The 242466-nt window shown below is 44.4% G+C and overlaps 3 protein-coding genes and 1 non-coding gene across 4 annotated transcripts; 3 read left to right on the forward strand and 1 right to left on the reverse strand.

Annotated features, from left to right (window-relative positions):
* The first annotated feature begins 52310 nt into the window (after window positions 1-52310).
* LOC137545216 (uncharacterized) lies at window positions 52311-67309 on the forward strand. Its single transcript, XM_068266340.1, has 6 exons — window positions 52311-52356; window positions 52842-52904; window positions 59621-59760; window positions 62350-62439; window positions 64963-66895; window positions 67250-67309. Exons 1-5 carry the CDS (start codon window positions 52311-52313, stop codon window positions 66394-66396), a joined length of 1773 nt encoding a protein of 590 aa, XP_068122441.1. The 3' UTR covers window positions 66397-66895; window positions 67250-67309.
* A 15174-nt stretch (window positions 67310-82483) lies between these two features.
* LOC137545217 (serine/threonine-protein phosphatase with EF-hands 1-like) lies at window positions 82484-217126 on the forward strand. The gene is made up of 22 exons (XM_068266341.1): window positions 82484-82718; window positions 85714-85884; window positions 103946-104043; window positions 105977-106147; window positions 146255-146416; window positions 157479-157606; window positions 159579-159633; window positions 160342-160354; window positions 162110-162143; window positions 165243-165359; window positions 173123-173237; window positions 177471-177517; window positions 178019-178185; window positions 181519-181555; window positions 183588-183737; window positions 202502-202807; window positions 204399-204584; window positions 206890-207032; window positions 208585-208691; window positions 209805-209968; window positions 213056-213140; window positions 216715-217126. The coding sequence occupies exons 5-22, from the start codon at window positions 146362-146364 to the stop codon at window positions 216912-216914; spliced, it is 2109 nt and encodes a 702-aa protein (XP_068122442.1). The 5' UTR covers window positions 82484-82718; window positions 85714-85884; window positions 103946-104043; window positions 105977-106147; window positions 146255-146361; the 3' UTR covers window positions 216915-217126.
* TRNAV-UAC (transfer RNA valine (anticodon UAC)) lies at window positions 132108-132180 on the reverse strand. The gene has a single exon. It is a non-coding gene; the product is annotated as a tRNA-Val (tRNA).
* A 7982-nt stretch (window positions 217127-225108) lies between the features above and the next one.
* On the forward strand, window positions 225109-237164 carry LOC137544552 (uncharacterized). Its single transcript, XM_068265650.1, has 4 exons — window positions 225109-225192; window positions 227483-227656; window positions 229073-229237; window positions 235833-237164. Exons 1-4 carry the CDS (start codon window positions 225120-225122, stop codon window positions 237149-237151), a joined length of 1731 nt encoding a protein of 576 aa, XP_068121751.1. The 5' UTR covers window positions 225109-225119; the 3' UTR covers window positions 237152-237164.
* The last annotated feature ends 5302 nt before the right edge of the window (window positions 237165-242466 follow it).

A 242466-nucleotide genomic window follows, 5' to 3' on the forward strand; every position in this document is an offset into this window, starting at 1 on the left:
ACATTTGGAAGAAGCTGAACATTGCCTACTTTATCTTGTGTATTTAGAAACACTCAGGCTAGGAACACACTTAGCAGAAATGCTAGCGTTGCGGAAAACGCAGCGCTTTTGCCGCTAATAGAAGTGTTGTTTTGTGATGTATTTCTGCTTCCTGTTGTCTTCCTAGTGATTTGCATAAAACGCAAGTGGAAAACGGATACAAAACGCATATGCATTTTGTATATGCGAACCACAAACGCATAAAAACACACACAAAACGCGTATGCAGAAAAAACGCTAACAAACGCACTAAAAACGCACACACACAAAAAAAACGAAAATGACCTAAAACTCAACCTTTCATGCATAGCCATGTGTGCACCCCGCCTCACTGTTGTGTTTCCCAAAAAAATAATTAAATCACATTTTATGCAATTCTAAAAGGGGCCCATACACCTAACGATTTTCCCACCGATGTACAGCAGATTTGATCACTGCGATCGAATCCGCTGTGAAATCGTTGCGCAAACGCTGACAGAACGATCGATTTCCATCCGAAATCAATCGTTCCCATCGATCCGTCTGTGCGGAAGATTTTGCTCGATCGCCGGCGGGTCGGGAGTGCGTCGATAGCGGCGTTCGAATGGCCGATGACCAACGTTAGCTGCATTACATTACCGCTGCTCCGGCCGGCGCGACTCCCCCGGTCTCCGATGTCTTCTTCTCTGCGCTGGTCTCCGGTCCGGATGGCTTCACTGAACTTACTGTTTCAGTGGCAGCTTCACAGATTGTGATCGGTTTCATGCTGAGATTGATTCACAATCTGTTTGCAGTAAAGGCAGCCATACGATCCCTCTCTGATCATATTCGATCAGAGAGGGATCTATATGTTGGTCGATCTGATGGCAAATCGACCAGTGTATGGCTACCTTTACAGCCAATCCAAAGTTATGAATGGGTTTCTGTATTATGTTATCTTATAAATTTGTATGGAACACAGTATATAGGTTTGATTCAAGTCGCCTATCTCACCTCAGGTCTTGATTTTGTTTTGGGTTTTATTTATTTATTTTGCTTTAGTATCTACTATTTTTGAATATTGATGACTACTTTCACTTTTGTTGTTTAAATTTGAATCCACTTTGCAGGTGGCAGAACCTTTTGAGAAACTTTTCCGCTTTTAATTGTCTGTGTTTTGTTGGTGGGTGGGGGTCTTCCAGCAATTCTTATCTTATGAAGCTGTACTAATAAAAGTTGTGATTAGTTATTGACTTCCGTTTTTCGCTGTTGGGCCTTCTTTTCTTTCTGAGTTTTTCCTCGTACTATAATGAGGTATTTAGGGATTGTGTTATTCAAGCTCCCTGGGGTGATGGACTCCTCCTCCAATGCAGCATGAGGACAATTACACCTCTTACCTTGGACACAGTATCAGAATTGCACTGAAAGTATTAGTAGAAGATGGCATATAAAGGGTAAACATCAGTGGCGTTACTACAATTCATGGGGCCACCCAGCAAAATGTTGATGGGGCCCCCCAAATGTTCACACCCCGTCCCTCCTCTAGGTGCCCTTCATGGCCTTAGGGCCCATCTCATAAAAGAGTGGCCATTGTGATCTTCACACCCATAACAAGTGTAGCCACAAAAACAGCTCATCTGAAGTATAGTCCCCTGTATTGGAGAAAGGGAAAGTTAGTGTTTGGAGCTCCCAACAGTTCCGGGCCCCCCTGCGGTCGCAGGTTCTGCTTCCCTCTAGTTAGGCCCCCAGTAAACATACAAGCAACAAGGTATCCAGAATTATGGAGGGCTAAACTAATATCCCACCTTCATTCTGGCAGAGGTCACACTTGAGGGAGTTGCATGCAATTTCCACACGTAGAATTCCACCAGATGTGTCAGCTCATGTTAATCAATGGGCTGGTTCACATTTAGAGTGGGATACTGTAGGGGGGCGGGGGAAAATGAGTTGAACTTACCAGAAGCTTCTAATGGTCCCCCGCAGACATCCTGTGCCGCGCAGCCACTCACCAATGCTCCAGCCCCGCCTCCGGTTCACTTCTGGAATTTCAGACTTTAAAGTCTGAAAACCACTGCGCCTGCTTTGCCGTGTCCTCGATCCCACTGATGTCACCAGGAGCATACTGTGCATGCCCAGCATGGTCTGTGTCTGTGCAGTACGCTCCTGGTTACATCAGCTGGATCGAGGACATGGCAACGCAGGCGCAGTGGTTTTCAGACTTTAAAGTCTGAAATTCCTGAGGTAAACCAGAGGCGGGGCCGGAGCATCTGTGACTGGCTCCGCGGGCATAGGATGTCTGTGGGGGACCATTAGAAGCCCCGGGTAAGTTCAACTCATTTTCCCCCGACCCCCTACAGTATCCCTTTAAGGGAAAAAAACCTCGCTACATCCTCGGCAAACCACATATGTTTCCCCTTCACATGCGTGGTGTGCAGGTAAATGACGCGCTGGATTCCCACACATGTCTCAAAAAAAAAAATTTCTTCCACATATACTATATCAGTGCAGCTTGTAGTGTAACTCTGAAGTTATTGAGGCCTCTTTCACAGTAGGACGTTGCGTTTTGATGTGACGCTAAAGTCGCAACGCAAATTACATTGCAATGCCCCAAAAAGTCGCAACACAATTTAATGCCCCGTTATCGTCGCATGCAGTAGAGCATACAGGCATTGAAAAGTATGCTTCCAAGTCATTACTGAGCATGTGCAAACAGTCTAACGCAGCTAATAACGTGTATAACGCACAGCATGCAGCACTTTCTAATAACGCTACACGTTACACACAAACGCAACGTGTGCACTGTGAATGTTGCACAGACTTAGTATTCCTGTGCGTTAGTCTGCGTTTAAACATTTTCTAACGAGCGACTTTAACGTCGCACTGTGAAAGAGGCCTTAATGTATAATTCTGAACTGAGGGGATTTTTTTTAGAACTAAAAACGTGGAATATCACTTTTACAGTGCTTGACAGGATCAGGGCAGGGGGAGGTAGTACATTTACACTGCAATCTCAACCCTGCACTCTCTTTCAAACAGTTTCATAAGTGTATTTAAAGAGACACTGAAGCGAGACTAAATCTCGCTTCAGCTCTCATATATAGCAGGGGCACGTGTGCCCCTGCTAAAACGCCGCTATCCCGCGGCTAAACGGGGGTCCCTTCACCCCCAACCCACCCCCCGCAAAAGCTGGTCGGAAAATGGTCGCTGGCTGTCTCTTCCTGGAGGCAAGGGCTAACAGCTGCAGCCCTGCCTCCCAGCGCGTCTATCAGCGGCGCATCGCCGCCTCTCCCCCGCCCCTCTCAGTGAAGGAAGACTGAGAGGGGCGGGGGAGAGACGGAGATACGCGCTGACAGACGCGCGTGGGGCAGGGCTGCGGCGGTTAGCCCTGCCCCAATCAGGAAGCGCTCCCCCGCATTACGGAGGGGGTTTGGGGGGACAGGGACCCCCGTTAAGCCGCGGGATAGCGGCATTTATATATGAGGTCTGAAGCGAGATCTATTCTCGCTTCAGACTCTCTTTAAGTACAAATATCTGGTGGCTTTAGGGCTAGAGGAGCTAAGAGTACACTATAAAAATAGTGTTGCATGTTAGGTGCTGCCCAATTAATGATCCATGGCCCTGGTATTCAAATGCCTAGTTGTAAATGAATGAAAGCATAACCATTGCACACGAAGCTTGACACAGTGACATCATTGCATTTTCACATCGCCTTTATATAGATACTACTGTAAACAAAGACTCCTGTTGTGGCAAACCTATGTGTATCCCTTAATGGGCTTGCGAAGACATGCTTTCCTTTCCTGGCAGGGCTGCAGTCTGCAATAACAGAATGTAGCTAGGAAAAAGCCGTCTTGGCAAATGATCAAATGTAATTTATGGGACCCTAAAGCATAATTATGATGATGGCCTGGGCCTAGGCATATGAACGTGCTTTCCCTGTTTCCTTGCCTAGTGAATAAAAATGTTAGGAATAAAGACAGAAAAAGACATTTTGTAAAGTTTTCCAACTTTTCCCCATTAAAAACTGAAACCAAAACGTTTGATCGGTCCTTTAAAGGACAACTGTTGAAAAAAAATGCAAATTTTAAATCCATTTGTACACATACATATAACAATGAACAAAATGAGCTATGAATTATGTTTCAGCTAAGTCACATACAGGAGGTTGTAAAAGTCTGACAGAACTGACAGGCTTTGGACTAGTCCATTTCCTTATGGGGATTCTCAGTCTTTCCTTCATACAAAGATGTCAGCCAGCCTGCTTACCCACTTGCGCACTATTCTGGCATTTTGCCAGAGCAACTGTCACTCAGTAAGTGCTATTGAAAATAAAGAAACACGTGATAATGCTGATAATGTCCCACGAGGAGATGGACTGGTCCAAAACCTGTCAGTTCTATCATACTTTTACTATCTACTGTAAGTGACAGCAACATAGGAGAAAAGTAAAAAACACAGTATTACTCCTGCGCACTCAAAAACAATTTAATACCATCAATTAAATAACAATAAAAATCATACCACACACAAGTAGCTCCACTAAAATCGCAACCACACGGTTGCGATTTTAGTGGAGCTACTCGTGTGTGGTATGATTTTTATTGTTATTTAATTGATGGTATTAAATTGTTTTTGAGTGCGCAGGAGTAATACTGTGTGTTTTTTGTTTAATTCGAGTGGATTGGGGTACAGATCCATTTTTCTCCTTGCAGCCAACATTTTTGTTAAAGCTCCTTATTGTGGTGCTGCTAGGTGCGCGGCAATCATACATATTCTGATAGGAGAAAAGTAATTTATAGCACATTTTACTCTGGGAGAAATGGACATTCCTATGCATACATAAAAAATGTAACATTTTAACATTTTTCGCAATAATGGTCCTTTACATAGAATCGTGCAGAAGATACAGTTACAGTAGATGCTAGGGCATCAATCATGTACATGATAGTTTTCAATAAACATGATCAGATTCTATAACTGTCTTTCTGTGTGCATTTTACAGCTTTGCTTGTAAAGGGTTTCCAGAGATCTCATCTGCACGATACCCTCATTTATCCTAGATAGATTTTGTGTTGCCCTTAAATGTCGAAAACTCTTGGGATCAATTAAATGCGCAAAACTCATGGGATATAGTGGCATTCTTTTTCTTGTCTGGTTAACGATTGCTTTCCTACATAGCAATGACCCTCAGCTCAAACAAGTGCAAAGGTAACATTTGTAGAGATGTGTGGAATGTTTCTTCAAAACGCAAACAAGAAGATTAAAGGGAACCATATCTAAAGACTGTCCTCTGTGAAAGAAGATTCTCTTTCTAAGTCAGCAGATATTTTTAAAAATAAATCTTTAAATATATATTCTTCAGCAGGATGCTGCGGATCAGTGAATAATGGAGCACAGCGCCTATGAATAAAAATGGCGCCGCATTAAAAATATTCGATTATCGCTATTTATCGTTAGTACTGCATAATAATGGTGCACAGGGAAAAAAAGAAGAAAAACGGCACACAGTAACGTTATTTATCAATAGTGCCGTCTATATGCCAAACAGCAGACGTTATTGCACACAGTAACGTTATTTATCAATAGCTAGCCTACATAAGCCAAACTGTAGAAGTTATTTAACTGCAAAACGGTGAATGGATTTAATGCAACACTGTCAAGGTTAGGGTTAGGCACCACAAGGGGAGATTTAGGGTTAGGCACCACGAGAGGGGTGGTTAGGGTTAGGCACCACCAGGTGGGATGGTTAGGGTTAGGCACCACCAGGGGGGTGGTTAGGGTTAGGCACCACTAGGGGGGTGGTTAGGGTTAGGCACCACCAGGGGGGTGGTTAGGGTTAGGCACCACCAGGGGGGGTTTAGGGGTTAGGGATAGGTACAGAGAGGGTTCTGTGTGTTAAGGCTAAATAACGATAAGGCTTTAACGTTAAATAACGATAAGGCTTTAACGTTAAATAGCGATAAGTGACAAACTGATTAGCCGCAACACCGTGCGCCATTATTTGCAGGCGCCATTTTCAGTTGGAGCCGGATGCTGTGTCCTCTTTGTGATGTTCTCATGCATTTGCCTCCAATCTATTTATGGTTATGATACTCCAGAGCACCAGTTCTTCTTGTTCACCCGATCCGTGGAACTCAGATACACCCTCTGCAAATTACAACCTCCTGTGGCCAAATGAGCTCTTGCTTCCTAAATCCATCGTGCTCTTGCAGTAACCTTCCTTAGGGCTGCAAATCATAAACAATCTATATCAGCATATTCATTGCTGGAAAGATTCTGTGGTGCCTTAGTCCGGTATTTCTTTTTTGAAGGCCACTTTATATGAATGACGGTAAGACGAGCAATATCTTCCATGTAGAATTCTGACCTAGGCAGACACTTTGAACTATGGCCTGCCCTGCAACACAACTACATGGTAAATAAATATAGTGATCACATGACACATTTCCTGTGCAATGCTTTTGTTTTTAACCATTAATCCATTCTTATCTCTCTGGAATAACCCAAATATTCCAAGAATGCAGAGAAAAGGGATTAGGGCAATGCAATGATGTTGTATAATTGTGAATCAATATATGTTTCTCATGGATAACTACTGTTAAAACACAAAGGTAAAAAAATAAATACAATGTATATACATACACATACATACATATACACATACATACATACATACATACATTTACATACATACACATACACATGTTACGGCCAAAACCAAAAAAACTGCCCGATTTGACATCGGTCAAAGTCCAAAATGCTGGGAATTTCTGACATTGGCCGGCCAGTTCTAGAAACGGCCAAAGTCAGTCAGTCAAAGTCCAAAACGCACAAATCCCAGAACATCCTGGGTCCTGTCCAGCACCACGAATGGCTCTCGGAACTTCCTCTCTGCTCTGAAAGCATAATAATCTTTTTAAAGAAAAGCATTTCTTAGTAACAGCTGATACAAATCCTGAAATAAATCTGCAGTGTGTCTACTTCCTGCTTTCTTGGGAGCAGACATATTGTTAACATCCTCTGCTTTTAAATCAGCTGCTCTGCTGTGGTAGTCAGGTGACACAGGGGAGAGATCAAATTACAGTGGTGATTAGTCACAGATGAGGGGGGATGCTTGGCTGGGGGGTGCTTTGCTGGGGGCTGTTATGATCACGTCTGCAGCATGTACTGCTGGCTGCAGTTTTACTGAAGACAAGCAGTTTTTGATGTCATTACATGCATTTGCTTGCATAGTTTGGGTTGCACTCAAACTAGTTGCTGATTCCATCTGCAGTGGCTCTGCAGTTCTGGCCAGCTCAGGATTGAATAATTACCATTTACCTGTGTGGGAATCTGCATGTCTGCTCCCATTGGATGACCTCAGTATAAAGATCTGCTTCCTGCAGGGCTCCTCGGGCTATCATAGTTTCAGATCAGTCTGTTACTCTGTCTTGGCGGATCCATCCGAAAATGGTGCCTGCGAATAATGGCGCACAGTGTTGCCGCTAATCCGTTTGCCGCTTATCGTTATTTAACGTTAAAGCCTTATTGTTATTTAACGTTAAAGCCTTATTGTTATTTAGCGTTAACACACAGAACCCTCTCTGTACCTATCCCTAACCCTTAAACCCCCCCTAGTGGTGCCTAACCCTAACCACCCCCCTGGTGGTGCCTAACTCTAACCACCCCCCTGGTGGAGCCTAACCCTAAGACCTCCCTGGTGGTGCCTAACCCTAAGACCCCCCTGGTGGTGCCTAACCCTAAGACCCCCCTCATGGGGCCTAACCCTAAGACCCCCCTGGTGGTGCCTAACCCTAACCACCCCCCTGGTGGTGCCTAACCCTAAGACCCCCCCTGGTAGTGCCTAACCCTAAGACCCCCCTGGTGGTGCCTAACCCTAACCACCCCCCTGGTGGTGCCTAACCCTAACCACCCCCCTGGTGGTGCCTAACCCTAACCACCCCGCTGGTGGAGCCTAACCCTAAGACCCCATGGTGGTACCTAATCCTAAGACCCCCCCCCCCCCAGTGGTGCCTAACCCTAACCTTGACAGTGTTACATTAAATCCATTCACCGTGTTGCAGTTAAATAACGTCTGCAGTTTGGCTTATGTAGGGCGCTATTGATAAATAACGTTACTGTGGGCAATAACGTCTGCTGTTTGGCAAATGAACAGCACTATTGATAAATAATAAACAAAAAACCTATTTGTGCGCTCCTCACGATTAGTGTGACTGCAAAGATAAAAGCTTTTCCTGGATCGCACCTGAGAAAAGTGTGTGTGCCACTCTACAAAAATTATAAAAGTTGGACAGGGCGCTCTACAGTAGATAATTAGGGCTATACTCGACCTTCAGATGAACAATATAAAACATGATAAACATACATTAGACATGACAGTAACCATATCTAAATGGCCATATGATAATGTCCCTGATGTTAGAGTCAGATCACAGTCCACAGGTTTCTTCCTCCAGACCTCTTTAGTATATAGATAATTTTCAACAGTTCCTGAGTGTTATAGTAACAGTATACGCTCACCAGATTCCACAGCTGCCCTTCTCAGGATCAGCAAACACGCTTCTGGACCAAGCCAGTATTATCTCGATGTCCCGGCCTTTTCCTCCTCAGTAAGCCATGCAGACATAGGAGATAAAAAACTCCAATAGTGTGATACTGTATACTTTAAATCTACTCCAATGCACCAGTGCACCCAAAGGTATAATATCAACACCCTGTGCTTCACTGTGCTCCACCACCGGTTAATCAATAAAGCCTCTCACCACATGAACTGGCTGACCCAGCACAGACCAGCATCAATCACTTTTGCCGCTTGCATCAAACTTATATTTCCGTTGACAGCTTTCCTGGAACTCAAACAGGGCCAAACATAGTGTAAAATCTTCTTTTATTAAAATGATTAAAACGTAGTGCACTTACAATGTAGTAGAATCAAAATGCGCATATAAAATCCTTATGAGCTCTTCCAGCGTCCCTCGCTCCTTAGGCCACGCCCAACTAGTTTCGTCCTATGACTCATCAGGGGCTAGGGCCAATAGGAGCGAGAGGACGCTAAATACTTATTCCCAGGTCACATGTTCAGCAACGGCGCTCAGCGTAATTCACTCATCTCTGCCTCAGCCTCCGCAATAGGCTGAGAATCCTAACGCTCCACCCCCTCACAGAGAGCAGGCTCATCATAGGCTAGGGCCTCTATTCAACTAAACTACATCTCCCATGATACTTCTCTACTTCCCCTGCCTTAACCTGATTGGGCAATCCATCTGAAACACCGTGTGAACAAGGCAATGCATCTTAGGCAGCTTCCGCCCATGTTAAACTACATTACCCATCTTTCCTCATGTTATATGGTGGCCCAAAGTTGCGGTCTCCTCAAACCCATGCTTCTAAACTTCTCAGAATGCGTTTCCGCTTTACATAAAGTTAATACCTAAAAACAATCAATTAATATAATAGTAAAATGAAAAATAACTAGATTTAGCACCCACATATTTAAAACGGTAGTCGTAACACCCCCAGCAGTCCGACTGCATGATTCATGAACCCTGCTGAACCCCATTTTACAGCAACTTGAATCAGTGTTCACACATATACATTTCTTCCATCCAATGTCAACAGTGTTTACCTTCTGCATACATTTCGCACATATTTCGGGCATGTTTGCCACACATGCGCAGATGTCTGCCATAGTTTTTTCCACATCCTTATATGTTATACTAGCAGATCCTCATCCCTAAACAGAACCATTTTACATCTCTTTCCCACATCCTCATTATACATTAATTGCCGGCCTACTTGTTAAATCTGCATTCTGTAGAATCCCTCCTTCATCTGCATACAGACATCTGCAGCATGTGTGGTCATTCCACAACTGTACTCCAAAATCCCGCCATCCCAACACACATTGCAGATAGCGCTTGGGCACAGCTGTGGATGATACATCACCGCAGTTTCTAGTCATCAGCAATGAAGCAATTTATGTCTAGCTCGACATTTAATCCCCCTGGCACCATTGTTTGCAACTCATAGATCCACCTCGTTTCCATTCGTGAGATTTCTCTGATTTTGTGACATCCTCGCCACTTTGTTGTCAGCTTTTGTATCCCACAGAATTTTAATAGTGTAGGGTCACGTCCATGTTTTTCTCGGAAGTGTTTTGACACACTATGTGCCTCAAATCCTCTTTTTATATTGGCGATATGTTCACCTATACGCTTTTTAAGGGCTCTCTTTGTCCTCCCCACATACTGCAGCCCGCATGGGCACCAAAGCAGGTAAACCACATGCGTGCTGCAGCAGTGGATAAATTCATCTATTTTGTAGCTTCTCCCTGTTTGGTTTGAAACTATTTCTTTCATTTTTACTCCTTGTGCTACTTCACACGTGGTGCATTGTCGACAGGGGTAGAACCCTACATTACCCCATGCATCTGTTTTGTTGTTTATCTTGGGACCCTCCACAAAAGTTTTAACCAATCTTTGCTGCAGATTCTGCGCTCGCCGGTAAATAAATTTTGGTCGTTCTGGGATTATTTTCCCCAAGACGGGGTCGTTCCTTAGTAGACCCCAATGCTTTTTATATATTCTTTCAACCTGTTTATATTGAGAATTGTATTGTAAAAACACTGCATGTTCAAAGGCACTGGACTTATTACTGTTATAACTATTGGTATTCCTAGACTTCTGTAAAAACTTCTCCCTTCCCTCCTGCATCACACCCTCTGATATGGACTCTAACCATTGTCTATTATATCCCTTTTCCACAAACCTCTCTATTAGCATTTCAGCCTGCATAATATAATCGCTGGTATTGGAACAGTTCCTACGTATCCTACTTAGCTGGCCCTTGGGGATATTGGCCATCCAGTTGGGGTGATGACAGCTCTGTAAAGGTATATATGAATTCCTGTCAGTTTTCTTAAAGTGAGTTTTACTCCCCAAAGTCCCATCTCTTTTCATTACTACAATATCTAAAAAATCAATTTCCTCAGTGCTGTGCTTCATGGTGAGTTCAATACCCAACTCGTTGGAATTCAACCATTTAACATATTGATTTAGTTGTTCCACATTCCCTTCCCATATCCAAAATAAATCATCTATAAAACGCTGCCAATTCCTCACCTTGCTACTTTGTGACATCCCCAATACTTTTCTTTCCCATTGATCCATAAAAATGTTTGCTACGCTAGGGGCATATTTTGCCCCCATGGCGCAGCCCACCAGTTGTAGATAAAATTTCCCATCAAACCAAAAATAATTATGTGATAAAGAAAACTGTAATATCTCCAAAATAAATTCAATTTGCTCCCTATTCAGCAATCTTTGTTCCTCCAGTGCCCTTCCAACTGCTTCCAGCGCCTTTTCATGCGGTATTATTGTGTACAATGCCGTTACATCGGCAGTGACCAATATATTATCATCATTAACTCGTATGCCATCAATCGTCTGCAGAAAGTGTTTGGTATCTTTCAACAGATGTGGTAGGGTGCCCACAACCGGTTGCAGAAAACGGTCCACATATTCTCCTAATCTCTGATTTAGCCCTCCAATCCCACTAATAATTGGCCTGCCAGGGGGTTGGGTTTGGCTCTTATGTATCTTGGGGTTAATGTACATGACCGGTATCCGAGGCGCATCAATCACCAAGTATTTAAACTCAGCATCATTCAGTATACCTTTTTCAAGTCCCTTTCTCAGGATCTTTCTCATTTCATCTTTATACTCACCTGTCGGGTCACCTTTTAACCGTTTATAGGTAACATTGTCCCCAAGGATGTTATATACTTCCTGCATGTATTGTGATTGGTGCATAATTACCACCCCCCCTCCTTTATCGGCTGGTCTAATCAATATTTCCTTCTTCTTACTCAGTTCATTGATCTGTTTATATTCTGCTCTGTTATTATTAGTTTTCAGGTTTTCTAAATCTTTTAATACCATATTTTTAAAACTCTTTACAGTACTGTCTTTCATTAGGTCTGGGGGATTAAATGTCGAGCGATTTTTCAGATTGGTATGGGCAAACTGCTGTGCTGTACCACCTATGTTAGCCCTGTTTGTGGGGCCCTCCTTTGAAAGGAAATATTTCTTAATATTCATTTTCCGGATAAATTTATGGGTGTCAATGTATACATCAAATTTGTTCACACCTTGCTTCGGGGCATATTTTAAACCCTTATTTAGTATCTTCACCTCAGCCGGGGTTATATCCACCCCGCTGATGTTGAATATACCTGAGTTTGTTATTTCTTTCTTTTCATGTCTGCCCCCTCTACATCCTCTTCTATTTCTCTTTTCCTTGTATTCCGTATTTGATATTCTATTTCCGGCCAATGATCCTGCCCCCCCCTTCTGTCCCCCAAAAAATGGTGGTGAACAACCTCATCTGTTTCCCTTTCAAGGGGTTCATATCTGTTGTATGTGGGTAGCATTTCATTTCTCCTTTCTCTTTCTTCCCAACTTCCCTTTGCAGGGTTCCTCCTATATGGACTATGGGTTGGCATGGGTGGTTGGTTCCGGGGACCTCCCCCATAGGGTCCCCTGTTTCCTCTCTGGCCCCTACCTCTGTTATACCTTGGGATTTCCCACTGTTCCTCCCTTTCAAATCTCAAATTTCTTCTCATGGGTGATTCAAATCCACCTCTACCATATCTCATCCCTGGGTGTCCTCTTCTCCAATTACCCTCTCCGATGTCCTGCACCCTTTCCCGTTCAAAAATGGGCATCCCTCCCCCAGTTTGTTGTCCTTCATCACTGGACTCCTGGTTATCCATACTCACCTTGTTTGCTTCCTCCTCTTTCTTTTTCCTTTTGTTGTTTTCTACCTGCCATTTGTAAGCTATCTTTTTCTTATAGTCCTGCCAGTCATTTTGAAACCTGCTGATTCTGATCTCACACACTTCCTTTTCACATTTCTGAATTATTTTGTTCAATGTATTGGCATTATTATTGAACTCCTCATCCTCTTTAAATGGTTCCATTTTACTTTTAATACTATCAATTTCTTTCCCTAACCTAACCTAACAAGGTTAGGGAAAGAAATTGATAGTATTAAAAGTAAAATGGAACCATTTAAAGAGGATGAGGAGTTCAATAATAATGCCAATACATTGAACAAAATAATTCAGAAATGTGAAAAGGAAGTGTGTGAGATCAGAATCAGCAGGTTTCAAAATGACTGGCAGGACTATAAGAAAAAGATAGCTTACAAATGGCAGGTAGAAAACAACAAAAGGAAAAAGAAAGAGGAGGAAGCAAACAAGGTGAGTATGGATAACCAGGAGTCCAGTGATGAAGGACAACAAACTGGGGGAGGGATGCCCATTTTTGAACGGGAAAGGGTGCAGGACATCGGAGAGGGTAATTGGAGAAGAGGACACCCAGGGATGAGATATGGTAGAGGTGGATTTGAATCACCCATGAGAAGAAATTTGAGATTTGAAAGGGAGGAACAGTGGGAAATCCCAAGGTATAACAGAGGTAGGGGCCAGAGAGGAAACAGGGGACCCTATGGGGGAGGTCCCCGGAACCAACCACCCATGCCAACCCATAGTCCATATAGGAGGAACCCTGCAAAGGGAAGTTGGGAAGAAAGAGAAAGGAGAAATGAAATGCTACCCACATACAACAGATATGAACCCCTTGAAAGGGAAACAGATGAGGTTGTTCACCACCATTTTTTGGGGGACAGAAGGGGGGGGCAGGATCATTGGCCGGAAATAGAATATCAAATACGGAATACAAGGAAAAGAGAAATAGAAGAGGATGTAGAGGGGGCAGACATGAAAAGAAAGAAATAACAAACTCAGGTATATTCAACATCAGCGGGGTGGATATAACCCCGGCTGAGGTGAAGATACTAAATAAGGGTTTAAAATATGCCCCGAAGCAAGGTGTGAACAAATTTGATGTATACATTGACACCCATAAATTTATCCGGAAAATGAATATTAAGAAATATTTCCTTTCAAAGGAGGGCCCCACAAACAGGGCTAACATAGGGGGTACAGCACAGCAGTTTGCCCATACCAATCTGAAAAATCGCTCGACATTTAATCCCCCAGACCTAATGAAAGACAGTACTGTAAAGAGTTTTAAAAATATGGTATTAAAAGATTTAGAAAACCTGAAAACTAATAATAACAGAGCAGAATATAAACAGATCAATGAACTGAGTAAGAAGAAGGAAATATTGATTAGACCAGCCGATAAAGGAGGGGGGGTGGTAATTATGCACCAATCACAATACATGCAGGAAGTATATAACATCCTTGGGGACAATGTTACCTATAAACGGTTAAAAGGTGACCCGACAGGTGAGTATAAAGATGAAATGAGAAAGATCCTGAGAAAGGGACTTGAAAAAGGTATACTGAATGATGCTGAGTTTAAATACTTGGTGATTGATGCGCCTCGGATACCGGTCATGTACATTAACCCCAAGATACATAAGAGCCAAACCCAACCCCCTGGCAGGCCAATTATTAGTGGGATTGGAGGGCTAAATCAGAGATTAGGAGAATATGTGGACCGTTTTCTGCAACCGGTTGTGGGCACCCTACCACATCTGTTGAAAGATACCAAACACTTTCTGCAGACGATTGATGGCATACGAGTTAATGATGATAATATATTGGTCACTGCCGATGTAACGGCATTGTACACAATAATACCGCATGAAAAGGCGCTGGAAGCAGTTGGAAGGGCACTGGAGGAACAAAGATTGCTGAATAGGGAGCAAATTGAATTTATTTTGGAGATATTACAGTTTTCTTTATCACATAATTATTTTTGGTTTGATGGGAAATTTTATCTACAACTGGTGGGCTGCGCCATGGGGGCAAAATATGCCCCTAGCGTAGCAAACATTTTTATGGATCAATGGGAAAGAAAAGTATTGGGGATGTCACAAAGTAGCAAGGTGAGGAATTGGCAGCGTTTTATAGATGATTTATTTTGGATATGGGAAGGGAATGTGGAACAACTAAATCAATATGTTAAATGGTTGAATTCCAACGAGTTGGGTATTGAACTCACCATGAAGCACAGCACTGAGGAAATTGATTTTTTAGATATTGTAGTAATGAAAAGAGATGGGACTTTGGGGAGTAAAACTCACTTTAAGAAAACTGACAGGAATTCATATATACCTTTACAGAGCTGTCATCACCCCAACTGGATGGCCAATATCCCCAAGGGCCAGCTAAGTAGGATACGTAGGAACTGTTCCAATACCAGCGATTATATTATGCAGGCTGAAATGCTAATAGAGAGGTTTGTGGAAAAGGGATATAATAGACAATGGTTAGAGTCCATATCAGAGGGTGTGATGCAGGAGGGAAGGGAGAAGTTTTTACAGAAGTCTAGGAATACCAATAGTTATAACAGTAATAAGTCCAGTGCCTTTGAACATGCGGTGTTTTTACAATACAATTCTCAATATAAACAGGTTGAAAGAATATATAAAAAGCATTGGGGTCTACTAAGGAACGACCCCGTCTTGGGGAAAATAATCCCAGAACGACCAAAATTTATTTACCGGCGAGCGCAGAATCTGCAGCAAAGATTGGTTAAAACTTTTGTGGAGGGTCCCAAGATAAACAACAAAACAGATGCATGGGGTAATGTAGGGTTCTACCCCTGTCGACAATGCACCACGTGTGAAGTAGCACAAGGAGTAAAAATGAAAGAAATAGTTTCAAACCAAACAGGGAGAAGCTACAAAATAGATGAATTTATCCACTGCTGCAGCACGCATGTGGTTTACCTGCTTTGGTGCCCATGCGGGCTGCAGTATGTGGGGAGGACAAAGAGAGCCCTTAAAAAGCGTATAGGTGAACATATCGCCAATATAAAAAGAGGATTTGAGGCACATAGTGTGTCAAAACACTTCCGAGAAAAACATGGACGTGACCCTACACTATTAAAATTCTGTGGGATACAAAAGCTGACAACAAAGTGGCGAGGATGTCACAAAATCAGAGAAATCTCACGAATGGAAACGAGGTGGATCTATGAGTTGCAAACAATGGTGCCAGGGGGATTAAATGTCGAGCTAGACATAAATTGCTTCATTGCTGATGACTAGAAACTGCGGTGATGTATCATCCACAGCTGTGCCCAAGCGCTATCTGCAATGTGTGTTGGGATGGCGGGATTTTGGAGTACAGTTGTGGAATGACCACACATGCTGCAGATGTCTGTATGCAGATGAAGGAGGGATTCTACAGAATGCAGATTTAACAAGTAGGCCGGCAATTAATGTATAATGAGGATGTGGGAAAGAGATGTAAAATGGTTCTGTTTAGGGATGAGGATCTGCTAGTATAACATATAAGGATGTGGAAAAAACTATGGCAGACATCTGCGCATGTGTGGCAAACATGCCCGAAATATGTGCGAAATGTATGCAGAAGGTAAACACTGTTGACATTGGATGGAAGAAATGTATATGTGTGAACACTGATTCAAGTTGCTGTAAAATGGGGTTCAGCAGGGTTCATGAATCATGCAGTCGGACTGCTGGGGGTGTTATGTCTACCGTTTTAAATATGTGGGTGCTAAATCTAGTTATTTTTCATTTTACTATTATATTAATTGATTGTTTTTAGGTATTAACTTTATGTAAAGCGGAAACGCATTCTGAGAAGTTTAGAAGCATGGGTTTGAGGAGACCGCAACTTTGGGCCACCATATAACATGAGGAAAGATGGGTAATGTAGTTTAACATGGGCGGAAGCTGCCTAAGATGCATTGCCTTGTTCACACGGTGTTTCAGATGGATTGCCCAATCAGGTTAAGGCAGGGGAAGTAGAGAAGTATCATGGGAGATGTAGTTTAGTTGAATAGAGGCCCTAGCCTATGATGAGCCTGCTCTCTGTGAGGGGGTGGAGCGTTAGGATTCTCAGCCTATTGCGGAGGCTGAGGCAGAGATGAGTGAATTACGCTGAGCGCCGTTGCTGAACATGTGACCTGGGAATAAGTATTTAGCGTCCTCTCGCTCCTATTGGCCCTAGCCCCTGATGAGTCATAGGACGAAACTAGTTGGGCGTGGCCTAAGGAGCGAGGGACGCTGGAAGAGCTCATAAGGATTTTATATGCGCATTTTGATTCTACTACATTGTAAGTGCACTACGTTTTAATCATTTTAATAAAAGAAGATTTTACACTATGTTTGGCCCTGTTTGAGTTCCAGGAAAGCTGTCAACGGAAATATAAGTTTGATGCAAGCGGCAAAAGTGATTGATGCTGGTCTGTGCTGGGTCAGCCAGTTCATGTGGTGAGAGGCTTTATTGATTAACCGGTGGTGGAGCACAGTGAAGCACAGGGTGTTGATATTATACCTTTGGGTGCACTGGTGCATTGGAGTAGATTTAAAGTATACAGTATCACACTATTGGAGTTTTTTATCTCCTATGTCTGCATGGCTTACTGAGGAGGAAAAGGCCGGGACATCGAGATAATACTGGCTTGGTCCAGAAGCGTGTTTGCTGATCCTGAGAAGGGCAGCTGTGGAATCTGGTGAGCGTATACTGTTACTATAACATTCAGGAACTGTTGAAAATTATCTATATACTAAAGAGGTCTGGAGGAAGAAACCTGTGGACTGTGATCTGACTCTAACATCAGGGACATTATCATATGGCCATTTAGATATGGTTACTGTCATGTCTAATGTATGTTTATCATGTTTTATATTGTTCATCTGAAGGTCGAGTATAGCCCTAATTGTCTACTGTAGAGCGCCCTGTCCAACTTTTATAACTATTGATAAATAGCGTTAGTGTGTGCCACTATTGATAAATAACGTTAGTGTGTGCCGTTTTTCTTCTTTTTTCCCTGTGCGCCATTATTATGCAGTACTAACGATAAATAGCGATAAGCGTATCTTTTTTTTTTTTTTTTTTTAATAAATTTTTATTGAAGATTGTCATATAACATTTGACAACATTTCTAAAATTCACAGCCGAAAACATATATATATATACATATATTTTTTTTCAACAGTAATCATTTACAACCTTCAACTTTTCTCTTTTATAGTAGACATCATACCATGAAAAAGAAAAGGAAACCATTTCTCCATTAGACGAGTACATAATAGGGTTCTTAAGAGGTGCATAGAAATAAGCAAAGTTTTAACATCTCTACCTACTTTTAGCCTCTCAGGCAAAGGGGATTAATTGCAAAATCATCCAGAGTTTATCAATTATGGATCCATCATAATGTTCTCCACCTTTTCCAGATGCAGCACATGTTTCTCTTTCGGCAGATTAAGATCAGTATACATTATATAGACTCAACCTATAACATCTATTCTACCCCCCCCTAACTATATACAATATTAGTGTCTCCGTCACATATTATCTCCCTCCAGAATTCCCCCACATCTCATTATTCTTTCAAAGATTTATTTCTCCTATTATCAGACTTCAAGTACCCCCAGATATCCACCTATTTTTTGCTTTAGGTACCAGGCAGTGTTTTGTAAAGGAGTCATCACGCTCTTAATCAGTTCTCTAGAGCATTCTTTTTCTAAATAAGCCCTCCAAGTTTTAAAGAACTTCTTTAGAGAATGCTTCTTTTCTCGCTCAATATTTAGGCTTTCTAAATGCATGAGGTGATCTATTATTTCTTTCAGCATATTTTCGGTAAACACAGTAGATTGTAACCAATGACGCAATATGAGCTTCTTGGTAGCAAGCAACACCATATGTTCTATTCTAGATAAAGACTTAGTTTGTTCTCCTTCCAAAAAATCAGGGCTATGTAGCAGACAGAAGAGGGGATGTAGTGCTCTATTTTTTCCGTGAATTCTCCGTAGGAGATCCAATGCCATAGCCCAAAGTGATTGTATAGATTCACAAGACCATAGCATGTGATCCAAATCTGGGGAGAGGGAGGAACACTTAGGGCAGCCATGTAGTCCAGCCGTATTTCCAGAGTGACGGTAAGGTCCTTTTATTGGTATATATGCTCTATGAATAATCTTATATTGCATTTCCCGCCAATCAGCACTAATAATAGTTTTCCTGGTAAGATTCCAAGCTAAAATGACAGATTCTTGAGCTTCCTCCAAAGAAATCCCACTCAAGTTGGACCATTTGGAGAGATGATTAGTAAGTCCATGCCTCCTACTTAATTGTCTATCCCTAATAAAGGAGTATATCCATGAAAGGGATTGTTTACCATCTAATCCTGACAGCATGTCTTCAAATCTCTGACTTATGGGTAAAACCCCGTTTCTTCCCATCACTGATTCAAAATAACTTTTAAGTTGGGAGTAATAAAAGTGGTGAGTTGACATAAAAGGATATCGTTTTTTTATGTCTTCAAAATTTTGGAAAGACCCTGCGGGTGTCAGAAATGAGGACAAGAGAACTACTCCTTTTTTTTTCCATATTTGAAAGACAGCATGCATATCACCCGGAAGGAACCCAGGGTTGCCCACCAACGGAGCTCGTTGAGATAGTTGACCTGTTAATTTAAACAGTTTCCTGGATTCCCTCCAGGCAAGCACAGTGTCTCGCAGCACTAAATTTTTCTTTATATAAGAAGGCAAAAGTGAAAGTTTAGTATGGAGTACACCCTGTAGAGACCAAGGCAGTACCATTTCCGACTCCAGGGGAGTATTAGAATAGTGAGTGGAATTTCCCATCCAATCCCTTATATGTCGAAATAGTGAGGCCAAGTTATAACCTCTGATATCAGGAAAATTGAATCCCAATTGGTCAGCTGATTTTTTTAGCTTGGATAAGGCGATTCTAGGCTTTTTACTAGACCATAAAAATTTTACAAAAGCTGATTCCAAAGTCACAATATCTTTATGACGCATCAGAATAGGTATAGTCTGGAGGGGATACAGTAAACGTGCAAAACTGATCATCTTGATCAAATATATTCTTCCGCTTAAAGATATCGGGAAATGTTCCCATCTATGTAGTTCAGCTTTGATTTTATCTATAAGGGGAGCATAGTTAAGTTGATATAGACGACCAGAATCCCTCGGTATTTTTATCCCCAAGTATGTAATAAATTCAGCAGCTCCCTTAATTCCTCTCAAACTAAGCCATTCTTTATGTTTCTCATAAGAATGTTTAGATAGGAAGAGCAGTTCACTTTTGTGATAGTTTATAACCAATCCCGAAAAAACTCCAAACATTTTAATATGTGTCATTATTTTAGTCAAGTCTCTTTTTGGGTTAGATAAGAATAGCAGAATATCATCCGCAAATAGAGCAGACTTTACATGACAGGTCCCAATTTGTATACCTTCAAATATGTCCAATGAGCTTAGGGCGCGAGACAAGGGTTCCAGGGCCAAATTAAATAATAATGGAGATAAGGGGCATCCTTGCCTCGTTCCCCGTCTCAACGATACACTCGCTCCCATCCCCTCCAGTACGGACACCTTAGCTTCAGGTTTGTCATACATAGCCAAAATATAGGACATAAATTTTCCCTCAAACCCAAATGCCGACATTACTCTACGAAGCCATGGCCACTCGACGCTATCGAAGGCCTTCTCAGCATCTAATGCCAAGAAGGCCTCCGACCCAGTCTCACTTCCCCCCAGCCGGCAATGTTCCAAGATAGACAAAGCTTTTCTTATATTGGACACCGCACTACGTCCCTGAACGAATCCTACTTGATTGTCCATAATTAGATTGGGAAGTAGAGCTGCCAGTCTATCTGCCATAATCTTGGATGCATATTTAATATCCTGATTAAGGAGTGAGATCGGCCTATAGGAGGCTGGATCTTCTGGTTCCTTGCCAGGCTTCGGAATCAATTTAATATACGCCAGATTGGCTGTAGGGGGGAATGTCTGTGTCGAAATAATTTTGTTATATAGAGAGGTTAAACATGTTGTAACTTGTGGTCTCAATAGTCGATAAAATTCAGACGTGAGTCCATCCGGACCTGGAGCTTTCCCTAGCGTCGAATGTTTGATTACCTGATCTACTTCTTTTTCCATAATATCGGCATTTAAGTATTCCAAATCTCCCTCCGAAAGTTTCGGCAATGTAATCTTCCCCAAATACTCCTCCATACTCACAGAGTCTACTCCCTTTGATTCATATAGTCTTTCATAGAAAGAAGTAAGTATACCAATCACCTCTTTATGTCCTGATCGCAGTTTACCTTGTGAATCTTTTAGTGAGTGGATATGACTGGGGGCCCACCCAGATTTAGTTAAATTGGCAAGAAATTTTCCTGACTTATTAGCTAATTTGAAGAACTTTGCTGCTCTATATGATCGAAAGGTTTTATCATATCTTTCCAACCAGAGATCGCACTCTTTTTTAGCATTTAGCCATGATTGACGGTTAATGTCTGAAGATTGTTCTAGATATGTTAGATAGGCTATTCTGACTTTGCCACATGCCTGAGTGTAATTCTCCAGCGCCTTTTTCTTATATGATGCGACATATCCTATAATACGCCCCCTTAGGACTGCCTTAGCCGCTTCCCAGTAAAGGATTGGCTCCCTGCGATGTTGTCTATTGTCTTCAGAATATTCCCACCACCAACTAGTGATGAGAGACGCAAATTGTTCGTCATTATAAAGATAGCTAGGGAACCTCCACCCTTCCCATGTGCGTTTAGTTAGGCCCAAATGTACCAAAGCTTGAACTGGAGCATGGTCAGAAATGACCATTGCTTTGATATCACATGAAATGAATTTAGTGACCAAATTGGGAGACACTAAGATTAAATCTATCCTGGAGTGTGAAGCATGCATTCCTGAGTAATGTGTAAAATCACGATCTAAGGGGTGTAGATGTCTCCATATATCGGTTAGTCCTGTCTCTATTAGAAAAAGTTCTAATTGTTTGTCCTGGTGTCTCACAGGCATATCCACTCTTGGGGATGGGCCCTTTCTGTCCTCTTTTACTGACGGGACAGCATTATAGTCTCCAGCTACTATGACTTTCGCATATGATGGAGCTGATTGTATGTTAGTAGCTAGTTTGTCATAAAAAGCTTGATTATCAGCATTCGGTGCGTATACTCCCCATATAGTGAGGTATTGATTTTCAATTAAAATGTCTACTTTTAGCCATCTTCCCTCAACCATGTCAACCTCAAATGTCTTTATTTTGCCTGCAAGTTGTTTATTAAACAATATAATAACTCCAGCTCTCCTTCCACAAGAGGGGGAGCCGATTGCTTTGCCTACCCAGAATTTAGACATAAGTTGAATTTCGTTTTCACGCAAATGTGTCTCTTGTAGAATAGCACAGTCTACTTTCATTTTATGTAAATGGCGCAATACTTGGGTGCGTTTCTGTGGTGTACGTAAGCCACGTACATTCCACGTAGTCAATTTAAGGTCGTTAAGGAGGATGATGGAGAGGAGACATTAACCATAGCAAGTTATAATAAACATCCTTAATTGTCAGGGAGTGTCCCAGCTGCACTTCCCCAACAGTCTTTTTATCATTATGAGAATATCCTGAAGGATAGCTATAACACTTATCTAAAAATGTAATAAATGTGACGGAGACACCATCAACCCACCCAGTTTCAGCCCACCCCCTCCCTCTCCCACAATTTGGCGATGAGAGTACAGAAACCTCGATGCAGCAAAGTCTACATCGGCTCTGCACCCACACCCCCGGACCACACCCATCATGGATCACAGTATTCTCACTTATAAGCAATATATTTTCTGACTTCCTTTTTTCCCGATGAGAAAAATAAACCAGAACATTAAACATCAAGAGCCAAGATACCATCATGGCTCCTTTATCGAACATTTAAGGCAAAAGACTAGACAAAGAGGGATTTCCCTCGATATCGAGCAATGAGTAGGTCCTCCGCCACTAAGTACAGATTTTGAGAAAAAAAAAAAAAAAAAAAAAAAAAAAAAGAAAAAGGAAAAATTAGCGATGTCAATCCCCTAGTTCAAATTTGAAAAAATATCAAAAAGAAAAAGAAAAAACAGATATGAAAAACAAAAAACAGAAAACATCTCCCCAGTGTAATAGTTCCCTAAAACAGATTATAGGGAGGCAGCTCCAAATAGTATCGTGAATATTAAATAGGTGCCTGTCAGTCTCCCCATTCTGAAGATGTTTGACTTAATTGCTTGGTAGGATCTTCTTGAGGCTGGTCAGTTTCCTGCGATTGATCAGGTTCAGAGGTCTGACTTTGCAAAAGTGGAGATTCAGCAGATAGCTTGCGAATGTGTTTATCCGCCTCCTGAGGACACACAAAGGAATTAGCTTTGCCCTCTGAGTCATATATGAGCAGAGTCGCCGGATAATTCAATGCAAAGCGGATTTTCTTTTTCACAAGGGTTTGGCACGCTGGGTTAAACGCCTTGCGAGCCTTGTTTACTTCCGCAGAATAGTCTGCGAATATAAGAATCTTGCGACCTTGATAATCTAGTTGCCTTGAGTTTCTGTAGGCCCTCATTAAGTCAGTTTTTTCAGAGTAGTCTAGATATCGTGCTATTACTGGTCTAGGACCTTTGCGATCATTGCGGACAGGGCCAACTCGGTGAGCTCGCTCCACCTTAAGTAGAGTGTTGAAGCCTAAGGCTTGCGGAAATGTAGTAGAGCACAAAGACGCCAAATCTGCAGGCTTTACTGATTCTGGGACCCCGATGAATCTTAAGTTATTCCGTCTGGAGCGGTTTTCAAGGTCGTCCAGTTTATCAAATATGATTACTTGTTTATTGCAAGTTGTTTGTGCCAGATTTTGGGCCTCTTCCACCTTGTCCTCCAGGTTACTAAGCTTTTTCTCAACTTCTGATACCTTTTTTACCACCTCCGTTACCTCACCTTTAAAATCCTTCAAGTGACAACCTATAGCTTCCGCTATCATTAAAGAGAGATCTGGGCGAAGAAGCGCCACCATTTCTTTAGCTAGAGCTTTGTAATCCACTGCTGTGGTAAAGTTTCCCCCACGCTCCATTACTGAAGCCTCTTCTGCCGCACTAGCTGCTTTCACCCCGGAGGGTGCCTGATCCTCACTGTCTCCCACAGAAGCCTCCACCGTTCCGGGAGATACCTGGTTCAGAGTGCTCTTCTCGGGTATGTCTTCTCCCGCGTTAGCGTCCGCCATCTTGGGAGGTGCCTGGCTCAGATTGCCCTTCGTGGTGCGGGGTTGTCTGTGGTCCCGGGGGGTACGCAGGAGGTACCGCTCAATGGTGGCCGTCTCGGAGAACTCCGCCATGCGGATAGCAGTTGGTGGGGAGATGTTTTGGTGTCGTAGGGGATCGGGAGTTCGCAGCGGAGGACGGAGCTCACCGCTCATGCAGCCATCTCACCAGGCGCCGGAACCGGAAGTCCCATAAGCGTATCTTTTTAATGCAGCGCCATTTTTATGCATAGGCGCTGGGCGCCATTATTCACTGATCCCGTCTCGGCCCCCCCGTTCCTAGTCCGTGTGGACTGCACTGACTACTGCGCAGGGGTCAGTGAGTCCTTCTAGTTCTGTTCTGTTTATTAGTAATTGTTACTTTGCTAGTCTTGCATCATATATCGGTTCATCGCCAATATATACGCATACTAGCGTGTTTGTTATTTTCCTTGTATTCGTGTTACGTTAATACATCAGTGTCGCTGATATATACGTACTCGAACTGTTTCTATCCTGTGTTCAGTCAGTCAGTTTCCAGCACGTTTTGGTAGGTTGCGCGTATCGTGATCACCCGTGCTTAGCTAGTTCAGTCCTGTTCCTGTTACCTTGCGTGGATTGCGCTCACTTCTGCATAGAAGTAGTGAATCCTTCCTAGTCCTGTTCCTTGTCCTGCTCCAGTTCTTAGTTAGTGTTCCTTGCTTATGTCATTTATCGGTTTATCGCCGATATATACATATGTCAGTTAGTCTTTGTAGTTCGTTGATAGCTGTAATCATAATACGCTAGGAAATCATACCTATTGTATATTTGTGTGTATTACGTCTGCCTTCTTTGACTCTATTTTCCGACTATTCTGTCCTGTCCTTGTGAGGCACGCCACCGCTGCAATCGCATTGGCTGCCTCTTTCCAGTCTGTCTTGTTTTGGATAACTAGTTCAGCAAGCGTTCATTCTGTTACCTGTCCTGATCTTCTGAGTTCTGGTTTATGCGCTCAGCGCTACCTTGCGCTGAGCCACTATAGTGAAAGGATTGTTTGTTGCTGTTCGGATCTACGCCTGCTCTGTGCGCCACATCTCCTGTTGGAGTCAGTCCTCTCCTCCACTAAACTGGGGATATCCTGGTTCCTTGTGCTAGTGTGTGTACCTCCTTCACGTCAGGTTATGCATGTCGTGCTGACTGTGGAGAATATACCACCATGCGTAACAGGGGCTTTGCATGGCGGGGGGTGCTTTGCTGGGCACTTTGCATGGTTGGGGGTCTTTGCTGGGTGCTTTTCATGGCTGGGGGTGCTTTGGTGTGCACTTTGCATGGTCTGGGGGTGCTTTCCATGGCTGGGGGGGTCTTTGCTGGGTGCTTTGCATGGCTGGGGGCGCTTTGCTGTGCAGTTTGCATGGTCTGGGGGGGGCTTTGCATGGCTGGGGGGTCTTTGCTGGGTGCTTTGCTGTGCACTTTGCATGGTGGGAGGGGGGGCGCTTTGCATTGCTGGGGGGTCTTTGCTGGGTGCATTGCATGGTGTGGGGGGGGGGGGCGCTTTGCATGGCTGGGGGGGGTCTTTGCTGGATGCTTTGCATGGTGGGTGGGGGTGGCTTTGCATGGCTGGGGCAGCTTTGCTGTGCACTTTGCATGGCTGGGGGTGTTTTGCTAGGTGCCTTTTAGGCTGGGGTGCTTTGCTGGGCTGGGGGGGGGGGGCTTTGCTGGAGGCTGCCAGCGCTACTCAGACCTTCGATCAGGGCGACCAGAGAGGCAGAGCAGCGCGCACGCTACCCGCCCGGACCCATACACTTCATATGCGGAAGTGATCAATGATGTCACTTCTGCATTGAACTGTTTGCGTCCTGCAGGCCGCGTGTGAGCTGCTCTGCCTCTCTCTGCTTCCCCGGTCCGGTCTCCCTGATCTGAGGTCTAAGTAACGGCAGCAGGGGAGGAGCAGTGAGCGGGGCTTCCTGTCGGTGGGGAGAGGAGAGCAACTGGCGGCGGGGAGCGGTGCAGGAAACTTCGGGACTTGGCCGGCCACGTTAAGTCACAATGCGTTCTGGCCGTCCAAAGTCCGAAATTCATGGCCATTTTGTATATTGGCCGGATCAGCCGGCCACTTCGCATTGTGACCAGCCAGAACCCGAAGTGGCCAGACTTCGGGTTCTGGCCGTAACATATAAATATTTTTAATGTCTTATTAGACCTTAATTGTAACGATTGTGGAATCGTCTCCGTGGTCAGCGCACCAGACGTGCGCTGACGTGGCGGATTTCCTCCACAAGCGTATTATTGCGGACACCCAGGCTAGGTGCTATGCACCCGCAGAGGGCAATCCCCACCGGCAGATGGCGCTGTGGAGTGCAGGCGAACACAGCCGCTGCACAGCCACAGATGCCAAATGGGAATTGTACAGATCCGGGACAAGGTACAATCAGGCAGGGCTGGATAGCCCACAGGGAACAGAGCAAAAGGACAGAACCAATGTGTGCCCACCAAATTAGTCGCCACCCAGCGACGGCGAACACACAACGGCGGAAACGAAGTAGGAAACGCAATCGCAAGAATGGCGATTGCCAATAGCGACACAAGACTGAGCAGGACAGAGCACAAGGGTAGCAAAGGCACAGCAAATCATACAAAGAGAAAGATAAAGAAAATAACAAATGCTAGCTGAACGCGAACACCGCACTCATTCGCAACAGTGCACGCGTTCGTGCGCGGTCTCCGCGTGTTACGCACAACAGAGACAAGCACGCCTAACTAACCAAAGACAGACAAACACGAAACAGAGAACGCGAGCGCTTGCTTAACGGTTACCTCACCGAGCCTACAGCAAGCGTTTCGAATCAGACAAGACAGACACACGAAAACAGGGACAAGCGAGAGATAGGATCCACAGCACTAGCGAAAAGTGGCTAGCGCGATCCAGGTACAGAGTAGCAGAACAGAAGGATCCCCAGCGCTAGCGAAAAGTGGCTAGCGCGATCCCAGAAGACAGAACAGAAGGATCCCCAGCGCTAGCGAAAAGTAGCTAGCGCGATCCCAGAAGACAGAACAGAAGGATCACCAGCGCTAGCGAAAAGTAGCTAGCGCGATCCCAGGAGACAGAACAGAAGGATCACCAGCGCTAGCGAAAAGTAGCTAGCGCGATCCCAGGAGACAGAACAGAAGGATCCAAACACACGGCAGACAGAACAGATGAGGTAGGCAGAAACAACCGCTGTTCCAACCTACACTCCAGACTCAATCAGAAGGATCCACAGCCGCTAACGCTAGGGCTTGTGCGATCCAAACACAAGACAGACGGAACAGGCAAAACAGATAATGCAATCCTAACTGCACTAGGGAACTGCCTAGTGCATCCCCACGAATTACACTAAGATAACTTCAACAAACGAGAATGGCTGACACTCCAGCAGTGTCCATCAGGAACAGACCATGGAAGGGAAATGTCCAGCAAAGCATTCTGGGAGCATAGTGCCAGTGCCAGTCATCACAGGAGGCAGGTAAGGGATTTGCATGACTAATGTATGCAAATCCCTCAGCAACACAAGCTGCAAAACTGACAGAAGGTCTCCTTTCCAGAGTCCTGCAGCAAGCAAACCTAAACAATAGTCAAAAGGCTGCCTGCCTGCGCAGGCAGCTGAGCGGATTCTCACAGTACCTCCCCTCCTAGGGTCGAATTCCAGACGACCCTCAAAACTGATATCTCCAAACCACTTTAACAGAAGACTCATGAAGATCGGGCCAGCCCGACAAGGTCCAATTCCAGAGTCAGTCCACCCGAAACCGACCTCATCGGAAACAGAAGCCACCGAAACATGCCCGTCAGCACTTCCAGTCTCAGCGTAACACCCATCAGGACTGTGGATACCAGAGAAGAAGCCATCGACACCCTCCAGACAATACCCACCACCTTCCAAGGAGCGTCCGAAAATACCAAACCTGCCACAATACCTGTTCGAAGTGTCCCTTACAACACAAAAGCCACCGTTGATCTTATCCAGGGTACCAAGCAAAATCTCTCCCGGAATCTCCCAGAACCTTTTGAAGCTCCACAGAGATCCCAAGAGGGTAGAACAATCACCAGGCTCACATGGAGAATTACCAAGAACCCCCATGGAACCAATGACAATCCCGGATTCAGAATTACGAGGACACCCATCAAGATCAAGACTTTCAGGGACCACTTCTGGGCATGCAAGCAGGCAGGCCATATCAGAGCATGTCTCCACCGAGGAAGCATCTGAGTACGCTGGTAACCGAGGCACACTTGGGCTTTCTGGGTCACAGAGCACACTGGGGTACACCAGCACAGGAGAAACCTCAGGACATGTCGGGGAACTGCCAACCTCAGAGTCCGGCACGTCAAGACCAAAACCAGTACCGGGCAAAGAATCATCATGAGTGGAGGTCACAGGCACTGGACTTTCAGAAGAAGACTCGGATACAAATTCAGAAATTTCTGTGACAATAATATCATCATTGACTACACAGGCGTGAAGCTCCATCAGAGCTGAAAAGGTAGCCAGCAAGGCAGCAATGCCTACTGAAGTGGGCAACACCTCAGAAGGACTTGGGGGGCAGGAGACGTCTCCTACAAGTTCTGCACCCTTTGGGAGGAACTCGGAGATCTCCAGGAGGTCAGACAGGACCTCAGGAACATCCTTTTTCAAGTTTCCTAAGAAGGATTCTGAACTATCCATGTTACAGGGCAAGGCTTGAACTTTATTTTGTGAACCGGGCAGATGTCCCAGGGAAGGTTCCACCATAAACTGAGACTGAATTTCATCATCAGGACAGGAATACACAGAAATATCTAGTGAAACTAACTCTGGCCTTCTGAGTTTCGTTTCACTGCAGGGAAATTCCTCCATAGCAGTCAAACCAGACTGCAATTTCAAAATAGCAGAGAAACAGGTAACAATGGTTGCAATACCTAGACGAGCCTCTAGGGACACTGCAGGAGATTTTAAACAAGGTAATATTGACTCATCCAGATTACTGGGTGGAGAGTCAGTACTTACTTCAGAATCAGACTCGCAAATGTCAATGCGAGTGGACATAATGTCTTTATTCATGATACAGGGCAGGCTCAGAGACATCTTCTCTGGACAGAGCAAAGGTGCTTCAGTATCAGGTTCACAAAACCAAAGTGCTGTCTCATTCTTAGACTCGGCTAACGATGTCGAATCCGAGGAGACAGAACGCAAAATTTGCGAATCCACAATCGCTTTAGGTTGCGAAACCGAACACTCCAAAGACAGGGATTCTGAGGTCTCCAGGCTGGATTGCTGGATCTCAGAAACGCCAGCTGACAATGTACCTTTACAAACGTCACCTGAATGACGTACACGTAATTCATTCAGAATCATTTTCCACATACAAATCAGCGGACTCACAAAGTCAAATTCACACCCCTCTTTTTCTCTTAAGGCGGAAGCATAACTTATACATGCTCTCAAGACAGATTCACTTCTGGCAATGTAGTACTCACAAAACGACTCTGAATCGTTCTCCAATTCATACGACAACGCTTCGAGCTGTTTTTTCTGGAACGGGGGCTCCCATTCACACCTGACTAGGTCTGAGCATTCATACTGAACAATGTTAGGGGAAGTTGTGGCAACAACATGAGGAATCATATTAATTTTACTCTTGAAACTGCATAGTTTGGGAATTTTCCCCATAGCAAGATCATAGATGGAGGATCTTAAAGTAGTACTGAGAGAAGAAGATCTGTTTTCACATGACAAGGGATCCCACAAATCATTGACAAAACTGACACACTCACGCCGATCACAATCGGCAGGAACATCTGAGAAACAGGCATCAGATCGCACAGATTTAACCTCTAAACAAACGGGAGAAACTCCATCAGAATTCACGCAGGTGTCCACAGTCGAGGCACACCCATTCGTTTCAGGTCGCACAGTGTCCAAACTCACTTGCTTTACCCCAGAAAGACAGGAATAATCATGTGACAATGGTGTCTCTTTATTGGAAATAATTGGTTGGTGTGTGTGCAATTCGTCCAAAATAGTCTGCCACACATAAATCACCAGATCCACATCACACTCATCACATTCATCAGAATCGATCAAAAGGTACATAGAGTCGAGACAATCATTCAGGTCAGCCGCGCTCTTTGCGATATAAAAATCGCAAAAGGCTTTCCAATCGAAATCAAACTCTTCCAACAAGGCCCCAATCTCCCATGAGGCAAATGGCGGTTCAAACAACCCAGTATCTAGGTAATCTCCATATGGGTTGGGGTCAGGAACGAGGACAGACTTTTTAACTGCTTTAATGTAGTGTGCGATCCTACCTATAATAGGATCCACATATGCCTTTGCCTCAGGCAATGACATCTGAACAAAATCGAAGGTTCCCTCTGCCCTGGGAATTTTGGTTTGGCTGGACATTCTGTAACGATTGTGGAATCGTCTCCGTGGTCAGCGCACCAGACGTGCGCTGACGTGGCGGATTTCCTCCACAAGCGTATTATTGCGGACACCCAGGCTAGGTGCTATGCACCCGCAGAGGGCAATCCCCACCGGCAGATGGCGCTGTGGAGTGCAGGCGAACACAGCCGCTGCACAGCCACAGATGCCAAATGGGAATTGTACAGATCCGGGACAAGGTACAATCAGGCAGGGCTGGATAGCCCACAGGGAACAGAGCAAAAGGACAGAACCAATGTGTGCCCACCAAATTAGTCGCCACCCAGCGACGGCGAACACACAACGGCGGAAACGAAGTAGGAAACGCAATCGCAAGAATGGCGATTGCCAATAGCGACACAAGACTGAGCAGGACAGAGCACAAGGGTAGCAAAGGCACAGCAAATCATACAAAGAGAAAGATAAAGAAAATAACAAATGCTAGCTGAACGCGAACACCGCACTCATTCGCAACAGTGCACGCGTTCGTGCGCGGTCTCCGCGTGTTACGCACAACAGAGACAAGCACGCCTAACTAACCAAAGACAGACAAACACGAAACAGAGAACGCGAGCGCTTGCTTAACGGTTACCTCACCGAGCCTACAGCAAGCGTTTCGAATCAGACAAGACAGACACACGAAAACAGGGACAAGCGAGAGATAGGATCCACAGCACTAGCGAAAAGTGGCTAGCGCGATCCAGGTACAGAGTAGCAGAACAGAAGGATCCCCAGCGCTAGCGAAAAGTGGCTAGCGCGATCCCAGAAGACAGAACAGAAGGATCCCCAGCGCTAGCGAAAAGTGGCTAGCGCGATCCCAGAAGACAGAACAGAAGGATCACCAGCGCTAGCGAAAAGTAGCTAGCGCGATCCCAGGAGACAGAACAGAAGGATCACCAGCGCTAGCGCAAAGTAGCTAGCGCGATCCCAGGAGACAGAACAGAAGGATCACCAGCGCTAGCGAAAAGTAGCTAGCGCGATCCCAGGAGACAGAACAGAAGGATCCAAACACACGGCAGACAGAACAGATGAGGTAGGCAGAAACAACCGCTGTTCCAACCTACACTCCAGACTCAATCAGAAGGATCCACAGCCGCTAACGCTAGGGCTTGTGCGATCCAAACACAAGACAGACGGAACAGGCAAAACAGATAATGCAATCCTAACTGCACTAGGGAACTGCCTAGTGCATCCCCACGAATTACACTAAGATAACTTCAACAAACGAGAATGGCTGACACTCCAGCAGTGTCCATCAGGAACAGACCATGGAAGGGAAATGTCCAGCAAAGCATTCTGGGAGCAGAATGCTTTTATAGTGCCAGTCATCACAGGAGGCAGGTAAGGGATTTGCATGACTAATGTATGCAAATCCCTCAGCAACACAAGCTGCAAAACTGACAGAAGGTCTCCTTTCCAGAGTCCTGCAGCAAGCAAACCTAAACAATAGTCAAAAGGCTGCCTGCCTGCGCAGGCAGCTGAGCGGATTCTCACATTAATATTACATAATTCTAATTATAATGGTTTACAGATTATGGTCTGTGGTTCTGTTTTATTTTGATATTATTTCTTCCATTCGCTAAGCATTACCGCCTGCAGTAAAGCAGAAAATAGCTGATTTTGTGAAATTTCAATTCACATGGAAAACTTCAATTACTGACTAGTGAGGTAAATTACCGACTTGTGAGGTAAATACCTTATTAATTTCAATTCACAAAGAATTTCACATGCGGTAAAACAAGTGAGATGTTCAGTGTTTATCTCCAGCCTTGAGCTGTCTGTAACAAAAAAAGACAGCCATTGGCAAAGTTACAGAAGGGATGAAACAGAGCTAAGAATAATGTGAAAACTAATTAAGCTATTCAGGAAAATAAGAAAGTTAACAACATCACATGTCCCTAATTTCACAATACTGTACAGTATTATTATAAAGTGATTAAAAATGGTTTTAAGCCGATACAAATTATATGTTAATTGTATGCACCTTGGACTTATACTTTACTTTTCAGTAAATATTAATTATCACATATATCATTCATTTTCCTTGCAGTACAATAATCCATCTAATACTGAATGAAATAACGCATGATTACTTAAAATACCGATGGAAATGCTGCATGAGGTAAAAATCTCAGTGAATTGTCATGCAGTTTTTGGGTAAATTAACAAACTAATCATGCATGTGTGAAAATCTTAGTAAATTCGAAAAAAAGAAAATCTATAACAATGAATGCAGTATTTTATTTTATTTATTTTTTTTATGCCCAATGTGTTTTAGTGAAGTGAAGCTCATATGTGACAACAATAACATGATTGGATTATTACAAAGTCTTTTTTAACCACTTCACCTCCAAGGTTTTTTCCCCCTAAAGTGAATGGGAACTGCATTTAAAAAAATGAGACAGATACTTACCCAAGGAGAGGGAAGGCTCTGGCTCTTATAGAGCCTTCCCGCTCCTCTCCTGGTCCCCTCGTTCCAGTGCTGGCTCGCCCGGTAGCAGTATTTGACTAATTTAGTCAAATACTGCTTTACCTGGCCGAAGGAGGCTTCAGAAGTCTTCAGGGAGCCCGAGTGCTCCTGAAGAAGGGCAGTCCTGTACTGCGCCTGCACCTGCGCAAGCACGCTCTCTTGCATGGTCACGCCTGTGCAGTATGGAGCTGCACATCTTCGGGAGGACACGGCTCCCGAAGACTTCCAAATACCCTTTCGGCGGGGGATTGAAACAGGGGGGGTAGCCAGCACAGGATAGAGAGCACCGAGAGAGGAGACGGAAGGCTCTATACGACCCAGAGCCTTCCCTCTCCTTAGGTAAGGATTTGCTTCACCTTTTTAAAAATGCGGTTCCCATTCACTTTAAAGAGATATGATATGATAAATATGATATAGTGAATTGGTTGTGTACTATGAATAATTACTAGAGGATTTCAAAATCTTCAGATTCGCACCATCTAAAATTCTTTTATTCCGTATTTGCTGAGACAGCCCGAAACGCCTGTGAGTCATCATCCTACAGATACCCACATATAGTTTTATGATGATGTAAACTTTTTAAGAGCAAATACGGAATAAAAGAATTTTAGATGGTGCGAATCTGAAGATTTTGAAGTGCAATATCTTTTGACTCCAAAGACGATTTCAGCACATCAGATGAAATTGGTGCAGTAGCGATTGTGGATAATAGATAATTACTAGAAGATTAGCAGCAAATAAAATATTCTCATATTTTTATTTTCAGGTATATAATGTTTTTTCTAACATAATATAATAATATGTGCAGATTACACAATTCTTTCAAAGCAGTCTGTGAACTAATGACCTCTCCTCAGAAAACAGCCCTCTCCACGACTTTGAAAGTCGCAGAGCTTAAAGGAGTTGTTAGGCAAAAATTTATAAAATAAGCGCTACTTACCAGGGGCTTCCTCCAGCCCCAAGCTCCCAGCATGTCCCTCGCCGCAGCTCTCCCCGCAGCCGTTCGCCGGAGCTCCGACCCAGTCCCCGGCAATTACGTCAGAGCGACCTGGAGGTAGTAGTTCTGCCCCTGCACAGTCCGCTCCGGCCCACGTGGCGGTGATTGACAGCGCCGATCGCGCAGGCGCAGTACAGAGCGACCTCCAGGTCGCTGTGACGTCATCGCTGGGGACCGGGTCGGAGCTCCGGCGAACGGCTGCGGGGAGAGCTGCGGCGAGGGTCGTGCTGGGAGCTTGGGGCTGGAGGAAGCCCCCGGTAAGTAGTGCTTATTTTATTATTTTTTGCCTGACAACTCCTTTAAGGCCCGGTTCACACTTGCGGTTGTTTGCCAAACGGACCGGATGACCTGACCGGATCCGGACCGGATCCGGATCGGAACCGTACGGTTCTGATCCAGATCCGATCCGGATCCGGTCAGGTTGCATCAGGTGTTCATCAGGATGCGATCCGGATCCGTTTGGCAAAAGTAACGTAAAAAACAAAAAAATGTTGGGGTCTGGGAGGTCAGCAGAAGGGGGACCTGTGGAATCAGGCCCTCTGCTGTTTAGCACTCACCTCCACCTGCGACATGCTGCCAACATCTCCGGATCCGGATCCAGCTGTGCTGCTCCACTCCAAAATGCTTGCCCACGTGTCCCCATCCAATATCGCCGCAACAATCCGCATAGGAAGTGGGGTAGAACATCCGGATTTCTCAGCCAGTGTGTTGTGCGCTCTCCGGTTCCCATTGGTTTGTATTGGCCGGATGGTGCAGTCCGGCTCCGCCCCGGATACGGCTGCCGGAGGAGCCGGATCAAAAAATAGCGCATGTTGGAACGGAGGCCGGAGTCCGGATCCGGCCCGGATCCGGTCCGGCTCCGGTCCGGCAGAACGGACGCATGTGAACGGACGCATAGGCTTTCATTGCTATGCCGTGCGTCCGTTCCGTCCGTTCTGCAAGCGGTGCGGCTCCGGCACGGCGATTCCGGACGGCCACCGCTAATGTGAACCGGGCCTAATGGCTTTTTTGCATAGAGATAACAACTGGAGTTTCTTAACTCTTCCTGTACTGGAAACAATTAGACTGATGTAACTGATCTTAATGTTTTATTTCTTAGCTGTACTACATATACAAATCATAATATCATAATTTTTTTTTCGCTTCAGTGTCTCTTTAAACACCAGAGCAATAGCGCTCCTTCCATTCATTCGCCTGTAGCGTTATTACTATTTATCACAACGAAACAATCTATATCTTGTTTGGTTTTTTTTTGCCACTAATTAGGTTTTCTTTGGGGGTTTCTTTTTGCTAATAATTATTTTACTCTAACTGCGTTTTAACAGGAAAAATAAGAAAAAAGTTGAAAAAATTAATTATTTCTCAGTTTTCGGCCATTATAGTTTTAAATAATAGATGCTACTGTAATCAAAACCCACACATTGTATTTACCCATTTGTCCAGGTTTTTGCAATATTTAACATTTTTCCCTAGTACAATGTATAGCACCAATATTGTATTTGGAAATAAAAGTGCATTTTTTCAGTTTTGCATCTGTCACTATTTACAAGCCAATAGTTAAAAAAATTAACAGTACTATACTGTACCTCCTTGGCATACATATTAAAAAAAAGTTCAGTCCCTAAAGTAACTATGCACTTTTTTTTAATTGTATATTTTTATAAAACACTTTTTTGGGGGGAACTGTTGTGGACTGTGGGAGGTAAGGGGTTAATTTCAAATGTAAAAAAAATGTCTTTTAATTAAAAAAATATGTTTCTAGATGTAATTTTACTATTTGGCCACAAGATGTCCTTGCGCATAACTTCCCTATGCGTAGTATTACTATGCAAACAGGAAGTTATGCCTGGACGTGTAAGTATTGTTTTTTGTGAATGACAGCGCCATCTCATAGACGGCCGCGGTCCTTCACACGGGTCTTAGATCAATGAATGGAACACAGTTTCCAACCATTGATCTCCCGTCTAGCGATCAGTGGCGGTAATGTGCGCTGGAGCTCATTGGGGGCGCATGGTGGGCGAGCGGGAGCGTGCGGCAGCAAGGGAGAAGAATCTACATTCCTGCAGGTAAAGCAGGAACATAGACATTTATGCCAGGGGAGGTTAAGTGATTAAAGTACCCCTGAACTGAGGGGGTGTTTACTTTTTATTTATAACGTTATAGATGTGGTGCTGTGACATATGTGAAAGCACCTTCCTATTTTTCTAGTGTGTACCACGTTCTATTCAGTCGAAATCTTTGACTGGTAAAGAACCTCGAATATGGGCGGGGAGGAAGCGGCAGTTCTCCTCATAAGAATGCACCTTCCTCCCCTGACCACGCCCCTCCTGCTTTAATATTTAAAAACTGCTTTAATATTTAAAAACTTGTTAAAAAATAAGCCACCGCATAACTTATCTACTCTGGGTTCCCATCGCCGCAGTCCTGTCAGCTCTCCCGTTCCACCACTGTGTCCTTTCATATACGCCGACATCTTCACAGCAATGACGCTAGCCAGAAGTACTTCAGCGTACTTCCGGGTTAGCGCCATTCCTGTTAAGATTCTGGCATTTACAAAAGGATACAGCGACGGAACGGAAGAGATGACAGGATGGAAGAGGCGACAATGGGAACTTGGAGTAGGTAAATTATGAGGTGGCTTTTAAAATACAAATCAGGAGTACTTTAAGATTCCTAGGGAAAACTGATGTGGATCAAAGCATAACCAGTGTTCAGTATTTTTATTGAATACAGTTCAATTTCATTTTTATACTTCTTTGTCTCTGTTTGACACTTCCTGGCTTGTACTGTAGGTGAGTAAGAGTACTGGAATAAAGGACATTTTATTTGCAAGAGGTAATTCAATGGAAATAGTTCACAGTAGGGCAGGGGTCAGGAACCTTTTTTGGCTGAGAGCCATAAACGCCACATATTTTAAAATGTAATTCCATGAGAGCCATACAATATGTTTCAAACTGGGACAGTAGGGCTCACGTCCCTGTTGCCATGGTGATGTGTATGCAGTTGATCCACCAGGCAGCGAAAGTGTTAGACACGACTTCAGCTTCTCTTGGATTTCAGCAACATCAGCAATTTCCCCGAGAGCCAGACAGGAGAATTACCGACTAAGGCCCAGTGCACACCGAGCGGAACCGCCGGCCGAAGTCGCCTGAAAATCCGCTTGGCTATTGTATTTGAATGGGCTGGTGCACACCGGCGATTTGAGGTTTTTAGCAAACTGCAAACGTGCCTCCTGCTGCACGTTTGCAGTTTGCTAAAAACCTCAAACCGCCGGTGTGCACCAGCCCATTCAAATACAATAGCCAAGCGGATTAACAGGCGGATGTGGCCGGCGGATCGCATCCAAATCCGCTCGATGTGCACTGCGCCAAATATCTGCAATCCGCTCCAAAATCTGCTATCGTTTTGTGGATCTGCTAGCGGTTTTGGTGTGCACTGGGTCTAACAGCTTGTACAATTAGCTAGCTGACTTGGGGGTTGATACACGTTGTAGGGCAAGATCCCCCCACTTTGATTGGCCCAGTAGGCTGCCTGTCGTTTGACAAGCAGCCTATTGGGCCAAAGTGAGGGGATCTTGTCTTACAAAGTTACTGGGCCTGACAGGGTCCAGAATGGAACTGGAGCAGCCGTTTCTTTTGGGGTAGCGTGAGTAAGTTATTAGTGCATGCTACAGCAGTAGTGTGCCTACTTTGAACATTTTACTTGCACTGCCACACTAAGCTACGCTTCTTGAGTAGTGTACCTTAGTGAATCAAACCCTACTGAGTTGTATGTGAGCCAGATGTAGCCATCAAAAGAGCCATATCTGGCTCCCGAGCCATAGGTTCCCTACCCCTGCAGTAGGGTAAATGAACTGCTCTTGGACCAGATGCTACATGTGAACTTACGGCATATATTCACTGTTTATACCACCCTACATAAAAATGCCAAAATAAAATTTGTAATAATTAAAATAAAACCATGCAGTAATTAAAATAAAACCATGCAGTATAAAAGAATATGAGCATAAAACTCTGTTACTGCTTTTAGCTGTTTATTCTTCCACTAGTGTAATGAGGGGGAAAAAAGAGAAAAATCCTGTTTAAAAGTCGGAGCTGAAGATGGATACACTATACTGGAGTTTTGGAAGCCCTGGAATGCCTCTCTAAATGATTGAATTCAGGTGTTCCAATCATTTCCATGGACACAGGTGTATAACATTAAGCACCCAGGCATACAGACTAAATCTACAAACATTTGTGAAAGAATAGGCGCTAAATGCATTCCAGCCTGGTACTATGATAACATGCCACTGGTGCAATAAGGCTGTTTGTGAAATTTCTATGCTAATAAATATTCCACAGTCAAATATTGGGCTCCCTGCACACTGCAAATCCAATTTGTGATTCTGATTCCGATTTGCAATTCCGATTTTCCCTGAATGCTATCAACAGAAAAATGCAGAAAAAATGCAGCATGCTGTAACGATTAAAAATAGGAATTGCAAGTAAAAAACGATTAAAAATCGGAATCGCATGCATTGTGCAGGGAGCCTGAAGGATATTATAACGAGATGGAAGCAATTGACAGAAACAACAACTCAACCATGAAGTGGTGGGCCACATTAAATCACATAGCATGATCAACAAATACTGAAGCATTCATTGCACAGAACGCAATAATTTTCTGCACAGTCAGTAGCTACAGACCTCCAAACTTAATATGGCCATCACATTACCCCAAGGATGGTGCATAGAGAAAGCGTTATAGAATAGGTTTCTATGGCCAAGCAGCTGAATCTAAGCCTTATATCACCAAGTACAATGCAAAGTGTCGGAAGCAGTGGTGTAAAGCTGGACGCCACTACTGGACTCTAGAGCAGTGGAGACATGTTCACACTTCTCTATCTGGCAATGTAATAGATTAGTCTGCAATGCCAGGAGAACTTTACTTGTCTGAGGGCACTGTGTCAAGAGTAAAGTTTGGTGGAGGGGGTGCAGGGAGTTACCGTATAGAGTGGGGTTGTTTTTCAGGAATTGTGGCTTGGCCAATTAGTTTAAGTGAAAACAACTCTGAATGCCTTAGGTTACCAAGACATTTTGGACAATTTCATGGTCCCAACACAGTCCCATGGACTGTGCACTAATGCACAAAGTACGTTGATGATGAACAAGTGCGGTATGGAGAAACTTGACTGGTCTGCATAGAGCTTTGACCGCAACACTGTAAAACACCTTAAAGTGGAGCGGTTAGCCAGATTATGCCAGGAAAAAAACCCCACATATGTAAGTAGATAATTACTTGCTCTACTTACATAACAGATATATTGTACTGTCCGCACTTTAATTTCAGTGAATTTTATACAGTAAAATAATGAGGATACTGTTCCTGGCAGGGGCCATTTTGGGTCCCATAGTCTGAAGCCAATCCTGATGCAATTTTTTCCCTTACTTCCTCTCCCTTCCCCGCATCCCCCCTTGGCATCCCCTCTCCTCCCCGCAGAATTACAGAGTGTAGCGGAGAGAAATAAAGGCAGCGCACACAAACTCACCTGTTCATGGTTCCAGGCGCTGCTATATTCTATGCACTACCGCCGGCGGTAGTGCAGAGTATAAACGGAAACTCCAGCGCCTAAAACCATGATGAGGTGATTTGGTGTGCGCTGCCTTTATTCCTCCCCGCTGCAATCTGTAATGCTGCGGGAAGGAGGGAAAATGCCATTGGGGTGATGCGTCAGGAGTGGTGGCACACTACAGGAGGCAGGCCGACAGGTGCCGGCCCCCTTCCCTGCGCCCTAGCAGCCTGCAGGAAAGGATATGACCGATGTTGTGTCAGCACAATCTGACATAACACCGGCAAAGTGAGGCGGCCAATCAGAGAGGGACAGTGGCGTGGAAGGGGAAAATGTGAAGGGCAGAGGCGTCAGCCAATCAGGCTGTATTAGCTGTATCCAGGGAAGGGGTATAATTAAAGAAGGGGCGGAGAGTGAAGAAAAAAAAAACTGGCATGCATTGCTACTTCTTTTGTGCGTCAGATGCACGAATTAAGTGACAGGGGGCATAGTGAATGATATTCTCATAAAACAGAAAAGTAAGATTGATTTTGAACTTTTGAAAGCCTTTTTAACATCCTTTTTACTTATTTAACAGATAGAAAAAGATAATTGATTTTGGATTTTATGCTTAAAGAGGAGCTGTCAGCCATACTATCTCAGAAAAAAACACATATATAAGTAGATAAATATTTGCTCTACTTACATAACAGATGTATTGCACGGTCCATGTTATGATTCCTGTGAATTTTATAAAGGAAAAGCAGAGAATCATATTCTAGACAGTTTCCATATTAACTGTGGCTATTTTGAAGCCAATCCTGATGTAAGTTCCTCCCTTACGCTCCATTTGCCTGCCATTCACTATAGAAAGTGCATTGTCTCAGCATGGGAAACATTGGCCAATCAGAGAGGAACAGAGGTGTGGGAAGGGAAAACAGGAGGTAAAGAGGTTTCCGCCAATCAGGCTGCATTAGTTAAGTCTGGGGGGGGGAGTAGAGAAGCAAAAATGAACAACCCAGCATGCCCTGAAACTTCCTTTTTGTGTACCACATTTTGTGTGTACCAAATAAGAGATAGGTAAACTGGGGAATGATCACTTACCAACAAGAAAAGAAATAGTGATTTTAACTTTTGGATTGCCTGGTTAGCATCTCTATTATTTGTTTATCTGATAAAAAATAAAGAATTGATTTTTGATTTTATGCCCGACAGTTACACTTTAACAGTAACAGTTACTCTTTAAAGGTGATGACTGTGAAACAGGTCCTCTCATCCAACATTAGTGATTGACCTCACAAATGCTCTTCTGGAAAAATGGTAAAAAAATAAATAAAAAAATCATATAAACACTCCAAAACCTTGTGGAAAGCCTTCCCAGAAGAATTATTTATTATTATTAATATTATTATTAATAATAATAAACTTCATTTGTAAATTGCTAACATACTATGCAGCACTGTACAATAGATAGGGGAGACATTACAGCAAATGTTACAACAATGACATTACTGCAATAAACGATACACAGAACTGTGATACAATAATAAACAATGGTGGGCAGATTGCAAAATAGGGATAAATATAGAAGACAAGTGATTTGAGTCCATATGGTGGTGGAGAGGAGTACATGGGCAAGAGGACCATGCTAAATAGGCTTACAATTTAAGGGATGGTAAGAGGGACACAGTTGATGCTGTTTTAGCTACACATGGTAGGACAATTCTATATTAAAGCCTTTGGATTAAAATTGGCATGTATGCATTAAAGCGAACCTTAAGTCACCTAAAAAAAATGAGATGAACTCACCTGGGGCTTCCCTCAGCCCCCAGCAGACGATCGGTGCCCTCGCAGCTCCGCTCCGATGTCCCAGGACCCCCCGGCAAAGACTTCCGGTTTCGCCGTCACCGGCCGACAGGCATGGGAACGCGAGTGATTGTTCGCGTTCCCAGCCTGTATATCGCCCCCTATGCTGCTATTGCGGCCTCCTGGCGATATACAGGCTGGGAACGCGAACAATCACTCGCGTTCCCATGCCTGTCGGCCGGTGACGGCGAAACCGGAAGTCGTCGCCGGGGGGTCCTGGGACATCGGAGCGGAGCTGCGAGGGCACCGATCGTCTGCTGGGGGCTGAGGGAAGCCCCAGGTGAGTTCATCTCATTTTTTTTAGGGGACTTAAGGTTCGCTTTAAGGAAGGCATTTAATATCTTTTGTATTAAACAGTAATGTATCTCTATACCACTGCTGTAGTGCCATTGCTCATCAGTCCTCTTGTATACTGGTGGTGGATCCCAGCATGTTTTTTTAAATATAGTCTGCCATATTTAGTACCAGGTTGTTTACATTGGGGACTCCAACTCCAACTTGCTGGCTTTATTCAAGAATAAAGTGTAAGTAAACAGAATGCAGAAACCAAAGAATACCTGTATATTGGTTCATCACTCTAACACCAGCCCAGAATATTCTTATAGTGGCTTTACTGCTCTCCTAGCTTTAAAGGCCTGCTGCACTGCCATCTTTCCAGGTACAGCTAATTGGGTGTCTGAGTGGCCAAAAAAGAGGCAAATGGTGAGGAGATGGACTTCACAAACTGGCCATTCCACTTCTGTAAAACTCCAGAAACTACAGTGATGAGGCTAAACTGCAAAGATATAAGGCATTTTATAATAATGTTCACAAATGTAGGTACCTTTTGGTGATTGCATCATAATATTTACTTATTGTAAGGCCTGACAGGTTATGTCCCCAATCAGTCTCTATGCCCCAATCTATTGCCACGGCTCTGAGCCCAGCCTACGGTCTTCACCTATAGACAAGCCCCTGTGTGAACAGGACATGTTATGTCTCCTGACTACGGTTACCTCCAGGTCTTAACGTGCAAGGCATACAGACTGAAAGAGAGGACAATAACCCACCAGAACCCTGGTGAGGAAAGTACACAGTTCAATAGTTCATAAGTATCACACAGGGCTATTACCTTGATTCAGGAGCATGAGGCCCTCAGCGTTGATTGCCAGTAATGACAGGAACAGGCAGTGAAGGATCCAGGCAATATAAGAGAGAGTTCATGCAAGGTCCGCATGCAAGGTTATTCAAGCAACAGGCAAGGATTAGTTCAAGTATACTAGAGTGTCCAGTAACAAGCAATGGCCGGTCCAGGGTGGCAGGCAAGAGTGTCCAGTAAACTGGCAGAGGTCAGTCCAGACAGCAGGCAAGGGTATCCAGTTAACAGTCAGAGGTCGGTCCAGGTGGCAGGCAAGTGTATACAGTAACAGGCAGAGGAGGCAGCAGGCAAGAGTATCCAGGAATCAAAGCAAGGGTTAATAACAGCAGACAAGCATAGTCAAATACAAGCCAAGGGTCAAGATCCAATAATACAAGAAAGTGAGTGCGCACCCAGCAACTAACCACAGCTATGCTTACATTGGGCGATGACTGGGAGCACTCTGCAGGTTTAAATATAACTTTCATCCAATCAGTGGCCGGCCACAATCCGCACAACCAATCACACAGCGGTACGCCTACCTAGGTGTCAGCTGTAACGTCAGCTGACACCGTGCTGTCAGCTGACCGGAGTCAGCTGACCGTTGTTTACATCTGTGGCGGGCGTACTGGGAGCTGGGGAAGCTGAGGAAATCCACCTACTGGCAAAGCAGCGGAAACCCTATGTTATCACTCCCAATATAAACCCGCAGCAAGTCTGCGAGCAGCAACACCTGATTACTGCTGCTTGGCCAGCAAGTGGATTTATGCCCAGTGCACACCAAAAACCTCTAGCAGATCTGCAAAACGCTAGAGGTTTTTGAAGCAGATTTTCAGAGCGATTCTAGGCATGTTTAGAGACGTTTTCTAAACATGCCTAGCGGTTTTTGGAGTGTTTATGTGTAGCAGATATCAGATATTGTTACAGTAAGGCTGCTTTCACAGTGAGACGTTACAGGCGCACGTTAGTGCAGCCTGTAACGCTCCCCAACGCACAGCAATGTAACTGCAATGGGCTGTTCACAGTGCCCACGTTGCAATACATTGTAACACTGCATGTCAAACTAAAGTGCAGCATGCTTTGGCGTTAGAGCGGCTTTGCCGCGTTAGCCTGCTTGCACGGGCGCAGTGATTAGCCACATGGCTAATTAATATTCACTGCACTGTGCTGACGTCACTGGCGGGACCACGTGATGCGGAGTGTTCTGCTCACGTGGTCTCCACCAGCGCATGCGTACTATAGTACGCATCACGGACACATCAAAGAGCCGCTTAACGCGGCTCTTTGCTAACGTCCTCTGCCACCACCACCATGCGTTGCGTTAGGTGCACGTTATGCGACCTTAACATAGCACCTAACGCAACGTCTTAGTGTGAAAGAAGCCTATAGCTGTTAGTGAACAGCTACTGTAACAAAAACGCCTGGAAAACCGCTCTGATCTAGCATTGTTCAGAGCGGTTTTCCACTTTCCTATACTTAAACATTGAGGCAGAAACGCCTCAGAAATCTAAAAAATGCTGCAGCCCCCCGAGTTTGCGTTTGTGGAAAAAACGAGCCGCTCTGGTGTGCACCATCCCATTCACTTTCATTAGCCAAGCGGTTTTCCCCCTGCAAGCGTTTTAAAAAACACTTCAGAACTGCTCTGGTGTGCACAAGCCCTTACTCAGCTCTCCCAGCTCCCAGTCCGACACTGCTGTAGGATGTGCTATTTATTGGGGTAACTAAAAGCAAAAAAGTCTCCGACCTGCACAGTTCCAAAATAAAATACTGAATTTATTGAAAAAAAGTTAAAACATGAGTTGCCAATAGCACTTATGTTTGAACTTTTTTCAATAAATTCAGTATTTTATTTTGGAACTGTGCGGGTCAGAGACTTTTTGGTACTGTGACCCTGTTGGTACACGGAGGACCCAGCATGTTCCTTTTGCCTGGTTCACGAGTGGTGACCCACCACCGGATTGACCATTTATTGGGGTAGGTGAATTTTAAGGAAGGACATTTAGATTATTAAATAAGGAAAGATTTATTGGCAGAATAATATGTGCTTGGGGAAAATAGGCGAGAGGAAACATATTAATGCAATTGGTGATAAGTGAAGCATAAACGCTGAGCATCAATAATAAAAGAAACAGGGCTGGCTTTTCCATAGGGGCAACCTGAGTGCTGCTGGTCCCTCAGGACTCCCCCTAACTATATAGTGGTCCCCGGAACAGGTCAGTGCGCTCCTCCATCACTTTGTGCACTTCTATTTTCATCCCTGCTGGATGGACATCCTCAGTGACCCGGCCAGCGGTGCAATAATACATAATAGCATGCGCCAGGTCACAGAAGAAAGGAGCCCCTGCAAGGATGAAAATGGGACTGCACAGAGTAATGGAGGAGCGCGCTGGCCCGGACAGGTGAGTCACTATGCTACTGGAAACTCTGCCACTATGTAGTTGGAGGTAGACCTGGAAAAGCTTGTCAGCCAACTTGGAGGGCCATGGCCCATGGGGAGTAGGATTTGCTAGAAATAAAGAGGATAAATGAAGTGGATTTAAAGGGAACCTCTGGTCCCCTGGATTTAAACAACCCTCCGGTCCACTGCAAAGACTCGGTTTTGTTTTCGGCAACTCCAAGTGGATGGCCACTACACCTGCGAAAATCTCATACTGCACAAGCGCAGGCGGCTCCCAGCAACAGTAGTGTGATCGAGGACGTGCTAAGCCAGGGCTGCGCAGGTGCAGTGGCCATTGAGTCGCTGAAAACGAAGCTGAATCGCTGCAGGGGACCGGAGGATCGTTCCGTGACCGAGCTGGGACAGGACGGCTGCAGAGGGCTGGTAGAAGCCCCGGGTAAGTTAAACTTTTTTTAAAAAATTTCAGTTCCCTTTAAGTATTTACAACCGATATAACGATTGAAACACTAAACCACAATGGGCTCTATTCACAATCACACATGCGCTAAGGGATTTTTTTACTGCGATATTATCGGCAGTGATAACTTCCGCATTTTTTTCCACATTCACTAAAAATCTTCCTGCATGGGGGAACAATGCGTAAAAACATTTGGGGAAACATGAGTAATGAGGTAGCAAACATGCGGAAACCATGTGGAAAAAAGTGGCATTAAAAAATTGCCAAAAATAAACAAGTTGAAGTCCAGTCAACACAGCGCTCAAGGCTCCAGACTCCATTTAAGTCAATGGGAAGCAAAATATATCACCTAGATGGGATGGGGTAGGAGGCGCCCGGAGTACTCGTGACACGGTATGGAACTTGTATTCAATAAAGTAGGCGGTTATGTAACTTAAGGTATAGTAATACAGGATAAAAATACATATGGTCCTACCTGAATGAGTAGACCATCGATAAAGTAAAAAACGTAAACTTTATTGGCACTAGTGACAACGCGTTTTGCGGTAACCCGCTTCCTCAGGTCGTATACCGTGCCTGATATGAGTACCTGAAGTCTATGGTGCCCGGGCGCCATAGACTTCAGGTACTCATATCACGCACGGTATACGATCTGAGGAAGCGGGTTACCGTGAAACGCGTTTTCATTAGTGCCAATAAAGTTTACTTTTTTACTTTATCGATGGTATACTCATTCAGGTAGGACCATATGTATTTTTATCCTGTGTTACTATACCTTAAGTTACATAACCGCCTACTTTATTGAATACAAGTTCCATACCGTGTCACGAGTACTCCGGGCGCCTCCTACCCCATCCTATCTACGTTTTACCCCTATCCCAGTGGTTACCACCCCGGAAAGTGGACCTGTTTTAAGTAGTAGCGACCACACATAACTGGACACAAGGCCGAGTGGGGACGGTACTTCCCTACATGCAAAGCTGAGTGGTTGCCTTCTGCAACCCACCATTGTGAGTATATCTGACACCTATACAGTTGTCATCAACCACTGCCTTACAATAATGCACCAGATTGGGCTCCCGGTCTCCTCCCGTCCTTTTTTCTATCCTCTCTACCACAAATATATCACCTGGTACTTGTAGGTGATATAAAATCGGTAGTTAAGTCACAAATGCGCCCTTTTTGTTTGTGAATTTCGTTTTTTTGCGGAAATTATCGACTTTTGCCGACAATTTTCCACATTATTTGCGCACTTTTACCTCACTTTTTTACACATGCGGTAAAACCATGCATAAAATTTTGTGAATGTAAAGATGGTCTTATTTCAGTCAGTAATTTGCCGCTATTGCATTTCCGCATGCGGAAAATGATTGTGAATCGAGCCCCATGTATCTCCTTTTCAATGGGCTCTATTCACAATCATGCGGTAAGAAATTTTTTACCGCTATATTACCGGCAGTGATAATTTCAAATTTTTTTTTACATTCAGCATTTGCAGCATGGGCCTCATGGTGGCGTAGCCGTTAGCGCTCTCGTCTTGCAACGCTGGGTCCCTGGTTCATATCCCAGCCAGGTCAACATCTGCAAGGAGTTTGTATGTTCTCCCCGTGTCTGTGTGGGTTTCCTCCGGGCACTCATGTTTCCTCCCACATCCCAAAAACACACAGATAAGTTAATTGGCTTCCCCCTAAATTGGCCCTAGACTGATACATGCACCACACGATATAGAAGTATGACTATGGTAGGGACTAGATTGTGAGCCCCTCTGAGAGACAGTGACAAGACAATATACTTTGTACAGTGCTGCGTAATATGTAAACATGCAGAAACCATGCGTAAAAAAAGTAGCATAAAAACTTTACAAAAAAAAAAATTAAAGTCCAGCAAACACAGCGCTCAAGGTTGAAGACTCCATTTAAGTCAATGGGAAGCGAAATATATCACCAAGTACTTGTAGGGCGTACGTATGAATTGGCTGCCGGGAGACTTGGGCGCAGGACATAGCCAGTATATGGCTTATCCTGCTGCTGCACAAGTTCCTAGCGGCATAAATACTATTCCCCCTCCACGTCCACGTGGATAGTGGGGAATTAAATAATTCGCCTTCCAGCTATTGCTGGAGGCCGAATTCTAGTGTTTTAAGAGCAACTTCAGCTCCGTCTTCTGACGGCGGTGAAGTTACTCACAGCCGTAATTCCTATTACAGTCTATGGTGGTGCTGGCTGCGCCCAAATCTCCTACGCTGATATTACAGAGCTCGCTTGTAGGTGACATAAAATGGGTAGTTAACTCAGAAATAATGCGCCCCTTTTTCTTTGTGAATTTTTATTTTATTTTTTTTTTGCAGTAATTACCGACTTTTGCTCACTTTTACTGCCATGCGTAAAATTTTGTGAATGTCAAGATGGTCTTATTTCAGTCGGGAATTTACTGCAAGTGCAAATGATTGTGAATAGAGCCCAATGTCCAGTGTGTGTATAAGCTGTGTGCTATAGTTGGTCAGTATTCAGGAATCAGTCTGAGGCCTGGTGCACACCAAGCGTTTTTGGTAGCTTGGCTAATTTATCTCAATGGGCTGGTGCACACCAGCGGTTTGAGGTTTTTAGCAAACCGCAAATGTGGCTCCTGCAGTATTATTGCGGTTTGCAGATGCATTTCTGCCTCAATGTAAACTATAGGAAAAGCTCAAATCCTCAAAAACGCTAGATCAGAGCAGTTTTCCAGGCGTTAGAAAAGTTGTTCAGTAACAGCTTTACTGTAACAATTTATGAAATCTGCTACACAAAAAGCTCCCAAAAACGCTAGGCATGTTTACCTCTCAAAGGCCTGGTGCACACCAAAACCCGCTAGCAGATCCGCAAAATGCTAGCAGATTTTGAAACGCTTTTTCTTATTTTTCTGTAGCGTTTCACCTAGCATTTTGCGGTTTTGTGTAGCGTTTTTGGTGTAGTAGATTTCATATATTGTTACAGTAAAGCTGTTACTGAACAGCTTCTGTAACAAAAACACCTGCAAACCTGCTCTGAACTGCCGTTTTTCAGAGCGGTTTGCGTTTCTCCTATCCTTTACATTGAAGGCAGAAACGCCTCCGAATTCCAAAACATGCCTCACCCTGGGAGTATGCGTTTCAGCAAAACGCCTCCCGCTCTGGTGTGAACCACCCTATTGAGATACATTGACCAAGCGCTCAAAACGCCGCTCGGTGTGCCCCAGCCCAAAACCTGCCTAGAATCACTCTGAAAATCTGCTTCAAAAACCTCTAGCATTTTGCAGATCTGCTAGAGGTTTTTGGTGTGCACTGGGCCTGACAAAGGCTTCATTGCCGAAAGCTCACTGCTTTTCTTCTAAGTTAGCCAATAAATGGTATTATCCTGATTCAAAACGTCTTGCTTTTATATCTGATACAAACCTTGCAATAAATCTGCAGTGTCTCCTTCCTGCTTTCATGGAAGCAAACATATTGTTTATTCTGAGTTTACTAATTAACTCTCTGCCTTGGCAGGCAGCTGACACAGCTGAGGGATCAAATTATAATTTGTGCTTAGTCACAGATGAGAGAATGAGAGTCTAAACTCCCTAAATACATACAGGGTGCATTTCTATAGGCTTTCCTTCTGTCCTGTGCAAGAGTTCAGGTCCACTTTAAAGAGCTCTATTCATAAACCTTTACCGCAAGTTTTCCGCTCAAAACAGCTGACTTTCCTGTCCATTTAGCAAAGTGGGCATTCATAAAAGCTGTTCCTGCATGAAAATCTACAATCCCCCAGCAGAGTGAGAAATTTCCGCCTTCTGCTGTGTTTTTCTAGATTCATCTAGAAAAAGTAACAAAATGTCCATTCATAAAGATTAGAGAAAGCGGTAAGTGGACGGGAAATACCACTTCCTCGGATCTATCAAACTTAATAAAAGTTTGATAAATTAAAGTTAATTATATAGGTGAGACGGATAGAATAAGTAATGAGGTAGATATCCTGCAAAAAATGTTTCCTGTCCTCCTCGGATGTAGCGAGAAGCCTGCGGATTACATACAAGTGAATGGGACAGACCTCCCAGAGAGAGCAGTGCACGGAGGGACTCTGCCTGCTTAAAGTGAACCTCCACACTAAAAAACGACGCAGCAGCACTGAAAAGGCCTGGTGTTTCTTTAAAGGACTTATGAGGCCAAAATCTGCCCCCAAAAACGTAAAAAAAAGTTAACTACCTGCATGACTTTGTAAGGCACGGAGGACGCCGTCCGCGCCCTCCGTGCCGTTCCGCCTGGTCCCCTCTGCTCAATAGCCCCCCGAAAGGCTGCAACCCCATGGTCCGGGTCGGTATCTGCAGCCTGCATAAAGATGGCCGCCGGAGCTGGCCACGGCTGCGCAGTCCGCATAGCCGCTACTGCGGCTGCGCAGCTCTAGGACCAACCCTCCGATCCACGCTGCCTGTTACGTGGATTGGGGGGTTGGCCCTAGAGCTGCGCAGCCGCTCTTTGTGCAGGGTGCAGATACCGACCCGGACCGTCGGGCCGCAGCCTTTCGGGGGGCTATTGAGCAGAGGGGACCAGGCGGAACGGCACGGAGGGCGTGGACGGCGTCCTCCGTGCCTTACAAAGTCATGCAGGTAGTTAACTTTTTTTTTTACGTTTTGGGGGCCGATTTTGGCCTCGTAAGTCCTTTAACAGTTTCACAGCATCAGAACTTTGTTTCTCTTATACAAGCCTCATTTTTAGCTGCTCAGAAGAAAACTGCCCGGGCATTTTTCCCCGATGCTGTGCAAAGCATGATGGGATTTCTGATATTGTTCTCGTTCTGCTGTTTTGGTGCAATTTTTTTGGGGGGACATTTTGAATTTGACATTTGAAGCCTAGCTCATGCAGCTGGGAGGGGTTATCAGGACACAGGACAGTTGGAACTGTGTCTCCTGCTCCCTGTAACCTCCTTTCAACCAAAAAGATGGCTGCCCCCATGACAAAGATGGCAGCCTCCATGAATCACAAACATTTGCCTGTTCTTTTAAAACAGGGTGAGTAAGAGATTATATTACCTAACTATTCTAAATAACATAACTAATGTAACTTAATGACAGTATGTTTGTTTAGGCTGAAGTTCCCCTTTAAGTGTGTCCGCATGCATTCCGACAGCTTACCACCAGCCTTTAGCGGGAGATCTCTGCTCTGCTATCGCAGCTGCCAACATTTTTATGAATGCCCACCCAGAGGTCTAAAATACTGATGCGGTATTTTCCCTCCACGAGTATTTTCGCCACAAATTTTTTATGAATAGAACCCAAAGTCTGCCAAACTCACAAATAGGGAAGATTGATGAGATGCAAATATTTCCAAGTTCATGCAGATTTATGTAAATATTTATGCAAATATATGCAGCTTAAAAATTGAACAATCAAGTCCCACCCAGGTTGAAATTAATTGGTCAATTTTCAAGCTGCATATATTTGCATAAACATTTACATTAATCTGCATGAGGCTGGGAACACACTTAGGGTATCATTCATAAAGCATTTCCGCATGCGGAAATGCTTAACACCGGTGACTTTCCCGACCACTCAGCATAAGCCCCATTCATAAAGGCTCTTTCCGCATGAAAAGGTGACAGAGCGATACATTTCCGCCTTGTGCGGAGTTTTTCTAGATTAATCTAGAAAAAGTAACAAACACATCCATTCATAAAGATTAGAGCAAGCGGTATCCGGAAGGAAAATACCGCTTGCTCGACAGTAGCGATAGGCGGGCGGCATACATATAAATGAATGGGAGGGACCTCCCAAGCAGCATCAGACAGAGCAGCGCAGGGAGGGAATCGGGCAGCTTTTAAGTTTCCGCATGTCTTCCGCCACGCTGCCGCCAGCTTCCTCCAGAAAACCTCCGCACTTCTTCCGCAACAGGCAGACTTCTTTATGAATGGCCACCCAGAAGTCTTAATTACCGGTTGCGGAGAAGAACGGTGTTTTCCCGCACTACCGACAGCCTGTTTATGAATGATACCCTTAGCAGAAATTCTAGCGGTGCAGAAAACACAGCGTTTATGCCTGCAATGTTAGTCAATGGGCCGCATCAAAAAACGCATATAAAAACGCATATGCAAACTCGACGTTTCCTGCACTGCTAAGTGTGCACCCAGCCTCAACCCAGAAATATTTGCATCTCATTGATCGTCTTTGCTCACAAACATAACATTAGTTCCAAGTGGCAGACAGGCAAATTACCAGCACAAGCTCAGGTGTGTGTGAGGAGAGCGTGGCTGTCGTCAACAATAGGCCACACCCACCATAGCCAATTTTAAGGCCAGGAAGATAATAATCTGCAGCCATGTGGCTTTAGGAGAGGGAAGAGCTGGGAGTTTGTGGTTGGTGAAAGTAGCAGGTTAGTAATGTTTCTTGTAGTCAATGCAGCTAGCTGTACATGAGGTATAATTATACAATAAATGTTACAGTAATTTGTTGCACATTTCTGAGTTTTATATTATTCAACAGGATTTAATAACATTCTCATTATGATGTAAATAATGCATGCTAGTCAAGTGTGACAATTGACTCAACAGTGATGTAGTGGAGGATAGTACTCTTTCTTTGCAGTGCTAGTTCTCTAAAGGGACTCCGAGGAGTGCCTGAATTTAAAAGAATACACTTACCTGGGGTTTCTTCCAGCTCACCGTAGGCGGCGAGGTCCCGCGGAGTCCTCCTGGCTCCTCTCCTTCAGCCTCCGCTGGCCCCTCCGTTACCTGTAACACCCAGGCCTGGTGTCGGCTGGCTCTTCCTGGTTAATGACGCAATGTGTCATCACGCCGGCCGCATGGCGGCTGGCGTGACAGGTCTGTGCACGTGCGGAAAACCCGTGCATGCGCAGACCTGTCACACCGGCCGCTGTGATGACTCATTGCGTCATTACCAGGAAGAGCCGGCCGAAACCAGGCCCGGGTGATGCCAGTAACGGGGGGCTGGCGGAGGCTGAAGGAGAGGAGCCAGGAAGATGTCGCGGGACTTCGCCACCTACGGTGAGCTGGAAGAAGCCCCAGGTAAGTGTATTCTTTTAACTTTGGGCACTCCTCGGAGTCCCTTTAAATCTGGGACAGAATACTACATACACGGTTAAAAAAATAAATGTATAAATAAAGGTTGGTTAAAATACTGCATTTGGGTTAGACTATTTTTCTGAATGCACTGTTTTTGGTTTTCTTTTCACACATGCAGTATGAGCTCAGTAAATTTTAAAACCTGCATGACTGACTATTCACTAAGCTATTTGCCCCATGTATTTTGATTATTGCAGTGCATTCATGATTGTTTTCATTACTGGCATTTGAAGTCCAAGGTATATATAACTAACTATAACATTAAATTTTGTATTTTAACAATTTTAAATTGCTACATAATAAAAAAAAAATTAAGGGAATTTTTTTCCCCCCTCAGCACCGCCACCCCCCCCCCCCCCCTTCCTTTCTTTCTGCTTTGTTTTTTTCCCTTCTGTAACATTACTGAATGGTTGTTTCTCTTCTGACAGTGTCAGGCCAGAGGTTATGTACCGAACATCTCACTTTGGCTATCATTCATAAAGGAGCTGACGGTAAGGGGAATCAATGCGGGAAAATACCGCTGTCAGTATTTTAGACTTCTGGGTGGGCATTCATAAAAATGTATCCATGTGCGGTAGCAGTGCGGAGATTCCCCGAACTAGGCTGGCGGTAGGCAGGCAGAGACACGGAAGCTGCCGAGTTGATACATTTCTCCGTGTTCCGCTCTGCTGCAGCTGCCTGGGAGGTCTGTGTGTCTCCATTAACTTACATTGGTATCGCCACATCAGAGGGAGCGGTACTTCCCGACCTCACACCGCTTGCGGTGATCTTTATGAATTAACATTTTGCTACATTTGTTCCGATAATTTATCACTCTGCTCGGTAGTGTCTTTTTTTTCATGCGGAAAGAGCCTTTATGAATGCTGACTTTGCCGAGTGTTCGGTAAAGTCAGCTGTTTTAAGCATTTCCGCATGCGGAAATGCTTTATGAATGATAGCCATTGTGTGTTATTCTTTGTGAATTGATATAAGTGGCACTTATGTTAAGTTAGTTATTTACCTCACTAGTCGGTAATTATTTATTTGCTTTCCATATGGCATAAGATTTGGTGAATTGACCTTTCACAAAATATTCAGTAGAATCAGTTTTCTACTTTAACGCCGGCAGTAATGCGAACTGCTTGTGATGCATCATAGCTAATGTAGTCTTGCAGAGACAAGATTGAGAAACACTGCTGACCCTTCATAAATCCGTGTATAAACACTGGGGGCTCTTTTCCACTAGCAAAAGAAAATTGCAAGCATTGTGCTTTTTTTTTTTTTTTTAATTTTTTTTTTATTAGTTTTCTTATGCGAAAGCGATTTTGCATAGAACATAAAAGCACAATCACTTCAAAAATAGCTCCAAAAAGTAATTGCAATTTACAGAAAATCGAATCGCTACAGAAGGAAAATACTTTTCATGATTCCTATGTTATAGTAGCAACCCTAGCGATTAAAAATCGCTAGCAATTGTGATTTTGCAAATTGCACTCAGTGGAAAAGGGCCCTAGGAAAGAGGGTTCAAATCTATAACCTTGTCCTGAATGATTCAGAACAGAGCTAAAATCTTCAATAAAACGCATCAGCGGCTCGATAAGGAACATTGCAGTGATCTTTATGAATTAACATTTTGCTACATTTGTTCCGATACTCACCGCACAAGGCGGTGATTTATCACTCTGCTCGGTAGTGTCATTTTTTTCATGCGGAAAGAGCCTTTATGAATGCTGACTTTACCGAGTGTTCGTGTAGATGTGTACGCGTGTAGATGCGGCTTAACCACTTGCCGACCGCCCACAGCCCATGGGCGGCGGCAAAGTGGATGCCTTAAGGACCGCAATACGCCTTAGGGCGTTGCGTCCTTTTCCTATGCCGGGGGAGCGATCGCGTCATTGATGACGCGCGCTTCCCCCGGCAACTGGCTACGCCCACCCTCCGTAACATCCCGCCGGCCATACGGAAGCGCCGGCGGCCCTCCGTAACATCCCGCCGGCCATACGGAAGCGCCGGCGGGATGTTAACCCCGCGATCGCCGCTACAAAGTGTATAATACACTTTGTAATGTATACAAAGTGTATTATACAGGCTGCCTCCTGCCCTGGTGGTCCCAGTGTCGGAGGGACCACCAGGGCAGGCTGCAGCCACCCTAGTCTGCACCCAAACACACTGATCTGCCCCCCCGCCCACTGATCGCCCACAGCACCCCACAGCACCCCTCAGACCCCCCCCCCCTGCCCACCCCCCAGACCTCTGTTTGCACCCAATCTCCCCCCTAATAACCCATCAATCACTCCCTGTCACTATCTATCAACGCTATTTTTTTTTCCATCTCCCCCCCCCCCCCCCCCTGTGTACTGTATGCATCTATCCCCCCTGATAACCTATCAATCACCCCCTGTCACTGCCACCCAACAATCAGCCCCTAACCTGCCCCTTGCGGGCAATCTGATCACCCACCCACACCAATAGATCGCCCGCAGATCCGACATCAGATCACCTCCCAAATCCATTGTTTACATCTATTCTCTCCTCTAAACACCCACTAATTACCCATCAATCACCCATCAATCACCCCCTATCACCACCTGTCACTTTTACCTATCAGATCAGACCCTAATCTGCCCCTTGCGGGCACCCAATCACCCGCCCACACGCTCAGATTGCCCTCAGACCCCCCCTCCCCCCCTTATCAATTCGCCAGTGCATTAATTACATCTGGTCTTCCCTGTAATAATCCACTGATCACCTGTCAATCACCTGTCAATCACCTGTCAATCACCTATCACCCATCAATCACCCCCTGTCAACCCCTGTCACTGCCACCCATCAATCAGCCCCTACCCTGCCCCTTGCGGGCAATTTGATCACCCACCCACACCAATAGATCGCCCGCAGATCCGACATCAGATCACCTCCCAAATCCATTGTTTACATCTATTCTCTCCTCTAAACACCCAATAATTACCCATCAATCACCCCCTATCACCACCTGTCACTTTTACCTATCAGATCAGACCCTAATCTGCCCCTTGCGGGCACCCAATCACCCGCTAACACGCTCAGATTGCCCTCTGACCCCCCCCTTATCAATTTGCCAGTGCATTAATTACATCTGTTCTTCCCTGTAATAACCCACTGATCACCTGTCAATCACCTGCCAATCACCTATCACCCATCAATCACCCCCTGTCACTGCCACCCATCAATCAGCCCCTAACTTGCCCCTTGCGGGCAATCTGATCACCCACCCACACCATCTGATCGCCTGCAGACCCGCAGTCAGATCACCTCCCAAGTGCATTGCATCTGTTCTCTCCTCTAAACACCCACTAATTACCCATCAATCACCCCCTGTCACTGCTACCCATCAGATTAGACCCCCCATCTGCCCCTAGGGCACCCAATCACCCGCCCACACCCTCAGACCCCAGCCCTGATCACCTCGCCATTGCATTACTTGCATCTATTCCCCCCACTAATCACACCTTGAGACACCCATCAATCACCTCCTGTCACTACCTGTCACCCCCTAGCACACCTACCCATCAGATCAGGCCCTAATTTGCCCCGTGTGGGCTCCTGATCACTCGGCCAAACCCTCAGATCCCCCTCAGACCCCCTTCTGATCACCTCCCCAGTGCATTGAGTGCATCTATTTTCCCCTCTAATCACCCCCTGAGACACCCATCAATCACCTCCTGTCACCCCCCTAGCACTCCTATCCATCAGATCAGGCCCAATACAACCTGTCATCTAAAAGGCCACCCTGCTTATGACCGGTTCCACAAAATTCGGCCCCTCATAGACCACCTGTCATCAAAATTTGCAGATGCTTATACCCCTGAACAGTCATTTTGAGACATTTGGTTTCCAGACTACTCACGGTTTTGGGCCCGTAAAATGCCAGGGCGGTATAGGAACCCCACAAGTGACCCCATTTTAGAAAAAAGACACCCCAAGGTATTCTGTTAGGTGTATGACGAGTTCATAGAAGATTTTATTTTTTGTCAAAAGTTAGCGGAAATTGATTTTTATTGGGTTTTTTTCACAAAGTGTCATTTTTCACTAACTTGTGACTAAAAATAAAATCTTCGATGACCTCGCCATACACCTAATGGAATACCTTGGGGTGTCTTCTTTCTAAAATGGGGTCACTTGTGGGGTTCCTATACTGCCCTGGCATTTTAGGGGCCCTAAACCGTGAGGAGTAGTCTAGAAAACAAATGCCTCAAAATGACCTTTGAATAGGACGTTGGGCCCCTTAGCGCACCTAGGCTGCAAAAAAAGTGTCACACATGTGGTATCGCCGTACTCAGGAGAAGTAGTATAATGTGTTTTGGGGTGTATTTTTACACATACCCATGCTGGGTGGGAGAAATCTCTCTGTAAATGGACAATTGTGTGTAAAAAAAATCAAACAATTGTCATGTACAGAGATATTTCTACCACCCAGCATGGGTATGTGTAAAAATACACCACAAAACACATTATACTACTTCTCCTGAGTACGGCGGTACCACATGTGTGGCACTTTTTTACACCCTAAGTGCGCTAAGGGGCCCAAAGTCCAATGAGTACCTTTAGGATTTCACAGGTCATTTTGCGACATTTAGTTTCAAGACTACTCCTCGCGGTTTAGGGCCCCTAAAATGCCAGGGCAGTATAGGAACCCCACAAATGACCCCATTTTAGAAAGAATACCTTGGAGTGTCTTCTTTCTAAAATGGGGTCATTTGTGGGGTTCCTATACTGCCCTGGCATTTTAGGGGCCCTAAACCGTGAGGAGTAGTCTTGAAACGAAATTTCTCAAAATGACCTGTGAAATCCTAAAGGTACTCATTGGACTTTGGGCCCTTTAGCGCAGTTAGGGTGCAAAAAAGTGCCACACATGTGGTATCGCCGTACTCAGGAGAAGTAGTATAATGTGTTTTGTGGTGTATTTTTACACATACCCATGCTGAGTGGGAGAAAGATCTCTGTAAATGGACAATTGTGTGTAAAAAAAATTAACAAATTGTCATTTACAGAGATATTTCTCCCACCCAGCATGGGTATGTGTAAAAATACACCCCAAAACACATTATACTACTTCTCCTGAGTACGGCAATACCACATGTGTGGCACTTTTTTGCAGCCTAACTGCGCTAAGGGGTCCAAAGTCCAATGAGCACCTTTAGGCTTTACAGGGGTGCTTACAATTTAGCACCCCCCAAAATGTCAGGACAGTAAACACACCCCACAAATGACCCCATTTTGGAAAGTAGACCCTTCAAGGTATTCAGAGAGGGGCATGGTGAGTCCGTGGCAGATTTCATTTTTTTTTTGTCGCAAGTTAGAAGAAATGGAAACTTTTTTTTTTTTTTTTTTTTTTTTCCTCACAAAGTGTCATTTTCCGCTTACTTGTGACAAAAAATAATATCTTCTATGAACTCACTATGCTTCTCAGTGAATACTTTGGGATGTCTTCTTTCCAAAATGGGGTCATTTGGGGGGTATTTATACTATCCTGGAATTCTAGCCCCTCATGAAACATGACAGGGGGTCAGAAAAGTCAGAGATGCTTGAAAATGGGAAAATTCACTTTTTGCACCATAGTTTGTAAACGCTATAACTTTTACCCAAACCAATAAATATACACTGAATGGGTTTTTTTTTTAATCAAAAACATGTTTGTCCACATTTTTCGCGCTGCATGTATACAGAAATTTTACTTTATTTGAAAAATGTCAGCACAGAAAGTTAAAAAAATCATTTTTTTGCCAAAATTCATGTCTTTTTTGATGAATATAATAAAAAGTAAAAATCGCAGGAGCAATCAAATAGCACCAAAAGAAAGCTTTATTAGTGACAAGAAAAGGAGCCAAAATTCATTTAGGTGGTAGGTTGTATGAGCGAGCAATAAACCGTGAAAGCTGCAGTGGTCTGAATGGAAAAAAAGTGGCCGGTCCTTAAGGGGTAGAAAGCCCTAGGTCCTCAAGTGGTTAAGGCCTGTGTTAACCCTTTGAATGCTGTTCTAGTAAAAAAAAAATGCTGGTTGTATATAATATGCTGTAAATAATCTATTAGAGCAAAGTAAAAATGCTGGGTTATATTCCGCTTTACATTTTAGCAGGGTTTTTTTGGGGTTTTTTGTTTTTTTTCTTCTCTCCATCATTTTGTAGTAGATCCATAAGTGAAATGGATGGAATAAGTTTACACTTTTGTGCAGACTTATAAACTGAAACCGAGGGAGGGGGGCATTGCTGTCTATAAATAGGCATTTCTTAAAGGACCACTATTGTGAAAATCCTAATTAAAAATACGTGTACACACAAGATTTATTTATTTTGTCCAGAGTAAAATGCAACATAGATTACTTGTCGTGTATGTTGCTGTGAAATCTGACAGAACAGACAAGGCTGGACTAGCCCATCTCCTCATGGAGGGGTTTTTCAGGGTTATCTTTAGTTTCAAAATCCTTTAGTGAATGGCACTAGAGTGAGACTGGCCAGCATCTTTGTGTAAAATCCTTTTCGGGGAGTTTATTTATAAAGAACTAGTCTATCACCACCACCACAGTGCACACCCACACCGATATGCGCATAACGCCTGCTCCCCTAGCTCCGTCCTCCTTCTCCGCGTCATCCTCCCAGCTCTGCATTGTCCCTGTTGCCCTAGCAACCAAAGGTTTTCACACGGACAAATGACAACGCAGGGACAGTTAGGAATTATTATATAGGATAAAGGCCATGCTGAGAATCTCCCATGGAGATAGACAAGCCCAAAACCTGTCAGTTGTCAGCTTTCTACTACCTACTTCTAGGAGAAAATAAATGTATAGCTCCTTTTACTCTGGAAGAAAGTTATTTGCATGTCTATATGCATTTTAAATTGTGATGGTGGTCCTTTGAAGCAGTTTACAGTGGTTGTTGCTTTCCCTATGATGGCAGCAACGGATCAGATAAGCTGGTTATTGGTTACTGCTGGTTATTGAATATTGTCGGTTACAGTGAAGCATAGTCAATGAAAAATATGCCTCACATATACTTGTAATGCACACATTTGGTATTATAAAGTGGGCCACAAACCATTGTACTTCATCGCACCCACTGCACTGAATGTTTTGTAGGTGGAGGTAAGCATGTTACAAAGCGGACATTACACCGCAAGGCACCACTGTGAATGGGGCCTTTATCTCCTCCTGCTTTATAACTTCCAATGTATTCACATTTTTTTTTCATTGCAGATAAATGCTTGAAGGAACTGGTTGCCAGGATGTTGGATTGTGGCTATTTTGAAAGTGTTCATGATCCACCCATAGAGAAAAAGCTGGAAATCCTGGCAGAGGAACCACCAAAGAAGCCACCAATGCCTGAGCTTGACAAAGTGACTAAAACTCAACTTGTGAAAGAGCCAGGTGGGTCTACTGAACAGGCAGGAGTGAAGAGTCCCAACATCTGAAAATGCAAAAAAAATGTTTTAACATGTACAGGACGGCGTCACGCCAATGGTTGTGGCAGCCCCAGGATTTCCTAACGCCAATTGGCGTAAAGTTCTGGGGCTGGCTTTTGCAGGAGATTACATGCTCCGCATCTCTGCTTTGTAGGATCCGCTCCGCCTTCATTTAGGAGACTGTTAGGCCTAGTGCACACCAGAGCGGTTCTGCTGCGGTTTGCGATCCGCTTGCGGGTGCGGATCCGCTAGGGTAATGTATTTCAATGGGCTGGTGCACACCAGAGTGGGTGGCGTTTTGCAGAAACGCATACTCCCGGGCTGCTGCAGATTTTGGATTGTGGATGCGTTTCTGCCTCAATGTTAAGTATAGGAAAATCGCAAACCGCTCTGAAAAACGGCACTTCAGAGCGGTTTGCCAGGCGTTTTTTGTTACAGTAGCTGTTCAGTAACAGCTTTACTGTAACAATACATGAAATCTACTACACCAAAAAACGCTTCAGAAAACCGCAAAACGCTAGCTGAAACGCTACAGAAAAAGAAAAAGCGTTTCAAAATCTGCTAGCATATTGCGGATCTGCTAGCGGGTTTTGGTGTGCACCAGCCCTTAGACAGTGGAACCGCCATCATACTGCGCTGCGATCTCTAAGGCAGTGTGTCAATTGGCTGTCCCCTCCAGAACGATCCGCTCCGATTGCGCTGGTGGAGGGGGAAAAAGGAAAAAATAGTAAATATTACAAAAATAAAGAAATATTTATTCAAAAAGAACTTTTAGAACTTTTAGAACTTTTAGAACTTTTAGAACTTTTAGAACTTTTAGAACTTTTAGAACTTTTAGAACTTTTAGAACTTTTAGAACTTTTAGAACTTTTAGAACTTTTAGAACTTTTAGAACTTTTAGAACTTTTAGAACTTTTAGAACTTTTAGAACTTTTAGAACTTTTAGAACTTTTAGAACTTTTAGAACTTTTAGAACTTTTAGAACTTTTAGAACTTTTAGAACTTTTAGAACTTTTAGAACTTTTAGAACTTTTAGAACTTTTAGAACTTTTAGAACTTTTAGAACTTTTAGAACTTTTAGAACTTTTAGAACTTTTAGAACTTTTAGAACTTTTAGAACTTTTAGAACTTTTAGAACTTTTAGAACTTTTAGAACTTTTAGAACTTTTAGAACTTTTAGAACTTTTAGAACTTTTAGAACTTTTAGAACTTTTAGAACTTTTAGAACTTTTAGAACTTTTAGAACTTTTAGAACTTTTAGAACTTTTAGAACTTTTAGAACTTTTAGAACTTTTAGAACTTTTAGAACTTTTAGAACTTTTAGAACTTTTAGAACTTTTAGAACTTTTAGAACTTTTAGAACTTTTAGAACTTTTAGAACTTTTAGAACTTTTAGAACTTTTAGAACTTTTAGAACTTTTAGAACTTTTAGAACTTTTAGAACTTTTAGAACTTTTAGAACTTTTTCCCAGGAGAGGAAAAAAAAAAAAAAAAATGTAAACTGCAGCCATCCTTACACTGTTTATGGTAGGGTTCTCAAACTTTGCACAGTTAGTTACTGGGTGACTGGGATTCATATTCAGAAAAGTGGGTGGAGCTTACAAAAGCCAATCAAAATTTACCTATTGACTTTCAAGGGGAAGATTTAATTGCTGCCATTATTGCCTGGTACAGTTGGTGATTGGGTTCCCTTTAACCTCTTCAGAACCATATACTTTACCCCCTCCCCTAAATTGTCACAAAAATGGCCACTGCAGCTTTAAAGAGAAACTCCGACCAAGAATTAAACTGTATCCCAATTTTACATGAGAAATCTATTCCTTTTCACAAACAATCAGGGTATGACTGATAACCCCTCCCACAAGAAACTCTGAGGACCGTGGTACTCCTGGCAGCTTCCTGTCTGTGAACCTTGTTGCATTGTGGGAAATGGCTGTTTCCAACTGCCAAAAAAAAGCATGCAGCAGCTACATCACCTGCTAACTGTAAAAATGTCACCATGTAATGTCAGAATGTAAATCAGGGATTTAAAAGATTTTACAATGGGCAAACACTGACTAAATCATTTATATATAATTATTGTAAAAATGAAGCACATTTATTACATTATTTTCACTGGAGTTTCTCTTTAAGGGCTCGCTGCAGGGCCGCACAACTCTGCACACAAGTGATTCCCTTTTCTCGTTCTAAAGTTCTAAAAAGTTCACAAATCATGAGGGGGAAAAATATAGACTTTATCTGTAGTAAAAGAAATTGTAACAGTAGAGTGAAATATCCCAAGAGTAGTTTCCTTTTGTATATAATAGGCAATTTTAAGCTTGTAATGTGAATGAGAAGAATCAGTCTCACTTGGGTTCAGTCTGGGACTTCTGCACATGCGTGGACCTCCCGCGCATGCACAGTAGACCCGGACATAAGCGCCTGAGCCTGTTACCGGAGCTGATTGCAGCTGAACGGCAGAATGTGGGAGGATTTATTTCAGCTCTGGTACACTTTAATTATATGGTGTTTTTTGCTCTTTAGGAGCTTAAAAATGTTTGCATAGATAAGGTGAAAATTTCTGCAACAATCCTCTACACAAAGGCTATCATTCATAAAACATTATCGTATGCGGTAATGCTGTAAAACAGCTGACTTTACTGACTTAGCAAAATGTCAATTCATAAAAGCTGTTACCGCATGAAAAGCTCAAATTACCAAGCAGTGAGGTAAATTACCGCCTTGTGCAGTGATTATCTCAACACATGTCACTAAATGTAAATTCATAAAGATTAGAGCAGGGCGGTATTGGGACAGAGAATACCGCTTGTTTTGAATATGCGATAAGGGTGTAAATAACAGCAAACTTAATGGAGACAGAGCTCCCAGGCAGCAGCAGTGAAAGCGGAAACAAAAAGGATTTCCAGAGTACCCCAGGCTGTTTTTTAACCTGTTGGGTACCTGTTTTCATATGTTTTTACATCAGAAAGTCTGCATGTGTAACATTTCTTGAAGTTCTTCTAAGCTGTGGCAAGTAAATAGATTGTTTAGAAAGACTAATAGGCAGATTAAGGGCAAACGGGCAGTTAAAAAAAAAAATGCACATCTAAAGGGAAGTTGGAGATGCCTCTTTTATTGTAACGCTGTCTCTGCAGGAGAAAGCTTCTCGTGTTACCGCCAGCCTTAGTTCGGTAAAATACTAAACTTCTATTGAAACTGTAAACATTTTTGTGAATTTTCATATAGAGGTCTAAAATGCCGAATGCGGTATTTTCTCGCCCAGATTTTTTTACCGAACATACTTTTATGAATGATAGCCAAAGAGGTGCCCAGCAATCAGGGGCATAACTAGAAATCAGTAGTTCCCCCCCCCCCCCCCCCCCCCTGCAAAAATTTGGATGCCCCCACTGGGGCCCACTCAGGTCCATTTTGGGGGGCAAGAGGGGTTGCAGCATTAGGGAAGAGCATGGCCACCTACATCGGTGGTAAGGGGGGCCACTCCCCTCCCCCCCCCCCCCCCCCATATCACCTCAGGCTCTCCCGTCAGCTTTCCTCCTCCAGCATTGAATAGGTGGCAGCGGCGGCGGGCAGGAACACAGGCATAGCTCTGTGTTCCACCGCAGAGGTCCGATCTCTAAGTGCCACACTCTGTTTCCTGATAAACGGGAAGTAGCGTCACACGCATAGAGGTATGGCTGTGCTCCTGCCTGCCGCTGCAGCCACCTATTTAATGCTGGAGGGGGGAATGCTGAGGGGAGAGCCAGAGGTGAGGGAGGGGGTGAGTAGCCCCCCCTCCCACTGATGTAGGTGGCCATGCTTTCCCTCATGCTGTGACCCCTCCTGCTCCCCAAAACGGCCCTGGGCGTGCCCCTCCATGGGTGCAGGGGCTGCAGCCCCTATTGTTATGCCACAGCCTGCAATATCGAATTTCAGTATACAGTGTGATAGAAATACAGCTTTCTGTGGTGTCAATCAACTTTGTGTCCATTTAACGTGTTAGAACCTTTTTTATGTTTTTCATTTTGGAACACCTGACATTTTACATTCATTTTCCTGCATTTCAGGCAGGAAGATGTACATAAATGCCACTATACAACACACTTTTTTAGGGCCCTTTTCCACTCACAAGCACAATTGCAAATATATTTGCATAAGCTTTTTTTTTTTTTTTTTTTTCCCACTTGCTGTAATTGCGATGTGAACCATCAGGAATGAAACGCAATGGCACCAATAACCGTGCAGCCCGATGATTGCAATTTGTGAAAATCAAAATGCGCTGATGTAAAAGTGCATTGTGATATACATGTAAATCATGGTATACTAGCGATCAGCAAAATGAGGGCCCTTATAGCTTTGCAATCATTAACACCTTTTCCCAGGAACGTCCTCGGACAGCACCCATTAGACTTGTCTCCTTCCCCACTTCAAATGGACAGGAAGCTAAAAATACCATAGACATTTGCATATTCATTAGGCAGGCATATATAAATAGGGAACTCACAGTAAATCGTCAGTTGTTTTCTGTCCACCACACAGGACGCTACAGGGGAGCTGAAGCCAACCATGTCTGTAAGGCAGGAGCTGCTGCACGACTCAGGCCGAGTATCGCGGGTCAGGGACCCGGCGTGCGCCGGAGCTGCGGCCGAATAGTTTCCCCCATCGGATCTCGCGCGCACAGGCGCGTCTGACGCACTTCCGGCGGAAGAAGAGGCCGATCATGTGATCACGCCAGCCGGATAACGTCACTCAGTCACCGCGGGTAAGCCTATCCAGCGTTCAGAGGGCAGTGAGCCGCGTTGCATCCCAGAGCCCGGCGGTGAGGGAGCGGTTCGCTTGCCCATAAGGTAAGGAGGAACTATAGGTACAGCAGCAGTTGTACGGGGGGTTCATATTTTGGAAGCGCACTCTGTCAGGGGGGGCGCGGCTTACCTTGGCGTGGCATAATTGGGCGGCTTATTTAAAGCTCAGTTCCTGGTCAGAATCCATTCCCTGACCATGGAAACTGCCGCTGGATCCTCCTCCACCAGATCTGTGGAGCCTGGCTCAGAAGCCTCTCTGGTTGGTGTCATCTGCTGACTCCTTTTTCAGATATGTATAAATAGTTTTTTTTTATATAAGAGGCTGGTTAGTTACACTCTCTCTTTGTCTCTTTTATAGCCTAATGCTCCTAAAACGGATAAAGACAAATCTGATCCAACTGACAAGGCTGATAAGAGTGACAAGGGAAAACAGGCTCAGAAGTCTGATCATAAAAGATGTGCCATCTGTGCCGTGAAAATATCCTCTTCTTCATCTAGATCATTATGCCAAACATGTATTGACAAAGTTATGAAGAAAGAATCACCCGTGGTGTTTAAAGATTTGATGGGATGGATGCGTTCTGAAATGGCTACTGCCATTAAAGCTATTAAGGAGGCAAACATTCCAGCTGCTGGGACTGTTCCTATTCCTTCTCCTATGGTGCCTCCATCTCATCCTTCTACATCTAGTAGTGATGTCACGGTTACACCTCAACCTCCCCCAGGGCAGGACTCTGCCGTAAATTTACAAAAAAGAAAGAGGGGTGAAGATTCAGGGGACTCAGAATTATCTGAGGGAGAGGTGGATATATCGTCTCTTGAGGAAATTCCTTCAGGAGAGGAGTTAGACACTGATAAGCCTCATAAATTTGCCTTTGCAACTGATGCCTTAAAGTTATTTCTTAAAGCTATGCGTGATACCATGGGTATTAAGACTGAGGAAAAGACTCTATCACCCCTCGATCATATGTATGAGAGTTTATCTGATCCTGAGGTTGTTTTCATTCCAGTACATAGTTCTCTGAAGAATATGATTAAACGGGAATGGGATAACCCAGAGAGGAGAGCATTCTGGCCCAAGTCTCTTGCCAATAAATATCCGTTTGACCCTAATGACCAGAAATTCTGGGGGCCGTCACCTAAATTAGATCCCGCTCTTTCTAAGGTCTCTAGAAAATCTGATCTCCAGTTTGAGGACTTTGGAAATTTAAAAGACCCCATTGATAAGAAAATGGATAATCTGTTAAGAAGAGCATGGGAGTCTTCATCACTAACATTTAAACCAGCTGTCGCATCTACAGCCGCAGCCAGATCTTTAAAACTTTGGTTGTCTCATACACAATCCCAGATAGCTTCAGGGGTACCCAGAGAAGAGATACTAAAGGACTTTGATAACTTATTTCACGCTGCTAATTATCTTTCAGATGCAGCAGATGACACGGTCCGTTTATCTGCCAGGACCACGGCCTTGGTGAACTCTACCAGAAGAGGTATATGGGTAAAAACATGGCAAGGGGACACCTCCTCAAAATCTAAACTGTGCGGAATACCTTGTGAGGGGGAATTATTATTTGGTTCCAAATTAGATGAAACGCTAGAAAGGTCCTCAGACAATAAAAAGAACTTTCCCATAAAAAGAAAGAATTTTCGTTTCAAACGTTCCTTTCGAGACCCAAAACAGAGCGAACAGGGGTCCAAAAGCTATCCTAAAAGAAGATGGGGGCAGAACAAACCACAGCGGCCAAGACCAAATGTGTCCTTTCCTCTCCCATCCCAGGGATCTAAACAATGACATCAGGCTCCCAGTGGGAGGAAGAGTAGCGCACTTTTACGAAAACTGGGAAAGTCACTTTCAGAACAAATGGTTATTAAATATAATCCTCGAAGGTTACAAGATAGAGTTTGCCACAGCTCCTCCAGTACAATTTTTTCTTACACAGACCCCATCAGATCAGCATCTAAGCTTAGCCTTACAAAGAGAAATTGCTGTCCTTCTGGAAAAGAGGGTAATTCGTCAGGTCCCAAAATGTCAACAGTTTCAGGGGTACTATTCTCCAGTATTCCTAGTAAAAAAACCTCAGGGGGAGTACAGGTTCATCTTAAACCTAAAGGGATTAAACAGGTCAATAAGATATCGAAAATTTCGAATGGACAATATACGCAATGTGGTCAATCTGCTACAGAGTCAGTGTTACATGGCTTCTATGGACCTCAAGGACGCCTATCTCCACCTGCCTATCCATGTCAGATCCCAGCAATACCTGAGATTCGCCATAAGACTACAGGGAGAGGTAAGGCACTTCCAGTTTTCAGCTTTACCCTTTGGTATATCTTCTGCACCCTGGCTGTTCACTAAAGTATTGTCCGAGGTTCTAGCAGTACTCAGGTTAGAGTCAGTTCAGATCATAGCCTATCTGGATGATCTTCTTATTTGGGGTCAATCCTATGAGACCGTTGAGACACAGATAAACTTCTGTCTCGATTTTCTGCAGTCCTTAGGCTGGCTTATTAATTGGTCTAAATCCTCTCTAGTTCCTACTCAGACTATGGAATTTTTGGGGTTTACTATAGCCTCCATTGACAGTGTTGTGTTTCTTCCTGAAAGGAAAATATGTGCAATTCTAAAATCTGTTCTTTCTTTCCAGGGCAAGATTTCAATATCATTGAGAAACGCCATGGCTTTACTGGGTCTTCTAACTTCATCATTCCCAGCAGTTCAATAGGGTCAGCTACACTCCAGGACATTACAACTATGGATTTTAAGAAGTTGGAACAGGAGTATAAGAGACTTAGACAGGAGAATCTTAATTCCCCAGTTCATAAAGGACTCACTGAATTGGTGGTTGATCCCTTCACAGTTGACGAACGGACGTCTTTGGAGCTATCCCTCAGAGACAGTCATAACAACAGATGCAAGCGCCTGGGGTTGGGGAGCCCATCTGGGTACAATACCAGTACAGGGATCTTGGCCCAGAGCGTCGAGGCAAAGATCTTCAAACAGAGAGCTGGCAGCTGTTTGGCAAGCGTTGACACACTTCGATTCCCAAATCAGGGGCACTCACGTCACGATAAGAACGGACAACAACACAGTGGTGGCCTATCTGAACAGACAGGGAGGAACAAGGAGTCATTCTCTATGGTACCTGTCATGCAAGATACTACAGTGGGCAGAAGGACACCTGAAATCCTTGAGAGCAGTCCATCTAAAGGGAACCCTGAATTGTTTAGCCGATTTTCTGAGCAGATCACCACTTCATCAGGACGAGTGGTCTCTGAACGAAGTTGTGTTTCAGGGCCTGGTACACCTCTGGGGCAGACCCGACATGGACTTGTTTGCTCGAAAGAACAACACAAAGTGCCAGTTGTTTTGCTCACTATGCCCCCAGGACAATCCTTGCTCAGTGGACGCATTCTCGATAACGTGGAATTCAGGTCTGATGTATGCCTATCCTCCTCTTTCCTTAATTCCTCGAGTTCTGAACAAATTACAGAAAGACCGAGCTCGGATGATCATGATAGTGCCATACTGGCCCAAAAGACCATGGTTTACACTACTGAAGAATTTAGCTACAGTCGATCATGTAATGCTGCCAGATCGTCCAGACCTGCTGTCCCAGGGTCCAGTTTTTCATCCAGATCTGAGGCTCCTTCAGCTTTCAGCTTGGAGCCTGAGTGGAGAAGTTTAAAGCAGAAGGGTTTCTCTAACGGACTTTCAGAGACGTTAATCCAGAGCAGAAAAAAGGTTACCAGGAACATTTATCAAAAGACCTGGAATGTGTATAAAGGATGGTGTGAACAAAATTCCAGAGACTGTTCTTTATCCCTTTCAGTACTAGAATTCCTACAGGAGGGTTATCAGAAAGGCCTCAGCACCAGCACACTGAAGGTTCAGACAGCAGCTATTAGTGTTTTTCTGGAGAGACGTTTGGCTGAAGAAGAATTCTTCATACGATTCTTTCAGGCACTTAAAAGAATCAGGCCACTGGTTCAGTCAAGAATGCCATCCTGGGACCTAAACACCGTACTACAGGCCTTATGTAACAGCCCCTTTGAACCTCTGGAGGAGATCTCAGATAAATGTTTAACCATCAAGACGGCTTTTCTTGTAGCAATTACGTCGGCCAGGAGAGTTTGTGAATTACAGGCCCTGTCCATGAGAGAACCTTATTGCATTATCTCTGGAGATCGTATCACATTACGGTTGGACACCTATTTCCTCCCTAAAGTTGTTTCTAAGTTTCATCGTTCTCAAGAAATATTCTTACCTTCTTTCTGTAACAACCCGACCAATGAAAAGGAGAAGAAACTTCACTGTCTGGATGTAAGAAGGACGGTTTTAGGCTACTTAGATCGTTCCAAACAATGGAGGAAATCGGATGCCTTGTTTGTTCTCTTCGGAGGAAGATTCAAAGGCAAACAAGCATCGAAGTCGACTATAGCCAGATGGATAAGGCAGACCATTGCGTTGGCTTATTCCCAACAAGGAAAGTTATTACCATCATCCATAAAGGCTCATTCAACTAGAGCGGTGTCAGCCTCTTGGGCAGAGAAGGCGGGAGCCTCCATCGAACAGATCTGTAGAGCGGCCACGTGGTCCAGCCAAAATACGTTTGTCAGACATTACAGATTAGACATTGCAGCTAGTTCAGACCTGTCATTCGGCAGGAAAGTGTTGCAGGCAGTTGTCCCCCCCTAATTAACTTATCTTGTTTTTCGTCTCATGGGTGCTGTCCGAGGACGTTCCTGGGAAAGACTATAGTTACTTACGGTAATGTCTTTTCCGGAAGTCCGAAGGACAGCACCCTTGCGACCCACCCTTACTAATAAATACATTTGAAGCAGAAGTATGTGTGGTGTGGTCTTTTTTATTACTGACGATTTACTGTGAGTTCCCTATTTATATATGCCTGCCTAATGAATATGCAAATGTCTATGGTATTTTTAGCTTCCTGTCCATTTGAAGTGGGGAAGGAGACAAGTCTCATGGGTGCTGTCCTTCGGACTTCCGGAAAAGACATTACCGTAAGTAACTATAGTCTTTATGACTCCACAAACGTACGCTTGATCCCCAAGAGACGCACTTTATATCTCATTTGCATAGCAGCATCAAATCGCTGCTCTCCCTCTTGCCAGATCCCTGGAACATCCACGGCTCCCTTCAGCTAGGGCCGGTTCTCTCATGAAGCGAGGTGAAACACTTGTATCAGGTGTAGAGATTACAGGGGGAGCATATTTGTACTGTTACAGCATGCAGTCAGAGTAGGAGGAAAAGCGAGACTCGCAGGCTGGGTGACAGGTTGCGTTTTCTGTCATTTGTGTTTTTGCGCTTTTAGTGCGTTTGCGTTTTTCCACACATGCATTTTTTTGTGCGTTTAACGCTTTTGCAGTTCGCATGTTCAAAACGCATATGTGTTTTCCATGTGTTTTTTCTATTGCGTTTTATGCAAATCACTAGGAAGACGAAATACATCAGAATTTTTTTTTTTAAATTCATATAAAAACGCATGAAAAACTCATACAAAACTCATTACATTGTCACCATTGACTTTCATTATGTGCGTTTTTGATAAATGTACAACAAAACCAGTGTTTTTAAAAATGCATATTATAAAAAGCATACAAAATGCATATGTATTTTTATATTTTTATATGCGGCCCATTGACTATTATTGCTTGCATAAGTGCAACACTAGCTTTTCTGCTAAGTGTGTTCCCAGCCACAGACTCACAACCAGCCAGTATGCTATTGTGTGCTATTGTGTTGAACTGCAGCGTGTCATGTGAGATTATATGAAGCAGAGAAAATTGTCGGGTGCTCTGCTATTATTCCAAATCGTGGTGGGTGCATCCTCACAAGTTTGCATCAGGCAGCAAAAAGTCTAGAACTGACCCTGCCTTCAGCACCTAGAATGACCTAGCTCAGCAGCGCTACAATCAAAAACTAGCATCAGTCTAACTCTGAGGGTAGGAACACACTAGGCAGAAACGCTAGCACTGTATAATGTAAGTCAATAAGACGCATGAAAAAAACGCATAGGTTTGCGTTCTGCAATATGCGCTTTAGAAAATGTTGAACTTGCTGCATGTTTTTCTAAACCGCACCTAATGTATGTCAATGGTGACGCAAAGGTATAGCGTTTTATTGTGGTTTGTATGCTTTAAAAAAGGTTTGTTGTATTTCCGCTTCCTGTTGACTTCCTAGTGTTTTGCAAAAAATTTATGTAAAAACTGTATACAAAACAAATACAAACCGCATAAAAATGCCTTTGCCATTTATATGTGGGAAACACAAATGCATTAAAACGCAAGAAAAATGCATGTGTAAAACGCAAGCACACTTTAAATGCACATAAAATGCAACCTTTCACGCAATGTCTAGTGCGTTCCCGCCCATAAGCACTGGGCCTGCCCAGCAAAACTTTGGATTAACCCTCCCCCCTCCTTCAGTAAAAAAAAAAAGGCCCTATTAACAGCCATATGAGCTTTACCATTTACCACCACTGCCATTTCTTAGATTATACAAATTCATGGCCCTGACACACAGCATTTACGGGTAGTTTTCGTTTTGTAAAAAAAAAGCCTACATTGACTTACATTAAAATCGCAGAAAAATTGCAGCAAAATCACAGCAATTACGATTTTTCAAAAAAATCACGATCATGGCAAAATCACTGTGATTTTACTGCGATTTTAATGTAAGTCAATGGAGGCATTCTTTAAAAAACGAAAACTAATCGCAAGACCTTCTCCGGTGTGTAAGGTCCCAAATTCTGGAACACACACATTCATCCACTCTCCTTAAGACAGAAATCAAAAATATGCATACGTAGAAAAAAAGATTAAGGGCTTGTTTCCACTATCGCAAATCCGCATGCGTGCCAATGCATGCGGATTCGCACATGTAATGCAAGTGGATGGGCCTGTTTCCACTGTAGCGTTGTTGAGGTGCGTTTTTTTAGTGGTGAGAAAACGCACAAAAGAGCCGCAGAATTTGCCTGCGAGTGGAATGCATGCGAATCGCATGCAATGTAATTAATGGGGAAATCGCATGCAGTTTCCCCATGCGTTTTTTGCCGTGAATTCGCATGCGGATTCGCACAGGTGCCAATGTAAATTCACACAGGCAGTGACATGGTTAAAATCGCATATACCCTCACCTATGCATGCGAATTCGCGGCAACCGCATGGGGAATCGCATCCGCATGCGATTTCATCAGCGGTGGAATACAGGCGATTCCGCACCGCAATAGTGGAAACGAGCCCTCAAAGTGGGAGGAGTTTCAGTAAAAAAAACAAAGCTGCATAAAGTTGCATAATGCTTCATCAACTCGAAATTTGTATTTCATTGACCATCCCCATTTAGGCCTGGTGCACACCAAAAACCGCTAGCAGATCCGCAAAATGCTAGCAGATTTTGAAACGCTTTTTCTTATTTTTCTGTAGCGTTTCAGCTAGCATTTTGCGGTTTTGGGAAGCGTTTTTGGTGTAGTAGATTTATTATACTGTTACAGTAAAGCTGTTACTGAACAGCTTCTGTAACAAAAACGCCTGCAAAACTGCTCTGAACTGGCGTTTTTCAGAGCGGTTTGCGTTTTTCCTATACTTTACATTGGAGGCAGAAGCGCCTCCGCAATCCAAAATCTGCAGCAGCCCGGGAGTATGCGTTTCAGCAAAACGCCTCCTGCTCTGGTGTGAACCACCCCATTGAAATACATTACCCTAGCGGATCCGCACCCGCAAGCGGATCGCAAACCGCAGCCGAACCGCTCTGGTGTGCACTAGGCCATACTCCTAAAAAAAAAAATCCCAAGTATAGTTTTTAAGGGCCTATACACACTGAAAATCTCCACACGCAAACTCAATGCAACTGCGTTTTTTAATCAAAATTCTACTTTTTTTTGCATTTGTGATGCAATTACGATTTGCTGAGGCCATCTTTTCCGGATTTCCTGATAGCTTACCTAAAAAAACACAATTAAAATCGCATGCATTGCATCTTTCCTGTGTTTAACAAATGCGAACGCTCAAAGCTCTGCAGGCACTGCGAATGCGATTTTCTAAAATCTCATCACACCGCTGTGTACAGTGCCTCACGATTTGCATTATTTTTGTGGAGTCCCTGCAATTGAAAAATTGCATTGCAGCGCATGCGATCCTAAAATCACAGCGCAGCCAGTGTATACAGGCCCTTAAAGCGGACCTGAACTCAGGACTTCATCTCTGCTTTAAGAGATGCACAACAGCACTAAAACCTTAAAAACATTTCTTTGTCTTTCATACATCTGAAACTTCTTGCTTTTACTGATTGCTAACACGGTACAACTTTCACTGCTTCTACTATCCAGCGATGCGTAATATGATGGTGCTTTTATAAATGCAATAAATAAAATATATACTTTATATTCTGACGTATAAGACTACTTTTTAAACCTTGAGGGCGCGTTTCCACTTGAGCGCAGAGTTTCCCCGCAGGCGAATAGTGCGGGGAAACTCTGCCATAGGGTGCAATGGTAACACCGACCGAATCGCCAGCGATTCGGCCGGCTTTTCCATCCGAATCGGCGTGGGAGGCTACGGATCCCATAGCCGTGCATGGCACGGCTGATGGTATTCCTCTGCTTTCCCCGCAGACCCAGAAGAGCCGGCTCTTGCAGACGCGCGCCGCTCAAGTGGAATCGCGCCCTGAAAGTCTTCTGAAAAGTCAGGAGTTGTCTTATACGCCGGGTGTCTTTGAAGCTGGGTTATACATGATGCTGATACGCGATGTGCGTATGTGACATGCTGATTAATTACCGGCTGCTGGAGATTCGGTGGTCGCCGCATATGCTGGAGGGGAGCTCATCGCTCACGCTACAAGGTTTGGGATGCCCAGGGTGTGGAAGAAAGATCGCGCTGTGCCCATAAAACGTGCCTCTTCCACCCGTCTGGCCTGCCCTATCCTGTTACCGCCTCTCAGATCTGAGAGGCGGAGAAGGAGGTAAATGGGATACAAGGGCGGGCCAGACGGGTGAAAGAGGCGTGTTTTATGGGCACAGTGCACTCTATATTTTTCTATACCACTCTGATAAACAGGGAGACGAGGAGAGGTGTCCAATCTAACCAGTCAATCACCTGTATACTGTTATATACTGGGTACCACATACAGTACAGCAACAGTATCTGTTCATCCATAGCACCAGTATGAGTTTTAAAATTTTTATTTGGTGTGCATTGGAAGAGAGGTAGTCTTATACGGCGAGTATATCCTAAACGCTATATTTTAACTGGAAAAGTTTGGGGGTTGTATATGCTGGAATATACAGTACTATGATGAGATACCTCAATGTATCGCACATTTCTATAACTGAAAAAAGACCTCAAACTTGCATAACTGGACAATGACATCTTTTTCTTAACTACAAAAAGGAGAAACTGAGGACAATGGGCTCTATTCACAATCACACATGCATGCATGCATGCATGCATACATATATCTTTTTTTTTTTTTTTTTTTTTTTACTGCGATATTATTGGCAGTGATAATTTCTGGATTTTTTTCCACATTCACTAAAAAATTTCCGTATGTTTTACGCATACGGTAACGATGCAAAAAAAATTGGGGGAAACGGTGTAATAAGGTAGCATACGTGCAGAAACCATGTGGGAAAAAGTGGCATTAAATAAATTGAAGTCCAGTAAACAGCGCTCAAGGCTCCAGACTCCATTTAAATCAATGGGAAGCAAAATATATCACCTAAATAGGATGGGGTAGGAGGCGCACGGAGTACTCGTGACACAGAATGAAACTTGTATTCAATAAAGTAGGTGGTTATGTAACTTAAGGTATAGTAATATAGGATAAAAATACATATGGTCCTACCTGAATGAGTAGACCATCGATGGCGTAAAAAACATAGACTTTATTGGCACTAATGACACGTTTCATAGCAACCCACTTCCTCAGGTCTTATACCGTGCCCGATATGAGCACTTGAAGTCTATGGCCATTGAGGTAGGACCATATATATTTTCATATACATCCCATCCGATCTACATTTTACCCCGATCCCAGTGGTTACCACCCCGGAAGGTGGACCTGTTTTATGGAGTAGCGACCACACATACCTGAACACAAGGCCGAGTGGGGACGTACCCGACATGCAAAGCTGAGTGGCTGGCTTCTGCAACCCACCATTGTGAGTATATCTAACAGTTGTTGTCAACCACTGCCTTACGATACTGCACCAGATTGAGCTCCCAGGCTCCTCCCGTCCTTTTTTCTATCCTCTCTACCACAAATCTATCACCTGTTACTTGTAGGTGATATAAAATCGGTAGTTACGTCACAATGTGCCCCTTTTTCTTTGTGAATTTCTCATTTTTTATTTTATTTTTTTTTTCTATTTTTTTTTTTTTGTGTGGAAATTATCGACTTTTGCTGACAATTTTCCACATTATTTGCACACTTTTACCTCACTTTTTACGCATGCGGTAAAATGTGTAAAATTTTGTGGATGTAAAGATGGTCTTATTTCAGTCAGTAATTTACCGCTATTGCATTTCCGCATGCGGAAAATGATTGTACATCAAGCCCAATGTATCTCCTTTTCAGTGGGCTCTGTTCACAATCACTCATGCGGTAAGAGGTTTTTATTTTACCGCTATATTACCGGCAGTGATAATTTCCACATTTTTTCCACATTCAGCATGGGCAGGCCTGGATTTACATCACAGGAGCCTATAGGCACAGATGTCCTGGCACCTTTGACCTTCGCCCTTCATGAACCTACAAACCGCCACCACGTGTGGTGTGTGACAAGTATGCTAGCTGTCCTTTCATCCTTCCTCTGCCCGTCATAGGTAGCTACAGGTGTCCCTTAGTATTAGGTAGCCAGAAGCATTAAGTATTGGTAGCTAGAGTAACCTCAGTATTAAGTAGTGCCCCTGTCTCATCAGTGAAGTAACCATTGAGTAGCCTTTCATTTGCATTCTCGTCAGGACTCTGCATAGGGAACAGGGGAGGGAGGTGCTCGGGGAGTGGAGTGAGCCGCCTTTTCATCAGGTGTCTGTAGGCGTGTGCCTACAGTGCCTTATGGTAAATACGGCCCTGCGTAGTGGTTAGCGCTCTCGTCTTGCAACGCTGGGTCCCTGGTTCATATCCCAGCCAGGTCAACATCTGCAAGGATTTTGTATGTTCTCCCCGTGTCTGTGTGGGTTTCCTCCAGGCACTCAGGTTTCCTCCCACATCCTAAAAACATACATAAGTTACAGATAAGTTAATTGGCTTCCCCCTAAGTTGGCCATAGACTATGATACATGCACCACACGATATAGATGTATGACTATGGGAGGGACTAGAGTGTGAGCCCCTCTGAGAGACAGTGACAAGACAATATACTCTGTACAGTGCTGCGTAATATGTTAACATGCAGAAACCATGCGTAAAAAAAGTAGCATAAAAACTTTACAAAAAAAAATTAAAGTCCAGCAAACACATTTAAGTCAATGGGAAGCGAAATATATCACCAAGTACTTGTAGGGCGCACGTATGAATTGGCCGCCGGGAGACTTGGGCGCAGGACATAGCCGGTATATGGCTTATCCTGCTACTGCACAAGTTCCTGGCGGCATAAATACTATTCCCCCTCCACGTCCACGTGGATAGTGGGGAATGATATAATTCCGCTTCCAGCTACTGCTGGAGGCCGAATTCTAGTGTTTTAAGAGCAACTTCAGCTCCGTCTTCTGACGGCGGTGAAGTTACTCACAGCCGTAATTCCTATTACAGTCTATGGTGGCGATGGCTGCGCCCAAATCTCCTACGCTGATATTACAGAGCTCGCTTGTAGGTGATATAAAATCGGTAATTAACTCAGAAATAATGCGCCCCTTTTTCTTTGTGAATTTTTTTTTTTTTTTTTTTGCAGTAATTACCGACTTTTGCTCACTTTTACCGCTATGCATAAAATTTTGTCAATATCAAGATAGTCTTATTTCAGTCGGGAATTTACCACAAGTGCAAATGATTGTTAATAGAGCCCAATGTCCAGTGTATATGTTACAGCCAGAACCCGAAGTGTGGCCACTTCGGGTTCTGGCCAGTCAAAACTAGAACGCATTATGGCCACAGCAAAGTCTCGAAGTCCCCGCCACCCTCTGCCAGCTCTCCGCCTGTCTAAGCAGCGGTGGCGGCCGTTGCATGCAGAAGTTCAGATCAGCTGCACACCGCCGCCCAGATATTACTCAAGCACCGTCTCTTCACAGGACCCAGCTGGGGCTGTCTTTCATGCTGCCGGGCCGGCTGCATTTATCACTTTGGGACTCGTGCAGCGCTGTTCCATGCTGTAGCCAAGGCACCTCAGGACACCAGAATGCCGCTTTCCGGGGGGAGCACAGCCAGGGGGGCAGGTAAGGGTGCTCAGACAGCCTGGGGTCACCCCTAGTAGAAGGGAATTAGGAAGGGCTATGGGGCTTGAGTCACTTCCATAAGGATCCTCAGTGTATGAATGTCATAGAGGCCATTGGTGACCACACACCTGTCTCAGAGTGCTAAAAGATAGCAATGTCATTACACAGCTGCCTGTATATGTATGGAGAGCACAGTGTAACACAGTGATCACGAGAGAATCCTCCACAGGAAGCAGAATTAAAGTGGAACCTAGCCCTTGCACAGGACAGAAGGAAAACCGAGAGAAATGCACCCTGTGGGCCATATGCAATTCTCTTTTTCATCTGAGTTTTCTCCTAGGAGATAATTTTTCATCTTTGATTTTAAATAACTTTCCAGTACTTTTCAACTAAAAAAAGTACCAAAAAGTTGCTTAAAAAGTACTATCAAAATTATTTTGAGCATGCTCTTGCCTTCTGGGGGCTTAACCACTTGCCGACCGCTCACTGCACAGAGGCGGCCGGCAATTGGATCCCGCAAGGACCGCCGCATGCACAGAGGCGGCGGTCCTTGTACGGGCATGGGCGGAGCGATTGCGTCATTCATGACGCAATCAGCCACCGGTGCCTGGCTCCGCCCCCCTCGCGCTGTAACCCGCCGGCCATTCGGAAGCGCCGGCGGGTTACTAGCACCCGGATCGCCGCATACAAAGTGTATAATACAGGCTGTCTCCTGCCCTGGTGGTCCCAGTGTCCAAGGGGCCACCAGGGCAGGCTGCAGCCACCCTAGTCTGCACCCAAGCACACCGATTTCCCCCCCCCCTGCCCCTGATCACCCACAGCACCCCTCAGACCCCCCCTTCCCACCCCCAGACCACTGTTTGCACCCAATCACCCCCCTAATCACCCATCCATCACTCCCTGTCACTATCTGTAAACGCTATTTTTTTTTTTTATTCCCTAAACTGCCCCCTGCTCCCTCCTGATCACCCCCCCTCCCCTCAGATTCTCCCCAGCCCCCCTCCCCCCCAGACCCTCCCCCCCCATGTACTGTATGCATCTATCCCTCTGATCACCTGTCAATCACCCATCAATCATCCCCTGTCACTGCCACCCATCAATCAGCCCCTAACCTGCCCCTTGCGGGCAATCAATTGTTTGATTTTTTTTTAATTTTTTTTTACACACATTTGTCCATTTACAGAGAGATTTCTCCCACTCAGCATGGGTATGTGTAAAAATGCACCCCAAAACACATTATACTACTTCTCCTGAGTACGGCGATACCACATGTGTGGCACTTTTTTGCACCCTAACTGCGCTAAGGGGCCCAAAGTCCAATAGGATTTCACAGGTCATTTTTGTTTCAAGACTACTGCTCACGGTTTAGGGCTCCTAAAATGCCAGGGCAGTATAGGAACCCCACAAATGACTCCATTCTAGAAAGAAGACACCCCAAGGTATTCCGTTAGGAGTATGGTGAGTTCATAGAAGATTTTATTTTTTGTCACAAGTTAGCGGAAAATGACACTTTGTGAAAAAAATAATTAAAATCAATTTCCGCTAACTTGTGACAAAAAATAAAATCTTCTATGAACTCACCATACTCCTAATGGAATACCTTTGGGTGTCTTCTTTCTAGAATGGGGTCATTTGTGGGGTTCCTATACTGCCCTGGCATTTTAGGGGCCCTAAACCGTGAGGAGTAGTCTTGAAACAAAAATGACCTGTGAAATCCTAAAGGTACTCATTGGACTTTGGGCCCATTAGCGCAGTTAGGGTGCAAAAAATGCCACACGTGGTATCGCCGTACTCAGGAGAAGTAGTATAATGTGTTTTGGGGTGTATTTTTACACATACCCATGCTGAGTGGGAGAAATCTCTCTGTAAATGGACAAATGTGTGTAAAAAAAAAAAAAATCAAACAATTGTCATTTACAGAGAGATTTCTCCCACCCAGCATGGGTATGTGTAAAAATACACCCCAAAACACATTATACTACTTCTCCTGAGTACGGCAATACCAAAGTCCAATGAGCACCTTTAGGCTTTACAGGGGTGCTTACAAATTGGCACCCCCCAAAATGCCAGGACAGTAAACACACCCCACAAATGACCCCATTTTTGAAAGTAGACACTTCAAGGTATTCAGAGGGGGGGCATGGTGAGTCCGTGGCAGATTTCATTTTTTTTTTTTTTTTTTTGGTCACAAGTTAGCAGAAATGGAAACTTTTTTTTTTTTTTTTTTTCTTGTCACAAACTGTCATTTTCTGCTAACTTGTGACAAAAAATAATTTCTATGAACTCACTATGCCTCTCAGTGAATACTTTGGGATGTCTTCTTTCCAAAATGGGGTCATTTGGGGGGGTATTTATACTATCCTGGAATTCTAGCCCCTCATGAAACATGACAGGTTATCAGAAAAGTCATAGATGCTACAAAATGGGAAAATTCACTTTTTGCACCATAGTTTGTAAACGCTATAACTTTTACCCAAACCAATAAATATAGGCTGAATGGGTTTTTTTAAAATCCAAAACCTGTTTGTCCACATTTTTCGTGCTGCATGTATACAGAAATTTTACTTTATTTGAAAAATGTCAGCACAGAGTTAAAAAAAAATCATTTTTTTGACAAAATTCATGTCTTTTTTGAAGAATATAATAAAAAGTAAAAATCGCAGCAGCAATCAAATAACACCAAAAGAAAGCTTTATTAGTGACAAGAAAAGGAGCCAAAATTCATTTAGGTGGTAGGTTGTATGAGCAAGCAATAAACCGTGAAAGTTGCAGTTGTCTGAATGGAAAAAAAGGGTCTGGTCCTTAAGGGGGGGGGGGGGGTAAAGCCCGCGGTCCTCAAGTGGTTAAAAGGCATTTTATTGACAAGTTTAAAAATATCACCTAGGAGAAAACTCAGGTAAAAAAGTGAATTGCATATGGCCCTGTATGTCTAATTCCCCCTTGTCACGGAACAGCCGTGAGAAACGAGAACGCAATCGGTTTATTGCGCCGATTGCCCTTGATTGTAGTCGGGCCAGCAATTAGAGACTGACATTCCTGTTTTTTTTAAATAGGCCGTTTTTTTTCCCCTGTTAGCAGCTGGCAGGAAGACTGGCCCTGTGACTTGCTGATTAAGCCAGAGGGGTAACATTTAGATGTTAATTAGCCAGCAAAGAGCTCACTCTGCCCTTCTGGGAAAAGACAGGATGAGCTCACAGCAGGGGGCTATTCAAAAATCTGCTCTGCCCAGACCGGCCGGAGCCATATAAGACACAATAAGAAAGCATGGAGTTTAGGATTTTGAGCATGTTTAAGCAATACCATTCAGGTGAGAAATGTGAAAGTTATATCATTCTGCTGGTCTGGATCTTGTGAGTATTTTGGTATTAAATTTGGGCCACTGGCATAACCCGAACTCTGGGAATTCCACCGTTTTTTAACCAGGCATGCAAACATGCCCAAGTTTGATATCCTAGTAATCGGTAGGTTCTAGGGATCGAGAATATGTAATTATTTGTGTGCCGGCCGCGTAGGTCTGTCTAGAGAAGTGTCAGGATTATGAGGTTGCTGAAGCCCCTGCCCCCGATGTGATTACCATAGTCCGGCCCAGGGGCCGACTCTGGAAGCCCGCCTCTGAACTCAGCTCCATTAAAAGTGAATGAGCTGCCTGGGCAAAGGATTCCTCCATTTTAACATCTTCCGAAACACACGGCCACTGTGAGGAACAAGTGGTGGCCATCTTGCCGGAGCTGAAACAAAGGACATCCTCCATTTTGTTTGGATTTTAAACCTTGCTGAACTTTGAATCTATCTCTGGAACAAAGAACTTTAAGAACTTGAAACCGTTTGCTTGGACTTGATGATTTTCCCACAAAAGGACATATTTCCACAAACCCTAAGTATTTTCTCCCTTTTTATTTCATACTGGCTATTACTGTTTTAATAATTGTTGATTTTAATAATTGTCTGTATATATTATTTATATTGCTGTGAATAAAAGACTTCCTCCAAGTCATTCGCTGTTCCGCTACCCTGCTTTTCAGCCGTACACAGGAACTGATCCCAAGTCTCTGGAGAGACGCTACTATTGGTTGTTTTTGGCTAGACAGAATACAGCGTGTTTTAACCGTTTTTATTCTCAGGATCAGTCAGGCAGTCGGGTCCACGGGCCCCTACCCGTGGTGGTGGCAGATACCCTGAAATCGTGTAAAGTTGTAATTACCCATATCTCACGGGCTCCCTTCTGGTTTGTCTGCGGTTTGTCCCAACGGTTCCTGCGCATTGACTGCGACCAGAGTTCGCACGATCTGTGCGCTGGCACCGTTTGGAAGGCCATTTGCGGTCTGACCACCAGGGCTCCCGTGACACCCCTCATCTGTGACTAAGCACAAGGGTAATTTGATCACCCAGGCATGTCAACTGGCTGCCATGGCAGAGCAGCTAATTGGTAAACACAGGATGTTAAGAGAATGTCTAATTCCATGAAAGCAGGAAGTAGATAAACTGCAGATTTACTGCAGGATTTGTATCAGCTGTAAAAAAGATGTTTTCCTGTAAAGGTTATTATGCTGTTGTGTATTTTTCAGAGCAGAGAGCACTTCTGAGTGCCATTCATGGTGCTGGACAGGGCCGGCCCGCTAATGAGGCGGGGTGAAACTTTTGCCTCAGGCGGCAAAGTTCTAGGGGCGGCATCCGCCCGTCCGTGGGTGCGGGGGGGGGGGGGGGGGCGGCCGCCGCCGAGCTGGAGGGGTAGCTGGCAGGACGGGGGTATTGGGCCTAGCGGTGGGGAGGGGGGGGTCGGACCCCCCTCCCTCGCCTGGGTCCCCCGATCTGCGCTCCCCTCCAGCTTTAAATGTAGAGTAAGCAGCCGACAGACATTAAGAGGCACGGGCTGGGGATCACTCACCTCTTCCTCGTTCCAGCGTGCGCTCCACTGACGTCACTTCCTGCAACGCCGCCCACTGTATTGTACGTGGCCGGCGTTGCAGGAAGTGACGTCAGTGGAGCGCACGTTGGAACGAGGAAGAGGTGAGTGATCCCCCGCCCGTGCCTCTTACTGTCTGCTTACTCTACATTTAAAGCTGGAGGGGAGCGCAGATCAGGGGACCCAGGCAAGGGAGGGGGGGGGGGTCCCCCTCCCCACCGCTAGGCCCAAACATTTACATTAAACTGCATGAACGTGGAAATATTTGCATCTCATCGATCTTCCCCATTTGTGAGTTTGGCAGACTTTAAAGTGCTGGGAACACACTTAGCAGAAATGCTAGCGTTGCGGAAAACGCAGCGTTTTTGCCTGCAATGTTAGTCAATGGGCTGCATCAAAAACCGCATATAAAAAACGCACATGCAAACTCGACGTTTCCTGCACTGCTAAGTGTGCACCCAGCCTCAACCCAGAAATATTTGCATCTCATTGAACGTCTTTGCTCACAAACAAATTTGCCTCTTTTCCACGACTGTTGAGCTGTGTGCTCAGGAAGCAGTTGCCAAGCAGCAGTGAGCAGTTGTGAGAGTTTGAGAGGCATTTCACTGCCTAGAAACAGTTCATGGAAAAGAGGCCTAACATTAGTTCCAAGTGGCAGACAGGCAAATTACCAGCCCAAGCTCAGGTGTGTGTGAGAGCGTGGCTGTCGTCAACAATAGACCACACCCACCATAGTCAATTTTAAGGCCAGGAAGGTATAATCTGCAGCCATGTGGCTTTAGGAGAGGGAAGAGCTGGGAGTTTGTGGTTGGTGAAAGTAGCAGGTTAGTAATGTTTCTTGTAGTCAATGCAGTTAGCTGTACATGAGGTATAATTATACAATAAACGTTACAGTAATTTGTTTTTTAAATTATTCAACAGGATTTGAGTCTCATTATGATGTAAAGAATGCATGCTAGTCGAAAGTATGACAATTGACTCAACAGTGATGTAGTGGTGGATAGTACTTTCTTTGCAGTGCCGGGTCTTTAAAGGGACTCCGTGGAGTGCCCGTATTTAAAAGAATACAATTACCTGGGGCTTCTTCCAGCTCACCGTAGGCGGCGAGGTCCCGCAGCGTCCTCCTGGCTCCTGTCCTTCAGCCTCCGCCGCCCCCCCCCCCCTTCCCCGTTACCAGCGACACCCGGGCCTGGTGTCGGCTGGCTCTTCCTGGTTAATGACGCAATGCCTCATCACTCCAGCCACTTCGCGTCGTCATGGCAGCTGGCGTGACAGGTCTGTGCACGTGTGGAAAACCCACGCATGTGCAGACCTGTCATGCCGGCCGCTGTGATGATGCATTTCGACATTAACCAGGAAGAGCCGGCCAACACCAGGCCCTGGTGATGCCGGTATCGGGGGGCCGGCAGAGGCTGAAGGAGAGGAGCCAGGAGGATGTTGCGGGATCTCGCCACCTAAGCTGAGCTGGAAGAAGCCCCAGGTAAGTGTAATCTTTTAACTTTGGGCACTCCTCGGAGTCCCTTTAAATCTAGGACAGAATACTACATACATGGTTAAAAAAATAAATATATAAATAAAGGTTGGTTAAAATACTGCATTTGGGTTAGACTATTTTTCTGAATGCCCTGTTTTTGGTTTTCTTTTCAAACATGCAATATGAGCTCAGTAAATGTTAAAACCTGCATGACTGATTATTCACTAAGCTATTTACCCCATGTATTTGATTATTGCAGTGCATTCATGATTGTTTTCATTACTGGCATGTGAAGTCCAAGGTGTATATATATATATATAACTATAAAATTAAATTTTGTATTTTATCAATTTTAAATTGCTACATAATAAAAAATTAAGGGAATTTGTTTTCCCCCTCAGCACCCCCCCCCCCCCCCTTCCTCCTTTCTTTGTTTCCTCCCTTCTGGAATTATTAAAAGCCAGAAACATTACTGGCTGTTTCTCATCTGACAATTTCAGGCCAGAGGTTATGTACCGAACATCTCACTTTGTGTGTTATTCTTTGTGAATTGATATAAGTGGCACTTACGTTAAGTCAGTTATTTACCTCACTAGTCGGTAATTATTTGCTTTCCATATGGCATAAGATTTGGTGAATTGACCTTTCACAAAACATTCAGTACAATCAGTTTTCTACTTTAACGCCGGCAGTAATGCTTAGCGAATAGCTTGTGATGCATCATAGCTAATGTAGTCTTGCAGAGACAAGATTGAGAAACACTGCTGACCCTTCATAAATCCGTGTATAAACACTGGGGGCTCTTTTCCACTAGCAAAAGAAAATTGCAAGCATTGTGCTTTTTTTTTATTTTATTTTTTTATTAGTTATCTTATGCGAATGCGATTTTGCATATAACATATTGTTATTGGTTACTGCACAGTCACTTCAAAAATAGCTCCAAAAAGTAATTGCAATTTACAGAAAATCGAACGCTACAGAAGGAAAATACTTTTCATGATTCCTATGTTATAGTAGCAACCCTAGCGATTAAAAATCGCTAGCAGTTATGATTTTGCAAATTGCACTCAGTGGAAAAGGGCCCTAGGAAAGAGGGTTCAAATCCATAACCTTGTCCTGAATGATTCAAAACAGAGCTAAAATCTCCAATAAAATGCACCTGAGACATCAAATCAAAATCCTTATAGGCTTTAGTAACTGAATGTACACACCTTGAGGCCCCTTGTACACTGTGCATTGCACCGTAGTACTCTCTCCCACCCAGTGGCGTAGCTAAGCAGCTGTGGGCCCCGATGCAGGTTTTACAATGGGGCCCCCAAGCACTCTATACATAACAATTGATACGGCACACCAAAACCTGTCAAGGACAACCACAGTAATCATCAAAGGTCCAACCACAGTCCACAATCCAATATTCGAGCAGGCATGGGCAAACTCGGCCCTCCAGCTGTTACAAGTCCCACAGTGCATTTGCCTTTATGAGTGATGACTGTGGCTGTCAGACTCCTGCAATGCATTGTGGGACTTGTAGTTCCTTAACAGCTGGAGGGCCAAGTTTGCCCATGCCTGAACGAGTCTGTCACCACCCCCACAGTGCGCACCCACACTGATGCGCGCATAACGCCCGCCCCCCTAGCCCCGTCCTCCTTCTCCTCGTCATCCTCCCAGCTCTGCGTTGTCCCTGTTGCCCTAGCAACCAAAGGGACAGCGCAGAGCGAGCTGGCTGAACTGCTCGCACATGCTCAGTTCAGTTTTCACACGGACAAATGATGACGCAGGGACAGTTAGGCTTAGGAATTATTATATAGGATAAAGGCCATGCTGAGAATCTCCCATGGAGATAGACAAGCCCAAAACCTGTCAGTTGTAAGCTTTCTACTACCTACAACATAGGAGAAAATAAATGTATAGCTCCTTTTTACTCTGGAAGAAAGTTATTTGGATGTCTATATGCATTTTAAATTATACCGTGATGGTGGTCCTTTGAAGCAATTTACAGTGGTTGTTGCTTTCCCTATGATGGCAGCAACAACTCAGGTAAGCAGCACTGCTGGTTATTGTTATTGGTTACTGCTGGTTATTTCGAATATTGTCTGTTACGGTGAAGCATAGTCAATGAAAAATATGCCTCACATACTTGTAATGCACCCATTTGGTATTATAAAGTGGGTTAGCATACCACAAACCATTGTACTTAATCGCACCCACTGCACTGAATGTTTTGTAGGTGGTGGTAAGCATGTTACAAAGCGGACATTACACCGCAAGGCACCACTGTGAATGGGGCCTTTATCTCCTCCTGCTGTATAACTTCCAATGTATTCACATTTTTTTTTTCATTGCAGATAAATGCTTGAAGGAACTGGTTGCCAGGATGTTGGATTGTGGCTATTTTGAAAGTGTTCCTGATCCACCCATAGAGAAAAAGCTGGAAATCCTGGCAGAGGAACCACCAAAGAAGCCACCAATGCCTGAGCTTGACAAAGTGACTAAAACTGAACTTGTGAAAGAGCCAGGTGGGTCTACTGAACAGGCAGGAGTGAACATCTGAACATCCCAACATCTGAAAATGCAAAAATGTTTTAACATGTACAGGACGGCGTCACGCCAATGGTTGTGGCAGCCCCAGGACCTCCTAACGCCAATCGGCGTGAAGTCCTGGGGCTGGCTTTTGCAGGAGATTGCACGCTCCGCATCTCTGCTTTGTAGGATCCGCTCCGCCTTCATTCAGGAGACTGTTAGACAGCGAAACTGCCACCTATTTAGTACATACTGCGCTGCGATCTAAGGCAGTGTGTCAATCGGCTGTCCCCTCCAGAGGGACAAAAGCGATCCGCTACGATTGTGCTGGCGGAGGGGGAAGAGGGAAAAAATAGTAAAAATTACAAAAATAAATATTTGTTCAAAAAGAACTTTTAGAACTTTTAGAACTTTTAGAACTTTTAGAACTTTTAGAACTTTTAGAACTTTTAGAACTTTTTTAGAACTTTTAGAACTTTTAGAACTTTTAGAACTTTTAGAACTTTTAGAACTTTTAGAACTTTTAGAACTTTTAGAACTTTTAGAACTTTTAGAACTTTTAGAACTTTTAGAACTTTTAGAACTTTTAGAACTTTTAGAACTTTTAGAACTTTTAGAACTTTTAGAACTTTTAGAACTTTTAGAACTTTTAGAACTTTTAGAACTTTTAGAACTTTTAGAACTTTTAGAACTTTTAGAACTTTTAGAACTTTTAGAACTTTTAGAACTTTTAGAACTTTTAGAACTTTTAGAACTTTTAGAACTTTTAGAACTTTTAGAACTTTTAGAACTTTTAGAACTTTTAGAACTTTTAGAACTTTTAGAACTTTTAGAACTTTTAGAACTTTTAGAACTTTTTTTTTTTTTTTTTTTTTTTCCTCTCCTGGGAAAATGTAAACTGCAGCCATCCTTACACTGTTTATGGTAGGGTTCTCAAACTTTGCACAGTTAGTTACTGGGTGACTGGGATTCATATTCAGAAAAGTGGGTGGAGCTTACAAAAGCCAATCAAAATGTACCTATTGATTTTCAAGGGGAAGATTTAATTGCTGCCATTATTGCACTGTTAATGGCACAAGCCTCAAACCTGGTACAGTTGGTCATTGGGTTCCCTTTAATCTCTTCAGGACCATATACTTTACCCCCCCCCCCCCCACCCCCCAAAGACCAGGCCATTTGTCACAAAAATGGCCACTGCAGCTTTAAAGAGAAACTCCGACCAAGAATTGAACTTTATCCCAATCAGTAGCTGATACCCCCTTTTACATGAGAAATCTATTCCTTTTCACAAACAAACAGGGTATGACTGATATTGTGGTGAAACCCCTCCCACAAACTCTGAGGACCGTAGTACTCCTGGCAGTTTCCTGTCTGTGAACCTTGTTGCATTGTGGGAAATGGCTGTTTACAGCTGTTTCCAACTGCCAAAAAAGCATACAGCAGCTACATCACCTGCTAACAGTAAACATGTCACCATGTAATGTCCGAATGTAAATCAGGGATTTAAAAGATTTTACAATGGGCAAACACTGACTAAATCATTTATACATAATTATTGTAAAAATGAAGCACTTTTATTACATTATTTTCACTGGAGTTTCTTTAAGGGCTCGCTGCAGGGCCGCACAACTCTGCACACAAGTGATTCCCTTTTCTCGTTCTAAAGTTCTAAAAAGTTCACAAATCATAAGGGGGAAAAAGAAATTGTAACAGTAGAGTGAAATATCCCAAGAATAGTTTCCTTTTGTATATAATAGGCAATTTTAAGCTTGGACTGTAATGTGAATGAGAAGAATCAGTCTCAGTTGGGTTCAGTCTGGGACTTCTGCACATGCGTGGACCTCCCGCGCATGCGCAGTAGACCCGGACATAAGCGCCTGAGCCTTTTACCGGAGCTGATTGCGGCTGAACGGCAGAATGTGGGAGGATTTAGTTCAGCTCTGGTACACTTTAATTATATGGTGTTTTTTGCTCTTTAGGAGCTTAAAAATGTTAGCATAGATAAGGTGAACATTTCTGCAACAATCTACACAAAGGCTATCATTCATAAAGCATTATCGTATGTGGTAATGCTGAAAACAGCTGACTTTACTGAGCACTTAGCAAAATGTCAATTCATAAAAGCTGTTACCGCATGAAAAGCTGAAATTCCCGAGCAGTGAGGTAAATTACCGCCTTGTGCAGTGATTATCTCAACACATGTCACTAAATGTAAATTCATAAAGATTAGAGCAGGCGGTATTGGGACAGAGAATACCGCTTTCTTTGAATATGCGATAAGGGTGTAGATAACAGCAAACTTAATGGAGACAGAGCTCCCAGGTAGCATCAGTGAAAGCAGAAACAAAGGATTTCCAGAATACCTCAGGCTGTGTTTTTAACCTGTTGGGTACCTGTTTTCATATGTTTTTACATCAAAGTCTGCATATGTAAGTTCTTCTAAGCTGTGACAAGTAAATAGATTGTTTACAAAGACTAATAGGCAGATTAAGGGCAAACAGGCAGTTTAAAAAAAAATGCACATCTAAAGGGAAGTTGGAGAAGCCTCAATTATTGTAACGCTGTATCTGCAGGAGAAAATGTATCAACTCAGGCAGCTTCTCATGTTACCGCCAGCCTTAGTTCGGGAAAATACTAAACCTCTATTGCAACAGTAAACCTTTTTATGAATTTTCTTATAGAAGTCTAAAATACCGAATGCGGTATTTTCTCGCCCAGATTTTTTTACCGAACATAACCCATCAGTCTAACTCTGAGGGTAGGAACACACTAGGCAGAAACGCTAGCACTGACGCGTATAATGTAAGTCATAAATGTAAGTCATGTAAGTAATAGATAAAAAACGCATAGGTTTGCGTTCTGCAATATGCGTTTTAGAAAATGTTTAACTTGCTGCATGGTTTTCTAAACCGCACCTAATGTATGTCAATGGTGACGCAAAGGTATAGCGTTTTATTGTGGTTTGTATGCTTTAAAAAAAAGTTTGATGCATTTCCGCTTCCTGTTGACTTCCTAGTGTTTTGCAAAAAATGCATGTAAAAACTGTATACAAAACAAATACAAACCGCATAAAAATGCCTTTGCCATTTATATGTGGGAAACACAAATGCATTAAAACGCAAGCAAAATGCATGTGTAAAACGCAAACGCACTTTAAATGCCCATAAAACGCACATGCAGCAAAATGCAACCTTTCATGCAACGTCTAGTGCATTCCCACCCATAGTCACTGGGCCTGCCCAACAAAACTTTGGATTAACCCTCCCCCTCCTTCAGTAAAAAAAAGGCCCTATTAACAGCCATATGAGCTTTACCATTTACCACCACTGCCATTTCTTAGATTATACAAATTCATGGCCCTAACGCACAGGAGAGCGTTTTACGGGTAGTTTTCGTTTTTGTAAAAAAAGCCTCCATTGACTTACATTAAAATTGCAGCAAAATCACAGCAATTAAGATTTATCAAAAATATCACGATCATGGCAAAATCACTGATTTTACTGCGATTTTAATGTAACTCAATGGAGGCATTCTTTAAAAAGAAACAAAAACTAATCGCAAAACGCTTTCCGGTGTGTAAGGTCCCATATTCCGAAACACTCACATTCATCCACTCTCCTTAAGACAGAAATCAAAAATATGCATACGTAGAAAAAAGATTAAGGGCTCGTTTCCACTATCGCGAATCCGCATGCGTCCAACGCATGCGGATTCGCACATGTAATGCAAGTGGATGGGCCTGTTTCCACTGGAGCGTTGAGGTGCGTTTTTTTTCAGCGGTGAAAAAAAGGCACAAAAGAGCCGCAGAATTTGCCTGCGAGTGGAATGCATGCGAATCGCATGCAATGTGTTTAATAGGGAAATCGCATGCGGTTTCCCCATGCGTTTTTGCCGTGAATTCGCATGCAAATTCACATAGGTGCCAATGTAAATTCACACAGGCAGTGACATGGTTAAAATCGCATATACCCTCACCTATGCATGCGAATTCGCCGCAAAAAACGCATGGGGAATCGCATCCGCGTGCGATTTCATCAGTGGTGGAATCCAGGCGATTCCGCACCGCAATAGTGGAAACGAGCCCTCAAAGCGGGAGGAGTTTCAGTAAAAAAAACAAAAAAAAAAACTTCATGTTCATGTTCAAGCTGCATAAAGTTGCATACAAAATTTGCATAATGCTTCATCAACTCGAAATTATTTGTATTTCATTGACCATCCCCATTTACTGCTAGAAAAAAAAAATCCCAAGTATAGTTTGTAAGGGCCTATACACACTGAAAATCTCCACACGCAATGCAACTGCATTTTTAATCAAAATTCTACTTGTGATTTTTGCACATTTGTGATACAATTACGATTTGCTGAGGCCATCTTTTCCTGATTGCTTACCTAAAAAAACACAATTAAAATCGCATGCATTGTATCTTTCCTGTGTAACAAATGCGAACGCTCAAAAAGCTCTGCAGGCACTGCGAATGCGATTTTCTAAAATCTCATCACACCGCTGTGTACAGTGCCTCACGATTTGCATTATTTTTCTGGAGTCCCTGCAATTGTAAAATTGCATTGCAGTGCATGCGATCCTAAAATCACAGCGCAGCCAGTGTATACAGGCCCTTAAAGCGGACCTGAACTCAGAACTTCATCTCTGCTTTAAGAGATGCACAACAGCATTACAACCTTAAAAACATTTTTGTCTTTCATACATCTGAAACTTCTTGCTTTTACTGATTGCTAACACGGTACAACACTCACTGCTTCTACTATCCAGTGGCTGGATGGTGTACTGGTTAAGGGCTCTGCCTCTGACATGGGAGACCTGGGTTCGAATCTCGGCTCTGCCTGTTCAGTAAGCCAGTAATTCAGTAAGGAGTTCATTGGGCAAGACTCCCTAACACTGCTACTGCCTACTGAGTGCGCTCTAGTGGCTGCCTCGCAAGCGCTTTGAGTCCGACAGGAGAAAGGCGCTATACAAATACTGCCATTATTATCCAGCGATGCGTAATATGATGGCGCTTTTATAAATGCAATAAATAAAATATATACCGGTACTTAATATTCTGACGTATAAGAATACTTTTTAAACCTTGAAAGTCTTCTGAAAAGTCAGGGGTTGTCTTATACGCCGGGTGTCTTTGATGCTGGGTGATACATGATGCTGATACGCGATGTGTGTATGTGACATGCTGATGATTAATTACCGGCTGCTGGAGATTCGGTGGTCGCCGCATATGCTGGAGGGGAGCTCATCGCTCACACTACAAGGTTTGGGATGCCCTGGGTGTGGAAGAAAGAGATTGCGCTGTGCCCATGGCCGGATTTCTGGCAAGGCCACTTAGGCCATGGCCTAGGGCACCAGATAAACAAGGGGCGGCCTGCAGACAGTGGGCATTATTTGCAGGGCATTATTTGCAAGTGTCCAAACAAATGAAAGTGGTCAGGATAACTGCACTATTAGTACCAGCTGGTATCTGCCTGTGCTGTGCTACAGGCAGCTGCAGTCCGTTAACCAAACGTTTGTGAACAGTGTGTGACTAGCAAAAAGCCAGACCTTGTCTAATGACATAGCAGCAGCTCCAGGCAGTTACAGAAGGCCGGGTCTCACACACTTGGTGTGGGGGATGAAAAGACCAGGGGCAGCACCAGCAAATAGTACAGAATACAGAAGGCAGCCTCTCACAGTACCCATTTCTTAATTATTATTGGCCAGCGCTGTTACCCTGGAGACAGCAGTGGGTACAGGACTCACTTCTACGTGTTGCTGACCCCACCCAATGTCCAATTGTGAGCCACTTTTGACTATGTGTGTGTGGTGGAAGGCTCCCACCACGCCCATCACCTGTAGATCGCTTGATTGACCAGTTCCCCTGTGTGACATGATTGATTCACTTCACGTTGCCATGGAGACCTTGGCACTAGCCCCAATAGTGGACACCATCGGCCCAAAATTTTTTGGATTGGTGTGTGTGGAGAGAGGTGGTAGGATACGGTTTCTGTTGGGGCGGCTGGTAATAGTCGGCCTTGGGCGGTAAGAAGTACAAATCCGGCCCTGGCTGTGCCCATAAAACGTGCCTCTTCCACCCGTCTGGCCTGCCCTATCCTGTTACCGCCTCTCAGTTCTGAGAGGCGGAGAAGGAGGTAAATAGGATACAAGGGCGGGCCAGACGGGTGAAAGAGGCGTGTTTTATGGGCACAGTGCACACTATATTTTTCTATACCGCTCTGATAAACAGGGAGACGAGGAGAGGTGACCAATCTAACCAGTCAATCACCTGTATACTGTTATATACTGGGTACCACATACAGTACAGCAACAGTATCTGTTCATCCATAGCACCAGTATATGATTTTTAAAATTTTTATTTGGTGTGCATTGGAAGAGAGGTAGTCTTATACGGCGAGTATATCTCAAACGCTATATTTTAACTGGAAAAGTTTGGGGGTTGTATATGCTGGAATATACAGTACTACGATGAAAGATACCGCAATGTATCGCACATTTCTGTAACTGAAAAAAGACCTCAAACTTGCAAAACTGGACAGTGACATCTTTTTCTTAACTACAAAAAGGAGAAACTCACCCCAAAAACTGAGGACAATGGGCTCTATTCACAATCACACATGCGCCAAGGGATATTTTTTTTTTCTTTTTTACTGCGATATTATTGGCAGTGATAATTTCCACATTTTTTTTTCCACATTCACTAAAAAAATTTCCGCATGTTTTACGCATACAGTAACAATGCAAAAAAAAAAATTGGGGAAGCGTGTAATCAGGTAGCAAACGTGCAGAAACCATGTGGAAAAAAAGTGGCATTAAATAAATTGAAGTCCAGCAAACAGCGCTCAAGGCTCCAGACTCCATTTAAATCAATGGGAAGCAAAATATATCACCTAAATAGGATGGGGTAGGAGGCACCCGGAGTACTCGTGACACAGAATGAAACTTGTATTCAATAAAGTAGGTGGTTATGTAACTTAAGGTATAGTAATATAGGATAAAAATACATATGGTCCTACCTGAATGAGTAGACCATCGATAGAGTAAAAAAACATAAACTTTATTGGCACTAATGACACGTTTCATAGCAACCCACTTCCTCAGGTCTTATACCGTGCCCGATATGAGTAGTTGAAGTCTATGGCCATTGAGGTAGGACCATATATATTTTCATATATATCCCATCCGATCTACATTTTACCCCGATCCCAGTGGTTACCACCCCGGAAGGTGGACCTGTTTTATGGAGTAGCGACCACACATACCTGAACACAAGGCCGAGTGGGGACGGTACGTCCCCACTCCCGACATGCAAAGATGAGTGGCTTCTGCAGCCCACCATTGAGTATATCTGACACCTATACAGTTGTCGTCAACCACTGCCTTACGATACTGCACCAGATTGGGCTCCCGGGCTCCTTCCGTCCTTTTTTTCTATCCCCTCCACCACAAATCTATCACCTGGTACTTGTAGGTGATATAAAATCGGTAGTTACGTCACAAACAATGTGCCCCTTTTTTCTTTGTGAATTTCGATTTTTTTTTTTTGTGTGTGGAAATTATCGACTTTTGCCGACCATTTTCCACATTATCTGCGCACTTTTACCTCACTTTTTACGCATGCGGTAAAACGTGTAAAATTTTGTGGATGTAAAGATGGTCTTATTTCAGTCAGTAATTTACCGCTATTGCATTTCCGCATGCGGAAAATGATTGTGCATCAAGCCCAATGTATCTCCTTTTCAGTGGGCTCTATTCACAATCACTCATGCGGTAAGAAATTTTTTACCGCTATATTACCGGCAGTGATAATGTCCACATTTTTTCCACATTCAGCATGGGCAGCATGGTGGCGTAGGGGCAGGCCCGGATTTACATCACAGGAGCCTATAGGCACAGATGTCCTGGCACCTTTAACCTTCGCCCTTCATGAACCTACAAACTGCCACCACGTGTGGTGTGTGACACGTATGCTAGCTGTTCTTCCATCCTTCCTCTGCCCGTCATAGGTAGCTACAGGTGTCCCTTAGTATTAGGTAGCCAGAAGCACCCTCAGTATTAAGTATTGGTAGGTAGAGTAACCTCAGTATTAAGTAGTGCCCCTGTCTCATCAGTGAAGTAACCATTGAGTAGCCTTTCATTTGCACTCTCGTCAGGATTATGCATAGGGAACGGGAGGGAGGTGCTCGGGGAGTGAAGCGAGCAGCCTTTTCATCATCGGGTGCCTGTAGGCGTGTGCCTACAGTGCCTTATCATATATCCGGTCCTGCGTAGTGGTTAGCGCTCTCGTCTTGCAACGCTGGGTCCCTGGTTCATATCCCAGCCAGGTCAACATCTGCAAGGATTTTGTATGTTCTCCCCGTGTCTGTGTGGGTTTCCTCCGGGCACTCAGGTTTCCTCCCACATCCCAAAAACAGACATAAGTTACAGATAAGTTAATTTGGCTTCCCCCTAAATTGGCCCTAGACTGATACATGCACCACACGATATAGACGTATGACTATGGTAGGGACTAGATTGAGCCCCTCTGAGAGACAGTTAGTGACAAGACCATATACTCTGTACAGTGCTGCGTAATGTGTAAACATGCAGAAACCATGCGTAAAAAAAAAGTAGCATAAAAACTTTACAAAAAATAAAAAAAAAGTCCAGCTCAAGGCTGAAGACTCCATTTAAGTCAATGGGAAGCGAAATATATCACCAAGTACTTGTAGGGCGCACGTATGAATTGGCCGCCGCGAGACTTGGGCGCAGGACATAGCCGGTATATGGCTTATCCTGCTACTGCACAAGTTCCTGGCGGCATAAATACTATTCCCCCTCCACGTCCACGTGGATAGTGGGGAATGATATAATTCGGCTTCCAGCTATTGCTGGAGGCTGAATTCTAGTGTTTTAAGAGCAACTTCAGCTCCGTCTTCTGACGGCGGTGAAGTTACTCACAGCCGCAATTCCTATTACAGTCTATGGTGACGCTGGTTGCGCCCAAATCTCCTACACTGATATTACAGAGCCCGCTTGTAGGTGATATAAAATCGGTAGTTAACTCAGAAATAATGCGCCCCTTTTTCTTTGTGAATTTTGATTTCATTTTTTTTTTTAATTTTTTTTTTGCAGTAATTACCGACTTTTGCTCACTTTTACCGCCATGCGTAAAATTTTGTGAATATCAAGATGGTCTTATTTTAGTCGGGAATTGACCGCAAGTGCAAATGATTGTGAATAGAGCCCAATGTCCAGTGTATATGTTACGGCCAGAACCCGAAGTGTGGCCACTTCGGGTTCTGGCCAGTCAAAACTAGAAGTGGCCGGCTGATCTGGCCAGTGTGCAAAATGCGGATTCCTTGCAGACTTTGGCCGGCCAGAACGCATTATGGCCACATGTGGCCAGCAAAGTCCCGAAGTCCCCGCCACCTTCTGCCAGCTCCCCGCCTGTCTAAGCGGCGGTGGCGGCTGTTGCATGCAGAAGTTCCGATCAGCTGCACACCGCCGCCCAGATATTCCCCAAGCACCGTCTCTTCACAGGACCCGGCTCCGGCTGGGGCTGTCTTTCATGCTGCCGGGCCGACTGCATTTATCACTTTGGGACTCGTGCAGTGCTGTTCCATGCTGTAGCCAAGACACCTCAGGACACCAGAATACCACTTTCCGTGGGGAGCACAGCCAGGGGGGCAGGTAAGGGCGCTCAGACAGCCTGGGGTCACCCCTAGTAGAAGGAAATTAGGAAGGGCTATGGGGCTTGTGTCACTTCCATAAGGACCCTCAGTGTATGAATGTCATAGAGGCCATTGGTGACCACACGCCTGTCTCAGAGTGCTAAAAGATAGCAATGTCATTACACAGCTGCCTGTATATGTATGGAGAGCACAGTGTAACTTCATAGAGATCACAAGAGAATCCTTCACAGGAAGTAGAATTAAAGTGGAACCTAGCCCTTGCACAGGACAGAAGGAAAACAGAGAAATGCACCCTGTATGTCTAATTCCCCCTCATCTGTGACTAAGCACAAGGGTAATTTGATCACCCAGGCATGTCAGCTGGCTGCCATGGCAGAGCAGCTAATTGGTAACCACAGGATGTTTAGAGAATGTCTAATTCCATGAAAGCAGGAAGTAGATAAACTGCAGATTTATTGCAGGATTTGTATCAGCTGTAACAAAGAAATGTTTTCCTGTAACGGTTATTGTGCTGTTGTGTATTTTTCAGAGCAGAGAGGACTTCTGAGTGCCATTCATGGTGCTGGATGTTCTGGGATTTGTTAACTTTGGACTTTGGCCAACTGACTTTGGCCATTTTGCAAACTGGCCGGCCAAAGTCAGAAATTCCCAGCATTTTGAACTTTGGCCGACATCAAATCGGCCAGTTCTAGAAATGGCTGGCCACTTCCCACTTTGGCCGATTTCTGGTTTTGGCCATAACATATATAAGCTGTGGGCTATAGTTGGTCAGTATTCAGGAATCAGTCTGAGGCCTGGTGCACACCAAGCGTTTTTGGTAGCGTTTTCAAAAACTATGCCGCTTGTGAAAACGCTTGGCTACTGTATCTCAATGGGCTGGTGCACACCAGCGGTTTGAGGTTTTTAGCAAACCGCAAACGTGGCTCCTGCAGCATTTTTGCGGTTTGCAGATGCATTTCTGCCTCAATGTAAAGTATAGGAAAAGCACAAAACCCTCTGAAAAACGCTAGATCAGAGCGGTTTTCCAGGCGTTTTTGTTAGAGAAGCTGTTGAGTAACAGCTTTACTGTAACAATTTATGAAATCTGCTACACAAAAAGCTCCCAAAAACGCTAGGCATGTTTAGAAAACCTCTCTGAACATGCCTAGAATCGCTCTGAAAATCTGCTTCAAAAACATCTAGCGTTTTGCAGATCTGCTATAGGTTTTTGGTGTGCACTGGGCCTGACAAAGGCTTCATTGCCGAAAGCTCACTGCTTTTCTTCTAAGTTAGCCAATAAATGGTATTATCCTGATTCAAAACGTCTTGCTTTTATATTGATAAAACCCTGCAATAAATCCGCAGTGTCTCCTTCCTGCTTTCATGGAAACAGACATATTGTTCATACTGAGTTTACCAATTAACTCTCTGCTTTGGCAGGCAGCTGACACAGCTGGGGGATCAAATTATAATTTGTGCTTAGTCACAGATGAGAGAGAATTAGAACGGCTAAACTCCCTAAATACATACAGGGTGCATTTCTATAGGCTTTCCTTCTTTCCTGTGCAAGAGTTCAGGTCCACTTTAACGTCTGCCAAACTCACAAATAGGGAAGATCGATAAGATGCAAATATTTCCAAGTTCATGCAGATTTATGTACATTTTTATGCAAATATATGCAGCTTAGAGGATCTGTAACATAAAAAGATCCCCTGGGGGGTACTCACCTCGGGTGGGGGAAGCCTCCGGATCCTAATGAGGCTTCCCACGCCGTCCTCCATCCGTCAGGGGTCTCGCTGCAGCCCTCCGTGGAGTCCGGGCAGCGGTGACGTCATTATTTACCTTCCTGGCTCCAGCGCAGGCGCTCTGACGGCTGTCGGCTCCGAACTACACGGAAATACCCGATCGCCGTCGGGTCTGCTCTACTGCGCAGGCGCAAGTTTCCGGCGCCTGCGCAGTAGAGCGGACCCGACTGAGATCGGGTATTTCCGTGTAGTTCGGAACGGAAAGCCTCCACAGCGCCCCCCGCTGGAGCCAGCAAAGGTAAATATTAAACTAACAGTCGGCACAGTCGCCGGCTGTTCGGAGGGCTGCGGAGAGACCCCCGTGGGACAGAGGACGGCGTGGGAAGCCTCATTAGGATCCGGAGGCTTCCCCCACCCGAGGTGAGTACCCCCCAGGGGATCTTTTTAATGTTACAGAGTCTCTTTAAGGCCTCTTTTCCACAAACTGTTTACAGGCAGTGAAATGCCTCTCAAACTCTCACAACTGCTTGCTGCTGCCTGGTAACTGCTTGCTGCTGTCTGGCAACTGCTTGCTGAGCACACAGCTCAACAGTTCATGGAAAAGAGGCCTAAAAAGTGACCAATCAAGTCCCACCCAGGTTGAAATTGATTGGTCAATTTTCAAGCGGCATATATTTGCACTAACATTTACATTAATCTGCATGAGGCTGGGAACACACTTAGCAGAAATGCTAGCGTTGCGGAAAACACAGCGTTTTCGCCTGCAATGTTAGTCAATGGGCTGCATCAAAAACCGCATATAAAACGCATATGCAAACTCGACGTTTCCTGCACTGCTAAGTGTGCACCCAGCCTCAACCCAGAAATATTTGCATCTCATTGATCGTCTTTGCTCACAAACATAAGGCCTCTTTTCCATGAACTGTTGAGCTGTGTGCTCAGGAAGCAGTTGCCAAGCAGCAGTGAGCAGTTACCAGGCAGCAACAAGCAGTTACCAGGCAGCAGTGAGCAGTTGTGAGAGCTTGAGAGGCATTTCACTGCCTAGAAACAGTTCGTGGAAAAGAGGCCTAACATTAGTTCCAAGTGGCAGACAGGCAAATTACCAACACAAGCTCAGGTGTGTGTGTGAGGAGAGCGTGGCTGTTGTCAACAATAGACCACACCCACCATAGCCAATTTTAAGGCCAGGAAGGTAATAATCTGCAGCCATGTGGCTTTAGGAAAGGGAAGAGCTGGGAGTTTGTGGTTGGTGAAAGTAGCAGGTTAGTAATGTTTCTTGTAGTCAAGGCAGCTAGCTGTACATTAGGTGTAATTATACAATAAACGTTACAGTAATTTGTTGCACATTTCTGAGTCTTTATATTATTCAACAGGATTAAACAGTCTCATTATGATAGTAAAGAATGCATGCTAGTCGAAAGTATGACAATTGACTCAACAGTGATGTAGTGGTGGATTACTATCCAGGAATTACTATGTATTACGATCTTTCTTTGTAGTGCTGGGTCTTTAAAGAGAACCCGAGGTGGGTTTGAAGCATATTATCTGCATACAGAGGCTGGATCTGCCTATACAGCCCAGCATCTGTTGCTATGCCAAACCCCCCTAAGGCCCCCCTGTACTCTGCAATCCCTCATAAATCACAGCCACGCTGCTGACAAACAGATTGTCAGAGCTGGCTGTGTTTATCTCTATAGTGTCAGTCTGCTGCTCTCCCCGCCTCCTGCAGAACTCCAGTCCCCGCCTGCATCCCTTCCCTCCCTGCTGATTGGAGGGAAGGGACGGGGGCAGGGACCGGAGCTATGCAGGAGGCGGGGGAGCAGCTGAGACTGACACTACAGATGTAAATACAGCCTCACAGCACAGCTGTGATTTATGAGGGATTGCAGAGTGCAGGGGAACCTTAGTGGGGTTTGGGATAGCAACAGAGGCTGGGCTGTATAGGCAGATCCAGCCTCTGTATGCAGATAACATTCTTTAAACACACCTCGGGTTCTCTTTAAAGGAACTCCGTGAAGTGCCCGAATTTAAAAGAGAGGTCCCGCAGCGTCCTCCTGGCTCCTGTCCTTCAGCCTCCGCTGGCCCCCCGTTACCGGCGACACCTGGGCCTAGTGTCGGCTGGCTCTTCCTGGTTAATGACGCAATGCCTCATCACGCCAGCCACTTCACGTTGTCATGGTAGCTCGCGTGACAGGTCTGTGCACGTGTGGAAAACCCGCGCGTGTGCAGACCTGTCACGCCGGCCGCTGTGATGATGCATTTCGTCATTAACCAGGAAGAGCCAGCCAACACCAGGCCCGGGTGATGCCGGTATCTGGGGGCCGGCAGAGGCTGAAGGAGAGGAGCCAGGAGGACGTTGCGGGACCTCACCACCTACGGTGAGCTGGAAGAAGCCCCAGGTAAGTGCATTTTAAATTCGGGCACTAAATCTGGGACAGAATAATACATACACGGTTAAAAAATTATTATATAAAGGTTGGTTAAAATACTGCATTTGGGTTAGACTATTTTTCTGAATGCCCTGTTTTTGTTTTTTTCTTTTCACACATGCAGTATGAGCTCAGTAAATTTTAAAACCTGCATGACTATTCACTAAGCTATTTACCGCATGTATTTGATTATTGCAGTGCATTAATTGTTTTCATTACTGGCATGTGAAGTCCAAGGTGTATATATAACTAACTATAAAATTAAATTTTGTATTTTAAATTGCTACCTAATAAAAAAAAATTGAAGGAAATACCCCCCCCCCCCCCCCTTTCTGCTTTGTTTCCTCCCTTCTGTAACATTACTGAATGGCTGTTTCTCTTCTGACAGTTTCAGGCCAGAGGTTATGTACCGAACATCTCACTTTGGCCTCAATTCACCAAGCTTAACTCCTGTCTTTAATAACTCTTCAGAGCTGTTTTACAGTTATCACAATTATATCACCATGGTGATAACTGTAAAACAGCTCAGAAGAGTTATTAAAGACAGGAGTTAAGCTTGGTGAATTGAGGCCTGTGTTATTGCTTATGAATTGATATAAGTGGCACTTATGTTAAGCCAGTTCTTTACCTCACTAGTCGGTAATTATTTGCTTTCCATATGGCATAAGATTTGGTGAATTGACCTTTCACAAAACATTCAGTACAATCAGTTTTCTACTTTAACACCGGCAGTAATGCTTAGTGAATAGCTTGTGATGCATCATAGCTAATGTAGTCTTGCAGAGACAAGATTGAGAAACACTGCTGACCCTTCATAAATCCGTGTATAAACACTGGGGGCTCTTTTCCACTAGCAAAAGAAAATTGCAAGCATTGTGCTTTTTTTTTTTTTTTTTTTAATCAGTTTTCTTATGCGAATGCGATTTTGCATATAACATATTGTTATTGGTTACTGCACAATCACTTCAAAAATAGCTCCAAAAAGTATTTGCAATTTACAGAAAATCGAATCGCTACAGAAGGAAAATACTTTTCATGATTCCTATGTTATAGTAGCAACCCTAGCGATTAAAAATCGCTAGCAGTTATGATTTTGCAAATTGCACTCAGTGGAAAAGGGCCCTAGGAAAGAGGGTTCAAATCCATAACCTTGTCCTGAATGATTTGGAACAGAGCTAAAATCTCCAATAAAATGCACTGTGCTGTCACCTGAAACATCAAATCAAAATCCTTATAGGCTTTAGTAACTGAATGTACACACCTTGAGGCCCCTTGTACACTGTGCATTGCACCGTAGTACTCTCTCCCACCTAGTGGCGTAGCTAAGGAGCTGTGGGCCCCGATGCAGGTTTTACAATGGGGCCCCCAAGCACTCTATACATAACGATGCACACCAAAACCTGTCAAGGACAACCGCAGTAATCATCAAAGGTCCGCACCATCCAATATTCAAGTTTCTTTATTTATAGCTCTTAGTAAAAAGACATTAGTAAAAACAGGTCTGCATAATGACGCACAGGCGTTTCGACCATTCTGTCTCAAATCATTGCAGAGACTTACTGTAACGATCGGTGTCAACACACAGAGAGAATCTGATTATTGGTGATCTGCAGTATCACCAAGAATACAGATCTATACCTGATTATGGATGATCTGCAGAATCACCAATAATACATAGCACTAACCTCTGGACACCTCTAGATATATACATGTGGTGTGTTTGGTGTAACAGTATGACTTTGAGCAACCCACCTGATGAACAGGTGACCCTAAGCAGTACAGAAGATACTGCTATGGAGGGTACAGAAACCTTCCAGCAGCCTGAGACTCTCTAAGGGGTGGAGTCAGGCTGAAGGTAGGAAGGACCAGAGAGTGAGTGACACCTGAAGGTGGATGTCACTGACTGATCTTGAAGCCTATCTCTTAAGTGGAGAGAGATAGCTCTCGAGGTCGGGCAAGCCAGGTCGGCAACACACGGACAGATAAAGTACAAAGACAGAAGGCTGATTCGGTATCCAAGACAGGTAGGGATTGGCAACGTGATATCAGATATGCGTGGTACCGAATCAGAAAGCAGAGGGATAGTCAGGAAAGCAAAAGGTCATAGCAAATAACAAACAATGCCTTGTCTTGGGTGTGAGGTCCGTGGTCTCTACACCCTGGAACTAGTCTGAAGTATAACAGAATGATAGTACAAGTTCCCTAGTCTTGGGTGTGAGGTCCGTGGTCTCTACCAGTGTTGCCAACTCATCCCTTTAATTACTGACACATATGAATTATACAGGTTTTGTGGCTAGGTAGATGCAGTTAAAGGGATACTGTAGGGGGTCAGGGGAAAAGGAGTTGAACTTACCCGGGCTTCTAACGGTCCCCCGCAGACATCCTGTGTTGGCACAGCCACTCACCGATGCTCCGGCCTCGCCTCCGGTTCACTTCTGGAATTTCAGACTTTAAAGTCTGAAAACCACTGCGCCTGCGTTGCCGTGTCCTCGTTCCCGCTGATGTCATCAAGAGCGCACAGCGCAGGCCCAGTATGGTCTGTGTCTGCGCAGTACACTCCTGGTGACAACAGCGGGAGCGAGGACACGGGCGTGCAGGCGCAGTGGTTTTCTGACTTTAAAGTCAGAAATTCCAGAAGTGAACTGGAGGCGGGGCCGGAGCATCGGTGAGTGGCTGCGCCAACACAGGATGTCTGCGGGGGACCATTGGAAGCCCCGGGTAAGTTCAGCTCATTTTCCCCCGACACCCCTACAGTATCCCTTTAACCACTTGAGGACCCACCCTTTACCCCGCCTTAAGGACCAGCGCTGTTTGTTGGGATCTGTGCTGGGTGGGCTCTGCAGCCCCCAGCACAGATCAGCAGGCACGCAGAGCGATCAGATCGCCCCCCTTTTTTTCCCCCCTATGGGGATGATGTGCAGGGGGGGTCTGATCGCTCCGGTCTGCAGGCATGTTGCGGGGGGGGGGGGGGCACCTCAAAGCCCCCCTCCGCGGCGAAATTCCCCCCCCCCCCCTCCCTCTCCTACCTGTCATGCCCAGTGATCCGGGCTGCACAGGACGCTATCCGTCCTGTGCAGCCAGTGACAGGACGTCCCCTGTCACATGGCGGCGATCCCCGGCCGCTGATTGGCCGGGGATCGCCGATCTGCCTTACGGCGCTGCTGCGCAGCAGCGCCGTACAATGTAAACAAAGCGGATTATTTCCGCTTGTGTTTACATTTAGCCTGCGAGCCGCCATCGGCGGCCCGCAGGCTATTCACGGAGCCCCCCGCCGTGAATTGACAGGAAGCAGCCGCTCGCCTAATTAGCCTGCAGCCGGCGACGCAGAACTGCGTCGCTGGTCCTGCAGCTGCCACTTTGCCGACGCACGGTATAAACGTGCGGTCGGCAAGTGGTTAAGGCACTGATTATGTGCAAATAGCCCCAGAACCTGTATAACTTAGATGTGTCAGTAATAAAAGGGATGAGTTGGCAACACTGGTCTCTACACCCTGGAACTAGTCTGAAATAGACCAGAATAACGCAAGCCATCTGGCTCAGTGTGAATTCCCAGGTCCTCCTGGTTCAAACACACTGTTGGATCTGACTAAGGTCTGAGTGCTTCCACGTAGTGATCGCAACGGCAGACAACCCGAGAGTGGCCAGCAGTAACCATATATAGCGCAGTGCTCTCTGGCGCCACCCTGAAGTGATCAACCAATGGTTACCAGCCTGGTCAGCTGATCCCTCCCTGGCCATCACAAAAGTTCTGCCTTTCAGTGTGCGCGTGTATTCCTAAACCTGTGTGAACTAACAGGCTCAGCCACACCAGCTGTACGCCGCTGCGTGCAAACCGCCGCGCTGGCCGCGGAACCAGCCGCCTTGCTGTCAGTACATGCGGCGGCTTTTCCGTGTTCTGTCATGTCACTAGATGCACGCTTCCGCGTACAAACCGCCACGTTGGACGCGGAATCAGCCGCCTTGCTGTCAGTACACGCAGCGGCTTTTCCGCGTTCTCTCACACTTAAGAGCAACCCGCCAATAGGAACGGCCCGATCCCATCGCGATGCCATTTCCGTGGGGGAAGTTTGAAGAAGCGGTTTCAAACGTTCCGACTTAAGAACGGATTCAAGTTGAGAACAAATCTACAGTCCCTATCTCGTTCTTTAACCGGGGACTACCTGTACAATCATTTGTGGGCACCAGTTTTTAATGCTGTAGTCACTGTAGTTTTCAATTTCTCTCAGCCTATAGGATGAGATGGATCAGATGTCTGTGTACTGGTGGAATCTGGTGGAAGGCAATGAAAAAAAAGGCAATGAAAAAACTGTTGCCGGAACAAACTGTGAGTAAAGCTCAGCTGTCACGCACAGTTCAGTTGCATGTTTATATGAATTGTTAGGGCCCTTTCACACAGGCAGCTGACAAGCGGTGAAGTCAATGCCTGTCAGCTGCTCTCCTGCATTGGCCGGGCACCTGGTACTGGATCTGTACAGGCGGCGATCCCACGGAGTGGGATCTAAGCGTGGCTGCAGCCATACTAACTCAACATGTCCTAGTTATCTGCGGCCCAGTAACACCACCACAACTCCAACGCTTGACATGAGTGGTGTGACGACCTCTGCTCTGCAATTCTGCTGCATTCAAATTGCACTGGCGGGTGGCAGACAGACTGCTCAGCAAACGTGCAGTTCAAATGTCCATCTCAAAGGGGCCTTAGATTGCTTGGCCATAGGAATTGAACTATAAATTTGCTGTACCTCCTCTTAAAGTGGTAGAAGACCCTGACATAATATTCAATAAAAACATGTTTTTCTACTTTTTTTATATGCCATACGGTTAGCATATTTGTTTTTGTGCATAAGTATTATTCATTTAGAAATTATATGTTCCCAAAGTAAACTTTTTTTTTTACTCTGAGAGCTTACTTTGCATTTTATTCATAACTGCTTTCAGAGCTGGGACAAGGTCCTCCAGCACCCAAGGCTGAGACACCAAAGTGCGCCCCTCCATCCCTCCCACCCCAGCCGTCACACACTGATTGCTATTAGACTAAGAGGGCCACAGGGCCCACAACCTCCCCAACACCTTAATATCTAGTTATCTGGCTTGCAGTCACTGCTATGTATCCCCTTTTCTTATTTCTTTCTGCTTAATACACAATTAGGAATGACAGCTGAATGAATTGTGCGCCCCCTCCTACACTGCGCCCTGAGGCTGGAGCCTCTCCAGCCTATGCCTCGGCCCGGCCCTGACTGCTTTATTCATAGTCTAACTTAAGCATAAATGCTTTCTGATTGTCTCACTGTCTTTAGGAGACACCGCACTGTCAGAGAAGGCTTTGATTACATTCCTCACTTGATACAATTAAACTCAAGATAACATTATCTTAAAGTTCAGATGTGTCCAGCTCTGTTGGCAGGGAAGCTTCTAAGGTCTGTTAACCCTTTGAATGCTGTTCTAGTAAAAAAAAAATGCTGGTTGTATATAATATGCTGTAAATAATCTATTAGAGCAAAGTAAAAATGCTGGGTGTTCCGCTTTAAGTGCAAACATTTTAGCTTTTTTTTTCTTTTTCATCATTGTGTAGTAGATCCACTGGAGTTCAAGTGAAATGGATGGAATAAATTTACACTTTTGTGCAGACTTATAAACTGAAACCGAGGGAGGGGGGCATTGCTGTCTTTAAATGGGCCTTCCATTTTCTTAAAATAAAAATCATAATTAAAAGATTTATTGTGAAAATCATAATTAAAAGATTTATTTATTTTGTCCAGAGTAAAATGCAACATGTCTCCTATGTTGCTGTGAAATCTGACAGAACAGACAGGGCTGGACTAGCTCAACTCCTCATGGAGGGGTTTCTCAAGGTTATCTTTAGTTTCAAAATCCTTTAGTGAATGGCAGTTGCACTGTCCAACTGCCATGTGTGCAGCGAGACTGGCCAGCATCTTTGTGTAAAATCCTTTTCGGGGAGTGTCTTTATAAAGAACTAGTCTATCACCACCACCACAGTGCGTACCCACACCGATGCACGCATAACGCCCGCCCCGTCCTCCTTCTCCGCGTCATCCTCCCAGCTCTGCGCTGTCCCTGTTGCCCTAGCAACCAAACAAAAACCCATTGTACTTAATCGCACCCACTGCACTGAATGTTGCGTAGGTGGTGGTAAGCATGTTACAAAGTGGACATTACACCGCAAGTCACCACTGTGAATAGGGCCTTTATCTCCTCCTGCTGTATAACTTCCAATGTATTTGCAATTTTTTTCATTGCAGATAAATGCTTGAAGGAACTGGTTGCCAGGATGTTGGATTGTGGCTATTTTGAAAGTGTTGCTGATCCACCCATAGAGAAAAAGCTGGCAATCCTGGCAGAGGAACCACCAAAGAAGCCACCAATGCCTGAGCTTGACAAAGTGACTAAAACTGAACTTGTGAAAGAGCCAGGTGGGTCTACTGAACGAACTTTTTTAGAACTTTTAGAACTTTTAGAACTTTTAGAACTTTTAGAACTTTTAGAACTTTTAGAACTTTTAGAACTTTTAGAACTTTTAGAACTTTTAGAACTTTTAGAACTTTTAGAACTTTTAGAACTTTTAGAACTTTTAGAACTTTTAGAACTTTTAGAACTTTTAGAACTTGTAGAACTTGTAGAACTTGTAGAACTTGTAGAACTTGTAGAACTTGTAGAACTTGTAGAACTTGTAGAACTTGTAGAAGTTGTAGAACTTTTAGAACTTTTAGAACTTTTTTTTTTTTTTTTTTTTTTTTTTTTTCCTCTCCTGGGAAAATGTAAACTGCAGCCATCCTTACACTGTTTATGGTAGGGTTCTCAAACTTTGCACAGTTAGTCACTGGGTGACTGGGATTAATATTCAGAAAAGTGGGTGGAGCTTACAAAACCCAATCAAAATTTACCTATTGATTTTCAAGGGGAAGATTTAATTGCTGTCATTATTGCGCTGTTGTATGGACATTTACTTTACCCCCGCCCCCCAAAGACCAGGACATTTGTCACAAAAATGGCAACTGCAGCTTTAAAGAGAAACTCCAAACAAGAATTGAACTTTATCCCAATCAGTAGCTGATACCCCCTTTATACATGAGATATCTATTCCTTTTCACAAACAATCAGGGTATGACTGATATTGTGGTAAAACCCCTCCCACAAGAAACTCTGAGGACCGTGGTACTCCTGGCAGTTTCCTGTCTGTGAACCTTGTTGCATTGTGGGAAATGGCTGTTTCCAACTGCCAAAAAAAGCATGCGGCAGCTACATCACCTGCTAACAGTAAAAATGTCACCATGTAATGTCAGAATGTAAATCAGGGATTTAAACTATTTTACAAAGGGCAAACAGACAAAATTTATACATAATTATTGTAAAAATGAAGCACTTTTATTACATTTTCACTGGAGTTTCTCTTTAACCACGTCCCGACCGCCGTATTGACAATTGGCATCCGGGAAGTGGACCCCGCAAGGACCGCCGTATTGACAAATGGCGGCGGTCCTTGTAGGGGCATGGGCGGAGCAATCGCGTCATCCGTGACGCGATCCTCCGCCGCCGCCTAGCTCCGCTCACCCGCCGCAACATCCCGCCGGCCATACGGCAGCGCCGGCGGGATGTTAACCCGACGATCGCCGCATACAAAGTGTATAATACACTTTGTAATGTTGTAATGTTTACAAAGTGTATTATACAGGCTGCCTCCTGCCCTGGTGGTCCCAGTGTCCGGGGGACCACCAGGGCAGGCTGCAGCCACCCTAGTCTGCACCAAGCACACTGATTCCCCCCCCTGCCCCCTGATTGCCCACAGCACCCCTCAGACCCCCCCTGCCCACCCCCCAGACCCATGTTTACACCCAATCACCCCCCTAATCACCCATCAATCACTCCCTGTCACTATCTGTCAACAATATTTTTTTTATCCCCCCCCCTGCTCCCTCCTGATCACCCCCCCCATGTACTGTATGCATCATCCCTCTGATCACCTGTCAATCACCTGTCAATCACCCATCAATCACCCCCTGTCACTGCCACCCATCAATCAGCCCCTAACCTGCCCCTTGCGGGCAATCTGATCACCCACCCACACCAATAGATCGCCCGCAGATCCGACATCAGATCACCACCCAAGTGCAGTGTTTACATCTATTCTCTCCTCTAAACACCCACTAATTACCCATCAATCACCCCCTATCACCACCTGTCACTGTTACCCATCAGATCAGACCCTAATCTGCCCCTTGCGGGCACCCAATCACCCGCCTACACGCTCAGATTGCCCTCAGACCCCCCCTTATCAATTTGCCAGGGCATTATTTACATCTGTCCTTCCCTGTAATAACCCACTGATCACCCATCAATCACCCCCTGTCACTGCCACCCATCAATCACCCCCTGTCACTGCTACCCATCAGATTAGACCCCTATCTGCCCCTAGGGCACTCAATCACCCGCCCATACCCTCAGAACGCCCTCAGACCCCAGCCCTGATCACCTCACCAGTGCATTGCTTGCATCTATTCCCCCCTCTAATCACACCTTGAGACACCCATCAATTACCTCCTGTCACCCCCTAGCACACCTACCCATCAGATCAGGCCCTAATTTGCCCCGTGTGAGCTCCTGATCACTCGGCTAAACCCTCAGATCCCCCTCAGACCCCCTTCCGATCACCTCCCCAGTGCATTGATTGCATCTATTTTCCCCTCTAACCACCCCCTGAGACACCCATCAATCACCTCCTGTCACCCCCTAGCACTCCTATCCATCAGATCAGGCCCAATACAACCTGTCATCTAAAAGGCCACCCTGCTTATGACCGGTTCCACAAAATTCGCCCCCTCATAGACCACCTGTCATGCTTATACCCCTGAACAGTCATTTTGAGACATTTGGTTTCCAGACTACTCACGGTTTTGGGCCCGTAAAATGCCAGGGCGGTATAGGAACCCCACAAGTGACCCCATTTTTAGAAAGACACCCCAAGGTATTCTGTTAGGTGTATGACGAGTTCATAGAAGATTTTATTTTTTGTCAAAAGTTAGCGGAAATTGATTTTTATTCTTTTTCACAAAGTGTCATTTTTCACTAACTTGTGACAAAAAATAAAATCTTCTATGAACTCACCATACTCCTAACGGAATACCTTGGGGTGTCTTCTTTCTAAAATGGGGTCATTAGTGGGGTTCTTATACTGCCCTGGCATTTTAGGGGCCCTAAACTGTGAGTAGTCTTGAAACAAAAATGACCTGTGAAATCCTAATTGGACTTTGGCCCCTTAGCGCAGTTAGGGTGCAAAAAAGTGCCACACGTGGTATCGCCGTACTCAGAAGTAGTACAATGTGTTTTGGGGTGTATTTTTACACATACCCATGCTGGGTGGGAGAAAAAAATCAAGATTGTCATTTACAGAGATATTTCTCTCACCCAGCATGGGTATGTGTAAAAATACACCCCAAAACACATTATACTACTTCTCCCGAGTACGGCGATACCACATGTGTGGCACTTTTTTGCACCCTAACTGTGCTAAGGGGCCCAAGGTCCAATGAGTATCTTTAGGATTTCACAGGTCATTTTGCGGCATTTGATTTCCAGACTACTCCTCATGGTTTAGGGCCCCTAAAATGCCAGGGCAGTATAGGAACCCCACAAATGACCCCATTTTAGAAAGAAGACACCCCAAGGTATTCTGTTAGGACTATGGTGAGTTCATAGAAGATTTTATTTTTTGTCACAAGTTAGCGGAAAGTGACACTTTGTAAAAAAAAAACAATACAAATCAATTTCCGCTAACTCCGCTAACTAGGAGTACTCGACAACAAGTTAAATAATCGTACTCCATGCCAAGCCGCGGCAGCTAAAGCGAACAAAATTTTGGGATGCATTAAAAGGGAAAGAAAAACTCGAGAGGCTAGCATAATATTGCCCCTGTTTAACTCTCTGGTAAGGCCACATCTGGAATATGGAATTCAGTTCTGGGCACCACATTACAAAAAAGATATTGCAGTTTTAGAGCAGGTGCAGAGACGAGCTACAAAATTGATACGTGGGATGGAAGGTCTCGCTTACCAAGAAAGGTTAGATAAACTGGGTTTATTTAGTCTAGAGAAAAGACGCCTTAGAGGAGATCTAATTAACATGTATAAATACATCAGAGGGCAATATAATAGCTTGGCGGATGAGCTTTTTGTCCCTAGGCCTTCTCAAATGACTAGAGGACATGATCTGCGCATGGAGGAAAAACGTTTTAGCCATTTATTTAGGAAAGGGTTCTTTACAGTAAGAGTGATTAAGATGTGGAATGCATTGCCACAGGAAGTCATTATGGCAAACTCTATACCTGCATTTAAAAGGGGCTTAGATGCTTTCCTTGCGTTGAAAGACATCCATGGCTACAATTACTAGGTTATGCCTAATGATGTTGATCCAGGTATTTTATCTGATGGAATTACTCTGAGCTAATCTTTAAACAATGAGCAAGGCTGACACTCCAGGAGTGTTTCACAGGACTAACCCTTATGACCAGCCACATATATATATATATATCTCTCTATTATATATATCTCTATATATCTATCTCTATCTATCTCAAGCCTACAAAGGATGTGGCTAGGCAATTTGCATGACAAACGTATGCAAATTCCTCAGCAGCAGTAAGCTGCAAAACTGACAAAAGGTCTCTTCCAGAGACCTGCAGAATGCAGACCTGAACAGTGGTCAAAAAGCTGCCTGCCTGCGCAGGCAGCTGAGCAGATCATTACAGTAATAAATTAGTCTGCAATGCCAGGAGAACTTTACTTGTCTGAGGGCACTGTGTCAAGAGTAAAGTTTGGTGGAGGGGGTGCAGGGAGTTGCAGTATAGAGTGGGGTTGTTTTTCAGGAATTGTGGCTTGGCCAATTAGTTTAAGTGAAAACAACTCTGAATGCCTTAGGTTACCAAGACATTTTGGACAATTTCATGGTCCCAACACAGTCCCATGGACTGTGCACTAATGCACAAAGTACGTTGATGATGAACAAGTGTGGTATGGAGAAACTTGACTGGTCTGCATAGAGCTTTGACCGCAACACTGTAAAACACCTTAAAGTGGAGCGGTTAGCCAGATTATGCCAGGAAAAAAACCCCACATATGTAAGTAGATAATTACTTGCTCTACTTACATAACAGATATATTGTACTGTCCGCACTTTAATTTCAGTGAATTTTATACAGTAAAATAATGAGAATCCTGTTCCTGGCAGGGGCCATTTTGGGTCCCATAGTCTGAAGCCAATCCTGATGTAATTTTTCCCCTTACTTCCTCTCCCTTCCCCGCATCCCCCCTTGCCACCCCCCTCCTTCCCGCAGAATTAGAGTGTAGCGGAGAGAAATAAAGGCAGCGCACACAAACTCACCTGTTCATGGTTCCAGGCGCTGCTATATTCTCTGCACTACCGCCGGCGGTAGTGCAGAGTATAAACGAAAACTCCAGCGCCTAAAACCATGAGGTGATTTGGTGTGCGCTGCCTTTATTCCTCCCCGCTGCAATCTGTAATGCTGCAGGGAGGAGGGAAAATGCCAGGGGGGTGATGCGTCAGGAGTGCGGGGCAAACACGGATGGTGGCACACTACAGGAGGCAGGCCGACAGGTGCCGGCCCCCTTCCCTGTGCCCTAGCAGCCTGCAGGAAAGGATATGACCGATGTTGTGTCAGCACAATCCGGCAAAGTGAGGCGGTCAATCAGAGAGGGACAGTGGCGTGGAAGGGGAAAATGTGAAGGGCAGAGGCGTTAGCTGTATCCAGGGAAGGGGAATAGTTAAAGAAGGGGCGGAGAGTGAAGGAAAAAAAAACTGGCATGCATTGCTACTTCCTTTGTGCATCAGATGCACGAATTAAGTGAAAGGGGGCATAGTGAATGATATTCTTATGAAACAGAAAAGTAAGATTGATTTTGAACTTTTGGATGCCTTTTTAACATCCTTTTTACTTATTTAACAGATAGAAAAAGAGAATTGATTTTGGATTTTATGCTTAGAGGAGCTGTTAGCTATACTATCTCAGAAAAAAACACATATATAGAAGTAGATAAGTATTTGCTCTACTTACATAACCGATGTATTGCACTGTCCATGTTATGATTCCTGTGAATTTTATAAAGGAAAAGCAGAGAATCATATTCTAGACAGTTTCCATATTAACTGTGGCTATTTTGAAGCCAATCCTGATGCAAGTTCCTCCCTTACTCTCCTCTGCCTGATTTGCCTGCCATTCACTATAGAAAGTGCATTGTCTCAGCATGAGAAACATTGGCCAATCAGAGAGAAACAGAGGTGTGGGAAGGGAAAACAGGAGATAAAGAGGCTTCAGCCAATCAGGCTGCATTAGTTAAGTCTGGGGGGGGGGGGGGGGGGGGGGAGGAAGTAGAGAAGCAAAAATGAACAACCCAGCATGCCCTGAAACTTCCTTTTTGTGTACCACATTTTGTGTGTACCAAATAAGTCAGGTAAACTGGGGAATGATCACTTATCAACAAGAAAAGAAATAGTGATTTTAACTTTTGGATTGCCTGGTTAGCATCCCTATTTGTTTATCTGATAAAAAAATAAAGAACTGATCTTTGATTTTATGCCCGACAGTTACACTTTAACAGTAACAGTTACTATTTAAAGGTGATGACTGCGAAACAGGTCCTCTCATCCAACATTAGTGATTGACCTCACAAATGCTCTTTTGCAAAAATGGTTAAAAAAATCATATAAACACACTCCAAAACCTTGTGGAAAGCCTTCCCAGAAGAAATAATAATAATAATAATAATAATAATAATAATAATATAATAAACTTCTTTTGTAAATTGCTAACATACTTTGCAGCACTGTACAATAGATAGGGGAGACATTACAACAAATGTTACAATGACATAACAACGATACACAGAACTGTGATACAATAATAAACAATGGTGGGCAGATTGCAAAGTAGGGATAAATATAGAAGACAAGTGAGTCCATATGGTGGTGGAGAGGAGTACATGGGCGAGAGGACCATGTTAAATAGGCTTACAATTTAAGGGATGGGGAGAGGGACACATTAGTTGATGCTGTTTTAGCTACACATGGTAGGCCAACTCTATATTATTAAACAGTAATGTATCTCTATACCACTGCTGTAGTGCCATTGCTCATCAGTCCTCTTGTATACTGGTGGTGGATCCCGGCATGGTTTTTAAATAGTCTGCCATATTTAGTACCAGGTTCGTTACATTGGTGACTCCAACTTGCTGGCTTTATTCAAGAATAAAGTGTAAGTAAACAGAATGCAGAAACCAAAGAATACCTGTATATTGGTTCATCACTCTAACACCAGCCCAGAATATTCTTATAGTGGCTTTACTGCTCTCCTAGCTTTAAAGGCCTGCTGCACTGCCATCTTTCCAGGTACAGCTAATTGGGTGTCTGAGTGGCCAAAAAAGAGGCAAATGGTGAGGAGATGGACTTCACAAACTGGCCATTCCACTTCTGTAAGGCCCGGTTCACACTTGCGGTTGTCTGCCAAACGGACCGGATGACCTGACCGGATCCGGACCGGATCCGGATCGGAACCGTACGGTTCTGATCCGGATCCGGTCAGGTTGCATCAGGTGTTCATCAGGATGCGATCCGGATCCGTTTGGCAAAAGTTAAGTACAAACCAAATAAAATGTTGGGGTCTGGGAGGTCAGCAGAAGGGGGACCTGTGGAATCAGGCCCTCTGCTGTTTAGCACTCACCTCCACCTCCGACATGCTGCCAACATCTCCAGCTCGTGTAAAGTCACTGCTGCTCCACTCCAAAATGCTTGCCCATGTGTCCCCATCCAAAATCGCCGCAACAATCCGCATAGGAAGTGGGGTAGAACATCCGGATTTTTAGCCAGTGTGTTGTGCGCTCTCCGGTTCTCATTGCTTTGTATTGGCCGGATGGTGCAGTCCGGCTCCGCCCCGGATACGGCTGCCGGAGGAGCCGGACCCAAAAATAGCGCATGTTGGAACGGACGCCGGAGTCCGGATCCGGTCCGGCTCCGGTCCGGCAGAACGGACGCATGTGAACGGACGCATAGGCTTTCATTGCCATGCCGTGCGTCCGTTCCGTCCGTTCTGCAAGCGGTCCGGCTCCGGCACGGCGATTCCGGACGGCCACCGCTAATGTGAACCAGGCCTAAAACTCCAGAAACCAGTGATGAGGCTAAACTGCAAAGATATAAGGCATTTTATAATAATGTTCACAAATGTAGGTACCTTTTGGTGATTGCATCATAATATTTACTTATTGTAAGGCCTGACAGGTTATGTCCCCAATCAGTCTCTATGCCCCAATCTATTGCCACGGCTCTGAGCCCGGCCTACGGTCTTCACCTATAGACAAGCCCCTGTGTGAACAGGACACGTTATTTGTCTCCTGACTACGGTTACCTCCAGGTCTTAACGTGCAAGGCATACAGACTGAAAGAGAGGACAATAACCCACCAGAACCCTGGTGAGGAAAGTACACAGTTCAATAGTTCATAAGTATCACACAGGGCTATTACCTTGATTCAGGAGCATGAGGCCCTAAGCGTTGATTGCCAGTAATGACAGGAACAGGCAGTGAAGGATCCAGGCAATATAAGAGAGAGTTCATGCAAGGTCCGCATGCAAGGTTATTCAAGCAACAGACAAGGATTAGTTCAAGTATACTAGAGTGTCCAGTAACAAGCAATGGCCGGTCCAGGGCGGCAGGCAAGAGTGTCCGGTAAACTGTCAGAGGTCGGTCCAGGCGGCAGGCAAGTGTATACAGTAACAAGCAGAGGAGGCAGCAGACAAGAGTATCCAGGAATCAAAGCAAGGGTTAACATCAGACAAGAATAGTCAAATACAAGCCAATGGTCAAGATCCAATAATACAAGAAAGTGAGTGCGCACCCAGCAACTAACCACAGCTATGCTTACATTGGGCGATGACTGGGAGCACTCTGCAGGTTTAAATATAACTTTCATCCAATCAGTGGCCGGCCACAATCCGCACAACCAATCACACAGCGGTACGCCTACCTAGGTGTCACCTGTAACGTCAGCTGACACTGCGCTGTCAGCTGACCGGAGTCAGCTGACTATTTACATCTGCGGCGGGCGTACTGGGAGCTGGGGAAGCTGAGGAAATCCACCTGCTGGCCAAGCAGCGGAAACCCTATGTTATCACTCCCAATATAAACCTGCAGCAAGTCTTCACTGCGAGCAGCAACACCTGATTACTGCTGCTTGGCCAGCAAGTGGATTTATGCCCAGTGCACACCAAAAACCTCTAGCAGATCTGCAAAATGCTAGGTTTTTGAAGCAGATTTTCAGAGCAATTCTAGGCATGTTTAGAGACGTTTTCTAAACATGCCTAGCGGTTTTTGGAATGTTTATGTGTAGCAGATATCTTACAGTAAGGCTGCTTTCACAGTGAGACGTTACAGGCACACGTTGGTGCAGCCTGTAACGCTCCCCAACGCACAGCAATGTAACTGCAATGGGCACATTGTAACGCGTACGTTAAAAAGGGGCGCTGGGAAAAAAGGGCGCCGGGTTTTAAACGATAAACATGGATAACGTTTAAAAATATAATGTACTATATTTCGTTTAAAAATGTTTTATAAAGTTATAAATCATTAAATAATGTGCATGAAATTGGCAATTGTGAAAACGTTAATCTTCCGTTTAAAAAGTGAAACGTATAATAACGTTTAAAAAAAATAGTAAGTAACCCTCCCTGTACCAACCCCTAGACCCCCGTGTTGGTGCCTAAACCTAAGACTCCCCTGGTGGTGCCTAAACCTAAGACTCCCCTGGTGGTGCCTAAACCTAAGACTCCCCTGGTGGTGCCTAAACCTAAGACTCCCCTGGTGGTGCCTAAACCTAAGACTCCCCTGGTGGTGCCTAAACCGAAGACTCCCCTGGTGGTGCCTAAACCGAAGACCCCCCTGGTGGTGCCTAAACCTAAGACCCCCCTGGTGGTGCCTAAACCTAAGACCCCCCTGGTGGTGCCTAAACCTAAGACCCCCCTGTGATAAGCATTAATAACGTGTGAAAAAAATATTGTGCTGGTTTTCGTTTAAAAATAATGTTGTAAAAAAGATTGTACTGTTTTTCGTTTAAAAATGTTTAAAAAATTATAAATCATAAAATAATGTGTAATCATGAGAAGCAGTTATAAAACAGTAAAAGTCTCCGGGCGCCGCTTATAAAACGTTATTTTTCTCCGGCGCCCTTTTTTCCTGTCGGGCGCCCATTAAACGATATTTATTATGGGAGTGAATGGCGGCGCCCGATTTGTCCACTTGCCTCAGGCGCCCGAATTTACTGTTACCCATTGTAACACTGCACGTCGATCTAAAGTGCAGCATGCTGCGGCGTCAGAGCGGCTTTGCCGCGTTAGCCTGCTTGCACGGGCGCAGTGATCTGCTCTGTGCTGACATCACTGGCGGGACCACGTGATGCGGAGTGTTCTGCTCACGTGGTCTGCACCAGCGCATGCGTACTATAGTACGCATCACGGACACATCAAAGAGCCGCTTAACGCGGCTCTTTGCTAACGTCCTCTGCCACCACCACCATGCGTTGCGTTAGGTGCACGTTATGCGACCTTAACATAGCACCTAATGTCTTAGTGTGAAAGAAGCCTATAGCTGTTAGTGAACAGCTACTGTAACAAAAACGCCTGGAAAACCGCTCTGATCTAGCATTGTTCAGAGCGGTTTTCCACTTTCCTATACTTAAACATTGAGGCAGAAACTCCTCAGAAATCTAAAAAATGCTGCAGCCCCCCGAGTTTGCGTTTGTGGAAAAAACGAGCCGCTCTGGTGTGCACCATCCCATTCACTTTCATTAGCCAAGCGGTTTTCCCCCTGCAAGCGTTTTAAAAAACACTTCAGAACTGCTCTGGTGTGCACAAGCCCTTACTCAGCTCTCCCAGCTCCCAGTCCGACACTGCTGTAGGATGTGCTATTTATTGGGGTAACTGAAAGCAAAAAAGTCTCCGACCTGCACAGTTCCAAAATAAAATACTGAATTTATTGAAAAAAAGTTAAAACATGAGTTGCCAATAGCACTTATGTTTAAACTTTTTTTCAATAAATTCAGTATTTTATTTTGGAACTGTGCGGGTCAGTGACTTTTTGGTACTGTGACCCTGTTGGTACACGGAGGACCCAGCATGTTCCTTTTGCCTGGTTCACGAGTGGTGACCCACCACCGGATTGACCATTTATTGGGGTAGGTGAATTTTAAGGAAGGACATTTAGATTATTAAATAAGGAAAGATTTATTGGCAGAATAATATGTGCTTGGGGAAAATAGGCGAGAGGAAACATATTAATGCAATTGGTGATAAGTGAAGCATAAACGCTGAGCATCAATAATAAAAGAAACAGGGCTGGCTTTTCCATAGGGGCAACCTGAGTGCTGCTGGTCCCTCAGGACTCCCCCTAATTATATAGTGGTCCCCGGAACAGGTCAGTGCGCTCCTCCATCACTTTGTGCACTTCTATTTTCATCCCTGCTGGATGGACATCCTCAGTGACCCGGCCAGCGGTGCAATAATACATAATAGCATGCGCCAGGTCACAGAAGAGAGGAGCCCCTGCGAGGATGAAAATGGAACTGCACATAGTAGTAATGGAGGAGCGCGCTGGCCCGGACAGGTGAGTCACTATGCTACTGGAAACTCTGCCACTATGTAGTTGGAGGTAGACCTGGAAAAGCCTGTACGCCAACTTGGAGGGCCATGGGGAGGAGGATTTGCTAGAAATAAAGAGGATAAATGAAGTGGATTTAAAGGGAACCTCCGGTCCCCTGGATTTAAACAACCCTCCGGTCCACTGCCAAGACTTGGTTTTGTTTTCGGCAACTCCAAGTGGATGGCCACTACACCTGCGAAAATCTCATACTGCACAAGCACAGGGGGCTCCCAGCAACAGTAGTGTGATCGAGGACGTGCTAAGCCAGGGCTGCGCAGGTGCAGTGGCCATTGAGTCGCTGAAAACGAAGCTGAATCGCTGCAGGGGACCGGAGGATTGTTCTGTGACAGAGCTGGGACAGGGCGGCTGCAGAGGGCTGGTAGAAGCCCCGGGTAAGTTAAACTTTTTTTTAAAAAAAATGTCAGTTCCCTTTAAGTATTTACAACCGATATAACGATTGAAACACTAAACCACAATGGGCTCTATTCACAATCACACATGCGCTAAGGGATTTTTTTACTGCGATATTATCGGCAGTGATAATTTCCGCATTTTTTTTCCACATTCACTAAAAAATTTCCACATGTTTTCCCACATGCAGGAACAATGCGTAAAAACATTTGGGGAAACATGAGGTTGCAAACATGCGGAAACCATGTGGAAAAAAGTGGCATTAAAAAATTGCCAAAAATAAATAAATTGAAGTCCAGCAAACACAGCGCTCAAGGCTCCAGACTCCATTTAAGTCAATGGGAAGCAAAATATATCACCTAGATGGGATGGGGTAGGAGGCGCCCAGAGTACTCGTGACACGGTATGGAACTTGTATTCAATAAAGTAGGCAGTTATGTAACTTAAGGTATAGTAATACAGGATAAGAATACATATGGTCCTACCTGAATGAGTAGACCATCGATAAAGTAAAAAACTTAAAAACTTTATTGGCACTAATGACATCGCGTTTTGCGGTAACCCGCTTCGTCAGGTCGTATACCGTGCCTGATATGAGTACCTGAAGTCTATGGTACCCGGGCGCCATAGACTTCAGGTACTCATATCACGCACGGTATACGATCTGAGGAAGCGGATTACCGTGAAACGCGTTTTCATTAGTGCCAATAAAGTTTAAGTTTCTTACTCTATCGATAGTCTACTAATTCAGGTAGGACCATATATATTTTTATCCTATATTACTATACCTTAAGTTACATAATTGCCTAGTTTATTGAATCCAAGTTCCATACCATGTCACGAGTACTCCAGGCGCCTCCTACCCCATCCTATCTACGTTTTACCCCGATCCCAGTGGGTACACCCCGGAAGGTGGACCTGTTTTAACCTTCCTGGCGGTAAGCCCGAGCTGAGCTCGGGCTATGCCGCCGGAAGGCACCGCTCAGGCCCCGCTGGGCCGATTTGCATAATTTTTTTTTTGCTAGCTGCGTGCAGTGCCCGATCGCCGCCGCTACCCGCTGATCCGCCGCTATCCGTCGCGCCGCAGCCACCCCCCCCAGACCCCGTGCGCTGCCTGGCCAATCAGTGCCAGGCAGCTCTATGGGGTGGATAGGAATCCCCTTTGACGTCACGACGTCGATGACGTCATCCCGCCCTGTCGCCATGGAGACGGGGGAAGCCCTCCAGGAGATCCCGTTCTTTGAACGGGATCTCCTGATCGCCGATCGCCGGCGGCGATCGGAGGGGCTGGGGGGATGCCGCTGAGCAGCGGCTATCATGTAGCGAGACTTTGTCTCGCTACATGAAAAAAAAAAAAATTTGCTGCCCCCTGGCGATTTTTTTTTTTTTTTTTTTTTTTTTTTTTTTTTTTTTTTTTTTTTTTTTTTTTTTTTTTTTTTTTTTTTTTTTTAGCAAACCGCCAGGAGGGTTAAGGAGAAGCGACCACACATAACTGGACACAAGGCCGAGTGGGGACGGTACTTCCCCACATGCAAAGCTGAGTGGTTGCCTTCTGCAACCCACCATTGTGAGTATATCTGACACCTATACAGTTGTCATCAACCACTGCCTTACGATACTGCACCAGATTGGGCTCCCGGTCTCCTCCCGTCCTTTTTTCTATCCTCTCTACCACAAATATATCACCTGGTACTTGCAGGTGATATAAAATCGGTAGTTAAGTCACAAATAATGCGCCCTTTTTCTTTGTGAATTTCGTTTTTTTGCGGAAATTATCGACTTTTGCCGACAATTTTCCACATTATTTGCGCACTTTTACCTCACTTTTTTACACATGCAGTAAAACCATGCGTAACATTTTGGGAATGTAAAGATGGTCTTATTTCAGTCAGTAATTTACCGCTATTGCATTTCCGCATGCGGAAAATGATTGTGAATCGAGCCTAATGTATCTCCACATTTTTTCCACATCTTTTCCATATTCAGCATGGGCAGCATGGTGGCGTAGGGGCAGGCCCGGATTCACATCACAGGAGCCTATTGGCACAGATGTCCTCGCACCTTTGACCTTCGCCCTTCATGTACCTACAAACCGCCACCACGTGTGGTGTGTGACACGTATGCTAACTGTCCTTCCATCCTTCCTCTGCCTGTCATAGGTAGCTACAGGTGTCCCTTAGTATTAGGTAGCCAGAAGCACCCCCAGTAGTGTATTGGTAGCTAGAGTAACCTCAGTATTAAGTAGTGCCCCTGTCTCATCAGTGAACTAACCATTGAGTAGCCTTTCATTTACACTCTCGTCAGGATTCTGCATAGGGAACAGGGGAGGGAGGTGCTCGGGGAGTGGAGTGAGATGCCTTTTCATCATCAGGTGCCTGTAGGCGTGTGCCTACAGTGCCTTATGGTAAATCCGGCCTTGTGTAGTGGTTAGCGCTCTCGTCTTGCAACGCTGGGTCCCTGGTTGAAATCCCAGCCAGGTCAACATCTGCAAGGATTTTGTTTTGTTCTCCCCGTGTCTGTGTGGGTTTCCTCCGGGCACTCAGGTTTCCTCCCACATCCCAAAAACAGACATAAGTTACAGATAAGTTAATTGGCTTCCCCCTAAATTGGCCCTAGATTGATACATGCACCACACGATATGGACATATGACTATGGTAGGGACTAGATTGTGAGCCCCTCTGAGAGACAGTTAGTGACAAGACAATATACTCTGTACAGTGCTGCGTAATATGTAAACATGCAGAAACCATGCGTAAAAGTAGCATAAAAACTTTACAAAAAAAAAAATAAAGTCCAGCAAACACAGCGCTCAAGGCTGAAGACTCCATTTAAGTCAATGGGAAGCGAAATATATCACCATGTACTTGTAGGTATGTACACGTGTGAATTGGCCGCCGCGACACTTGGGCGCAGGACATAGCCGGTATATGGCTTATCCTGCTACTGCACAAGTTCCTGGCGGCATAAATACTATTCCCCCTCCACGTCCACGTGGATAGTGGGGAATGATATAATTCGGCTTTCAGCTATTGCTGGAGGCCGAATTCTAGTGTTTTAAGAGCAACTTCAGCACCGTCTTCTGACGGCGGTGAAGTTACTCACAGCCGTAATTCCTATTATGGTCTATGGTGGTGCTGGCTGCGCCCAAATCTCCTACGCTGAGAGCTCGCTTGTAGGTGATATAAAATCGGTAGTTAACTCAGAAATAATGTGCCCCTTTTTCTTTGTGAATTTTGATTTATTTTTTTTGCAGTAATTACCAACTTTTGCTCACTTTTACCGCCATGCGTAAAATTTTGTGAATATCAAGATGGTCTTATTTCAGTCGGGAATTTATCGCAAGTGCAAATGATTGTGAATAGAGCCCAATGTCCAGTGTATATGTTACGGCCAGAACCCGAAGTGTGGCCACTTCGGGTTCTGGCCAGTCAAAACTAGAAGTGGCCAGCTGATCTGGCCAGTATGCAAAATGCGGATTCATTGCGGTACAGTGCTGCGTAATATGTTGGCGCTTCTTAAAGAGTCTGAAGCGAGAATAAATCTCGCTTCAGACCTCATAGATAGCAGGGGCATGTGTGCCCCTGCTAAAACGCCGCTATCCCGCGGCTTAACGGGGGTCCCTTCACCCCCAAATCCCCTCGGTGCAGCGGGGGAGCCCTTCCTGGTTGGGGCAGGGCTAACCGCCGCAGCCCTGCCCCACGCGCGTCTCCGCCTCTCCCCCGCCCCTCTCAGTCTTCCTTCACTGAGAGGGGCGGGGGAGAGGCGGTGATGCGCCGCTGATAGACGCAACTGGAGGCAGGGCTGCAGCCGTTGGCCCTGCCTCCAGGAGAGACCAAATCTACGACCAAGTCTTGAAGGGGGGGGGGGGGATTTGGGGATGAAGGGACCCCCGTTAAGCGGCGCGATAGCGGCGGTTTAGCAGGGGCACACATGCCCCTGCTAACTATGAGCTCTGAAGCGAGATTTATTCTCGCTTCAGAGTCTCTTTAAATAAATAAATCGCTAAGAATTTTCTGCATGTTTTCCGCATGTGGTAACAATGCGTAAAAAAAAATTGGGGAAAACATGCGGAACTATGTAGTAAACATGCGGAAACCATGTGTTAAAAAAAAAAAAATGGCATAAAAAATTTACAAACGGGTCCAGAAAACACAGCGCTCAAGGCTAAATACTACATTTAAGTCAATGGGAAGTGAAATATATCACCAAGTACTTGTAGGTGATATAAAATCAGTAGTTAAGTCATGAATAATGCGCCCCTTTTCTTTTGTGAATTTTTTTTTTTTTGCAGGAATTACTGACTTTTGCAGACTTTTGCCGCCATGCATAACATTTTGTGAATGTCAAGATGGTCTTATTTCAGTTGGGAATTTACCGCAAGTGCAAATGATTTTGAACAGAGCCCAATGTTGGTTTTTGGTCAATCGGTTGTAATGTAAGTCATGATACTGATCATAATTACGATCAAAAGCAAAAATTGTATAGTGTATGGCCAGCTTTTAGATATCTCAAGGATCTCCAAGCACTTCCAAATATCTTCATTGGGGTTTTTCATAAGTGTTCTGGCAAACCTGGACTGGCATTTTTAAAATCTGTCTGCTATTATTTTGTAAAAAAAAACATAACTGCAGCCGTGTACTACTGTATGGCCTCAATTCACTAAGCAGTTTACACTAGTCTACTGATGGTTTGGTCAGTTGCATCAAAGGGGAATTCACTATCACCAAATGGTTTAGACCAGGTCTAAAACATTTGGTAATTAGGTCGGTAAAGCAGGTGAAATGATAAAGAGGCAATTCAAACTAGTAGCTATGACTGACATCCTTCTCCTTTGAGCTCTCCTCTGGATACAATTAAACTCCTGCATATATAATTCAAAAGGTTCCATCCTCACATCTAAAATACATCACAGAATATCTTTACCTACAGGAATCAGCTGGTCTAATCTCTGTCAGAAAAAGTGGGCGTGGTTACGCCTTGTTTGCCTTTGTGAATTGTGTAATTACTGAATGTTAGACCAGGTCTAAAAACAGGTCTAAGGGTGCGTACAGACATGCGACTATAGTCGTTTGAAACGATCGTTACCGACGGCATTGCCCGACGATCGTTCGTAAAAAGTGCACAAACGATCATTAAAACGACCGACCAACGAGATATGTCGTTGGTAAAGAACGATCCATTCTGCCAGATCCTTTCCAACGACCATCGTTTAAAAATTAATGTCTGTACAACGATCGGTCGTTGATCGTTCGTTCTCAAAGCTTTGCACATGCTCAAACAGTTTTTTTTGACACTTGTGTTTGAAATCAGTTTATACAGCATGTTGCGCACGCAACGCTCGTTCCAAGATCGTTCGTACACGAATGATGTTCAAAGTAGCCTTTCTTCAAACGATCATCGGCCGATACCTCCTTTAACATCGTTCGTCGTTCAGAACGAACGATCGTTATCGTATGTCTGTACGTACCCTTACAGGTCTAAAGGTGCATACACACAGACTATAGTCTTTGGAAAATGAAAGATCACAGACCAATCTTACCACCCTTCATGTAGTATGAGAGCCATGCCTACACAGTCTATTCTATGGAGCTGAACTTCCCATCAGAAAAAATCTTTGCAAGATGCTGCACACAAACATGCTGCAAACACTCAAAAGATCTGTAGCTGCAAAAGATCTGTTCCTGCCAAAAATCCATTCCTGCAAATTGCAATGATAGTCTATGAGATCTGCAGATCATCATACACACATGATTTAACTGACATTCATCTGCAGATCAGATCCACCAGGATGGATTTTCAGATCTGCGGATGATTGCTTGATCTGCAGATGAATGTCAGTTAAACAAGGTGTGTATGATGATCTACAGATCTCATAGACATTGCAATTTGCAGGAATGGATTTTTGGCAGGAACAGATCTTTTGCAGATACTGATCTTTTGTGTCTGTACAGCATCTGTGTGTGCAGCATCTTGCAAAGATTTTTTTCTGATGGGGACTTCAGCTCCATAGAAAAGACTGAAGTATATGGCTCTCATACTACATGAAGGGTGGTAAGATTGGTCTGTGATCTTTCATTTTCCAAAGACTATAGTCTGATGTGTGTATGAGCCTTAACACATTACACCAAACCATCAGTAGATTAAAAACTGCAGACTAATCTAAACTGCTTAGTGAATTGAGGCCAATATGCCCTGAAGGGGAAGGGGAATGGCTTACAATTTCTGATATTCCGAATTATTCACCTAATCCTTTGTAGATAAATGTCAGCTTCATAGACAGCCTACACCCACCGGCGTAACCACCGGGCATGCGACCCCCTCAGCCGCAGGGAGGCCCGGGATTTTCTGGTGCCTGCTGCCCACATTGCGATTTTCTGCTGCCTTCTGCCCACTATATTATTTTCAGGTGAACGCTGCCCACTGTACGATTTTCTGGTGAATGCTGCCCACTGTACGATTTTCTGGTGAATGCTGCCCACTGTACGACTTTCTGGTGAATGCTGCCCACTGTACGATTTTCTGGTGAATGCTGCCCACTGTACGATTTTCTGGTGAATGCTGCCCACTGTACGATTTTCTGGTGAATGCTGCCCACTGTACGATTTTCTGGTGAATGCTGCCCACTGTACAATTTTCTGGTGAATGCTGCCCACTGTACAATTTTCTGGTGAATGCTGCCCACTGTACAATTTTCTGGTGAATGCTGCCCACTGTACAATTTTCTGGTGAATGCTGCCCACTGTACGATTTTCTGGTGAACGCTGCCCACTGTACGATTTTCTGGTGAACGCTGCCCACTGTACGATTTTCTGGTGAACGCTGCCCACTGTACGATTTTCTGGTGAACGCTGCCCACTGTACGATTTTCTGGTGAACGCTGCCCACTGTACGATTTTCTGGTGAACGCTGCCCACTGTACGATTTTCTGGTGAATGCTGCCCACTGTTCGATTTTCTGGTGAACGCTGCCCATTTTACGATGACTTTCTGGTGCATTACAATTATTTGGTACCTATGGTTCCCACAATGCAATGAGGTTCACAGACAGCAAACTGCCAGGACCGTGGTCATGACTAGGGATGGCCCAGCCTAGGAGAACTCATGGAGAAGCACATGATCAGTTTGATTTGCTGTGATGACTTCCTGGTTTAACACATGATCATGACCAGCAAATCGGAGCCTTACAAATCTATCAGCTGATCAAACAGATCACATGCTTCTCCATGAGTTCTCCTAGGCTGGGCCATCCCTAGTCATGACTACGGTCCTGGCAGTTTGCGGTCTGTGAACCTCATTGCATTGTGGGAACTAACAGCCTTTTCCAACTGCCAAGCAAGCAGCATCTACCTTTGTGCATAAAACTCTCATTGAAGTGGCACTATGGCGAACAATTTTAAAATTTAAAATATGTCCAAGCATAGACAAATAAGTGTTTTTTTTCCAAAGTAAAATGAGCCATAAAATTTTCTCCTATGTTGCTGTCACTTACAGTAGGTAGTAGAAATCTGACAGAAGTGACAGGTTTTGGACTAGTCCATCTCTTCATAGGGGATTTTCAGCATGGCTTTTATTCTTTATTAAGATATTCCCTAAAAAGGATTTGAACAATGTTGGCCAGCCTCCCTGCTGGATACAGTTTATTGGCAGTTGGGCAGAGCAACTGCCATTCACGAAGTGCTTTTGAAAATAAATAAACAAATCCCTGAGACTCCCCTATGAAGAAATGAACTTGTCCAAAACCTGTTGCTTCTGTCAGATTTTTACTACCTACTGTAAGTGACAGCAACATAGGAGAAAAGTAATTTATGGCTTTTTACTCTGGAAAAAACATACTTCTTATTTGTATATGTTAGCACATTTAAAATTTTTATAATTTTTCACCATAGTGCCCCTTTAAACAAACATTCCATACAGATCACCTGGCAGGACTAAAGATGTCACCACCAGTGATACACTTCAGAATGTAAATAAGTGAGATTCACTTCACCACACCACCAAATAAGTGAGATTCAACCACTTCAGGACTCAGCCTTTACCCCCCCTTAAAGGGATACTGTAGGGGGGTCGGGGGAAAATGAGCTGAACTTACCCGGGGCTTCTAATGGTCCCACACAGACATCCTGTGCCCACGTAGCCACTCCCCAATGCTCTGGCCCCGCCTCCCATTCACTTCTGCAATTTCAGACTTTAAAGTCTGAAAACCACTGCGCCTGCGTTGCCGAGTCCTCGATCCCGCTGATGTCACCAGGAGCGTACTACGCAGGCCTAGTATGGTCTGTGCCTGCGCCGTGCGCTCCTGGTGACATCAGCGGGAACAAGGACACAGCAGCAATGCAGGCACAGTGGTTTTCAGACTTTAAAGTCTCAAATTCTAGAAGTGAACCGGAGGCGGGGCCAGAGCATCGGTGAGTGGCTGCGTGGGCACAGGATGTCTGCGGGGGACCGTTAGAAGCCCCGGGTAAGTTCAACTCATTTTCCACCGACCCCCCCCTACAGTATCCCTTTAAGGACCAGCACTGATTTCTAAGATCTGTGCTGGGTGGGCTCTACAGCCCCCAGCACAGATCAAATACCAGGCAGAGCGACCAGATCGTCCCCTTTTCCCCACTGGGGGATGATGTGCTGGGGGGGTCTGATAGCTCCTGCATGCTCGTGGGTGGCGGGGGGGGGGGGGAACCTCAAAGCCCCCTCCACCGCAGGATTCCCCCTCTCCCTCTTCTCCCTCCCTGCCCCGGAGATCGGAGGCTGCACAGGAACGGATCTGTCCTGTGCAGCCTCTAACAGGCTCCTGCCTGTCATGTGACAGCGATCCCCGGTCGCTGATTGGCCGGGGATCGCTGATCTAGTACAACGCTGCTACTGTTGTAAAAATGTAAACAAAGCAGATTATTTCCGCTTGTGTTTACATTTAGCCTGCGAGCTGCGATCGGCAGCCCGCAGGCTATTCACGGAGCCCCCCGCCGTGAATTGACAGGAAGCAGCCGCTCGCACGAGCGACTGTTTCCTGATTAATTAGCCTGCAGCCGGCGACGCAGATGTGCGTCGCTAGTCCTGCAGCTACTACTTTGCCGACACGCGTTGAGTGCACGGTCGGCAAGTGGTTAAGTTACACCCTGTGTGGTGCCATTAAAATGTAATGGCAAGGCATCCATTGCAGGGCACACCACACTGCTGCATACATTTTTAGTGCACAGTGGATGCATTGCTGCCATTCCATTGAAAGAGGCGCAGAATCTGATGCAGTGCATTCAGTGTAAACTTAGTCTTGTGGTGGCCAATACAAACAAATAACTCATTTAACAACTTAAAGAGCTTTACTAAATAAAACTTTGTGAATAAAATTGGTACTTATCTGTTAGCCGGGTGCATCCGGCAGGTGGCGCTGTTGTAGCGAATTTCGATGGGCTGTTGTATCTAATTCAATTCATACTTAGTGTACCATAAGGGTACTTATCCTTTAGCCGGGCGCATCCGGCAGGTGGCGCTGTTGTAGCGAATTCCATTCATACTAAGTGAATGTGGTAGTGTGTGAATGGAAGCGCCGCAGGTGGCGCTAATTACATTGATACGCAACGTAACTATACAGTGTTAATGAACGAATACAATGTATTTGAAGTGGCCGGAACTGGCACTTAATGGAATTAAAATGAAGGCGGCGGCAATGTAACACATGAAACCGCCGCCTTCGTCTGTTGTTCTTCTTCTCCCCCTTTGCCCTCTCGCTTGTATACAATGCTGCCAGCCTGCGGGGGCATGCGTGTCCCCCCAGAGTCGTTCGTCGCGGCAGGGAATCCTGCTTGTTTCCTTGCGATGAACGACTGTGGGGTGGACACGCGTGTCCCCCCCCCTCCCCCCAGCTGGCAGTGTTGTATAGAAGCGAGAGGGCAGAAAAAATAAGTTGTAGGTTGAGACAGCGGGTGGTCACTGATTGACAGGACAGCGTGTGTTGATTTATGTACAGTACACTGTGTGGGGGCGTTTTACTAATGCTGACAGGACAGCGTGTGGTGATTTATGTACATAACACTCCTACAACTGTTTTTTTTCTGCCCTCTCGCTTCTATAGAACACTGCCAGCTGGGGAGGACAAGCAGGATTCCCTGTCGCAACGAACGACTCTGGGGGGGACACGCATGTCCCCGCAGGCTGCCAGCATTGTATACAAGCGAGAGGGCAAAGGGGGAGAACAGACGAAGGCGGCGGCTTCATGTGTTACATTGCCTCCGCCTTCATTTTAATTCCATTAAGTGCCAGTTCCGGCCACTTGAAATACAATGTATTCGTTCATTAAGGCCTGGAACCCACTGAAAACCGCAAACGCAAAACGCAACCGCTAGCGTTTTGTCTGAGCGGTTTGCAAGCGGATTCATGCGCGTTTTTGGTCGTGTTTTGCAACATTGTATTTTTTTCCCCAGCGGGTGCCTAGCGTTTTGCGTTTTGCGTTTTTATCCTGATTGGTCCTGTGAATTATTTTTCATTTTGTTAGTGTGCTGAACCGCAAAACGCTAGCAAAACCGCTCAGTTTAGGTTTTGCTGAGCGTTTCTGCTAGCGGTTCAATACTTTACATTGAAGCGCTAACGCTCCCAAAATGCTGCACGTCCTGTGTTTGCGTTTCTGAGAAACTCAAACGCTCCTGTGGAAGTTGCCCCATCCATTAACATTAGCCCAGCGTTTTGGCAAACTGCTAGCGTATCGCAGTGCTGCCAAAAGCGCCCCTGTGGGTTCCAGCCCTCACACTGTATAGTTATAGTATGTAATTAGCGCCATCGAAATTCGCTACAACAGCGCCACCTGCCGGATGCGCCCGGCTAACTGATAAGTACCATAACATTTTTGAGTTCATTGTAAAACCTTTCCTCACCCAGAAGATTTACATTCTTAGGGCCCTTTTCCACCAGCGCGTTTGCGCTGGCTGAATCGCAAAAATGCAAACCGCTAGCGATTTTACAATCTCTACGGTTTGCTTTTTAACATAGGAATCGCGGTAGGTCATTTCCACTACCGCGATTCGCTTTTGACGGGAACGCGAACGCGCGGCGGAGCGATATTTGCCGCGATTTTGCTATGCAGTGCATAGCATAGCAAAATCGCGGCCGAGAGCGTCGGAATCGCCGGTTTTGCGATTCAGCAATCGCTAGCGTTCAGCGTGAACGCTAGCGACTGCAGGTGGAAAAGGGCCCTTAGGGTGCTCATTGATTTTTTTATTTCTTTTTTTTCACTGCCGTGTTTTGTTTTTTTTCTAATTTGCACCGCAGAGCCACTTAATTATTTGCCTCCCTCAGCCCAATGAAGAGTGGCGCACAGAGCGCTAGATCTTTACCTGTTCCAGATGCAGGGTTGGCTCTCCTCTACCAGGATTGGCTCTCCTGTTACAGGGCCTGCTCTCTACTTGCATCACAAAGTGGCGCTGTAAGGACTGGTTCAGACGGACGTCTGCGTGGCGTCGCGTTTGGGTGCGTTGCGGCGGCTGCGCGGTCAGGGTTTCAGTAGCCTTCGCGTCACGTTCCGATGCGGTCGTGTTTTTCTTCCCCTTGGGGGACATTAGCCGTCGCGGGTGGCCGCCTCTGAAAGATAGCGAAAATCGGGACCCGAACGCCGAGATCGTGTGAACACGCGCAAAAGCTCGGTGTAAATGCTCCCATTCACTTGAATGGGCGCGTTTACCGCAACGTTCCGAACGCTTGCGGTACACGCTCCGCAAGCGTCCATCTGAACCAGCCCTAACGCTGACATCATCCTCCAGGCTCCGATTACGTGATATGACGTGATTGGGACCCAAATGATGTCTTCCCCCCCCCCCCCAACAATGATGAGGATGTCATTTTCATGGAGCCCCCCAGGATCCAAACTCCTCCCCGCTGTGCCTGATTTCCCCCCCCCCCCCCCCCAGGCGCGCACACTTTGCCATTTCAGAGTAGTACAGGGAGCAGATAAAAATTTACCTGCTCCAGCGCTGCATGTCTCTTCCATACATCAGATGCACACGCTCTACCATTTGCCAGTTTCTGATCATGTGACGTGCATCAGTCATATGATCGGGAGACAGCTAATGGCAGAAGAGTGTGAAGCTGTGATACATGGAAGAGATGCGCAGCGCTGGAGAAAGTAAATATTCCACCACTGCATGCCCTATTCTGCATGCAGATGAGGAAAGGGAGAAGGAGCGGGTCTCCACTGCCCCGGGGGTCAATAGGGCTATTGTTATACCCGAATGTAAGGGACATTGTGCAAATGTGTCATGGTCATAGAAGGAACATGCAAATTGTGCACGTGTTGCTCTTTGTCCAACTTCCATGACGTTGCTTGTGTAAACACTGGAAAAATCTGTGCGCGTAAATTTTACTGTAAATTCGTGAATATTTGGTAAAAACATTGGATCTAATTAAATATATAAAAAATCAAGGCGCTCTTGTTAAAAAAATCCATAATTTATTGCTCAATATTGATCAGGAATGGCCTGTTTATCATACTGATGTGAGAGTGCATGGGGGAAGGAAGTGCTCCACCGTCAACCCTTTCTCATGGCTTTGTACCCCACCAAGAATTAGTGAGATCGATATTGCATTTTCTACTGACATCTGATGTAATATTGAGTGATGCACAGTACTATCCAGATAAATGATTCATATCAATCAGATACCAACTGTTTACCTGATGTAAGGCAACCTCTAATAATGCATGGTGTCCTTCAGGCAATACCTGATGCTCATTACTACTAACTTTACTGCGCTCCTGTGCCATCTGGTGTTACACAGCACTACACATTTTTTAACATGCCATAGAGCGCAAAAATGGGGTTAGTGCTGCAGTGGATAGCAAAAAGATGGCTGTACTTATGCAAAGCTCAAACTCACCCCTTTTGTGAATGTACCCTACAGGCTTTTACACTTAGGGCTCGTTTCCACTATTGCGGTGCGGAATCGCCTGGATTCCACCGCTGATGAAATCTCATGCGGATGCGATTCCCCATGCGGGTTTTGCCACGAATTCGCATGCGATTTCGCATAGGTGAGGGTATATGCGATTTTAACCCGGTCACTGCCTGTGTGAATTTACATTGGTACCTATGTGAGTTCGCATGCGAATTTGCGGCAAAAACCGCATGGTGAAAACGCATGCGATTTTCCTATTAAATACATTGCATGCGATTCGCATGCATTCCACTCGCAGGCAAATTCTGCGGCTCTTTTGTGCGTTTTTTCACCGCTGAAGAAAACTCACCTCAACGCTACAGTGGAAACCGGCCCATCCACTTGCTTTACATGTGTGAATCCGCATGCGTTGGACGCATGCGGATTCGCGATAGTGGAAACGAGCCCTTATCAGTTGCTCTGAAAATTCAGTTTTCTTTCAGTTATAACAAAGTAATGCCCATGTTTTCCTATGGCACCTTTCACACTTAACGCGTTTTCACTGAATTCTTTTTCACAATGCACTGCTATGGAAAAAACGCATACCAACGCGTACTAACGCACACCAACTGATTAAGTGTAAACGGGCCCTACCTATATACATTGTTGGATTATTATGGCTCTGTACAAATTAACAAGCTGACACATCATTGCATTCCAGCGGTTCTGGAGGTGTGTTTAGCTTCTAAGGGTACAATGGTTAATTTGCATATATTCAGCAGTGTTGCTCTGGGAGACATCTCAAGCTCACTCCAACCTGAATTATCGCAAATTCTTTCTGTTTTAGGAAAGCAAACTTTTGTTTTTATATACATTGTGGAAGTGCTAACAGATAATAGCTGCACATATAAAGAAGCAATACCACTTAGCCCCGCATGATGTAAAGGATAAGTACGCATTTTATGTCCCCTACCATGTGAAAATGAGAGCACATCTGTTGTATTCACTTACCACAGCATGTGAACAAACATTAATTCAATCTACAAAATCAGCATGCAATTTGTACAATGACCTTTAGATGGCACTGTTGCACGTCTGCAAGGTAAAAAAAAAAATCGTTAGCAGCACACGACTACATACGTTCCATAATTCATAATGCCTTGTTCCATTCGAAGTGATTAACCGTAAAGAGTAACAGCCTCTTTATTGTTTGTCAAACGATTGACAACCTTTTTTTCTCAGTAGTGTTCTGATAGTAGATTGCATAGGAAGGAATTGTCAATGATGATTGTCTCTACCCATAGTTAGTCAAAATTCAAATCAAAGATGTGACCGCAAAGCCACAAATTAAATGACAGTGAATTTAGAGAGCACGAGAGAAAGGGGGGGGGGGGGGGGGGGGAAAGTAAGAAAAAATAGCTGGTTCCACTGGGGCTCGAACCCAGGACCTTCTGCGTGTAAAGCAGACGTGATAACCACTACACTATGGAACCCACAGATACAAATTGAAGAAAAATGCTAATTTGTTACAATGCCAGAGTAGATGAAGTACTTTTTGTTGATGCCACGAATAATGTTATTGTATGTTGAAAAGAAAAGGGAAGAAAAAAAAAGAAAAAATTCTGTGATTGGGGAGACTTAGCTAATCTTGCAGGTTTTTTCTTTTTAGAAAGTTTATTTTCCCCCACTAGATGGCGATCAAGTCATATTAAAAGTAATGCAGCTGCTGAATACTTTTATATATTTCTTGAAGCACTGATTTCGGAATAGTTACCTAAGCACGTTTGGAGCAGAAAACGTGCCAGTATTCCCCTCCCACAGGGGCGTAGCAATAGGGGTTGCAGAGGTAGCGACCGCATCGGGGCCCTTGGGCTAGAGGGGCCCCGAAGGGCCCTCCCTCAACTACAGTATTAGCTCTCTATTGGTCCTGTGCTCATAATAATCACTTCTATAGATACTTTGAATGGTGGTAATTATTAACAAGCTGTTCCCCATCCCCTTCTTGCACCTCAGACACTGTAGTTGCCATTGGCAGGTTTTGGTGCACCGTATCAATTGTTATGTATAGAGCGCTTAGGGGGCCCCATTGGAAAACTTGCATCGGGGCCCACAACTCCTTAGCTACGCCACTGCCCTCCCAAATTGCTATACAAAAAAATGTAATCCTGTAGAAAGAGTCCCAGCCATTTGATGTTTAGGGAGAGGTTTTTTTTATGGACTATTGTTGCTTTTTTTGGGAATCATTTTATGGCTATTAAAAACAAGATTTTAATGCAATTTTTCACTGTACATGATTAGTCCCCGTTCACATCTGAAAATAGCAAAAAGGTAGCGTTTTGCGCAAGTGATTTTACCGCGGTAAAATCACTGGACACTACTGCGATTTCAGAGCGATCATGGTCAGTGCTTTATAAGCACTGTACCGCGATCGCTTCTGAATAGCTCCAGAAATGCTGCAGGTAACACGTTTACGATTGCGCTTATCGCAAAAGCCCACGATTTTGTGTGTTTTTTTCCTGTAGAGGGGGACCACGTAGACAGTCAAAGTTCTGTGTCTTGGTGTTTTCACTTGTAGAGAGCAGACATACTACGCCATATGTACACTTGGTTTATTGCAGATATGTGACATACATTGAAAGACTGGAGAGAAGCAGAGTGGTTGGTAATAATTACCAAAAACGCAGATTCCACTGCCAGTAACAAGGAGTGGGTAGTGATTTGGTAAGTGGGGGTGACGTACAGCACACCTCATAAGTCCAGCCACGAATGCAGTGTATATAGTGCTGGGTGCACAGAATGAAATATAATATTATGCTATGTTGGCTCTGTGAAGCTGGCCTCTCCTACAATCAGCACAAATAAAAATTGCCCATTTTTGCCTCAAAAATTAAGATTTGTGCTGCTTTCGTTTTGAAGCTTACTTATTTTCTCCAAGACTACATGGCCCAGCCCCCCAAACAACAACCTACGAACATGCAACTGGTAGGTAGTGTAGTGCTGTGCACGTGTTTATTTGTGCAGCAAAAATTATCTTTTTAGCTTTTTTATAGGTTTTGTGGTAGAAAACCTATAAATGTTTTTTGTAAAGGTCAAAAGCTCACTCAGCACCCCCCCCCCCCCCCTACAACATCGCAAAAGGCTAAGTGAGGCTGAGTTAACTTTCTCCCTCAAAACTTGAATATCTCAAACTATAAAAGATTACTTTTGCAGTACACATGAGCAAACGCATAGCACTACCTATCCATACCAGTTTCATGTCTGTAGGTTGTTGTATGGGGGCTGGGTATTGTTGTTTTTTTGGAAAAAATAAGAGCTATCTGCACGGAGTTTCTATTTTCTCACCATGTCTGTGTGGGTTTCCTTCAGGCACTTGATTTCCTCCCACATCCCAAAAACATAAGGATGAGTTAATTGGCTTCCCTCTTAATTGGCCCGAGACTATGATGGATATATGACTATATAGGGATTAGATTGTGAGCCCCTCTGAGGGTCAGTTAAGTGACAAGACAGTATACTCAACTACACAGCTGTACAGCGCTGCGGAAGATGTCGGCATGATATAAATGCTAAATAATTTCAAAATGAAAGCAGCACAAATCTTAATTTGTGCAGCTGAAATGGACACTAACGTAACACTAACAAGGCATGATGGAATTTTTCTTTGTTCCGATTGTAAAAGGGAGGGGCAGCTTCATAGAGCTCTATATATAAGATTTTGGAGTTGATTCAATAAGGCAAACAGCATGCCTTATCTGAGTTAACACACCTTATCCGTGTTAACACGCCTTATGAGGTTCTGCATACTATCACCAGCCTCTGTGTCTGTTCAGTGCCTCCCCAGGCCCTCCCCCCCCCCCCCCCCCTCCCCCTGCACTCTGCTGTTCCAGGGAAAAATAAATGCCGCCCCCCGCCTCCTCTATATCGCGGCTCCCTGCCTGTGTCCCTTCCCTCCCCGCCTCTGTAAGCTGACTGGAGGGAAGGGACGCAGGTGGGGAGCGGCGCTATAGGAGAGCGGTGGTGACAGGCAGCACAATGGTAAACAGCCTTATAGCGACAAGCTGCATGTCGCTAGCACGGCGTTGGTTTTTCTGGGGGGTCACTGTACAGACACAGAGGCTGGTGATAGTATGCAGAAACAGCCTCTGTGTCCTAATAGCATTCTTAAAACCCACCTTGGGTTCTCTTTAATGTTTGTTTCCGCCGAGACCCAGGAGGAATTCGCCACTTCCGGGTCTCGGCGCTTGTTTCCCACTGATGACGTGCAGGCTGGGATACAGGCCACACTTCCTGATAGGCGGAGGGAGCATTCTCAGTACGCCCTCCGCAAAGATAAACGTTAGTCAGCTGAATGCGGTCAGCTGACAGTCCTAGCGTCAGCTGACTGCGGGGCTGACACTTGGCAGGTGCATCTGCTGTGATTGGAAGTGTGGAGTGTGACCGGCCACTGATTGGATGAAAGTTGTATTTAAATGCGCAGAGTGCTCCCTGTCATCGCCCGTGATAAGCATAGCTGTGGCTAGTTGCTGGGTGCGCACTCACATTGGCCTCTATTCACTACGCTTATCTCCTGTCTTTAATAACGTTTCTAGAGTCATCACCATAAGGCATGTAGTATTCAGGAAACCTTTTGACTAAGGAAAACCAACAGTTAACTCTTCTGTCTTTAACTTTAGAATTATGGAGTTATTTTAAGGATTGAAGAGTTAACTTAAAGACAGGCTGTTAATTGCGTGTGAAAATGACTACAGAGGAATGAAGAGATAAGATAACTCTCTCACGGTGTGGTGGTATTTTTTCTCTTGCCTTATCTCCAGCATGATCTTAGTGAATTGAGGCCATTGTCTGAACTATTGGAATTTGACCTTGGCTTGTATTTGACCATTCTTGTCTGCTGTTACTAACCCTTGCTTGTTACCTGGATACTCTTGCCTGCTGCCTGTACCGACCTCTGCTTGTTACTTCGATACTCTTGCCTGCTGCCTGGACAAACCCTTGCTTGTTTACTGGATACTCTTGCATGTAGCTGAACTCACCCTTGCCTACTGTCAGGTCCGACTGGTAGTAGACTCTGATACACACCGTATGCGGATGCGGCTAACACTTTCCAAAGAGTGACCTAACCACACACAAACTCTTTGTAAGCAGATTCCGCATACAATGTGAAGAGCAGAGAATATACCAGCAGACTTCTGCAAAACAGTAAGCAGGATACAAGATGTAAATAAAAACTGACAATAGTCACCTGAGTTTGAGAGGCAGCAGCAATCCAGGTGAATGAGTAGAGTGCACTAGTAGCATCGAAGTCCAGAGTAGATGACTTATGCAGGTTCCAGGGTTGATGAGACAGACTAAGCCCAGAGAACTAGCCGGGTCATAGACTTGAGACGAGGTTCCAAAACATGATGCAGACAAGGATTTTCCAGAGACGAAGTAATTTAACAAGCCATTTTACATACACATATATCCAGCAGGTTCCAAAATGAGGTACAGGTAAGGATGAGACAGAGCCGTAAACTTGACAAGCCAAAGTTAGCAGGAGAGATCTAGCAGGTATCCGAGGCAAGGTACAGGAGAGGGCAAGACAAGAGCGTAGTCCGTAACAAGCAGATTTGGCAACACGGCTCAATCAGGAACAATCAGACTAGTGAGGGCTACCCAGTAACAGTCAAAGAGCTACTATCACGGGCACAGACCGCAGGAAGTAACTCACATTTAAACTGAAGACAGCCAATCAATATGCAGCACTGATCTCTGCTACAGGGAACAGCTGTCAGTGCTTTCTCTTGCGCATCGCGTACTGAGAGCGTGTCCTCCGTCCGGCCGATCCGCTCTGTCGCCTCCTGCGCTCCAGTGACTTAATTGGATTGCCGAGATGCGGAACTCTGAACTAGAGATGGCCCGACCGGTTTGCCATTGAGCTGTTCCCGGCGAACCTCCGTGGTTCGCGAACTGGGAACTTTTCCGTAAGCTCGGTTTGCCCCATAGTGCATCATGAGGGTCAACTTTGACCCTCTGCATCACAGTCAGCAGGCACATTGTAGCCAATTAGGCTACACTCCCTCCTGGAGCCCCATCCCCCCCCCCTTATAAAAGGCAGGCAGCTTTAGGCAGTGGACTCACTCGTGTGCCTGCAGTAATTAGTGAAGAGATAGCTGCTGCAGACTCTCACAGGTAGAGCTTAGTTAGGCTCTTGTAGGCTTGTTAGCTTGCTCCTGGCTGTTTTTGCTAAAAAAAAAAGCACCCCTCAACAGCTCTCTTGAGAGCTAATCTTGTTCTTGTGATCATCTTTTTTTTTTTTTCCCCCCTGTGTGTGGCCCACTTGCATTATATACAGCCCTGGCAGTCAGTGTCAGTGTGCCTGTCTGTGTGTGACAGGTGCACATGTAATACCCATCACTGCATATACCTACTACCTGTTGTTCACTTCAGTGCACCCACCTACCTATATGAGCGCACGCAGTGTGATATACCACTCCGTGCATACCTGTTAACTGCACCTGTGTCACTGACTGCACATTGTATTAGTCAAGTCAGTGCATACCGTTCACTTCATCCCCCCCCAAAATGGACCAAACAAAAGGCAGAGGCAGGCCACCTGGCAGGTCAGTTCGAGATCGCGCTGTCGTGATTTCGTGCGGCCCGCGACCAAAGTACAGTGTTCAGAAGAAGGCACGTGCCATCAACCCCCAATATTGTCAGGACGCAGTTGACTATTTAACACAGAACACCTCATCTTTCTCAGCTTCCCTACAGAAGCATGACATATCTTCCTCCTCCTGCTCTGATTCTGGCACCCCACTTAACACTCAGTCGGCCGCCACCACCAAAGTGCCATCACCCCAGGGCTCAGCGGTGTGGAAATAAGGTATTTGCTTCATTGTGGACAGACCAAATTTGATCAGCTGAACAGTCACTGTTATGTCATTCAGCTACCTCAGCCTGGCAACCGTATGGGCTTGAAAACCGCCACAGCCTGCACTCTGGCCATGGTGCGCACCATTTCAGCACGGCCGTCCCTACACAAACAGCTGTTTGCGGTGCGTTACACAGAGAGTACTTCTTCACACTGACACACCAAACTCAAATTACACTCCCTGATTGATGTATACACATGCAAAATGTTTTAAAGCACTTTAGGTCTGCAATTTAGCATTCAAAGTGATTTCGGCCTTTAAAATGCTGCTTTGCGTCAAATCCAGATTTTTTCCTGGGACTTTTGGCGTCTATCCCACTCCGCCATGTCCCCCTCCAGGTGTTAGACCCCTTGAAACATCTTTTCCATCACTTTTTACCTACTGCCTGTTTCCTGAACCATCTGTCATTACTCACAATTGACGCTGAGGGCCTCATCCTCCTAAATCAAGGTACTAGTCCTGTGTGATACTTATGAACTATTGAACAGTGGTTAACTTGCCTCAGTGGGGATCTGGTGGGTTATTGTCCTCTACTTCAGTCTATATATGCCTTGCAAGTTAAAGAGAATCTGTATTGGTAAAATCGCACAAAAGTAAACATACCAGTGCGTTAGGGGACATCTCCTATTACCCTCTGTCACAATTTCGCCGCTCCCCGCCGCATTAAAAGTGGTTAAAAACTGTTTTAAAAAGTTTGATTATAAACAAACAAAATGGCCACCAAAACAGGAAGTAGGTTGATGTACAGTATGCCCACACATAGAAAATACATCCATACACAAGCAGGCTGTATACACCCTTCCTTTTGAATCTCAAGAGATCATTTGTGTGTTTCTTTCCCCTGCATCTCTCATGCACTGAAGTTTCAGGCTGCTTGTTTCTTCCTGCAAACAGCTTTGCCCTTGTCTGAATTTCCTCAGTATGTGAAAGCCCAGCCAGCTCAGAGGACGATTTATCCAGCTTGTAAAAGATGAGAGCAGAGAGAAGCTGCACTAATCTAAATATTACACAGGCAGTGTGCAGAGAGAGGCCTGAAAGGGGGAGTTCATAGCAGAACCACAACACTGAAGAACTTGGCAGCCTTCCAGACACAGGCCGACAAGTCTGACAGGGGAAAGATACATTGATTTATTACAGAGACTGTGATAGCAGAAAGTGCTACAGTAAGCCAGAACACATTAGAATAGCTTTTGGAACTTGTAGGATGATAAAAAACAGGATGCAATTTTTGTTACGGAGTCTCTTTAAGACCTGGGGGTAACCGTAGTCAGGAGACAAATAGTGTCCTGTTCACGCGGAGGCTTGTCTATAGGTGAAGACCCTGGGCCGGGCTCAGAGCCGTGGCACTAGATTGGGGCATAGAGACTGATTGGGGACACAACCTGTCAAGCCTTACAGACCCGCAGGGGCTTAGGGCAGGACGAGTGGAGCTCTTGTCATTGCCAATTAGCTGGCAGTTTGTAGTGCTCACTATGCTACTCTGATAGGGTATGCTAAATCTGATAAGGTGTGCTAACTTAAATAAGGCGCGTTAACTATTGATAAGGTGTGTTAACTCTGACAAGGCATGCTATTTGTCTTAGTGAATCAACCCCTTAATGATGGATTAATCAGTAGCGCAGCAGGAATTGAAGAGACTTTAGGAAAACTGCATATTAAAGTGGACTGTGGCGAACTTGTGCATCTTCTTTGGTGATCATTGGACAGTGTTTTGACTTCAGTGGTATCTTTTGAAGTGATACTATCCTTGTAAATGATTTAAGGTCCATAAGTGTAATTTTACAACAGGCGTAAAGTACAGTGGACCTAGCATATTTCACCTAATTTATTCATAATTGAAATGTCTGGAAGAATGAATACGTATGTCAGCAACTTAAGTTTTGAAATAAAAAATGTGATATTGTTTAGCCAAGTGCTGTTGTTTGAATGCTGGGTGTACAGCTAACGTATAGCCGAGACTCAACATTACGGTTTAAGGTGGACAGAGATTAGAGGTTAGTGCTAGGCAGTTTGTTGTTGCTTGGACTTTATCTGTAGGTACTGACCACTGTATACCGAGAACACCCTACAAGACCCGCAGTCTTAGATGCCCTGACATGGTTGTCTATCCATCATAATTTAGAGTTTGTCAGTTTTTCACATGCCCTGAAGGACACAGTGTTCTCTTACTACTTAATAACTACCTAATCCTGTAATGAGATAGTATTATTCGCCTCAGTGTATAGGTAAGGTGAATGACACCATCTCACGTAAAACTGGTTGATCAATGTGTGTATTTTAATTTCAAGGACAGCTCTGCTATGTATCAATGGGTATCATTTGTGGTATGACATATTAATTCTTAACTGAATTGCTTTATCCATAACTTTACTGAAGGCTTTGCAGGCTGTCTGGTCATTACAAGGTGGGGGATCTTTTCTCCTGCCACTGGGAAAGCAATTCCACACAGTGGATGGAACTGGTAATGGGTCCTTTGTACCTGTTTCTAGTCCATTAAAAAGTCCTCTCCCCACTCAAACTGATCAGTGGCAGTTAGCAGCACAAGCGGTGTAGCCTTCTTCTGTATGACCATGGTGGTCCTGAGCAATGCAACTTTTATATTGGCAAAAGGCAGGGAATCATACCATTGTGAACTATCAGGACATGATGTAAGTATTTGCTTCATGTGACTGACTTGGTATATCAGAGAGCACAAATTTCTGTTCTTAGCAGTATGGACAGTATTGTGTAAATTGATAATAAATACAGTACCGATGACCCTTATAGATTGACTTTTTCTAATTCTGTAAAATACTACATCAACCATGCACACACTTGTTCCACCGATAGATCTGTTCAGTAATGACATCCTGCTACTAAAGCAAAGAGGTTACAAAACCAGTTTGACATTTTTCACTCAGACTTGTAATCAACAGGAAAAACAGTAAAAATAACAAGTAAGTTCACTTTGTTCATTACTACTGGTAAATCAGATTTAAGCTATGATGTTTGGAGAAAGTTTATCCTTAATTAAATAGCACTACCTGACAGCATTAATGTGCGATAATTATATCTCCAGGGACTGGAGATGAATCATAGCTTGTTAATATTCCCTTTTGTGACTTCTACTTAATGCAAATTAATTTTCCTAAGGATTAAGAAGCCTGTATTTCTGTACTGTTGTGGATTTGCATGTTAGGACCCTCCTAACCCTTGGGTATTAAAACCTTACTATTTTTTTTTTTTTTAAACCAAGATCATAGAGCTACAAACAGGCAAGCAAAGTCCTATCACAGACTGTAAATAACAAAACCATTAAAACGCAAATTTCATCTCTGGTCTAAGATAATAGCGCAACATAAAATTAACATCCCCCCCCCCCCCCCCCCCCCCCGTGATGTATCCGTAGTCACTCTCCAATTCCTGTTTCCTTTGCTGCAGTTTACCACAAAGCCTCAGACCCTGAGGGAATCCTGAAGGCAGTCAGCACTGCAGGCAAAGTAACCTTTTGGATTGGTTGGTGAGTCCACACAGTCCAATTTTGATTGTATATACAACCAATACAATTTGGGCTCTCATAGAGGCCAGGTCGCTGCAATCAATCCGCAATAAAGCGTGCAAATGTATAAATCTAGCTAAATCCTGTAGGAGAAAGGGTTAATTGGGCAACCTTTCTAGAGATAGAAAAATAACAATATTAATATCAAAACTATTATAGTAACGTCTCTACGGAGATATGAATCCTTTTACGGAGATATTTCAGAACAGCACTTAGACTAACGATTTTTAATCGTTTATTTAAAGAAATAATGCAGAACTAAATATAGCAAATGAAACAAATTGATACAGAAATGATTAAATGTAAAAATGGATATTGATAATCTGAGCAGTTTGTCAAGTTGCCGTATGTTCTTTTGCAGTAATATGTCCAACAGAAGATATGAAGTCCAATTCTGGAAAGTTCTGTGGAATGGATATAAGTCCTTTGATAACCTAGCCAATCCGTGATGGTATGGATGGCAGCAGGACTCTCTCATGTCCAGCAGTGTTGTTTTAACTCTTCCTCTGCCAGAGGGCGGAGTTGTAAAAAGCTGGTGGGGTGTGCCTTCTCCCATGACAAGCAGAAAGAACATGCAATAACTGGAATAGTCATAATTTGGCACCAGCCTTCCATAACCTGCAGTGAGTGACACACGCACGCTTCTGGCGTTCTGTGTCACACCCATACCAAACATGGGTGTCTTGGGGTATTCCAAGGTGGAGCACACTGTTGCTTGCTTTCAGAAGGTGGTAGGAACATGCTGCGTGGTCCCACCACACACAAATCATTTTTAATAATGATCTGCTTATTTTGAAGCGGCTAGCATCGAGGGAAAGCTGATTAATTTAGTAAAATGTCTGAATGACTTATTCCTTCATATCAATGTGAATTAAGTCATTTTCTCTAACTCTCATCAGGCTAGAGCAGGAATGTGGTGCTTAATGACTTTTTATGATGTGTCCCTGTATCCTACTTCTTATCTTAAGTCTTCTGAAGTGAATCTGTGAGCTACATGATCTGGCTCTCTGTTTTGGGGTTTATTTTTGCTTTCCCTAGGGGACCATGACTTGTGAGGTGAGTTTGTTGTTTTATGGCACCCAGAGCTAAGCTCTTACTAGGAAGGAGAGGGATTGCTTGGCGATAAACATGAGAATAAACAAACACTCACATTCCCCAGACCAGGGCCGTGGGATGACAGAGCACTGATTTTTCTAAAAGCAGGCTAAGGAATTTAAAGGGGTACTCCAGATCATATTTTGGGCGCATTTTTATGCACTTGCCGCTATAGCGTTCGCAAAATTGTGACACTCCCCTGCCCCACCCCCCCAGGGTAGTGCCTAAATCTAAGACCCTGCAGGTGGTGCCTAATCCTAAAAGCTCCCAAGCTGTGTCTAAACTTAAGACCCCCCCCCTTCCACCGGTGGTGCCTAACCCTAAGACCTCCCCTGGTAGTACCCAACCCCCCCTCCCCCCCCCCACCCGGGCACCTAACACTACTAAGTTCATGAATCGGCGAACTTTGTGAACCACAATAGACTTCAATGGGCAGGCGAATTTTCAAAACTTCAAACACTAATTCTGGCCACAAAAGTGATGGAAAAGATGTTTCAAGGGGTCTAACGCCTGGAGGGGGGCATGGCGGAGTGGGATACATGCCAAAAGTCCCGGGGAAAAATTTGGATTTGTTGCAAAGCAGCGTTTTAGGGGCCGAAATCACATTGAATGCTAAATTGCAGGCCTAAAGTGCTTTAAAACATCTTGTATACATGAATCAGGTAGTGTAATTAGTGTACTGCTTCACACTGACCAAACTTGCTGTGTAATGCACCGCAAACAGCTGTTTGTGTTGTGATGGCCATGCAGGACTGGTGCGCACCATGGCGAGAGTGCAGGTGATGGCGGTTTTCAAGCCCATATGGTCGCCGGGTTGAGGTAGATCAATGACAGAACAGTGACTGTCCAGCTGATCCAATTTGGTCTGTCCACAATGAAGCAACGACCTTATCTTGGGTCAGGTGTGCCCCCCAACACACTCATATAGCCGGTCATTGCTTCATTGCGATACGCAAGCCCCTTCACCGCGGCAAGGTGACAGTCATGAAGGGGAATTGACACATGTACATGCCTTTTTGTTTTGTTGTTGCAGCCAGAAAAATTAGGCATGCATGTAGACGCACCAGAAAAATTATTTTTTGTTCCGGAGTCCTGGACCCTGTTGGTGGTGGTGGAGCAGGCAGTCAAGCGGCCTGCAGGCAGAGATGCTGTGTGGGGACTGACTTAGTCAGGGCCGGCCCGCTCATGAGGCGGGGTGAAACATTTGCCTAAGGCGGCAGATCTGGGGGGGGGGGGGCGGCACCCGCCTGTCCATGGATGCTGGGGGCCGCCCGCCAAGCTGGAGGGGTAGCTGGCAGAAATGGGGTATTGGGCCTAGCGGTGGGGAGGGGGATCGGACTTCTGGCAACGTGACGTCAGTGGAGCGCATGATGGAACGCGGAAGAGGTGAGTAAATTCCCCCGCCCGTTGCCTCTTAATCATACGCACGCTGGTACTTAACGCTGGAGGAGGAGCGCAGATTGGGGGACCCAGGCGAGGGAGGGGGGTCCCCCCACCCCCCCTCCCCACCGCTAGGTCCAATAACCCCTTTCTGCCTGCTGCCCCTCCAGCTCGACGCCAAACGGCTAGGGGGGGCGGCAATTTTTTTCTAATTTTGCCTCAGGCGGCAAAAAGTCTAGGGCCGACCCTGGACTTATTCTTGGGGCAGGCAGCAGTGGCCGGCAGGAAGGCAGGCAGAGATGCTGTGTGGGGACTGACTTAGTCTTCGGGCAGGCAGTAGCCCTCTGGGATCCATGCCTCATTCATTTTAATAAAGGTGAGGTACTGAACACTTTTGTTGACCTAGGTGACTTCTCTTTTCACGGACAATGCCTCCAGCTGCGCTGAAGGTCCTTTCTAGAACGCTTGAGACAAGGCAAGCTGGAAGTTGAATGGCAAATTGTGACCGCTCTGACCGCAGGTCAGAGATGCTGTGTGGGGACTGACTTAGTCAGGGCCGGCGCACCCAGTAGTCCAAGGGTTCATCGCTGCTCAGACTGTCCATGGTTCTTTCTCTACCATTGTTAAACAAAGGGTACGGCCGGGGAATCAGGGTTTCGATTCCGGTCCAGAATGGGAGCCTGAGAAATGGCTACCACCACACATCCAAGGAAGGCAGCAGGCATGGCACGCAAGTCCCAACTCGGGGAGGTAGTGATGAAAATAACAATACAGGACTCTTTCGAGGCCCTGTATAATAAGTACACTTGAAATCCTTTAACAGGAATCTGTAATGGGAGGGCAAGTCTGCCATTCATTCAACTGTGTGATCAACTCTCTTTGGTACTTTCTGCACCATGGTGACCATTGGATAATGGCCGGGGAATTGGGGTTTGATTCTGGTCCGAAGTGGGAGCCTGAGAAACTGCCACCGCCACACATCCAAGGAAGGACCCAATGTGCTGTATAAGTAATGTATCTGCCCTGACCGTGCTTTGCAGACAAGGCATCTGTGGTCAGATGGACCCTTGACCCAACGCTGTGTGCCAGAGATGACGACACTTGCCTTTCAACATCACGGTACAGTTTGGGTATCGCCTTTTTATATAATTGCGGCCTGTCTGACTGCTGGTATAATACAATGTGCAGTCACACAGGTGCAGTGAAAGGTATGCACTGACTGGTATATAAAACAGTTTGCAGTCACACAGGTGCAGTGAAAGGTATGCAGTGACTGGTTTTACAATACAATGTGCAGCTGTCACACAGGTGCAGTTCAAAGGTATGCACAGACTGGTATATAAAACAGTCTACTGTCACACATGTGCAATGAAAGGTATGCAGTGACTGGTATTATAATACAATGTGCAGTGCAGCAGTCACACAGGTCAGGTGGTGCAGTGAAAAGGTAGGCACTGAATGTGCTGAGCCTGGCACAGTATAGCAATTTCAAGGGCCAGCTGCGACAGACAGGGCTGCAGCAGACAGCATCACAAGAACATTAGCTCTCAAAAGAGCTGTTTTAGGGTGCTTTTTAGCGATAAATATCAGCAAGGAGCAAGCTAAAAAGCCCAACAAGAGCCCAACTAAGCTTTCCCTATCTCTGCAGCAACCTCTCTCCCTACTCTCACTAATATCAGCAGCAGACTGAGAAAATGGCCGCCGCTGCTGCCTTTTATAAAAGGGGGGGGGGGGGGGCTCCAGGAGGGAGTGCAGCTTAATTGGCTGCCATGTGTCTGCTGCTGACTGATGGAGAGTCAAAGTTTAGCCCAATGTTGTAGTATAGAGGCGGGGCGAACTCGCATAAACTTCGTGTTCGATCGCGAACCCGCATGGTTCGCGCGAATAAGTTCGCGTGCGAACTGTTCAGGCCATCTCTAGGAAAGGCAAATAGCAACATTGCATTGCGGAATAGCGGCACTGCATTTCCGCAAGCCCCAGGGCCAATATTTTAAATCACTAACGCTAATTGAGCGCCTCAAGGAGCCGAAATTTACCTTGATTGACGCATATCGCCATTATAAAAGCCGTGATTTGTGGCAAAGAAGGTACATTTCGGCGGCCGCCACCGTAGTCCAAATTTCCTTTCTTTGCCGCTATTCTATGGCGGCACCGTTTTTTTTCCAAAAGGGCTCCTAACCCCTTTTCCTGCTTCGGGCCATTGGTGTTGAGCTTATTCAGTTCTACCAGCCCCATCTTTATAGACTTGGCTGGATGATGTGGCAGTGTTGCGGCAGGAAATTAATTTAGACTCCAGCCAGGGAAATAAATGCACTTAACATATATTATGAAATCAGCCCCTATATTTCTGCTTTTTTTTTTCCTCTTTAAAACTCACATATGAGCATCCATACAGCTGTGCCTGTCCCTGCCTCCCGTAGCATCCAAGGTTCAACAAATAGAAGATGAAGCAATGATGTAATCACAGGCAGGTGTTTTTCTGGTGTATGAGATCCTCATCCTGTGGGGTGCTTCACAACAAGCTTTAATGATTTCATTGCAGCAGTCCCTTTGAAACCGCACTCTGCTTAATCCATGTAATTTCATTTCTTACTCCTTTTCTCATGTGAGACACACCTCTTTGTCTTTTGTGTGACACAGCAGCGGTTACATGTAAACAGGCATGATCAAGAGGAGAACTTCTGCTGGGAGCTTATAGCAAAGCAGCGAGCTAAACACCCTCATCGCCTGACGCTGGATACACGGCCATGGGCTGCGGGACTTCGGTGAAGACTGAGAATCAAGCCAAGAAATCTGAAAAGGGTAATTATGATTTATATATTGCTGACCTCTTCCACTGTGCTGTCTTGTCTCCTTCAGAGGGGCTCACAATCTAATCCCTAGCATAGTCGTATATCTATATCGTGTAGTGTATGTATTGTAGTCTAGAGCCAATTTAGGGGGAAGCCAATTAATTTATCTGCATGCTTTTGGGATATGGAGGAGACCAGAGTGCCCAGAGGAAACTCACACAGACATGAGGAGAACATACAAGCTCCATGCAGATAGTGCCTTGGCTGGGATTCAAACCGGGAACTCAGCACAGAGTTCAAACCACAAAGCCACCGGAAAAGACCACTATGCTGGTCTTTCCCTTTTTTTTATTAGAATACTCTCTACATAATTCATCTAGTTGCAGATTACATAATGGGGTGACTATAGAAGCTGCCCAGCTTAGGATGAGTGGTAAAAAAATCAATGTTATCAAAATTGTGTCAATGTAAGTAAATTATATTGAAAAGAGGAATTGCTAAGTATGAATACTACTGCTTTTAATCAGTCAAAACTTTTAGGTTTGTGTACATACATACAGGGGCTTGCAAAAGTATTCGGCCCCCTTGAAGTTTTCCACATTTTGTCATATTACTGCCACAAACATGAATCAATTTTATTGGAATTTCGCGTGAAAGACCAACACAAAGTGTTGTACACGTGAGAAGTGGAACGAAAATCATACATGATTCCACACATTTTTTACAAACAAATAACTGCAAAGTGGGGTGTGCATAATTATTCGGCCCCCTTTGATCTGAGTGCAGTCAGTTGCCTATAGACATTGCCTGATGAGTGCTAATGACTAAATAGAGTGCACCTGTGTGTAATCTAATGTCAGTACAAATACAGCTGCTCTGTGAGGGCCTCAGAGGTTGTCTAAGAGAATATTGGGAGCAACACCATGAAGTCCAAAGAACACACAAGTCAGGTCCAAGACAGGTCAGGGATCAAGTTATTGAGAAATTTAAAGCAGGCTTAGGCTACAAAAAGATTCCCAAAGCCTTGAACATCCCAAGGAGCACTGTTCAAGCGATCATTCAGAAATGGAAGGAGTATGGCACAACTGTAAACCTACCAAGACAAGGTCATCCACCTAAACTCACAGGCCGAACAAGAAGAGCGCTGATCAGAAATGCAGTCAAGAGGCCCATGGTGACTCTGGACGAGCTTTAGAGATATACAGCTCAGGTGGGAGACTCTGTCCATAGGACTACTATTAGTCGTGCACTGTACAAAGTTGGCCTTTATGGAAGAGTGGCAAGAAGAAAGGCATTGTTAACAGAAAGCATAAGCAGTCCCGTTTGCAGTTTGCCACAAGCCATGTGGGGGACACAGCAACCATGTGGAAGAAGGTGTTCTGGTCAGATGAGACCAAAATGGAACTTTTTGGCCAAAATGCAAAACGCTATGTGTGGCAGAAAACACTGCACATCACTCTGAACACGCTATCCCCACTGTCAAATATGGTGGTGACAGCATCATGCTCAGGGGGTGCATCTCTTCAGCAGGGACAGGGAAGCTGGTCAGAGTTGATGGGAAGATGGATGGAGCCAAATACAGGGCAATCTTGGAAGAAAACCTCTTGGAGACTGCAAAAGACTTGAGACTGGGGCGGAGGTTCACCTTCCAGCAGGACAACGACCCTAAACATAAAGCTAGGGCAACAATGGAATGGTTTAAAACAAAACATATCCATGTGTTAGAATGGCCCAGTCAAAGGCCAGATCTAAATCCAATCGAGAATCTGTGGCAAGATCTGAAAACTGCTGTTCACAAACGCTGTCCATCTAATCTGACTGAGCTGGAGCTGTTTTGCAAAGAATAGGCAAGGATTTCAGTCTCTAGATGTGCAAAGCTGGTAGAGACATACCCTAAAGGCCTGGCAGTTGTAATTGCAGCAAAAGGTGGTTCTACAAAGTATTGACTCAGGGGGACGAATAATTACGCACACCCTATTTTGCAGTTATTTGTAAAAATTGTTTGGAATGATGTATGATTTTCAATCCACTTCTCACATGTACACCACTTTGTATTAGTCTTTCACGTGGAATTCCAATAAAATTCATAGGCAAACGCAGGGGGGGATTACAGGTGCCCAGAATCCCCCCTCAGACCAATCCCGGTGCAGTGTCTGAGGACAGGCACAAGTTGAGACACCAGAATATCTGCAGGCATCCTGCAGCTCACAACACTGCCCGCTTTCTTTCCCTGATACAGATGACTTGGATGGAGCTAGGGTTGCCACCTCATCGATTTAAATAGACACATCTAAGTTATACAGGTTCTGGGGCTACTCACACATTATCAGTGCTTAAACTGCATCTACTAGCCACAAGGCATGTATAATTCATATGTGCCAGTATTTAAAGGGATGAGATGGCAACCGTGCGGAGCAGCAGCATGTGTACATAGCATGCGGCAGCTCTGGGGAACTCAACAGTCAGGTATGAGCTTCACTTTCCCCTTCATCACCAATGTCGGCTGTCCTCATTATTATTATCTGTCTCCAAACTGCTCCTGATCGATCCCATTGTCGATCGGGAGCAGATCGGACATTTAGGAAGTAATTGTCAGGTCCTGTCAGTTGTATGGGAAATTGCATTATTTGTACCCAGCATCATCTCCTACCATATTATTATACTGTATGGTGCGTGGTTGAGAGATCTTTCAGGAATCCCCCACTTGAAAATCCTGGGTTTGCCCCTGAAATTGATGCAGGTTTGTGGCAGTAATGTGACAAAATGGGGAAAACTTCAAGGGGGCCGAATACTTTTGTAACCCACTGTATCTATCCAAAAACCTTCATAGATAGTAATACTTGAATCTGATGTGTATAGCTAGCTTTCTGTAATTTTTCTGTAGCATTGAGGGTAGGTTTCCAATGCTGCGACTCCGGGCCGATTCCCCGCCCACGAATTTGGATAGGATTTGGCAGCCTATTGAAGTCAATAGGAAGCATCCGAATTCGGAGGCGGGGAAAATGCTGATTGCCACTGATTGATGCTGGGGGAGAGCACTGAGGGTAGAGCCCATGGGGGGGGGGTCCCCCCTTCCTGCTGATGTGTGGCCAATGCTCTCCCCTCATGCTGCGACCCCCTACTGCCCCCCAAAATGGCCCTGAGCAGGCCTCGGGCCCCCCGCGGCTGCAAGACTTGCAGCCCCTATTGTTACGCCACTGCTGTGCATAGTGCAGCTAGAGGGATTCGACGCTGGACAGCTGTGACGGCATTGCGTCTCCCAAGATGCATGCTGAGCACAGTGGAAACGTAGCCTAACTTCATTTTTCATTTTAAAGTAAATCCGAGGTGAAAACAATACAAAAAAACTAAACAAAAGCAAACCATATACCTAGGAAGAGGGAAGCTTCTGGACCCTAGGCTTTCCCTGTTCTCCAGGAGATCACTGCTGCACCAGGGATTGTGCAGCAGTGGTCATGCTCCTCTTCATGCATTAGTGTGGCCGCTCTGCACCCTCATGAGATCACGAGTATAGCCACGCCTGTGCAGTAGCACAGAGGCATTTGTGGACAATAGCCCAGGCACTCTGTATGTTTTTGGGATGTGGGAGGAAACCAGATATGTTAATTGGCTTCCCCCTAAATTAGCCCTAGACTACGATACATACACTACACGATACATACATAGACATATGACTATGGTAGGGATTAGATTGTGAGCCCCTCTGAGGAACAGTTAGTGACAAGACGATATACTCTGTACAGTGCTGCGTAATATGTTGGTGCTATACAAATAGTTAAATAAAATAAATAAGCTTGCTGCACAGGCACAGCCGTGCTGGGGCAGGTGCAATATGGCCTCGCTTGTGCATGAAGAGGCCATGTAACTTAACCGACAAACTCTTGTTGGATATGTTCTGGAGGTCCATGCATGACAATAGTGTAGGCCAGAAGGAGGTGGATAGCTGCTGCAGGATCCATAGGCTTCTCTCTTCTTATGTAAGCATCTGCTTTTTTTTTTTTTTTTTTTTTTTTTTGCCTCAGGTCCATATTAATTATACCTTGCTGCTTGTTGTATCTTTGTCAGTGTACAGTATATTAGAATTTACTACTGTATAAGGGCCCTGACACACCAAAGAGCGTTTTGCTGGTCGTTTTCATTTTCTTAAAAACACCTCCATTGACTTGCATTCAAATCACAGCAAAATTGCTGCAATAAAGTTTTGGTTTTTTTTTTAAATCGTGATCGTGATTTTACTGTGATTTTAATGCAAGTCAATATGTCAATGGAGGCGTTTTTTTTAAAAAAAAATTAAAACGACTCGCAAAACGCTCTTTGGTGTGTCAGGGCCCTTATGATGTTAAAGGATAACCAGAAGTAGTATTTTTGTACAGGAAATTATTTTTGCCTTAGGTAACTTTAAAAACTGCAGTTTTGACCACCATGGATCTAGGTGCAGGCTTCTTGCTGTCTCAATAGATAAATATCAGAATTTGCAGAACTCGGAAAGGCCAGTAAAAGCGAGTGGGCCTGGGTTCACTGTTGTATCGCTGAGCGGATTATAGCAATACATATCAGTTTTGCGCATAGTGTGCTCCACTTAGAGGGTAAATCACCCTGTGTATGTTCAAACACAGAATCCGTTTACTTCTTCAGGATCTTATCTTGCGTTTGTGATAAAAAGTAATCAATCGGTTGCCAGGTATATATTAACCCCCTTGCCGTTCCAATTATTTCGGCAAGGGGGCGGCACAGCACTTTGAAAAAATATATTTTTTTTTCATTCATGTAGCTAGCCTAGTGCTAGCTACATGATAGCCGCTGACAAGCGGCATCCCCCTATCTATTCTGATAGCCGCCTGCGCTGTTTGCAAGCAGGAAATGCAGTTCAGAACGGGATTTCCTGCAGGGCTTCCCCCGTCGGCATGGCGACGGGGTGGGATAATGTCACAGACGTCAGAGGGAATCCCGATCAACCCCTCAGTGCTGCCTGGCACTGATTGGCCAGGCTGCGCCAAGGGGTCTGGAGGGGGGGCGGGTAGCGGCGAATCGGCGGCAAGCGTCGGCGATCGAGACATGCATGCAGCTAGCAAAGTGCTAGCTGCGTGCAATAAAAAAAATTTGTGAAAATTGGCCCAGCGGGGCCTGAGCAATCCTCCTGCGCAGGTTACCACGAGCTCAGCTCGGGATAACCGGCAAGGAGGTTAATGGCTCACTGAATGTGAGCCAGGGTGGAAGTCCAGTGCACAGACAGCATTGCCTGATGGGCACATTTATGCGCTGTGTAGAAGTGTTTTCTGACAGTGCACTGCTGCATGGATTTCTGTGCGCAATGCAGTCCCATTAAGTATATTAGAATGGGGTCCGCTCTGCAACTTGACAGCAATGCAGATGCCAAGCATTTATGTAAAAACCCACAATCACCTGCATTGCAGAGAAATGCAAAAGTATACTCTTAGACTTAAGGACAGTGCTAGGGTCAGGTTATACTATCAGGTTAGGATTTGGGTGATACTTAGTATTAGACATAACTTTAAGGGTTAATATTAAGAATAGGCTTAGGTTAGGTTTCCACTGGGATACTCTGAAACAGAGCGGGGCCAAGGCAGAGGCAAGAGAGGCTCCAGCCTCAGGGCGCAGTGTAAGAATTTGCAGTGCACAACTCACTCAGCTATCATTCCCATATTGTTTGAAGCAGAGCGAAATAAGAAAAGGGGATACATGGCAGTGACTGCAAGCCAGATAACTAAAGATTAAGATATTGAGGCCCTGGGGCATCTCTTAGTCTAATAGCAATCAGTGTGTGACAGCTGTGGTTTCTCAGCCTTGGGTGCTGGAGGACCTTGTCCCGGCTCTACTCTAAATTGTGAACATATTTTTGCAATTCTTCAGACACCACTTGGGTTCGTATACAATAAGTGATGATTGACTATAGCAGCACAATAGAAAATACAGTAGAGTCTTAGTTATCCGGCACAAATGGGGATCAGCGGATGCCGGATAAATGGGCTTTCTGGTTGCTTGAGACTCCATGTTAAAAATTGGACCAGATAATACGGTACTATGCCCACTCTATATATACATACTATGAACTCTATATTACATGTTAAACCTGATAACCGGTACTCTACTGTGCATAGAAAACTTGCACAATTTCCAAAAAACTGCACCTGGCTGTCCGTATTTTATGCTGGGAATACACGGTTCGTTTCTGCTGTGCGTTTTTGCTCTTGATCGTTTTTGCCGGTCGATTTCAGCTCTCTATTCAGTTCTCCATTCTTATCTTCCTCTCGGTTTTCTTATCTTTTTCCATTCACTGCTATCAGAAATCGAAAGGGAGATCGGACATGTCGGATATTATCTATCAAACCATTTAATCAGCTATAAAACGAACCGTGTCGCACATGTTAATCGCCACCCATTGACTTACATCAGGTGTGCATAGATGTGTTCGGTTTCGCATTTTCCTATATTGTAAAAAGTGTGTGACCTTGGCTAGTGTGAACTGTAGCCTTATAGAGGAACGCTGCTACACGCTGAAAGGTTGCAGTAAAGAGGAGATGGCAGGACCTGGCGCTGGAGCAAGAATGGGCTTCGCTGCGCTGCTCTGCATATTCAGATGGGGTTGTCTGGAAATGTTTTGGGAATTTGTTCATTTTGTGCATTTGGAACCTGGTTGAGCAGTGAGCCAAACATGAACCAGACCCTAACAGGAAGATATTACATTCATACTCATCAGGTGAGGTAAAGTAAGGTCACTCCTCCTCCTGGTATACAATAAATGATAGCAAATGGCAGGTGTGTGTGTTATGTAGCAGGTGTTATTTTTATTTTTTATTTTTAGTATTTGGCATGATTTTGCCAATTACACTAGTGAGACATGTACAGTCTTGTCTCTTATTTTATTATGTACTTGTTTGTTTTTCTTGTTTAAATCCCATGTGTTTACTTTTCCTCACTAGTGGTTTATCTGAGTTAAACAGTTATTTCATCTTGTCTTTGGTCTTATGTCATCTTTAGTGAAGAGTATCTTTCTGCACCCAGTGAAAACATCCTATGCATAACCTCCACTGGTTATTCACATCACCGTAGCATTTTGTTTGTTATGTAAATGTAAGTTTCAGTTCTATGTTTAATATTTGCAGCTGTGTTAATGAACTTTTAGCATCAAACTGGGAGATAATGAGGAAATGTAACCAAGGATTGAATTTCATCCCAATCAGTAGCTGATACCCCCGTCTCATGAGCAATCTTTACCTTTTCTTATGCTGGATACACACGGTTCATTCCCGCACTCGATTCCCGTCAATACGCCGCTCAATTCCCGTCGATTTATTTCTGACATGTCCGATTCGCGTTTCGATGGATCGTTAGGTCGATTTGCCATACTTTACATGGCAATCGACCTAAAAATCATCGAAATGCGCTCGGAAATGTTCGGGAATAATCGATTCGTCAGGAATCGAGTGGCGCATTCGATGCGGGAACGAACCGCGTGTATTCAGCATTAAATAGATCAGGGTTGTCTGGGTGGCTGATTTGTGGGGAAACCCCTCCCACAGTGTGATGTCCTTTAAATATTTTAAAAGCTCTCCCTGCAAAGGACCTATACAAAGATGCCAGCCAGTGCAGTTTCTAGGCTAAAATGCACCCAGGACGAGGGTGTAAAAATTGCGCCCCCCCCGTATAGGTAGCTGGCTATATGTCACCCCCAAGTATAGATGGCCAGGCATTGGTGAGCCAGTAAAGTTGCCCCCAGTATAGGTTAGCCAGGTAGTTGACTCCAGTATAGGTTTGCCAGTATAGTTGCCCCCAGTATATGTTAGGCAGGCACCCCCCCCCCCCGGTATAAGTTAGAAAAGTAGGTGCCCCCAGTACAGGTTAGCTAGGTAGGTGCCTCCAATATAGGTAGCCAGTATAGTTGCCCACAGCATAGGTTAGGTAGGTGCCCCCAGTATAGGTAGCCAGTATAGTTGCCACCTGTATAGGCTAGCTAGGTAGGTGCCCCCAATACAGGTTAGATAAGTGCCCCCCAGTATAGGTTAGATAGGTAGCTGCCTCCCAGTATAGGTTAGATTAGGTAGGTGCCCCCAGTATAGGTTAGATTAGGTAGGCGCCCCCAGTATAGGTTAGATGGGTAGCTGCACCCCAGTATAGGTTAGATAGGTAGGTGCCCCCAGCATAGATTAGATAGGTAGCTGCCCCCCAGCATAGGTTAGATAGGTAGCTGCCCCCCAGCATAGGTTAGACAGGTAGCTGCCCCCCAGTATAGGTTAGATAGGTAGCTGCCCCCCAGTATAGGTTAGATAGGTAGCTGCCCCCCAGTATAGGTTAGATAGGTAGCTGCCCCCCAGTATAGGTTAGATAGGTAGCTGCCCCCCAGTATAGGTTAGATAGGTAGCTGCCCCCCAGTATAGGTTAGATAGGTAGCTGCCCCCCAGTATAGGTTAGATAGGTAGCTGCCCCCCAGTACAGGTTAGATAGGTAGCTGCCCCCCAGTACAGGTTAGATAGGTAGCTGCCCCCCAGTACAGATTAGATAGGTAGCTGCCCCCCAGTATAGGAAAGATAGGTAGCTGCCCCCCAGTATAGGTTAGATAGGTAGCTGCCCCCCAGTATAGGTTAGATAGGTAGCTGCCCCCCAGTATAGGTTAGATAGGTAGCTGCCCCCGAGTACAGGTTAGATTAGGTAGGTGCCCCCAGTTAAGTTTAGATAGGTAACTTCCCCAGAGGTTAAGTAGGTAGGTGCCCCCACATAATGGGGGGGGGGGGGAGCCGTGGGGAGGGCAGTCCGACCTCTCCCTCCCTCTCTCCGGGCTGCTCTCCATGCTCCCCCCCCCCCCCCCCCCCCCCGGACTGTAGCAGAACGGGCAAGGAAGCGCTGCAGCTGCTATACAGTTACTCACCTCCCTGGATCCGATCGCGGCTCACTAGCCGCCGGTCTCCTCCTCTGCAATGTAGCCGCTGATGCACTCGCTGCTTCCTGTAAGCAGCGTGTGTATCAGTGGCTACATTGCAGAGGAGGAGACCGGCGGCTAGTGAGCGGCGATCGGATCCAGGTAGGTGAGTAACTGTGTATAGCAGCTGCAGCGCTTCCCTGCCCGTTCTGCTGCAGTCCGAGGGGGGGGGGGGGGGGGGGAGCATGGAGAGCGGCCCGGAGAGAGGGAGGGAGAGGTCGGACTGCCCTCCCCGGCCCGCGGCTCCCCCCGCCATCACAGCGCCCCCCCCCCCTTCCTCTGCGCCCAGGGCAGCGACACGCGCCGCACGGCCCTAGAAACGTCCGTGATGCCAGCCAACCCGCCCACTCATTTGCACACTCTTGTGGCAGCTGGACTGAGCAACTGCCATTCAAGGGTTGCATTTTAAAATAATTCTGATTGAAATCTATTGATTCCAGAGCTTTGCATGGTTATGTGTGGCTCAACACCACAGTACGTTACCACTGAACTACTTTCTGGTTAGACAAGATCTTTTGGCATTTGTGCAGACATCAAACCAACAAGTGTTGATTCCAGTAATGCCTGAAGAAACTTAAAGTTTTGAAAGCTTGCAATAAACCAAGTAAAGTTGGTCATTCAAGGTATTACTGGAATCAACGCTTGTTGGTTTGATGTCTGCATTTTTTCTCCTCCTCTTACTCTGGACCACACTTCACTTGCTTCTGGCATTTGTGAATCGGGTCTCCATCAGTTTTACATTCCTTTTTTGAGAAGCAGTAGATTTTAGGTAATTTGCCTAACAATTAAATCTGCCTGGACCCTTGCCCTTGCCCTATGTATTACGGTATCAACCTTAGTCACCTTTGGAGCCCTACTACCATTTTTTTGTTACTTTCATTTTTGATACTATGGGAAAGGGTTAGAAACTTTTGTGTAATCTTTTTACTGTGTCCTGACTGGGGAGATCACCCATTGCTTTCTGTCCTTCGGACCTCCATAGAGCTTTGTGACTTTAATATATAACTTGCCATAAAGACCATGAAATGAAGGACAGGAGAAATATAATCTAATATCAACTAGAATGCCAACAACACTAGCTTTGGAGTGCTTGATGGATAGAAAGTAGGGGAAATTATCACAGGTACCAAGGACCGCAATAAAACTCAACACCCACCTCCTTCCCCTGACCCCCATCACACTATTGAAAATTTAAAGGATTGAAATTTCCAGTTAGGTTTTAAATTTGTACATGTATATGTCATCTGGTAATAGACACTTGTCTTATAACCACGGAACAATAGGTTAGTAGTAATATGTACTGTGTGAAACGTTTAGAGCAGGAATGTCAAACTCAAAATATGAAGTGGGCCGAAGTTGAAAAATTGGAACCAAGTTGCGGGCCAATGTCTGTTTATTTTAGCCATCTCTCTCCCTTAGGCCCGGTTCACATTAGCGTTTTCTGCGGAGCCGGCCGTAAGACTGTCAGTTTTCTATTTGTTACTATGTAGCTGCAAAACCTTCTGTGTCCATTCCGCTGAGCAAAACTGTCCGGAAAATTGGGTCCTGCAGCAGTTTTTCGTCCGCTCAGCGGAACGGACCATGGAACCATATGTCTGGTTCCGTTGGCAAACGCTAATGTGAACAGGGCCCTATAAAGTTCCTTGGTTTCTAATGGCCCCACTTCCCTTATATAGTTCCCTAGTGTCTAGTGGCCCTCCTCTCTCCCCTATACAGTCTGCTGGCATCTATTGGTCCTCCTTCCCCTGGTGTCTAATGCCTCCTCTCTCTCTCTTATACAGTTCCTCAGTGTTTAGTGGTCCTCCCTCCCACCCCTATACAATTCCCTAGTGTCTAGTGACCTCTCTCCCTCACCTATACCGTTCCCTGGTGTCTAGTGCTTTGTCCCTCCCTCCTCCATATGGCTTCCCTGGTGATCTAGGTTTTCACCTCCAATATAACGTTCCTGGTGGCCTAAGTGGGCCAAACAATGTAAAGCGGGGAAACCACTTTGGGGCCAAATTTCATTGCTCTGAGGGCCAGATTTGACCCACGGGCCAGAGTTTGACATGCATGGTTTAGAGCATATATACAGGAACAAAGTGTTTTAGAAGATCCATTAAATCAATGTCTACTCTAACTGAATGATCTTCTCCAGCAATCAAAGCCGCAATTCTCATCCAGAGGTGGTACCGTTTCTATTTGGCAAGAATGGAGATGAGACGGCGTTATACACTTAGTATATTTCAGTCAATCGAATATGCCGAAGAGCAGGATCAGCTTCAGGTTAGTGATGTCATGCGCTATTTTATCTTGCTACCAGCGATAACAAGTTGATGTAGTGAATCCATCAGATCTGTTTCAGTGGAGATCTGAGTTGGATCAAAGACCATTATTAGAGAGGCATCTATCTGATTACTTCACTCACTGTACACAGGTCGATTGAAAATCAGCGCGCACCGTGTAGGGGCAACTAATACTCTTACATATCTGCTAGCGCTTCCTCCCTGTCTTCTCTCCATCACCGGGGCTTCTACCTGTCTCTTCACTCCTGGAGAGCGTTGTGTACCGAGACTAAACACTACTAGAGGCCAAGCAGTAGGAGTGCACTGTGGCACAAACCTTGCGTGATCACTAGAGCCCTCAATTATTTGGCCTCTAGTGTGGAGAGAAGACGCGGGAGGAAGTGCTGGTAGACAGGCGAGGGTAGCTCTGCTGCTGCGTCAGTCGGTCTGAAATTGAATGCCACTATCAGCAACATGCTCCCAACCTGCTGCTGATCAAGCAAAGTTTTCCATTCGCTGCGATTGATCGTATCAATTGATTTTGGCCAATTATCGATTGGGATTTTTTGTAGTATCGATTTCTAGCAGCTTTGATCAAATAATCGAATTAGCCAGATATCAATGGAAAGACTCAAGTAATGTACGGCCAACTTTGGGATCTCTGTTTGTGTGATAGAAAATGAATGTAAGAAAATTGTGTTCTCCAGTAATATATTACACAATTGTATTAAAGTGGACCCAAATTAAAAATACAAGATTTCAGAAATAAAATCTATTTTCTAAATTATAATAATAAATAGCAACTTTTTTTTAGCTGTATGATGACAAATATAAAATATTTTACATTTATTGGAGGAACCCCTCCCTTCCTTTCATATTGCCGGGACAGAATCCGGCAAACTGGTGGAGTAGGAGGTGTCCTGCAAAGGAGGAATTGCTAATGGCTGCCACCTGTATAAGGCCCTGTTCACACTTGCCAAAACGCGCGTTTTGGCAAGTAAACGGACCGGATCCTGATCGGATCCTGATCGGATCCTGACCTGATCCTGATCAGAACCGTACGGTTCCGATCCGGATCCGGTCCGTTTGTATCAGGCTGCCATCCGGATCCGTGGGCAAAAAATAGTTAAATTTAAATAAAAAAATGTTGGGGTCAGCAGAAGGTGCACCTGGTGCACCTGTAGAATCAGGTTCCTCCGCTGCAGGCCTCACCTCCACCTCCGACATTCTGCCAAACACCTCCAGCGCGTCTGTCACTGTTGCTCCACTCCAGACATGCTTGGCCCATGTGTCCCCATCCGAAATGGCCGCGTGGATACGCCTAGGAAGTGGGGTAGAACATCAGGTTTTTGTAGGCAGTGTGTTCTGTGCCTTCTGTTCCCCATTGGTTTCTGTGTTCCGGATGGTGCTGTCAGGCTCAGGTCCAGCTCCGGTCCGGGTGCGTGGGCCGGAGATCCGGACCCAAAAAATAGCGCATGTTGGAAAAGTCCGGATCCGGTCCGGCTCCGTACTGTACGGAACGGACATGTTTGAACGTCCCCATAGACTTTACATTGCTATGCGGAACGTACGTTCCGTTTGTACAGTATGCGGTCCGGATCAGATCCGGAAAATCCGGATAGCGAACGCTAATGTGAACTGGGCCTTACCCTTATGAAAAGAGAAGGGTGAAAAGCATGCACTGAAATGCTCATAGGCTTGAAGGAGTGTTTATTTATCTTTGTATGCGTCAGAGTGGTGCAACTAAATATTTTGAACTAAAGAAATGTTTGGTTTGGGTCCGCTTTAAGTGCAATTCAGTGGTGCCTTTTTATCCAGAATCTGTCACCTGTCAGTGCTTCAGTGTAGTTGGAGCGCACACAGTGCAGTTTCTACACATTAGTTTGTAACACATAATATCACAGAATTCCATCTTTTCAGATGTACAGATGTTAATGTAAAATGATTATAATTCATCTTCTCCTACGTTACAGTTGTCTAACTTTTTCACATTCATGATGGATCACTTTGCACAAATAAACGACAAAGGTCCAGGTAAGGTACACATTTTAAGTCCTCTTAGCTCCATTCAAGAGAATTTATCACAGATGTCCATTGCTGTAATAATGAAATCTATTGAAGCAAAATGTTGGGCTCAGTGTTGGGCTAGAGAACCATCTCATCTGGGTCTTGATTCACTAAGACCAATAGCATGCCTTATCAAAGTTAACACGCCTTATCAGAGAAGCATGGCAAGCGCTACGAACTTCTGCCTGCTAATTGGCAATGAGGAAAGCTCCACTCATCCTGCCCTGAGCCCCTGCGGGTTCGTAGCGCTTGCTAAGCTACTCTGATAAGACGAGTTAACTTTGATAAGGTGTGTTAACTTTGATAAGGCATGCTATTTCTCTTAGTGAATCAAGCCCCTGATGTTTGGAGACATCACTGATATAGCAGATAATTATAAAACATCAGATGCTGTCAGGAATAGATGCCAAAAATTAAAGACTGATAAATTATGGAAATTAAGGTGTGGGTTTGAGGAATTGGTATATGTTAACATTGAATTCAGACAGCACTACATAATAGAGAGTCTTAATGATGGCTTTTAACATGAGCACATCTAATGCAAAACGGATGCAGAAATGGAGCAGATGCTTAAAGGATACCCGAGGTGACATGTGACAAGAGATGGGTATGTACAGTGCCAAGCACACATAACTATGCAGTGTTCTTTTTTCTTTCGCTGCCTGAAAGAGTTAAATATCAAGTATGTAAGTCCTGACAGTGTGACCCTCACTGATAAGAAATTCCAACTATAAAACACTTTCCTAGCAGAAAATGGCTTCTGAGAGCAGGAAAGAGATAAAAAGGTAAATAGTTCATAGATTTCAGCTCTGGCATAATTCAATGAATGTGTCATTGAGCAAAAACAATAAAACAGTTAAACATTAAAAAGTAGATTTAAACACAAAATAAAATTGTGGAATATCTTAAAAAGTAATTTTTAGGAGAAGGAAGATAGCTACAATTGTTTATTTCATTAGTTTATTTTCACCTCGGGTATCCTTTAACCCCTTTGGGACCGGCTGCCTACCCCCTCCCCCCCTTAAGGACCGGGCATTTTACATGTGGGGGGGGGACTTGTGGGGGGTCAGGCACCTGGATCCCTGCTAGGGCTTGCTGGGCTGTGCATGTCCCCTGCCTCTGGATGTTCCCCCTTTCGCCAGCAGCCTTTACTCACCTCCCAGGCTGCAGTGATGAGTAGCTGTAGACACCTCCGATCTCGCTGGCTTCGCGGCTCATAACGCTAAGTGCCGGGTCCCGGCTTGATGATGTCACTGACCCGGCACTTGGCGTCAATACAGCAGGGATGCTGGCCAGAGCGGAGGAGAGTGCCGATCGTCAGGGGAACGGCAGGAAGGTGAGTGGATACTTTTCTTCCCCCCCCCCCCTGTCATATGACCGCTTAATCTCCCCTCTCCGGTGCGCACAATCCCGTCCGGACGGTTAGTTAGCGCGGACGTTGAATCAACGTCCAGTCAGAGCGGCAGCACCACCTGCTGAATGTAGATTCAAACTACGTCGGCCCCCAAAAGGTTAAAGGACAACTGCATTGAGAAGAATATGGAGGCTGCCATACTTATTTCCTTTTAAATAATATCCGTTGCCTTGCTATCTGCCGATTACATTTGGCTGCAGTAGTGTCTGAATAATACCATAAACAAGTGTGCAGCTAATCTTGCCAGATTTGACAATGTCCGAAACAACTGATTGGCATAAGCTTGTTTAAGGTCTATGGCTAAAAGAGGAGGATCAGCAAGGCAGCCAGGCAACTAGTATTGCTTAAAAGGAAATTAATATGGCAGCCTCCATATGCCTTTCACTACTACTGAATAGGTGCTGGCTTACTGAACAGGCAGAGCCGAGATATGAACCCAGGTCTCCTGTGTCAGAGGCAGAGCCCGTAACCATTACACTATCCAGCCACTACTTCTTTAGTATTGCTTGCACTGGTTTTAATAAATCTGCCAAAATTTGCAATGAAATAAAATAAGAAACCGCTACCCTAAGCAAGATTTCTTGTTCAGATTTAATATGGGGTTTCTGATTAGAAATGCATATTTGTGAGGGCTAGTTCACACACGGCGCTCAGAGCGCCGCTAGCCCGCGATCGCGTTCCGCTCACGATTGTGATTTTAACAAGTCTCTCGATTTTTGCGCTTGTGATTCCCGTTCAATAGAAGCACACACAGCACAATTGCCCCCAAAATGCTGCATGCAGCACGTTTGCGATTAATTGAAATCACAACTGCTGCAGTGTGAGTGTATCCATTGGGATACATTGTAGCAGAAGAATCGCCCCAATGGGAACCAGCCCTGACAGTTTTTTTGTATTTACATACCTCAAAATGGTGACGCTTTCTACATCTTGAAGCAATACACTTATCTCAGTATGCTCCCAGTCTTTCTATGCCATAGATGATTTTTGCTCATTTTTTCACACATTCTTATATCTGTGCAGTAATGTCAGCCTGGTATCTGAAGTATCTGTAAAGGTGCCCATACATCTAGCGATTTTGCGATCGCACAAGAATCTGCTACTGTGTACGTATCATTTGATTGACTCGATTCGATCATGAAGATACTTCATCATTCAGATCAATTAGTGAAGGTGAATCTCATAGGATATCGCCTGTAGTGTGTGGGTCACTAGTTGATCGACTTTCAATCAACCACACTGAAATGGATTCCCCAATAAAGTCGATCGCTTTGTCTATTGAATCAGAATTGCCAGATGTATGGCTACCTTAAGTTGCAGAGAAGGGATTTATTATCAGTTAATTGCTTACAGCAAGAAATGTACATACTGAATCATGCATGCAGAATTTTACAGCTATGTGGATAAGTTGGATTTTTGTTACCTTGAACAATAGTTTGTGATTACCAGGGTTTACTATTCAATGCAAGTAGGCATCCTCTAATCCATAATTTAAAAAAAAAACAAGGCACTAAAATAATCTGGGCGCTAGGGAAAGATTGTAGTCGAATGTCGGTGAAATGACAAATGGTCTTTTATTGGGCAGTGGCTGATTCTTGCAGTAAAATATCGGTCATTTTTACCAATATTTTACTATGACCTAACCTAGTCCTATTCTCCTCCACCAAAGCAGACCCCCTCACCCCCCGCCCCCTTGCCACACTCTGATATTGATCCCTAAGCCGAACCCTCATCTCACATGAGCCCTCTTCTACTAATGCCTAACCCTAACTGCCCCCCCTTCCTCTGACGCAATTTCTGCCAATATTCAACACGAAGGCTGGTTTCACAGTGGGACGTTAAAGTCCCACGTTACAGCAGCCAGTAACGCAGCCTAACTCACAGCACTATAAAATCAATGTGCTGTTCACAGTGCACACGTTGCGTTAGGGTATAACGCTGCACGTTAAATGAAAGTGCAGCATGCTGTACGTTATACCCCTATAGAGCTGCGTTAGATTGTTTGCACATGCTCAGTAACTAGCCACATGGCAAATATTCACTGCACTGTGGTGACTCGTGGTGGGACTCATAATGTTGTCCGGATCATGAACGACTTGTTTATTTGATCCGGGTCTTTTTTGTGAGTCGAATCATCCGGATCATCACAATGAAAGATTTGGTTCACAGTGGATGTCTGTCTGGAAGAAACAGGAACATACAGAATGCACAGTGCAGGGAAAGTCCTGTCCTGCTAGTCATTTCACCCCCAGTCTGCTTCCCTAGTAAAATGATTCAAATGATCCAATTCGAATGATCCGAATCCTTAAAAAGATCCGGACTTCCCATCACTATCCTGGAGCGGCTGCTTTGAGAGCTGCATAACGCAGCTCAATCTGACGTCCAACTTCAACACCACCACGCGTTGCGTTAGGGGCACGTTATGCGACCTTAACGTCCCCTAAAACGCAGTGTCTTGGTGTGAAAGTAGCCTAAACCTAACCCTATTCTCACTCAAGCCCTCTTCTGCCAAAGCCTTATGCTAGATACACACAATGCAATTTTCTGACAGATTTACTGTCTGATCGATTATTTCCAACATGTCCGATCTGATTTTCGATTGATTTTCCGTTCACTTCTATAAAAAAAAAAGTTCGAAATATTGATCCAAAATGAGATCGGACATGTTGGAAATAATCAATCTGACAGTAAATCTGTCAGAAAATTGCATCGGTTGTACCCATCATAACACTAACCTACCCCCCCCCCCCCCCCCCCCCATATCAGCCTTTTACTGTAAAATACTTCCCTCTGACTGCCATCTGCACTGCCTATTAAATTATTTATCAGGTGACAGCTAATAGTTGAAAGCAAAGGAAGCTATGCTCATCCTGTTGGGGGCCCAGGATGTAAAGGAGGTGCTGAGGGGAGTGGTCAATTTACATACAGACAATCATTAACCCTTTGCACTGAAACTCTCAACAAGCTGGAACTCTAGTAATGATAAAAACAACTTGAATGCAAGTTATGTTCATTTGTAATAATGGAGGATTATATTTGCTTCCAACATGGTTTGCATGCAAAAGCATTCTGTATTAAACCCTTTCACCAGTGTTGAGGATCCCTCCAAGACAAAGGTTCCTACTCTACCCACCCCAGTCAGCAAGCAAGCAAGCAAGCAAGCAAGCAAACATTTCATGCTGTGAAACCTGAGATTCACACTGAGGCACTATCAGATTTTGCCATTCTAGGGAATTTACAGAGTGGACACATTTTACTGACTGCCCGTTGGGCGCCCAGATTACCTGCTTCGTCCTCAGAAGATCACTGAAAAGGAGGCCAGTGATGTCAGAGTTGGATAATATCAGCCCCTCCTGTAATTCTCAGTTCAGCTCTGCGGGGTTCAAGTTTTCATTTTCTTTTAAGGTTTAGGTTTATGGACTAGGTTTTGGAATTCATGGAAATGTAATGCAGTAGTAGATCAGTGTGTAGCAAGCACTCACGGTGGGAAGTAGATGTGCTGTGACTTGTAGTGCCTCTGCACACTCCGGCATCTCAACGTCTTCTCCACAATCAAGTCAGCACCATCAAGATTATTTAAGCTCTTTTATTGATAAAAAGGTAGCATAACATGCATAACAGCGACAGCAGCGCTGTTTCGGTCAGAGACCTTTCTCAAGCTGTATCAGGCAGTGTTGAATAATCTTGATGGTGCTGACTTGATTGTGGAGTGGAAATGTAATGCAAGCTGTTTGTCAATTTTGATTCGACCCAGTCCCAATCTCCAAAGTGCATTTGCACAAATTCTAAACTGTATACAAGTTCTATTACATTTGCATAAATTATTAGCATCTCATTGATCTCTATTTTTCAAGGGCGTTAAACTTTGTTACTTGTAAAGAGCAATTATGTGCATCCAACCAATCAAATTGTTGCAATCTGTCTACATTGCACTAAAATCTGTTTGGTTAATATGGGTTCTAAAAATGGACCCACAGACAGTATACATTTAAGGTGCTCATAAAGGTATACACTTATATTTGAAATCCCTTCAATAGTGTCTCTTAAATACGTGTCGAACTAATGGGACCGGATATGATGTCTTTTGACGTGTAAATACATTTTTTTCGCAGACTTGATTTCTGATATATTCAAGCATTCAAAAGAAGGCCAAGAGAATTTCATGGACTATGAGATGATTGAAGTTCCTGAATCCTATGATGGGCCACGACTGTCATTTCCATTAACCGTGTCAGATACTAACAACATACTTCATGCCTTTAAGCAAGACAAGGCACTTATATGCAATTACAATACTCAAAAATCTGTTAATGTAACTTCTTCTTTTTGTTAAAAAACAAAACAAAAACAATTGTTTGACTATGAGACAGGTCACGGTGGCAAGCAGTCACTTTTTATGTTTATCTGCATACCTGAGAGGTATGCGAGTTCCAGTGCAGGGCTGGCAGTATGGTGCTCAGTAATGTAAGCCTGTCATTCCAGAGCTTATAGGGCTTGATTCACTAAAGGTGCCCATACACTTAACCGCTTTCTCACCAATAGACAGCAGATTCGATCACTGTGATCAAATCTGCTGTGAAATTGATGTGCAAACGCTGACCGAACTACCGATTCCCATCTGATATCGATCGTTCTCGTCGATCTGTCCGCGTGGAAGATTTCGCTCAATCGCCGGCGGCTCGGGAGTGCGTCGATAGCGGCGTTCGAATGTCCGATGACCGACGCTAGGGGCAATGCATTACCTGTTCCGCCGGCGCATGTCCCCGTTCTCCCTGCTGTCTCTTCTCCGTGCTGGGCTCCGGCTGGCTTCACTTCTTCCTGTCCCGACAGGAAGTTTAAACAGTAGAGCGCCCTCTACTGTTTACACTTCCCCCAACAGGAAGCAAAGTGAAGCTGGAGCCCAGAGCGGAGAAGGGACATCGGAGACCGAGGGGACTCGCGCCAGCTGGATCAGGTAATGTATGCAGGGGGAGCGCCAGCTCCACATTGTGAATCGGTTTCATAGTGAAATCAATTCAAAATCTGTTTGCGTGTAAGCAGCCAATAGATCCCTCTTTGATCAGATTCGATCACAGAGGGATCTATCTGCTGGTCAATCTGGTGGCAATCGACCAGTGTATGGCAGCCTTAAGAAAAATAGCATGCCTTATCAGAGTTAACATGCCTTATCAGAGTAGCATAGCTCTAAGAACTTATGCCTGCTAATTGGCAATGACGAGAGCTCCACTTGTCCTGCCCTGACAGGAAACTTGACAGGCAGCCTATTGGACCAATCAGAATCAGAATCAGAATCCTTTATTTCGCCAAGCATGACGGACATGCCCGGAATTGTTTTTGGCACAGTACAATACAATGGCTCAGAAAGAGTGCATAGGAGGAAGAGGTACAGAGAAAGAGTGCATAGGAGGCACAGCAGATATCAGATTCACACAAACATTGTAAAAAACACATCACAATCACAATCCTAGTGTCTCCCTACGGTGTCGATAGTCAGTTAGGTCTTGTGGGCTGGTCGGCGGCTGTTTGGCCGTAGCGCCGCCGGCCTCGCCGCTCGTTGAAGCTCGCTTTGATGGTAGAACGTGGAGGGAGTTTAGTTGGTTGACTGCCGAGGGGAAGAACTAGTTCCTATGTCTCGTGGTTTTAGTGGAGATGGCTCGTAGCCTTTGTCCCAAGGGCAGAATGCTGAAGTAGCGGTGGCCAGGGTGTGAGGAGTCATTTGCAATCCTCAATGCCCTGGTTTTTAGTCTTTTGCTGTGTAGTAGGGCAAGTGAGGGGAGGGGGCACCCAATGATCCTCTCCGCTGACTTGATGACCCTCTGTAGTCTGTCCCTATCATTGACGGTGGCGCCAGCATACCACACCAGGATGGAAGAGCAGAGAATCGACTCAATGGTGGCGGAGTAAAAGTTGGTTAGAATTTCTTGAGTCATGCCGAACTTTCTCAGCTGGCGGAGGAAGAAGTCTCTGCTGTGCTTTACGTTGGGTGGCAGTGATGTTGGGCTTTCAGCTGAGGCCACTGGAGATGGTAGTACCTAGAAGCCATGCGCAGGGCACTCTGGTTACCTCCTTGCCGCCAATGTAAATGGGGGTGGGGTGGGAGCCGCCTTCCTGAAGTCGATGATTACCTCCACGGAATTTGCGGTGTTGCGCACCAGCCTGTTCTCCTTGCTCCAATTGCAAATTCTCTCCACCTGCTGACGGTACTCCTGGACGTCATCCTTGGTGACAAGGCCAACGATGGTGGTATCATCAGCAAACTTGATAACCTTGACAGAGTCTGCCTCGGACCTGCAGTTGTTCGTATAGAGGGAGAACAGCAGTGGTGACAGTACGCAGCCTTGGGGAGCTCCTGTGTTCGTGGTCGCAGCTTGAGAGTGGATATCGCCCAGTCTGACGACTTGGGACCTGTTGGTAAGAAAGTCTGTAATCCAGAGTTGTAGACTTGGGTGGACTCCAAGTGCAGCTAGGCCTCGTTGGAGAATGCGTGGACAGATGGTGTTGAAGGCCGAGCTGAAGTCCAGAAGTAGTATTCTAGCGTAAGCGTCAGGTCTATCAAGGTGGTCATTGATGAGCTCTAGGCAGATATTGATCGCGTCATCAGTGGACCTGTTTGCTCTGTATGCAAACTGGAAGGGGTCTAGGAGTGGCGAGGTGGAGAGCTTGAGGTGGGCCAGGACTGCGCGCTCCATGGTTTTTATGATGACGGATGTCAGGGCCACGGGCCTAAAGTTATTCAGTTTGGTGACCCCTTGTTTCTTAGGCACAGGTATGATGGTAGACTTCTTGAAGCACGCCGGGACCTTGCCTTCCCCTAAGGACTTGGCGAAGATAACGTAAAGGATGGGAGCCAGGTGCCTGCAGCAGGTTTTCAGGCAAGCTGGAGATACACCGTCTGGGCCGGGGGCCTTCCTGGCATTTAGGGTTGATAGGAGGCGCAGGACCTCTGCTTCACTCACCACCATGGGAGAGGGCAGTCTTGCGGTGTTGCCAGCAGTGCATGGGGGAGGGGTAGCCGGTACCTGGTTCTCCTCCGTCTCTTCCTGATTCTCAAACCTGCGGTAGAAACTGCTGAGTTCTTCTGCTAGTGTCGGGCTGAGTGTTGCATGCTGGGGTTGGGGCTTGTAGTTTGTGGCGGCCTTCAACCCCTTCCATACCGCCCGTGAGTCGTTTGAGCGCAGGTTAAGTCTAATTTTCTCCGCATACTCTTTTTTTTTTTTTTTTTTGGCCGCTCCCAACTTCCGCTTGAGGTCATTTCTTGCCTTTCTATAGTCCTCCTGGTTGCCGGACTTGTGTGCAGCCTCACAATCAGTGTGGGGATAATGTCCCTTAAAGGATACCACAGCCCAAAGGCTGTGGTAAAATCAAAGTTGCAATGTGGAGGGAAAGAAAGATACATACTTACCGCTTCCCTCGTTCCCTGCCGATGGGTCCCGCTCATCTGTTACAGCTCCCGGTACCGACCCGACTCTCCTGACCCTTCACCCGGACATACTGTGCTGCGCATGCGCAGTATGTCACGATACTCTTCGCTTCTGCCGTCGCATCGTGACGGCAGAAGTACGGACACTCCCCCGCCTCCTCCTCTCCCAGCGTGTGCGCTCCAATCTAAAGCTAGCGTGACATGCTAGCAGGAGTTCGCACTGGGACAATCGATGTGGAGAGAGCGGAGGGGGAATAAGTTAAAAAAAACCACACTGCCGGCTGGAGGGAGGGAGGGAGCGAGTGAGTGGGCGGGTGAGTGGGCGGGCAGGCAGCGAGTGGGCGGCGAGCAGGCAGCGGCAGTACAGCCCAAGCATTCTGTACATAGATGCAATGACATCTATGGTACAGCAAGAAAATTATCCCCACATTTATCTCTGCATATGTGCATGTATATACATGTATGCAGAGATAAATGTGGGGATAATTTTCTTGCTGTACCATAGATGTCATTGCATCTATGTACAGAATGCTTGGGCTGTACTGCCGCTGCCTGCTCGCCGCCCACTCGCTGCCTGCCCGCCCACTCGCCCGCCCACTCACTCGCTCCCTCCAGCCGGCAGTGTGGTTTTTTTTAACTTATTCCCCCCTCCGCTCTCTCCACATCGATTGTCCCAGTGCGAACTCCAGCTAGCATGTCACGCTAGCTTTAGATTGGAGCGCACACGCTGGGAGAGGAGGAGGCGGGGGAGTGTCCGTACTTCTGCCGTCACGATGCGACGGCAGAAGCGAAAAGTATAGTGACATACTGCGCATGCGCAGCACAGTATGTCCGGGTGAAGGGTCAGGAGAGTCGGGTCGGTACCGGGAGCTGTAACAGATGAGCGGGACCCATCGGCAGGGAACGAGGGAAGCGGTAAATATGTATCTTTCTTTCCCTCCACATTGCAACTTTGATTTTACCACAGCCTTTGGGCTGTGGTATCCTTTAAAGTGATTGGATCCACAGGGGATCTGGGCAGGACGAGTGGAGCTCTCATCATTGCCAATTAGCAGGCATAAGTTTCTAGTGCTTGCTATGCTACTCTGATAAGGCGTGTTAACTCCGATAAGGCATGCTATTTGTCTTAGTGAATCAACCCCATAGTGTTTACGATTTGGATTTGGTTAGGTTTAGAGAGGTTTAGTGATAGTAAGTATGGTAATAATTAGTTTCAGTGTAACTGTCAGCGTGACATTTGGGCCAACTGGCAGCATGACAAGTGTAAGGCTAAGTTTCCACGGTGACAGTATGCTTCTGCAAGACACATCACTATTACAATTCCGTCACTAGCTGTGATGGGAGATCACATCCAAATCCCTTTAGCCGGATGGCTATGGGATTCGGATGTGTGACGCAATTTTATGCTGCGTGGCATCCGTTTATTCCTCATTTGCGAGTTTGGACCCAGCCTATTGACTTGATTGGTTGAAAAATCGCAACCAAATTTGCATGCCCGGAATTGGACAGGAATCACAGCAGTGGAAACCTGACATTAGGATTACACCAAGTGTGATGGTGTTTGTGTAAGGAACAGGGTTACTGTGAACATTAGTGTCTGTTTTGGGTTTTTGGGGTATATATAAAAAAGTTTGGTAAAGTGACCATGCGCAGGGAGGATATTAAGATGATTGCACCCTTTGAGTTGCTAAGGTAACTGCATTTCACTACCTGCAGAAAGTAACTTTAGCGTACGTTTGTGCATGTGCCTTATTGTGAGGGTTTATGCCAGGGTTCCAGTTTGTTTAGGAATATCACTACTAAGGTTGTTCTGAAAAGCCTATAGCTTCATGTAAAGAACCACCAGCTCCAATTAGGAATGGTCAGTGAGATGCAAATACAGGTAGTCCCCAGTTAACGAACAAGATGGGGGACTGTAGGTTTGTTCTTAACCTGAATCTGTCCATAAGTCAAAACACTTTACCATCTATGTTCCCTGTACCTCCTCTATGCCCCCCTGTGCCTCCAGTGTTCCCTCTGTGCCTTCAGTGTCCCCCTTTGTTTCCCCAGTGTGTCCCCTCTGTGCCCCCAGTGTACTGCAGAAAAATGTCATTGTTTTGTTTTTTTACAAAATTGCAGTCTTTTTTTTTTTTTTTTTTTTTTTTTTTTTTTATATATATTAAAAACTAAAAATAGCAACCGCAATCAAGTACCACCAAAAGAAACCTCTATTTGTGAGAAGAAAAGGAAATGAAATTAATTTGGATGCAATAAAACGTAATAGTTGTGAAGTGCCAAATTGTACAAAAATGGCCTGGTCACTAGGGGAGTATAAACCTCTGGGGCTCAAGTGGTTGAAACTAATTTTCTGAAAAACAAACAAAAAGAAAACAAAACAAGGTCTTTAAAAAAAAAAAAGTTGCCACAGAATCAAATTTCACATTTTCAGGCTGTCCATATTAGCAAGTCATTCTTAAGTCGAGTGTTAGTAAGTCGAAGACTACCTATTCTCACTTTATGCAGGTTTATGCAATATCTGTGTGCAAATGTATGCAGTTCAAAAATGGACCAGCATTTGGCTGAATTGAGGAATGGATCTGCAGTGCAAATCACTGGCCGAGGCATCAAGGGCCGCTGTACACATGCTGGAATCTTGGCTGAGCTGGCCGTCATCGGCCACCTTTGACAAGTTTCATCTAGCATGTGTACGCAGCTTTAAAGTGCATCTGAAGTGGTATTAAGTATTAAACATAAATGTATCCTCAAGCAGTGGCGTAGCTTAGGAGCTGTGGGCCCCAATGCAAGTTTTACATTGGGGCCCCCCAAGCACTCTATACATAACAATTGATACGGCGCACCAAAACCTGCCAATGGCAACTGCAGTGTCAGACGTGCAAGAAGGGGATGGGGAACAGTTTAATGATTACCATTATTCAAAGTATCTATAGAAGTGATTATGAGCACAGGACCAATAGAGATCTTATACTGAAGTTCAGGGAGGGGCCCCGTAATGTGGTCGCAACCACTGCACCCCCTATTGCTACGCCCCTGTCCTCAGGTAGCTAGAGTAACAGGCTTCTTGAGAGAGAATCGGAGGGTAGGCAAGTGTGAGAACGCGGAAAAGCCGCCGCGTGTACTCAGAACAAGGCGGCTCATTCCGCATCCTACGCAGCGGTCTGCAGGCGTAGGCCTACATCCAGTAGTACGGCCAAACGCGGAGAAACCGCCGCATGCCTTGATAGCGGTGCGGCGGATTCCGTGTCCAGCGTGGAGAGTGCTTTGCAACAATGTCTGGTGTGGCTGGGACTGATAGTCCACACAGGTTCAGAAGGGCGCGCGCGCGCTGAGGCAGAGCTTTTATGACAGCCAGAAGGGAGTCAGCTGACCAAGCCGGTCAGCTGACCATTCCACCACTTCCCATTGGTCCAGCACTTAGGGGAGGCGCTGGAGAGTCTTGCTATATATACTGGGTGCTGGTCATTCTCTGGTTGTCTGCCGTTGCGATCACTACGTGGTAGCACTCAGACCTGTTTGTCAGAATCTGTGTTATTCTTTAAACTAGTTCCAGGGTGTTGATGATTACGGAGCTCACACCCAAGACTAGGAATACTGTGTATTATCTGTGTTATTCTCTAGACTAGTTCCAGGGTGTTGATGATCAAGGAGTTCACACCTATAGAATAGACATTGTTGATTATTTGTTATGACCTTCTGCTTTCCTGACCTCTCTTCTGATTTCTGATTTGGTACTTCGCTATATCTGTTACTCCGTTGCCAAACCTTGCTTGCCTTAGGATTCCGAGTCTGTCTCCTTCCTCTATACCTAATCTGTCTGTCTGTTGCTGACCTGGCTTGTCCGACCTCGAGAACTATCTCCTCTGTTTAGAGATAGTTCACAGATCTGTCAGTGACACTCCACCATTAGTGTCACTCACACTCTGGTCCTTCCCATTCTCAGCCTGACTCCTCCCCTTGGGGAGCCTCAGGCTTTTGGAAGGAGCCTGTTCTTTGGGCAGTATCTCTACTGCCTTGCACCCTCTATACGGGTGCTCTCCTCAAAGTATTACTGTTGCACCAAACACTCATATTACTCAGGTGTCCAGAGGTTAGAGATATATCTGATTATCGGTGATACTGCAGATCATCAATAATCAGGTATATATCTGTATTCTCGGTGATACTGCAGATCACCGATAATCAGATCCTCTGTGTTACACCGATCGTTACAGCAAGGAGCTATATGATGCAGGGATAAAAAGAGCAGTGTAGGATTCCAGGGGCAACTACAGTCCTGTGCATGCAGGTTTAGATATATTAAATACAGGGCGACCTAGATTTTTTTTTTTAAGCATTTCTTGCTACAGATGGATGCATGTGATTTGTAATTGGATGACTGTTAGCACTGTTTAGCAACCCTTGCTATGCTGTGATATGACACAGGTGAGGGCAGTACATTTTTTGCCATCTAATATCAATATATTAAAAAAAAAAATTTTAGCCAGGTGAGATGGATCAATTATGTTTTTCTGTGTTCAGGACCTGGAGATCCTTTGTATATCAGGCTAGGCCAAGTGTATTTCTCTAGCATGTACTGTTGTTCTTTCACATGCTAACATTTCATTTATTTAATGTTGTAGCAACTCCATGCTCGGTATGTCATCCAGCTGTTCCATGAAACCAAAAAATTAATGCGACAAATGCCAAACGTTGTTCATCTGACAACATCATTTTCTAAGCAGATAACTATTTGTGGTGAGTATGAATTGCACTGAACTCATAGAAAGTGATCACACAAGATTAGGTGGCCTCAGCTTAAATATTCATTGCCTTCATCAGGTCATATTCTGGCCTGTCACAGAGAGGTATCTCTACTCATAGATGATCATTTGAAGTCTAGAGGATAATTGGACTTGTGTAGCGTTACATGTTTCTGTGCAGATTTCAGTATATTAGTATAGTGTGGTGGAGTAAGCAGACATCCGTCATTCTATAGAATAGAATAGATTGCTAAAATGATCAGTGTGCTCAATCTGTCATCAATAGAATTTCCTCCACAAGCTGGCATAGTACCTCTGTGGGTCACAAATTTGGTGTTTGCCAGACAATGGGCTCAATTCTGGTAGCGTTTAGTAAATAATTACCTCATGGAATTGGGTTTATCTCATGAGGGAAATCAACTTTTGAGTTCTGTTTTACCTCCATGTAATTTCATGAGGTAATTCAAGTGGTAATTTTCTACTAAAAATGTGTGGTATTTAGTAGTAAAATACGTCACACTTGAATTCTGAAGTGAAACAAGGTGCGTGTTTGCATGTCTTTTAACTCACATAATTAGACCTACCTCTACCACATGATAAATGTAGTGCTGTGACAGAATTGTGATATTTGTCACATAACAGGGAGCCTTTTCAGCTTGTTCTGTGCTCCGACACCCCGCCCCCCCCCTCCCGACCGTTCACAATACCGGGGGAAGTGGCTTCATGACGTCATCAAGCCGCGTCCCCGGTACGGTAAACAGTAGCCCGGAGCAGAGCAGTGGAGTAGGAGGGTGCGCGATCAACGCTGGAAAGCCATGACGGTGAGTAGTCTTGCATATGCCCATCCCACAGCACATAAGGCAGGGGTCCCCAACCTTTTCCACCCCGGGGACCACTTTCTGACCAAATTTTTCTCCGGGAACCTGGGGGGGGGGGGGGGGGGTTGGGTGTTTTGCACGACCTAGTGGACAGTGTCGTGCGCAGCGGGTTACGGGGGGAGGGGGGCTGGGGTGCGGCTGCATAGCTAGCATAGTTGCCCCAGTATAGGGAGTTTAGTTGCCCCAGTATAGCTAGTATAGTGTCCCAGTATATAGCTAGTATAGTGGCCAGTATATAGCTAGTATAGTGGCCAGTATATAGCTAGTATAGTGGCCAGTATATAGCTAGTATAGTGGCCAGTATATAGTTAGTATAGTGGCCAGTATATAGCTAGCATAGTGCCCCATTAGATAGCTAGCATAGTGCCCCATTAGATAGCTAGCATAGTGCCCCAGTAGATAGCTAGCATAGTGACCCAGTAGATGGCTAGCATAGTGCCCCAGTAGATGGCTAGCATGGTGCCCCAGTAGATGGCTAGCATGGTGCCCCAGTAGATGGCTAGCATGGTGCCCCAGTAGATGGCTAGCATGGTGCCCCAGTAGATGGCTAGCATGGTGCCCCAGTAGATGGCTAGCAGGGCCGGATTTCTGGGAAGGCCTCCAAGGTCAAGGCCTAGGGCGATAAAAATCAGCAGGGCGCTGGACTTTGAGAGATAAGAGGTCACTTGTCAAAGTAAATCATCTCCCTGCTTTGCTCTGGTCTGCCTGAATTCCGGAGATCCCTGCATTTCTCTCACTTGTGTAGAGTATGTTTGAGGACAGTCAGTATGTGTTAGCACTGGATGATTATGTTGTATGTATGATGGTGGGGACATACAAGCTGCTGTGAGAAGTGCCAGTCTGGGTTTAGTAGCAGAACTCTTGAGTTCTGTAAGTTTTTTTTCATGCACAAATTCAGAATCACAAACCGAATCTTCTCCCTCTGCGCTGTCAGATTTATTACTGATCTGGACAGCTCTTAAAGACCTGTGACCTGTTGAATTTATGGTTTGTTTGTTTTTTCCTAGGGAATGACCACAGCATTCTCTTTGCTACAGCTTAACTCTTTCCTGACTCATTTTAGAAGAGCATTGTACTTTGCTAGCTAGCTATCAGTGAAACAGGATGGCAATTATATTACATTTATTTATATTTGCAAAACAAACTATACATCTCCTTCTGATGCTGAATGTATATATAGTTGTGTGCTTTAACATCTTGTTAGTATAAAGTCTACAAACATATACAAAGTCTGAAGAAGCCAAAGGCTCACTTTTTTTATTTACAGTTAGCTAATAAATGTTATCATTCTGTTTTAATAACTTCAAAACTTCCTACTGACTCATCTGTCCTTCCTTGCCTTGTCCTAAGTACTATTTTGTCACTGTTTAAAGCACATCTATGTCAGCATGTGTGGTTTTAGATATTCTACTCACATGTTCTCTGTTTTGGATGAGCTTCTTTCAATAGCGCTGCCCTGTCACCTGTTTGTGGCTCTGTCTGTAGCCAGTCGCACAGAGGACAAAGAAGCAGCACATGCTCTGGCTACTCGTGCTTCTTGCAATTTAGCACTCAGATGTGCACAGCAGCCGAGGCCGGGAATGCTTTGGGCATGCACTGCTTCTTTGCCAAATGAGGGGCAGAGCAGCAAAATGGAGGGGAGCTCATTCAAACCAGTTATTGCTACTCAGAGGGTTGGAGAGAATTTGATGGGGGGGGGGGGGGGGGGGGGGGGGGGGGGGGGGGGAGGCGGTTGGTGTCAGCTGGCCTAGGGCACTTGGAAGTACAAATCCGGCCCTGATGGCTAGTATGGTGCCCCAGTAGATAGCTAGCATAGTGTCCCAGTATATAGCGAACATAGTGCCCCAGTATATTGCTAGTATAGTGCCCCGACCCTCCCCCCCCCCCCCCCCCCCCCCCCCCCCCCGGGCACCCGGAGGGACAATCAATATGCATCCCCTTTCAGAGCTAAGAAGCATAGCTGCTACTACTCACCATTAAGGCACGCTCCTGCGTTCACCGGGCATCCTCCTTCTCCTCCTCCGTACTGCTCCGGCTGTTTACCGTACCCGGGACGCGGCTTGATGACTTCATTAAGCCGCGTCTCCCCGGTACGGTAAACAGCCGGAGCAGTACGGAGGAGAAGGATGCCCGGTGAACGCAGGGAGCGTGCCTTAATGGTGAGTAGTAGCTCCTATGCTTCTTAGCACTGCAAGGGGATGCATATTAATTGTCCCTGCGGGTGCCGTGCCGTGGGGGGGGGGGAGATTACGAGAGGCAGGGCTCTGGAGGGGGTCGGGGAGATTAGGAGAGGCCAGGTCAGGAGGGGGTTGGGGAGCATTAGGAGAGGCGGGGGGTCGGGGAGATTACGAGAGGCGGGCTCGGGAGGGGGTCGGGGAAAATCCCCTCCTAATCAATTATCACTCCCACAAGCATCATGTCGGGAAAATACCTCATTGTTTACCGAGTGAAAAGCACTCGGTAAAACATGTTTCCCTCCTGTGTCGCTCATTTAACGGATATAAGCAACAGGCGGGAAATTGTACAAGAATTCAAAAAAAAAAAAGAGGTATTTTCCCGACGAATGCTTTTATCACCTCGCACAGCTACCAGAATTGAGCCCAATATCTCCATCCAAAATAAATATACAAAAAGAATCCTGCGCTCAGCCAGTAATTCTCACAGTTCCTCCTTGCAAGTGATGCTTCCAAATGTACAGTCCCAATGACATGATGGCAGAGCAAAGTGAAAACCATGCTTGTTTCAGGTGTGTGATTATGACACTACTGATGCATGAAAGATCACCAGGACCTCAGGCAACTGGTATTGCCTTAAGGAATAAATATCCCTCTCAATTCAGGTGTCCTTTAAGTTGTAAAATGTAAGAGACCTCAGCTTAACTTACAGATATTAACAAATCACACCTAGCGCTGGGAGATACTAAAGAGCTGCGTGTCAAGTAAGGGGATCCCTTAAACCCCTAATATACATAAAATTTTCTTGAATTGTGGATTTTATGTGCAACTTTTAAGTATTGAATACATTTGTTAGCGTGTGACAAGATTGGTCTATTAACTCACAGCCAGCGGATTAGCAAAAAAATGATATTGCTGGTTCCACATCTCCACAGGCTGTAAATCCCTCCGGTCCCTACGCTAATGGTGGATGCAATTACATCCTACACATACAATGAGCATATCCTCGATTACACATATGGATAAAAAGCCTGAGCGCAAACCCTCATCAAGCATTTTTCTGATAAGTAACCATATAATTCAGCAACCCTCAGATGACAAATGTAAGAAAATATGACTGATACTTTTTCTAGAAAATATTTTGCTGTCATGTTTTACATTTATTTGTCATTTTAGGTGACTTGCATGGAAAACTGGATGATCTTTTACTAATATTTTATAAGGTAATCTGCATTTATTTATACACATTGAATTCAACTGATCTTATTTCAGCATACTGTACATTATTTGTATACTGTATCTGCATTCATACATAGTTTAAGACCATGTAGGCATATACTGTAGGAACACATAAAAATATATAGACAATGGGCTTGATTCACGAAGCTGCGCTGTCTTAAATGACAGCAGGGAGTGTTATAATCTATAGGCCATAGCGTGTGCAGTGAAATTACGCTGTGCTGTGTGATAGTGTAAAGTGCGCTTCGTTGCACTTAACAATCGCTCCACTGAACCCGCCCGGAGCCCAGCGGGTCCAGTAGCTTCAAAGTACGAGATTCCTGCACTTTGCTTGGCCCTGTAGGCTGCCTATCAAGTGCCATGCATGCACACACACCTTTTAACCACTTGCCATATGTGTCCGTTTTTTATCTGCTTCACTGTGCCACATACTTTTTTTTTTTTATCACTATTAATGGATTTTATGTTGTGATTATTTTCTGCAGAATGGTCTCCCTTCACCAGAGAACACTTATCTTTTTAATGGGGACTTTGTAGACAGAGGGAAGAATTCTATCGAAATACTAATAATCCTCTTTGCCTTTCTTCTGGTCTATCCTAATAATCTACACTTGAACAGGGGTAATCATGAGGACCCCATCATGAACCTCAGGTAACGTGGAAGTTTATTTTATCTTGCTGTGTTTAACAGAAAAAAAAAACTAAATAGACAGTTGCTGAGGAATGGAATTTTTTTATTCTCATAATAAAGAGCTCTGCGGCCAATGAGCAGGCAGCTTTGCTGTTTTGGGCTGGTCACGTGGTCATTTTTATTTATGATCTCTGAGAGCCCTATTATTACATTTATCAATGCACTAATGAACTCAAATGGCGCCACTTCAGAAAAACATCACTGAGAGAAGAAAGGGAGGGGGTGTCTTTGGACCACTGAAGAGATGTTTACTAAATCTATATTTAGGCTAATAAGAACTTAATTATTAAGAGTGAACACCAACTGTGACCCATCTGAACATAGTGTTCTCATAACAGGACCAAAACTATATCATTACAGTGTTAGTATACCCTCCCAAATAGTATGGGAGGGTATTATTGCAGTGGTCTTGATACCTTTACTACTCTTTACTTCTCTCCAGGGCAGTAACATATTCACATTTTAGAGAAGCTTGCAGAAATTGTTAATGGTGTTTTATGGTACCCTCCTTGCAAGACTGTTAAGCTTTGTACACATGGTTGTTTGAACTCAGGGCTGCCTTGGGCAAGAATCTAGCATCTGTACAGGTGTCCCCAATGGTCACTAACAGATCTGGCACACTGAATATTTAAAGGAAACCAGAAAAGGCATTTAAAAAAATTACGGATGATCGCGGCTGAACCGCAGACCGCGGAAGGACGGTGAGGGACTCGCACATGCTTATGGGGCTGGAGGAGGCCCAGAGTAAGTATCAAATCTTTTCTAAATGCCATGGTACACTTTAAGAGACAGCCATGTGTGAGCAAATTGTTCCATAGTCAGTATACTTGTATCAAATGAGACTTTTGCTCACTAAACATTACAGCATGCGGTAAAGCAGAAAACTGATTTTACTCAGGGCTGGATTTAAGCCAATGCCACAATGGTCTTGGCCTAGGGTACCACAGGATCAAGGGCGGGTGGGCAGAATGCTATACTGGGGGGGATGGTGATCATCTGGCTTCTTGTGCTAAAGGAAAAAGGGGGAGGGGTCATCAGGTTTTCTAAATAGGAGGAGGGGATAAGGGTTATCTGGCTACCTATACTAGAGGGAAGAGTCTGCTGACTAGAACCTACACTGAGGAGGGCAGCTGCTGACCGTGGCCTTGGCCAGTAAAGAGTACAAATCTGGCCCTGATTTTACTGAACATTTTGTGAAATGTCAATTCCCTAATGCTGTAACTGCATGGACTACTAATATTACCAACTAGTGAGGTAATTTACCAATTTGTGAGGTAAGTACCTAGTGTTTGAAACTGGACATCTTGGCTCAATAGAACTGCAGTATTTAACTTGTACTATTCAACCATGGCAATACTCTTGCCTATAGATGTAGCAATCAGCCCTACAACAGAGGTTGCCCAGAGGTTCTGGGGGCCTCTCCTCCTCCCTCTCCACAACCTCAAGTGCAGTCAATTAACAAAAAACCCGTCCTGTTTCCTCACAAAAACCATTTGCAGGAACGTGTATTTTTTTCTACTTCCAGATGCTGCTTCACTGCAGAATGCTCTGCTGCCATTTACCAGCTCCTGATCATGTGATCTGCATGGGGTTTGGGGACCAAGGGGGCCTCATGCTATCATTTTTGCAGAGGGGCCCTATTACGTCTAGTTACGCCCCTGCTCTTGCCATTAATCAGTCTTTACACTAATTCTTCACCACCTAAAGCACTGTAAGTAGTCAATCATACCTCATTGGTCTCTATGGGAACAAGAACAGTCTGGTTTCCTTGTGAGTATAGATTTAGAAAGTATGCCACATGAATACATGCAGAAAACTAGCATTACACCCTTAAACTGAGCACTTTATAAAAGGAAGACAGCAGGGGCTTTCCCCACCAGATATCCTTTTCCATTACCCCATGAAAACACCACAAATATTTACTGTACTTGCACCAATCTGCTGTGTCTTGATGCTGCTCAATCCCACTGGCTACAGGCTGCCCATGACCCACCTGTGCCTCAGTACATATTTTTTCTGGGCACATACCCCTGCCAGAACTTTTTTTATTGGGGGAGTTTAATTTAATAGGAAGGGCGCCCCGTGAACATTGCCAGTAAAATAAATTGCTGCTTATCGTCTTTAAAGGTATAAAATTCAACTGAATTGAAGCTACTCCAATACATTTGCTAAATAGGATAGCCCTTTGTGGGCAGCCTCTTTCTGTTTATTGGCTGGATGATATCCAGTGACCCACTGTGGTACTCTGGGTTAGTTGGCTGGCACTGGCTTTGTCTAGTCTACCCATGAGCAGATCATTTTTGTGAACGCTAAAGGCCCTTTTACACTTAATCAGTTGCTCTGTTATAACTGAAAGAAAACTGATTTTTCAAAGTAATGCCCATGTTTCCCTATGGCACAGTTCCCACTATACACGTTTTAACTGCAATCTTTTTCACAATGCAATGCTATGGAAAAACGCGTACAAACTGATGGGGCTCGATTCACAAAAGCGTGCTAAGTGTTAGCACGCTTGTGAAAAGGCCCTTAGCACGCCTAAACAGCTTTAAGTCGCGCTAAGCTTTGCAAAGCAAAGTTTAGCGCCGCAGATGTGTGCAGAACGTTGCATCGCGATGCGACCAAGACGGCACATCTGGTGCGCCTATAACGTCGCACCTAGCGGTGCTAAACTTTGCACGTGCTAACTAAAAGTTGTGAGAGTGCTAACTACTTAATACTGTAGTTAGTACGCCCTAAGCCTTTAGGCGTGCTAACTTACTTAGCACGCTTTTGTGAATCAAGCCCATTAAGTGTAAATGGGCCCTAATTAAGAAACACCTTTTATTGTGGATAGGAAAACTCTTGCCTATATGAATTAGAGGCACTGTAATGATCTAGAGTAAAATGCATTAAATCATTTAGGATAGCCACTTTTATGATTTTTCTGGTTTCAGCATCAGAAACACTTACTATATCTATATGCTGCTTTATATTGGTATGAATACCCACCCAACCAGTGATGCCTAGGCTGTTTAGCTATGCTGAACTCTTCCCTCAGAGCATTCTGGGAGACCAGGCATTATTTTCACTGGCTTTGGAATTCTCAGAATCGAACATTCCACAGAGCTGCACCCAATGGGACTAAAAGTATCGCCATCTGTGAAAAATGTCAGAATGTAAATCAGGGTGAGGAAAGATTTTACAATGGGCAGACACGGACTAAAAGATTTATGAATGAATATTGTTAAAGGAACTGTAGTGAAAAAAACATAATTTTTTTTTTTTTTTACTTACTCCTACTTATATTTAATACAGGTATGGCTTTACAAAAGAGATAATGCAGAAATACAAGGTCAGTAAATGAATGTTAATGTTTGCGTGAAATTGAATTGCCTTTTTCATTTATTTCCATGTAACTGTTACACATGGAAACGCTGTTAGATCAGATCTTCCTTTGCTTAGTAAACTGGGTTGCTTGAGGCTAACTACTCTGTAAGCTGATTAATGTGTACCTGTCAGAGCACTGGACAATGGAATCTGGGCATGATTATGAATACATTGTAATGAGAAGTGAAATTCAGTGAAAATTGCATGTCAAACCAATTAGATTTGGGCTATGTTCACACTATAAATCGCCAGCGCTTTTGCAACGTTAAGCAATTTTTTTTAAATCTCCTCCTTTCCTTGCACTGTATAAAGCACTTTTTTAGGCGCTTTTGCAGAGGGAGTTTTTTTTTTACTTCTGAACTCTTGTACCCAGAAATGAATAAATACAATGTATTTATTCATGTAAGCGCTTGGGAAATCACTATACAAAGCGCTTTTTCAAGCGCTTTGCGATTTCCCTATACCTTCCATTATAGGCAAATCGCCCAGAAAATGGTACAGGCATCGCTTTGGGGAGTGCATCGAAATCTAACTGCTGATATGTGAACACTCTCATAGGAAATCTTTGCACAATTTTCAAAATCGCCAACGCTTAATCCCCAAAACGCTCTAGGTGTGAACAAGCCCTCAGAAATACAATTTTTTTAAGTCAAAGTGAAATTAAAGGACCACTAATAAAATGATACAATTTAAAATACCATACACGTGTATACATATTTATGCCATGTACATTTCTCTCTGATTAAAATGCACCATAAGTTACTGTTCTCTTATGTTCCTGTTGCTTATAGTAGACAGTGGCAATCATGATGGATATGACAGGTTTTGGCCTAGTCCATCACTTCATGTGGTAAACCTTTAATGTCAAAAAGGTACGAAGGTAATGTAGGGGAAATTTGCATCTTAGAAATTGGGTGCCGCCATAGGCACCAATATTTACTTCATAAATTAATGTGTACAGCCAGTAGTTTCATCAGTGGAGCTACTTTGTAGGTAAGGATGGTGGACTTTGGCTATGTAGTTGAACTCCGGGTAGCTGCAGTTACTGTGGCTAGGGGTGTTTGATAGTCAGTGGTGTTAGGCATAGGAAGGGGGTAGAGGAGATGAACTAGTCCAAAACCTGTCAGATCTGTAAGATTTTTACTGCCTACTGTAAGTAACAGGCACAAAAGTAATGTATAGTGCATTTCAATCTGGGAGAAACCTACTTCTTGTAAGTATGTGTAAACATTTATTTTAAGTTTTACAATTTTTCACTAGTGGTCCTCTACTCAATGTGTTGAAGGCTTTACTAAAGACACCCCTTGATTATGTATTTTTTCTTTGGTTAACAGTTTGTGACTGGCTGCTGGTGATATATGAGCCAGGGGTAGTCACATTTTAAATGAGGCTTGGAGGTTTTAAAGTCTTCCATATATCAGTATGTGTGGTCACATAAAATCAGAGTTACAGATTGCCCAGCAAGCTCATGGTGAACCAGGACTCCTAGGAGTGTGTAAGGGGCTAAAAAGGACCAAAGAGCCCTCTTACTAAAATGCTATGCAAAACCGAAATGTTCCTTCTTAATACAGAAGGTATTTGCGTTTATTCAGATTGGAGTGAATATATGATGTCTCCCACAGTGCATCACCGCTGAATATGCAAATCATCCTGTGTTGTCCCTGAAAGCTAGCCACACCTCCAGAACTGCTGGAATGTAATGAGTCAGCTTGTTAATTGTACAGAGCCACAATAATCCAACATGCATACAGACTGTTTAAGACTGGTTGATGCTAATCAGTGCATGGCATGGATAAGTGTGGCTTTATGGGGTAGGAGTCGGACTTGAAACACCTAGAGTTACAGATTGCCCAGCAAGCTCATGGGGAACCAAAACTCCTAGTAGTGTGTAAGGGGCTACAAAGGACCAAAAAGCCCTCTTACTAAAATGCTATGCAAAACAGAAATGTGCCTTCTTAAAATCAGCAACACCTAAGACACAAATGTTTCCTCTGCAGATTCATGCCCCAAAAATTCTCACTATTTTGGAGGACATCTACAGCCAGCTGCCCCTTGCCACCATCATCGATAGCAAAGTCCTTATTTTACATGGAGGAATAGCGGACACAACTGACCTTGATTTCCTGAGCTCCATTGAGAGGACTAAGGTGTGTTTACATAATTAAAAGCTCAGAAATGTATTTGTCAGTTTGTTATATATCTGTTTGATTGTGGCGGTGAGAGTTCTGTATCTTTACTCAATCCACAGACCTGGGATTGTGGGGAGTACACATGGATTGGCCACGTGGCAATTTGGCTGTAGGGAGAAGCCGAAAGACGTCTCTCCCTGCTCTAGGTAATCTCGGTGAATATAACAAATGTATTCCCCTACTTATTACCTAATTTTACCCTTGGCCACATAATTTGGTGTCCGGCGCCCAAATTACACAGTGCTGGCACTTTGAATCTACAGATAAGCAATTTGCGCTTGTAAATAGTTTTACATAGCAAGTGTCTTGATGTCTAGTTTCCGTCCATAGCCCTGCCCCTAGCAGAAGATGTCATAAGTGTTTCTCTAGAACGAATCAGAGGAGCGCCTGTGACCTCTTCTGCTAGGGGGCGGGGTTAAGGGTGGAAGCTGAATATGTATCAAGCAAGTGGCAGCAACAACTTGTTTACACATTGTACTTCACGAATGTCCTAGAGAGCCAATCTCCCTTCTTCTACTGAAATAGGAGCTTTAAATGGCAGCAGACAGATTTTGTCTGTGAGCAAACCTTACCTTGATAAAAAGGGCCCTACATGGCTCTGAATTGTCGGCCCTATGCTTTTACATGGAACCAATAAAGCTATTTCTTTGGATGTGCCAGCTCTTTACCTGTTTTGAACATTGCAAGAGGGTGTCATCCCTCTTTTCTAGCTAGAGCACTCCCTCCACTGGTTTGATCATTTAGTGTGTGAGAGACAACATTACAATTCAGTTTGCTCAGTATTCCAGCCTGTTTTGCCACCTATCTGGCATTATTATTTTTTATTATTACTGTATTTGGTATTTGTATAGCACCAACATCTTCCGTACGGCTTTAGAGTCTGTAGTCTTATTGCAAACTGTAAAGCAATTTAGGAGGTGCTAACGCAGGGCATATACTCCAAGCAACAACAAACTTCTTAGAAAAATATCAAAAACTTTTATTTATTATCAAAAAGATCAGTGAAATACACACATATATAAAAAAAATAACATTAAAATTCAAAAGAAACAGCCCGATGGCTGTCAACACACCACCATTCATACCACATATGCACTAAAACATTCACACCTGGCCACCTGGTTCTGATGATAGCAATTGCTTAATTTAGGTATATTTTCAAAATTCCTCAAATAGAAAAATCTAATATGATGGATGATGAAATGAACCGTCAAAGAAAGCAGGGCAAAGACCAGCAAAGCACAGCAGCCATATAGGCAGGGAGGAAAAAATATGTATATATAGGGCAAATCTCTCTATTTGTCCTTAAGATCCAGCACAGAGTTCATAGCAGGTATCAGCAGCAAGCTGCAAGCAAGAGCAAAAGCACAGCAAAGTCCATCAGAGGACCAACAGGAGCGACGGACACTGCATGCAGCCAACATGGATTTGTAGATGGATATGGAGCATATTCCAAGCTGTCAAGATTATTACATACAGTACCATATACAGGGTATCACGTCAGCTCCAATCGATGTGTGCAATGAATAAATCCAGTGTAAGATGCAGCTCAACTCTGTGGACATAAGCAGACTCCCTGCACCTTACCAAGGGGTGCTTGTACAGAGTGCATAGACAGAAGTCCCGCTTCCAGGCTGAAGGAGCATGATGGATAAAGGTAGAGTCGAACCAGGATTAATGGCAGTCAGGTAGTGCACAGTGGCACGAGCCGGCAGGTGCGGACAGCCTCGGGACGCCAAGCCACGCTGTCCTGACATGTTTCGCCGGACTTCCGGCTTTCTCAAAGGGGGCGTGGCACAGTCAACTCACTCATCCCCACACCAATGTAAAATACTAGGGCCCGCCAATCGGCGCCCGCCCCACACGGCCCAATCCCCCATAGGGGGAGGGAGAGAGGCACAAGCTTCATCCACTTAGGAGCCGGGGGGGGGGGGGGCTGGCGCAGCAGCCGCCGACGGCGCGGCCAAGCAAACGCACGCCTTAGAGCACACAGTCACACGTACACTCCCACAACCCCTCCCACACAAAGGAGGGGGTAAGATGACAGGAGAAGGATGTGGGACTAAGAGACCCAGCCAACCTAGTAAGGGGGAGTGAAAAATGCAATACTGCCGCCCAGAACGGCGAATTGAATGCTCGATTGACAAAAATACAGAAAAAATTATAAACAATAAGATATATAAACATAAGTTCATGGTGATTTATAAAACCCCAGTGACTGAATAATAGAGAACTATATCAAAGGAGAAAAAAATAATCTCCATATACATTTCAAAAGAAATCAATATTTCTTTAATATAAACAGGAGCCTCAACACCCTCATTTGTAAGGGGATGCTGCACAACACACACCGGTATGTCACAGGAAGGAGAGAGACAAAAACACGCCAATCGCAAAGGACATATGAGGCCCACAGCAAAGAAACAAACTGTCCCTCAGAGGGGCTCACAATCTAATCCCTACCATAGTCACCATAGTCTAGGGACAATTTAGGGGGGAACCAATTAACTTATCTGTATGTTTTTGGGATGTGGGAGAAAACCTGAGTGCCCAGAAGAAACCCACACAGACACGGGGAGAACATACAAACTCCTTGCAGATATTGCCCTGGGAGAGTGCCATCTATGCCACCGTGCTGCTTGTTTGTCAGAAATGGGTCTGCTGCTCAAAGCTTTTTTCTTCTAATTTGCCTCTTCAGGACTGCAAGCAGTAAGCATTTGGTATCCCCCTAACAGTTAACATTATGTCATTGTCTTCTTCGATTTGATATTGCATCTGTGCGGTTGCACCCATATAGCTGTCCTGAACATAGGCATGTGTATGTAGTATTTATGCACACATGGTGGACTGCAATACATAGATTCAAATCGATTATGCTAATTAGAGGTGTTATGCCATTGTGTACTTCAATTTGATACTCACTTATCAACTCCCCAGATATTACCCCCCCCCCCCCATTGTAATATTAAGCAGCCTTTGTTCCCCCTCAGCACCCAGCAAGGGCGGGGGGGAACTCACCTGCCCAATCACTGCAATTCTTTTCCCTTTGATTGGCACCTGATTCTCCTCTCTCTCCTGATGCTGCATCCAATTCCCACCAGCATGTGACAACTTGAGATCACATAAGTGGTGTGTCACATCATGCATCTTCAGCCCAGGCAGCCAATCAGAGAAGGAAGGAGTGCCCTGGAAGCACCTTCTTTTGCATGCTCTGCTGATGTTGCCACTGCCCCCCAGCAGCTGTTATTGCAATCCCTATGCTCCTGTGTGGGAGAGATAAGAGTTTGGCCAGAAGTAATGATTACAGCAGCCCACCATGGTTGTCAAAGGAAACCATGGAAAAAAGCCTTCAAAGAACCTGTCAGAGTTGGGGTAACACAGAGAATGTAAGCGGTGCTGAGCTTTTCCACTTAGTACTGAGCAGGAAATCAAGATTTCCCCCCAAAATAATACCAGATTTACAATTGCAGTCGTAATGGCGGGGAATTCACAAAAGCGAAATTACTCATAACATCCATCAATGAGGAAAATGATCGGTTTGGTCCACAGGTCTTCCATTGAATGAAGAATAACATTTCTTTACAGAAGCTCTGCAGCACACCATCATGCAGCACCTGTGTCACACTCCTGAGCTTATGCGGAGATATAATTATAATGGCTGCTCCCAAGTGTACCAGTGTACCTCACCATTCATTTGCCTGCAGTCAGAATGAAAACTGACCTTTTCATTCTTTATACAAACTGCCATAAATATTGTTACAACCTATGTTATTAAAGCAATCCTCTCATGCATTCAGTATTGCACCTCTTGCTTCATGCAGGAAACTTGCTGGCATTTTGTACAGCAAGTCCTGGATGCTCCAATAGCAGCCCATGCATGCATTACAGGGTGCAGAAAGGAGTTCACTGCATGGGGATCATGTGACACACTCTACCTGGTTAGATACGGTTAATTGCTTTATTAAAATGCATTCAGGAGGTTATTGGACAGTTTTAAATCTCAGGAATTCATTTTACACAGTTATGCAATAACAGAGTTAGTGATTTTGTCCTAAATGGACATCACTTAGAATCTAAAGGTGGTTTGAAGGGCAACAATTAGATATAGATGTCACCCTGTATCTAGTTGGGTAGGAAGACAATGCGCTTAAGTTTGCTGTTTATATATAATTGTACATCAATATTTTATACAATTGCTGTTTCTGGGTTATATGTTTGGTCTACTATTTAAATTGTATCCTGTTCTGTTGTGATTGGTACGAAACATTTCAACTTGCACATATCTGATGTATTGTAAAATTTGGTTACCTATGCATTTTTGCAATAAAGACCTAGTAAAAGGATCTAAAGGCGGCCATATTCTTGTAGATACTTTGTAGAAAAACAGAGGCGCCAAAAGGATAAAAACAATTGATAAAAGGGTTAAAAATGCTTCGGAGGCAGTGGTGGACTTACCTCCTACAAGCAGACACTGAAAGTGTCTATTCAAATAGAAATAGATTTTATTGGCATACTCCAAAGGGGGCTGCAACGCTTTTCAGAGGCGTGAACCTGCTTCCTCAGGCAATAAAACATAGGAGCACACAACAACATAGGGTCCGGGTAACACCTGGCGCCTCTGTGAGTCAATTGGTTTTATCCTTTTGACGCCTCTGTTTTTCTACAAAGTACTTACTATCCACCCTTGGTGGAGGGGGATACCCCCTTTTTCCTATCTACAGAGAGTGAGTTCTTAATCCTGAGTGGGAACAGGATAATCTCTTCACCAGCCTATACAGTGGTTGCCTTTGGAGGTAACCCTGCTTTGTGAGTATAACCTTTGTACTTTCATATACCCATTTGCTACAGTACATACTACACTATATTGGGCTCTCGGTTTCCCTTTTCTATATTCTTGTAGATGGCCACCAGATGTAACCAAAAGATAGATCCCTCCCTGATCGAAATCTGATCAGAGAGGGACCTATTACTGCCACACACTGCAAATAGATTTTTCACTTATGTACTCTTGAAGCTAGTAACTTCAAAATGCAGTTTACACAAAATGGTGACACAGCTTAGAGATGACGACAAGCAGTGGCACTGCCAATTCCTAATATTTATACATTTGGCATTAATATTAAACCACATGGTTTGATCAGGGTTAGTATAGTGCAATAATGTGTATTAAACCTCTATGCTCCTGATCAAAGATGGAGGTTTAAGATGGAATGGGGCCCTAGGCAATGTTGTAGCTTTCGGTCCCCATTATGGTCCTTTTGATAATCTGATGTGGAGAGGAGTCAAAGGTCAGGTGGGCCCCTTTACACACACTAGGCCCCAAGCACCTGCTTAGGTTGCCTTGTGTATGATCCTGCTCTGCTCCTGATCCAGTGTTCCCAGAAGATATCACTTTATACAATCCTAAAATTAGCTGATGTTTCCAAAGAAACAAAGCTTCCTGTGAGGTTTCACAACCAAGCAGGCAAGCTCATGTGAAAGAACAAACACTTTAAGCACTTAAGGACCACAGGCTTAAACCCCCCTAGTGACCAAGCCATTTTTTACAAAATGGGCAACTGCAGCTTTAAAGGGAACCTGTACGGAGTAAAATTATTTAAAATAAACACATGAGGTAACTTCAAATGAACATTACATAGTTACCTTGCTATTAGTTCCTCTCAGAAGCTCACCATTTTCTTCTGACAGTGATCACTTCGAGTTCTGACAACATTTTGTCAGAATTGAAATATCAGTTGCTGTCAGTTATAGCTGAGTGGACAACTGATGTGGCCGGTAATGTCTGTTTTCCTATGGCTCAAGTGGGCAATATGACAGTTTAACAGTGTGCTGACCTGAAAGCTGTTATGGGGTAATGACCATTTTCAAAATGGAGGACAGAGAATTCCCTTGATCACAGTGGACAAACAGGACGTGGGAAAGGAGAAAGATTAAGGAGTAGAATACATGGGAGATAAGTATGACCTGTGTATGCTTATTTTGACTTTTAATTTTCAGTTCAGGTTTTCTTTAAAGAGAATCTGTATTAAAAAAGTGCAGCATAAAAAACATACCTATGTGTTCAGGGAACTCTCCTATTCCCCTCTGTCATAATTTTGCCCCTCCCCGCCGCATTAAACATCATAAAAAACTGTTTTATAAAAGTTTGTTTATAAACAAAAAAAATGGCCGCCAAAACCGGAAGTACGTCAGTCCACTGGACATCTCAGCACGAGAGGAGCGTAGGTTACTGCATGTGCATTATGCCCTCTTGTGCTGCTGGATCCTAATCAGCTGCCCTCTCTGTTTACATTACACATCCTACCTTCTCTTATCGTTCTGTGAGGTGGAGAAGGGAGGGTTGCTGCGGAGACAGTGTGCGCGTGACAGGCTGGGAGAGCCTGTGTAACGATCTGCAGGCTCCGATGAACTAGCCTGTCACGCTTCGTTGGATCACAGCCGCAGGGGGACAGATACAAAGATTATTCATTGTAAACTCACAAGTATTGCAACCGGACGTGTGAAGTCAGTATTTACCTTCTGTCCCCCCTGCCGCTGTGATCCAATGAAGCGTGACAGGCTTGTTTATCAGAGCCTTCAGTTCGTTACACAGGCTCTCCCAGCCTCTGCCTGTCACACTCTGTCTCCGCAGCTCCCTCACTCATCAGGAGGTGCAATGCAAATACACCACACGGGAGGGCATGGAAGGGGCGTGCATAACATGTCCTCATTACTGAGGAGACAGCCCCTTCCAGATAGAAGGGGACAAATCCGACAGAATGAAGAAACATTGAGTTGTTTCACAGAGGGGGCATTTAAAAAACGTTGCAGTAAGCCAGATCACATTAGAATAGGTATAGGAACTTGTAGGATAGAAGAAAAAGGGATGAAAATTTTGTTACGGAGTCTCTTTAAGGCCTCACTGCAGGGCTATAAACTCGGCACACAATTGATCCCCTCCCCCCCCACCCCCACCCCCTCTTCCCATCAACAGAGCTTTCTGTTGGTGGGCTATGATTGCTCCAAGGATGTTTTTTTTTTTTTTTAAATATTTTTTAACCACTTGAGGACCGCCCCCAGCCGATGGGCGGCGGCAAAGACCGGGCCCAAACGACCGCAATACGCCCATCGGCGGGGGCGGCTGCGGGAGTGGCTGTGCGGCGATCGCGTCATTCGTGACGCGATCAGCCGCCGGGGACTGGCTCCGCCCACCGTTCGTTGTAACCCGCCGGCCGTTCGGAAGCGCCGGCGGGTTACTAGCACCCGGATCGCCGCATGTAACAAGTATAATAGGCTTTGTAATGTATACAAAGCCTATTATACTGGCTGCCTCCTGCCCTGGTGGTCCCAGTGTCCGAGGGACCACCAGGGCAGGCTGCAGCCACCCTAGTCTGCACCCAAGCACACTGATTTCCCCCTCCCCTGCCCCCTGATCGCCCACAGCACCCCTCAGACCCCCCCCTGCCCACCCCCCAGACCACTGTTTGCACCCAGTCACCCCCCTAATCACCCATCAATCACTCCCTGTCACTATCTGTCAACGCTATTTTATTTTTAAGTCCCTAATCTGCCCCCTACTCCCTCCTGATCACCCCCCCACCCCTCAGATTCTCCCCAGACCCCCCCCCCAGACCCCCCCCCCCGTGTACTGTATGCATCTATCCCCCCTGATCACCTGTCAATCACCGGTCAATCACCTGTCAATCACCCGTCAATCACCCGTCAATCACCCCGTCACTGCCACCCATCAATCAGCCCCTAACCTGCCCCTTGCGGGCAATCTGATCACCCACCCACACCAATAGATCGCCCGCAGATCCGACATCAGATCACCTCCCAAATCCATTGTTTACATCTCTTATCTCCTCTAAACACCCACTAATTACCCATCAATCACCCCCTATCACCACCTGTCACTGTTACCCATCAGATTAGACCCTAATCTGCCCCTTGCGGGCACCCAATCACCCGCCCACACGCTCAGATTGCCCTCAGACCCCCCCTTATCAATTCGCCCGTGCAATATTTACATCTGTTATTCCCTGTAATAACCCACTGATCACCTGTCAATCACCCATTAATCACCCCCTGTCACTGCCACCCATCAATCACCCCCTGTCACTGCCACCCATCAAACAGCCCCTAACCTGCCCCTTGCGGGCAATCTGATCACCCACCCACACCAATAGATCGCCCGCAGATCTTCTCTCCTCTAAACACCCACTAATTACCCATCAATCACCCCCTATCACCACCTGTCACTGTTACCCATCAGATTAGACCCTAATCTGCCCCTTGCGGGCACCCAATCACCCGCCCACACCTCAGAACGCCCTCAGACCCCAGCCCTGATCACCTCGCCAGTGCATTGCTTGCATCTATTTCCCCCCTCTAATCACACCTTGAGACACCCATCAATCACCTCCTGTCACCCCCTAGCACACCTACCCATCAGATCAGGCCCTAATTTGCCCCGTGTGGGCACCTGATCACTCGGCCAAACCCTCAGATCCCCCTCAGACCCCCTTCCGATCACGTCCCCAGTGCATTTATTGCATCTATTTTCCCCTCTAACCGCCCCCTGAGACACCCATCAATCACCTCCTGTCACCCCCCTAGCACTCCTATCCATCAGATCAGGCCAAATACATCCTGTCATTTAAGAGGCCACCCTGCTTATGACCGCTTCCACAAAATTTGCCCCCTCATAGACCACCTGTCATCAAAATTTGCAGATGCTTATACCCCTGAACAGTCATTTTGAGAAATTTGGTTTCCAGACTACTCACAGTTTTGGGCCCGTAAAATGCCAGGGCAGTATAGGAACCCCACAAGTGACCCCATTTTAGAAAGAAGACACCCCAAGGTATTCTGTTAGGTGTATGATGAGTTCATAGAATATTTTATTTTTTGTCAAAAGTTAGAGGAAATTGGATTTTTATTGTTTTTTTCACAAAGTGTCATTTTTCACTAACTTGTGACAAAAAATAAAATCTTCTATGAACTCACCATACCCCTAACGGAATACCTTGGGGTGTCTTCTTTCTAAAATGGGGTCACTTGTGGGGTTCCTATACTGCCCTGGCATTTTAGGGGCCCTAAACCGTGAGGAGTAGTCTAGAATCCAAATGCCTCAAAATGACCTGTGAATAGGACGTTAGGCCCCTTAGCGCACCTAGGTTGCAAAAAAGTGTCACACATGTGGTATCGCCGTACTCAGAAGAAGTAGTATAATGTGTTTTGCGGTGTATTTTTATACATACCCATGCTGGGTGGGAGAAATCTCTCTGTAAATGGACAATTGTGTGTAAAAAAAATCAAATAATTGTCATTTACAGAGATATTTCTCCCACCCAGCATCTGTATGTGTAAAAATACACCCCAAAACACATTATACTACTTCTCCTGAGTACGGCGGTACCACATGTGTGGCACTTTTTTGCACCCTAAGTGCGCTAAGGGGCCCAAAGTCCAATGAGTACCTTTAGGATTTCACAGGTCATTTTGCGACATTTGGTTTCAAGACTACTCCTCACGGTTTAGGGCCCCTAAAATGCCAGGGCAGTATAGGAACCCCACAAATGACCCCATTTTAGAAAGAAGACACCCCAAGGTATTCCGTTAGGAGTATGGTGAGTTCATAGAAGATTTTATTTTTTGTCACAAGTTAGCGGAAAATGACACTTTGTGAAAAAAAACAATTAACATCAATTTCCGCTAACTTGTGACAAAAAAAAAAATCTTCTATGAACTCACCATACTCCTAATGGAATACCTTGGGGTGTCTTCTTTCTAAAATGGGGTAATTTGTGGGGTTCCTATACTGTCCTGGCATTTTAGGGGCCCTAAACCGTGAGGAGTAGTCTTGAAACGAAATTTCTCAAAATGACCTGTGAAATCCTAAAGGTACTCATTGGACTTTGGGCCCCTTAGCGCAGTTAGGGTGCAAAAAAGTGCCACACATGTGGTATCGCCGTACTCAGGAGAAGTAGTATAATGTGTTTTGGGGTGTATTTTTCCACATACCCATGCTGAGTGGGAGAAATATCTCTATAAATAGACAATTGTGTGTAAAAAAAAATAAAAAAATTGTCATTTACGGAGATATTTCTCCCACCCAGCATGGGTATGTGTAAAAATACACCCCAAAACACATTATACTACTTTTCCTGAGTACGGCAATACCACATGTGTGGCACTTTTTTGCAGCCTAACTGCGCTAAGGGGCCCAAAGTCCAATGAGCATCTTTAGGCTTTACAGGGGTGCTTACAATTAGGCACCCCCCAAAATGCCAGGACAGTGAACACCCCACAAATGACCCCATTTTGGAAAGTAGACACTTCAAGGTATTCAGAGAGGAGCATAGTGAGTCCGTGGCAGATTTCATTTTTTTTTTGTCGCAAGTTAGAAGAAATGGAAACTTTTTTTTTTTGTTGTTGTTGTCACAAAGTGTCATTTTCCGCTAACTTGCGACAAAAAATAAAATCTTCTATGAACTCACCATGCCTCTCACTGAATACTTTGGGATGTCTTCTTTCCAAAATGGGGTCATTTGGGGGGTATTTGTACTATCCTGGAATTTTAGCCCCTCATGAAACCTGACAGGTGCGCAGAAAAGTCAGAGATGCTTGAAAATGGGAAAATTCACTTTTGGCACCATAGTTTGTAAACGCTATAACTTTTTTACCCAATCCAATAAATATACACTGAATGGTTTTTTTTTTTATCAAAGACATGTAGCAGAATAACTTTCGCGCTCAAATGTATAGGAAATTTTACTTTATTTGAAAAATGTCAGCACAGAAAGTTAAAAAAGTCATTTTTTTGACAAAATTCATGTGTTTTTTGATGAATATAATAAAAAGTAAAACTCGCAGCAGCAATCAAATAGCATCAAAAGAAAGCTGTATTAGTGACAAGAAAAGGAGGTAAAATTCATTTAGGTGGTAGGTTGTATGACCGAGCATTAAACCGTGAAAGCTGCAGTGGTCTGAATGGAGAAAAAGGCTCTGGTCCTTAAGGGGCGAAAAGACTGTGGTCCTGAAGTGGTTAAATAACACTTTTTTTTTTTTAATTTTTCTAATCCTCCCTCCCCCCACCAGCCAATCAGTGCGATCGGCTGTAATAGGCTTCAGCGGATCGCTTTAGTGTCTCCCAGGGGGACAGCTGTGTCACACAGCTGTCCCCAGTACAACACTGCCTGTAGATTGCAGAGCTGTACAGACTAAATAGACAGGGGTTTCTCTGTCTGACAGTCTTCTAGCAGCGATCGCCGCTGGGAGACTGATGACGGAGTGGGGCTCTGTCATCAAAGCGGAGATGATCTCCTGCAAATCCCCACCCCAGGACTTTACGCCCATCGGCATGACGTGGTTGGCTAGTAGTTAAAGATGGACATTTCTTACAGTACTGGGGAATGAGGGCAAGTGTAAGTTATAGTGGGCCCAATCCAATTTAATTTTTCTCCTACGTTTTCTCTGAGGAGATCATTTTAATCTTCTGTTTAAAATAAACTTTGCAAAGTACCAAAAAGTAGGTGAAACAGTACTGGCAAAATTATTCTAAGGATTTCCTTGCTTTCTGGATGAAGGCTTAAAAGGCATTTTAAAAGTGTAAATATCACCTAGGAGAAAACCTAGAAGAGAAAGTGGATTGGATCGGGCCCAGTATCTCCTGAACTACTGAAACAAGTTTTGTTGGGGGTGTCCATTTATGTTCATATGTGATATTATTTGCAGATGACTTATGTGATCATAACTAAGATGAGATGAAGATAAGATGAGTTTGATTAAGCAACAGATTTGCAAGGTTCTGATTTGCTGTTCATGATCATGTGCTGAAGCTAGTGTTGGGCGAACATCTAGATGTTCGGGTTCGGGCCGAACAGGCCGAACATGGCCGCGATGTTCGGGTGTTCGACCCGAACTCCGAACATAATGGAAGTCAATGGGGACCCGAACTTTTGTGGTTTGTAAAGCCTCCTTACATGCTACATACCCCAAATTTACAGGGTATGTGCACCTTGGGAGTGGGTACAAGAGGAAAAAAAAATTAGCAAAAAGAGCTTATAGTTTTTGAGAAAATCGATTTTAAAGTTTCAAAGGGAAAACTGTCTTTTAAATGCGGGAAATGTCTGTTTTCTTTGCACAGGTAACATGTTTTTTGTCGGCATGCAGTCATAAATGTAATACATATAAGAGGTTCCAGGAAAAGGGACCGGTAACGCTAACCCAGCAGCAGCACACGTGATGGAACAGGAGGAGGGTGGCGCAGGAGGAGAAGAAGGCCACGCTTTGTGAGACACAACAACCCCGGCCTTGCATGAGGGCAAGAAGCGTGCGGATAGCATGCTTTGTACCGCCATGCAGTCATAAATGTAATAAAGATAAGTGGTTCAATAAACAGGGACCACGCGGCAACGCTAACCCAGCAGCAGCAGACGTGATGGAACAGGAGCAGGCGCAGGAGGAGAAGGCCACGCTTTGTGAGACACAACAACCCAGGCCTTGCATGAGGGCAAGAAGCGTGCGGATAGCATGCTTTGTACCGCCATGCAGTCATAAATGTAATAAAGATAAGTGGTTCAATAAACAGGGACCACGCGGCAACGCTAACCCAGCAGCAGCAGACGTGATGGAACAGGAGCAGGCGCAGGAGGAGAAGGCCACGCTTTGTGAGACACAACAACCCAGGCCTTGCATGTGGACAAAAAGCGTGCGGATATAGCAGCAATGCTTTTTGCCGCCATGCAGTCATAAATGTAATACAGATGAGAGGTTCAATAAACAGGGCCCGGAAACGCAACACCATCCCAGATGTTCATTGGTCATGTTACTTGGTTGGGGTCCTGGAGTGTTGCGTAGTCATTTCCAATCCAGGATTGATTCATTTTAATTTGAGTCAGACGGTCTGCATTTTCTGTAGAGAGGCGGATACGCCGATCTGTGACGATGCCTCCGGCAGCACTGAAACAGCGTTCCGACATAACGCTGGCTGCCGGGCAAGCCAGCACCTCTATTGCGTACATTGCCAGTTCGTGCCAGGTGTCTAGCTTCGATACCCAATAGTTGAAGGGTGCAGATGGATGGTTCGACACAGCTACGCCATCTGACATGTAGTCCTTGACCATCTTCTCCAGGCGATCGGTGTTGGAGGTGGATCTGCACGCTTGCTGTTCAGTGGGCTGCGGCTGCATGGGTGTCAGAAAATTTTCCCACTCCAAGGACACTGCCGATACCATTCCCTTTTGGGTACTAGCTGCGGCTTGCGTTGTTTGCTGCCCTCCTGGTCGTCCTGGGTTTGCGGAAGTCAGTCTGTCTGCGTACAACTGGCTAGAGGAGGGGGAGGATGTCAATCTCCTCTCTAAAGTCTCCACAAGGGCCTGCTGGTATTCTTCCATTTTGACCTGTCTGACTCTTTCTTCAAGCAGTTTTGGAACATTGTGTTTGTACCGTGGATCCAGAAGGGTATAAACCCAGTAATTGGTGTTGTCCAGAATGCGCACAATGCGTGGGTCACGTTCAATGCAGTCTAGCATGAATTGAGCCATGTGTGCCAGAGTCCTACCAGAATCCTCATCATCCTCTTGTGAGCGTTGTGATAGTTGTTGTGATGCATCATAGTCGTCACCTTCCTCCTGGTCTGCTTCTGCTGACCATTCGCGTTGAATTGTGGAAGTCCAACGTGCACCGCTCTGGCCCTCGTCAGTGGTGGCATGAAATTCCTGCTCCAACTCCAGCTGTTCCTCCTCCTCTTCTTCGTCATAGCTGCTGGGGCCAGCGTTCCCTGAGGCGGATGGCCTGATGTTGGTACCATCACGCTGATCGTTTTCTCCTTCAGATTCCCCCAGTTGCATCATGACAGCTGTTTCCTTGATTTTTAACATCGACCTCTTCAGTAAACACAGCAGTGGTATGGTAATGCTGACTGAAGAGTTGTCACTGCTCACAAGCAACGTGGATTGCTCAAAATTTTGGAGGACTTGGCAGAGGTCCAACATGTTGGCCCAATCGGATCCACAGAAGCTTGGCAGCTGGCCGGATGCGCCTCGGTACTGCGCCGTCATGTACTGGACCACTGCACTCTTCTGCTCGCAAAAGCGGGCTAGCATGTGCAGCGTAGAATTCCAGCGCGTAGGGACATCACACAGCAAGCGATGGTGGGGGAGATTGAAGCGCTCCTGCATCTTGGCGAGTGCCCCCGAAGCAGTACTGGAATTTCTACAATGTTTGGACACTCGACGCACCTTCAACAGCAGATCGGGCACGCCTGGGTATGTCCTCAGGAACCGCTGAACTACTAGGTTCATCACGTGCGCCAGGCAAGGGATGTGTGTCAGCTTAGCCAACCTTAAAGCGCGAATGAGATTACTCCCATTATCACACACAACCATGCCCGGTTTCAGGTCCAGCGGTGCCAGCCACAAATCCGTCTGTTCCTTTATTCCCCTCCAAATTTCCTCCCCTGTGTGCTGCTTATCCCCAAGGCAGATTAGCTTCAGCAACGCTTGCTGACGCATGCCAACAGCTGTGCTGCACTGCTTCCACGATCCTACTGCTGCTGGGTTAGCGTTTCCGGATGAGGTACAGCTTTGAGATGCGTTGGAGGAGAAGGAGTCAGAGAGGTAGGTGCTGCTGTTATCCAGTGGGAGGGACGGCGGTGCAGCTGTTTGTGGCGTGGGCAACACCCGTGCCGTAGCAGGTGAGGAATCGCTGCCAGGCTCCACAAGGTTCACCCAGTGCGCGGTAAGGGAGATGTATCGACCCTGGCCGAACGCACTCGTCCAGGTGTCAGTGGTGAGGTGAACCTTGCAGGCAACGGCATTCTTCAAGCTTCGGGTTATTTTGCTGACCACGTGCTCATGCAACTCAGGCACTGCAGAGCGTGCAAAGTGGTAGCGGCTGGGAACCACGTAACGTGGGATGGCCACTGACATCATGCCCTTGAAGCTGTTTGTCTCCACCAATCGATATGGCAGCATTTCGCAGGCCAGAAGCTTGGCTATGCTGGCTGTTACTGCCACGGCCCGGGGGTCATTTGCTGGCAATTTCCTCTTGCGCTCAAACATCTCCGACACAGACAACTGAACCGTAGCGCTGCACACGGAAGGGCTGTTGGTTGTTGTGTTTGATGAACACTGGGAGACCTCAAGAGCACTACTCCGGAAAGTGACAGTGTCAGCGTCGTCTGATGTTTGTGAATGTTGTGAACCACGCAATGGCTGGGCTACTGCTGCTGCTGAGGCGGGTCTGGTGAACCCAAGGGAGGCAGTGTTGTTTCTGGTACCCTGTCCTGACGCGTTTGCCCAAAGAGTGGGATGTTTGGATAGCATGTGACGGCTCATGCTGGTGGTGGAGAGGTTGTTAATATTTTTCCCCCTGCTCAGGCGGGTCTTGCACACCTTGCAAATCGCCATGGTAACATCCTCAGTGCAGTCTTCAAAGAAAGCCCAGACTTTGGAGCACCTGCCTCCTTGCTGGCGATTTCTGTTTGCTCCTCTTTTGCCTCTCACTTGAACTTCCACGCTTGTGGTGCCTGAAATTGCGCGCCGCCTACCTTGTGGCACAAGGCGAACTCGTGCAGCAGTGTGTTCTTCAACAGACTCATCTGTGCTGCTGCTACGACGGCGATGTTCTCGTTCACAAACAAAATCTGGGTCTCTGTCCACATTGTCCATACCCTCCTCTTCCATTTCCTCAAACTCGTCATATGTCATTGTGGGCCACCGCCGTGGAGTAGAGCTCCCCACAACAACCTCTGCGCAGCACACTCCAACGTCGTCTTCCAGATCTTGTCGGCCGACCTCCTGCAATTGCAACCCCTCCTGCCCAAATTGCTCTGGGATTTGGGTTTCCGAGTCCTCTTCGGACTCGCCTTGTATTTCAGTGCGCGGTGCATTTCCCACAGTTAACGGTTGTGAATCCAGGCACAACATTTCTGGCTGTTCCTCCATTGACCTTTGAAAGGTGGAAGTTTGTTGGGCTGGGAATAGCTCCTGCGAATACCCCATTGTGTCCTGAGGTAATTCATCGGACTGGTTATCTGGCAGTTGTGTGCGTGGTGTCGCTGCCGGTTGTGTCAGCTTTGTGCCCACTGGCTCCTTGTAACTGGCTGAGGACTCGGACCTCGTGCGTGATGTGCTGGTGCTGCTTAACCCACTGCTGGACGCTTGAGAGGTCATCCAAGTAATTATCTGGTCCTGTTCTTTTGGATTTGTGAGGGTTGTTGTCCTGGACAACATGGGCGGTATTGAGTGGGTTTTCTTGGGTGCTCCCCTGTGGCCTGTACGTGAACCGTCAGGGGAAACACCTCTTCCCTTGCCCCTCCCTCTTTCACCGGATTTCTTCCTCATTTCACTTATCCTTACAGTACACGCTGACTGGCAGCAGTACAGTGGCAGTACAGAAATGCTATACAGTACCACTATTCCCAGCAGCGACACAGAGCACAATGCTATACAGTGACGGGTGAGCGGTGTACCACTATTCCCAGCAGCGACACAGAGCACAATGCTATACAGTGACGGGTGAGCGGTGTACCACTATTCCCAGCAGTGACACAGAGCACAATGCTATACAGTGACGGGTGAGCGGTGTACCACTATTCCCAGCAGCGACACAGAGCACAATGCTATACAGTGGCGAACGAGCGGTGTACCACTATTCCCAGCAGACACAGAACAGTACACAGAATGCTATATAGTGTGGCTGAACGAGCGGTGTACTACTGTTCCCAGCAGACACAGAACAGTACACAGAATGCTATATAGTGTGGCTGAACGAGCGGTGTACTACTGTTCCCAGCAGACACAGAACAGTACACAGAATGCTATATAGTGTGGCTGAACGAGCGGTGTACCACTGTTCCCAGCAGACACAGAACAGTACACAGAATGCTATATAGTGTGGCTGAACGAGCGGTGTACCACTATTCCCAGCAGACACAGAACAGTACACAGAATGCTATATAGTGTGGCTGAACGAGCGGTGTACTACTGTTCCCAGCAGACACAGAACAGTACACAGAATGCTATATAGTGTGGCTGAACGAGCGGTGTACCACTGTTCCCAGCAGACACAGAACAGTACACAGAATGCTATATAGTGTGGCTGAACGAGCGGTGTACCACTATTCCCAGCAGACACAGAACAGTACACAGAATGCTATATAGTGTGGCTGAACGAGCGGTGTACCACTATTCCCAGCAGACACAGAACAGTACACAGAATGCTATATAGTGTGGCTGAACGAGCGGTGTACTACTGTTCCCAGCAGACACAGAACAGTACACAGAATGCTATATAGTGTGGCTGAACGAGCGGTGTACTACTGTTCCCAGCAGACACAGAACAGTACACAGAATGCTATATAGTGTGGCTGAACGAGCGGTGTACCACTATTCCCAGCAGACACAGAACAGTACACAGAATGCTATAGTGTGGCTGAACGAGCGGTGTACCACTATTCCCAGCAGACACAGAACAGTACACAGAATGCTATATAGTGTGGCTGAACGAGCGGTGTACCACTGTTCCCAGCAGACACAGAACAGTACACAGAATGCTATATAGTGTGGCTGAACGAGCGGTGTACTACTGTTCCCAGCAGACACAGAACAGTACACAGAATGCTATATAGTGTGGCTGAACGAGCGGTGTACCACTATTCCCAGCAGACACAGAACAGTACACAGAATGCTATATAGTGTGGCTGAACGAGCGGTGTACCACTATTCCCAGCAGACACAGAACAGTACACAGAATGCTATATAGTGTGGCTGAACGAGCGGTGTACCACTGTTCCCAGCAGACACAGAACAGTACACAGAATGCTATATAGTGTGGCTGAACGAGCGGTGTACTACTGTTCCCAGCAGACACAGAACAGTACACAGAATGCTATATAGTGTGGCTGAACGAGCGGTGTACTACTGTTCCCAGCAGACACAGAACAGTACACAGAATGCTATATAGTGTGGCTGAACGAGCGGTGTACTACTGTTCCCAGCAGACACAGAACAGTACACAGAATGCTATATAGTGTGGCTGAACGAGCGGTGTACTACTGTTCCCAGCAGACACAGAACAGTACACAGAATGCTATATAGTGTGGCTGAACGAGCGGTGTACTACTGTTCCCAGCAGACACAGAACAGTACACAGAATGCTATATAGTGTGGCTGAACGAGCGGTGTACTACTGTTCCCAGCAGTGACACACAATGACTGGGGGGGACCCTGGCTAGCGTGGCTGGAGCGTGAACTACCCTGCCTGCCTACCCAAAGCTAAACCCACAGACAAATGGCGGAGATATGACGTGGTTCGGGTATTTATTTACCCGAACCACGTGACAGTTCGGCCAATCAGAGCGCGTTCGGGTCCGAACCACGTGACCCGTTCGGCCAATCACAGCGCTAGCCGAACGTTCGGGGAACCTTCGGCCATGCGCTCTTAGTTCGGCCATATGGCCGAACGGTTTGGCCGAGCACCGTCAGGTGTTCGGCCGAACTCGAACATCACCCGAACAGGGTGATGTTCTGCAGAACCCGAACAGTGGCGAACACTGTTCGCCCAACACTAGCTGAAGCAAGAAGTGATCACAGCAAATCAGAGCCTTGCAAATCTATCAGCTGATAAAATTGCTTCCTCGTGATTTCTGCAACTGCTAATCATCATGCAAGGGGCACAACTGCAGTTTTAAAATTCATAGCAAATAACACTGATCTGTTTTCCTTGAATTTCAGTATAAATCAGCTTTGAGAGCACCACAAACAGGATCCAGAAAAGGCAGCACCATGGATCAGAATCCTCTGGATAGTTATGTAATATTTAATGATGCAGAGAAGCATCTGGGGTCTTTGAACTACCAGGCACAGATTGTTACTGATCAATGCTACTCACCCACAATACTTCCAAGTCAGCCCATTACAGTGCCAGTTAAGGAATTCAGAAACAGCGGCATTCTGGAAATGCATTACTTGGATTCAAGTATTCAGTTGCCTGATATGACTCCAGACTTGACACCAATGGACAGGGAAGAGTGGAAACAGGTTTGTGCACAGTGTAATTGATGCTGGTTCGCCACATATCACTTGTCACGTATCATACAATGGCCCTTTCAATTAACTCTTCTACTGAGTTTTCTATTGGGAGAAAAAAAAAATCTTAACTGAAAAATAGCTTTTTTACACTTAGCAACTGAAAACGTGCTAAAAAGTTGGTAAAAAAAAAAGTAATACCATAATTTTTTTTTATAAAAAATATTTTTAGTAACTTCTTGCTTGGTGGAACCTTTAAATGTATTTCAATGGTAAGGTTTGAAGATATCTCCTTGGAGAAAACTCAGGAGAAAATGTAGTAGGATATCGCACCTATATATCATATTAAGCTACATGCAGACATTTACTTTTTATTTGGAATGACAGTCCACTGTCTGAACAAGCATTCTCAGATAGTGGACTCCCTTTTCAGAAGTCTGTTCAGTTGGAAACCTTCTTTTATCCATTTTTCTGCCCTTTCCATCACAAAGTCCCTTTGTCCTGGATGGCAAGGGCCCACTGGTTACAGTATACCTGGAGATTGGGCTGACTCCAGAATATGCAGCTGCCAGACATGAGATATGGCACATGTATGTTCAGGAACAAAGGCATGGCAGCAATAATTAGGCCTTGGTGGGGGAGAAATGTAAGCAATAATGAAACCTGAGAAGGAAATGGAGGAATGGAGGAAATCACAAGTGCAAGTCCACAGTCAATATATAGGCAAGGTACAGGATCAGCAAACCTGTGCTAAAGCCATAGTACAATATAGACCTTAAAGCATGAGGAAAACAGAGGTTTAAGACAATCTCCATCTCCCACACATGTCTAACCTTAACCGTCCCTCCAATGTCTAACCTTAACTCCCCCGCCCTGCATACCTAACCTATACTGTCCCCCAACCTCACTGCAAACCCACCCCCAAAACAACTAAAATTATCTAGCACGGTGAAAACTTGGGCACCGCCTTAGGTGCCCATATAATTATCGGCTGCGGGCAGGAATTTATACAGAATGTCTGTACAGTGGGGTGATGCAATCCAACCAAGCAGAAGCAGCAGCAGTTCCAACCACACAGCTTTAAACTAACTTGCTTTATTCATTGCTTTTGGTTATGGGAATTAAAATGCCATGGCAGGATTTCTAGCTGCAGAAGCCTCGCTCTACACAGCAAAATAACATTTTAAGAATTCTGGATACTAAGCTATATGATGGTAAAGTAGATCCGTGCCTGGAAATCCGCTTTTATTTTTGTCTGACAAGTATGTAAAGCCTACTCCAATCAAAACTAGGAGAGACTCCATACATTCTGGTCCGTTGGCAGAGTTGAGACTCCTTGGAGATTGAATGTAGCTTCAGGTAATACGAGAATGGTAGCCTCAATGTGCCAGATAAGGCCATCAGATTGCACCAGGAAAACTGCTAGAGCCAAGTTGTGTAGGAGAAGGAAGATGTGATGGGTGAGCATTAGACTACATATATCTAAAATGGTTTCATTTTAAACTGGCTTCTCTCTTTATGCAGATAGGATTTCTCACTGCCCTAGCTGTGTTATTTTAGTTATTGTACAACTCTGTCTCCTCCTTGTCTTTTGTTACTAAAGGTGGTTGATATATTGTGGAGTGATCCGAGAAACCAGAATGGCTGCTCTCCTAACAGCTTTCGTGGCGGAGGCTGTTACTTTGGGCCTGATGTGACCACAAAATTACTGGACAGATATAACTTAAAAATGCTGATCAGGTCACATGAATGCAAACAAGAAGGGTTTGAATTGTGCCATAATGGAAAGGTGAGTGTATAACATAACATAGATTGCTGTAACCTCCTTTGAGGGCTGGAACCCACAGGAGCGCTTTTGGCAGCGTTTTGGCAGCACTGCGATATGCTAGCAGTTTGCCAAAACGCTGGGCTAATGTTAATGGATGGGGCAACTTCCACAGGAGCGTTTGCGTTTCCCAGAAACGCAAACGCAGGACCTGCAGCATTTTGGGAGCGTTAGCGCTTCAATGTAAAGTATTGAAACGCTAGCAGAAACGCTCAGCAAAACCTAAACTGAGCGGTTTTGCTAGCGTTTTGCGGTTCAGCACACTGTAACAAAATTAAAAATAATTCACAGGACCAATCAGGATAAAAACGCAAAACGCAAAACGCTAGGCACCCGCTGGGGAAAAAAATACAATGTTGCAAAACACAACCCAAAACGCGCATGAATCCGCTTGCAAACCGCTCAGACAAAACGCTAGCGGTTGCGTTTTGCGTTTGCGGTTTTCAGTGGGTTCCAGGCCTGAATGAACGTTTCCTTTGAGTATTCTCACAGGAGCTGTTTTAACTATTTTATGCCAAATTTGCATTATATTCATGTCATTTCTGGCATCTTATTTGCCTGAACGATACAAATATTTGTCTGCAGCTTGTGATGAACAGAGTGTGTGCTATCGCACACCTGTGCTCATCACTATGGCAATTAACCACTTCCCTACCCTAGGGTTTCCCCCCTAAAAAACCCAAGCAATTTTCTACATTTAACACGCCCCCAATTCATTAGTCAATAACTTTATCAGTACTTATCACACAGAAGATCTATGCCTTGTTTTTTTGCCACCAATTAGGCATTCTTTGGGTAGTACTCTTTGCTAAGAATTATTATATTTTGTATGCATTTTAAAGGAGATAAGGAGAAGAAGAATGGAAAAAGTAATTATTTCTCAGTTTTCAGCCCTTACAGTTTGAAAATAGTGTTACTGTAGAATAGATCAAGCCCACACATATTTGCCCATGTGTCCTGTTTATTTCAACATTTACATCATGTTCCTAGTACAATGTATTGCGCAATATAATATTTGTAAATACAGGTGTATTTTTCCTTTTTTTTTTTTTTATTTGCCATTGTACTTTATCAGTAATTACAAGCCGTGTTTGCCAAAATAACAATAATATACCCTCAGGTCTGCCTGGATATCAGTCAGTTAAATTATTGAGGAAATCCATAAATTGCTGCGACAATTAGCCTGTTTCCATATAAAATACTGTATAACTTGCTTAAAGGACAACTATTAAAGCTAGCTAAAATTGTAAATGCCACATATATTCCCAGTAATTACTAGCAAATAGCAATACAAAGGCTTTTATGTTTTATGTGAAGAAAATATGACATTTACAAAGAACAGTTTTCATTGTGGGCATTACTATGGAAGACTGTGTCCAGCATACAGAAACAATCTGCACTGGCTTTAATACTGTGACTGAAATGTGTAAAAAAACTTATCAGCTGCAGCTCTGTGTGCCTGATCCTGTGTGTCTTTTTTCTCTCTCTGCTTCGTAGTGTAAAATAACAGTTTACAGACAGGAAGAGCTCATTCTGAATGGGAGGGGGGAAGCATGCAAGAACAGGAGTAAAGTACAGGTCCTTCTCTTCAGATACTTTCTCTAGCTGACAAATGTATTAGGCGTTTTCATATATGTAAGAAAGCAGTGTGTGTGGGCAGTGCATAAACAAACAGTACATCATTTCTCTGTGAATAGTGACAGAGAAGTGTAACCTATCTACATGGTATAGCTACAGCTTCTAGCATCAACGCCAACATAAACAGTTGGTAAATAAGGCATTTTTTTTCACACAGGCTGTGATGAAAGACTTATGAAAAGCTTTCTATTGTTGCTGGCTAAATAGGTATGTGTGGTTCACAGAAGGACAGTTTCTTTGATAGTTGTCCTTTAATATATATATATATATAATATTTTCAAAGGCTCAGTATACCTCCCCTACTTTAATTTTGATGACACCAGGAAAATGTGGAACTGTGAACTAGTAACTAATAATGGAAGCATTTAATTCCTGGCTAAGCTGCTGTTTTTACATCTGTTTCATCTTTCTTCATTACCTCTTTCGTCAGTGTCACTCATCTCTGCCTTCATACGTTCTCCATTTTTTTTTTCTCTTCCTTGCCTCTTATGACCTTTTTTCATAATCGACAACAGTGGAATTGGCCCACCCAAGTCTTTTTTATTTTTTTCCCCTTTCATATTTTGACTAACTTTTGTACTTCTAACTTTTTGGGTGATCAATATGACTTTTATGTCTCTATTATGTACAGGTAGTGACTATATTCTCAGCTTCTAATTACTATGATGAAGGCAGCAATCGGGGAGCATATCTGAAATTGAGCCCAGATCTCACTCCACGCTTTGTCCAGTATCAAGTCAGTAAGACCACTAGAAAACTCACACTCCAGCAAAGGTTTGAGAACACTTTCATTTCCTGTTGTTGTAATTATTATTAGTGCTGCCTATGCAAAATTGAGCATGTTTGTCCTATGTATGGTCAGTCCTAAATACATGAAAAGGATTTTACCTCTTAATTCCATATAGCCTCCTCTTCCATATGCTACAACTCCCTCCTTCACTTAGTCACAAACTTTGGCACCAGCAGACACAGACCTTTGCCCATCTGGCCCTTGCAGAAATCTGGTCCTGGTAGGAATTACACATGCAATATACCCAGAGCAACTGGATACTGGAAAATTAAAAAAAAAATCAAGAAGAGTCAGTGGGAAGGATTTGTTACTATAAGATTAATGACATGGAATGCAGAGCCTGACCATTTGTATCTCATAGAAGAATATCTCTTGAAGATATTGGAATTTATTTTATCTCCAGATGATGACCTCACCGAGCCTCCCTACAACAGTGCATGGGCATGGAACCAGTATGGTTGGGAAGAATCACATTTGTGCCCACTAGTGCTGCAGGAATCTTTGTACTATATTTAATAGGTTTTGAGATATTATTGTTTTTAATAAAGGTCAACAAGTTACCCAACCTTACACTGTTGGGGGGGGGGGGGGGGGCACGGAGTGAGCAATTTACCTCTATAAAAACGTTATATCTCAAAAACTATAAAAGACAGAACAGTGATTTTTGCAGTACAAATGAAAACACATGCAGCACTACCCAACCAGTTTTGTCAGTGCATTGTTGTAGGAAGCTGGGTGACATAGTCATTTGAAAAACTTAATTGCTTTTATCTTCTAAATGAAAGCAGAATAAATCTTTATTTTTGCAGCTTAAATGGGCACAAACCTAACACTAACCAAGTGTCATGGAATTTGTATTTGTGCTGATTGTAGAAGGGCCAGCTTCATGCAGCAGACTGTAACCTTGTTTCTGTCTGTGCGCTTCTGTCCACTTTTCAGCAACCTGTATCAGTCGGTAGCATTGGTGTGCTGATAAAAAGCGGACAGAAGCGAACAGAAACTTACTCATGCCTCGTTCACATCTGCAAGCGCAGATGGCCGTGCGATCAGAATGCAACGCGTATAATCGCACGCCATCTGCACCGCCAACCGCTGCGCTGCTGATCCCACCCATTGGAAGCGCGTATGATATGAACGAGGACTCAGTGGAAATGAGGCCTAAGTCGATTAAAAAGTTACAGTGTAATAGATGTACACTAATGCCACACAGAATTACTTTTTTTAATGCACATATTTGGTGCAATTGTTTGAAAATGAATCAAAGTATAAAACCAAAAGAAATTGTTTCCTCGCGTTAAAATTATGAATTTGATTAAATACAATTTTAAATTGGCTCTTTTTACAAATTCTGCAAAATGTATCTTTAATAAATGGATGATTATATTGCATGGATGCGTCGTCTTTATGGCCAGCGCTGCATGCGACTTTAGTTTATTGTTTTAGCTTGCAAACACCATTGTATGATACAGATGAACCTACTATTATTATTCCTTTACTTCATTAGATCCATGAAGTTATATTATTGTGCATTCACAGAGTTAGCGTTGCAGAAGATTCTGCTGTGAGAGCTCTGCGAGAACAATTTTATGCTCATCGTTCTGACCTCATGAAGGCATTTAAAGAGCATGATCCAAATGGAACAGGTAAAAATTCTGTTTCTCTAACAAAATTAGTGCTACACAGAATGAACTGTGTTCTTAAATAAAATCTTTTTCAATTTTTTTTTTTATCATGTTCTCTTTTACTACTATTTTTTTTCAATCAGATAAATATGACATTTGACAAATTTTCTCTGTTTACCATTTGTCTTAACAAAGAACTGATAATTGAAACCTTACTTTATGGCTTTGCTACTTCATTGGATGGAATTCCGTTCATTGCGCCTATTGAGAGCAGCCTGTAGGCAAGAAATGCTCTGCATTGCCTTTTGCAAATAACATGCCTGCACCTTGTAGTTAACATTTTCAGTGGCAGTGGTTATGTCACAGGAAATGGGAGATTCAAATTAGTTCTGCTTATTTGAATTTCCCACTGTCACCAATGTAACCCAGCTACATTTGTTTACAGAACATAAAAAACAGAACGTACAAAATGATCTCCTCAGAGAAAAAGTGAATTGTATTGCACTCATTATCATCTCCAAAGCACATAGAAAGATTTTAATTATTCTAAATATTTTCGCCCAAAATTTCTATTTTCCTACAGTATATAAATGCTCATGTTATTGCTCAGGGTATACTGTATAAACAATCTTTAAAAAAAACAAAACAAAAAAACAGGAATCATAATGGATGTAGCTTATTATTATTATTATTATTATTATTATTATTATTATTATTATTGATTTATAAAGCGCCAACATATTCCGTGGTGCTGTACAAAGTAAGAAACGAACATAATACAGACAAACGGAATACACCAATATACAAAATACATAATTGGTAACAAAATACAGAATCGATAAAGATACAGAATTGGTAATGACAGTGACAAAAGCAACATGATGAATAAAATGTATAATGAATTCCAAGACACAAAAGGGAGAGAGTTGCTATTGCAAGCTTACTAAAGGAACAGGGGGGAAACAAGAGGTGGAAATGGGGGGGGGGGGGGGGGGGGGAAACATGAGGTGGGGTCAGGTGATGTCAGATGAACGTGCTGAAAGCTAACATGTTCATAGAAGAATACATTCCAAATAAGAAAGAGAACACAGGAAACCATAAATCAACAATAATTAAGTAATATATTTTCAACAGGAAAAATCTCCACCAGTGACTGGGCTACAGCAGTGGAGGTGGTTCTTCATCTAGATCTGCCTTGGCGGACTTTACGCTCTCGGCTGGCAAAGTTGACACCTGATGGGGATGTGGATTACCTCTCTTGTTTTGAAGATCTTCAGATAGAAAAACCCATGAAAAAAGTTTGTATTATCACATTGCCTTCAGTGGACTGGAAGATATGCATGAGATCACATATTAACATATTAAACATAATACTCTTATTAAAGCCCAACTTCAACATATTTTGTAGCTTTAAAATGATCAGGGAAAATTAGAACCTCTTGCAATGTTGTTGCACCTGTCTGTTTTCTCACGCTCAATTCAGAGTTTAGTTTAAAATTCTAGGAAAAAATATTTGAGTTTTGGATAGTATAAGGAATTATTGCTGTCCTGTTTGTCCCGTGACAGACAATTTTTATTCCTTCCTGCCAGGAAAGAAAGTAAAGAAAACTCTCCCTGAGGGACAGAAACAGCAACCAATATTAGGGACTCTTTCTCCACAAAACCAAAATAAAACAAATCCATAAATCCAAATACCATGTATCTCACTTGTTGTTTGAGACAACAGGCCAAAAGCAAACCAGATCAAATCAGTCAAAACAAAAAAATATAATAAAACAAATCACACACACAAAAAAAAAAAAAACCTTGAGCATCTGCAAACTGATCCTTGGGGGATATTACAAAGATCAAGCACTTGCCCCCTTAAACTCTTGGCGATGGGCAGTCCCCCACACCTACGGGCCACTCTTATCCAAGTGGAAAACCTAGACTGCGCCATCGCTCCCCCAAACATGTCCAAACATGTTGTCCCTGTGAGGGCCGGAGAGAGCCCAACACCCACTTCTCAACTAAGTCAGACATATAGTTTGAAGCAAGGAAAGTGGGGTTCCGGCACTCTCAGGATTGTAGCAGGAGATTGGACTGGACCTTAATTGGCTATGTTAGATGGAAGTGCATGTCCCTTTAAACAGCGTGCACAGGCTGAGTAGCAAACAGTAAACTTGTGTAGAGGAGGGAGGCAAGGTGAAGCCAGCACTGCAGTTCAAATAATGTTTATTGGGATCAAAGAATGGTAAAAGCACTTACAATCAGCTCAGGTTAGATGCAATGCGGATGTGGTGGGAACGGACGTCCGCAGGGGGACATAGACCTGGCGCCCACCACATCCTCATCGCATCTGACCTGAGCTGATTGTAAGTGCTTTTACCATTCTTTGATCCCAATAAACATTATTTGAACTGCAGTGCTGGCTTCACCTTGCCTCCCTACTCCACATAAGTCAGACATATACCCTATGTGGTGCCAAGGGCCCCCCGACCAACCAGGCCATTCAACCAATGGAGACCTTTTCACATGGGGGTGACCCTGACACCTGAGTGTGTATGTTCTTGCTGCCTGGTCACCTGCTTATTTTGGCCTTTCACCAAAATGACCTGCTTCGCCAACACCGCCCCAACCCACCGCTCCCATGGGGGCCAGGCCCCATATAAGGCCCAGTGCACACCAAAACCGCTAGCAGATCCGCAATACGCTAGCGGTTTTGGGTGCTGATTTCAGAGCGATTCTAGGTATGTTTAGAGAGGTTTTCTAAACATACCTAGTGGTTTTGGGTGCGTTTTTGTGTAGCAGATTACACATATTGTTACAGTAAAAACTGTTACTGAACAGTTACTGTAACAAAAATGCCTGGCAAACCGCTCTGAAGAAGCGTTTTTCAGAGCGGTTTGCGTTTTTCCTATACTTTACATTGCGGTTTTCGGAAGCGTTTCGTCCTCAAACGCGCAGCAGGAGGCGCGTTTGCGGCTTGGCAAAAACCGCAAACCGCCGGTGTGCACCATCCCATTGCAATACATTAGACAAGCGTTGTTATAGGTGGATGCGGCCGGCGGATCGCTCCAAAAACCGCTCGGTGTGCACTGGGCCTAACATTTGTTGAAGAGTGGGAAGAGTTAAAATGTCTTAATTTTTATTGCAGTCTTGCATTTCCTGTCCCTAGGACTACCAGCTGTCATATTAAAGTCACAAAGTTACCAGACAGCTGAAGTGTTTGGTAATTGCATTATTTGCAATAATGACTCCTGCCAGGATGCTTTTTGCTTTATAATGTAATCTTTATCATGGGTTGTTGAATGCAAATACTTTCATATTTACTATATGTGAACAAATTTCACGTTTCTTTTCTGCACAATGCATGTATAATACATTGTTTATTTGCTCGATGTCAGCCAAAACATGTGCGCTAAGCCAAATATGCTTGTGATGCTTTTTATCTTTTTGCTGGTTATCAATAAAGCTTGATTAAAAAAAGAAAGTCACAAAAGTCCTTGGAGGTCTCAAGGACAGGAAAAGAGGGAAAAACGTCTCCTCTGACAAAACAGGCTGCATTAACAAAAAATGCTACTGTAAATAATCACATGTGCTAGTAATCTAAAACATGTATGTATATTTAACGACTATTTGACCTAAGCCCGTTTAAAAACGCGCTCTAGGTCTGTCACACCGCTGCCACCGCATGCATGCGCACCCCCCTGCTGCACACACGCACCTGTCCGATGCGCATGCACCCGTCCGCCCGCGAACATGCCCACCCGGCTCCCTGGCCCTGTCCTCCTATCCCAACGACTGTCCATGCTGCACATGCACAGTAGCACATACGCACAGACACAGGGACAGGATGACGCAGGGACACTTATGTTTTATTACATAGGATTGTAATTAATTGCACATACCCTACAAATATATACATAAACAATCAAAATACTAAAGAGTATCCCCCACACACTCACAAACACCATGCACACCCTCACTGCAGTGAGCAACAGAGAGCAAGGCTGGGAGAATACCTATATATGCTGACACTGGGCTGCTTGTTTCATCATAGGTCTGTCAAAAACTTTTAAGTCACTTCCTTGTTAGGTATATAATATACCTCTCACTCTTAGAGGGCTGCAGAGTGGATGGAGAGTCTAGAATGATGCTAGATAGAGCGCGTCTGTGTCCTCTGGACTGGTTCATCTGGCTTCTCCTTTCACTTGTATAGCAATGAATGAATGGCAGTATGTGAGCACTTCATTGCTATACAAGCAAATAGAGGAGCACTCTATGCAGACCTCAATGGTCTCTGGAAAAGACAAGCTTGATGTCCCAATCACAGAAATGTCGGTGATGATGCTGTACACCTCTACCTTTCATCAAACTGTCTTTTTTTTTTTTTTCTCCTCTAGGTGCAACCAAACTTGGTAGAAACACTTTACAGATATAAGGCAGATCTGGAGATCATATTTAATATAATCGACAAGGACCATTCAGGTAAGATATCATGTGATAGGCATGCACACTATTACTTTTGCCATGAAGGGCTCTTTTCCACTAGCTGCGATCCTCTTCAAAAAACAGATCACAACTGTTTGCCGATTGCAATAGCACCATGATTTACATGTTAATCGCAGTGCACTTTTACACTAGCATGCTTCATTTTTTGTCCAAACGCAGTCCCCTGCCTGACCAATTGCATTTCATTCATGATGGCTGCACGACTGCGCTTGCGATCACACTTGCTAGTGGAAAAGGGCCCTGATGGATATTGGATAATTGCATACTACATAACCCATCTGCTAAAGATATAAATAATTATGCATTTGTGTTATTTCCAGTCTAACGTTTTATTATGTTGTAACTATGGCATTGTCTGCTCCTATGTTAGCCAATGGATTCGTTCACACAGCAAAATTTTAATTAACTACTTAGGTGTATGCATATGATTGCAGGCAATCCAAATTATCTACAGTTGGTCTCAGTATTCCTAGAATGACGTGACTTTACATTCCCAGTTCTACCTAGAACAAGGCATTTTTCCTTTCTTTCACAGTAAAGTTTAAGGCTGCTTACACACTAAGACATTACAGGCGCACAGTAGTGCAGCCTGTAACACTCCCCCAACGCACAGCAATGTAACACAAGTCATGTGGGCTGTTCACACTGCCCACGTTGCATTACTTGTAACGCTGCACGCTCTTCCGAAAGTGCAGTATACTGTAGGGTTACAGCGGCTTAAGCCGCGTTAGACTGTTTGCACATGCTCAGTCATGTTGGGGAGAGCGGCCAGGCACATGGCTAATTAATATTCACTGCACGTTGTGACGTGCAGTGTTTACTTCCGGGTGCGGCCGCTCTGTGCGGCGATTGGCCGGCGGGACCACGTGATGCCGCATGCGTCCAAGAGTACGCATCACGGCATCGCGGACGCCAGTGAGCTGCACAACGCGGCTCACTCTGACGTCCACATCGAAGAGTGCCAGGCCTTGCGTTAGGTGCTACGTTAAGGTCACATAACGTGCACCTAACGCAACGTCTTGGTGTGCAAGTAGCCTAAAGAGAATCTGAGTGAGAAGGATATGGAGGCTGACATGTTTCTTTCTTTCTAAATAATGCACATTGTCTCGCTGCCCTGTTGATCCTCTGCCTCTAATACTTTAAGCCATAAACCCTGAACAAGCATGCAGATCAGATGTCTATGACAAATCTGACAAGAATAGCTGCATGCTTGTTTCAGGTGTGCGATTTAGACCATACTGTTCAGAAACATCAGCAGGACTGCAAGCTTACATATGTCTCACACCTCTGGCTCATTTTAAGGGTCCAGGGCTGTAAATGAAACTTTACTCTGTAGTTTATCTGCTGGCAGACTTTAGCATAACTCCACTGATAAATAGAGGCTGTAAAACTCTGTACGCCTAATAAACGCATCTGTGTGTAGGGCACACATAAAGTTTCAGTAGTTCAAGATTTGTCTGTATGGGAGCTGAATAACATAAAAAAAAAACGTAAACAGGTAGATTTTAACTTTTACACACAAAATAAGATGTTGGGGTTCCAAGAAAGTCCTATTTAGCATAAGGCTCGGTTTACATTAGCACTTGGTAATCAGATACCTGTTGGCATCCGTTGGTATTCGTTTCTGTTCCATTTTGCATGCATTGTAAATCCGTTTCACTTCCGTTTTTAAAGTGGAAGGTGCTAAAATTAGCCCTTTTAGGAAATGTGTGTGTGTGTGTGTGTGTGTGTGTGTGTGTGTGTGCCCTGCAAAATGTGAAAACATGTTTTGGTCAGTGTGAGTATAGAAACTACTTAGTGGAGGTGGAGACAAAACAGAAAGGACAGCACGGCCCTTCCCATGTCACTCTGCAGCAGCCAACACTTGCATTGGTCTGGCTCTCTCACTGGGTTTTGTCTGCCCTTTCACTCTTTAGTCAAACAGATCAGGGTGAAAGGGACAACATGACAGGGATCGGCTGTTTCTGCTTATTGACAAGAGGAGTCTTGCCTGATTAGATCACATCCAGTCCAGCATCAAGAGTACAATAGAGAGTTGACTGGAAGTGACTAGAAAGGTCAGTTTTAACTGTTAGTGTGCTGTATATTTCAGTTCAATTGGGCTCAGTTGTCCAGAAAAATTGCATGCTTCCCCAAATTTGCAGTTGGCTTAGTGTAATGTGCCAAATGGATCAGTTCCAATGGAGCTATATGAACTAATCCATTGGTTAACATAGGATCTGTTCACATCTGACGATCTGTTGCAGCAAGGTCCACTAAACAGACCTTTTTTATTACCAATGTGAACTGGGCTTTAGGAGTACAGATGCAATTGTTAATCTCATCAGGTTATTTTCACTTCAGGTTTGCTTTAAAGTGGTTTAACAGGTGATGCACTAAACTTTTTTGCCTTTAAAGAGGAGCTGTTAGGTATAGGGTCTCAGAGAAAAAAAACACATATCAGTAGCTAAATATTGGCTGTACTTACATTACATATGCATTTAATTGTCCACGTTTGGATTTCACAGAATTTTATATAGTATTTGCAGAGATTGATGCTCCTGACAGCTCATGGCAGGTTCCATGTTTGTCTGTCTTGTATGAAGCCAATTGTGATGTAATATCCTCCCTTACCCTGCTTCCTGATGATTCCACTCACAAAAAAGATCCTAATGGTTCATGATCTGGACAACACTACTGTGCAGTAAATATTAATTAGCCATGTGGCTAGGAACAATAGCGGACTCATGCATTATACTCTAACTGAACATGTGCCCTGTGAACAACACATTGATTTTTCAGTGTTGTGTGAGCTGGGCTGCAAGATACAAGCTGCTTTAACATGAGCCTGTAACGTCTCACTGTGAAAGAAGCCTTAGGGCGGGATAGGGAAATGAAGGGGAGGACCAAGGGAGTGCAGTGGGGAGAAGAAGCAGCCCCAGAATGCTTTGCAGTATCTGTTGTGTCCTGCCGGCCTCCTTAGGAGCTTGGGAATAAAGAGCCTTGCTGTTCAGCAAACATCAAAGTAAGAGAGATTTTTAACTTCAGTATTGCCTTTTTGGCTTCCTTCTAAACTGTTTAACACAGAATAGAGGTTTAAATTGGCTTTTGCAGCCTGACAGTTACTCTTGAGCACCAGTTTTATGTCATATTTTTAGGTCTCAGCTAGTTTCATTGTACCTCATGATTCACTTGCATTAAACACACACGATAAATAGTTTACATTAATTTCATACATAAATTACTGCATATGCGCAAAACAGATTATCTTATTCAGGAGTGATTTCCCCATGTTTTCATGTGTTTTCTCTTGCATGCAGGAAAGTGCTGCTGGACTAACTGGCTTCCTCCAAATTTATCCCTAGATTGTGGAATTGGCATCAGATTTTGAATTTCTCGGGCCAGCTACTAATGTATATTATTCAGTATATGCTTTGATGTTCTGAGGAAAATGTATTTGCACTGTATACATTTATAATAAGTTAATCAGTTATCTTACAATTGTGTCCTTCCTTATGCGATAGCTAAGTTTTTTTGTACCTCATAGAATTCTGTTTTGTGTCTCTTTCAGGCTTAATTTCTATTGAGGAGTTTCGTCAGACATGGAAACTCTTTAGCTCTCATCTTCACATCAGTATAGATGATTCAACTATTGATGATCTCGCCCACAGCATAGACGCCAACAAAGATGGCAGCATTGATTTTCATGAGTTTTTGGAAGCCTTTCGTGTAGTTCACAAATTTGAAAGGAAGGACAGCAGAAGAAGATGAAAGGTTCAGGCTAATCTTTAGGGTCATGATGAAGTAAAGTATCTCAGAATGGAGTCCATGGTTGCACTTCAGAGTCACAGTCAGCGGCCTTTCCCTGCATGGAGCAGTTGTGATGGGCTTATGGAGATGACAATGATGGTTTGCAGTGGCTCATCAGATACTGAGGAGGAAAACTATACTGGTTATTCGGATTTTGGTCATACAGATGGAAAATATGCGGATATCAATTCATTCAATATGATAAATTATATCTTGGTCCTCTGGCATGTTGATAAGATTCTGATAGGACGTTAGTGCCACATTTATAGGCACTGACTAAGTTTCATGTAAATAATATTTGCTATCGGTACAGAGCTCTCATACAAGCAATGAAATGACAAATAATAATGCAGATATGAATACATATAATATAAAACCAATCTGTAATCTAAGTAATTTATCATAGGACTTTGCTAGATAATAACTTTGTATATATCTTTTTAATTCTAAGTATAACATTAAAGGGGTTCTTCCGCGAAATAGGAAAAAAATAAAAAGTGGTTTATTTATAAACTATTAAAAATCCTCTTCAAATAGTGCGAAAAGTGTTTTTTAAAAATGAATAGTTTCATCAAAGTAACACCTAATGTAATCAGTGACGGATGACGCCAGGGAGGCTAATCCATTTGTTAGGGGTGTTTTTTTTTGTACTATAATATCACAAACATAACTGCTGCGTACCTAGTTGACAGTTCTGTAGTCCATTGCTGTCAGGAATGGCTCTTACAATTAGAATAACGGCTGTTATCTCCCGGAGCTCTGCGCAGTTATTTATTTTAGTTTCACGGAGGGAGAGAGAGGACCCCGGAGCAATGAATCAGGCAGAGGGAGATCAGCTGATCAGTGAGAACGTAGGGTGTCTATGCAGAATCCTCTAGCGAGTGATCTCTTTGTCGCTGCAAGATTTATTGGTTTGTGTTGAGTTCTCCAGGCAGCTAAAAGTTAATAAGAAAACACAAACCCATAAATCTTGCAGCGACAAAGAGATCACTCGCTTTCAGGAGATAAAGAGGATTCTGCATACACGCCGTAGTCTGGTTGCCGGGCAATGACGTCAACAAATTACGTTCTCACTGATCAGCTGATCTCCCTCTGCCTGATTCATTGCTCCGGGGTCCTCTCTCTCCCTCCCTGAAACTAAAATAAATAACTGCGCAGAGCTCCGGGAGATAACAGCCGTTATTCTAATTGTAAGAGCCATTCCTGACAGCAACGGACTACAGAACTGTCAACTAGGTACGCAGCAGTTATGTTTGTGATATTATAGTACAAAAAAAAAACCCCTAACAAATGGATTAGCCTCCCTGGCCGACATCTGTCACTGATTACATTACGTGTTACTTTGATGAAACTATTCATTTTTTAAAAACACTTTTCGCACTATTTGAAGAGGATTTTTAATAGTTTATAAATAAACCACTTTTTATTTTTTTTCTATTTCGCGGAAGAACCCCTTTAAGTACAGATTTTTGTAATGTTCTATGCAAACATCTGCAGCAGAACTACAGCACTTACACTGACTTTAAATTATTGTGTGTTTAGGGTAATGTCCTGCGAATGGGCTTCTTATATTGTTATGAAATACCGTATGTGCCTTATTGATCCCTTATCTGTTGTTAGTCATGTTAAAAAAAGTAATATGTCCTCCAATAGTGATTTGGGCGAAAGTGGTGTAATGCGGGGAGTAAAAGTAAAAAGGTAAACACCAAAATGGTGGCTGTTTAAAGCGGAATGAGGCTCAGCATTTCTTCTTTACTGTAACAAAAAATTATTTACAGCATATTCTATACAACCAGCATTTTTTTTTTTACTTAAACATTCAAAGGGTTACACACACGGCTGGAAAGTTCAGTGCAGTGAAATGTGGACGCATCCGAAGTTGTAGATAACGTTATCTTGTGTTTACTTAAATGTATCATGTGAGGAATGTGACACATTCTCTGACTGTGCATAAGCTGCTGGACACAGAGAGACACTGAAAGCATTTCTGCCTTCAATACATAATTAATAAAACCAGTTATGAATAAAATGCAAAGTCAGCTCACAAAGCAAAAAACTGTACTTTTGGGAACCTATAATTTCTAAATAAATAATACTTATGTACAAATGCAAATATGATAACCATATGGCATATAAAAAGTAGGAAAACATGTTTTTATTGAATATTATGTCAGGGTTTTATACTGCTTTAAAGGGACTCCGAGCAGTGCAGAAACTATGGAAAGATGCACATCATTTTAAAGCTCTCTTTCTCCTCTTTCCAATGATATATAAACCGCCGCCCTACGCCTTTTAGTTTTCGCTATTTTCGCGATTGAAATTGCTGCGGCCGCAATTTCGATCGCGAAAATAGAGAAAACTAAAAGGTGCAGGGCAACGATTTAGGTGTCGCCAGAAAGAGGAGAAAGAGAGCTTTAAAATGATATCCATCAAGCCATAGTTATATTGTATATTACACAGGACGACACTTTCCCCAGTGTCAGCAGCTCCATTCTGCTGAATGCAGCTGCTGACTTTGACAAAAAGTCGCCCTGTGTAATACAATATAACTTTTGCTTGATGGATATCATTTTAAAGCTCTCTTTCTCCTCTTTCTGACGACACCTACGTCATCGCCCTACGCCTTTTAGTTTTCTCTATTTTCGTGATTAAAATAGCGGCCGCGGCAATTTCAATCGCGAAAATAGCGAAAACTAAAAGGCGTAGGGCGGCGGTTTATATATCATTGGAAAGAGGAGAAAGAGAGCTTTAAAATGATGTGCATCTTTCCATAGTTTCTGCACTGCTCGGAGTCCCTTTAAGGTGGTTTTTTTGGAGAATGCTGGTGTTTGTCATGGTAGGGAAGATGGAGAATAGAATACTCTGACTCTGTATCACCATATGTACTTTTGCACGCCATATGTGCCTTTCAATCACTGCTCCTTTCAGCTGTTGAATAGGAATGTTCATAGTTTCACATTTGATGTCCATCCATCTTAGTGGCTGCTGTTCTCTTTTCTTTTGCCCTCAATTTTTCTAAGCATCAAGGCTTTCTCCAAAGAATATGGTCTTCTCAATATATGACCAAAGTATTTAAGTTTTTTAAGAGTAGTATCTATGACTAAAACTCTGGCAACTCCTTGAAATAAAGTAACAGCACTGCTATACACCAGTTTCTGATTACGGGGGATTTTTTTGCAGTTAGTATAGTGTAGGTGATGGGTCCTTCATTAAAGTCGTGAGAATGAAACCATTGCAATTTGCTAAATATTCGTCCTGTGCGGTGGTGGTGGTATCTGCATAAGGATAAAGCCCATACAGACCACTAACAGCAAGAAGATGTATATGGTATTTCCAACAGCACCAGGCCACCTGTAATTACACCATTCACTTTTGGGTGTAAGCTGCATATACAGCGTAATTGTTGAGCTAAAGTCCATAGTGGAAAACAAGCTGTATCCCCTCACCACTTCCGATGCACAGTGCCTGCAGGAAGGGTACTACTGCTGGCATCCCAGAGGGACCTATGTCATTATAAACTGCTAGGCTGTAATCAACAAGGCCACAAACGCTGTGTATCGAGAAGCGATCACTCCAGTGATAGAAACTGTCCACTAACATGTAGCACCCATTTCCCTGGCTTCCTTATTTTTTTTATGAGATATGGTTTCATATGTTTAATATGTTTTTCATATTCCATGTGTGTAATAAACATGCATAGATATTGTATGAGTGACCCTGTCACTTTTCAACCAAAAAGTTGCATAGCCTTTGCTTCAGTTATTAAAAAAACAAAAAAACAAAAACTAAAGTTGTAATTAATTCAAATGTAGTTATTTTATGTAAAATGTAATATTTCCCATATTTATTAATGGTAAAATAAGGCATGTACTGTGAATATTGAATGCAGGAAAACAGAAGAAAAAAAAAATGTATGCGAAGTGGCACTCAAAAATGATTTGTCATTCTATTTTCTATTCAATTTGCTGCTCTTTAAGGGAGTGTGGGCTTATTGATTTTTACTTTAGAAAAAATTCTAAAACGTTCTTACTGACTTCAGTGTGTTATTGGATGGTGTTTATTCGTGTAGTGATTTCTTATATCCCAATTGTAGGCACAGTACTAAATATTCTATTCAGAGCTGGTTCTAGAGTTTTTGCTGCCTGAGGCAAACTTGTGAGGATACACTCCCCCCCCCCCCCCCCCCCCTCCAGATTTGAAATGGTCACACACAGCACCCGACAATTTACACCGCACGTTATAGCTGTGGTGTGATTAAAAAAAAACCATCCGCATAGGTCGGCAGGTGGCCAGGTATAGGTGCCCCCTATATAGGAAGCTAGTATAAGTGCCCCAGTATAGGTAGCCAGGTATAGTTGCCCCCAGTTTAGTTACCCTTAATATAGGCAGCCAGTATAGTTGCCCTCAGTATAGGTAGCCAGTATAGTTACCCCCAGTATAGGTTTCCAGTATAGCTGCCCACAGTATAGGTTAGCCAGGTAGGTTTACCCCCCTCCCCCCCAAATTTGTCACTCATTTACTTTCAGAGTTGTGGCCACCTCCTCCAGGGTAGCAGGCTCCCCCTTCTCACTGCTACTACTACTATTATAGACCTCAGATCAGCACGACCCGCATTGCCGCACTGAAGGGAGGAGAACTTCACCCATACATTACAGAAAGTACTCCTGTATATGTGCCGTTACTAGGGGAACCGCTCTCTTCCCTTCAGAGCGGCACTGTAGGTCGCCGCTGATCTAGTAGCAGCAGCAGCATCTATGGAGCTGTTCACAGTGCTGCATTGTAACCGCTTGTTATTGCAACTCATTGCATGCAGGCTTTCTATAAGTCTATCTATGTCTAGTCTCCATTGCAGTTCATAGTCATAACGTTTTATAACACTTGCGTTATGCAACGGACCACTATGAACTTAGCCTGAGTGTCTGACTTGTATTCCTAGCATCAGGAAGGTCTCTGCACATAACAATCACTTTTACACACTTCATGACATGGTGCAATGCATGCCTGTGTAGGCAGTGATGCTTGACACCTTCCTGCTGTTCTCACCACAAGGGGAAGGGCAAAGACAAACTCCTCCCAGAGGATCACAGCATGCACTTCACCATGTCCGTACTACAGACAGTGCCTGGTAATGGGGCTCTTAACACGGTACTATAAAAGTGATAATTTTTTTTAACATAAGCTAACCAAGAATTGTAAAAACAAAATATATATCCTTGGATATATGCAGTGATATTTGCCTCATTTTGAAAGGATTTCCTGTGTTGATAAAATCAGATCATGCAAGTAAGCCTATGTGGTTTATGTGCTGTCTTTCTTGTCAACATACTGTAAGGTACAAGTCACAGTAATGATTAAATAGCAAATAACTCTGTATATGATTTATTGAATAAATTGCATCGTTGTTTGTTGGCTGGATAGGCCACCAATTTAATTTCTGTATTTTAAGAAGACAACAGTAAGTGTGTGCCATAGATTGAGGAGGAGAGATAACATCATGTGGTGCTACACTGGCACCCCCCCCCCCCCCCCAAATAACATATGGTTAACAGTTTCCAGGCTCCAGCAGCATATAGTAAACAGGATCTATCATGTAAAAAAAAAACCCTCTCCCTGTCAGCCTGAGTCTATGTAGGCAATAAGTAAATCAAGGGTCTTATCTATTTGCCATGAATACCTCCACAATCCTTTCAAGATCCCTTGTAATTAATGCATCTGGATGACACTTATATTTGCAAAAAAAAAAAACAACTCTCTACCGCCTTCTGACTGTATGTTCTAAAATTGACAGTCATCAAGAGTAGAGTCTGAAGAGAATGCATACAAGCTAAAAGTTTACTGCTTTTCTTTTAAATTAGTTATTAAACTAGAGCTTGAATCAGGATAATCCTGCTTTAAAACTTCCTGTCTGTAAAATACAAGCGCTACTCTCCAGCAATGCTTAGCTACTAAGATAAGGATTTACACACAGTGTCTCTCCCTCCTGCCTCTTCCCCCTCCCCCCCCTTGTAAAGTCGTGAGACACAGGCTGCTTGTGATAACATTTGGTTCCTGAACGAGTTAGCCTGAATTTTATCACCCGAGTTTATAATAAAAAAAAACAAAACATTAAGGCTTCCCACACAAACTTCGATTTTGATTACCCAAATGGGCCCCACCAGCCAGCGTGACCTGTTTGTGCCTCTACCCCCCCCCCCCCCCCCCCCCGAAAAAAAAAAAAAACTTTGAAAAACATAAAAGAACTTTGTCCAGTGGCTATTTTTTTACCTCCAGGGAAACTAGAGCCAGCTCTTCTCTCTATAAAATCCTGAAGGTAATTTGTCTAAGTATTCCTATGTAGTAGATGGATGGTAGATGGAACATCATGAGAACAGGGAAATCATGTTTGCATTGTTGGCTCCAAAATTATTGTTTACTTATTATATTGTCTATGCTGTGCCAGTGTATACATATTTCAATTCTACATCTCCCACGAACAAGTTGGATCCTTAAGGGTCTTTCTTTATGGGTGTGCTGAAGCAGTGGTGCGATTTGGAACAATCACACCCCATCGCAGGTGAAAAATCACACTGTGAGAAAAAAGCAGAAGAGAAAAAAAGTTAACATCCAGTGTACTTCTGGGATTTCCACCAAGGCTGCAGAGTTTGTGTGTTACTTCTGCGGCGCGGAACACTTCCGTCGCATTGCAGACAGTGTGTCATGTCTCACTGACGTTAATGGCCACTGCAATGAGCTGTGGCAGGGCAGAGTGCTGTGATGTGGTAAGTGTAAAAGGTACCTAAATTATGATGCTTTTATAGAGGGGATCAAAATGGAAAGTTTTTTTTTATTTAAATTCTATACCAAGAGATGGGCTGGAGCTTGGGTCAAGCACTATGTTGGCACATCCTATTGTATGCTTGTAGCTCAAGATGCAGATTTCTGAAAAGGAAAAAGGAAGCCAGCAAGTGTTTAGCATCTGTATGAATATGTATACAGTTGCCAACAAGCACAACAATAAAACACATTTTTAAATTTGAAAATGCAGTGCGACAAGTAATACTTATAATTTACACTTAGCAATGTTTGTACTTTCAGAATTTAACAACTTCCTCTTTGGCTTTAGCTGTGCTTTACCCAAAACAGTTTATTTTCAATTGCAACAGAGCAAGACAAATAAAGCAAGACAAAAAAAACATACCTCCAAGGAGTTAGTTTGGTGTAATTGGGTGTCTGATGAAGCCTGCCTAGCCATTACAGACTTCCACATATTTTTCTCCCCAAAAAAACTAGATAGTCTAGATTTTGGGTTGAGATAATTGCAAATTATTGTTTCAGCCACACATCCTGGAGCTATGTCCAGCTGCCATAACTTTTTCACCAACTTTGAAAAAAAATTTGCAATTGAAAAAGTATCAAAGTGTTGAAAAGTTGTTTAGTGGAGAAGTTGAAAAATCATTTCCTTGAAGAAAACTCAGGAGAAGAGAAAATCGAATAAAGGTCAAGGTGTGAAGGCTTTGTTGTAGAATGATATGAGTTAGGGGAGGAAATTTGTATGCAGATTGGACATCTTATATCAAAAGACCCAATTAACTGTTCTGATCTAACCTCAGCATAATTCATCCCATATGAAATTATAATACTGATCAACTATGATAAGATGAACTGGTGGTGTGGTCACTCAGGGGTCTTAATTATTTGGTTTTTTTTTTCACAGGTAAATGATAGTACAATGTGGACGCCATCTTACACCACAATAATAATGTTCTCTCTGAAATTGCAGTCTGGTCATGTGAAATAGTTGGATTAGATGTAAAGTGTAGAGAATCAGTAGCTATCCTGGGTTTGTAGATGTCAGGGATTCTACGAGAACCCATCACTCTTGTTTTTGTATGGAAAGTTATGGCCTTAGGCATGCTCCAGTTTATTACCTGTCCATGGCCAATCGGGGAAGGTTTCAGCTATTTATCCAGCTATGTAGAACATGCAAGGCAGCGCCACATACATCTTTGTCATTTCCCATACAGACCTGTGATTAAGGAGCAATTTGACTTGAAGACTAAAAGAATCCACAGCAGTTAGAAGCATCTGTTACTCCTAAGCCACACTAACTGGATCTGTCTATTGCATTACCTCAGAGCTCCTCACAACACGCATATATCTATACTGTGTGTGCTAACTTCAGCATCAATGATGGCTGCCAAATATTCTCTGGAGACATCACACTTCTGTCTGTTTCTGAGCCTCTTCATGATGAAGTTCAGTAAGTTTCTTTTTGGTCTCTGCATTCTTCTCCTTGTTATGTCATTTAGCAGAAGATTACCTAAGGGTCTAGTCTGCTGCACTTTCCTGTGTGGTAATACATGGAGACCGCTGTAGCTTGGTTTCCAGGGTGTATAGCTCAAGCAGTTTTGAGGTATATTTTGATAGATTCTGCTTGCTGTAGTTATATGTTGTGGCCACCAAGCATGACTACATCTTCCACAGTTAGGCTATGTTCACAGCGGTACTGCTTGCCACACCTACAGGAATGTTCCCAGTGCAGCATGTGTGTTGCAGTATAACAGCATGCGGCATCTCAAAGAACTGCATGCGTGTTAACAGTGACAGCAAAGCATACTTTTCATTGACTGTATGCTTCACTATATGTGTGGATAACGTGGTGTTGTCATGCTCCTGCTGTTGCAGGGAACGCAGCTCCCACCATAATAAAATGCAGGATGTTCTGTCTCACACTCTGAAAAGTGCATTAAACAGACACATGAAATAGCAAAACAATGCAAGAAATACACATTAAAAACCCAAACAGAAAATCCAGGTGTTACAAGCTCACACATGTGAACAGATAACGAAGGGAAAATACAATATAGTGATCGTGTTTTATTAGCATGTATAAAAATGTTATGCTTGTTTAGTTCTCCACCTCCTGGATTGACTCTCAAGCTTTGTAAGATTAAAAAAAGTGGAATTATTCGTATCATATTGGCCAATTCTAGCCTATTTCTTTCACTTTTGTAGTGTGACTGTGGCTGTATGAGTCCTTTTTAGTAGATTACATGTTATATTCCATATAAGCAGCTAAGCCAATGAAAATGTGTTAAAAATAAGGGCATGATGATTATTGTCCAGTCAATTCATTGATCAAATATTGAATAGACCTGCTTATTTTCATCTTGTCATAAGTGCTCAGGGGGCATGGCTTCAGATGGCAGCAGTGTATAATGAATGTTCTCATAGGTTTGTACTGCATCATGTAAGCATAAAGCTAGCACTGGTGGGGCTGCGATCAATAGCAGACAACATTTCTGTTGAAATCCAGTCTGTGTATTTGTGTAAGTGGTACAACAGGTGACCAAGAGCAGAAATAAATGGTTTACCTGATCTACTTCACAAGTTTGTTGCCAACCGTAGGGTTATGAGCTGTGAGAACGGTATAGGCAGATGTAGGGAAGAAGTCAAGAAGTTAGTAATAGAAGTAGACACTAGATAGTGAGGGGAGGAAGGCAGCCAGACAAGTGGGAGGAGGCAAGAGAGGGATATAAGTGAGAGGAAATACAAGACTGTGCAGAAACCTTTAACTACTGTATAAAAGTAGGAGTTTGTTACTCTTTTTCCCACACCTGGACTAATCCTTTTACTGGCAGCAAGCATGTATACGCTTATGTTGCAATCTTTGTTAGGGACCTAGTGTAACAGCTGTGTTTTTCTTGTACATGGTCCACATGTCTACATTTAAAGGGAAGGTCCAAGCAAAATAAAAAAAAAAGCTGATCTGCCCCTCGCCAAAGCTCTGCTTCCAGCCAGTGGCCCGGGGTCCCTTCAGGTCGGTATTTTCTGCACCTGCGCGCCGCTCGTGATCGCGCTCACATGGTCTGGAGCGTTCTGCGCAAGCATAGTACTTCTGCGCCTGTGAAGAATGCTCCAAGCCATGTAGGCACGATCACGAGCGGCACGCCCGTACACTCGCGCATGCTCAGTAGATGCCAGTCGGCCTCTGCAATGGAGGGGACCCTGGGCCACCGGCTGGAAGTGGAGCTGCGGCAAGGGATATATCGGCTGCCAGGGGCTTAAATAAAGAACTCCATGATTAACATAGTAATCATGATGCCTTGTACAGAGTAGCGCGGTCCGTTTTTAATTCAATTGCAAGTATAGTCCCTGCTGCATTTTTTCTGCATTTGTGATTGGGAGTGCATGCAAATCACTTTGCATCTCCCATTTGAAGGATTCCTGTGGCTTTTATTTCCCCACAATGGAAATCAAAATTGCATCCACCAATCAAAGCTGAAGTTCTGTCAAAATGCGGGCTTGTTAACTAGCGTATCGCCCTACGATCTTCAGTGTGCAAAGGCCCTTAGTCCCTACAATGTACAGAGCAGAACTGAAGGGATTGCCTTTTGCTTAGTAATAGTGAAGTTACACTTTACATGTCAATAGTAAAGGCAGCAAAGCTACTATATACACAAGACCTATTATGGAAATCTTCTCAGGAATTCCTGTACAGAACACTTGAGCAGTTAGCACTAATTGAATATCTGTTTTGTTTCTCCTAGTACTTTCTTCAGCTGTATGTTCTGGGCTGAGACAGCTGGAAAACGGGAGGACATTCTTCCGATATGGCGGTATATATGCCACTTTTACCTGCAACCCTGGCTTTCGTCTACTCGGACATGTCAGTAACAGCTGTATCAAAGGAAAGTGGAGGAAGCCTGTTCCTGTCTGTGTAGGTAAGATACAGCTTTTCAGTCTAAGAGCACATACTGTAAACTGTGTCCATCAGCTACAAACATCTGAAGAATTCAGTACCTTATGGGCCCTATCCAATTCACTTTTTCTCCTACATTTTATCATAAGAGATAATTTTTTTTCTCTTCTGTTTAAAATTACTTTTGCACTCTGAAATTGAAAAGTATAAAAATTTTGGTGAAAAAGTACTGTAAAAAATATGAATACACAGCGGCCAATAACAATCTATTTCATAGTATTGGGTTCATACTAGTCAGAGAAGAAAAAAGGGGGTAAGAAGTATTGATGGATTACATTATGAGTTAAATCTCAAACTTTCAGTGGTCAACTTCATAGATACTGAAGATATCAGAAATAATGTATTTCTGAACTTCCTTGCGACGAAAAACAACATCAAAGCTGCCAATATCCGATATCATATTAGGCTTTAAGATGACGTTAGCCCACCCTTTGCAGCTATTACAGCTTCATCTCTTCTGGGGAGGCTTTTAAAGGAATTCTTTCAGAAGTGCATTTTTGAGATCAGCCACTGATGTTGGAGAAGGCCTGGGTCACAGTCTCTGCTCTATAATTCATCTCTAAGGTGTTTTTTGGGGTTGAGGTTAGGGCTCTGTGCAGGCCATTAAAGTTCCTCCATTCCAGACTTGCGCATCCAGGTTTTTATGGACTTTGCTATGTGCACTGGTGTGCAGTCACGAGGTTGGACGACCCAGAGGTGCGGATCGTGTGACGTGTTTTGCCCCATCAGGCAACGCTTTCCCTTTTTATCGTCAGCATGCAAGCAATAGCCAGATTCTTAAAGGAGTCAACATCATTTACAGAAAAAATAAATCACACAATTTGCAACATCTGCATCCATTTAGTAGCAGTCAACGCAGCAGCCATTATACTGTAAGGCAAAGGAGTCCACAAAAATGCTTTCAAACTGAGATCCCTATTTATTCTAAATGCTGTTTTATTAAAAAGTACAAAGGGATTCCTTTAATTAGATTAAAGCTAAGACGTGGTAGTACCCTGAAGTAAAATTACTACTGCTTAATCCAACCAATTCATATATATTGCAACGTTTGATCTGGGATAGGTTGTAGCAGAAATATGATTGAAGATTGTTCAAAATGATGCTGTGCTGCTCAGTGCTGTACAGATAAACCTGACCATCAATCTTGCTTCTCTTGCCTATGCCAGCTTGGTATCAGTTAGGTATCTGAAATAAAGCAGAACTTTATGTATAGGTAAAGTCAGGGACAATTGATCAGATTCCATCAGTGATTGAAACTGCGGAGAGATTGATCCTGGTATACTTTAACTCGTGATTTTAATTAGTGCAGAGAGCATGAAATGAGTCTGTATCTGAAAGTTTCCCATTTGGTTCCCTTCCCTCTGCTTTTCTCTTCCAGCCAGTGGATGCCAATTGCCTACTGGTATTGTACACGGCAGTCTTCACACCAGTCACAAGGACGCAGCCATCACCTTCTCATGCAAGGAAGGCTACAAACTCTTTGGTTCAGCATTCATCTACTGTAATGGAAGGAGATGGAACAGCACAATACCGGTTTGTAGAGGTAATAGATGGACAGTATAACCAAATCCCCAAACATGTGTAATATTCATTGTAAGCTATGCAAACCTTTCATACTATAATGTTAAACAAGACTATCCCCTCTATTATTGCATATTCTTAATCCAGAAATGTTTCCGGTGGTTAAGTTAATGAAAAGTAGACAAAAGTATCAGAGTACACAAAACAGATTTTAAATTAGAATTTTATTTAATCAATCCTGAAGTTAAAGGACAGCTGAAGTGATAGAATAGGGAGGCTTCCATATTTAATTTTCTTTTAACCACTTAAGGACCACAGGCTTAAACCCCCCTAAAGACCAGGCCAATTTTTGCAAAATAGGCCACTGCAGCTTTAAGGGCCATACAACTCAGCACACACGTGATTCTTTCCCCCCTCTCCCCCCCCCCCCCCCACACACACACACCTTTTCTGCCCACCAACACAGCTTTCTGTTGGTGGGCAATGACCTCTCCCAGGATGTTTATGTTTTTTAATATAAATGTTATTTTTTTTAACTACATGCGGTCCACCGCAGTATAAATATACGGCGGGCAAGAGGCGCTGTGGTTCTGACCTGACGTAAACTCTAGGTCCCATTGACCGTGCGCCCCACCCGTCCCCGCCACTGTCGCCGCTGGATCTCCGCGCCTCAATATGCTGCCCTGCCGCCACTGACGGCAGAGCACTGTGAGCCGGGCAGGAGCCGTTTTCATTAGCTCCTGGCCCTGTCATTCATGTAAGCCGGAGCCCATTAGCTTGCATGGAGTGACAGGGTCAGGAGCCAATGAAAGTGGCTCCTGACCGGCGCACAGCGCTCTGCCGTCATACCGACGGCAGAGAGAGCAGCCTGCGGTGGGGACAGAGCAGCGTGACCGTCGGGAGTGGCGGATTTTAGCGGTGATTCGTCGGGGAGCGGCGGTTTACTGGACCAGCACCCTTAAGGGGGCAGAGGGTGCTGGTCCCGAAGTGGCTAAATAAAAAAAATCCCCCTCCCTTCCACAGCCAGCCAATCCGTGCGATCGGCTGTCATAGGCTTCAGCCTATGTCAGTAGATCGCTTTCGTCTCCCCCAGGCGGACGTCCCCAGTATAGCACTGCCGTGGATTGCAGTGCTGTACAGACTAATTAGATGGCGTTTTCGCCGTCTAACAGTCTTCTAGCGGCGATCGCCGTTCCGTCATTCAAGTAGGGATGTGCGCATAGCAGCGCGGGCGATCTCCTGCAAAACAGGCCCACAGGACATTACGCTGATCACAGGCGGTCCAGGGACTGCTGCTGCTGCCACGCCCATCGGCGTGATGCGGTTGGCTAGAGGTTAAACAATACCAGTTGCCTGGCAGCCCTGCTGATCTATTTGGCTGCACTAGTGTCTGAATAACACCAGAAATAAGCACGTGCCTAATCTTTTCAAATCTGACATTAATGTCAGAAACATCTGATTTACTGCATGCTTGTTCGGGGTCTAAGGCTAAAAGTATTGAAGGCAGAGGATCAGCAGGGCAGCCAAGCAACTGGTATTGCTTAAGCCTTTATATCCCTGTCTCTGAAAGTTAGATACTTCCCTCATTAGTGGGCGCTTCTGGATGGTCCAGAGCAGCCTTTCTCAACCTTTTTACCATGGAGGAACCCTGTAAATAACTTTTGGATCTCAAGGAACCCCTGCAAACAATTTTTTGGTCTCTAGGAACCCCTGCACTTATTTTTCAGGAGGCGTGGTCTTTAAGTAGGTTAGGCTGCTAATTTCACTATCTCCTATTACACTGCCACTCATTATACTGTCTCCTGACCCCACAATTTAGTGCTTCTTGTTACAGTACCACCTAATATAGTGTGCTCTATTATACTTCCCTCCCCCACGATGGGGTAAAATGCCAAGGAACCCCTGCAGAGTCCTCAAGGAACCCTAGGGTTCCAGGGAACCCTGGTTGAGAAAGCCTGGTCCAGAGGGTAATCCTATAACCCACCGTTTTCAATGCTAGATCCCTCTTTAAATTCAGGCCATGAGCATGACCATCAACGAGAACATCTGCACTGGGCATGTGCACGTGTGGTCGATGCATCCCGAGTAGACAGAAACGCTCTTGTATGGGCTTTCTCCTCCAAAACCACTGCCCTCAGCTGGTCATGCACAGATGTGCCAGCCAGAAGAAACGTGACTCGCTGATTCGAACCGGTATACAGGGACCCAGAGCTGGACGGTGGGTTGTAGGAAGATCCGGGAAGTATCTGGACCATCCACTACTGAAGAAAATATTGAACTTTTGTTTTAATTTTAACATCAGGATTACTTTAAAACTAAGTTCCACTTCCGCTTATATAAAAAATAATCTCTTCAATCCAGACAAACATATCTACCTTCTTACCTTGATTTATGAGCAGATATATAAGAAAAATATACCTACTGCAGACAACACTTTGCTTGTTTAGTACCCACCTAATCTAGGTTGCTCTGTATGCCCAGCTTGGTGTGTTGCGATGTTGGTGTGGTGGATATGAGCAGCGGCTGAAAGTAGTAGGAGAGCGCATTATTGTTGCAGGGTTTTTAATGTTTTAGAAATAGGGTTACAGAGAATTGATCAAATTTTGCATTTTCCTATAAGCGACCTGTATCTTTATCTGTTTGTTGTATATTATGTATATGTTCACGCTCCAGTTTGAGAGTTTAGCAGTCATTCACATTTAGGATGCATAGCTATTATATGCAAAAATATGAATATTGGGACACAGGTTCGAGGGTCCCCCAATTTCTGGTTTTATGGGGGTTTGGGTCACGGTCCTTACCAGTGATTCATGGTTTTTATTGGTCAATAAGTTACCTTTTTTTTTTTACCCAACACAGGTTGAGCAATGTCTATTTATTTTTCTTATACGTATATAGTATTTAGTCGCCCATAGATATATAGCACAGTAGAGTCTTGTTATAGTAATCCCCAGGTTATAGTAAACTCAATCCTCAGGCAATGGCGTAGCTAAGGAGCTGTGGGCCCCGATGCAAGTTTTGCATTGGGGTCCCCCAAGCATTCTATACATAATTGTTGCGGCACACTAAAACCTGCCAATGGCAACTACAGTGTCAGAGGTGCAAGAAGGGAATGGGGAACAGCTTGTTAGTGATTACCACTATTCAAGGTATCTATAGAAGTGGTTATTATGAGCACAGGACCAATAGAGAGCTAATACACAGACAGTGCAGACAACGAGTGATGTGTCTGCAATGTCTGTGTCTGGGAGCCACAACTGGAGCCAACTAAGTTGATTTGTAAGTGCTTAACCGCCGCCAGTACACACACGCACACAGGGCCGGATTTGTACTTTTTACTGCCTAAGGCCCACTATCACTGGCCGCCCCATGACAACGGTAGGGTTAGAAAAGGGCTTTCACACATGAGATAAGAGGATGGTTAGTGATACTGATAAATCAGGATATCTGGGTTCATTTACAAAAAATAAAGCGGTTAAGGGAGATTAAAAGCTAGGTATTAGTGACATGACTATGTACTTTGTAAAGTGCTGCAGAAGATGTCAGTGCTATATAAATACATAATAATATGGTAGGATATTAGATTTTGACTATGGTGGGATTAGAGTGTGAGCTCCTCTGTGGACAGTCAGTAACACGACTATGCACTCTGAAATGTGCTGCAGGAGATGTCAGTGCTATATAAATACAGAATAATAATAATAATATGGTAGGACATTAGACTGTGACTATGGTAGGATTAGATTGTGAGCTCCTCTGAGGACTGTCAGTGACATGACTATGCACTCTGAAATGTGCTGCAGGAGATGTCAGTGCTATATAAATACATAATAATAATATGGTAGGACATTAGACTGTGACTATGGTAGGTATTAGATTGTGAGCTCTTCTGAAGATAATCAGTGACATGACTACAGTATGCATTCTGTAACAGCACTATTTAAATACTTATACTTAGGACTAGTTCACACGGGTGACCTGCTGGTCGCTTAAAGAAAACTATACCTGTGGATAAAAGCAGACTTGATACTTACCCGCGGCTTCCTCTAACCCCATAAACACGTCTGTGTCCCTCGCCGTCTTTCCACGGTCTGCCGTTCAGCCACAATCAGCCCCCGGTAATCTCAGTTTCGTCAGTCAGTCTGGGTCTATTGTGCATGGGCGGGAGGTCTGCACATTCGTAGAAGACACAGACTGGACCCGACTGAAGCAATTACCAGGGCTGATCGGCAGTCCGCAGGAGGACGGCTAGGGACACTAGGTTTTTATGGGGCTGGAGGAAGCCGTGGGTGAGTATCAAATCTGCTTTTATCCACAGCTCTGGTACACTTTACTGTCTATAAATGAATGGGCAGTGGTGATACAAGTGGTACCATTGTTGTCATCTGCCTGGCACTTAGGCAATCCTGGAAGCTACGGGGGGTTAAAGGGAACCTTAACTGAATGGGGGGTAAAGAGTTTTACTTACCTGGGGCTATTAACAGCCCCCTGCAGCAGTCCTGTGCCCTTGGCGCCGCTCTGGAATCCTCTGGTCCCCCGCTGTCACTTAGTTTCGTTTTTGACGACTCACCAGTCGCCGGCCGCCATGCGTATTATTGGACGCATTCACCAATGCAATTAGCGCTATTGCGGACCGCAACGCGTACAAAAATACGCGTCACCGCATTACGCACGCGTAGATATGCGGCAACGCGTATTTTTGTACGCGTTGCGGTCCGCAATAGCGCTAATTGCATTGGTGAATGCGTCCAATAATACGCATGGCGGCCGGCGACTGGTGAGTCGTCAAAAACGAAACTAAGTGACAGCGGGGGACCAGAGGATTCCAGAGCGGCGCCGAGGGCACAGGACTGCTGCAGGGGGCTGGTAATAGCCCCAGGTAAGTAAAACTCTTTACCCCCTGTTCAGTTAAGGTTCCCTTTAAAATCATTGCATGCTGGGAAACGCTGCCGAAAGCCGCCAATTGCTTTTCTGCTCGCTAGCAGAAAAGCTTTTGAGCGAAACGCTGCAGGACACCCCTCTGAACGGGGCTTTAGGGTGACACATTGGTGGAATGCGTTTGGAGAGGGATATATGATATAAAGGAAGGAAAGACATGGTGAGAGGTGTATAAAGTTTAGAGAGTGGAAGGGGGAGGGGAGGAGGAGGTAAAGGGGAAACACAGCCAGAGAAGGGAGGAATGGAGAGATGGGAGAGAAAAGGAAAGGTATAGTGTTATGGTGATACAGATGACATCATTCTTGGAGGACAGCTAGAGAGAACTGCAGAGAATTATCAAGCTAGCAGGACTCTGTCTACATGCAGAAAGATGTGAGGACATTTCTGCTGAGAGCATCTCTCACGGGCTTCCATCATTGCAGGGACCTGTGTCTGTTCTCTTCCTCCTCCAGCAAGTAAGGCAGCTCTAGACTGTAAACTAATGATAGATAAGGCTGCAGTGATTGGTCTGGAAGAGAGCAGCAGACACAAGCATGGAGCAGCTTCACCGAAGTTCCAGGCTTGAAGGAAGGGTGAGAAAGAGAGAGCTCACCGAGGAATGAGTCACTGTAGTGCTGGCAGCAGTAGGGAAACAGACACACCTGTTATGCACAGACACTTGTCTTCTCTCCCTCGATCCTCACGCTGACATTAGTTACCCTTTTCTTCTCCTTCCTCGCTTGGTTTGAAACTCCCTCTCCACAGCCCTCCCCCTCAGTGTCGGAGTGAAGAGGGGAGGGGCGCCCTGTCTGTGCCGTGTACGCTGGCAGGAGAGACTGGGGCACAGCGTGGCTGCGGAGAGCAGATTGCCGAAAAACAGCTGATCTCTGCTGCCAGTGTGCGACACCCACCCCATCTCTACTATCGGTAGGTTTTCAGCCTAGGTGGCCTGTGCGGAAATCTGGCCATGCACGCCAGGCCCACCCTCAAGGCTGCAGGAGGCCGGCCCAGTCGCACGTGCGACCCCTGCGACCTCGGGCCCTACGCCAGTGTCCTCAGGTCCGAACTATGTGCCTCTTTAAATATACATTGTTTGATGAATCCTGATATAATAAACGTCTGCTATAGTAAACTACTTGGCCGGGTCCCTTGGAGTTTACTATAAAGGGATTTTACTGTATGTACATTATACATATATATATATATATATATATATATATATTTAAAAGGACCACTATCGCGAAAAAAGTAGGCAGTTAAAAACCCTGAGAATCCCCCATAAGGAAATGGATTGACCCAAAACGTGTTAATTCTGTCAGATTTTATTTGTTTTCAACAGCATTTCCTGAACAGCAGTTGCAAAGTCTAACTGACAAAATAGTGTGCAAGCGAGTAGAGAGGCTATCTGGTATCTTACTATTTTAGCATTTAAACTACTGTTTGGAAAATACTGTAGAAAACAAAGAAAACCCTGATGAAGAGATGGACTGGCCCAAAACCTGTCGGTTCTGCCAGATTTTTACTGCCTAATTTTCTCGCAATAGTGGTCCTTTAAGTGTTTATCGCCCCACATATGAGTGGCCATCAAAATTAATTCTTCATAAAGATTTGAGATTCAAACACGTCAAACTACTTTACAAGGCTTGTGTTCTGAATGTTAGCAGTTTCACTTTGTAACTCAATACCTCTGTAATATTTAGAGTCAGACATGATGAGTTCCAGTCTGAGAAGAAAACATTCAGAAACCAGCAGCACAACTGCAACTGAGAATCCATCACCCTCATCACAATCATCTGAAGCCCTTCACAGAATCTTGCATAACACTATACCAGAAGAGCGGGACAACCACCACAGAGGATCTGCAGCTAAAAGCAAAGATGCAGACTTCCTGGCCCAAAAGAGCTCATATCAACACCAAGAAATCTTTATGTCATGGAGTGATCAAAGTCAGGCACATCTGTCACCTGGAGAAGTCCTAAGGCTATCTAAACCCAGTATTGGAGAACATAATGATTCAGTGCTTCCTTCCATGTGGGGAACACACACGAATTCACCAATGTTAAATGGAACTGTCAGCAATATATTGAATAAAATGTCAAATTCAACTGAACTTACAAGACATACAAGAGGAGAAAATAGAACATTGGAGACCATACTATATAAAACAGCAACATCAAATTATCAACCAGCATTATTGATCAGACATAAGAAAAAGGCTTCCAACAGATCGTTAAGTTATTACTTACGGACTCCAACCACACCATCCAAAGCTGACATAACTACATGGACGCGGTCAGCAGTGGCCTTTTCTGATTTTAATAACAAAAACTCACACTCAGTGGGATATACATTTTCTGTTCTTATAGTTGAAGGGTTACTTTCTCTGAAAACTACCTCTAATAGGCCTCCTGTTTCAATATCAACATTTGGGCCACCAAAATATATCACTGGTAGTGAAAATCTTACGTACAATACTGACTTTTCTAGACATGGCAATTCTGAGAGGAAACAAGGAGCTAATATCCAACCAATCATCAATTTGCTACCAGTAACTTTACAGGAACAAATAACAGTGAGTTCTATCACGAAGGCAGACATGAATGCTACAGCTAAACTAGAAAGCATTACCACAAAAAGGCCTAAACCAAATGCAACACAAGGCACAGATGTCACAAGCCAACTTAATAAAACCAAACACAGAACTATACATTTAACAACTACTCCGGCATTAACACCTCTCGCACGTACGCCAATGATAACTAAAGCCAACAGCAATGAAATCCAGCATGGCAGTCTCAAGAAGACCTTCAGAAGGAGGATGTGGTGCTTTTATCCTCCAGTACCCAATCATGGCACATTCCGCTTCCTCACTTTGGAGAATCCTCTCCCAAACCAGTATCCATACTACATTCAGTACTACTGCTATCCCGGGTACACAATGACTCGAGGAGATGTGTACAGCTTCTGTCTAGAGAGTGGAGCTTGGAGTGGAGTTATACCCACCTGTGAAGGTTCATAGATGGACTGTGAGGTAGCAGGGCACTGTGTTACTGCACAGAAGTGCAAACTAACTCGTTTAGCAAAATACGTAAAATACTTTGTATATATTTGCTACAAAAATCACCAGCACATTTGTAAATTAAATACAACTGTTTTGTCTTTTACAGTGTCTTATGTATCAGAGTTTATCTAATGTGTTACTTTTCCCATTAAAAATGTACCAGTATATTAAAGACAGAATTATAAAAAAAAAAATAGATAGTACAACGCTAGTGCTGCTCGGTAGTCCCAACTATCATTTTTCATAGTATAGTAGTGTACAACCATTAGTTCTGGCAGTCCTGTTTCCTATAGAGTAGGGCTAGAAGGTTTGTGCATGCTGCCTAGTGTCACTCTGTGGCAACTAGGCATTAACAATGCAGTCCAAACAGATACGGGCAAAAGGGCATAATAGATTAGGGATCAGTGCATAGTTTGCATCTGATTTGCATTCAAGGTGTGCACAAGTTCCTGGGGGTCACTGCACATCTCTGTTGGTTTTATTTCATTTGCAGCCCAACTAGGAGCGCTGCCTATTTCTTGCTGTTTTTTTTTTTTTAGAAAAAAGGTGGAAGATGCACATCGCTACACTATGAAAAATGTTAGTGGAAGGCGGCAACCAATGCAGGGCAATGTTGCACTAATCAGTACTAGCCCTGCTGTTTTTTTTTTAAGTTGCTCATATAAAATTAATGTCAGTCTCAAAATAACAGCAGACTTTGTCGGCAGGTTTGCCGTCAAGTGGCTCAGTACAGTAGAATCTCGTTATAGTAAACCTCTGGGTTTTAGTAAACTCAGTCCCCAGGTCCCTACCATCTGCCTGTATGACCGATCCTGATATAGTAAACTTCTAATATAGTAAACTACTTGGCCAGGTCCCTTGAAGTTAGTTATAAAGGTATTCTACTGTATAACGATATTGTTCACACTGCATAGACAGTGTTTTTGTTTTTTAATGTAAAAGCCTGCATATTTTAGATATGTTTTAAGTAAAAAAGCAGACTCATTCTATGTAGTATTGCTTTAATAAAGGCTGAGCAGTAACATTTCCAAAAAAAGATACACAAGTCGTCATTCTCCAATAAAAGTAACATTTACATGCCAGCCCTTTGAAATGCTCAGTAGATAAAATACAATTTGTTTCAGTTCATACATTCAATATAGTACATATACAGTAATAATATAAAACTGCAGTTTAAAGTACCACAATCAGGGTGACTACCGAAGAGGAAGCAGAGGCAGCTATAGCAAAGACCTTAATGTACAGCCAGCAGTTTACCAAAGTGGGTTCTGTTTGGCTGACGTCACGGGGGGAATCTTTGGGGAAAAAATGAAAGCAGCTCTGCACAGCCTTGGAGATATTCTGCATTTACTGATGTATGGTTTGCTGTTGGGCTCATATTCTATTAACCTCCTTTTTTATCTGCACTAGTACAATCTAACAGTACTGCAGCAAGCCGACACAAAGACCAGTGGCTCTCCTGTCCTTAAAGAATACCTGACGCAAGGCAAAGCTACCTGAGGTAAGCAAAGAAGTGTGTTCATGCTGGATCCACATACCTCTGTGCGTTGTCCATTCCACTCTTCATTCCCCCTAGTCCCCGTAATCACCCCTTGATGTGTGCTGGATTCACAAACCCCTTTAGGAGTGAACATGGTGAGGAAGAGGAGGGAATGGAAGGGTGGTCGGCGGGAACATCACAGCAGGCCTGCCTCTTCCTGACTAAAAAAATGTGATTTTAGCCAAAGGTCAAAATTTTCACGTGAGTGAATACAAGGACCAGGGGCAATGAGGGGAACGGACATCGCATAGGTATGTGGATCCAGCATGAACATACCTTAGTATACCTTAAGTAGCTTTGCCTTGGATCAGGTATGCTTTGAAGGGAAAGGTGAGGGATGAAGATAGAACCTTCTTCTTGGATGTCTACCACTTATATGGTTAAGCAATGGTTTGTAAATGTACTACTAGACATATGCAGTACCCAAACTAGCTGAGGATAGTGGAGCAGTTTCTCACAACTTACAGTATAATGGTCCGAGGGTTGCAGGAGTAAGCTTACTGACTGGAAAAGAAATAGCCATAGAATTCCTCCTCTCTAGAGTTCACCAGATATTTATCTGTTCTACCACTCTGTACTGTTTCAACAGAGATCTTGTCTAATATCAATCTTCCCGCTAAAGCTGCAAGCTATGTAACTTTGTACTGCCCGTGGTACTGTTCGGTTGTGTAGTACTGCCTTAGCATTCCCCATGCTCCTAGCATCTCCAAAATTCCCAGGAACCTGCATTTACCATCTATACAGTATCAATTTAATTGTAAGATTGATAATGCCACAATTTTAGTAAATGTTCATTATGTTTGATGATTGTAGCAAATCTAATGCTTAATCTATTGAAAATAAAACTAGTGCATGGCCCTCTGAAGTACTCTATTGAGTCATAACTCAACCTTAACAGTAAAACATGATAAGCCTTCTTGTAAAAAGGCGGATAATTCACACTTTTATTCAGAACGACAATCAGATGATCAGTGCCTGTAACAACCAATCACAATCCCTTATGCACTAGTGATGAGCAGAAAGTTCTAACACTTAAATCTCGACTGACCTGCAAAGTGGAAGCGATCTAACAAATGAAAATCCGCTAGCTTCAATTCGTTAGAAGCTGGTTAATTGAGACAGCTAATAAATAAAGGATGGTCAGCAAGGATCTCTCATGAGGTAATGCAGCTTCTGCTTCCTAATAGGAGAATATTCTGCTTGTGCACTAGCAGAGTTTTGAAGTATATTATGATAGACAGCAGAGCAGGATCATCCACCAGGCAACCTAGGCAGGTGCTGGGGGGGGGGGGGGCTAGTGGGTATCAAGGGGCCCACCAGCCACCTTCTCTGACCTCTCTCCACTTCAGCTCACCAAAAGGACCATAAGGGGGCCACGAATCTACTACCTTGCCTGGGCCCATTACATCTTAATCCATCTCTGATGGGCAGACACTGGTTACTAAGGTTTGCTTTTTGCTCTGTTACTGTATAGCACAGGCATGGGCAAACTCGGCCCTCCAGCTGTTACAGAACTACAAGTCCCACAATGCATTTGCCTTTATGAGTCATGACTGTGGCTGTCAGACTCCTGCAATGCATTGTGGGGCTTGTAGTTCCTTAACAGCTAGAGGGCCAAGTTTGCCCATGCCTGGTATAGCACTATCCAGGTAAGGAGGGCATTCAATGCATTCCTTGCCCCGGACTTGAATTTCTCACATGAGCCATGGCATTACCATATAGCAAGTATGGTTGTCTTTATACTCTAGATAAAGTATGCAGACAGAAGAATGGAATTGTAGGAAATTCTGACAGAAACTGCTCTGTAAGGGCAATATAGCAAAACAGTTTTGTGAGAGAAAAATGCCATTGCAATTTAGCATTGCATATTTAAATTCTGCTCTGAATTCGCCTCAATGTACCTTATATAAAGAACTGCATTCAATGAGCAATAATAATAGAGGTCAAACTTTTCAAAAACATACATGCAACCGCTATACATAAATGCTTATGTATAAATATTTATTCTTAAATATTGTTCTACTCTGGTAATTGTTTTGTCTACTATTTACACTTTTTTAAACTAATAAATTAAAAATGAAATTAACAAGCACACAGTATAGAATTCGATGTACAGTATATAACCAGATAGGCACAGAATACATGAAACTTAGTTCAACTGTTTGATTAAAGCATTGCTTCCTGAATGTCACAATCATGTTGCTGCAGTTTAAATGGCTTCTAATGAGATTCTATAAAGAAGACAGACAACGGCTGTATGGACTCACAATAGCTAGCATTAACATCAGATACCAGCAGTCACAGTTCTATGGGAGCTTACAAGATCTTAGAATGTTATAAACAGCACAACTATATTCCGGGTCTATGTTACAAAACAGATCAGTACCTGCATGCTTCTATGACCATACAGCCAGCAGTTTGTGGTTATACAGTATGATAAGCAGCTAATACATACCACTTGTAATATTACTGCACATGCAAGATGTGCAAGTCTGTGATGCCAGTGTAGAATACCTTAATATTATACAATCACGACTCCGCTGTATCAGTTCATATTTTACTACCTTGTATCCGATGTAAACAATGATTATGTAATAAAGTTGTGCATAAATGTGCAGAGTGTATGTATTGAAACATAAGGCTCAATACACATATAATTGCATTCATGCTAGATTGACCATGGTCTGCAGGTATCTTATGACACTGTAACTGGCTGTCTATATCATGTCCCATGAAGAATGAATAAATCTAAAATTATGTAAAAATGTTCTCAAAACAAAGAAAGATATTAAAAAGTGTTTAACCACTTCACCACTGAGGGGTTTTACCCCCTGAGCACTAGAGCAATTTTCACCTTTCAGCGCTCCTTCCATTCATTCATCTATAACTTTATCATTACTTATCGCAATGAAATGAACTATATCTTGTTTTTTCCGCCACCAATTAGGCTTTCTTTAGGTGGGACATTATGCCAAGAATTATTTTTTTCTAAATGTGTTTTAATGGGAAAATAGGAAAAATGTGGGGAAAAAAATAATTATTTTTCAGTTTTCGGCCATTATAGTTTTTAAATAATGCATGCTACTGTAATTAAAACCCATGAAACGTATTTGCCCTTTTGTCCCGGTTATAAAACCATTTAAATTATGTCCCTATCACAATGTTTGGCACCAATATTTTATTTGGAAATAAAGGTGCATTTTTTTCAGTTTTGCGTCCATCCCTAATTACAAGCCCATAGTTTATAAAGTAACAGTGTTATACCCTCTTGACATAAATATTTAAAAAGTTCAGTCCTTAAGGTAACTATTTATGTATTTTTTTTAATTGTAAATTTTTTAATTTTTTTTTTAATTACAAAAAAAAAAAAAATAGGGAGTGTGGGAGGTAATGAGTTAATTTTATGTGTAAAAGTCATTTATTTGTATGTGAAAAATGTGTAGGGTGTAGTTTACTATTTGGCCACAAGATGGCCACAGTAACTTTTTGTTTTAATGCGACCTCCAAGCTTCCTTCCGGGCGCTTGGAGGAAGTAGGAGGAGGCTGGACACGTGAGTTTTTTTCTCACAATGATCGCGCTGCCCATAGGAGAGCAGCTGATCATTGCGGGGCTTAGATCAACGAACGGGAATGGATTTTCCCGTTCATTGATCTCTGGGCGAGCGGGCGGCGGCGTGTTTACTAGCGGCGGGTGGCGTGTTTACGAGCGGGAGCGCGGGCAGCGTCGGGAACG

This window comes from Hyperolius riggenbachi, chromosome 2 (genome assembly GCF_040937935.1).
Source record: "Hyperolius riggenbachi isolate aHypRig1 chromosome 2, aHypRig1.pri, whole genome shotgun sequence".
Taxonomy (NCBI): domain Eukaryota; kingdom Metazoa; phylum Chordata; class Amphibia; order Anura; family Hyperoliidae; genus Hyperolius; species Hyperolius riggenbachi.

What these genes read in the sequence shown, in the direction of transcription:
- LOC137544552 (XM_068265650.1), top strand. Translation starts at nt 225,120, where the DNA reads ATGATGGCTGCCAAATATTCTCTGGAGACATCACACTTCTGTCTGTTT. An exon ending in GCCTGTTCCTGTCTGTGTAG is followed by an intron (nt 227,657 to 229,072) that starts GTAAGATACAGC and finishes TTTCTCTTCCAG; the next exon opens with CCAGTGGATGCCAATTGCCT. An exon ending in CACAATACCGGTTTGTAGAG is followed by an intron (nt 229,238 to 235,832) that starts GTAATAGATGGA and finishes TGTAATATTTAG; the next exon opens with AGTCAGACATGATGAGTTCC.
- LOC137545216 (XM_068266340.1), top strand. Translation starts at nt 52,311, where the DNA reads ATGTCGCGGGACTTCGCCACCTACGGTGAGCTGGAAGAAGCCCCAG. An exon ending in TGAGCTGGAAGAAGCCCCAG is followed by an intron (nt 52,357 to 52,841) that starts GTAAGTGTATTC and finishes CTCTTCTGACAG; the next exon opens with TGTCAGGCCAGAGGTTATGT. An exon ending in CAATGCCTGAGCTTGACAAA is followed by an intron (nt 59,761 to 62,349) that starts GTGACTAAAACT and finishes TTTGCTCTTTAG; the next exon opens with GAGCTTAAAAATGTTTGCAT.
- LOC137545217 (XM_068266341.1), top strand. Translation starts at nt 146,362, where the DNA reads ATGGGCTGCGGGACTTCGGTGAAGACTGAGAATCAAGCCAAGAAATCT. An exon ending in AGATAATGCAGAAATACAAG is followed by an intron (nt 181,556 to 183,587) that starts GTCAGTAAATGA and finishes TTTCCTCTGCAG; the next exon opens with ATTCATGCCCCAAAAATTCT. An exon ending in ACAGGGAAGAGTGGAAACAG is followed by an intron (nt 202,808 to 204,398) that starts GTTTGTGCACAG and finishes TTGTTACTAAAG; the next exon opens with GTGGTTGATATATTGTGGAG.